The sequence below is a fragment of the Vicugna pacos genome, chromosome 5 (genome assembly GCF_048564905.1).
Source record: "Vicugna pacos chromosome 5, VicPac4, whole genome shotgun sequence".
Taxonomy (NCBI): Eukaryota; Metazoa; Chordata; class Mammalia; order Artiodactyla; family Camelidae; genus Vicugna; species Vicugna pacos.
Window position 1 is genome coordinate 69,489,729 of NC_132991.1, and position 247,193 is coordinate 69,736,921.

Below are 247,193 nucleotides of genomic sequence, written 5' to 3' on the forward strand. Positions count from 1 at the left end.
GAGCACAAATTGATACCACCCCTCAGACAGAAGGGACAGCAGGAAGGGGCATGACCAGAGTCCTAAAGCCAGAAGACAAAGAAGACACAGCCACTCAGAGAGACACCGCAAGAAATGGGGGAGTGGGTCAAAGGGTGAGAAATAACTGTTTCTTCTCTCTCTTCCTGCCTTCTGATCTCCTGCTGTTGCCTCTCTGGAGACCAAAAAGTGAGGGGGCATAGAAAATGTAGTTCCCCGTGAAGCAGAGCAGGGGAAGAGTGGAGAAATGGATTTGAGAGCTAACAGGCAATCTGATCAACAGTATTTATGTGGAAAAACACTGATCTGGCTTGCAGTAAAGGAGGAAATATCTACTGGATGGAAAATCTCAAGTCACTTTGCCTCATTAAACTTTTAATGGCAATATTCCTACTATAGAAATCTCTCAAATTTTTTCAAAAGGCTTTTTAAAAAGGAACAAAAGCAAAAAACCCATGCCCTTTATTCAAGGAAGAATTCCTTAAATATTTATTAAATGTCTATAATATGCCAAACACTTTGCTGCATACCAGGAATATACTCACGAATAAGACAATATTCTCAAGGAGTCCACAGTCCGTCAGGACCATAAACACAGAAGCAGTTATAACAGATTTGTTTGTGTCAGTGTTGTGGGGGAAAGTACTGCAGACGTGCACAGGAGGGTATTTTAGCTAAGGTGGCTGTGCTAGTTTGAATCCTTCAGAAAGCGGACACCAAGGTGAGATTAGACATGTGTGGGAGGCACAATGATGACCTTCCCTCCCAATACATTCACGTCCAAATCCCAGGAAGCTGTGACTATGTTACCTTATATGGCAAAAGGAACTTTCGCGGCTTTGATTCAATGAAGGGTCTTGAGATGGAGAGACTATCCTGGATTATCTGGATAAGCCCAATATAATCAAGAGTTTTACCAAGTTTTTTCAAGAAGGGTTAGTCAGAGAGGGAGGTGTGACCACTGCAACAGAAGCTGAAGAAAGGCTGGCTTGTGAAGCAAAGGCAGGCAGGTTGCCTCCAGAAGCTGGAAAATGCAGCAAATTCTCCCCTAGAGCCTCCAGAAGGACCGTAGCCCTGCCAGTGTATTTTACATTTCTGACCTCCAAAACTGTAAGATGATAAACTTGTAATGTTTTAAGTCACCAAATTTATGGTAATCTGTCACAGCAGTGATAGAAAACTGACACAACATGCCAGGAGCCCATGCTGCAAAATTAAATGCATTGACTTTCAGGGAGGGGATGTCGTACAGTATCTACTGTCTGTGATGGTTAATTTTGTGTGTCAATTTGACTGGGCCACAGGATGCCCAGTTATTATTCTGGCTCTTTCTGTGAGGGAATTTTTGAACGAAATTAGCATCTAAATCTGTAGACTGCATAAAGCAGATTGCCCTCCTTGATGTGGGTGGCACTGAATAGAAGAAAAAGGCTGATCCTCCCCACCCCACCTACCTGCCCCAAATAAGAGAGAATTCCTCCTGCTTGACTGCCTTCAAATGGGGATATCAGTTTTTTCCTGCCTCTGGACGCGAACTGAAACATCAGCTCTTCCTGGGTCCACAGCCTGCCAGCTGTCGGGTTGGAACTGCACCATTGGCTATTCTGGGTCTCCAGCTTGCCCACTCATCTTGCAGAGCTGGGGCTTGTCAGCCTCTATAATCGTGGGAGCCACTTCCTTATAAAAAAATCCACTGAAGGGTAGAGCTCAAGATGGTGGAATAAAAGGACATGGAGTTCACCCCTCCTATGAATACATCAAAAATACATCTCATATTGAACAGTTCTCACAGAACATAAACAGAACACCAGCAAAAGGTCTCATACAACCAAAGCTGCAAAAAATGATCACCAAGTAACCAGGTAGGACAAAAAAAAAAAAAAAGGGAATCAGGACAAGACCTGTGCCCCTGGGAAGGAGCTGTGAAAGGGGAAATGTTCCCTCACCCTGCGAACCCCTTTCACTAGCTGGGAGGTCAGTCAAGACAGACTGGGAGCTTCAGAGGTTCAGAGGAGAGTGCAGCAGCTGGCTTGAAGCAAGCAAGACAGAAAGAGACCAGAACACACCATACTGGCCACTGTGCTGCACTGCCCAGCCTGAGATCCACACCTGCTGGTATGGGCAGTGGCTGGGTGCTGAAACATGGGCTTCAGCAGACAGACCCAGGGAGAGGCCTTGGTTGGGCTGCATGGAGACTCCAAAGGACCTGGGGTCTGGGGGTGCACACAGGACGAAGCCCAGGTCCGCCATAGGAGCCCCACTGTCAATGCACATGAGAAGGGAGGGGCATGGCCTCACCATGACAGTCTATTTTCCGATGCTCACAGTGGGCACAGCTCTCCTCTGGGAGCACACAAGCACTGGTGGATTGTCCATATGCAGAGGTGGGCTGAAATCTGGGTGGATTACCAGTATTTCCACAATGGAGGCGGGGTCGAGGGCAGTGCCAACAACAGTGTACTTTGTGAGCTTGCACACTGGATGACAAACAACATCACGGAGCACACATCCCAGTGGACAGCTCCTGGGGAGTAATACACAGCAGCTCCTTTCCCAAAGGGAGCATGCCAGTCCCACCTACTTCACACCGCTGATTAGAACTGGAACTGGGGGCTTCTGCTCCAAAAACTGAGGAGCATACTATTTACAATAGCTAAGACATGGAAACAACCTAAACATCCACTGACAGATGAAAGGATTAAAGAAGGTGTGGCACAAATATACCATGGAATACTACTCAGTCATAAAAAGGAATAAAATAATGCCATTTGCAGCAACATGGATGGACCTGGAGATTGTCATTCTAAGTGAAGCAAGCCAGAAAGAGAAATGAAAATACCATATGATATCACTTATATGTGGAATCTAAAAAAGACAAAAAGACAGAAATGAACTTATTTACAAAACAGAAACAGACTCACTGATATAGAGAACAAACTTATGGTTACCAGGGGGTAAAGGGATAAATTGGGAGTGTGAGATCTGCAGATACTAACTACTATATATAAAATAGATAAATCGCAAAGTCCTTATATATAGCACAGGGAACTATATTCAATATCTTATAGTAACCTGTAATGAAAAGAATATGAAAAGGAAACATTATTCTATATACCAGAAACTGACACAACGCAGTAAACTGACTATACCTCAAAAAAAAAAAGGCTAACAAACAAAAACTGTGTTGTAACTATGTAGGATGACAGATATTAACTAGACTTACTGTAATGATCATTTCACAATATATACAAATATCAAGTCACTTTTAAAAATTGAAGAAAAATAATGCCAATAAGCTAATTTTCTTAAAATATGCACTGCCCACAGATCAATAGGAAAACTATCAACAACATGATAAAAAAAACTATGTAAAGACATGAATTTAGAGGAAAAACTGCAAAGCCTTTTAAAATTTGAAGATATGATCAGCCTCAATCATAATCTAATGAATGTAAATTAGAATTTACATTCTAGCTGCATAACTGAAACTGTGTGTTATAAAACTCCCATCTGCTGTACAAATCACTTCAAAATTTGTTAAGAGGGTAGATCTGATGTTAAATGTTATTACCATACACATACACACAAAGGGATACAAGGAGACTTTGGGAGGGGATGGATATGTCTATTTTCTTAATTGTGGTGATGGTATCATGGGTGTCTGCATATGTCTAAACTCACCAAAATATACACATTATATATGTACAGTTTTCTGTGTATCAGTTATACTTCAATAAAGCTGTTTTTTAAAAAAATTTTTTTAACAAAAAAACAAAATAAAATTACCATATGATCCAGCAATCCCACTACTAGGCATATATCCAGAAAAGACAAAAACTCTAATTCGAAAAAATACATGCACCTTAATGTTCATAGTAGCACTATTTATAACAGCCAAGACATGGAAGCAACCTAAATGGCCATCGACAGATGACTGGATAAACACACACACACACACACACACACACACACACAAATGGAATACTACTCAAACAAAAAAAAGGAATGAAATTATGCCATTTTCAGCAACATGGCTGGACCTAGAGATTACCATACTAAATGAAGTAAGACAGATAAAGACAAATATCAAATGATATCACTTATATGTGGAATCTAAAAACAAATGATACAAATGAACCTATTTACAAAACAGAAACAGACTTGTAGACATACAAAACAAACTTATGATTACCAAAAAGGAAGTAGGGGAGCGATAAATTAGGAGTTTGGGATTAACAGATACATAGTACTATATATAAAATAGATAAATAACAAGACCTACTGTATAGCACAGCGAACTATATTCAATATCTTGTAATAATCTATTAGTGGAAAAGAATCTGGAAAAGAATATATAAATATAAATATAAATATAAATATAAATATAAATATAAATATAAATATAAATATAAACTGAATCACTTTGCTGTACACCTGAAACACAATACTGTATATCAACTATACTTCAATTGAAAAAAAAATCCATTAGTTATGTTTCTCTGGAGAACTCCAATACAGTAGATCTAAAGGGACTGTTCCCAGCCTCCACAATCTTCCTTTAGCACTACACATCTTGACTCTCCACACAGACTTGGGAGAATCTCCTCTATGGTTCCTGTGAGCCTCTCTTGCTAAGGGAAATTTAGGAGGAGGTAGTGGAATGAATTATAGCCCCCACCAGGATAGGTGATCGCAGGGCCTCAGCTGGTATTCATCTCCTCTCTCTCCTCCACTTCGGCAAGTCTTCATGACTTACTTGATGGACTAACCCAAACATTCTTGAAAGGGGCTGACCAGTAAATATGAAAAAGTTTGTGTCTCAAATGTGTATTAATTTGTATATTATTTGTCTCATTGGTTTTAATTTTTAAGCCTTAAAATAATCATTTCAAAATAATTTTAATGTAATGTTAAAATAAGTGTGTGCAAATTAAGAAGCTCTACTAACTGAGATAAGTCCCAACTTATCACAGTTCAAACAACATACTCTTTTTAAGACAACATATCTCTTTTGCTAATAAGGTAAAACCATCAAGATCTCAATGTCCTTATATGTTGTATCCCCTACAGCAGCAAGAATACTCATGTAAAGGGCCGAAGATCTCCTGCTTCCAACTGAATCAAATACTAGGTTGTCCCCATTCATGAGGTTATAGAAATAAAGCTATTTGTTTGAGAAAGAGCTTTCCTTGGCAAAACAAATTAGAATCTAGCTTTTAGCTTTGTTAAACCACACAAAGAAAATTATTAAGTATAAACTCAGTTCAATAAATCTTTATTGAGCTCCCACGGGGTGCATGAATTTATAATCTATAATTTACATAAGTAGAAAAGTGTTACTTTAACCCCTTAAAATTTTTTTAAAAAAGCAAATTACAACTTCTGTATGTATTTCAAGTGAATCATTTAATGTGAGTGAGGCTCAGTTTGATATTACCGTAAGTATTAACAGAAGAAAATGGGAAAAGTATAAACAGTTTCCCTTATACCAAAAGGGTCTGATGCCAGGATAAACTAGCCTGTTGGTTTAACAATAGATGATCAAAAAGGCTAGAGAATCTGGAAGTAAAAATTGGAAGCACTGTCCTCTGAAGGCTCATTCCCTTGAGGGCAGCAAAATGCTGAAAAATTAACTGGCTCAAAAATTACACTGAGAGATCAAGAAGAGGAGTCAGTCACAGCTTGGGGAAAGAAGTCTAAGAACAGATGACACTAAATGTACTTAGATTAATAATTCCAAAGTTTCCCTGGAGTTATAATAGCACTCTGAGCTAAACAAAGGGGCTATAAACTCATACTCCTTTGAACAGAGTGGTTTTAAATGATAGATTCTCCAGTGCACCAACTGTATTTTCAAGTATAATCTTAGTATTTGTACCTAGCAATACAGAAGAAAAAGCAGCAGGGAGAAAGTGTCAAGTATATAGGACATAAAAGGATTAGGCAGCCCTAGAATTCCCAGTTTGAGTCTTTTTCATCAGGAAAATCACATTCTGGCTCAGTCCAAGGTGATGCTGGAGACAGTGCTATTGATGGCTTGTGACAAGCAGGAGGCAACAGTGAAAGTATTGAACTCTGGCTTTCTTCTTTCATCTGTTAAAGAAACTTAAAATAAGGCTGTTGGTACACAAATTCAATGCATTAGTTTTGTTAGCAATAAACAACTTTTAAAGAAATCATCTTAAAAGTGTTTAAGTTGTTTTTAGGTATTTTCATTTAAAAATGCCTTTGATTCCGGTCATCTGAAAACAAGAGTTAACAGCCAAATAAACTGATTTTATCAGAATTATTTTGCCCTTTCACCACTTCCAGCCAACATAGAAGAATAAAATGTCTCTAAATTAATCAAAATATAAACTGAGGATACAGTAACACCTGATGATATTCTGTTTTTACTCATCTTGTCTTGCAGAATGGAAATAGTTTAGAATATCTATAATTGAACTACAAAAAACATCTTTTAATTTTACCTTGTAAGAAAGTTAATATTAAGGATCTTGGTAACCAAACTGTCCCATTAAGCCAATGAAATGACATACTTCTAAATAGTATTAAAAAATATCTATAGACACCAGAAGATAGATCAGCTCACCTGTTTGAAGAAAACATGGGACAATAAACTGCTTGCTGATGGCCTGAAATTTTTTTGAAAAAATTATCAAAAATTAGAACATAGACCTTTCTGGTATAAAAATATATTAGAACTTATATAGGTTTAGAGTTATAAAACTCAATACACAAAAATTAAAAGGAAAAAGAATGTTATGTCAGGAAGCCCAGTTCTTAGCTTCAACCTTGACTAATGGAAAGAATTAATTCTAGTGATATCCTTCAATTAGTCTAGGACTTTACATTTATTAGGCACTTTTATAGGCATTAAGGGGCTAAAAAAAGATTAAAAAGACACAAACCTTATTTCCAAAATACCAACACTAATAGTTATCTATGATAATAATTATTGTAATAGCAGCAACTAACACTCTTGTACTGCCTGGAAGTGTCTAAAGTGCCTTAGACAAATGGAGTAATTAATGTCCAGAAAGATTAACTGATCTTGACAAGGTGATTTGGTTAGGAAACGATACCGTGGAGACGAAAGCCCATGTCTTCCGGCTTCATATCCTGTATCCTCCCCACGTGCTCACTGCCTCTATTTGATTTTAGCACTGATGTTTTCTGGGTTAGACTATAGTATTTTGATGAAAAGACTGATAAAAGATTTGAATTTGGCAGGAAGGAAATACCACAAAACTTCCATACAATACAAAACACAGATAATTTATGCTTTAGAAGAGACCAGTATTACCTTTTCTCAGGATCTTGCTGCAAACAGAGCTGAACCAAGCTGAGGAAGGCAGGAGAGAACGTCCTTGAGGATGGCGTTTGCAATCTGTCACTATTTACTGTGCGAGCTCCACTGGAGATGTGTACACTTTCTCCAATCCCAGAGTCTACACCTGATCGGGAATTTTTCATTCTAGACTCTGATTGAGGGAAAATACTGATATCCAAAGGACTATAAGGAGGACCTTTCAGTTTCTGTAACAACATCTAAAAGAAAGAAAAATTTCCTTCAGACCCTTCAAAACAACAACAGTAGGATCCTAGGAGTCTACAGCAAAGATGTTTAAAAGAAATTTTCTAGAATGTAGGGATCTCATGAAGGGAAAAGTTCAGAGATTTTAGCAGCATTTACCTGAGTCCTGTGCATGTCCTGGAAAGGTACCTGCCCACTGGCCAATTCACATGCTGTAATCCCAACACTGTAAATATCTGACTTTACATTATATCCATGTAAATCCTGCAGAACAATTAATTTGAAGTCCTTTAGTGTAAATAACTTAAAAAGCTATATACATGTGCTTTTTGATAAAGGATGGTGAATAATAATGAAAAAGACTCATGAGAAATCAAGATATACCTAATATATGGTATACATTTAAAAGTTCCTAACAAGAAAGAATTAAAAAGTCTTGCAGTAGGCCTTTCATCAGTCCAAATATAAGGACACAACTGTCCTTTAGTCAAGCTCAGAAGACACTCAAGACGCACAGACAACCCAATGCAATGGCCACACCTGACCTGTCTCAGTAGTTCGGGACTCAGCCACGGCTGAACTGATGTGCTGAACTGTGGGAAATCATACACAGCCCTATGCCTCTGTCCATGCTTAACCAAACTATGCAGATGGGACAGGCCAGAGAGGGTCACTAGGCCATCACCAGAAATGAGGATATGGCTGGCTTTAATACTCCTAGAACAAAAAGAAACAATTCTAAATACTAGGAAATTGGCCAATGAAGAAAGAATAAAAATCTGGTCAGAATAAATCCATGTATTCTCTTGGAAATTCAATACTCTTTATAAAATAATACTTGATGCATAAGGTTAGAATTTAAATACAATATCATCCAATAAAAGGCAGCCTCTTGTAGTATTCACAAAATTTATCAATATATGTCTAATCTAAAAATTTTCTTTGTCAAATAAATTATAAAAGAGCCTTGTTTTTCATCCAAAACACAGAATTTGGAAACTAATAGAGCAGGATAGCAAAATAATCTGATACAGTATAATAAAACCTTGATCAATTAGAATACAGTGTTAGAAATCCTCAGGTAACCAGAATGCTGCTAAGAAACAATAAACAGTAAGAAAAAAAGCTTTAAGGAGGTTGAAACAAACAATAAAAAAAAGCTTATTTAAAAGTAACTTAAAAAGGAAAGCAAAGTCCCAATGTTTCTTAGAGCAGCACTGTTTTTAACATTCAGCCAATTAATTCTAAATCTACAGTTTGGTAACCAGAGAACTGATATTTAGTATGATAGTTTCAAGGTGCTGCAAAATATTTAAGAAATCAGAGAAAGGTTTAGTTACAATTTGTACATGATATAAACATGACATAAAGCTGAAAAGCAGATAAAGAAGATCTTTATTTGCTTAAGGAAAAAAAGAAAAAAGAAAAAAACCACAAGTGCTAACTCGGATTCCACTACCTAGTTTATACCGCAAGCAGACAGGTTTCTGTATCCCTCATTATTGAGGCTTGAGCTCCATGAGGGCAGGCTCTCCGCCCCAGCACTGAGCACACACCTGGCACACAGGAGGTGGTCTGAACATTCCCGGTGAATGAACTATAAAACATCAGCATCTACTGTACCTGTTGGCCCCTTTATCCCTCAATTTTCATTTGTGAGTTTCCTATCCTTCCATTTTAACATTCAACTGCTCCTTCCTAAAAGCTTCCTAAAAGATTTCTTCCTCTCAAATTCTTTCATTTCATAAAATACAAATAAGTATATACCTGTGAATACAGCCATTTTGGTGCAGATAGTTCAACCCTCTCACTGCTCCAAAGAGAATGTTTCTTATTAAAGTTTCACTCATTCCTTCAGGAAAGTAAGTTCTCAAGAGTTGACTTGCTGAACCTAAAAAGAAACCCCTGAAATCCTTAAATGAACACTGAAAGTGATTTTGCTTCTAGCCATGTTTTAAATGTTCTTTTCAACCATAAACCACACACCTCTTACATTTTAGAGTCTAACTACTTTCCTATACAAAGGTAATTTTCCTTCAAGAATCCTTAAAAAGACTTTCTAACAACACACTAGAGATTACGAAAGTAAATTAACAATCTTCAATATTACTGAAAAAAATACATACTGTGTGAATATGTATATTTTAAATCCTGAGGCAATTCACAAAAGCTATCCTAAAGATCAAAGCTCTAGAATCCATTCATATATTTATTCAACAGCTATTGAACACTACTTTGTGCTAGGTATTCTATAAGCACCTGGGGACACCAAAATGAAAAATACATACACGATCCTGCCCTCAAGAGGCTCAAGTCCAGTGCAGGAGACAGGTACACACACAGATGTCCACAATACAGTGAAATAAGTGTACCGTGTAGAGAAACGGGGATAGGCATGGTGTGCACAAATGGAAAACTACTTCTGCTTTGAAGAGTAATAGTTGCTCTCCATTAACAGAGAAGAAAGAAACTGAAGGGAAAAGACAGCTTGTTCAAAGGCATGGACTTCAAGGAGAAGCAATCAGTGGCGGTTTCACTGATCATCAGGCCCATTCTACTTTTTTTCCCCAAAACTAAAATTCAACATAAACCAGATATAGAAATGCATCATGAAATCTAGAGCTGGCCATCCAGTTTATAAATTAAAAGTAGTGAATCATAAATCTAATATCACACTCATAATTATAGCATCCAGACTAAACCATGAGTTATTTTACCTAAAATGAGTTTTCTTACCATAGGCCATAAATGGAGAAATAACCCAAAGCCAACTGCCAACAGTGAAAACAGCCCAGTAAGTTGTAATATTGGGATGCCGGAAAAAGTGGGATAGAATCACTGCTTTCTGGGATAGACAAACAAGAACAACATTTAAACACAACCTTTTTTCCTCATGATGAAGGTAACAGCAGTAGCTACAACTAACACTCAATGGAGCTTGTTAGTACTAAGCACTGTTCTTAGTGCCGCCATCTCTTTAAATCTCACAACTGTTACACCAAGTATGTGATATTATAATTATTCCAGTTTACAGAAGAGAACATTTCTAAGTGTCAGGAAACTTATCCAAGAGCACATAATTAATAAAAGAAGTGAAAGTAGGATGTGAACTTAGAAAATCTGACTCCAGAGGTCATGCTTTTTTAATAACTATACTATGTTCTTATGAAACATTTTAAAAATACATTAAAATATGAAGATAAAAGTCACTCCTAACACTAAATCACAGAGAGAATCACTGTTAACATTTCAGTGTAATTTCTTCCAATGTTTTTCTGTGCAAAATACATGTGCACATATAAATATTTTAAAAACTGGGATAATACCAAAATAAAATCCTTACCCTCTTTGTATCAAAAATGATTAGTGACAATGAAAATGGCATTATAATATTCCTGAAATGCAATCTGTTAAAATTTATCAACTCAGAAGCTAATTTTACCTAACTAGATGAAAAGGAAACCGTTTCTACTTTTTCTATTTCCCTAATAACTACTTGTGACTGCACTGACTAGGGGTATTACAAATTCCAGACCAGAGTTCTAATATGATATGCATTTGAAACAACTTACAGTAGTTACCAAAGTCTGAATATATTTGTTCTTTCATGGATCTGGCTTCCAAGGATTCTTTCCAATTCTGCAATTGTGTGTTTATTAGAAGAAAGAAATTCACCTTTCTCTAACAGAATATATTAATTTTGGGGAAAAAAATCCTTACAGATGTAATGTCCTTAAATAGACATTACATTAAGTGTATCTTTTTTTTAAAATTGTTACCTGTAAAGCTTTCAGGCGTTCTTCAGTGCAGTCTTCCAGATTTGTAATTTTTATAGTGACCAGGGTTCCTGTAGGAGTATGCCGTGCAAGATGGACAGAAGTCAAATTGTCAAATCCTCTTCCTATAATCAGATATAAAACTTGTGTTAGCAATCAAAGAAAAAAAACCTGATAATCTGGACTTCATCAAAATTAAAAATTTCTGCTCAAGAAAACACTATTAAGAAAATGAAAAGGCAAGCCACTGATTGAAAGTATTAACAATACTTCTATCTGACAAGACTTATATCCAGAGTACTATATAAAGAACTCTTACAAATCTGTAATAAATGACAAACAGCCCAATTAAAAAACAGGCAGATTAAATAGGAAATCCACAAAGAAGCCAATAAGCACATGAAAAGCTGCTCAAAATAGAATGCAAATTAAAACCACAACAATATACCATTACACATCTATTATAATGGTTAATATCGTGACGTGATAAAAAATTGTGATACATTCAAACAATGGGATGTTACTCAGCAATCCCCTACTCCCAGTCCCTGGCAACCACTAATGTGATTTTTGTCTGTCATGTAAATGGTACCATAAGGAAGATAAGTATTTTGTGCCTGTTTTCTTTCACTTAGTATAATGCTTCTGAGATTTTTTTTTAACATTTTTATTGATTTATAATCATTTTACAATATTGTGTCAAATTCCAGTGTAGAGCACAATTTTTCAGTTATACATGAACATATATATATTCATTGTCACATTTTTTTCTCTGTGAGCTACCATAAGATCTTGTATAAATTTCCCTGTGCTATACAGTATAATCTTGTTTACCTATTCTACAATTTTGAATCCCAGTCTATCCCTTCCCACCCTCTGCCCCCTTGGCAACCACAAGTTTGTATTCTATGTCTATGAGTCTATTTCTGTTTTGTATTTATGCTTTGTTTATTTGTTTGTTTTTTAGATTCCACATATTAGCGATCTCATATGGTATTTTTCTTTCTCTTTCTGGCTTACTTCACTTAGAATGACATTCTCCAGGGACATCCATGTTGCTGCAAATGGCATTATGTTGTTGGTTTTTATGGCTGAGTAGTATTCCATTGTATTCCTTTTTGTTTTTTGTTTTTTGTTTTTTTTAGATTCCACATATGAGAGATCTCATATGGTATTTTTCTTTCTCTTTCTGGCTTACTTCACTTAGAATGACATTCTCCAGGAGCTTACTTCACTTAGAATGACATTCTCCAGGAGGACATTCTCCATGTTGCTGCAAATGGTGTTATGTTGTCAGTTTTCATGGCTGAATAGTATTCCATTGTACAAATATACCACATCTTCTTTATCCAGTCATCCATAGATGGACATTTAGGCTGTTTCCATGTCTTGGCTATTGTAAATAGTGCTGCTATGAACACTGGGGTGCAGGTGTCATTCTGAAGTAGGGTTCCTTCTGGATATAAGCCCAGGAGTGGGATTCCTGGGTCATACGGTAAGTCTATTCCTAGTCTTGAGAAATCTCCATACTGTTTTCCACAGTGGCTGCACCAAACTGCATTCCCACTAGCAGTGTAGGAGGGTTCCCTTTTCTCCACAGCCTCTCCAGCATTTGTCATTTGTGGATTTTTGAATGACGGCCATTCTGACTGGTGTGAGATAATGCTTCTGAGATTTATCCACGTTTCAGTAGTTACTGTCTTTCTACTGAAGAGTAATAATCTATCATACAGATATACCACAATTTATTATCCATTCATAAGTTGATATATACTTGGGTTGTTTTCAGTTTTTGGTGACTACCAATAAAATTGCCTAAAGCAGCCTTTAAGTAGACATATGTTTTCATTTCTCTTTGTAAGTGGGACTGCTGAATCATATCTGTTTAACTTTATAAGAAGTTGCCAAGCTGTTTCTGAAAATGGCTGAATCATTTGCATTCTCACAAGTGACATAAAAATAGTTGCTTGACATACTCACCAGCATTTGGTGTTGTCAGTTTTCAAATTAAAAATGCCTAGAATGGCAACCTATTAATAGACACCTAATAAAGGTTAGTTTCCTCCCTCTCTCCACAGTCACCAAATTCTGCCACTTGTATTGTTGAAATGAAGTTAATCTGAAATTCATCCCTTCCTGCCCAGTGTCAGCATCACTGCCGTAGCTCAAGTCCTGTCCTCTTTCCTGGATAGATGCAGTGACCTCCTTACTACGGCCTGCATTCCCAAACAGAACGTACACCAAAATTACTTCAAAAGCCTGTGCATATGTCCCATTCAACAGAAGTTTTGATTCAGTAGGTCTGTGATGGGATACGGGTATTGTAATTTTTAAAAAGACTCAGGTGATGAGGATGATACTTCTGGTTGTAAATTACTGATCTATTATATCTTCCAGATTGCTGCCTGGAACTGCTGTCAGTTGTCCTTGTAAATTCAGCATTTTAACAAAAGAAAGGTACTACAGTGCAGCAGCTGAGAGCGTAGTACTTGCAGTCACAAAGGTTTGCTTTCATATGACTAGCTGTGTGACTACTACTTAAATTCTCAGAGCCTCAGTATTCTCATCTGCAAAATGGGAGTGGTAAAGGGGTGAAATGGAAGAATACACAACGCTATTACTATCACCATCACTATTCCACAATGCCTCTCTAACACAGAGAGGATAAATTTCAAACCTTTCCTTAAATCTTTTGAGTAATGAAGTGGTACATTGTAGGAGCTGACAGATAAGACTCTGAACTTCTACGCACCCCATGTGAGGCCTTTCACAATGTGTTCCAGACCGCCAATTTCAGATTTATCTCCTGCTACGGCCTACTCTCCCTTTGTTCCTGCATCTAGGCACAGAGCAACTATGTGACAGTCCCCCTCAGTCACCTACTGAATTACTTATTTTTTAACTTTTTTGGATTGACATCATCTGAAAGCCCTTTCCAATTTGGGGGCATTTTCTACTAGAACTATTTTTAAAAAGGTCAAATCTTTTTCTCTTTTGGTCACCTTAATCCTGGCAAGGGAGGATCAATGACCTTAAGCTTGGCCAACTGGAGGATGAAGTGAGTTACATAAAGAAGCAGAGGCAGTCAGAATTCACTTAAAACTTAAAAACCTCACCTAAAATCCCATTTGTAATAGAAACTTCTTTCAGTTAAGTTTGGAACTCACCAGTGGGGTTCAGTGTCTGGTGGTAAAAGTACCCTACTAGGTAGAACACTAACCAGGCTCCTCTTACGCTGTGGCCCTGGCTATGGTCCTAGTCACATAGTTTCTCTAGGTTTCTTCCAAGCCTATTTCTTTCACCAATGATTCTGTGAATTAGCAAAATTGTTCCCAAAAAATGCCTTTTTTGTTTAAGTAGTCAGGATTGTTTTCTATTGTTTGTAACAAAACCCTGACTAGAATATTTAGCCAACTTTTTTTCATTCTTCAGGATCGAGCCCCTTTCTGCTATCTTCTATCTTCTTTGACTCCCAGAAGAGTCAAGATATACAGCTGGATGTTCCATCTGCTCAGTTCCCACAGTGCTTAGCGCACATCTACTACACTACTTTCCAGGGCATAAAACAAAGCTGTCTTCCATGTTCATATTCCCAGAGAGGATGGGAACTCCTCAAGTGTCTTACATGACTTTATATCCCTAGCACCTAACATAGTATCTGTTTGTAGCATTTCACAGATGTTTCTTTTTTTTTTTAAATATTTTTTTATTGAGTTATAGTCATTTTACAATGTTGTGTCAAATTCCAGTGTAGAGCACAATTTTTCAGTTATACATGAACATACATATATTCATTGTCACATTTTTTCAGATGTTTCTGAATATTCAGAGCAAATGTTACACATATATAAAGCTATAAACAATAACTCAGCCTGTTCCAAACAACTGAAAAAAGTTTCTACTACAAATGGGATTTCAGATAAATTTTTAAGTTAAAAGAAAGTAATCTTGTTAAAGGACTGTGACTGAAAAGATTCATATGATTTGATTTAATTCAGACAAATGATCAGACGTTTCCCACAATAAAGATATAAATAATAAATATTTAGATTGTTTAATGTCTTCCTCCTCTATAAGTACTTCAGTGAAAAAAGTAAAAATTCTAGAAAATAATCTTGAAAAAATCTGGGTTACTGTTTTGGGACAGACGTAAAATTAATAGCTCCACTTGACTGACACAATTAACATCTAGTTTTTTGCTGTGGGTAGAAACAGAAAAAGACCTCCTTACAAAATAATCTTTTTGTCATCAATTTCACTTCTAACAATGATGGGTCAATTATGTAAGACCTGGTGTTATTACCTATTTCCACTTGGAGTTCATAGTGAGAAACGTTCGTGGAACAGATCACTTCACTGGCTCCAGTGGATGGACGCAACAAGGAAAGGGCTGGGTCATCAACCTGCATTGTTTTTAAAATATAAAAAGAAAATAGGTGTAAACTTCTTTGGTGCCCAATTTGGTTCCCTACTCCAGTAGTATATACTGATATTGTCTCTTCAAACACACAAGGGCTCAGTAGGAAAGCAGTGAAAAGTGGCTTATGAGACTGTTTTAAGATCCAAAAAGTGTTTACAGTGGCTAATAAATGATGCTAGTTAGAAAGCTATCAGCCTGTGAAGGGGGAAAGGACAGGAAAAGCAGAATTACATGTAGCAAAGCATACTTTTCAGCACAATTTCCAGTAAGCATTGTTAAGAGTTGCTAAGAATGACTGCTGACTCTTTAGGGTATCTAGTAAATATATAAAGGGAAGAGACACAGGGACCTGTGAGGCATATTCTATGCATGTGGTTGCTTCAGGTGGTCACCAGTTATAACCATTACAAATTGCAAGTGCTCAGCTAGTGGAGGTGTTAACAATCAAAGAACAATTTCCACACTGTAGCCTACTAAAAGAAGCTGAAGAAGTTTTTCACAAGATGAGATGAATTGAAACGGAGGTCAGAAAGAAAAATAAACTTTAAGAGATGGGAGAACAGGATAGGGTACAGATTTCCTGAGTTAATGACCATGTACCACTATGGGGTTTCACCAGGTATTACAGCGCAATCAGAGTCCGAGGTTTGCACCAGGTCCCAGTGGCAGTGATATAACATGCACACAGGAGAAAGAAAGGCCAACACAACTGGTGTCATATGATAGCCATGGGGATCTCCAAAAGGACACCAGTACTCCACAAGACACTTAGGAGCCTTTACAGTCATCAGCAGGTGGTAGGAATCTTGTTACTGCCTCCAAGGTAAAGAGAGCAAGAAGGGAGTTAGAAATGGCATTACTATGTACTAGGAATACTGCTAACTACTTTTCACATCCTTGATTCTACATGTTCCCTAAACTTTTAAGAGAGCAGAAAAAATAAAATTATAAGCTCAAGACTAAAGGTGAATAAAGGTGAATATTCTGCAAAAGGGATGAAAGGCTATAAAAAGAAATTCTACCATTGGAAATAATCCCAATGAAGAAAGAAATCTAAATAAATCAATTTGATTTCTTTAGAACAGGTAGTCTTAAACTCAGATTTAAAGAACACATATGAGAGAGAAAGAAGAGTATGTAACAATTTAAAACATTTTTAAAGTAATAAGCTGTCAGGAAGGCTAGAGCACAGAATGAACTGAGAAAAAGAGATATAGGAGAACCAGGAATTATATTCTGCAAAATGGTATTACAGAAGGCAAAGGAGGAGTATTAATTGTACTCAACCATTTTCTTACCAAATTTTGATGGGTACTGGTTTCAGACTGTTTTTCAGGTCTGAGTGATTCAACTTGTGTTCGTGAAGTGCAGAAACAATCCTGTAAATTCAGAAATATATTAAATAAGTGAAAAAATAAGTCACAAGATAAGTAAGGGTGGCATGTGAATACAGAAAAGTCTGTTGACTGGGTTGAGGAGCAGAGAGAAAGGGCAGCACGCACGAACTTGAACTGGAGCCAGGCTTCATATACAGTAGGGGAGAGAAGGGAGAAGCAGCTAGGTATGAAGACAAATTTCACACATGTTTTAATTTTACTTGGCACTATCTCCGATTCTTGCCCTCTACTCTGGAGGTATTAATATCAATTCATTTTTACTGGTGGTGTTAATTTTTAATCCTTTCATCATCTTTATAGTTTTCTTCTGAATATTTAGCTAAAGATTATTCTGTTATATCATTATATATCATTTTTATCTTGATCCTCAGTTTTGTTTTGTTTTTTTCCTTAAGTGTAGGAACCATGTTTATCCACATGAAAACACACATTGAGTATATTTGGAACCAATTTTGTTTCATAAGGTGATAAACATCTCTAACCAACTCAGAGCAAACTAAGAGGCTTGGTGTCACTATCATAATTCACATTTTCTTGAATTTTAACCCGTGGTTCTATTATCACATATTGTCAATAAAGAAATGTAACACCTACATATGTTAGTGGGGTAAAGCTGATGTTATCCTATTTAGGAAGGTTATGTCAAAAGAAAAGTATAAACAAATTATATGAAAGAGACTTTTAGTGATTTTCAAGCACCTCATGAACATTCATTCTTATATGAACATTAAAGTATAATATCAAATGAGTCTTTAAAATAAGTCCATCTATGTCTACTTAACACTTTGCAGTTAAAGTAATCAAACTTCCTTTCTTTTAAAATATACCAGACTTTCTCACTAATCAAACTAGTCATTTTCCCAGTTGGCCTAAATTACTGATTAAATTCCTATGGTCTGTATAACTTATTAATCTCACCACAATTATTTTACTGTTTTATGTAAAACTCGCCCCTGAGGAACAGAAGCTAAACAGTATCAAGATAGCTATAGAATTATTTCCTTTGTAAAGTTTCTATTGGTTTGTGTAGGGTGAATAAAATTTACAACAAAATAGTTTTTGAAGATACTTATTACTATTGTTCAAATCAAAAAACCACCTGTATATTACACTTGGTATTTATATATATTTGGCAACACTTACCCTGAATCTTTCACAATAATCACGGATACCATTGTGTGGAAAAGAGTTGACATAGTAGCCTAAAACAGCTCTCCTTGGAAAGGCCTGATTGCAAGGTTGACCCCTGGCTGGTATCTAGGAACTCAGATTTTGGGGGGGTTCCCACCATTCCCTAATAAGAACGGATCACAGTGCCTAAACTGTGCAAATAACATGGTTTATGCTGAACATCTGCTTCCTTTCTAGGGGTCTGGAATTGTGTTAACTGCTGCACCTTTGAAAACATCATTTCTTGGCTGTCAAACAGATGGTAAAACTTGAATGGGGAAGAATCCTTCATAAGCAAAAATATTAACTTTATATCAATTGTACAAATGTCTCATTTAGGAGAAAATTTGAATATTTTGATTCAAAGGATTCTAAATATTTCATCATTGTAGGAAGAATATAACAAAGTAAAATTACTAACAAATTAAACAAATATAAATGACCCATTATCAAATTCTATTATTTTTCACAAAATCCATAATTATGAAATAATAGATTAAATAAGATACACTTTCACCCAAATTTGGAAGCCCCGGGAACCACACAGACCTTTGAATCTCAGGATCTTCATCTATCAAATGCCCTTTTACATCTCATCCAACGTACATATTGATATAAAACTCTTAATATTAAGTAATCCTTTAGAGCAGGGGTCAGCAAACTATGGTCCATGAGTCAAAAATGACCCATCACTTGTTTTAGAGCATAAAGTTTTACAGAAACACAGACATTTATTTGCATTTACTTACATATTGTCTGCTTTTACATATGACTGCTTTTACAACAATAGACGAGTAATTTAACAGAGACTATACAACACACGAATACCATTTGGCTCATTACAGAAAAAGTTTGTTGATCCCTGCTTTAGAAATTGAGGTAGATATTTCACCTCAATGTATTTTCCAGATATAAAAAGCTCTCCTTTTAAGTAGAAAAACTACTTTCAACATAAAGTACATGCATTCTATATTTTCCAAATAACTAACAATACAGTCTCCTAACTTCATAGTTCTGCCTCTCAGACTTGGCAAGTGATGGAGTAGACTGGCAGATACGAGTTTGAGCCCTTGCTCTAATTCTTTGCAATCGTGGGCTAAACTCCAAATGAGGATTATACCCACCTGCCCTGCCAATCATTACAATTTTAAAGACTGAAAGAGAGATAATATATGAAAATATTTCTAAATTATAAATCGTCACATAAATGCACCCATCACTTATTAAAAGATCACTGCTTTAATGATTCCAGTATTCAAATACATATTATATTCTATATAAAACACAATTAAAGACGTAAAACCACTTAGTCTACAGTAAATACCATGGACTTAATGAAAACAAAAACCAAGTTGATTTCTACACATCATACTATACATTGATCCAAATGTTGTCTTGTTAAGTCAAGGAGCTTACTTTTAATGCTATTTTGCTTGCCTTTAGTCAGATGGAAATTTGTAAAAGGGATTTTGAAAGATTTGAAGGATAAGGCATAGCTAATTGGATGGAAGAGTAAATGTATGAGAAATGTATGAGAAAATGTATGAGAAAAAGTGGGTATGGGACAAAGGAATAGAAGGAGTATATCAGAAAAGTACAGGAGAAGCTCTTAGCTCTTTTTTAAAGACACAAAAACTCAATGAGAATTTAACTCATTTTTAAAGACCAAAAGTCATTCAGATCAAAATAACATCTCAGAGCATAAGAATATCCCATCAGAGTATGATAATAGAAGATACAGATTATGGCTTTGCACTAACATCTAACTACTCTGTTGACACAAAATTAGATCTGTGTTTATAAACACTTACCAAAAGAGACATTGAACCGCTTTAGTTCACAGAGAGTGACAAAAATCCATCTATTCCAAAGATTTCTACTTTATCTTCAAGACTCAGAAATATCCTACTATAAAAAACAAAAGTAAAACAACTTAGATTCACGTACAAATTCCTTGAAGGTCTAATTGCCATAAACCCACTGCTATTTGGGCAGCTATTCTTTGACACAAGGACTACAGACTTCTAGTAATCTAAAGAAATATCTAAGTAAATAAAGAAACCATACGCCTGTAGAAAGTCATTATACTTTTTATCCAAAACAGCCAAGTATTCATTCTACTAGTGTTTAATGCATGGGTGCCGTGGGTCAGGCAGGCACTGTGCCGGGCACCAGGAACACTCACTGGTGATCAGGGCAGACAAGGCTCCTGTAGTATACGTTCCCACAGGCAGTAAGATTAGGGATGTCGTGATTAACTGAGTTTCCCTGTTCTTAGGATTTTGTTTCTTGCTTTTTTCCGTGTAATATAAGTTCTTTCTTAACAGAAAAATTTTAGACTACATTATATCATCTATTTTTCAGAAAAACTCATAAGAAACTGACACAATCTGTGAGAACTGTTAGTACTAAAGGGGTTGTCCCTGTGCCTGGTTTAATCCCAGAGGATTTGCTTTAGATGGGACAGACTATTAAGAGATAATTTTATAAGACATTTTGAGGTCAAGGCAGCAGCTGCCCCTAGTAAGGGGGGGAGAGGTTCCCCGCAAGATATATTTGCTGTCATAATTCTCTCCTGCATGCTCTTTCACTAGGTATGAATATAAATCCCTTTTTAAAAATCATACTTGAGACTGTATTTCTAAATGTATTCACAAGTACATCAGTGTGGCCTTTTACACTAGTATCTAAAAAGCTAGTTAGGATAAAGCTTTATAAATCATTTAAATTTGTTCCTTAATAGAATGGTTCCTCTGAAGCCTTTAATCTGAAAGGTTAACACTTTCTGTGAAAATCAGAAGCCGCATCTAAATGACAGAACTCAGGTTTTGAGTTAATTTAAGAATCCAACAGAGACCACTGTTACAGAGAACGCAAAAACAAAAACAAAAACAAAACCCAAAAAGCCGATTTAACTCTCTTTGTGGAGCTTTAAAATTACTGTAATTTTCAAAGTGATCTTGGAAACTCATAAAATCTTAAAAATTATAGCGACACACAACTTGGTAGAATTTTCCAAACTTAGCATTCTGACTTACGCTTTCAAAAAATATTTACTAAGCGCCTACAGTGTGCCACTCTATACTAGGAAGGCGCTGTCACAAATTCTGATCAAGTTTTGAGGGAAAAGGCACTTGACACAACAAACCCACGAGGGAAAAACACAACGCTGACTTAAACACCTCGGACAAAACGCAGCTTGAGCATTTAATTACGTAAAAGCTTCCTTCCGAGTCCTGTTTTGTGGCACTTTGTAGCGAACTTGCAGAAGGTGGCACATAGATCCGGGGCGGGAGGGCGTCGTGTGTTTGGAAACTCGGCGGGTGGATGAGTGCCGCCAAAGGTGAGAACGGGGATGGGGGTGGCGGGACCCGGGGAGGGCACCGAGGGCGGCCGGGCCCCGCGCACCTGGCACCGCCGACCCCAGCAGGCACCGGCTGCCCCGCACGCAGGTGCCTCCACCGCCGCGCGGCCCAGGGCTCCGGGCTGAGCCGAAGCTGCACGGGGCGCAGGGGCCGCTCGCTGTGCTGAGCCGGACTCCGCCACGGCTCCGTGGGCCGCTCGGGCTCGGGGTCAAGCGGCGAGTTATAGGCTCGGGCTTCCCGAGGCGCGCAGACAGAGCCACGCTCCCTCACGTCCCCACCGGCCCCTAGCCCTTCCCCTCCCGGGCCCGGCCTCCCTTATTACCCTGGCGGCGACCACGGCCAGCAGCTCTCCTCAGGCGGCCAGCGGTGCGGGGCCCGGGGGCCCGGGGGCCCGGGGGCCCGGCCCGCCCAGGGGCAACGCGAGCGCGTAAGGCCCGCTCCCAGTGCCAACCGCGGGGCTCTGGAGAACCGCGCGACACGGACTGGGACTGTGGGCCTGGAACTCTGCCCCAGCCCCGGCAGCCCGCGGGAACGGGATTTGCCCCACACGGCCCCAGGGGCGCGGCCCCGCCTCCCTCCCCAGGTCCAGCAGCGAGGGGCGTGGCCTCCCATCTAAGGGGCGTGGTCGAGAGGAAACTACAATTCCCAGTAGGTCTTGCGTTGGGGCCGTGGAGGCTGCTGGGAGAGCGGGTCTCCTCCTCTCTTTCCCAATTGTGCGGCTGCTGTCATTGACCCGACGTCGCTGCAAAACCGAAGTCGCCAAGTGATGATGTTGTGAAGTCTCTCGCCCGTCCCTGCCACGCCCGGGCAATTACTGGCAGCGGCGGCCGCTTCGGCTGCTGCTCTCAGGCTGCCGCCGCTTTAGTCTTCTTCCTGAGAGAGCGCCGGCGGAGGACGGAGGTAGCAGGGCCATCCTGTGAGTAATCTTCCCGCGCACGACCCGAACTTGCCCTTGCCATCTTCCCTTGAAGGCAGAGGAGACTGTCCGCGCCGCGCTCCTCCGGGTCCTCGGAGGACACGCGCGGACACCGGAGCCGGAGCCGGGTACGGGAGGGCTGGATCCTTTCCGGGTCCCCACCCTGAGGTGGGAAGCCGGTTGTTTCCCAAGTGTAAGTGAGAAGTGATGGGCGTTGGGCTCTGGCCTCTGGGTTCACCCCCAGCTGTACCCCTGAGGATTGGCAGCATCCTTTCCTCTGCCGGACAGCATCCACCTGCTGTCCCAGCCCTGAGCGATGAGTGACTTTAGTGTCTGGACGTTAAACCTTAAGCTTCGGTCACCCTCTGTGATGTGAACGAGAGGAGAGGGTATTGGAAACAGTTCTTTCTATGTTGAGTTGGGCTTTTCCTGCGATTGATTTTGAACCAGACACGGCTGACGTTAGTTTCAAGAGTAAGTAATGGATATTGGCAGATGTCCCTTTAATACCAGCATAAAAATGATCTCTCAAACACTTAAAAGATTTATGGGTCATTATAATAGTGGTGAACTCAGTTACTTGCCCACGAGCCTTTTATTTAAACCTGCAGTTTCTGCGCTGGAAACTAACTTTCCACTGGGAATTCATCAAGCTAGAATGGACTATAGGAATAAAGTGAAATGGACGATTTCTTTTTAAAAAAATCTATTTCAGTAATTTTTTTTTCCGACCTTCAAATCTTTGCTGTAGAATTAGAAATCTGAGCTACAGTGATCTCCAAATAGCATGTTAATGGTGGTGATGTGACACTTCAGGAGAAATTGTGAAGGACATTTGGTGGTGAGAAAGCACAGGGGTGAAAACACTAGATCATCTCAGCAGTTATTCCAGCTTTCTGCTTTTAAAATTAAGTAATGTTCAACAAGTCTCAGACATTCAGAAAACACATACTATAGGAAAGACCATGATTTATTATTTTACAGATTCTTATTCATATGATGATAGGGGTTAGAAAGACTGATATTTGAGTCCTTTCAATCAGCCAGGCATCTCAGCTGTGAACTCCACATACATTCCATCAGTTGTTCACTATAATAACCCTGTTGCGTAATCTGAGGCTCAAAAACTTTGCTTATGTAACAAGTGGAGATTCATACCTAGATCTAGCTTATTTCAAAGTTACAAGTCACATAACTTGTACCTAGTTCAGAAATGACTGACCTTAAAGGTTGGATGATCAAAAAGCATTTTCTAGCATTATTTCCTGATATGGGATCCCACTACATACCTTGGACTTCTAGAATAAGTTCTGAACCCCTGCTTTAGTACCTTTTTTTGAACCAGTTCTCTCTGGTTGCAGTTCTCATCCTCCACAGAGCTGCTCATTAAGACCCTAAAAGCCCATTACAAATCCACTTGTTTACTTCTGTAAGCCATTATAGGATCAGCCTTTCATCTCAAAGGACTTTCCAGTTCAAAAGGTTAGTAGTTCAGTAATTGAAAATATGAGCCAAGAAGTGTTATTCCGTCCTGGAAATGGTTAACATCCATAGTCACAAAGAGTAGAAAAACTTGTTTCTTAAGATTTTTACTTCAATACACAAAATATGTTAAACACCAATATAAGGAATGAGACAGATGATAATAAGTAATTTCATGTTCATTTTGATCTTTGTTTATATCATCTACCAGTTTTTGAACCTCTTTAGTTACAAGCCTATTAAGTTGGTAAGAAATCTGAGGCATTAAGGTAATATTCACATTTAAAATAACTTAGTAATTGAAGGAACTAAAGTACTCATGATTTCCAGTCATATTTGTTTGAATCTGCAGTGATCATATAATAGGAAACATTTTGTAATACTTACTATGTATTAGATCCCTGTCTAAAGGTTTTACCTATATGAACTTATCCTCGCAGTAGCATTATGAGGTATTTTTAGAGATAAGCAACTGAAGCAGAGGTTAAGTTAACATAGCCAAGGTGATTCAGCTACTAAGTGGTGGAACTGTGTGTCAAACCCAGGCAGTCTTAGAATCTTCACTCTAATATTTATTGAGCACCTACTGTGTACCAACCCTACAACTGGATGCTTTTATTATTATTAAGTCATTTATGTTTATAACTACATTATGTAGAATAGAAAGTCAGCACTTAGTGACTTGCCCAAAGTCACAGGATATGTCAATGGTGGAGCCAGGATCTGAACTCATGCTTGCCTTTCTTCAAAGTCCACATTCTTTCTTCTACTTTCTGTAAATAATCAAATCTTTAGTAAATACCTTCAATGGGACAGATGCTGTGCTGAGTACTAGAGATTTAGTCTCTGCTCTTAAGGAATACAGTCTAAAAAAGGAAAGAGACAATTGGGATAGTGTGTTAATATGATTGCAGCGTACAGAAGTACTATGGGAACAGAGACAGGGCAGTGCCATCTGCCTGGGATGGGAAGGCTAGGGCCGGTCTTGGAAAAACAAACAGGAATTAGCTTGGCCAAAGAAAAGGGGAAGGGATTGTTGTGGACTGAACTGTGTTTCTCCAAAATTTGTAAATTGAAGCCCTAACCCCTCTTACCTCAGAATGTGACTATATTTGGAGACAGGGCCTGTAAAGAGGTAATTAAGTTAAAACGAGGCTTTAGGATATGTTATAATCCATCCTAACTGGTATTCTTATAAGAAGAGGAACTTTGGACACAAAGAGAGACACCAGGGATGTGTGCCCAGAGGTTAAAAAAAAAACATGTAAGGACACATTGAGAAGGCAGCCATCTGCAAGCCTCAGGAGAAACCAAACTTGCTGACACTTTGATCTTGGACTTTCAGCCTCCAGAACTATGAGAAAATAAATTTCTTGTTGTTTAAGCTACCCAGTCTGTGGTATTTTGTTTTGGTGGCCCTAGTAAACTAGTAGAGAAATGTTCTAGCAAAAGGAATGACATACAAAAACCTTTGAGGTGTGGCTGGGTAATTAGGTTTCATGATAAGAAGTGTTGAGAAGGGAGAAGATATAGCTCAGTGGTAGAGTACGCGTTTACATGCACGAGGTCTTGGGTTCAATCCCCAGGAACTTTATTAAATAAATACATTAAATTTTTTTTTTAGAAAGAAAGAAATGTTGAGAGATGAAGCTGGAGACTAGACTGGGGCCATATTAGGATGATTTTTGTATGAGATGCAAAGGATTTTAAACTTTATTCTAAGGGGGATGGAATGGATAGGATTTGTAGCAGTGGGAAAACATTAAGTCTGCATTTTAGAAAGATACTCTGTGAGCCGTGGGAGGATGGATTAAAACAGGTAAGACTGGAGGCAAGGAGATCCGTTAGGTGTCTTGTTGCCACAGGAAGCCGAACTAAATATTTTCTCAGAATATTGAAATGTCAAACTAAAATGAACCATTGTTAACACAAGGAAGATTTTAAAGGGCACAGCTAACCCTTAGGGCATACATAAGAAGTTTTAAAAAGAACTTGTATATACCTGTTTTGTACCTAGAGATTGGTTTTGCTTTTGACATTTTGCTTTCCATAAATAAATATTTACTCAGATATTACAACATATTCACTATTTTTTCACTGCATTTAATAGGCACTTTTATGGTGCTTATGCTATTCTAAGCCATTTTGTCTGACAACCTTATGAAATGTCTACTTTTATTATCTCCGTTTTATACATAAAGATATTAAAACAGAGAGATTAAGTAACTTGCCCATGGACACATAGCAAATAAATGGCAATATTAAAATTCAGACCCAAGCAGTCTGTCTTCAGAGTCTATACTCTTAGCCATTATACTATACTGTCGCCATATATTATTTATCAACATCTTCAACTCCCTATGAAAGGAGGAGGAAGGAAAACAAAAGTAAATTGGGTATGTTTGCCATAGGGAGTATGCAGTTTATCAGAGGAGATAAAGAACAATTATAAGGTTTAAAAAAAGTGTTTTAGAGAAAAATGAACAGTGTTGAGAGTCAATGTTTACTTTGAGTTGAGGCTTCTGGGAAAGCTTGGTGGGAAAAGAGGCATTAAACTGGGGTGTGAGGAATGTCTAGTCTGGACTTTGGATATGTAGAAGGGGGAGAGGGCATTAAAGGTAGAAGACATCTCATGAACAGATTTATAAGATTAGGAATCTCCTGGTGTGTCTAGGGAACTAGTAAATACAATCCTTTGTTTCAGCTGGACTGTATTGTATGTTTGGGGAAGCCAGTTTGGGAGCGGTGGGGTGGACGACAGCTAATGTCTGGGAAAGAGGGAGTGAGGGGCAAGGAAAATTGTGAGGTTTTTAAGCCAAATGACTGAGGTGTATACTAGAAGTAATTATCTTTTCGGAGAGGATAAATCAAGTTCATCTAGTCCCAATTTAACAAGTCCTATTTCACTGTCTCACAAATCTCACCCATCCCTCCTACTGTTTCCATTTATCTAGTTTATGCCTTTATTACAGTAATCCAAGCATAATGTGATAAAATTTCTTAATTATTTTTCTGTCTCTAATCTCTCCATTCCTGAAATTTATCCTGTATTCTGACTCTAGATTTATTTTGCAAATATCACTTTCCACTTAGAAACTGGTTCCCTGTGGAATCAAGTGCACAGTTCTTAATCTGAACTAGTCCAATGTAAAGCTCCAAGTACCTTCCCCATAATCAACTCCGATTTAAGTTGCTCTGTACACTGCTGCCAAACTGGCTCTGTCTGCTGTTTGCTTTGGAGCCTCTTTTTCCTTCTTTGTCCTTAACTACCAGACACCTCCATTCTCACCATTGAAATCTTTCCATCCTTGAGGAACCCTATGTTCCTTGAGGGACCCTGTATTAAATCTTACTGAAGGCAGGCCACTTCAGTTAGAAAAGAAATCCCCCCTCACTGACTACAGAACAGTTCTGTTCTAATACTCATTAAATCCTTATTTTTTATCTGGTAGTGTTATATCCTTAGACTTCTTAGATCATTAAATCTTAGATCTCATCTAGTTCATGGGGCTCATTAGAACTCTTTCCATTAGATTTTAGATTTCTTAGATCTTTATGTTCTCTTAAGACAGAGGCTGTTGCATACTACTTTATATCTCTCTTTAGTACTTTTAGTTTAATTCAAGAGGCATTTATTGAAAGCTGTTCAATAAGCAGCTGGTTGACTAGTTGTTAATTGAGATTATCTTATTGAAATTTCTTTTATAACTGCCTCCTTAATATGTAATGTTCCAACTTTATTGCTAGCTTTACTACTGACTCATGTAACCTTGGGGACATTCTGTTTCACTACACCCTGTATTATGGTTTATTCATGCTAGAAAATGAGCATACAAAGTCTACCCGTGGTATAGAAGTGGAACTAATTCATATTGTAAAGATCATTGAGACCTTTGACGCTTATCCATACATCTCTGTCAGTTTGCCAGACTTTGAGTTCTTTCTTTTTAGAAAGCTTTCTGGCAAGTCATAAAGAGGGAAGGAATGGTTTAAATAAAATAGGGTCCAATTTAAGAGTGTTACACTCTGTTGTATAACAATAGAGGCGATCGTTACGCGTGTTAATGGTGAAAGAATTCACCCACCAGTTCAGTTAGTAGTTCATTTCAACAAAAAAATGTATTGAGTTGCTTGAGCTCCTGCCATTATATTTACATTCTGATCAGCAAGGAGGAGGAAAGGGAGAAGACAGCACCTTTCCTCTTTCTTTCTGGAAGAGGACTTCCAGGAAGTAAATTGTAATGTGTGTTGTGAAAGAAATATTAGATGCTGAGATAGAAAATAAAAGTGGCAGAAAAGGCTGCTTCAGATCAGGTGGACTGGTAACCTCTCCCGGAGGATGGCATTTCAGCTGAGACCTGAAGGGTGAGGAGTAGTTGCCATATAAAGAACAAGAGGGAAGAGTATTCTGGTAGAGAGAACAGTTACAAAGGCCCAAGACAGGAGACAATGTGATGAGAAGTGGAAAGAAATGACAGAAGGCCTGTGGCTGAGTCTGAGCGAGGAGGGGAGGGAGGAGAAGTAATCAGAGGCCAGATGAGGCTGGACCTTACAAGCTATGATTTGAGGTGTGGATTTTATTCTAGATATTATGGATTTCCTTGAATTTTTTAAAAAGGAGTTTAGTTTTAAAAACTTTATTGTTGTTGCCTTATGGAGAGTAGAGAGGCAATTAAACTTGAAGTCTGTTAGGAGATTTTTCATATTCTAAGAGATTATGATGGCTTGAATTAGGATAATAGAAGAGGGGATAAAGAGAAGTGGGTACATTTGAGATATATATTGCTATTAGACTGTACAGGATTTGACAGAGGATTGGATGTGGCAAGGTGAGAGAAAGGAGGCAGCTGCTGTTCAGTGGATCAGTTCAGGGGATTATAATCAGCCTGTGAGAAATCTGAGTGGAGCTCAGGAAGAAGTCTGGTCTGAAGAGCCAGACTGGGAGATTGGGATTTATTAACACTAAAGAGATGATTTAATCTGTGGTAGTTGCTGGTTTGCACAAAGGGGAATGAAAAACAGCAACAATAAAAAAACATAGTCACAATTGGAACTCTGGGAAACACCAACATTAAAGGATCAAAGGGAGGGAGCTGGGTGATCCAAAGAAGGGGCTTAAGAAAGAGCATCCATTGTAAGTTGTAGGCTCCAGAAGAGCCCTGGGAGGAAAGTTTTAGTAGAGAGTGGTCAATAATATGGAAGCAGACATGACATAAGATAATGGCCATGAAGGTATGATTGAATTGGTCAGCAGGGACTATTGGTGACTGAAGGGAAAGTGGTTTCAGAAAAATCAGATTGCAGTGGGGTTGAGGTATGAATGGGAGATGAGGAAAAGAGAATGAGAGTAAATACTCTTTGAGGAAGTTTGGCTGAGGACAGAGGGCAGCAGCTAGAGGGGAACCCAGGGTCTTGGGGAAGGGAGACTTAAAATTTTATCTGTTTTCAATAAAATGGAAGACTTTGAGCATGATGATAGTTCAAGGAAGAGGGTGAAGCGAGTGGAATATGGGGATAACCAGTAGAGCAAAGTTTAGGGAAGGCAAGAGCAGAGACTTTAAGCAACATACATTTCATTATTTTTTAACTAGGTGGACATATACACATGGTAGAAAAATTGAAAGGTGTATGATGAAAAATAACTTTCTTTCCCCCTTCTGTCTTCCAGCCACCCAGTTCCCCTTCTTAGAGGATTGCTGTTTGTACTCCCATCAACAAGTATGCAAGTGCATGGTTGAGATTATGTTTTTACTTACTTCTCAGAGTACGAAGAGAAAGCTAGCTGTAGTGTATGGATTTCTGGCGGGAGGAATGAGAGTAAGAGAGATGGAGAACAGACAGGGATTCAGAGATGAGTGAGAAACATATGGTATGGAATTGGCTCAGAAAAGAAGGGCATTAAAGAGGTTATGGGGGTGAGGGGTGGGGGGCATGTCTATGATGTGAGACTCATGGCTGATGAATTTGCAGCAGCCCCTCTTCACATGGTTTTGTGACCTTTTCAGGAGAACTTAACTACTTCTTTATATTTAGAAAGTATGTCAACTTAGAATATGGATTTCTCAAAAATTCATCACTTTTGTAAAGTACATGTTTGGGGTCCAAGTGCCAAAACTCTGCTTTTGGCTCTTAATTGCTTTCAGTCACAGGCATGTTGTGTGGTGCTTTGGGGTTATTCACACCAGTAGTAGAAATCAAAACAAAGGGAAGCTTGTTGGTTAAGAAAGAGCACTCTCTGTCTGAAGGAAGAAAGGAAGAGGAGGAGACTAGAAACCAACTACAGTATTTCTGAGATGGCACTACTATTCCTAAAGCACATAATTTAACAACCTAAAAAAATTTCTTTTCAAACATTCTCATCTTTTTAGCTTGTACTAGGCTAAACCACTGAGTGTACCTTTGTTTTATTTTTTAGTCACAAAATTGAAAGATTACAAATAAGACATTAGTAATTGTGAGGTTTTTTTTAAAGAAGATGCTTGGTCATTTCTTATTTGACGTGGGACTTATTTTAAATGCATTCATAAACAGCTGCAAATGCTCTTAGTGGAAAGCATAATAAAACTAAACAACGAGCCAAAGGTTCAGCTTTAGCTTTCTGACAAAGCTGACAACTAGTTCTTTTTAGCTATTACAAGGAAAATGGGTAGTGTGTTATTGCTTTAAAAAAAATGATAAATTATCCTTTTACCAGCAAACTCTTTTTTTTTAATTTTTTTTAAATTTATTTTTGAGGGGGAGATAGTTAGGCTTATTTATTTTAATTTACTTTTTAATGGAGATACTGGGGATTGAACCCAGGACCTCATGCATGCTAGGCATGCGCTCTACCACTGAGCTATACCCTCCCCCCTACCAGCAAACTCTTATACAGATTTTTTTCATGAAGCAAATACATTTTCTTTTGAATGTTCCATCTTAGCTTGATTTTGTTTTTCAAGGCAAGTCATTTATTGATGTTGGACTGAAATGTATTAATAATCAATTTTGTTCAATTACTTCTGTAATTCAGTGTGCTGACATTTTTAATCTTTAAGCTTGTAGTTGGGCTTGTCTTGAAAGCCTACTATGTGTCAGTTGCTTTAAGACTTCTGGCATCAAGAGTAAGATACTTTGATTCAAGGAGCTCATAGTATAATAAGGAAAAAATTGAGCATATAGTCTCCTGGGGGCATCCAAGTAGGGGAATCAAGAAATATTGATTAAGAAGCAAAGTCAAAAAAAAAAAAAAAGAAGTAAAATCAGAATGAAAAATTTAAAGATTTTCTAAACCGCTTTCTCCATGTTTCCACCATTTTTCTTCATAATGATTAACAGTAAAATTCTCACAAAAGGGACGAGGACCTATACTTTTTTTGGAGACAGTAAAGAAAGGACAGAGTGTACTCATAGCCAGCCTAGGGAAAAGAACACGAGGTGAGAAAAGCTCTTGGCGACAGTGCTGAAGGAAGAGAAGCCAGCTGGCTAAATCCCTATCCTGGAGGGATGAAAGAAGAGGTACTTGAGAAACCAGCCAAGGGCCGAAAAACAGGTCCTGGGGTTCAGTCTCAAGCAGACACCTTCTGGGTTCTCTGATAACCTGGTTATCTGTATTCTCAACCAACAGAAGATTAGAAAAGGGAGAGGCACACTGGCAACTGAGGTTGATAACCTCACAGTGAGTGAGAAAAGAAAATCAGAAGTGGACTTAAAATCTCCAAAAAATTTAGCAATTTGAGACCATTTAGTGTAGGGAGAAAGAGCTCTTTTAAATCCTGGAGCATTTCACCGTAGTCGCCATAATACAGTGATTGCTAGTCATAGTAATGACCCTGAGTCATCAAGTTCTTTTTAGTCTATTCTGAGGACTTCTTTTCCCTTCCCATAGCAGCTTGTTGGAGTTTTCTCCTGACCATGTCTTAATGTTAGGAGGAAAACATCTTACTAACAATGTTTCTAAAATAAGAAAGGGGGCTGGGGGAGAGGGGTTGGGTACAGGTTTCCCTCATCATCAGAAAGTAGAGCGTTCCTGGGAAACCTTTTGGAAAGCCAGCATGGTATAAAGTGAAGCAATTACCTTGGGACACATCTTGCTGACAGATGCACAAAATAAATCAGGATTAAAGCACAGATGGTCACAGACACGTTTCAAAGCTATAGCGGCTTGATGCTGAGATGCTTGATGCTGAGATGCTGAGCGTAGTTCCCTGGGAAGGAGCGTGATGGTGCCCCTCCCGCTGCTCAGGGTGCCCGCTTCCTCTATAACAGTTCTCTGCAAAACAAATGCTTTTTTCATAACATCAAAAATCCCCCTTGGATTTCTTTTAGTTAGCAAAAATAGATACTAATGTAGGTCTTTTGTAAAAGCAAAGTAGTGTAAAGTTCAGTCAACTTTCGAAAAGCAGAGGATATTGGTATTAAAGATTTTGTGGGGTTTTTTTGCCACACTGTTGTCAAACCTATCTCTAGGGGATGTTTTCAACTTCCATGTAACTGATGGGCTTAACTGATATAGCCTTGCATATATGCTCACATTTCTTACTGAAACCCATGAGATCTGCCTATGCAGATCTTTGTAAATTGGGCTAAGAAAGCCTTCAGTTTTCAAATGCTCTAACAGTTTTGTTTCTCATGTAGTTCCGTTTTCTCCCTATTGCAGATTGCAAGGATGTAACTTGCCTACAGATTGATTCATTCATTTAACAGATGTTTATTGAATGTCTGGCGTTTGCAAGATATTAAGATACAGGTAGACTTAATTTATTGGAATAAGGATTTATTTGATTGATATGCCACTTATTTTTAGCAGCCCAGAACAAGTAACAGAATTATACCCAATTTATGATAATACATTTGTATTATTTTCTTGGTGCTGTAGAAGACCCACTGAAAGGCGAAGTCAGACTCAGATTTGGAGTTGTCTTATTAAAGAAAATCATGATAGACATAAAAGCAGAGGTCATTCTGCTTCAGTGTAAATACAGCCAACTTTGGGATCAGATGACTCATTTCTAAAAGCAAATATAAACCACTTAAGAACAAATTGGGGGCTTACTTGCTTTCCTCCCCTTTGTTCAGTAATCAATATATGTTTTTACAAAGTGGAGTGGAGAGAGAGGATTGTGTTAGAGTTATAGCTGAGGCTTTTTCAAACTACACACACTCACTGTCCCCTACACGCCCAGGCTCTTGCCAGTAGAGCTCAGAGGTGAGAGGCCCCAGCTTTGGAAAAACACAGTGTTTGGTTTGATTCTTGGCTTTTACTAGCTTGGGCAAGTTAATTAACATCTAAGCTTTGGTTTCCTTATCTATATAGTGGTGACAATAATAATATGCACATCATGGGTTTGTTGTGAAGATTAAAGCAGATTGTGCGCATCAAGCGTTTAACCCAATGCCTGGCATATAATAAGTGCTCCATCAGTGTTAGCTGTTATTATTAGGAAAGACTGAATATTTCTTCATCATATATTTTTCATTTGAAACACAGAAAGCTCTTGTGTCTATTATCAGTTGTTTACCATTATAAGCCAATTTTCAAAAACTTCTGGAGGGCTAGTTTCATTTGGTATATTCTACAGTAAAGTCATGAATTTAACAGATGTTTGGGGGTTTGCTTTCAGTGTCAAAAGAGCTAGTTTCTGCGCAGGAAAAGTCACAGGGCAGTGGTGTCTCCTCTTCAATTGTTCAGGTCCAGAAACTGAAGTTTTCTCAGTGTGCCCAGGGTTGATCGGGCTTGAGGGAAAAGACATACTGAGCAAACTCACTAAAGAATGATAAATAAGCCAGGATGTCTGCTCTTGATATAGAGTAGAACTGTCAAGTGAACTGCATGTTTTGGTCCCCGTAGTATATTTTTCCCTTGTAGGAAAATGTACATGAGAAACCAAGTTACCAGAAGTTTTTCTTGTGTGTGCCTTTAGAGGTGGAGGACTTTTGAAACATAAGGAACAGTATGCTAAAGGAATGGGGAGGAGTAGGCTGGGAGGCAGTATGCATCCCAAGAGTCACACTGGCTCAGAGTAGAGAGGGCTGAGGCTGGAGGGCTAGGTGGGAAGCCATTGCAGTAGCCAAGGACAGAGAGAAGGGCTTGAAATAAGGCGAGAGCGATAGGCTTGGAAAATAAATTGACAGGAACTGGTGACTGCCTGGAAAGCACGGACTGAGGAGAAGAAAGATAACTCTTAGATTTTTGGCTCTGCTGATCAGATGAATTGATAATATTAACTAATTAGTAAAGCAGGGGAAAAAAACAGATTTCATAGGAAAAGGATAATGATTTCAGTTTAGAATGTGGTGTATTTATGGGATTGATTCTAAGTCAATATGGAGAATTCTAGTTTAAAGCCAAGAAATGCCAATTTGGGCTGAAGATAGACCCTTGAGGGCTAATTATCATGTAATTGGAAATTAAGGCCTTCAAAGGAGATGAGATACCTGAGGAGAGAAAGGAGAGGACCCTGATAAAATCCTGAAGAGCTGGGGATACTAGCTGCTAAAGACAGTTGGATGAAGAGAGTTTCTAAATCTGTACCCATCAAGCTCAGAATCGAATTGTGTCCTGTGTTGCCAATAGCCATGCCCCTCCCCCCAAAGTATCTGTTCTTATTTGATTCCTGAGTTTCACTGGCAAGCCAAAATCATCCACTACATGTCAATTCTCCCTCAAAAATTACCTTGTCTTGAAGTCTTGAAGTTGACTGTGACATCTGGTTTGGAAAACGAGTCTTATATCTAAGCCATGATATAATTGCAATGTCTCTTACCCAGTAGAATTATATTACTTAAATGGTTATATGTCTTAAATATGCAGAATTCTAGGCACATTCTAGAATTATATATGTTTATAAATATGTTTATAATAAATATTCTATCCTGACCAGCACTCATCCCTGTTTTAAGTTATACCCGTTCCTGGTCATATAAGATTGCGTGTCCTGGTGCCACTGATTACTGATCTGAAGAGCTGTCCTGCCTACAGTTTTTCTTTGGGCAGCTTTTGGAAACTTTTACTTCTGAAGACTTTAGGTATTTTAAGTTTAAAACAGCTGAATGATTTAAGATCATCTTAAGCCACCAAAAGCAAGTTTATGTATGATAGTTAGAGGAGGACAGAAATGAGGACACAGATTTTCTACCTCTTCTTGAATTATTTCTGTTTTTAAAATTTGTATTTATCTCACTGCTTTGTGAAAGTGCTGTTTCAAGGGATCTTCTTGGCTATTTGATTTGAAGATAAGTCCCGAAAAACAGATCACACAGAAGTAGTCTTAAGTCTGCCAGCATGATTATTCCTGTTCGGTTTATTTCTTAATCTTCTGTGAAGGGTTTGTAGGTTTTCAGGTGGTGGTGTCTTTTGATTTACACTATTACATTAACATTACCAGTCAACATGAAAGAAAATTCCTTCCGATTTGTTGGGGAAGGATTTATTTGGTTCCAGCAGTATAGTACAGACTTTAGTATCCATGGGATCTATTAGAGAAACTGCCTCTGCTGGAGGTGTTTCCCCCCATTTTTGGTTAAGAGACCAGGAAATCCACAAACTCTATAATGTCATTTACTCTGAATTACTCATTTCTAAATATTTTTTTCTTCTTTTAACCATTACTTTAGTCAAAAGGACATAATTTTCCATTTAAAAAAAGATTTAAAATATAAACCTGTGATGACTTTATTAATATCCTGGAATATAAGTTCTTGACAGGAACTGCTCTTGTCAATGAATATTTTAATGTCTATAACCCAAATGTCAGCTGAATGTTTAATAGCTAAACAGTTGGTTTGAACCTTCAGTTTCATGTTAGAAGGAAGCCAGAACAGTCCCTAAGATTTCTGCAAATTCCTAGTGTTCTTGTGGCCTCTGAGTTACTGCCATCTGGATGTGACTTTTTTCCCTTCCTCTCTCCCTCTCTAGAGGGGGAAAAAAAAACCCAATAGTTCTTTCCCTGGGCTTATGCAGCGCATCAGCCTTCCTTTTGATGCTTCAAGGCATTTCTTTCCACCATAAGTGCCCTTTCCATGTATTTTCCCAAACAAAAAACATTTCTTTTGTAAGAGGAATTCCACTGTTTACTATGTTAAGATGATGAAATGTGTGCCTTGCTAGGTATAATTTGATAATAATAACCCTACCAGTAACTCTTATTTTCTCTATTTATCAAACTTTCAAAAATTTAAATAATTCATACTAAACTCAGTCTCCATTCTTTGAAGAAGTTATAAGAAAACCCTATCTTGAAAAAGCTTTTGCATTGTTAGAATTGATTATACTATGTAGCATTGTGTAGCTCTTTTGCCAGGTGGCACAAAGACAGTGATCTCTTAAAAGGATACAGAATTTCAGATCGACTTTAAATATCAACCTTCCCTTTCTCTTAGAGAACTAAATCAAGACCATTTGGTGAACAAGACAGAAGTCTACCCTTTTGAGGTTTGTATTTGGTATTTTTAAGCTATTTTCTATCCGATTTCCTTTGACTAAACTGTATATGGCATCACTAAATTATTTTTAACTGCCAAATAATAATTCACCATAGTTTTTATATTTCTAAGTCAATTATGATCTTTTATAGAAACAAGTTTGAAAAAATGCGTGATGGGAACGAGGGATAAAACTAGGGTTGTGTAAATAGCATCTACTATCTTTTTTTTTGATACTCACTGTCTCTAGGACATCAAGCAAAATTTGGAATTCCTGTCTAAAAGGAGAGTTTCAAAAAGATGATGTTGATAGTATTTATTTAGCTACTTGTTGCATTTTCTTTAAGAGTTTTGGGTCATTGTTTGATTCTATGGGGGCAAAAATACTATGATTTAGGGTATAGATCAGTAAACTATAGCCTGTGGGCCAAGTCCGGCCAGTTCTATAAGCTAAGAATGTCTTTTTCCAGTTTTAAAGGGTTAAAACACAACAACAACAAAGATAATAATTAACAGAAGCCTTATGTGGCTGCAAAGTCTAAAATATTTACTACTTGGCTTTTTATAAAAAAATTGAGATTCTTGAGTTTTAAAGTGGATGAGCAATTGTTAGAAAGCTACTGATGGAAACTATCAGTGGTTGTATAATTGTATATTCTGAATACTGTGTAATTCATTACAACGTAAATCATATTAAAATGATGGCACAGATTGATAATATGTTGGCATGGAAAGATAAATGAGGAGGCTGCTAAACAGCATGTTAATACTCTATTTCTTAGTAAAGATTTGGGAGGGGGTGGGTATAGCTCAGTGGTAGAGTGCATGTTCAGTATGCAAGAGGTCGTGGATTCAATCCCCAGTACCTCCATTAAAGAAAATATATTAAATAATAAACAAACTTAATTACCCTAGTGAAAGATGCTAAAAGACTACAAGCAGCTTTCATTTGATTGTTCATATTTATCTATCGCCTGAATTTTTTTGAACATATTACTTTATTTATAATGAAAAACAAAGGTGCACGCATGGTATATGTGTGTGTTGTGTTTGTGTGTTTTAAAGAGAAAGAGAAACTGAATGGAAATTTCGGTTTCACTTGTGGCTGATTTTTACCAAATGATAAATAGGTTCATTTAAGGAACGTAATTTATTTGATACTACTTTTAAACTCTTGTCGTCTCTGAACATTTAAGCACTTTTCCTTTCAAAACTTTTACCAGATAACCAAACACCTGAAGATGTCAAAACTGAGGCTTATCTTCGCTTAGTTCTTATTTTTGTTTTTAACCATTTCTTTGGTTGAAATCTAAATACACTGCTTTAGAGCAGCTAGGTAGTAATATAAAAGTGACGTGGCCTTTTAAGATATTGTCAGGAACTGTGCCCCACATAGTTGACATTGCAGAGATTGCTAGTTCTGCATACATTGTCTCCAGCAAATCTTTTCATGTCCAGGCACATGTTCAGACATTAAGGATTGAAGAGACGCAATAATAATTACACAATAAGTAGTCGGCCAAATGGATAGTAGGACCTCCATAGATTTTTAAAATTTTCTCTTTTATCCCCATATCTTGCTTTTGGGGATGCTTTTATCCACAGATTCTCCCACTTTCCTCCCCACAAGGCAAGCATTTTAATATGCTTATAGTGCAGAAAATGCAGAAAAAAGTTTAATTTATATAAATTGCATTGTGGTATCGCTCTCATTTTGCTTCCTGCTTTATTCCGTCAGCACTGTATTCCTAGTGCTGTTGTTCTCTGGTATGTATCCACCTTTTACCTATCTGCTGTCCAGGGAGTGGGCCCTCGCCTTTAACTATCACAAACAGCAATGCAGGAAACAATCTCTCACATCTCTTTATAGGCTGATACGAGAATTTCTTTGAGATAGATACAGCCAGGAGCAGAATTACTGGTATATGTGTATTTAATTTAACAACGTAGTTTCTCTGGTTCCTTTGAATGGCTGTGCTAGTCTGTGTTCGCACCACAGCCTTTTTATTTGGGTAAATTTTCATGAGAGTTTCTTTAAGACCAGTACTTAGTGAAAAGAAAGGGTCACCTTAGTTAAGAATAATTGTTATAACTCATGAGTTACTACAAGGTGGCCATTCCATACGAGCATGTGCTTTTTGAGAGCTAGAGCCGTTGACGACTTGAATTAGTAGAAACTGATCTGAATCCTGTATCTTCTGAATCTACGTCCCAGAGACCAGGTACCATGAAATCGTGGTGTTTGTATTTTACAATTCTACCTCCTTATCTGTTTAACTTTTTAATTATATTAAACACATAAATAATGGTTACTATTTACCAAATACTATTATATATGCTTTATAAACACTAATTCATTTAATCCATATGACAACTCTATAAGATAGTTACTATTATTGTTCCCATTTAATAAATTAGGAAACTACAGCACAGAGAGATTGTTATCCAAGTACAGATTTCTCGTTTTAACATTATCAATTCAGGAATATGGAAAACTAATGAAAAGTCTCTGAAAATAAGTGGATTTTGTAGTAAATGTTATTTTATAGTCCATTACAAATTCAAAGGTGCTATTAAACTTCTCTGACTTTACTTTTGAATACCAATATGCATAACTCGTTGTAATGCCAGATGGGAAAAGGAAACTTATCTACCAACATGTATAATATTATACTTCTAAGAATTTGAAAATAAAATCTACAGATAGTAATAACCTTTCTTAGATGCCATAGTTGGTACTCCAGCACACTGGATGTATGAATTTTCTAGATGGGTAAAACTTAGTTATTAGAACACCATAAAATATTATATTTTAACATTAAAAAAATCCTGCTTTCTTAACTTCTTGAAGAGTAGGTATGAAAGCATGATTTAGCATTTTCCTCATGATTGGGGTTATATTTTGATAACTGTGATTGTACTTTAATGATGTTGTAGATGTGAAATATGAAACAGAACGGCTTCTAATTATTAGAAGAATCCTTTTGCTTTTGGATTATTTGCCTAACTTTATAAAAGGTAAAGTATGGAATGTGCAACCACAGTTGTATAATATGGCTGCTTTTCTATAAAATTATTGACTCACAAATGATTCCTTGACTTGAAAACCTTCTTCAGTTTTGCTGTGGTGGTTTTAGCTCCTAGTGATCTGAAGACCCCTATGAATCAGATACTTAACCATTCTCATGTTATTTACTATTTGTTGAGGTATAGAGAAATGGGTTCACTTTCCACTGCAGTAGTTCAGACTGGGTTACATCAAAGAATATACATTCATTACCTTTGTAAACAAGACATCAGGATAATTTTTTTCTTCAAATGTTATTTAATATTTGGCTTGAAACCAAATGCCAAGCACAATCAACATCTCTAAATGTGTAGGACAGGGTGCCCTGTCCTTGCATGGTAGGTTTACTTTCTTATACATTTTTTGAAACACAAATTTGTCTACTTAAAACTTATAACTTATAAAAATTTCTGGATAGGGACATTGTATGCTCCAGAGCAAGGGATTCAACTCTGCTGATCACCAATAGGTGGTCACTTTCAACTCAGCCATTATTTTGTTTGTTTTACACACATATAGTTTTGAGGTATCGTATAAATATTACAAGCCCCATTTTGTCTCTGAAAGCAGTGCTAGTGACAGACAGATGGACACTAAAATAGAAATAGTGTAAAAAAATTGAAGTGAGAAAATTACTCATTACCTATATGATTGGGCAATAAGAATGATTATGAAGGGCAATCCCAGGATACGTGAAAAAAGATGTATCTGTGGAGTTGACAGTCAGCCAAAGGTGAAGAAATGTGAATATTTGAAATGGTTTTAGCAGAGGATCATCATTAAAGTGAGATGCCCATTTAGTCAAAGGTTACTTCGGGTTAAAGTTGAAGTTCAGGAACTTAAAGACAGCGTGGTGAGTGAAATTGGTGCTGTGGAAACTTATCAAAAACCACAGATGGCACCATGGGTTTAAGGCCTTTTCTAATCTTCGAGTGAAACTCTGGTGTGGATTCCTTAGCTGCCAGAGGTTCCCTCCCTTATGTTGCTAGAGATTGTGGCAGGGAGGGGTTGCCTGCCTCGGTAAATGTTCTTTGTAAACAAAACAGGGCACTTTTTTTTAAAATGCCAAAAACATATCAGCTAGGAGGGAATGTGGACCCTATAAACCTAAATCTCACTTGTGAACTTTTGAACTTTGAAACGAATGGATTTTACAGCTTTTGGAATCCATCCTGTTTATAAGTAGAGCTGCCTCTATATATTTTGTATTCTGAAAACCCTACTGGTCATTAAATTGAATGACACAGAAAAAGAGGGACCAGATATTTGCTTGGACCAGATAGTTCCCCAGGGTGAACTTTATAATTGCTGGTGGAATGGTGGTACCAGATGGAGTATACAGTGGTTCATCGGCCCAGCTGGACTCTGCCTTTGTGAGGTCTGCTGCTCACTGTCCAGATCAGATTTTGGTGGTGACACAACACCCTCTTGCCTCCCTTTTTTTTTCAGCTCTGAGCGCTGAAGCTATCAAGGTCTTCTTGTGGTTCAATATCTGGTTTTAAAATTATTGTGTTTTTTTTGTAAATTTTTATGTTTGATGTAACCAGACGTATTAAAATTAGTGAGTCTCTGTCACTGTGAGATGCATTATTAATGTGAGATCATGGTACATTTATTTTGTAAATTATACAGGTTTTTTGTCTGGATTAAGGTTGTCACTGCCTACAAGAGCTGCGGCTGGAGGTTGATTGGCACTGTTGCCACTTCTGCGTGCAGATCAGCAGCCAATATGTATCTTAAATTAATCTCCAAAGTATTATTTGTACAATAAAATTATAAAATATATTTCCAATTTAAATGTTTGTTACATCATTATATTTACAGTAATTTTAGGCTCTGCACTCTCGTCAAAATGAAGTGTCCCTGAATTATTTTAGCCTTCCTACAAGGCTGTTTGGGCCAGAGTATCCTGTTTTAAGGAAGTAGCAAGAATTTTTTAAGGCACAGGGCCTATATTTAGGCCCTTACTGTTGACCATTTTGTTTCCATGGCTAGGCTAAACTATCTAAGTCATCAGCATGTTGTATTCTGCCAGCAATATTTATTATCAGTGACATGGTTTGTTTGTTCTTTTTAAGTCTCATTCTTATTAAAATAAGCCACTTGGCTAGCTTACTCTATTCTCTCCTAAATATGCAAGAATTACAAAGGCTGGCTTATTAAGTAATGCATGCTTGGTTGATTGTTTTATAAAGAAAAGCTGTGAAGTTGTTCCTAAAAAGAGTGAATAAAGATCCAGCAGAGTAAGTAGATGGTACTCAAGGAAGTACTAAGGATGTGTGTGTACAAACGAGAAAGGGCACTGAAGATGTGTTTGTGCTTGCCAGGGTTTCGTTTCTACTACATTTAGGACTCTGATTCTGCAAGCTTTCTGTTTATTCATACGTCAGAGAAGTAGAAAGAAGATGATTAATGGCACTAAACTAACATCACTCATCAGAGGGTGGGAAGTAAATGTGACTTCTTAGGTTGAGAGAAGAAGCCATTAAGCAGTCAAGAGTAGAGTTTACAATGTGCCCAAATTTGTGTGAGGTATAATAATAATAATAGTATAATAATAATAATAGTAAAAATTGTACTATTTGGTGGTGATGGAAATAATAGTAACTAATATTTGCATAGCATTTACTGTATTCTAAGGTATTGTTCTAAGAGCTTTACGTGTATTAACTCATGTAATTTTCCCAGTGACCATCCAAAGTAGGTGCTACTGTTATCCTCTCATAACTCACTTAATCCCCATAGCAACCCAATAAAGTAGACTGTGTTATTAGGCCCATTTTACAGATGAAAAAATGAAGTTAAGTAATTTGTCCGCGGTCATACAACTAGTAAGTAGGAGAGCTGCGATTCAGAATCCATGTTCTTAACCACTGTGGTAGGCTCAGTAATGGCCCTCAATGATATCCAGACCCTAATTCTCTGGAGCCTGTGAATATTAACTGATATGGCAAAAGGGATTTTGCAGAAGGGACTAAATTAAGGATTTTGAGATGGGGAGATAGATTATCCTGGATTATCCAGTTGGGCCTTAAATGAAATCATGGGTGTCCTTATGAGGGAGATAGCAGGAGATTTGGCAGGAAAAGGCATATGACAATGGAAGCAGAGAAAGAGATTTGAAGATTCTGTGTTGCTGGCTTTGAAGATGGAGGAAGGGGCCCTGGGCCAAGGAATGTAGCTCTAGAAGCTAGGGAAAATGGATTCTCCCCTAGGGCCTCCAAAGGAAGCACAGCTCTGCCAATGCCTTGGCTTTTGGTTTTGGTCCATTGAAACTATTTCATCCTTTGAGGTCCAGAACTGTAAGATAAATTAGTGTTGTTTTAAGCCATGAAATTTGTGGTAATTTGTTGTAGCAGCAATAGGAAACTAATACAGCCATTATGCTATGAATGAAGGTATTAGTTATTGTTAAGCTTTTTATTATAAGAGCCCTTTCCCAGAATCTGTGAAGGAACTAGCTTCAGGAATAATCTCCCTTAGCAGTCCTGTTTGTGACACTTGTCACTTCATTGCTTAATCCTTATCTCTTTCTATATGAAGATTATTTGGAAGTAATCTTTAGGCTACATCTATGCAAACAGGGTAGGCATTCTGGGCTCACAGCTGACTGTTAAGGCAGAAACTTAAGAAACATTAGGCACAGGACATCATCTTTTCTTCAGCCCAAGTGAGAGGGAAGCTAGAGGGAATGAGCATTTGAATGGATGTCAGGTACCAGGCTAGGAATTTCTAGTCTTCATTTAGTCCTCATCCCTTACCCTTCCTGTAAAGAGTAGTTAATTGTTACTCCCACCTTGACAATTAGGAACTGTTAAATAATGTGCTCAGAGCCTGAAAATCAGTAAATAAGATAAAATTCAGGTGTGTCTAATACCAAGGTACATACATTGTCCTATACTCAGCATACTAATCCTCTGAGGAGCTCAGCTCTAGAACAGGGTGTATCCAAAGGGTTTACTTAGTTCTAAAGAGTCATCAGGAAGAACATATCACTTTCAGATTACCTCTGACCTGATGCACATTGTGAAGGTTGGGAAGGTTCCTGGATTGCCCTGCATGACTCTGGAGGTGGACTTAGTTCCTTGGTTTTCTTTATTCTTGTATGTGAAAGTTAAGAACAAATCATTAACAAAACCTCTAAAACTAATTAAAGAGCAATTCACTAGAGCAAAGATCTAGCATTCATAGTTGAAACTTATATAGATTTTTTGTGTTCCTATGTGATATATGTAAATATAAAAATCAAAAAAATTTTAAAAACTCCAAAACAAAAAACCAGGAATCATACTGTAAATATAAGATTAAACCAGCCAATGTGTAACAGAGTGGTAGTGGCAGGCAGAAAGTCTCAAAGTTATCATTAGATTTTCACAGTGGTCTTTTATCACAATATGATTGAGAACCACAGTTTTTTTTAGGAACCAATTTGGGAGGCACTTTGCTTTTATCACTTTTCATCCTCCCCCTCCTGCTTCTTCTCTTCTTTTTCTTTCTTCCTTTCTTATCTTCCCTCCCCTCTCCACTTCCTTCTTCACAAGAAGATTTCTAACTTACAACTTAAAAAAAAAAATGCTTTCTTAGAAATTGAAAATAACTTTTAAATACGCTTGTAGGTGTAGAAAGTAGAACTCTGTTCTTTACTGAAATTCTTTTAGCGATAATGATCTAATCACAAGTATATCTAAATGTTGAGGGTTCCCTGTTTCAGAAGTTGGTCTAGGAACTTATTGATTTAGATAGATGGTTGAATTATTTTACTACTAGATCAGGAGTTGGAATACTTTCCCTGTAAAGGGTCAGATAGTAAATATTTTAGGCTTTGCCTGGCTATAGGGTCTCTGTCACAATGACTAAGTTCTGCCATCGTATCATGAAAGCAACGGATTGACAACACATAAACAAATGAGCATGGCTGTGTTCCAGTGAAACTTTATTCAGAGACACTGAAATTTGAATTTCATATAATTGTCACATATCATGAAACATTTTAGCTTTGATTTTTTTCCAACCATTTAAAAATGTGAAACCTATTCTTAGCTCACAGGTTATAGAAAACAGGTGGCAGGTCAAATTCAGTCAGTAGGTTACCGACTCTGTACTACATAGCCTATTAGACAGTAGCATGTTTATTCTTTTATTTACATTGCCATTCTATTTTTAAAAATAGATCACTGGATTCATAATCTGTGAATTTGGGTCTCTAAAGTATTATAATTTAAAAGACCTTGATAAAAATTACATGTGACATGGAGACTTACATAGCAGATCATTTTTGGTTGCCTACTCAAGAATCATCATTGATTCTTTAGTTGAGATTTTGTTTTGAGATTTTGTTCAGATTCCTGATGTTCAAATATTCAGGGAAGTTGCTTTCTTTCTCCTCCTGATTTCCAGGGGTGGACAAGTCTTTATTGGTTTGATCCCATTTTATTTCCATTCCCCTTGCAGTGGTTTATTTGGGCATGGCAATTTGGACAATCAGATAGTACATGGGGAAGAGTTTAATTGCATATAATAATAGGCTGATCTTGAATATGAAAATGAGTATTTGACAACTGGAATTAAAATCGACATACCTAAACAAATACTTTTGATCTTTACTTCACATTGCACTGGCTAGGGCAGATTGCTATATTGGCAAACATGTTTCAAGAAAATAGTTATATATGTAAAATAGAATTTAAGAAACTTTTTAAATGTATAATTCAAATATAGAAAAATTTTTGTTATGCCAACACAAAATTATAAGCTTTTGGAGGAAGGACTGTTTTTTGTTATGTTGGATTTTTTGTGTATATTTTTTCACTTATGAAGTATAAAAACAGCAACACTATGCCAGTAACCACAGAAGTTTTTGAAATTTTACTGGTCCGTGGAAATCTGAAAGCCTAGATGTTGGAAATATTGGTCTACACTCACTAAACTCCATTCTTACCGTCTTTCTTGATTACTTGCAGCCTGGCTTTGGACCTAACCTCTTGGTTGACCTGGTTTCCAGAAGGTTACTGTTGATTTTATGGTCTTCTTATGCCACCTCTTTTAAACCAAGTAACTCTTTTGACTTCTCTGTAATGTTTAATTCTGTTGCGCATTCTGTCTCAGAAATTCTTTCCCTGGTATTTGCTGAGAGTGCCTCTCTGTGCTACCTCTGTGACCATTTTCAGTCTCCTTTAATGCTTTTATTTTGGGCTTTTCTATTTCTTGTGGGTGACTCTTGTAAAAGCACTGAATGTTTATGATGCCTGTAAATAGTAGGCATGAGAACAAATTAGCCATAAATAGAAGCTGCAAGTTGCCAAGTAGACACTATTTAGTAGAGACTGTCTTTTGATATAAAGCTAGGCTTATAGTTAATATTGAACAGTTTTCTTAACTGGTAACAATTGTTTTTTTTAAAGTGCACACCTATGCATTGTAGTCCTTCATATGAACTGTTATCAAACTATTTTTATAGATATTTTGATTCCAGTTCTGTGTATATGCTTTAAAAAAAGAAAATATCGTATGGGCATCCTTATACATACATCTTAGCATACTCTTTGAGTATATCCATCACATAAATTCCTAATGGTAGAATTGTTAAATTATGGTATATATGCATTGGAAAGTTTGGTAAGCATTGCCAAATAGCCTTTCTGAAAGCTTGTATCAATTTGCACTTTTATCCACAGTATGAGTGCTGCATTCTCCATACCCTCTAACTTCATGTTTACTAATCTAATGGATGAAAAATATTTTCTATACATTTTTATTGATTTTAATTTTAAGTGAGGTCGACATCTTTTATTTAAGTGATTTTCAACTGGGGACAGTTTTGTCCTCCAGGGGACGTCTGATAATGTCTGGAGACATTCTGAGCTGTTAAAACTGGGAGAGAGTCTGGGGAGAGGATTCTGCTGGCATGCTGCTGAACATCCTGCAGTACACATGACAGAATATTATCTAGCCCCAAATATCAGTAGTTCCACGGTTGAGAAATCCAGCTTTATGTTATTCCATTTCATCTCCTTTGTTGGTTTATTATCTATAATTCTTGAATTATTTTATTGGTTGCTTCAGGGCTTGTAGTATACATTTTAAAATTTATCATAGTTTACTTCTGAGTTATATTTTACTAATTCATATATAGTATAAACACCTTGCAACAGTATATTCCCATTTTTCTTCTCCAGGCCTTTATGCTATTGTTTTAATATATTTTACTTCTTTGCATGTTATAAAACCCACAAAGTTTTATTATTATTTTACTTTGAACAGTTGATTATCTTTAAAATTTTTAAACAGCTTTAATGAATTATAATTTACATTAGATTGCACACATTTCCAATATACAATTTGGTAAGTTTTGACATATGTATATATTTGTGAAACTATCATCACAATCAAAATAATGAACATATTTCTCATCCCCCAAACTTTTCTGCACCTTGATAATCCCTACTCAACCCCAGGCAACCACTGATCTGCTTTCTGTCACTATAGATAAATTTACATTTTCTAGAATTTTATATAAATGGAATCATAAACTTTATTTGTCTGACTTCTTTCATCCAGCATAACTATTTTGAGATTTATCCATGTGGTGTGTATCATTAGGAAAACATTCTTAATGACAGACATTCCGGGTAATTGGACTGCCGTTATTAAAGACCTGCTGAATTCTGAAGTCACCTGATGTGTTCTTTGTTTTAGGTCATGACCATCCAAGGTATGATAATCACATGAGAACACTCATTGCTCCAGATGTCATTTGACTCATCAGAAAAAATCTGTTTAAAAGAAAATATCCATTTGACCAGATCCTTTCTTTATTGAATGGCTTGATGGCTTCTCTTTCCTCTGATTCAAACCAAAGCTGTCCTTCTCAACCAAAGCAAAAAAGGAGCTTGCATGAATCAATCCCAGAATGCCAATTTTACATCACCGACAGGTGAAGAAAACCTCATGAATATCAATCACAGAGACTCAGAGAGCATCACTGGTGAGTGCAGTCTAATAAATAAAGTGCTATTGCATACGGGATAAAATTTGTGTAAGACCTGCCATGATGAAACCCAGCTTCCCTTTCCAGCCTGATCTCCTCAGAGACCAACTGAATTAATATCTTTTTTTCCCTGGTCTCCTAACACATTATCAAAATCTGCCCTGCGTGTTGTTTGTTGTCTAAATCTCACTCCCTGTACGCGTGAGCCCTGGTCAGTAGGAACTGCGTTCGTTATATTCCTCTCCCTATCTTGTCTTCCTATTCCTGTCTTCCCATCTCCACAAGGACAGAGGTGCTTGTGTTTCTATGCCCTGCAGGAACCTGACTACAATACCTGTACATAAGAAGCTCTCATGGCATACAGTGTATGCAAACACAGGTGCAGCCCCATAAGTCCTTATCTGCAAGACTGAAAAAACTATACACCCAGTTTTTTCTGAAATTTGTTTGTAAAACTCATCGGTCCACAAAACCTGACCTATGCAGCTGTTTCTAGACTTATCTCATTTAGTTTAAATATTTATGTTTGCTGAAAGTATATTAATATATTTAAATATGGGGTGCTGCTACAAAACCATTTGGAGATGTTATGTAACATACAGTAAATGGACGGTATTACTTTTCTAAAACTCCATAAAATTCTGAAACCCATCTAAACCCAAAGATTTTCTCCCCATTTTGTATTCAGCTTTATTGAGATATTTGCATTAGGATACAATAAAATGGACCCATTAAGTGTACAGTTTGGTTTGACAAATATATTCAGTCATGTAACCACTAGTACAATCAAGTTGTAGAACATTTTTATTATCCCCCAAAGTTCCCTTTTACCAAAGTCTCCTCCCCCTTCAACTGCTGACTCCAGGCAACTAGCAGTGTGCTTTTCTGTTACTATAGGTAAAATTGGCTTGTTCTACAATTTCATATAAATTAATCTGTGTCTTTTGTATCTGGCTTTTTTAATGAAGCAAAGTGTTTTTGAGATTTATCTACGTTGTAGTATGTGTCAACAGTTCATTAGTTTTTATTGCCAAGTTACAACAACTAAACTCTGTCCTTATAGTAGTAAAGCACCCATCGACAGTATGTAAAAGAACAAATGAAATTGTGTTTCAATAAAACTTGATTGGCAAAACTAGGCAGAGGCAGCAGGCTCCAACTGGCCTGTGAGCCATAGTTTGCTTACCTCTGCTTGACAGCATCAGCACTTGGTAATGTCAGTGTTTTTGATTCTAACCATTCTAGCAGATATGTACTGCTATCTCTGTGGTTCTAACTTATTTTTCCTTGATGACTAATGATGTTGAGTATCTTTTCTTGTGTTTATTGGCTATTTCTAGATCTTATTTTGAGTTGTCTATTTAAATCATTTGCCCATTTTTATATTTGTCTTACTGTTGAATTGCAAATGTTCTTTATTATTCTAGATGTAAATCCTTTGTTAGATAAATGGGTTGCACATATTTTCTTCCAGATTGTGGCTTGTTTTTCCATCTTCTTAATGGTGTCTTTTTGTAGAGCAAAAATTTTAAGTTTTGGTGAAGCCTCATTATCAGTTTTTGCTTTTATAGTTCATATTTTTTTGTGTGATTTCTAAGATATCTTTGCATACTTCAAGATCACAAAGATATTCTCTTTTGTTTTCTTTTTAAAATTTTATAGTTTTTGCTTTTATATTTAGGTCAACAGTCCATTTTATAATCAACTTTGAGTATAGAATGAGGTTAGGGTCCAGATTTTGTTTTCCCCAATTGAATGTTTAGTTGTTCCTACACCATTTGTTGACAACATTATCTTTTACCCTATTGAATTACCTTGGTAATTTTATTGAAAAATCGCTTGATGATGTATGTTTGAGTCTATTTCTGGACTCTTCATTCTGTTCCTTTAATCCCTAAGTCTATCTTTCTGTAAATATCACATTGTCTTGATTACTGTAACTCTACAGTAAATCTTGAATTCAGGTAGTATAAATTCTTGGTCTTTGTTCTCTTTTAAAAATTATTTTGGCCATTCTAGATATTTCACATTTCCATATAAATTTTGAAACCAGACTGTCAATTTCAACCAAAAAAAAGTGGTGGAATTTTGAATGGAATTATGTAAACTTCATAGACAATTGACAGTATTATGGGGCCTATTTCTGTTGATTCATTTTCCAACTAGTAATGGGTTACAATTCGCTTGTTCTTTCCACATCTAGTAATTTTTTTATCAAATGCAGAATATTTTGAACGTTATGTTCTTTGGTGTCTGAATTTTGTTGTCTTCCTAGGAAGACTTTTACTGTTTAGCAAGTCCTTGAGTTACTTGCTGATGAGGTCAGTCCTTTGGGGGTTTGTTTTTAATCTTTGTTATCTGAGCCTCTAGATCACACTTTAAACCATACTCTAATGTGCTTTATTCTAGCATTAATTTAACACTACTGCCAGTGGACACGACTCTCCTAGGACCGTTACTGATTGTCCCAGCTATTCATAGGTTTTTCTACTCTGGCTGCATGAAATCCAGACCTCTCTTAGCTTTGTGTGGGAGAATGATATAATAAGATATGAAGATGTGGAGGAAAATATCAGTGTAATGAGGACAGACCAGTTTTGAGGTCATATTCAAGAGAAATAAGAGGAGGCCTTGAACCTAAGTGGAGGTAATGTGGCTAGAAAGAAGTGAGCATAAGGAAAAGAAATTTGGATGGTAAAAACGTAGTGAGGGGGCTGTTAAGACTAGACAATCAGGAAAGCAGTAAGTGGCACATTATCAGAAATACAGAAGCAAATAGGAAGAGCTGGTCTGAAGAATATTTAGTTGAATCTATGAAACCTTGATTGAATGCTGATTTTTAAAATTACCTTTTGGAAGTAAGGAATTGGATTTTCACAGAATGCCGTTAATTTTTATTAAAAGAAAATGTCTAGGGAATAGTAGTTCTTTTAATGAATGTTTTTTCTTCTTCATTTTCATTATACCCTTGCAGGCCTAAGAGTCTCTTTCAAGATCTGCACGTATTTAGTCACCTCTTCCTGCAAGTATTACAGTGACAATCTGTAGGTGACACATTTGTGGCTGGAAAAGTTTGAATAGTCACATGAAATTCATAGTAATAGAATTTGTATGTATTTTCAGAGCTTTTATTTAAGAGGTCCACTAAGGGTTGAGAGAAGCTTCTTTAGAACTATATTTAGTACCTCCTCTCTGTGATTATGTACCTCGTTCTTCATAGTTATGAAGCCTCTGCTTGTCCTTCTGGGTGAATAGGATTGTCATATTTTCAGCCTCCTCGTATTTGATTTGATTAATGTCAGCATTGTTAAGGTTAAGTAGTTGAGACTTACTCTCTTAAGGTATGTTTTCTTTAAATGTTTGTTATTCTTTGTTGTTGTTTACCAGAGTTTAGAACATGTTTCTTTAGGCTTCCCACAAAGGAAATACCAGATCTCTTTTAATAACGAGAGGGTTGGAATGACATCCTGTATTTTTTCTATTTTTAGGCCCTAGTATTTCAAGCATGTTAAAAGGGATAACTTTTTTTTTTTTTTTTGGAAACTGCTAAATTTGGGAGGTGTTAAATGATGAGCAGTATTTAGAACAAGAAGCCAGGAGCAAGCACGTAAAGGCAGAGAGGCCCAAATGTGTTCAGAGTTGTGTATGCAGGAGGAGTTAGAGGTGTGCAGATGCGAGAGTAGTAATGTGAAAGGTATTCAGGACTTTAAAGGTATCATATCTCTAAAATAAAAATGATTAAGTACTTATTCCAGTGCCAGTGCTACAGCACTGTGCTGGAATGTTAACATTACTATATAACATTTAACCAGTAAACATTCATTTCTTTTTATATCTAGCTGCTGTGAGAGTATACTAAAATGTAATTTTTCCAGATTTTGAAGAATCCTCCCACAGAGTTCAAATTCTATTAATGAAGGCTATATAATTTTATTCCTTTTGAACTGGCTATTTGCTACTGGTTGTTTTGTGTTGCCTTTTTCCTCCAAGCATATAAGTCATTTGAGATCAGATCTCTTTTAAGCAGCACTAAACAGATTGATAAGGAGGAAATAAGAAATTTGTCCAAATTCATTTAAACTATAGAAACATAGGTATACCCCCTAAGCAATATATTTTTAGATAAGGTGTAATTAGAGTAAAAATCACAGGTGAAACGATCTTGACTAATGTTTGTTTGGTTATCCTACGTCCACAGAACTAATTTCACCGATTTTCCTCTGTAGCTACGTGAATTAAAATATGTTGGATTCATTTACATGGACTCTCTTCTTTAGATGTCTGCTCCAATGAAGATCTCCCTGAAGTTGAACTGGTAAGCCTGCTGGAAGAACAGCTACCCCAATATAAGCTGAGAGTGGACTCTCTCTTTCTATATGAAAATCAAGACTGGACTCAGTCCCCACAACAGCAGCAGCATGCGTCTGATGACCTCTCTCCAGTCCTTGCTGAAGAGACTTTCCGTTATATGAGTGAGTATTTTAGAGTCTGTCCATTGTACTAAAGATCATGTGTGTCTTGGTGTTGAATTTTAAAACGTTTGACGTCCCTAGCCATTGTTCAGTGTGTACCTACTTTAACTTGAACTGATTTAACAACACAAAGAAATGATCCTAATTGTGTTACATCTGAACACAGAAAGCTTATCATTCTTATGACTGTGTGTCCAGGGTTGCAAGCACACTCAGAGTTTCCCATTTCTCCCACCTTTTACTTGATACTTTCCTCTGACTGAGTAGAAAAAGGAACTCTTTCTAAAAAGTAGTGAAAGTATTTAAAATTGTAATATTCCTTTATATCTCTCAACACATATTATTTTAATAAGTTTAATATCTTGAGCCATCAACTTTTTGACTCATATCTTCCCTATTAAACAGGCATAAATCACACGAACTTGTCAAGTCATTAAAAAGTATAGTTCTTGGATATGTAAGGAGTTTTAATAATGCCAAGAAGAAATAAGTGCACACTATATAGTAATCATCATTTACTTAAGGATTCAGAGAGAATATTTCAGTGAGAAACTAAGCCAAATTTGTCCTGAAAATAAGTACGTTATACACCAAGCTCTTAAAAGTGAGAAAACTAAATAACTTTAAAATAAAATAACTTTATTTTTAAACTTTAAAATAGGGAGTTTGTTTGTTTGTTTGTTTGTTTTTGAGTTGTGGGTTAAAGGAGATCATTTTTGCTTTTGACTTTTTGGAATGCAGATTCCAAAAATCTGCATTCAGCTGAGCTTACTTTTTTTTATTCATTCATTATAAAGATATATGTGTAGTAGCTGTTAAATATGTAATAAACCTCTAAGTTCAATATTGTGTTTTTATAAAGTTACTTTCATTTGAATTAGATATGAGATTCTATCAAGCCCTCAATATTTTCCCAATGGGCGCTTTGCTATTTTTAAAGATTCTAGCTGGAGAATGATTTTTGTTGTGAAATCCTCATTTTCATAGTAATCATTAACTTGCTTTTATTAGTACTTTCCTATAACCAGATTACTTACTGCTCAGAAAAAGAATTGTAAACCTTTTTTAAACTTGAATTGGAAACTCAAAACTATTTCTGTCCTCGAGAAATCTTTTAAGTAACTGAATACTAAATTAAGGCTTTTAGCCTCTTATCCAGAGCATTGTTGACCAAAGCCATCTGGCCATTTCACTGTGATATTAATTGGAGAATTTAAGGAATTAGGGAGGGTGTAAAATTTTGCAGGGAAATATAGTTGTAGAAATTATTACTTCCGGTAGATAGTTATACTTTTCCTCAAGCTCTGCCCTCAAAAATCATTAATCTGTATTGGCAGGGAAAGAAATATAACTGATAATATTCGGGAAGCATTAATCTTCAGTCGAGTTGGAGAGGTTAGCAGATTTATAATCCTCTCAGCTAGTTCCACAGAAGAATTAAGTCATATGCCCTAAGACATCTATTGTAGAAGGGATTACCTTATCCCCTATGTGTCATGTACTAGCTAGGTATTATTCCTGGGAGAACTGAGAAAATTGTCACTCACATCATTATCTATAGGACTTAATTCTCCCCTGGAACCCTGCTGAGAAGGGCTGTCCTAGACAGCGTATATCATCAGCCTCCTTTATTCTGTCTCAGTTCTTTTGAAGGCAATTTTGTTTGTTTGTTTGTTTGTTTGTTTGTTTTATTGTAGAAATATTCTCTGTATTATAGCAGCAAGAACCACTTCTTTGGGGTTAAAACCTCAAGACTTGTCTGTAGTTATCAGGAACTATGCAGTTTTTACTCTGCCACACGGGCAGCATTTGTGTATCATTTTTGGGTTTTGGTGTAGGAGGGCTGGAGAATGATGAAAGATTAGAAGTCTCTTCAAATTAGGTAATTGTGGTAAAAACTCTAGATCTTGAAAAAGGACATATGAGAGAACTATTCAAGTTCTCATATAAATGACAGGGGTGTCAAAATGGATTAACATTGGCATTTTCCATCTGAAAATATTTGGAGGATGGTTGATGTGAGATTATGTATCCATAACATAAAATAAGAATTAGCAAAGTGCTTATGTATATCTACCCCCCATGTTTTCTCAGAAACATTAGATTCTCCAAATATTAAATATAAATGTTGAACATTAATTAACAACCTTTGGAAACCAAAACTGTTGTGTAAAATGTTTATCCTCTCCCTGATGTATAAAATTTTTTTAGGGAGTTAGAAAGGTGATGTCTGGAGTCAACCAAGGAACATTGCTAATTTCTGTACCATTTAACATATTTTTATTTTAACCTTTGAGAACTAAAGGGAAAACAGGACTTGATAGGATTCGTTATAATAAAGTTAACCTGCTAAGCTCTGCATTCTTGATTACAGAATTAGAGTGAAGAATTAGTCTGTCGCGTTGGAAGCATTTAATCACAATGTCTAAATGCCAAGAGGGCACTTAAGAGCTTTGCCATGAGTACTTTTGGAATCTCCCCAAGCAGCCTGTCTTTATCAGGAGTATTGTGTTAAAGAAGAGAAGACAGAGCTGATCAGGCTGCAGAGAGGAATCCGTTGTGTTCCTACATACTTTGTGACTGACTGGCATCAACTGAGTGACCTTGTGCAATTGAGGTGGCCCACCCTTTGGGGCTTGGTGGTATATAGACTGTTTCACATAAAACATAAGAATTGGAGAATTCTAGTTGCATTATCTAGCTTCTTTACTGTAATGAATATTTAAGCATTTGAAAACTCATTTTTCCTTTTTGAAACCTCTTAACAAAAGCTGCTATTTTTTGATTGCAAAAACAACATTTGTTCTTCATGGCAAATTAGCAGAAAACTAAAAAGTGAACAACGAATCAACCATAATCCCTACCCAAAGATAACCGCTATTAACATTTTTTAAGGTGTATCCTTCCAGCCTCTCTTGTGTCTGTATAGATATGCTTACACTTTAAAAACAAAATCGGGACCTATGTTGTTTGCTGATAGATAGTATTTTATTAGATAAAAGCCTTTGCTCTTGGTGGGGCTGTGGTAAAAACAGCAGCATGGTGCAAAGAGCCCATCTCTGAGAGTGAGCAGACCTAGGGGTTTTTGGGTCACCTTGTGAGATGGGAGTTGTTATCACCATCTTATTATTATCTTAGCTTGGCCACTAATAGCTTGCTTGGTGATCTTGGACATGTCACATAATTCCTCTCAGTCAAGGTTCCTCATATAAGAAAATGAGATCAGAAAACTAGATAACTTCTTAAGGTTTAGCTTTAAATTGTCAGACTATGACAGATGGTAAGCATTTAATAGGAAATATATTTTAGTTTCTCCTCACTAAAATGTTTTATTATAAAGATTTCTGTATTACTGTGTCCTTCATTTTCTGTTCCCCTTTCATCATGTATGACTTGTACCTCGCAGCATTTTATTACATTCTTAACTTTCTAGTTTTACTTCAATTAAATTGGCCACTTCATCTTCAACTCTAATCAGTCATGTAATATAAGCCATGTCATGTGTTTTTTGAATTAGTTATATAAAAACTGTTTTTAACTGAGTCTGCAGGATTCCTGGTTCTTGCTTTGCATGTGAACCCGGATCGGTGGTTTTCTTCCCTCGCTTCGCATCAGAACTTCGGGGCACCTTTACTTCCTACTTGTGCCCAGGGGCTCCTCCAAATGAATTAAATTAGAATCTGGAGTTGAGACCCATGCCCTGTGCCACATTTGTTTTTGCAATCATTGGCTAGTTTTCTGTAGTTTAGAGCATAGATATACTGACTTGATTTTTTTTCTCTCATCATATTATTGAGACCAGAAGTAGAAAAGACCAAACACTGTAAGCATCTGCCTTAATTTGTAATCCTTTGTTCCTTCTATGCTACCAAGTTAAATTGTGAAGGTTCCTTAGGCCCAAAAGGCTGTTTCCTTTATCCCTGTGGTTAAATTATAGAATTGTTTTTCAACTTGTAAATACAAATTCTTTTGGAGTAAAAATGTTTCTTTCTGGATTTTTTAAAAAGTCTTTTAAATTTCAGTTTAAAAGTTTTTCAACTCTCTCCTGATACTGTCAATCTAACAATTTTGTTTTACTTTCAACTAGGAGCAAGATTATCATTAATAATTAAGCTCTGGGTAATTCCCAGTTTTATTTTAAGCAGTGATGCTAGGAAGAAAAATAAGAGGCTCAAATTAAAGTAGAACCTATCTAATGGTGTCTTTGGGGCAACCTCAGTGTTAAAATGGGACTAAGGAACTGCAAATGACTTAAATAATAGTACCTGCTGCCAACTCAGTGCATTACTTACAGAGAATTTTTAATGAGGGCTGTTTCATACATCCCATTGTGTTTAAATAGTATAACTGTAAACAGTTGTATGATACCTAGCAGTTTACTGACTACTGCTTAGTAGATTATCATATTTGAACCTCCTAATGACCTTGTGAGATGAGTGTTACCACCTCCATATTAAGAAGTATGGAATCTGAATCTGAGGAGGGATAAGTGACTTGTTCAAGCTCACTCAGATACCTGAATTCAGCTTTTCTGCTTCAAGCCTCTGAGTTTTCACACTTTACGGCAACTAATTATAAAATCAGTCAAAGTCAAACACAAGTCTGTTTCATGTAATACACTCCAAAGTCAAAAGACCCCTCTTTTATTATGCATCATTAGCTTAAAATGGTATTGCATATTCTGACCATAGAATCATTGGGGTCATATTTGTCCTTTTCTTTGGAACTAAATTAGTCAAGTGCAGTTACTGAATTTATGGAGGGCCAGGAATAATGGGTTTGAGTTATGCAAGTAATAGTATAGCATACAGTTTATTTTATAGTAGAGGCCTACATATGATAAAGATTATCATAAAGAAAATGAGTTTTTAATTAAGCTAAAAAGGGTTATGATTGATAATAGAATTACAAAAAGGTTCTACAAGTCCTATTCCTCGTTTAGTGTACTAGCTCACACGATAGGTGGTCACAGATGTCGAAGATAATCACAACAGAATTCTAATTAAATTCTCTTATATGTAACTTCTCACGAGCTTGCCCCTCAATAACTTTAATTTAGATTAGGATATAAAACAATTGGTGATTTAATTAATTCTCCAGGCCCACATTCTCTAGTGTGAGTGAGTCAAAGTTTCAGTCTTATTTGGGGAAAAGGAGATAGTCAAGTTGGGACAAGCCTTTGACTGCCTTGTGATCATTTGATACTTTCTTAATTCACTGTATGATGTACATTTTGTTTGTAGTAATTGGTCTATTTCCTGAGAATCTAGCACATGAAATATTTCTCTCCTTTTCTTTTTTCACCTATATTTTCATACTAAATATTTTTTGTAAAAGCCTGGGTTTGTGATTGTTGTTACCTTTAAATTTTTATAAATACTTAAAACTTTATGTTATTCCTAAATCCTCTGATTAGTTGTTTTTACTGTTTCAGTTCTAGGTACAGACAGGGTGGAGCAGATGACCAAAACTTACAATGACATTGACATGGTTACACACCTCCTGGCTGAGGTAGGAATATATCTTCTTTTTCTACGGTACAAAAAGCTAAAACTTGAAAATCATTTAGAATTTACACACCAAATGAAAAATGATGATGTTTTTCCTCTGGCTTATTTTGTATAAGGTTGTTATAACTAGAGCAACTGGCATACCAAAGTCAACAGTTTCTGAGGTTTATTATTATGAAATTGTGGAAGACTTAATTTTTTGTTGTTATTGTTATAATGATGCTGGTTGCCTTCTCTGTCCTAGAAAAACAATCTTTAAAAAAATTTTTTTAATAAATCCCTGTTGTCACTCACCTTGAAACAGAACTGCCCATTCAAGAGACAGCTCCGTTATAAATCAACACCAACAGTTTGGAGCATCTTCCATTTTCTACTTTCAGTCTAAGCTATTATTTGAGCTCACTTTGTCCATGACAGGCTTTTTAGTATGTGTAGTGTATCTTTTCCAAGTGGTGGTCTTAAAGGTCTCTCCATATGCTTCACTTTCAATTGATCTTATAGAAACTGTCCTTCTCTTTGAAGAAAACTTCTCCCCATACCCCTCTTACCCCCAGCAGCTCCCCAGAATGATTTTGTATATCCCACTTAGCCTATATCGAAAATGAGATAAGTGGGCCTTGAAAATTTAGAGATAATCCATCCACCTGTTTTCATGTTGCTATGGAGCAAATAAGAATAGGGAGCTTAATTTTATTTATAGTGATTAATGTAAGCTGAACCCCTACTCATATACTATAAGGCACTTACATGTATATTGACAGTTTTCCATCCTACAAAGTACTGTCCTCACCGCCACCGTATAGATGGGATTCCTGTGCAATTGCTAAGTATCACCATTTACCCAGAGAGAGTAACTCTTGCCTTGCTTGACTTTTCTGTAGGCCTCCCTGCATCATTACCTCCAACTTGTGCAGACTCCCTTCTTCTCTTACTCTAAGAAGGACCCTATAGCCTCAAAACTTCCAGTCTGTTATATTCCCTGTTTTATTTCACAATAAGATTCTTACACTAGTTGACAACAGGGCTCTTGATTATGCTTTCCTCTAAGCCTCTGGCTCTGAATGCTTATAAGCTTTGCCCTAATTGGAACTGTTTTCAAGATGCCTATTGTATCATGCTTGATAGACAAATGCATTCAACAAATATTTATTGGACTTTTACTTTGTGTCAGGCCTTGTCCTCCTTTTTAAAGGCTATATTGATTTTCTAATTCACCATAGTCATAAGTTTGAAGGTTGGGTTGCTGTATCCTAATTAATAGGGTAATCAATAAATCTCACTTGATATCAGGAAAAGAAATGCCAACTATGGTGGTCATCCATTTAACCAACATACCATTTGTGTGTCAGACTCTGTATTCATTTGTGTGTATCTGGGCATTAAAATGGATCTTGATGCTTTCTGGGACATTGTTTTGAGTTTAGCAAAAATGACTACAGAATTTCTAAACTACCGTTTAATTTTGTTTGTACTCAAAGAGAAGATGTATTTGGTATTTTAACAGAGAGATCGTGATCTGGAGCTAGCTGCTCGAATTGGACAAGCTCTCTTAAAGCGGAACCATGTCTTGTCTGAGCAGAATGAAGCCCTGGAGGAGCAATTGGGACAAGCCTTTGATCAAGTAAGTCTTGGATCAGTTATTTGCAGCATGAAACAATTAGGTCTTGGGCAATGAAGAATTTATTTTCCTGGCTCTCCCTGAAGTGAGGACGGTAGGTAGAAAAGTAACACCAGCACGTGTTGACTGTTGGTATCCATCGAACTAACCAGTAGAGAAATGAAATGTTATTGTACAGAGGAGTACTCATATGACTCTATCTTGGCCTATATTTAGTACCTACAGCATCGTCCTTAGATTCTAACTCTTTATCCCACCCCTCTGTGTAGGCTTTGTGTGTGATTTTATCTTAAATTTATTAAAAAATATGTATATCCCCAAATAAAATATCTTTTTATTCAAAAACCCAAACAAAAGGAAAACAAATTTTTGAAAATATGTTATCCATAGCAATAAGTATTTTTGGTGAGAACTGATTTGTTACTTACTTGAACGGTTACACTTCAAATTTTCCATAACTTGTTATTATCTGGTTTCATTTATATTTTATAAAAGCCTCATGTTTAATAACATTCAAGCCTTTGCTTTGAAAGTATTTATTCCCTAGAACTAAAGTTGAGAAGTCATGTAGAGTCATACAGCTTAGAAGTACAAGCCTTTAGTTGAGAATTTGAAGTAAGGCTCTATTCTGATACTCTGAAGTTTCTTCAGTTTTGTTTTGAACTGTGAATGTGTCATTATCTTGTGTGAAATTTTCCTCCTATATCCCTATTATAAACAATATAAAAATTGACTTTTCTTTTCACCTAGTTTAGAAAAAGCTGTATTTGTTGAGTTAATGCTCTAAAATTGTAGATTAGGAGGTATCTGAGGTTTGTTTTCTCTTTTTAGCCCTTGTTACTTGAGTCAGTAAAACCTAGAAGCTGATTTTGCGGTTTTGTTTTATGGTGAGAAGCAATAGCTCTGTGAATTAAATGCTATATTACTTGTAAGCAATGCAAAATAAAGGCCATCTTGTAAATCAAGACCTTTTGATGTGCAGGTTAATCAGCTGCAGCATGAGCTCTCCAAGAAAGATGAGTTACTTCGAATTGTCTCCATTGCTTCTGAAGAGAGTGAGACTGATTCCAGCTGTTCTACACCTCTTCGGTTCAATGAGTCCTTTAACTTATCTCAAGGTTTGCTGCAGTTGGACATGCTGCAGGAAAAGCTCAAGGAACTGGAAGAAGAGAACATGGTTCTTCGATCGAAGGTACAGTCAACTTATTCCTACTTTCTTTTACCTTAAAGGTTTAGGTCCAGATAGTATTCGGGGGAAATAAGGCATAACTAAGGATTTGCTATTGACATTCCAATTAGGGGATGGCAGCCATGGCACATGCCTTCCATTGTTACTTAGATCCCACTGAAAAGTGGATAATAGCAAGCTGACAGATGAAGCAGAGAAAGCCACAGCATGGAATATGTATCTTGTGGAGTTTGCACAAATAGCTAAGTAATTACAACTGTGATAAGAACTCTGTTGGAAAATTACAGTGTTGCATGAGCTTGTATAATGGGGGTGGGAGGAATCAAAGAAGTCTTACTTAAGCAAGTGACGTTTTAGCTGTAGCTGTAGATTAGCCAAACAGAGATGTATGGTGGAGGGGAGGGGCTGGGGGTGGAGATGAACAGGCACACTGCAAAGGCCCTGAGAGGAACAAGGGGGAGATGTTTGTCATGTCCTTTTCCTTATCCTTTGTTTTATGATAGGTAAAATTTTATGGGTTTTTTTCCCTTTGTAAGTGATGAACTTTTATCTTCAAATGAGTACTAAAGGGTTTTTTAGTTAATACTGTAAAATCATTAGAAGATATTATCACATACTGATTTTTTTTTTCCCGTGGAGGCTTGTCACATAAAGACAGAAACTATTACCTATGAAGAGAAGGAACAGCAGCTTGTCAGTGACTGTGTTAAAGAACTTCGTAAGTATTAACATATTCTCTTTTGTAGCCTCTGGGCAATTCATTGGGGTGACTCAGAAATTAGATCAATGGTTTCAGTAGAAGCATCTTAAGAAACAATTTTAAATAATTACTGAAAATCTCGGAATATCACATTGAGCCTACAGCTCTATATAAAATGCCATTTGTACTTTTAAGAAGTATCTTTGTTTCAAATTGTCATCATTAAATAAAGACCTATATTTCTACCTGTTATAGCATGTTAGAATGAAAGGAACCAAAGCTCTTATTTTGTTGATGAGGATATAGTTCTATAGAGAATATGATTTGCTGAAGTCAGAAAACTGGTAAGTAGCAAAGCTAGGGCTTAAATGATGGTATAAGACATAACAATCAATGAGTATTAAGTGCCAGCTCTGTGTCTATAAAGAAATATAATTTAGTTTCATTGTATTGTTAACTAAAATAATTTTTAAAAAATCAGTTGGAAAAAGATCAGCTTTACTAGAGAAAAAATTTTAATCTCTCTATAAATATAAACCGTTTTGTGTTAAAGGAAGATATGACATCATCATATCAAATCATTTGGGCTGTGGGCCTCAGAATGTGGTACCTTCTACAGAATATTAGAGAACCAGAAGGAATGTAAATTGAATCTTCTCCATCAGCTCCATCATTACCCACCTTTTACACTTTAAAAAACAAAAAAGAAATGACTTACCCAGGAGCTTGGATCTTGATTTCTTGCCTCCTTATTGCCATCCTTTGAAATATTATAGACATTCTATCCATTGAAAAATAGTTGTATATAGCACTGAGAAATAGTTTTGCCACTTGTTTAGATGTCAGAGTTTTTATATGAAATAAGGATTTATCTCCCCAATGGAATTCTACAGCATGCCAGAATGCTAGACTGTAAGAATTGCTTTAGAAGCCCTACTCAAGCACACGCTCAGCATGCATGAGGTCCTGGGTTCAATCCCCAGTACCTCCTCTAAGAATAAATAAATAAACCTACTTACCCCCCCCACAAAAGAAGCCCTACTCAGTTTGCTAGGTATCCCAGAAAGTCTCTCTCCTACATCTCAGTAGGAGAAGCATCTCAGTAGCTTTAACAGATTGTGACTGCTCCATTCTGGGAATATTCTTTTGTTAGATTTGTTAAGCTTGATTTTCATTTCTTTTGGGATCTTATTTATGTCCCTGAAGAGTTCTCAAAGACAGAAACGTCTCGGCACTTGCAAAGACAGGTAATTCACCTATCTCTTTTCAGCCTTCTTGTCCTTCATAAAGAAGAGTGAGGCAAAATCGTTAGCTTGCTTGCCTTTACAGGTCATCTCTTCTTAGCTTCGTTGCCTCCTGTTAAATTCTCAGCATTAACCTATTTCCGAAGAACCTTTAGTTTTCTCTATTGAGTGATCCAGTTTTATTTTAAATTTATGTTAAAGCAAAATCAATTTGTGATAGTCCAATGCTTTTTACAAAGCAGGATTTGTCCCTTAGGCCATAGTTTGCCAGCCTCTGCTCTACATTTATATTCAGTTTTATTTCTGTTTTGTTTTCAAGGTGAAACAAATGCTCAGATGTCCAGAATGACTGAAGAATTGTCTGGCAAGAGTGATGAACTGATTCGATACCAAGAAGAGATCTCCTCTCTCTTGTCTCAGATTGTAGATCTTCAGCACAAAGTTAAAGAAGTAGGTTCATTCATTCAACAAAAGCACTGACCTAGTGCTTTATACTCTGCCAAGTGCTAGATGCATTAAGCAAAATAAGCATGGACCCTGCCCTTTTACAATGCTTCAGTCTGATTGCTGTTTTATTCTTCTGCCATGAAATAGTGTGAATGACTACTTTAAAATCACTATTTCTTTCCTTAAAATGGGGTTAGATTTTCCTCAGAAAGTGCGATGTCAATTCCTGACTCATGCTCATTGTCCTCTGAACACCTTGATGGAGTTGGTGGTCTGCCCATTTTATTGTGCTTATTTGGCTTTTGAAAGGTTAGCTTTTGATAGTCCTCTGGACTATGTCCCTGAAAGATTCTTAAGATGGCTTAAAAAGAGAGAGCGTAGCCTGTATTTTATATGGGAAGGTTTCACATGTCTCTTTTAATATGTTGTTAGCATGTGATTGAAAAGGAAGAACTGAGACTTCACCTCCAAGCTTCCAAAGATGCCCAAAGACAACTGACGATGGAGGTAATGGAATCTTCCTTTATCTTGTGTGATATGGGAAGGGAGGAGTGAATAGTTTCTCTTTTCTTTGTGAATAAGAATGATTGAAGGTGATTACCAGATGTAAAACAACAGCAAAAGATTAAGATGAAATTATAAGATCTAAGAAGTGAAAATTTTAAAAAATTCTATCTCTGAAACTAATAACATGACAACATCCTTCTTGATTAATTGGGGAAATCTTGACTTTTATAAGATTCTTTAGGAATACGTGACCCTTTTACCAATCTACTTTAACCCAACAGTTTTTAAAATAAGATACTTTATAATAATAATAATAACAATAACAATAATAATAATAATACCTGGTTTTATACTATATATGTCCGGAGAAATAGCAAAAATCTCTTACTTTCTATCTACATAAAAATCTTATATATTAGATATAATTTAGTGGTTCCTTAGTACGTATAAGAATTACCTGGCAGAGTGAGGTTTTTTTTTTCAACGTAAGTTTCAAATAGAGATTCCTAAGCACCATCCCCAAAAGTTTCTAATTCAGTAGGTCCAGAGTGAAGGCCTAGACTCTGCAATTTTAATAAGCACCCTTAGCTGTAGTGATACTGCTGACACAATCAACATACCACACTTGAAGAAATTTTTGAAGTTAAAATGCACGCTGAAAATTGTGTACTTTTTTTTAACATGCTTGTGTATCTAACTATAAAGAAGATTCTGAAACAAGAGAGAAGTAACTGCTTGTTTAGGATAACTGAGCACCCTGACATCATATACAATACTTTGTAGACTTGACCTTGTCATTTATAGACTTAGAAGGATGTTTAAAAACGTACGTATCTAATATTAAGCTAAACTAAGTTGACCATAGCTATTATACTTCTTCTATATGTTTTTCTTTAATTTTTATTTATTTATTGTTTTTGTTTGTTAATTTGTTCCCTGGGGGAGGTAATTAGGTTTCTTTGTTTATTTTAATGGAAGTACTGGAGATTGAACCAGGAGCTTGTGCGTGCTAGGCACGCACTGTATCACTGAGCTATAGCCTCCCCCGTCTCTGTAAGAATTTTAAGGGTAGGAAACATTAAATATTGAATTGACAATTATGGTTGTCTCAGCTACATTTCAGGTTTTTAGGAAATCACATTTATGTATAATTCTGGCCAAGATACCCTAATTCTGGCAGCATGAAATAGATACACCTTCCTTGCTTGATTTGTTTCAGTCTTTGTGTTAAAATTATATTCATAAAGTTAACTAGTCCTGTGGATAAAATTAATTCTTAGCCCAATGGGTTTTTTGCCACCATTGTCATTTTGAGAATATAATAAAGGACACTAATTACCATCCTTTCTTTCAGCTGCATGAGTTACAAGACAGGAACATGGAGTGTCTGGGAATGTTACACGAATCCCAAGAAGAAATAAAGGAACTTCGGAGTAGATCTGGCCCTGCTGCTCATCTCTACTTTTCCCCGTCCTATGGAGTTTTTCCTGGGGTAAGGAATGAGAAAGATGTTATGTATTTTAGGGAAACTTGTTTAAGGCTAGATGGTCCTGAGGGTAATATGGCTTCTGATGGTGTAAAGCATCTTGAACAGAGATAATGTGTTTTGTCCCTGTTTCTGGAATTCAAGGAATTTAGGCCTTTATTTGCATATCTATATCTACCTTAATACTCCTATTTATTGCCTTTCTTCTAACAGTTAACCTTTTAGATTTATTGTAATATAAAGATGAACCCTAAGGAAATTAGGTTTGGGTCTGTGTACCATAGAGCTACTTAAACTTGGGTCATCCTTGCCCTAGGCCCACCACATGCCACTTTCTCAAATAGTGCAGTGAACATGTAAAACCACTTTTAATGATCTTGAGTCTCTTCGAATATTTAACTTCAGTTACAATGTAAGCTCCATAAGGCAGGAATCATGTTTATTTAATTCATCAATAAATGATTTTTTTGAATTAAAGAAATTCATGATAACTTCTGAGTTTATGCCAGAATTTGTAATGTTGATTCAAAGGGTAGTTTTAACAATCTAGCTCTTAAACACTTCTGTGCAATTTTTTTAAGGACCGAAACTATAAATTATAATAGATTTTCTGAAGAATATAGAGGCAGAATTTTTGTTTAACTTTGAAATAATTTTAAACTTAGACTAATGTTCCAACAATAAAACAGAAAACTCTCATGTATTCATCGCCTAGATTCCTCAAGTGTAACATTTTACTACATTCGCCATATTGTTCTCTTATTTTTTCTGGACCATTTAACAGTAAGTCACAAATACACGGTGTTACTCCTTAATACCTCAGTGTGTATTTATTAAAAACAAGGACACTCTCCTATATAACCACAAACAACCGTCAACTTCAGGAAATTGACTCTGATACAGTCCTATCACTGTCTCCTCCACAGAGCCCATTTAAATTTTGCCAATTGTCCCAACAGTGTTCTTTGAAGGATACATTGCATTTGGTTGTTTTAATCAGACAATTCTTATGTCTTTGCTTTATCTTTCATGACCTTTTAGAATGTCCTTAATTTGGGTTTGTCTGCTGTTTCCTCATGATTAGATTGAGGCAATGCGTGTTTAGCAGAAATAATGCCATGTTCTTCTCAGTACATTGTATCAGAATGCACACATTGGCCATTTATCCCATTACTAATGATATTAGTTAATTTTGATCACTTAGTTAAGGTAGTATTTGCTAATTTTTTCCACCATGATCAATGTTAACTAATAGTTAATTGAATTAATGTTACTGATTAACTTTGCAATGAAGAAAATTGGCAGATACTACCTTAAACAAGTGATCAAGTTACTATTTTGGGGGGAGATATTTTAAGGTTATTTAAAGCTCCTGTTTCTCATCAGACTTTTACCCACTAGTTTTAGCCATTGATGGTTTGTGTCTGACTCAGTTATTACTAGAATGATTGCCAAATGGTGGTTTTCTAATTCCATACTTTTTCAACATTTATTCATTGGCATTATTTTGTAAGTTAGAGCTTTTCTGCTTCATTTATTTATTCATTTGTTCACTTATGTTAGTATACACTCATAGATTTCTATTTTAGCCAATGGATTATAATCCATTATTACTAATATTTATTTTGATACTTAAATTGTCCCAGATATGGCCAGTGGGATCTCCTTCAAGCTCATCTTGCCTTTTCTCTGTCCCAGTCTGGAATCAGCCATTTCTCCAAGGATCTCTGGTTACTTTTAATGAGGAATGATGTTTGGAATCCAAAATCTGGGTGCTAGGTGTCCGTTGCCACTAGAGTGTCATTGCTACCAGACCCTCTCAGCAGGTAGAGCTAGGAAATACACGTGTGTTCGTATGTACAAGAACACATCTATATCTATCTTTTCATTCATATCCATGTTTGTTTATAGATAAATAAACATATATTTAAATAAATATATAGAAAATAAATATAATACATATATAAAATCATAAGTTCACACCCATACCTCCAATTCTAGTCATTGTCAGCTCAGCCCCACTGAGCATGCCACGCATGCCAGTTGACTCTTCATTCCTGACCAGAGAAAGGGAAAGCTTGCTTATTTTTCTTTTAACGATTTTCTATGTTATAAAAGCTGTACATGTTTATTATAGAAAAATTAGAAATTACAGAGAAGCAAAAATAGTTAAATACCATCAAATCCTGACCTCTGCAGAATCACTATGAACATCTTGGTTTATAGCATTTCATACTCTTATTTTTGTGTGTCTACAAATGTAGTATTTTCTATTTACCATAATTGTTTCTTCCCCACTGCTTTCCTGTAAAAATATACCATGAAAAAGTAGTTGGTACTTTTTAAAAGTTACATTTCTAGAATGTCTCTTTTTTTCCCCCTGCATTTTAGCCTGTGACTATTTTCTTATGTTTTCTTTCATTATAACACCAAAAGTATTGGATTCTGGAAACTGTTAATTAAAGACAGTTCATTTCCCCCAACAGGATTCTTAGGTAATCAGTGTAGTAAACTCAGGCTTTTTTTCTTAGGAATCTCTGGCAGCTGAGATTGAGGGGACCATGCGTAAGAAGCTGAGTTTGGATGAGGAATCTTCTCTCTTTAAACAAAAGTAAGTACAAATCGCATGTGTTGTTACTCAACCATTGAGATGGAAATTAAAAAGAAGCCACAGTCCAAAGTGACTGATATTTTGAAATTCAGTAGTAAATCTGCTTACTGTTTAATTTTTCCTCATAGTGTTCACATTTGTGAGAGCGTTCTCCTGTTCTGAAATTTAGTTTCTAATGATTTCTTCTAAACTTTAGAGGCTCTTCAGGGTGGCTTTATTTTTAATGAACTGCGCATATGTATCTCTTTTCTGAAGCACTCCAGTGGTAGGCAGTGGTAATAATGAACACTTCTTTTTTGACAGAGCCCAACAGAAACGGGTATTTGATACTGTCAAGGTTGCCAATGACACACGGGGCCGCTCTATCTCATTCCCAGCTCTGCTACCCATTCCAGGCTCCAACCGTTCAAGTGTTATCATGACAGCAAAACTTTTTGAGTCTGGTTTACAACAAACAGAGGACAAAACAATCCTAAGCCAGGGGAACAACTCGGAGGAGGTTCCAGGGTAAGAAACATAGATTCATATACTCGAATTCAATCATTGCTCTGTGCTATCCCAAGGAAGTTCTGAACTGTCAGTTTTCATTCAGTAATGACTCCCTGTATCATTATTTGTAAGGCAGGTCATTGGAGTGAAAAAGCTACATTTAATTTAGTGTATTCTAAATAGAGTTTGTATTGAACTATAAAATTCTTTGCTGCTTCCTTCTTTGGTGTGGCAAAATTTGGGTCTAAATCTTCGTGTTCAAAGTTAAATTTGTTTGCATCTCTTTGGTCATTGGCAGTTATACATAGCATTGGATGACACTTTCTCTTAATTCATGCTCGTAATCTCAGCTGCTTTGGTGCCTTTAGGATACACAATAATCTTGAATACCTATTGAGGAAAACTAGATTGCTCTTAATTTCCTATTTGTTTAATTTTAGATTTTTTTCCTGCTTTTCATTAATTCATTTCATTGAATTACATAGAACTAGAAATTAAAGAGGATTACTGGAAAGTCAGCTGAAGGCTTTGAAAGTTAGATATTTGGCACCTGAGAGAAGTCTTTCCTCATGCAGAAATCCATTACCCTGGGTTTTTTATTGTATTGCCTGGTCTGTAGCAGGTAGCTTCTGCACCCACAGTAGCCTTATGTGTCAGTACTGCCTCACTGTACGCAGTTACCTTAAGAGAAACAAATCTATGTGAATTCACACATAGAATAACTAAAACTTGGCTTGCTACTCTTTCTTCTGATATCAGTGATAAGATACCACCAATTTTTAAAATGTGGAAAAGTGAAAAACTATGTATTACAGAACTATGAAAATGCAGTATTTACAAATCTTGTTTTTTGTTTGTTTTGACTTTTCAATGCATGTTTATTGAATAAATGAACTTCTCAAATGCTGATATCTCAAAAACATTATGAAAACTGGTCTCAAAAATTTGTGTGTTCATTTGCTTCTTTATTAATAGTCTCCTATAGTCTGCAACATGTTCTTTTTTTAACTTTTATACAATTTTTAAAGGTTACTTTCCACTTAAAACAGTTATTACAAAATATTGGCTATATTTCCAGTATTGTACAATACGTCCTTGAGCCTATCTTATACCCCATAGTTTGTATCTTCCAGTCCCCCACCCTTATATTGCCCCTTCTCCCCCTACTGGTAACCACTAGCTTGTTCCTATATCTGTGAGGCTAATTTTTTTTTTATTATATTCACTAGTTTCTTGTTTTTTTTTAGATTCCACATATAAGTGATATCATACAGTATTTGTCTTTCTCTGTCTGACTTGTTTCACTTAGCATAATGCCCTCCACATTCATCCATGTTGCTGCAAATGGCAAAATTTTGCTTTTTATGGCTGAGTAGTATTCCATCACACACACACACACACACACACACACACACACACACACACACACACCCCATATCTTTTTTATCCATTCATCTGTTGATAGACACAGGCTGCTTATATATCTTGGCAATTATAAATAATGCTGCTATGAACATTGGGGTGCATGTATCTCTTCAAATTAGTGTTTTGGATTTTTTTTTGGATATATACCCAGGAGTGGAATTGCTAGGTCGTATGGTAGTTCTATTTTTAATTTTTCAAGAAACCTCCAAACTGTTTTCCACAGTGGCTGCACCAATTTACATTCCCACCAACAGTGTACGAGGGTTTCCTTTTCTCCAAATCCTTGTCATCATTTGTTATTTGTATTCTTTTTGATGATAGCCATTCTGACAGGTGTGAGGTAATACCTCATTATGGTTTTGATTTGTATTTCCCTGATGACTAGCGATGTTGAACATCTTTCCATATGCCTATTGACGATCTGCATTTCCTCTTAAATGTCTACAGTATTCATAGAGAATTCTATGACCCAAAGTAGTTTTTTTCACATTTTGATATTTTTGAAAGTATTTTTCTTTTGCAGCCAATGACATATCATACTTTAATGGGTAGTATTTTTTTGTTTCTTAGTAGTACATAAAATAATGTTACCTCTTAACCATCAGTGGTAATATAGATTGAGTGAAATATGATAATATTTAGTTTAACTACTTTAACTGAATTTATAGATGATCATTATCTGAAGTTTCAAAATTAAGTGAAATAGAAGTTAGTAAACACCGCATAATAAAGTATATTTTTGTCTATCTGAAGTCACTTGAAATAATCTATAAAAATAGAATATAGTATTAGAGGTGTGGGTTTGTTGTTACTATTTCTATATTCCTAATATCTAAGAAGAAAATACGCATTTTGAAGATCAGTCTCTTGAACATTCATCATTGTGGGAAGGAGAGGTCTAGGCAGTGCATGTGATTGTCCTGCAGGAACATTCGGAAGGTGGATCAACCAGGACCCTCTGCGGAGAGTGATGTGGCTGCAGCCCTGCATCGCCTGAGTCTGCGGCGACAGAACTACTTAAGTGAGAAGCAGTTCTTCGCTGAAGAATGGGAGCGGAAGATCCAGGTTCTGGCTGACCAGAAAGAAGGGGTTAGTGGCTGCGAGACCCCCACCGAGAGCCTTGCCTCTCTCTACACTGACCAGTCAGAGATCACAGACCTCAGCAGTGCCAGTTGCCTTCGAGGTTTTATGCCTGAAAAATTACAAATTGTCAAGCCCCTTGAAGGTAATAAATAAGTAAAGTTCATTTCTAACATGTCGCTTCTTGGCTTTTCCTCCTCCTGGAACTGAAATTTGTACTGTAATTATAACAGCACTATGTGCAAAAGATATCTTTTTAGCCCTAAATCTTCGCTGTTTGGGTGCCATTGCATAGCAGTACTTGGTGGAAAATGAGTGAAAAGATATGCATTCTCCAAGCCATCGGCTGGCTGTCAGTTCTATTCTACTTGTGGTGTTTTTATACAAATGTGAGGGAGGAAGAGTAATCTTTTCTTGTCCTTTGCTAAGGAATTTCCTTGGAATATCTTAGACAGCAGTTTTCATGGTAAGATAAATGGGATATGATAGATAAATAAAAATAATCTGCATATAATACTTCATCTCTACCTTCCTTTTCAAAAAAGAGTTCTTTACCCAAGAAGTGTCATTTGCTTAGAGGTATTTTTCTTTTGTTCTGTTCTGATCATTCCAGTTCAGTTTCTGTTCTCTTCTAAAATAGAACTTGAATTCAAAATAAATTTCTTTGTTTTATGGAATATTGACAATCTTCAAATGATCCTCTGCTATTATCATAAGTCTGCATTAGAAAAAATAAGGACCCCTCAAACTCAAAGGTTCTGTAAGTTAGTTTTATTCACTAATCATCAGTGCAGGTATTTGTCAGAGAAAATGGGGTAAAATGACTATCAGTAACATAATTAGACACTGCATCTGGTGCAGGCGCTTGCAGTGATCACTCACCGGCATCAGTAGACAGCAACCAGGAGATTAGATCCTCCTTTTATCACCTTCTTCACTTCCCTACTCTCCCTGAGAGCCTGGTGAAAGGAGAGTCAAGAGCAGGGTGGAGAGGTATACAAAAAACACTGAAATTCAGGGTGTCTTCCAACCTAAGAGCCTGGCTTTTGACTTCAAAATTCATAGGCATGGTTCCAAGCCAAAGGAGTGTTGATTTTTGTCACCTGAGGAAATTCAGCCCCACCTCTGAGACACGTGTCTTCCGCCTCATCACTGCCTCTGCATCCTAGTTCCTATTAAGGATGTTGTCTTGGTTTTTTCATCCCTGCTTTCGTTGTCCTTTTTAGAGTTAACTTTGAAATAGAAAGATTATTATTCTCTTGTTAATCTTCCACAGAGAACTTTAATTTACGAATGTTACCAAAATATTAAGGCCAAATAAGTAGTTTTATTATTGTCATTACTTTGTTATACATATAATTTTAGCTTCTCTTCCAAGGTTTAATATTTGTTGAAAATTTAAAACATGCCCTTTTTTTGGCTTGCATACTCAGGATCACAGACTCTGCACCAGTGGCAGCAGCTTGCTCAACCAAATTTAGGAACCATTCTTGACCCACGACCAGGTGTCATAACTAAAGGCTTTACCCAGTTGCCCCAGGATGCCATCTATCACCTCTCAGATTTGGAAGAGGATGAAGAGGAAGGTATCACTTTTCAGGTTCAGAAACCTTCAGAAGTCGAACAAAAACCACCAGTGTCGAAGCCAGTAACAGGAATCTTCCTACCACCCATGACTTCAGCTGGTGGTCCAGTTTCAGGTGAGAAGAGTGCTTTGCTTTCTGCATAACTATAGGGTCAGCTGACTGCCTCTACTTAAATCTTACAGGTGTGTACTCCATCTTGAATATAAGATGATGGAAATCCATAACACTAGCGGCTCTTAAGAGTCTCTTCACTTCTCAGCCGACCTGCATGAGAGCAATTCAGCCAGAGGCTCACGAACCTTTTGGACTCAGAATCTCTTTATACTTTTAAAAACCATTGAGAATTCAAGAGAGCTTGTCTTGTGAATGATATCTGTTGATATTTACCATATTAGAAGTCAAATGAGAAATTATAAAAATATTTATTAACTAATTATTTTTAAATAGTTACATATTAACACAAATAATATGTCTTATGAAAAAATAGCTATTTTTAAAAAGTAGTGAGAAGAATGGTTTTGTTTTACAATTTTGCAAGTCTCTATGGTTTAATAAAAGATAGCAGGATTCTTGTATCAGCTTCTATATTCAGTCTATTACAATATGTTGCTTTGGTTGAAGAATATGAAGCAGCCTCACGTAGATATGTAGTTGGAAAAAGAAAGACTATTTTAATAGCCTCTTTAAGTATTTGTGGATATTCTTTGAAATTACACCAAAACTTGATAAGTGATAGTTTCTCTAAGGTTTGTAACAACGTGAATCTAAAACCCTGTCAGTGAACTTTTCATACTTTGTTACATTAAGATCTATTAGTCTATCCTACACTTTGAATTGCATCTTTTACCCACGCATGATTTTATAACATCATGCATTGGGCTTTGGGAAAATACTAATTCACTGAGTTATGCAGATCTTCCAAATGTTGGCACATTTCAGTATATAATATATTAAAGTCATATACTATCACCACCTGTCTCAGCAGGTAAGTCTCTTAGTATTAGGAAACTTTCAAGCTCTCAATGATGGATACAGATCTACCAAAACACTCATTTTAACTTGAAAGCTCAAATTCTGTCACTGGCAGCAAATCTTGTCAGTTATTTTCTTGAAGAGACAAGCTCACCACATTCATTTTCAAGAAAATGTTGCCAGATATCCAAGTCCGAATACCTGAAGCTTTTGTATTAGTTGTTCTTTCGAGTGAAAATGGTTTCTCTGAAAAATTGTTACATTCAATTGTACATGTGCTTTTCCTCTGGATAACCATTGCATCACAGTATGCAGCAGAGGGCTTAATGCTTACTTCCCATTTCATCGCACAGAATATTGAAAAGATTCAAAGGTCAAGATTTAATAAATAATTTTTACTGCTTCATCAAGGATGTTCTTATGCACAACAGTGAAGAATCCTAGTACAGCTGGTGTCTTTGCCTTTGTTTGTGCTAAGGAGCCAGCAGTTTTACCCATTATTACTTCTGCAACAGCAGTGCAAATGCCAATCTGGTCAAAAAGGCAGGTGGCATCTTAACATTGCTGTAAAAGTAGTTTTGACCTATAAACTCCCACAAGGTCTGCAAACTACACTTCAAGAACTGCTGGAGTAGATAGTTTGGCTAGAAGGATTGGATGACTAGTTCTGGATGGGTTTTTTTAGTTTTTTTTTTCAAAAATGTGTTTCTCTCTTGTTTGTAAGCTATTTTAAATCCTTTTGAATTACAGTTTTAAGTTATTGAAGGAGTTAGCTATATATACCAACCAGTGGATACAAATACAATATGTATATTTCATTTCTAGATTTGGAGACTTTTGTACAAAAGATACTTGATAAATGATGTATTATTAATAAATAATGATGAACTTTTTACATTGCTAACATATTCTTTCAATTTTGTGTTTGATTCCCTAAAAATGCCTGCTGCAGCTGCAACCTCAAACCCAGGAAAATGTCTGTCATGCACAAACTCGACGTTCACCTTTACCACCTGTAGGATTTTACATCCCTCAGATATCACTCAGGTTACCCCCAGGTAAGAGGGTGTCAGCAATTTGAGGCCTTACTTCTTACCTCAACTATGTCTTCATGAATTTCTTTTTTAAATAACTGTCATTTTAATTCCTAGAATTTTAATTAATGTCTGTGATGATTTCTCGTTAGAATGTTTTCACATTTTATTTTCTCATTTGATCATTATAGCTCTTTGAAGTAGTCAGGGCAAGTGAGTATGTAGTGTCTAAATGGAAAAAGTGAGGCATAGAAAGTTCAGGTGAATGGTCCAAGGGCAGACAGGTAGTAAATGACCCAGACTATACCCAGAGTTAGCCAAACTGCAAGATTTGAGGAACCCATCCTCTGAACAAGACTGCCCTCACTTCTGATACCACCTGCCAGTTCAGAGTTTCCCCACACCACTCTGTTGTCTGATAAATTTTCTAGGAGGACTCACTGAACTCACTGAAACTGTTTGCACATGGTTGCTATTTATCACAGGGAAAGGTTACAGGTTAAAATTAGCTGAAGGAAGAGATGGACAAGTCAGAGTCTGGGAGGGTTCCACACACGAAGCTTCCCTTGTCCTTAGGATTCATTACTTTCTTGGCATCCATGTGTGACAGTGCACACGGAGTTTTGCCAACCAGGGAAGCTCATCCAAGCCCCAGTATCTGGATTTTTCACTTTGGCTTCAGTGTGTAAGGCATGACTGACTGATTACCCATATAGTTGAACCCATCTCCAGGTTCACTGACCCAAGCTTCCCCCCTAAATCTCATGGTTGGTCTTTCTGGCATGACCGGCCCCCGTTGTCAACTACTAGGTGCGGCCAGGTCCATCCCCAGATCTGGTGTGGCCAGCCCCATCCTAAACAAACACCCTTCTAGCAGATATGGCATAGGTTACCTCCCAGAAGCTGAGGACAGTGCCAGAACCCTCTGGGCACTCCAAATTATTTACTACCCGGGCTAGAACAATAAGCAATATTGCTGTAATTTCTATCCTACCAACTCTCAAGAGAATCAAAGGTAGTTTTCAAAGATATGTAGAGCTTTGCCGTGATAATGTTAACTACAAGTAGAGGGGGAAAAAATGAAGCAAAGAAGAATGAAGAGTAAGGATATAAAATGGATAGGGGAATAAAACTAGTGCACAACTGTACTTTCAAATCTTATATACTCGCTAAGCAAGGTGAGCTGTGTATTTGAGTCATAACTTTCTAGCTGCCAAAGTAGAGGGACATCAGACTATGATTCACTATGTCTATAAGATAGAAGCAAATTGATTGTTTAGGGAAGCATTTAGGTGGCATCCAATAAAGACCTCAATAAAGTCTGTAATGAACAGGCATGTCTGCGATTTTTCCACATTGTTCTTATGGTCAACAGGGTAGTAGTTTTAAAAAAAAGTTGGTTCGTGAGAAGACTCTCAGTGGTACCTCAGTACTCTTGATACCATTGTTTTGTTTGGTAATGAAGTGAACAGTTTAGGAAAGGGCAGGAAATTCTACAATTAAGTAGGGATGGGGAGGTGAGAGACTGGGAGTACAATAGGTAAGAGTTTCTTAGTGGTACTGAGAAGTAGTCAAACTTTTTGCATTTGCTTCTTTAATACAAGTTAGTAACTTTAGAAAGTTTATTTATTAGACCTAAATCTGCATTATGTTCATAATCTTTAAAATTCTTGATATCTAGATATTCTGAGTATTTTGTGTTAAGGTGAAAGTTTATCCATCAGATGCTATTAACATTTGCTCAAGGGGGAAACATTTGCTAAAGAAGTACCTGTCCATTTCCTTGAGTAGATGATTTTTTATTTAGCTTTTTTTTCTGTTTAACAAAACATAGACTAAGAAGAAAGATCCTAATAGCTGTTGAAGCTTTTGATTATTTTTAATTTCCCAGAAATACATGCTTTAAGTCAAGATTGAGAAACATTCACTCCATGGGTATCTTTACACTACTATTTGTTGGAATTAACATTCTTAAAAATGGAAATTTAACAGAACTTTATTTGTTCTCAGTCATATAAAAATTGAAAGATTAAAAAAATAAATTTCTCTTTAGAAGAGCAACTTTGGCTTAGTTATGAAAGATTGTATTTTCTGAAAGGCTAAAGAGTTGTTAAATCATGGATTATTGTCTCGGTATATTTTACTTTATAGAATGGTTATATCAAGAGAAATTTCTAAAGCTTACTTTCTTTAATACTTAAATTTCTTTTATTTTTACCATAAAATTTAGTTGTATTTCTACAGATACATATTTTAGAGTCAAAGTTTAAGAATAAAGTTATCTAAGCGCATAGTAAACTTTTTCATATGCTATGAAAAGAAATATGTCTCAGTAAGTTAATGACTAAATTACAAATTACAAAAAACTAATTATTGAAGTAATGCATCAAAAACTTCATTCCTCAGATACTGATATTTTGTTGGCTGTTGCTTTGTATTTGCTGTGGATAACTGCTATAATTACTTAAAATGCTGACTCAGGATTACTTTTTATTCTTAAACTCTCCTGCTTTTCTTCTTTCTTTCTTTTCTTGGAAAGCTCTGGCTTCCCCTCCTTATCCTGTGGAAGTAGTGGTAGCAGTTCATCAAACACGGCGGTGAATTCTCCTGCTCTGTCCTATAGACTCAGCATCGGTGAGTCCATCACCAATCGACGAGATTCCACCATAACCTTCAGCAGCACCATGAGCTTGGCCAAACTTCTGCAAGAGCGAGGCATCTCTGCCAAAGTGTACCACAGTCCAGTTTCAGAGATCCCCCTCCTCCAGCCTCTCCCCAGAGGCTTGGCTATCCCTTCCACACCACCCAATTCACCATCTCACTCACCTTGCCCTTCTCCTTTGCCTGATGAGCCTCGAGTACACCTCTCTGAAAATTTTCTGGCCTCCCGACCAGCAGAAACATTCCTCCAGGAGAGGTATGGCTTGAGACCATCCCGGAACCCTCCTGATGTTGGCCAGTTGAAGATGAACTTAGTGGACAGGCTGAAGAGACTGGGCATAGCCAGAGTGATCAAAACCCCTGAGGCCCAGAAAAATGGAAGAAGCCAAGAGGCAGAAAATGGTCTTCAAAGACCAAACTCTGCTGTTTATTTAAGTTCAGGTAGCAATTTATTGAGTGGACTGAGGAGGAACCAGAGTCTTCCAGTCATGATGGGTAGCTTTGGCACCCCAGTTTGCACATCTTCACCCAAAATGGATATCCTGAAGGAGAATTGAGGGTCAGCAGTTGGCTGACCTCTTATACAAATTAGCACATGAAGGAAAGATTTGCACTGATACATGTGGTCTTGTCTGAGAGAAGAGGCATGTTGCAGAAGGGCTGTGGATGTGGGAAAGGGAAAGTGAAAGAATGGAAACAGAATTGCGATGTGGCCCCAAAGCAGGAGGTCTGTCTGATAAATTGAAAGTATAAATAAATGGGTCACGAGTGTTTGGAGGCAGAGAAGGATGAAAGTGTTAATGTAGTCCTTCAGTTGTTTTTTCTTGTCTTGAAAATAAAAAGTGACTAGAAAATCAATTCAGTAATATTGAAACATACCAGAAAGACTGAACTTGCTAGCACATTTACTTCTGGTGAGCATAAGCAGGGAACCCAAGTTATGAGATGGGAGGGAAAAAGGCTACTTTGACCATTGCCTGTTGAAAGCTGTTCTGGAAGGTTGCTGGAAGCTTGGCCTGTTACTGAGACAACAATGAGATGGCTTTTATGTTGGCCTCTGTTAAGGTCTGGTTAAACTACATACCCATCAAGGAGTAGTTATCATACAAGGAATTTTACCTTTTTCATAAGATCAGAATAGTGGAGACTCCTTTTTTGCTTTCTCTTTTCGGGCCTTTGAGCCACTGGGAGCCCGAACATCATCCACATTCCTTTTGTATCTGTGATTAACAAGAGTTCATTTTTTTAAATTTGTATTTTTATACAACATCTGCCCAAAACAACATGAGTAGTGGGTAGGAGAGATTTACTTTAAGAAGGAAAATATGGGAAATTGGAACCAAGGAGAGTTGTTTTCAAAATATTTTCTTCTGGATAAGTGTAGTAGCCAAGGCACATGAAAATAATTACGTGTCTTTCAAATTTTCTTGGAGGCTGGAAGGGTTAAACCAGAAGTGCAATCAATAGGAATTAGAGAATGTTGTGTGTTTATGTCTGTAAGTTTTTTTTGTAAGGAAGGTTGGTTGCAACTATACTTTTTCCAAAATGCACTATGCATATTTTTAATGAAAGATGACATGTATTTGCACAAAAATTCTCAGGCACAGTGAATTATTATAAACTGAAGTAAAACCCAGGTGCTTGCTTTGAGATTGTGTTTTTTTTTAAATACAAAATAAAATTAAAATACATCTGCCTTTTTCTTGATATCTGTAGAATTAGAGAATGAACTTTTTAATTGGAAAGTCAAAGCTTTTGCTTTTTCTCTGAGATTCCTTTTTGTTTTGTTTTGTTTTTTAAACAAATGATGTGAAACAGCAAAGTGAAACTCCGGGATTAGGTTTTAAGTTTCAGCTTTGAGCAGTGTGACGCAAGGCTGTGAAGTGGGAAGAAACAGATCTGTTTTCTGAGTGTTGCTGACCAAGGTCTGCTCCTTGTCAGATGGTCAGATGATGTGGCTTTATCTCGGCAGTCCAGTTCAGAAAGAAATGCCATTCCATGAAAGACATGATGGGGCGAAGATGAAGGAGGGGCTAATTATTTTTGAAAATGGGAAGCATGTTATTTGACCTTTTGAGTGCCTAATTTGCAAATGTTTTGCTCCCTTGTTCTGACTTAACTGAAGGGCAGTTTTCTGAAGAATTCCTGATGAGTGTTGCTCCTGTGACTCGCATCCAGACCCCTGTTACAGGCCAGAGGAGGGTCCTTCTATCCTCCTGAGCTCGCTCTCCTCAGGAAGAGCTCTGTGTTCAAAAGGGTTAAAAAAAAACACACATGCAGTAGTAAGAATGCGTGAGTTTTCCATGCTTTTTATGATCTTTTAATAAAACTTTCCTAAATAAATTTCTTAAAAACAAAAAGTTGAGACTGTCCTCTCTCCCCATTCTCTCCCCTTTGCTCAGTCATTCTGAAGTCAGCAGATCTTACATAGGTGTTCAGAAAGGAATTCCAGCTGGTCTGGAAGTGGATATAAGTGTCCTGAATGTGGACCAGAGGAATTCCTGATGTTTCAGTTTCGAAAATATTCCCATTCACATTTTAAATGATAATATTCGAGTTTCTATTTTGAGAAAGTAATTCTGGGGTGCTTATTTTAGCCAATTCTTTAAGTTTTTTATTTATTCTCTAAGAAAGCAACCTTCCTGTTGCCAGTTTCCAAGAAACATCAGGAATTAGGAAATATGGGGCCAGAGAGTAGAACAAAGTTTTAAATGATCAGATTTTGTGTATATTATATAAACAACTATAAATTAAGATAGATTTTGAAGTGTTCTGTATAATTAGTATCCTTTTAAAATAACCGATGCTAAAATGATCACTTTGGAGGCAGAGTGAGGACGTATTCACAGCCAAATAAGCCCGTCTGATTAAAGAGGACCAGACCTTGGTTTTTGAAAATTAAATTGACATTGGTGTTCCACCAGAAACACAGTGATTGTACACTGGTGCGTGCTTGTCTCTAGAAATGAATCCTGTTTTGAAATTGAGTTTTGCTGTTTTTGAAATTTCCACCTAAAATCATCTTTGGTACAGCCTGAGAATCTCTATTATAATGAAATTGTGTGTGAAGTATAGTAAGAACTGGAGCCTTGTAGCAAGTTCCTTCTTAATTTATCTGTTAGGTTTTAGCACTGTGCACATTTTAGTCTTTCTTTTTTTTTTTTCTTCATTTTAGTTTTTCTATATCAGCTGTGTATGTACTCTCCTGCCAGTACAGGAAACTTCAGTCTTCTTTTTTCCTTCTGAAGGTTTTCGATGATTATACCTCAGGTATTGCTGATACCTTCCCTGTGAACTCAGAATTAAACGTTCTCCTGAATTATGATGACCCCAAATCTGATGTAAATAGCCTTAGGCATGGGTCTTGGGAAAAAAATTAATGCCCATTGTTAAAGTAATTTTTAAACAAATTTTGTACTATATGTCCTTGATTTCACCTGAATGAACAGGCTTTGGCAAAGGGAGGGAATAAGTGAAAGGCAGCTCACAAGAGCCTGTTCTCTATAAAAGATGTATTTTATACAGTATTCAAAGCCTGTTATTTTTTCTGAACATTCTGGTACATAATTAGTACTTGCTGGTAATATTGACTTTCAACATCTGAAACTCGAGCTCCTAGTGTGTAGTGGCTGAGTAGTTGCATTGCCAGCCCGGCCCCTGGGAGTGTCATCGGTGCCCTCTGGGGGCTGCCAGGGAGATGCTGTTGTTTGATATCTGGGGCTTGACTTTGTCAAACAGCTCTTTGTGCATCTACCTTTGCTTTGTCAAATGTAAATCAGATAATAAACATGAGTATCTTCTTAAATTTTCATTTGTCTTCCTGTGTTTTTGTCCCAGTTCTTTTCACAGATAATCCTGCATTGTCCTTCCTTTCCATTAGGTTGTTTTTGGTACAGAAAACAACCTCTATTTGCCAAACCAACACAAAACAAACCAATAATAGTCATGAGTAGTAAACAGATCTTATTGTATTTTCTTAGATTTTTTTAGAAATAGAATAGCCATGTTGTTTCCTTAGCAAACTATCAGCAACAAAAAAATAAAACCTAAAGTCATTGATAGGCAGATCTTTAATTTGAAAATAAGAAGTATGAAGCAGTTCTTTTCCTATAGTCCAGAATTTACTACTGATACTCTAAGCTATTTAGAAACTATTTGCAAGAAGTTAAGTTTGAGAATTGCTGGATTCTAATAGAAAAGGTTCTTTGATGTTCTCTTTTCTCTGTCACAATTTAATTGCTGTATCTTTTTAAAAATTCATTTAATATTCATTTAGAAATATGAACATTTTGTGAGAAATAAATGAAGTATGAGCCTCAACTTCTTTGATATATAATTTAGTGATATTCCCAGCATCTTCAATTGTGTTTTCTTTCACAATGATTATCAATAGATGTGTTTAACTTCAAAAATCTGATGAGGGTAAAGATTTGAGGTTTTCAGCATCCTGCTGATTTTCACCTCTGTTTCTATAATATTAAGTTTGGTTATGTTAGTATCAAATTTGGTATTTCTATTTTCATTTCATTTGGTATTTCATTTTTCAGTTTTTGTGAAATAAGGACTAAAATGCCATACAATTTTCAAGTGAACAAATGTTGCTGTGCAGGCTTGGCAAAGATGCCAAAACACAACTGTTGGCTGGCAGCCAGGAAGAAAGTACGAGTGAAGCATGCCAAAGGTGACGTGAAATGTTAAAGAAAAATACATAAAAATCAAAGTATTATTTCATTAAATTAATTTTTCTTGCCTTCTCAGCAAAATCGCTAAGTTGTTTAAAAGCAAGAATTTCACATCACATTCAAACGTGACAACAATAGGCCAGAAAATTTTACAAAGTATTTTAATTTCATATAACTCACCACCACTTATTAGCTATTTCACCATCTCTCAAAGCGATCTCTAGATCCATACTGTAATGGGAAGAATTGGCACCATGATTCATTCATGCTCCATCTAGACCTGTATACATATATAAAGTTAAAGGTAATCAGAATTGCATATTGCAATTATATATTGCAGTGGGGAGGATATAGGTCAATGGTAAAGCTTGTGCTTAACATGTGTAAGGTCCTGGGTTCAATTCCCAATACCTCCATTAAAAAAAATTAATAAATAAAAATTTTAAATTATAAAACTTACTTGGAAGAAAAAAAATCATATTGCAAAATTCTCTTCAGCCACAATATGTAGTTCTTGCAAGTACCACTCCAATAATGAGTTCCTGTGGAGTTACAAATGAAAACATGTAAAGGAGAAAAAAATGGATGCGCAGTACCACTGGAAAATGGTATCTCACTAAGCTTGAATCTATGTATTCATGCTATCTGAGAGTTTTTGATGAATTCCCTCTCCTCTCACCTCGCTGCTGGGGCCCCCATCACTCCTGCATTCCAAAGCAGTGTCTCTGACTTCAGCAGCACAACTCAAGAAATCTTGACGCATGTTCACACAGTCATCTTTTGTTTCGAAGATAAAGGGCAAGAGATGTGAAGTGCTCCCCTGGGGCCTGCTGGTGTTAATGGTAAGAATGGATGCTCAGAATGGATGGGTCCCACTATTGCAGAGCTGAGCTCCAGATCCAGGACCTGTGTGTTCTTTAGTAAGCTTGGGTTTTGTGTACACCTGTGATATGCAGAGCCCCCTAAAGACCAGGGCTTAGGGCAGCTGCCTTTCTTTAGAAGTATGAGGGTGGCACTGCACGCTTTAGTGTGATTCCTGTGGCTCCCTGGCTAGGAGCCATTTGGGAACTGACAAGTGGGTCTTTGGGAGTTAGCATAGCACCCCTAACTCCGATCCTGAAAAACAAGAAATGATCAAAGGAAACTGAGCAACATGAAGAAAATGACAAGCTCCTTAACAGAGCACTGTCTTTTCTGCACACGAAGTATTCTCATGGAGAACGCTCACCAGCTGATCACATTTGCCACTTTGTGAGGGCCGCTGCACCATACAAGATGGGGCCCATTTCCCCAAGCAATGTGCAGAAGAATTCTGACGACACATGTGGATTGTTCAGTCACAATTTCTCTCATTCATTTATTCACCTTACACTTGGTTATCCTGTTGGTATTCTGGCCTCCTCCACCTGCATTCCAAATACTGAGGCACATTGCTTTGGGGAAAGTTACTGAGAATGTTAGTAGCACCAGCCCCCTTCCCTGGTCTTTGGAAAGAGCTTTTTATGCAATGCCGAAGTTTCCCTAAATTCAAAGAGAAGAGCAGTTAACCCTTAGCTCCTAGAAGCCTTCATTTCCTTCCCTTCTACTGTTTTGGAGCGAAAAAGTACTCGTCTCTAAAAAGAGGAAAAGAGGGGGAAAATAATCCCAAAATAATTAGTGCTAAGCCTCAGCCTAGCCAAGTGGCTGGGATTTTCCTTCAGTGCTTGCTCCTTTGTATCTTTGTTTTTAGCCACTCTCCACACAAGACCCAAATCCTGTTTTTTTTTTTTTTAATCATAAGAAAGCATTTGAATATGAATTTTCACACAATAAATGGACTTGAAGTGAATATCCAATCCCATTGTTCTCTTGGTGACATCTTTCCCTCCCTTTTAGCTTTCCCGGTAGTCTCCACCCTGTCTGCTCACGGTGCTTGGAGTCGTGGCAGCCACGGTGCAGCTCCGAGGCTCCCCTCCGGCAACACGCTGAGGCTGGCTTGACAGAAGAATGGAAAGAACTCAGTTTTGTTTTGTTTTGTTTTGGCAGTAACTTTTTAAAATTCTTCTTTTATTGAAATATAGTTGATTTACAATGTTGTGTAATTTCTGGTGTGCAGCATAGTGATGTCAGTTGTACACATGTATCTATTCTTTTTCATATTCCCCTTCATTATAGGCTATTACAAGGTATTAAATATATGATGACATTTCTGAGTCTGTATCAACTCTGGTCACACGACCTCCAGACTTTGTATTTCATGAAATTAATAAACCTCTTTGATTTAAGCCACTTTCCTTCAAGTGATGGTTATACAGCTTTAACTAACCCACTGACTGCACTTTGAGAAACACTGTCATAAACAGCGGTGTTCCCTGGGGCTCTGTACTAGACCCTGTTCTCTTCTTACACACACTCTTTCTCTGTGTGATCTCATCCACTCCTGTGGCTTAAAATATTATCTACTCTGAAGACTCCTAAACTGTTTCTAGCCCAGACTCTTCTTTTGAATTCTGCAGATTTGTACTCTTAGAGATTTCAAAGCCTGAAATTCAAGAAGAGAGTGCCCACTTTAGACTCTGAGGTTTCTGTGAGCAAATGACAGAGGAACTTAAAATCCATCACAGATCCTGTCTGGCAACTACTGCCACAGCCAATTAAGCCTAGGAGTGCTCTTAAATTCTGTTTCCTCTGAAGTATATCTTAAATGTATCTTGTCTCACATCTTGGAGAATTTCTTAATGGCTGCTTCCCCAGCCTTCTATTGTAAAGAGCATAGTGCCTGAGCCAATGAGGTGCTACCATTCTGTTTCCATAGCAATAAAAGAAACAAACCTTCCCCTGCCATCTTCCAAGGACAAACCTCACAACTCAAGGCCCAAATCAAGAGTCTGAATGGAGGGGGAATTTCTCCTCTAGCTTGACTTTCATTGCAATATTGGAAGACTCAAACCAGATCGACTTTAGGAGGGAAATTCTTACTCATGCCAGGTCAGCCTTTGTAAAAGGACTTTGACTGGATGCACTGGAAGCCTGTCTCTCTGCACCACACATACTGTGGATTTTCTGCTCTGGCATTTCAATCACTTGGAATGACCACTAAAATTCCGAGTTCTGGAACCTCTGGATTTGACCTAAAATGAATTCGGACTTTGTGTTGATGTGACACAGCTTCTCTGTAAACTTGCGGTGTCTTTAAGACTCCCAACTTGGAGAGGAGCCACATGGGAAAAACAAGTCTTTGGGCAGTCCAAGGTAAGCTCTTTGGAAAGATGTTTTATATATTTTTTTCTTCTGGTTAATGCTAATCAGTAACCTTGCTGGAGGCTCAGCTGGCTCACTGGTGACTAAAGGATCACCAGTTGGCACATTCAGTCCATTGAGCTTCAGGTAAAGTCATCCAGAAGAGATGAAGGAAAGAAAAAGAATAAGGAAAAAGAATTCTAAATCACACACATACACACACACACCTATATTCTTAAAACCATACGAAGCCCATCAAGCCACTGTGAATACAGTAGATCTATCTATGCTGATACGGAAATATCTATTAGATAATCTGTTATATAAAAAGAGCAAGGCATGGTGTAGTGTGTAAAATATTGCTCTCATTTGTGTAAAAAATTTTAAAGATTATAGAATATTTCTGGAAGCATACCCAAAAAGCTGTTAATAGTAGTTTCCTCTTGGAAGAGTCCTGGAGGTAGAGGGCCAATGTTTAGCTCATATGCACGGATATTGAAATAGTGCCATACTGATTGTGTATACACATTGTCCAAGCTCCTCAAATGCCCTCCTCACGTGACATCCTGGTGCTTCAACACCTCCTCTGGCACTCCCAGACCTACTCAGGATTCAGCAAGTAAGGGGTTAATGTCTGGCATAGGGATAGGAGAAGGGTCCCCTAGGTTCCAGCCCATGACTATTCTGATTATTCAATAGATTTGTCTTCCCAGTTGTTAAATATTTTGAGTTTTATCCCCATAGGTGTTTGGAAGAAGACGCCTTTAGCTTTAAAGAGCAAAAAAAAAAAAAAAAAAAAAAAAAAAAATCAAGTCATTGTTTATATTAGGGGAGAAAAAGAAACAACTGAATGTTCATAAATACAAAACTGGCTAAAAATGTAAATGAGTACATTCATAGAAATTTACACAGTCATGGATGATATATATATATATAGAAATAACTCTCAGGCTTGTTTTAAAAATTTGCCTGAAGTATAATTAAAATTATAGATTTGCTTTAAATTTTCTTTAAAATAATCTAGTGTTAGAGGAGTGGGCTGAGTATAGAGGAATGAGACTAGACACAGATCACTAATCATTGAAGCTAGGTGATGGGGGAGTTCAATGTACTCTTTTCTCTACTTTTGTATTCCACAGTAAACTTAAGTTTAAAAATGATGACATATATATAGTTATTGACATTAAAAGAAGCTCATGACATTGTTGAAAAAAGCATATCTAGAATGTAAGTGGAGTTTGTTCTGGTTTGTGGAAAATTATACAAATCTGTTTCTTTAGACTAGAGAGAATTCTAGAAGACATTAACCAAAATATTTTCAGTGGTCATCTCTAGATGTTAGTATTTTGGATAATTTTTACTTCTTTAAGCTTTTCTCTATTTTGATTTTCTTTACAATAGCATATTTCAATTTAACACAGACACAAAAATAAATCTAATGTCCTACAAATTTAGAAATAAAACTTCTGCAAACAAAATTCACATGAGGATACTGAGGCTCAGAGAGGTCACCGAGGTAGCAAGTTGCAAGGTTGGGAACAAACACAAGACTGTCTGACTCCTAAGCACTTGCTCTTCCATACTAGCTGTCTCTGAAGTGAAGAGAAAGCCTGATAGCAGGTCCTGCATAGAATTTTCTATAAAATTGGCATAACAATAACTGATCCCTGATGTGGACCTGGTTCACAGTAAGCACTCAACTATGTCAAAGGTTAAAGTGCTTTCAAGTCAAGTCTACAGGGCGGCAAGGGGTGAGGTGATATTCTCTGCAGAGTCAAGACCCTATACCAACTCAGCAGCTTCCAGAATCTGCCACCTGTGCCTTGGGCCTTCCCTGGGTCCTTCGCAAGCTAAGTATTGTTGCTCTGACTCTATATGATGTTTTCCCATTTCAGCGAAGGCCTCCTGACCCAGCAGCCAAGAGTACCCCCGACCTGCCATGTACCCCAACCCTCTCGTCTACTGCACCTGCTGGGACCCCTGGAACTTGGGACCACGGAAGCTAATCAAGACCCCTCAGCCACCAAGCAGGACCTCCCCAGCGAAGCCCAAGTGAGGATCCTCTGGGGCAGAGTAGGACCTGGGAGCTCGGGCTCCACTTGCAGCTTTGTTTCTCACACAAGATTTCCAAAGCAGTCAGCTTCTCAAAAACCCAAGAAGGCCAGAAAGCCCAGCTTTCCCCAGCTGCACCTGCCAGTCCTGTCTGAGCTGAGTGTCCTTTTCAGCGAAGGAGTCTCAGCGTTAGTGCAGCAGGGAAAGGGCCTGTGGCAGCTGCCCCTCCACGGGGGACGAAGAGCTTTGGGAATGGGGGATGGGGAACGATCCATACTGAGAGCCCAGGAACCCCCGGGACAGTGAGCAGGTGTCAAGGCCTTTGGCCTGAGGTTCCTCAAGACCAGCCTGATTTTAAAGACTCCCATTGTCAGACCATGTATTCCAATTTGGGATCACTGTGGGATCTACCTTTTCTGGGAGTGCTAAACCAGGTTTCTGAATTTCCAAGTTTCTCTCCCTCATTACTTATTTTTCACTTTCAGGCTAACTCCTCTTCCTCCAGCTTCAAAAAAACAAAATTATGTCCAACCCCTAACAAAACCTGTTGTCACCCCAAAGTAAGTATTTTTACATCCAGGGGGCAGGGATGGTTCAAGGTCTGTGAATAAAATAACCTCCCTTCTTGGCCTTCCCAGCCTTTCCTGACTGGAGCTCGCTGTTGCCAGGGATGTCAGAGAATGGCCAGAACCCACTGAGATTTCCCCCAAACCTCAGATCCTACACATGGGTTCTGTGGCCCTCTGTCCCCACAGCTTTCAAAGTCGCTTCAAAGGAGGTCTTAGCAGAGGAGCCCAGATACCCCTGTGCTGCCCTAGAAGGACACACACCCCATGCACATCCTAGGCAAAGAGTCTCCCATGGATTTATGGTGCTGACTCTCTTTTCATGATTACTTTACTACATCTAAGGTTTTCTGTAGATTGCAGCTCTGTTTTCACTCACCCCTTAAATTCTTTATCCATATTTGTAAGCTTAGAAGTGTGACTTAATTTTAGGCCTTTGCATGAATCGTTGTATTCTATTTATTTGGAAAGTGTTTATTGAGCACTTATTATTTGCTAGACCTTGAGTCAGGGGCAGGGGGGCAGCAGTGAGCACGGCAGAGTCTCCGCTCTCCTGGACTTGCATTCCAGTGGGCAGAGGTGGGGAGATGACCGTAAACACATTCATCCATCCAAGGTCCCCAAACCCTACACAGAAAAATAATGCAGGTATGGGGAAAGAGGGATGGTGAGGGTGGGGCTGCTATTTTACACAGAGATGTCAGGGTGATCCCTGTGTGAAGGGACAGCAGGAGTCGCGCTGAAACCTGGGACAAGCATTCCTCGCAAAGGGAGCAGCAAGTGCAGAGGCCCTGAGTGGGAACTTGCTTGGCATGCCTGATTTTTTCATGGAAAGCAGAGGCCCATGTGTGCCAGGGGAGTGGAGGAAGTGAGGAGAGTGGTGGGAATGAGCCCAGAGAAGCAGCAGAGATGCTGAAGGTAGTCGGCAGAAAAACAAGCCCCTTGAAGAGGCCCACAACCTAATCCCTGGAAACTGTAGCTAAGTTCTGTTACTTGCTAAGGGGGGATTAAGACTGCAGATGGAATCATGTTGCTGATCAGCTGACCTTAAACTGAACAGATTATCGTGGGTTATCCAGGTGGCCGTAATGTAGGCGTAAAGGTCCTTACCTGTGAAAGAGGAAGTCACTGTGGGAGGAGACATGGCCGTAGAGGCAGAGGTTGGAGTGGTGCTGCTGTTGGCTTTGAAGACAGAGGATGAGGCCACGAGGAACAGGGGCAGCTTCTAGGAGCTGGAAAAGGCAAGGAACCAGATTCTCCTGCAGAGCCTTCAGGAGGAACACAACCCTGCCAACACTTTGATTTTAGCCCCTTTCGGACTTTGACCTCCAGAACTATAACAAGTCGGTGTGGTTTTAAGCCATTAAACTTGTAGTAATTTGTAGTAGCAATAGTAGGAAATGCCTACAGTGAAGTGTGCTGGCCTCTGTAACGACGACTTTGGCTTTTACTCTGAAAGGGATGGTGTGTTTGCTGCTAGGGCCACCACAACACAAAACCACAGACTGAGCGGCTTAAACAACAGAAATGTATTGTCTCACAGCACAGTTCTGGAAGCTGGAAGTCCAAGATCAAGGTGCTGGCAGGGTTGGTTTCTGGTGAGGACTCTCCCCTTGGCTTGCAGATGGCAGCCAGCTTGCTGCCTCCTCTCACGGTCTTTCCTTTGCGCGTGCACATCCTTGGGCTTCTCTGTGTGTCCTAATCTCTCTTGCAAGGACACCAGTAAACTGGGATTAATGCCCACCCTAATAGCCTCATTTTAACTTAGTCACTTCTTTAAAGGTTGTACCTCTAAATGTAGTCCCATTCTGAGATAGCAGGGGTTAGGGCTTCAACGTATGAATTTGGGGTAGCACACAGTTTAGCCCATAATGGACAGGAAGCCATCAGAGGCTTCTGGGAAGAGTAACACGATCCAACTTGCATTTCTTGCCACCACATCAGAAGAAGCTAGTTTCTCTGACTCAATTCTTTCCACGTCCCAGCTAAGCTCCCTTATAAATACTCCTGTGACATTTGTGTACCCGATATTGTGCTCATGTTTCTGTACTTGAAAACGAAAATTAATTATAATCAGGGTTAACACCAGATCTCAGAATAGTAACACTTTGCTTATCCTGAATTCATTTAACTGGCATTTTCAGGGTCCCAGAACACCAACTTCTGGTGCAAACATGAAGAAAGGCAGTTGTGCAGACAACATAGATGTCACTGAAAACGTGTGCATTGAAGATTATGCACTGCGCTCATAGGAGGGCACTTGGGATCTTCACACCAAGTCTCTCGGCCCCTGTTTTAGCAATGGTTCTACTATTAGACTGGTGATGAGTCAATTTCCCACTTTTTTACTACCCACCATTTCATCACAATCTGTGTACCAATGTTCCCTGGACCTTTACATAGTCCCTATTTCCTGAAGTAGAACATTTTGAGAGCTGAAAGGGACCTCAGAGACTGTCCGGGTAATGTCACTTGTCACTGATGAGTGGCAAGAGCTGGGTACAGCTTCCAAACTTGGAGCTTTTCTTTGCTCTCTGGTTGCTTTCTGATCATGCTTTTCTCTTGCAGAACGAAAATCTATTTAAGAAAACAAGAGGAGAGCAATAAATTACCTTATGTGAGTAAAAACAGGATGAAGGCAGTGAGACTAACATTTATTGAGACCCACTGTGTGCAGGCATGGACTTTTACACATACTTACCTCATTGAATCTGTGCAATGATTCTATGAGGAAGAGTTGTTAATTATTCAATTTAACATGCATCTGGTAAGTGGCAGAACCAGGACTTGAGGTCGGCTCCATCAGACCCCAGAGAGAACATTTAATTACCACCCCCTACCGCCTTGTGTAGGGCGAGGAGCGTGTCCCAAGGAAACCAGAGGGTGACCATCAGTCCAGGCCTGGGTATAGCTCCTGCCCCAGTGTGGGAAACCCTGTGCTGCACTTGGGAACTCACAACGCCGGGGGAGGGACCATCGGGGCACCTGAGAGGAGAAGGGACAGGAAGGTGCTGGAGAAAGAGATGGGGACCAAGGCCAGAAAAATCTTGACACCTGTCCGGGAGTTTGGGTCTAATCTTTTTGGTGCCTGGGAGCCTTTTGGGGTCGGACACAGGCACAGGACTAGGTAAGACATTTTAGGAGAAAAAAAAAAAAAACACCCTCTGGTGGGATATTATTTTACCACTTTCTGCTTTTATCTATTTTCCTTTTGCCTCCTCCGTCCCTGCCCCCACCGCACCTCCCTTAAACAAGGATCACTTAGTCCCTTAATGGTCAGGGAAAGAAATCAACAAAGATACACTAGCCCTCCAGGTGGAGAGGATGGTGAACTTGAGGGGGGCCAGACTGAAGGAGGAGAGGCCGGTAGGGAGGGGATCACCAGAGCCAAGGAGAGAGATGACCGTGGCCTGGGGCCGTGTCAGGGGCAGGGGTGCGGGAGAAGGGAGGATGGGGCTGAGCTACAGTTCGGAGAACAATGACGGGTCCAGGGTGCTGCAGAGTGTCCTGAACAGCTCTGGACGCCAGTCTCATCCTGGCCTGTGCTGCCGGGCAGCCCTGCCCAGATGAATGACTTGGTATCTAATGTGGGATGCAGAAGGAACTGACTAAAATGTTTTTGGGGTTGTTTTGTTTTATTTGCAACTTAGCTAGGCAGTTTCTCATGTTATTTTGGTTTTTCCTCACAAAAGCCCTTTGAAGAAGAGTTATTATACTCATTCTCTGACAAAGAAACTAAGGCACGGAGATGTTGAATAACTATGGTTGGCGGCAGAGGCAGGAGTTAAACGCAGGCCCATCTGATCTAAACCTTGAGCAACTTCCACACTGTGGGGCCGCCCCCTGGCCCTTGGCCACGAAGGAGAGCACAGAGGAGGAGCGGGCTCAGAGGCAGAGCGGGGAGTGGGGGTCAATGGATGGGCTTTGCATGTGTTGCCTTTGAGAGGCCTGTGGTGACACACAGGAGCCCCCTGAGTCCTGCAAGTGGATTTCAGGAGAGAAACCTGGGGGAGGAAGGAGAGTGAGTGGTAACTGGGGAGGGCGCAGGGCCTTGGGCCCTGGAATCCTGCCTTATGGGCCTGTTTTTGAGATGTGAGTCCGGCACTAGAAGGAGACTGGAGCAGCCTCAGCACCCAATCCTGCAGTGTTACCTGACCTCCCACCTTCATGCTCAGGAAGTTTTCAACGTGTCTCCTGGCTACACACTCCTTCGGAATAGGGAGCAGATTTCCGTCAGCCTGGGAGACGAGATGTTTGATTGGAAAAAGCAATCGGAATCAGAGAACATGGACAAAGTCAAAATGTCCAGGTAATGCCCTTGGACCCGCGTCTAGCTCCTCAGACCCAGCCCCGCCTGCCCTGTCTTGGCTGAGGGCCGGCCCACCGTGTCCCTTCCCTGCTCCACCCTGCGTTGGCTCCTCTCCCCACCCACCTCTTGGCTCCAAGCCCATTCGAGTCAGGATGACGGACCAGTCAGTCAGCTGAGCTGGAAAACAATTGGGGTGGTGTAACTCATATTAAAGGAAAGTAGTTGTTCCTGGAGGGGATGAATAGATAAAATATTTATAAAATAGTCTGCATTTGGAAGTGAGAACTAAGAAGAAAGTCGGAATTTCTGGGAGGCCCGAGTCTGCATCTCTTCTTTATTATGTCCAAAGATGCCACTCAATCTATGCCTCTGAGAGACGGAGGATTCCAGCCTGACTCCACCCGGCCACGCATGGCCATCCCCTTGGTCATTCCAGCCCCACTCTCTCCATCCTCTGGGACTATATAAAGTCGGTCCCCACAGCCATCTCATTCTGCCTCCTAAATCTCTCATTCGTATCTTCTCTTTCCCCACCTCCTCCGACCTCCTCTCTCTTGTTTTCTCACCCTCTTGGATCAAGGACCTCATCTCTGCTGCCCTGCCCCCTGTTTACTCCAGATGTCACAGAGGCTTCAGACCCAGAAACACAAAAATCCGTAGTCTACTCTGAAAGCCACACTCTTGAATCCCCTCTTCGACCCATTCCTGGCCCCTTCCTTGTTTCAGATTCACTGTCGGCATCAATCCTACTCCTTGACCTCATTTCCTAATCCTCCATTTCAACTGTCTTTACCAAGTCAAGGTCAAAGCCTAATAGGTTCCTGACATAGTCCTCTCTCCCTTCTCCTCAGTGGGTCACCAAACCACCCCTGCTCACTCTGGCGAGCTTACCCAAAAGGGCTGCCTCTGAGGCTCAACCACCCTACTGCCAAATTCCCTCTCCCCCTCCACCCCCACCCCCAGGATGACGGAGCAGGTGCAGAGCACAGCCTTGCTCAGGGAGGGGCCTGCCTGGGAGTGTGTGGGTGATAGATTACTCGTGCCTAGGACGGATATCGTTGCGGACCTAGAAGAACAGATCTCAGAACTGACAGTGATAATAGAACAAATGAACAGAGACCATCATGCTGCCCAAAAATTGGTGAGTGATACTTGATCTAGCCGGCATCTCTACAAGAAGGAGAGAGACCAGTAGTTTCAGATCGCCCACTAGGTTCCTGGCAAGAGGCCACGCACTTCGGTCATGGGAACCAGGCTGTCCAGGGGACAGGTGTGAAGATCAGACCATGGTCACCCAGGAGTAGCTCTCTGACTCCATCCTCATCCGTAACTTCAAGAACTCAAGTCCCTCCTCGAGGCCTAACTCAGCTCCCGGGAGTCCTCGGGGCACCTCCGGCATGTTCAGCACCACTGTCTGCTCCACACTTGGGGTGCCAGCCATTTCCAGGGGGGCCTGCTGTGGTCTTTGTGCTGCATTAAATTTCAGACATTGCTGAGGCTCTTGCTAATGGCACCAGCATGACCAATACTTCCAATTTTGCTCAAAAGCTGCCCAGAAGCCTCCAGGACCTACTCCTCATTGCTGTTTTAATTACCCAAATCCCCTCTTCAGAATCTACTGATTTCAGTTTGCACTCTTTGTGTTTCCCCGGGATGTGGGTGACACTTCTTTTAGATTTTACCATTTGTTTTATCATGGTTTCTTCTTCCTGACTCCAAGCAGAGGTGCCCGGTGGCATGGGCTGGAGTGATAAACCGGAGATGCTCATGTCCCCTCCCCACCCCACCCCCCGCCCTTGCCTGCTTTTACTGAAACTCACGTTTGAAGGTTGACTTCCCCAGTGTGTCTGAATCCTGCGGTGACCTAGCATGTGACTCACACTGAGACTTTCCCTACTGGTGATTCGTTACTATATTTATCTGAAAACCCTGCCAGGTTTATGGCCTCCTTCTACAGAGAGGAAATGGAGGCTCAGGAAGTTAAACTGCATGAGATCACTCACCTCATCAGTGGTGGGTTATTGGACAAAACACACACTTAGACTCACTGAAGCCTCCACCCTGCTGAAGACATATTTAGATTACTTCCATGGAGGGACCTCAGAGTGTGATCCTTAAAATTCTCCCACCTGTGAACACCCCAAAGTGTCGTGTGACCCTGGGGAAGGGAGGAGTGCTGGCTGCCACTGTGTAGTCAGAGAGGGACAAGGACAAGCCCTGGACCCTTGTCTCAGCTGGAAGTGTCCGTTCTTCCTGAGACACTGGCCAGAGCATCCGACGAGTGAGAAGGGAGGGCCGCTGGGAGTGAGCATATCCCGTCCGCTGGAACATGGCCATTCTGCCAACGAGGATTTACTAACACTGGGTTGTAAGTTCAGTGAAGGCAGAGTCTGAGTCTTAGGCCTCTTTGGCTCTTCCATTTCAAGCCTTTTGCACAATTAATGTTTGCTCAATTGAATTATGTATCCAAGAAGCCAAAGGCCGTGATCTTACAAAGAGATTACAGTCCAGCCAAAGAGACCAGACCTGCCCACAAAACAATGCAAGGGATGCTTTCCATGCACCAACATTATGAACCGATTATGTACCAAACAACGTAGAGCAAGGCAAGAATTGTTCTGCTCCGTCAGTAACGATGACACTGCAGAACACACACAGGAGGGGCGTGGGGAGTGGGGCACCCCATGAATGGAGAAGTCTTCTCAGAAGGTGCAGGTTGGAGGGAAAGTGGGGTCCCCAGTGCTGTCTCATTAATGCTGGCCTCCTTTCCAGCTCTCTAATGAAATGGATCTCCGCTGTGCTGAGATGCAGCAGAACTTTGAAAGCAAGAAGAGGTATGCTTTCTGGCACATGCCAGTGTGTGCTGGAAGTGTGTCCCTGTGTGCTGGAAGCCCTAAGGCTCCTGCATCCCAGCAGGATTTCAGCTCACTGGGATTTCAGGAGGTGCCAAAGGGAGGTGCGTGGAAAGGGAAGGGGAGGCGAGAGACATTCTTTGGAGAGTAGAATGGAGAGCCACTGAAATCTAGCACAGAGAAGATTATTCTTGGTTTTGCACTTTCCCGTCCAATTGTTTCATTTCAATTATAATCTCCCTTTCAGCTGAATGCGGAGAAGAGCCAGTTTTTGGTTCTCACGAGATTTCTGTGGTAAATGTTGTTCTCAGCCCAGTCTCTCCCTACCCCGCTCCTCTTCCTCATTCTCTTCCTCTTCTCACCTCTCCTGTCCCTGGCTGCTAGGTCAGGGCCTGGGGAAAATGGGAGGAAGGTATGGGAGGGGCAGGAGCCAGGGCTGCAGAGACAAACCAAGGGGGAGAGAAGGAGGTGTGTTGTCGGTGTGAGTGAGGAAACCCACGAAGTCCCCTTCCACACCCTTGCTGGGCACCGGAGCAGCCTCCAGCAGTCCTGCTGGAGAGAAGTCCTCCTGGTTGTCACAGACTTGCTTTTTAAATTTTTTAAAAATTAATTAACTTATTTACTGTATTAAATGACTTTTTTTAAAAGCAATTTTAGGTTCACAGTAAAATAGAGTCAAGTACAGAGAATTCCCACATACCTCTGACCCCACACCTGCACCACCTACATCATCACTGACATCCCACACCAGCCCAGGGCATTTGTTACAATCAGTAAACTTAACGCTGATACACCTTTATCCCCCGAAGTCCACAGTTTACATAAAGGTTCCCTCTTGGCGCTGTACATTCTATGAATTTTGACAAATGTTTAGTGACATGTATCCGCCATTATGATGTCATACAGAATAGTTGTGCTGCGCTAAAAATCCTCTGGGCTCTGCCTAGTCCTCCCTCCCTCCCTCCCTACTGATCCCTGGCAGCCACTGAACTTCTGACTGTCTCCATAGCTGTGCTTTTTCCAGAATGTCATATAGTTGGAATCATACAGCCTGTATCCTTTTCAGACTAACTTCTTACACTTATTAATATGTATTTAAGGTTCTTCCATGTCTTTTCCTGGCTTGATAGTTCATATTACCTTTTATTTTAACACTCTTTTTGAACACTGCCATCTTTTGCCTCCTGGAATGGAGGCTGGAGGGACCCTGGACTCTAAAATTATCCTGGGTGCCACTGCAGCCCACAGTTTCCCAAGAACACTATATGCAAAGACTGTGCTGTTGGAGGGAGTCTGTGGCCCCTGCCAGCTCCATTCAGAATGGTGGATAGTGAAACCAGGGGTCTTCTCACCCTTTTCTGGATGGATGCCAGGTGAATGTGGAAGGAGTGAGGGCCATGCCACCTGCCCACCAGCTTCCCGTGTGAGGGAGGAGAGGTGGGATCAGGTGAACCTTCCACTGGTGACTGTAGCCTTCTCCTGGGACTCCACAGGGAGCTTGAGGAGGCTCACGCAGCACAGCTCAGTAAGCTGGAGGAAAACTACAAAGCAGCCTTGAAAGCAGAGAAGCTGGCTGCCAAGGATAAACTCGGTACGCTTGGGACCTGGGAGAATGACCCTGGTGAAGGGGCGGAGGCTGACCATGTGGGTCTAGGGCCAGGAACTCCCACAGCCACAGGTGGACTCTGGCTAGGCTTTTGAGGTTTCCTTCTAAAGCCCAGGAAGAGGGAGTGGTTGAGAATGAAACTGAATAAAAGGCAAACTATGTCAACCAAAGTCCTCCCGACTCCCAGAAGATGGAAAGGCTTGCAACCAAGTGTCGGAATCTGAGGAAGTCCCTCCATCTCCTTGAGCCTCAGTTTCCCCATCTGGGAATCAAAGACAATAATACCTGCCTTTGTCAGAGTGATAAGAGTGTGAGGGCACTTTTTGACGTATATTTAAAAGTTCTACAAATGTAATACTGTTGCATTTCAGCAAGTTTCCTCACCTGTAGAGTGATGGTGTTTCATTACATTCTGATACAGGAAAAAGTGGGAGTGGGGGGAGCTCCAGAGGATGGCCGTGTCCCAGGTCTGGGTTGAGCCCCTGGGATGTGCCCCCCATCAAGTGAGGGTCCTTGGCTTTATGCAGGAGAGAATTCAAGAGTGATCAGAATGAGATATTATTTCTCACACAATTGGATGGCTATAACCAAAAAACAGACAATCACAAATGATAGCAAGAATGTGGAGAAATCAAAACTCTCAAACATTTCTGTGGGAGTGAAAAATTGTGGAACCACTTTGTAAAATAATCTGGTAGTTCCTCAAATGTTTAAACATAGAGTTACCACATGATCTAGCAATTCTACTCCTAGGTGTATACCCAAGAGAAATTAAACATATGTCCACACAAAAACTTGTACGTGAATATTGATAGCAGTATTATTCATAGTCATAAGGTGAAATCAACCTAAATTCATCAGCTGATGAATGGATAAATAAAATGCAGTATATGCCTACAATGGAACATTGTTTAGCCATAAAAGGAATAAACACTGGCATATGCTAAAAAAAAAAAAAAAGAGTGAGCCACAGTTGAGTAAAAGTTGATATATTTAGAGAGATGTACCCTGGGGCTGGGGAGGGGGTGGTTGCTTAAAGTAAAGGTGGACACACACTCCATAGACAGAGAGCAGGCCGTGTTGGAAAGCAACAGAGAGACTGCTAGTTGCTAATTTTCATACGCTAACAAGTGAGAGGATTATTCGAACTACTTTGGGGAAGGGGCGGGGATTCCCAAGAATTGGGCCACCGCCCCTCAACCTTTCATGGTTGTGTCGTGGTGCTTGTGTGTCATTCACCATGCTAGTACATTACAATGTGTATAATGCAGCTCAAGGCCCACTGGAGGGCGAATCTCCCGCCATCTCCCAGTCTCAGGGTCTGTTGGGAATTGGCTTTTCCACCATCCTGGTGCTAATTGCTGTGTCATTCTTTTAATGGCTGTGTCCTGCCCTCTTCCCTCCTGTCTCATAACTGACACACTGTGATTTGTATGGCCTTATAAACCATAAGGGTGGTGTGCGTGATTTATCCCATAAGTAGTGCTGCCCTTGGGAAGGGCAAAGTGTGTATCTTTCAGAATTCTGAGTGTATAGACTAATCTCCACGGGGAAAAGGAGAAATTCTATAACCTTCTCCCTTTCTTTTGTCTTATATTTTTAAAAGACAGTATTTGTACCTTGCTGGTTTTCCAGTTCTCCAAAGAGAACATATATTGTTTTCAAAACCAATGCACACTAGGAAATGTTATTTAAAAAAGAGAGAAGTAGGTACATCCTCCAAGGTTTTGTTTCTCTTTTTCCCTCAAATATAGGTTTGCCCCAGGGATTCGTTCTCAGCCTCCTTGGTGTGCATCAGAATCACCTGAGAAGAATATTATCGGCAGGTTCTGGGCCTCACCTCTCAGACCTCAGTAGGTTTAGGGTGGGGTCCAGGCATCTGAATTTCTAATAAGCTTCTGGAGTGATTGTGGAGGCACACCATGGTTTCACCACCGAGGGGAGGAGTTTGAGGTGGAGAAGGTATGCGGGAAAGCTCACATTTGAACTTGAAAACTTGCATTTCTGGGGAATAATGATGACCTTGTTGTTTTCCTTTTGTCCAGAGGAAATGGGAAAGGAATATAAGTACTTGAAGAACATGTTTCATGTATATCAGGTGAGATTCAGAGCTCCGTGGTGAATTATGAGAGTAAGAGAAGCAAGGCTCATTCCTGGCTGATGATGCGGAGATGCATCTAGACCTCTTGCCCAGAAAATAATTTCCTGAAATTCCCAGCATCCCTGAACCTAAGTGGCACTCAGTGCACCCAGGGAGAAGAGTGAACCTGGGGACTGACATGGGGTCCGTGCAGGACAAGATGGTCACCTGGACCCTAAAAAAGCCCATTGAAAAATATGTTTGTGATTATAAAAGTAATAACCGCTCATTGTTTTTATTTTTAATGGAAATTCAAAAGCCAAAAGCAGCAACAACAAAAAGAATGAACCATAATCACCCCTGTGGTAACAACCACTGTTTGTTTTTTTTTGTTTTGTTTTGTTTTGTTTTGTTTTAACAACCACTGTTAATGTTACTTTGTAACATCTTTGATTTTAGAGGAGTACTGAGTCAAAGCAAATAAACATTTTTAAGGCCTTTGATGCATCTGGCCAAATTGTCATCAAAAAAGACTATATCACTCTGTGCTGCTCCCGCAAGCGCAGAGTGAGGTGCCCTAGCCGTCTCAGAACATAGCCCATTCATTTAATCAGCTAACTTGATGGAAACCCAGGGAACCAAAGCTAGGGCATGGTTTCCTCCTAGCGGGTGAGAGAGTGGGAGACAGGAAGTGGATGAGGGGAGCGCTGGGACAGCAAGCCCCCTTCCTGTGGTGACCAACTGGTCCTGGTTTGCCAGGGACTTCACAGGTTTTCGCATTGACAACCTGGAGTCCCAGGGAGACAACACAGTCCCAGGCAAACAAGGACAGTTCATCACCCATCAAAGGAGGAAACCAAGTTAGGCACCAGCACCACCTCTGAAATTCTATTTACCACTCACAGTTTCAGTTTTGAGCTTTTATTCAAAACTCATTTTTCAAGATGCACCTTGATATACTCAGGGAAAACATCACAGAGCAGAGCCTAAGAGAAGCATTGATTGACGAGCAGGTGAGCTGCCCCAATTTCCTAGGTCTACTTTGTGTTCGCTTCAACCTGGGCCCCTCCAGAGATGGTGAGCTCTATGGAAACTGACCTGCCCACCAATCTTGAAAAGGATGAGAACCTCTACCTAAATGGCCACAATTACAGATGAGCACTGGTGCCCAGGCACTGTGTGAAGCCTGCTGCTAACCTGAGAAGGAAGTAGGGTCAGGGTCCTGAGACCTTCCTGGCAGCCTCTGGGCCCTGAGACTTCCCCTCCTGATGTCCCCGCCTCATGAGGTCTGAGCCAACCAATGGGACTAGCATCAGGTTAGGCTTATTGAACCCTAACCACAGAGGGAGTTAGGTCTGCTGAGGAAAAATGAACCCTCGGAAAAACGTCCCATTCTTTTCTAAGTGTTCAAATTAATGACTAGGTAGAATTACTAGAGACAGTATATAAATATATAAATATATACGGTATTTTGACAAAGCATTTGGTGAGAAATTTCATGATACAAAAATAAGAAAATGCAGACCAAGTGGAAGCACAATTAAGGGCATTTCTTGCACATATAAACCTAACAGAGTGCTAATTAATTGCTCAATATCAACTTAAGAATCACTTCTAGTGGAGTGAACCAGAAGTTTGACTTGGCATTGTTCCATAAAACACTTTCATCAATGACTTGAAAGAAAATATAGTGGGTATAATTATTCAAAAAAAATTAAAAACTAGACATTTCCCGTGTTTCCTCCCGTGCTATGATGAGTGATTCCTGTTTCAGAGGGAGCTGCCATGTGCATCTGCAGCATGGGGAACGCTGCCTGTCTGCAAAGGAAGCCCAGTTCCAGGAGGGCAAACACCAGGCAGAATTTGCCTGTGATCTTTAGGTTCCACAGGCTTGCGGGTGGGTTGGGCTGGAACTGAATCCCACCAGTCACCATATGGAGACCCCTGGCAAGTGTCCCAGCTGAGGGAAGCTATAAAGGGCCCAATGCTGAGCCTCGGGTCTGGGAGGCAGGGGTGCAGCCTTTCAGGATGCTTTTCCTCATGGTACTTTGCGCCTCCACAGGACAGCGTTTATGATGAGCTGGAGGACAAGTGGTCAAAGAAGAAGGCAGAATGGGAGAAGGATGAGAAGATGGAGCGGGAAAAGATCCTGCTATGGCAAAGTGAGTACAGGAACTTTGGACTTCTTGATGACAGGTGTACAAAAAACCTGGCATTAAGTTCAGTCTCAACTTGAAGAAGGCAGCCTTGGAGTCACTATGGGTGATGAGCCGCATGGCTGGACTCCTGAATGGAGGGTGTCTGGAGTCTTCAAGACAGTGCAACAAGGGTGGAGTCTTTTCTGGGGTCTCAGCCTTGGTGAGCATCAGAATGACCTGAGAAGCATGTTATATCGGCAGATACTGGGCCTCGCCTCTGAGATCTCAGTAGGTTTAGGGTAGGATCCAGGCATCTGAATTTCTAATAAGCCTCCAGAGTGAGTATAGCGAAGTGAGTCCCCTGAGGACCTAAGCCGCATCTTCTAGAACTCACTGGTGGCTGGAACAAGCTTGGGGACATATGTAGGAGTGCAGACTTGTTATCTGGATACAGGTGACCTCGAAGTTCCAGGAGAAATAGCTCTTGAATTTGTTTCAAATATTCACTTGTTGGGGAAAGGACAACACAATTCATTATACTGAGAGTCTCTATATTCCCATGCCCTACTCTAAGGGAGCCAAGTTTCATATATAATGTATATTTTAACTGAGATATAGTTGACATGTAAGATTGTATACATGTAAAGTGTACAACATGTTGATTTGATACATTCATATATTGCCATATATTTTTAATATTTCCAACACTTAGCAAAGAGCATGGATCATGCAGAATGCTCAACAGGAGAGCCTCCTACCCACCCTGCTTCTTCATAAATGGAAAAAAGAGGGAGAAATTGATGGAGACTCTGCTCCCTGACTTAGAGGACCAGTTGAGGTAGACGTGCGGCTATGTAAACCTATTCCCACATCCTCAACCAACCCAATTCAGATCAGAGTTAGTTGATTTTAACAAATTACTCATGTAAATGCAGGTACTCCCTGGGAAATTTCATCTTCAAGGCCATTCCCACTCTGGACTACCAGAAGGGAGTGTGAAGACCCTGGAGTCAAGGCTGGGCAATGGAACATGGAGCTGCTCCTGTTTGAGGCTTTACCTGGAATCCTGGTGTAGAGCAGCCTGGCTCCTCCCCTAGACTCCCAGCTACTCCTACAACACTCTTCCCATGTTGCCAAAGTCTACATTAAGTTGCTACAAACTTAGTTTGGAAGACCAGACTTTAGCTGCTCATGATGTAGCTCAGTCCAGACATATCTTGTGAGCCCAGGGGTTGCTTCCCTATCCATCTCTAGCACTGCGATGTGGAAGGAGAAATTTGTGTGAGCCCCTAACCCCTCCTTCCTCCTGTTTAGAATTGGGGCTCTGCTGGCAGGTTCCTTCACCCTCCAAAACCACTGAAGCCTATCTCTACCCCAAGGCTAGGTACAGAATGAATTTTATTGGTGGAAAAGTCACGTTAGCCAAGAGCCGTATTGTAAGATAAGGATACATAAGAAAACATAGGGGTTACTTCAGCAGAGGGAATGGACAAATAGTAAGCAATGGATCTGACCTAAACTGCACAAAGAGAACCAGAGGCATTAGAGGTAAATCCCACATGGCTGATATGATTGGGAATCACTGCCATGTTCACCTCACTCTCAAGCATCTCCAGGTGGCATCAGAGGCCAAACATCAGGCTGAAAGGACCTTGAGTTTGACCCAGTATGGAATTTTTGTTATCTTCAAGTATTCTGGTTGTCTTTCTGCATCTGTTTTTCCCACATTTAAATATATATGTGATTTCCTTACCTCCACAGAATATAGGATAACCAAAAAGTTTGAGTTAGAGTCCAAAGAAGAGAAGAAGGAAATAAATGCTATGCTTGAGAACTTATGTCGGGAGAAGGAGGTAACTCAACCCAAAGCACATCAGTGGTTGAATGTGCAGTCTGGGTGGGACGTGCGATTCCCAGGTGTGCCTCCGTAATTACACAAGCTTTTTGGCTTTATGGGATAGTCCTCCTTTCCCAGCTTCTCAGGAAATATATACAAGTAGACTGTCAGTCTTGCTGTCCTTTATCTAAACAGTCTTACCATAGAGTTATTGGAATGAAAATTGTAATTAACAGGAAATAATAGAATCCTAACATACACAGAACCTGAAATTCCCTATTCTGCCAGAAACTGTCTCTGAATGTCCTTCTCATCCTTGACCGTAACTGAAGAGAAAGGGCGTTGTTGCAAACTAAAGTAAGCAAATTTGGTCATGTACAACCCACGTTTGATGAGTTTTGACAAACTCATCACTTTTTTGATTCCCACAGCCATGGATTACTTTTGCTTGTTTTTAAATTTCATGTAAATGGAATCATACAGTATATGCTCTTTTGTGTACCGTTTCTTTTCCCTCAATATATACTTTCTGTGAAATTCATCCCTTCATTATTCACACCAGTAATTTCTTCCTTTTTTATTGCACAGTAGGATTTCTTTGCAGGAGTATCACAGAATGTTATGACCATTTTTCTGTTTTGGGAGGCTTTGGTTGTTTCTTTTTTTTTTTTGGCTTTTACAAATATAGCTTCTATAAACACCCATGTACAACTATTTTTGTAGATATATGCTTTCACTTATCTTTGGAATATACCTAGATGTGCTATGACTGGGCTCTAGGGTCGGTACGGGCTTAACCTTATAAGAAATTACCAAGATATTTTCCACCGTAGTTGTACCATTTTACTCCTGCATCCTAAATGTAAGAGAAGTCCAATTGTTCTGAATCATCAACAACTAGTATTACCAGCCTTTTAATTTTGGACATTCCAGTGGGTATGAGGTGCTATTCCATTACCATTTTAGTTTTCCTGATGACTAATTATGTCAGGCAATTTTTCATCTTCTTCTTGGACCACTTTTACATCTTCTTTTGTGAAGTTTTGGTTCAAGTCTTGCTATTTAAAGAGAACTTGGATTGTTCATCTTTTATTGTTGCTACATAGGAGTTCTTTTGTACTATGACAGGTTCTTCATCAGATAGATGTGTTGCAAATTCTGTCTCCCAGCCTGTGATTTGCCTTTTCACTTTGCTCATGCTGTCTTGCCACGTGTAGAAGTTTTTGATTTTGATGAAAATCAGTTATCAATTTTTTTCTTTTATGGTTACAGTGTTTTGTGTACTCTGTGAAATTATTGCCCATTCCAAGGACATGAAGATATATTTTTTAAAAAGCTTTATAACTTTAGCTTTTATGATTCTATAATCGATTTTGAATAATTTTTGTGTATGGAGTGAGATAAAGGTCATAGTTCATCTTTTTCCATATGGATATTCCTTGTTCCAGAATGACTTGTTGAAAACCATTTTCTCCTCTATTCAGTTGCCTTGGTGTCTTTGTTGTATTTGAGGGAGCAAGGGGTGGACTCTCTATTCTGTTCCATTCAACAGTTTGTCTATATTTAGGTCAACAATACAGTGTTTTCATTATTGCAGCTTGAAATCAGGAAGTAAAAATTTCCAGCTTTGCCTTTTCAAGATTATTTCAGCTCTTTGATACCATTTGTAGTTCTATATAAATTTTAGAATTATCTTGTCAAAAAAGCCTGCTGGCATTTTGAGTGGGGTTGCACTGAATATAAAGTTCAGCCTGTGGAGAATTGGATATTTAACAGTATTAGATCTATACACTAACAAGAAAAGCCTTTCATGAAAATATGATTTCTTTTAATGTTTCTCAATGCACTTAGGTTGCACATGAGTAACATTTTCATTATGTAACTTCAGCATGTCATGTCATTAGTTTATAATGTGTGCTTCATTAATCCAGCATCTAAACACTGGTGAATATTACATTATATTCCTGAATCCTATTCTGGCTTTCTTAATTTTCTGAAAGAAGTGCCAGAACTCCAGTGTTGATCTTTTCCCCAAAAAATTATTTTTAGGAGCTGTTGAAACAACATGAAAGGGACACCTTGCAATTAGAGGAGCTGAGAAATACCAAAGAGGTAAGCTTTTTCATTTGTCCTGTGGAATTAGCATCTTACAAATATCTTACTAGAATGATACACTCTCAAAAGATGGAATCTATAATTTTCCCGAATCAATTAAAAAATGGAAGACATAAAGTTGAGTTTGCTAGATTCAATAAGTCAAAAGGGATTTTAGAACTATCTGAAAAACAAAGCCATTGTTGTTTATTTAGAGCCAGATTTGAACAAATGTATGAACAATATACTGTATGATCTCAAATGCATTCCATTTCTAGTGAGGCTCAAACCATGAAGGGGCCTTGAATAATAAAATGCTGGATTCTTCCTTTTAAGCTCTGAAATGTACAATACTGTTGCCTGGGAACACTGACTCCAAACCTTTCCTATGATACCGCAATGGTTCATCAACCCATGTTGATACATCATTTTTAACTGACGTCCATAGTTTAGCTTGGGGCTCACTCTTTGTGTTATACATCCCATAGATTTTGTCACATACATCATGCCATGTATCTTTCATTGCAGTATCATATAGAACAGTTTCTCTGCCCTAAAAATCCACTATCCTCCACCTATTCATCCCTTGCTTCCCTTCCCAACTCCTGGCAACTACTGGTCTTTTTTACAGTCTCTGTGGTTTTGCCCTTTCCAGAATGTCATATAGTTGGAATCCATACTAGATATTTAAGAAATACTTATTAAATGAATGGATGATTGTTGGCTGTTGTGACAACCCATGTGAGCTCTGGTGAGGGCTGGCTCTGGGGCAGTGACAGTGAGACTGGAGGGTACAGACAAGTGAGATTCAGAGGAGGAAGAATTAACAGGACATAGTGACTGAATGGTGTGGAAGAAGGAGTATCTTAAGCTGATGCTTCAGATTCTAATCCAGGTGCCCCGGAGAAGAGAATAAATAGGTAGACATCATCATGATGTCCTGAAACAATTTCTTCTTACACAGGTCATGGAGGAAGAGTTGCACGCTCAAGCTCTTATCCTAGAATCACTTAACACAACCCTCTACCAAACCCAGATGGAACTCCAGAGAGAAGTGAGTCCCGGCTGGGGTGGGGACGGAAGTTGAAAGGAGGAACCAGGCCTCTGTGCAGCTTTGCCATATTGCTCTGCTCTAGATGACTCTAGTTTGGGAAGGATGGTTATTAAAATGTACGTGTCTTTCAGAAAGCTCTGGTTGGAAATCTGGAGAAAACATTCCAGACCAAGCTTGCTGAAGCTGAAGAAAAGTTTAAATACACAATACAGAACCTGACCGAAGAAAACATTCATCTAAGGTATGAATGATGCTGCTCAGAAAGACGAGGCTGAGTTATCTTCAGAAAGTGGGACGAGTTGGGTGAGGAGTAGGTGACAATGAACCTAGGTATGCCCTCGTGCAGTCAGGGCACTTTCAGGAGGGAGACCTTCGCTGTGAGCCTGGCCACGGAAGTTACCCGCTGCGGTCCGTCCACTCAAAGTGGTGCTAGGAGTGTGTCTAGGCTCCTCTCCCTTTCCTATCTTAGTTTTTGTGCAAAATGACACTTGAGATTTACCTGACAGTCTGTGAGTTTATTCAGTTTTATGACTGAGGCTTACTTTAAAATCCAAGACCTTAAGCCTTGTGATCTTCTACTGTGGGCTTTATGCCTTGAAGCGCTTCTTTGCTTATAGGGAAGAGGTATTGCGGGGTCTATCTGAATCTTGATAAGAGATGCACTGTGAATTTTGCCAATATCAGTTGGAGGTTGTGCCCTTAAGGAGGATGGTAGCTGATTCAACAGAGACAAATGATCAGTGTTTCCAGAATCAGTTCTAGTGCCGTGAGAGGCAGAGGAAATCAAAGATGTCACAGGCTCACTTAAATCACTCGGTTGGCTGCTTTGATGACTGCTGTCAATTCTAGAATTATTTCCCTCTTTTGGGGAGAAAAATATTCTGGCATGATACTTCTCTAAGAATCTACAGCTTAATAATGGGTAGGGGCAGAGGAACTAAGGAGAAAAGGGTGTCCATGTCTCAAAGAACCCAAACAAAAAGGAATATGATGTTCAGAGACAGGAATCTCTTGAGGTTCATTATGGATCCCTGCTATCTGACTGTTTTAGTGCTCTGAGGCAGGGGCTATTTTATGGCAATGGGGTTGAACACTGAGAGTGTATCTCCTATGCCAGTTAGAACTGGAAGAGATTCATCCCCAATCTGGAGAAATGTTTCTCCAAGCCAATTAAGAGGGAGGACTGGAAAGAGCCCCATCATTGAGAATTGGGAGGATGTTGGAAAGGCTGGTTAAAGGGCTAGAGATGACTGATGCACTTAAATTTGTAACAATCTCTTTGCCAATGCCCTGGCTCTTTACAGTATTTGGAGAAAGTAGGAGCATCCTTGTCTTGTTGAGGACACTTCATTTTCTGGAGTTGAAGATGAAGAATTTTGGCATTCTTCCTTCTAGGTGACTCATCTAGAGTGTGAGAGAGCTGGTTTGCCAGATTAACTAAATTTTTGAGTGGACGTAGTTTCCCATCCCATCCTGCTTCTTTTTATAGAAGGGAAAGGTCCCAGATCAGCTCACTCATAAACATATTGTTAAAAGCTACCTGGGTGGAATCAACCTGTTTAGGAAAGCCTAACTTTTCTTTAAAAACAATCTGAAGTCAATTGTAACAGTCATGAACAGGTTCATCAGATCTTTGTGTGCAAGCCCGAGTTTTGTTCCAATCAACAGTCTTTGGAAATGCCCCAAGAATTGCTCGATGAAGTCACCTAGTGGTTGCTTGAGCCATATAATAAGTTAGCTGGCCAGTCTCCTGATTGCAATTGTAGAGACCTTTCGGGATTTTCCTAATTAGCGCTTTTCATCTAATGCTGAGCCTGGCCCTCACCAACAAGCATAGGAACCAGCTGATATCAGTCAGAGAAACCATGTTGGTAGCTTTGAATGATGGTAGTAAATTCCTCAGCAAGTCTGTGAGGATCTTTGGCTACTTTGAGAAAACCTTTGACTGTGACTCGCAGTTCAGCTTTAGTCCAAGAAGTATGAGAAATTAAGGATCTGGATCCTCAGAAGGCTTAATTTTAAAGGGACAGTTTCTGCCAAGTTGAGAGGAAAAGGGAGTGGGGAGGGTTTCAGATAGAAGGGGAAGTTCAGTGAAGGAATTAGCACAGCGGAACTGAGGGTAGGGAGGAAGTGGAGGCAGCGTAGAAGGGAAGGAGGAAGCTGGTGCTAGAGGCAGAGTCTGCCTACAGGAAGCCAAGGGAGACTTTCAAGATGGTGCTAGAGGCGAAGCCCGAGACAAGGGAGCCGAGGAAGAGCCTGGGCCCTTAGGAGCCAGTGTATCTTTGATCACTTGTTTGCCTCGGTGAACCTCAAAATCTTATTTTGCAGAGAGGCAATTTTAGACTCCTGATAGCATTTGGAAGCCTCAAAATATCAATCAAAATAAACATTCCACTCAGTTTTGGAAATTTCTGAGATACTGTGGTCCAAGTTGGTTTTAAGAAAGTTAAGTTTGGGATTTCAAAAGTTCTCCATAATGGCCATTATGATCCTAACTTGCCTTTGGTTGGGTCAGTCCATTTAGTTGGAAGTGCACATGAGGAAGGACCACAGTTTTTAAAATTTGTTGGAGTCCCTGTAAGCAGGGGAGGGGGGCACCATCAAAATATTTAGGTAACTGGTGTCCCATTTCTCAGAGGTTTTTCTGTAAATGAGTAATTTTCAAATAGCTCAGTTTACAGCTCAATTCAAACAGCTTGAGACTCAAACTGCTAATACCAGCCAGTTCTCAAGAAACAGACTGATCCCAAATGAGCCAGACCAGAGGGTTTTCAGCCAGTTTCCAGAGGACAGCCCCTATTCCAAAGGAATGAGCCGACAGCTAAATCAACAGTTTCAGTGAAGCAGCTCCTATTCCCAAAGGAATGAGCTGACAACTTCTCAGCCAGCTTCAGTTGATACAGTCTGATCTCAAAATGAAATCAATTTACACATAGAACAAGCCTTAACCAGAAAGACAAAACCTTAAACAGATTCTGAATAAAGCCTGGAGAGCTTCAAATGCAAAGAGGGCATGAACTCAGATCCAGGGGAAGATGTACCTTCAAACTCCCGGGTCATGGAGAACAGCAGTGAACTCAGTGGGCTCAATTGTGGGCACCAAACCTGTTGCTCACCAGCCCCAGAGCTATTTGGGATCTCCTCTGGTCCCCATATGAGCCACCAAAATGTTGACCTAAAACAAATAGACTGCCAGTGACTTCTCCAGCAAAGATGGGTTTACTTGGGATCAATAAAGAATTGCAATTGGGGATCTGCAACCATGGTGAGCCACATGCAAGTTCCCTATGGCAAGAGGAGGAGAACCCTTTTAAAGAGGGGAGAAGGAAGTGGGGAGAGCTATAGTAAACAAAGAGTTCAGGGCTCTCCATTGGCTAAATTCTTACCAGGAAAGGAGTCCTTCTTCTTCCTGTTGGGCTATGCCATCTTCACGGGACGAGAATGCCCCCTCTCCTGATCTCCCTACTCTATTTAATTGAGGTTTCTGTTTATTAATTTTTCACAAGGGATTTAGGTGTCAGTGGTTTACCCTTAGATGCAGCTGCATTTGGTTCCTGTGAAAATCAACTTCAGGTCAGAAATTAGACTCTTACATGAAGATGCATCTTAAACCATTAAAATAAATTTTGGTCAATACTTTAAAAAAGGGAAGTTATTCGTTGTGTTAATTTAGTAGAAAATTCCTCATATGAGGGAATTTGGTGATCCAGCTATCATATGTCACTAAATTCAAAACCACTGCAAACAATGAATGAGACTCCCCTCTAACCCAGTGAAGGAATGAAACCACATTTCTCTGTCCCCACACATATTCTATCCCTCTTTCAACCTTTTGAGTATATAAAGATACATCTCTTTTTCTTTTTATAGACAAAGGATAATTGCCAAAAATGAAGAAATTTATGATGAACGATCTGGGAAGTTGACCTCTATTACTATGCAGGACGGTATTTCTGACACTTTAGAAGATGCTAGCAACAAAACACAAGAACCATGAGCAGAAAAGTTGATCTCTACCACCAGAGAGGGTAGGAACCCCATCTTGGTAGGCTTAAGAACTCCTGTGAGATTTTCTGGAGAAATGCATATGATGTATTTAGTTCTTGGGTTGCCTTGATTCTACTTGTGTCTTTTCACAATTTTTTTTCTTCTGAGTGCTTGGGAATGTTTGATTTCTCAACTCAGTTACATAAACTTTCATGACTCTTCATTGAAAAGTGATTTCCTCTACAGCTAGGGCTGAGCTTTCTCTCAGCGTCATACTGTTTTGTCTTCCCCCTTTACATATTTCATTGTGAAGACACTGATCTGAAGAATGTCTTTCTATTAAATTTTGACTATATTTTGGGGTGCACTTTTGTCTCCCTGGAACATTTAGCTAGCAAGAAAGAGACTTTATTCATTTGATTCCCCCAAACTTTTTCTCTCTTATATGTGTCCCCACTCCCCTATCTCTCATGTCTCCTAACCTATGATTTGGGAAGAATTTCTGATACCTCCTGCTACCTTCACCAGAAATCGAGGTGACAACATAAACAAGTGAGGTAGGCTGGACATAAGAAAACACAATCACACAAGCACAGTGATAAATGGTCATTAGTAGAGCTTCAGTGGAGGGGATTGGACAGGATGGGGTGGGGGCCTGCAAGGTGGGGTAAGGGTTATGGGGTTTGGGTGAACTCATTCCATTGTTGCCAAACAGGAACATGGCCTAAATGTGGTCAGATATTCTGATTTTTTTTTTTAAAAAAGCATTTTGGTTTTTATGTGACATCTCCCAATTTTTAAATATGGACAAGAAATATTTAAGAAGTACAACCGTGTGAGCCAATGTCAGGAGGCTCAAGGAGAACTCATCTGTGATCCCGATGCCTTTTACCTGTAAGATTCCATCAGAAAAAACAAAAACAAAACAAACAAAAACAATCTCCAAGGAAGAGTCAGATAATTACAGTTTATTCTATATTCTTTAAAAACGTAGCTGTCAAAAGTAGCATAATTACTAAAGATTTCAGTTTTACTTGAGAAGTTCAAGAAAGCAAATGAAAATGCATAAAAGGAGTGCAGCATTGTTAGCGAAAAAGCAAATCATGATGCACGTATTGTAAGAGCAAGAAGAGAAAAGGCAGCCTACATCCCTGAAAAGCAGAGTCTTCTCATGGCTCAAGAGAGGAGGCTCACTTGACTGCTTGTCACACTCACCAGCATTGATCAGGCTGGATGTGGGAGCATTGTGCCTTAAACCGCAACATACCAGGGTTTTTTCAGCCAGGTCAGGACACCAAAATCTCCCTCAGTGATCTTTGAAAGGGAGTCACTGAAATTCCCCTTGCATAATAAGTCTACTATAAGTTTATTTTTAAACTTTTGTTTTAATTGAAGTATGGTAATTTTACAATGTTGTATCAAATTCTGATGGACAGCATAATGTTACAGTCATATATATATATATATATATATATATATGTATATATATTCCTTTTCATATTTTTTTCATTATAGGTTACTACAAGATATTGAATATAGTTCCTTGCCATGTATAGTAAAAAACTGTTAATTATCTACTTTATATATAGTAGCATATATCTATATATGTTGGAAATCAGCCCCTTGTTGGTCGAATCATTTATTTCTAAACATTTTCATTGAATTAAAAGTGCAACTAAAGTTATGTTATGGCTATAAATGTCTAGTTCTTGCAAAGCTAGAGATTTAGGCTTGAATTTGTATAAATATTAGATTGTCCTGACTCCCATTCTCTCCCCTTCCTGCTATCCAAAAAAAAAAAAAAAAAAGAGTAAATTAGCAGCATTTTAACAACAGATTAAGCGTAGTGTTATGCAACTAAACAGCAGCATCAATTAAGAGGAAAGAAGAGTTTTTTCCTCAGTGTGAAAGTAGGTTGTGGCATCTGTTTGCCCATATTTTTCTTGTCATCTTTATTGCTTACTTCAAAGTTCACCTTGGTGAGGATGGTGAGAATATCTTCACCTCTGAAAAACATAACATAACCTTGTGACCATCTGTGGGTGGAAAATCAACTGGTAAACCCTTTCATCTGCTGTGTTCAGTGACAGTTATTTCCCTCAAAACATCAGGCATTTGAAATAATAAGAAGTTGCTAATCCAAGACCGACCACAGCTTTCCGGGTAAATAAGTTGTCTCAGAGCTTAATCACTTTGCCTTTGGTCTACTCAGGATCTCTACTGACTATCAGAAACATCCGTGTCAACATCAGATTTGGTTTCTTTCCCTCCTGACATGTTTTCACCTCCCTTCACTCCATGTTCTGTGTCACTTCCCTGCTAATCGCCTCAATGCCTCCTGACGTCCTCTGCCTCAAATTGGTATTGCTTCTATGGGTTCATCTATGATGCCATCAAACTCCAGGCAAGTGGAAATCGAATGTCTCCCGCAGCTGCCCCGCCCCTTTCTCACCAGCCTTTCCTATCAGTTGAGTTGGACAACCTATTGGTCCACCTCTGCAGCTAGCCCCACCGGGAACCTTGCAAGATTCATGGTCTAAGTTACAAAATGAAAACGTAGTCTTGATGTTGTGCTTCACTCCTTTATCTGCCATGGGAAGTTCTTCCTCTTCAAGCACTTAAAACATAATGAGATACAGAACTAGAAAGAACCTGAAGAAGACTCCTTGCTATTTATCTGCTGGTTGTGTCTGTGTTTGGGTGAACTGTACCAAACAAAATCATTGTTTAACTAAAGGAAGCATAAGATATAGTAAATGAGGAAAGGATATTTTCCCACATGTTGAGTGACTTCAAATCAGGCCAAATAAGGGGGCGTATAGAAGGTTTCTCCTCTTTGGCACTTATCTCCCACAAGAGGGTTTGAGGTTGGTTAGCTATTACAGAACATTTGACAGGGTAGGAGGATGTTAAACATTGAAATGGGTTACTGCCTTCTTGGATGATCTCCAAAACTAGTTGAGTTGGTTTAGTCATGCTTCTGCCTAAAGACAGAGCTGGACTATATGACTTTACTGTCCTTCCAGCTCTGTGATACCCTGATTGTCCTTTGAGGGGCTAAATAAAAGAAACTCCAAGGTGAGTATCTCAGTCGTTTCTATCTGTGAACTAAAGATCTTAACATTTGCCCTCTCTCCCACTCTGCAACTGACCTGAGAATTACAGCTATGTGATCCACAGCTAGACATTTAGAGATGGATGAAGGGTTGAGTAAGCAAAAATTACCTTGGACATCTTTCTCTCAGGCTCTGGCAAAGTGACTGGATATACCAAGTCCCCTCCACAGTGCTTCGGTAGGAAACACAGTTGTTCACAGTAGCCATCCCCAGCAGAAAGTCTGCCTCATCTGGGATGTATCTCTTCTGACGTGATGAATCCATTTCTAAATAGGCTTCCTTCTGTTCTGAGTCAGTCTCAATAGCTATACCTTTCTGGTAGTTATCCCCTTGACAAGCCTGAATAAAAAAGATTTTGGGCTTGCCAAGAAGGGACGGGCACTTGGAACCAGTGAAGTAAGAGGTCAGCTCGTAGATGGAGGCTTCCTGCCCGTCGGAGCCGTAGACGATGCCCTTGTCTCCATGGGAGAGGATGCAGCAGATGAAGCAGTCCTTGTCAGTGTGGTCCAAGCCTTGGTATTGCTGCAGATTCTCAAAGATATCCTTTGCTGTGGAGTCCTTGAACTCTACGACCTTAAAATGAAGATCGCTAAAGGTCTTGCTCAAAGCCTCTGAAAAGTAAAACAAGAAAAGTCATATGACACCACAATAATTCCCAGACCGCAGCCCAGAACTAGGGAGAACATGGAGCGGATAAGAGTTTGAATCTAAATTCAAATTTTAGATTTTGTATTGAGTTCCTCTTGTGGGTGACGAGCATTTGGTACTCCTACACAATTATTTACAACGTTTAACTGAAACAATAGAAACATTTGTATTACTAGTACTATATAACATAATATTCTTTAATTATGCTTCTTTTCTTATTAAACTTTCTGTCTTTCCTGGAATTAGCATTACTTTTTCATTGCTTTGCTTTCTATATACTTGACATTATTTTTTTCTCCAAATGCCCTAATAGAGCTAGTCAAGGTTTTTCAACATTTTCAGGCTTCCTGTCTGATTCTTTTGAATAAAAATAGCATATATTTATGGTGTACGACATGATGATATGAATAGTGAAATAATTACTACAGTCAAGCTAGTAACATATCTCCTCAGATAGTTACTTTGTGTGTATGTGTGAGATGAGACCACCTGAAACGCACTCTCTTAGCACACTGCCAGTGTTCAACACAGTGTTATTAACTATGGTCATCGTGCTGCACATTAGATCTCTAAACCCATTCGTCCTACATACTGTGCACCCTTGGTCAGAAATACAATCGATGCCATTTTAACAAAAATGTTTTACTAGCAAATAAAAGAAAATCAAAAGCCTGACACGAAAGAGAGAACAAAAGCTGTATTCTTTGGGGGTCTACTATACCTGCATCCAAGTCTGTTCCATTCCTGTTCTTAATGCTGTGAAGTTTGGGCACATCCTTCCGTGCTACACTAAAATCATAATTGTTAAAGATCAAACAGTATCCCCGAGGTTTGCTTTCCATTCGGTAAACTTCGCTCCATGTCTGGAAAATAAAAATCCAACCCAGGAGCTGACTCTGTGGGTCAAACACTTGAGCTGTGAACAAAGAGCCTCCTAGTTTGAGGTAAGGTGTCTCTTAAGCCAAACTGGGACGTGTGTGCACTTTCCACGGTGCCACCCCAACTTGGCGTTGCTCACCTAAGGAATTAGTTTCTACTCATTCCCCTTGCAAGGATCCCTGGACTTCTGCCCCACAGGTAGTGTGGAAAGTCAGTGTCCTAATACGTGGGCCTCCTGAACATTTGCGCTTATATTAATAGTGTTGCCATCACACTGTATTGCCATTATTTGTTCTCGTTTCTGCTCAAGACAGAGAACAACTATGACAGAGAGTAGGTTTATTATTAATTTGTGAGAGCTCAGTCAGGAGTTGCTGGACGAGTGACTGTCCTAGTGCTGTCTTTGGGCTGCCCCTTGTGACCTTACGATTCCCTTGACTCTCTGCTCAACTCATCCATACTTCTGGGCTAACAGCTGAGGGCCTGCCCATCACACAACATAGTGTGGTCCCAGGATTTTTAAAGCTGATGGCTTAATTTGGCTCTCAGGACCACAGTGACTGGAAGAGAGAGATGCGCTGGTCAGGCAGGTCTTGGCTGTGCTACACGTTACAGTATCCAGACTCTAGCACTAGACAGTGTCAATCAGAGGTGACCCTGTGCCCTCTCGATTTTCCCAGGGCAGTTTCAGTGCTGAGATATTTCGGATTTATTGGGAAATCCATGTAGTTCTTTGAGGTGGAGAAAAGGGCCCCAGATTCAGGGGCCAAATTCCTGGCTCTACTACTTAATAATTTTAAGACTTCGGACAAGTTACCAAATCTCTCCTACACTCAGTTATCATTAGCTGTTGGGCGGGGACAACACTTGCAGAGTGCTTTACAGTTTATAAAGTGCCACATGACTTAAGTTAATCCTTGATGTTCAGACTGAGAGAAGTCTGGTAATTTGCTCAGGAGTCCACTAGTAAATGGTCTCTCTCAAGCTCAATTTCTAGTCTCCCATGGGACATTAGCATACAGGGTGGTTTCCTCTGCTTCCTGCCACGGAGAGAGGGGAATGGGGTGCTGAGTCAAAATGTGTTTGGTGAATGGTTGAAGGTGACAGAAACAGAAGTGATTCCATCCAGAAAGGCAATTTTTGGGCCAGCTCACTGGGCCAAGAACATAGAGATGGCTACACAGTGAGCATTTGCGGCTGATATCGAATCACAAAAGAGAAACAATTTTGAAATGCCAAGCTAAAAGAAAAGACTTTGCATCTTCCAACCTGCTCAACTCTTCCCCTAAAACCTTCTCCAATTTAGGCTGACATAGCTGCTGAAAGGATCAGATTGGAGGCTCCCCACCCCTCTGCCCTCTGACTGTTCCAACGCCTTTGTCTTTGGCTTTAAAATAGAAATTCAGCACATAGGAAACCAAAGAGATCACCTTTTTTAAGTTCAAAAGTGAATTTTTGTGAATTTTTCCTACAATTCTCAACATTTTCAATAAGTTTCTGTCTTTTATTTGTTTACCTAGAAGCTAAAAGGGCTCAGGAATACAATAACTAGAATCTGCAGTTCAAAGGGGTTAAAGGGATGGGAATTTCCCAGTACCTCTGGCTCACTGTCCTGTTCTCCCCGAGAGTCCGACAAGGCCAGATCTCCAAGGGACCCCTCCCCTTCGAGCAGTTGAGACAAATCTGGAATGACACATGGCAGGGAAGATACTTTATTAAGGAAATGTAGCACCCAGGACAACATAGGTCCCTTTTAAAATGAAAATTCACAGACTACCTTGAATGTAGTATCCTTGCAGTCCACAGAATAAGCTAAAATCTTATCACTGACTAACAACTCTCCCCCTATTTCAAACTTGCCTTCCTGGGGCTGCAGGGTCTATGATTGATAACTCCTTTTAAATCTTCCAGTGTGTAGAGAAGGTGACAACAAGTAGCCTCTGATATTAGGAGAGCAGGTCCATTAAGATGCGGATGAGTTACTAAGGTCAGGAACAAGACAAGGATGCCCACTCTCGCCACTTTTGTTCAACACAGTTTTGGAAGACCTAGCCACAACAATCAGAGAAGAAAAAGAAATAAAAGGAATCCAAATTGGAAAAGAAGATGTAAAACTGTCACTTTGCAGATGGCATGATACTATACATAGAAAATCCTAAAGATGCTACCAGAAAATCACTAGAGCTCATCAACGAACTCAGTAAAGTTGCAGGATACAAATTTAATATACAGAAATCAGTTGCATTTCTGTACACTAATAATGAAATAGCAGAAAAAGAAATTAAGGAAACAATTCCAGTTACCAACACATCAAAGAATAAAATACCTAGGAATAAACCTACCTAAGGAGGCAAAGGATTCCAATACAGATTCCAAAAACTATAAGACACTGATGAAAGAAATTGAAGATGACACAAACAGAAAGACATACTGTGTTCTTGGATTGGAAGAATCAATACTGTTAACATAGCCATACTGCCCAAGGCAATACGCAGATTCAATGCAATCCCTATTAAGTTACCAATGACATTTTTCAGAACTGGAGCAAAAAATTTTTTAATTTGTATGGAAACACAAAAGACCCTGAATAGCCAAAACAATCTTGAGAAAGAAGAATGGAGCTAGGGGAATTATGCTGCTGGGAATATATCCAGAGAAAAGTCTAATTTGAAAAGACACATGCACCCCAATGTTCACAGCAGGACTATTTACAATAGCCAAGACATGAAAACAACCTAAATGTCCATTGACAGACAACTGTATAAAGATGTGGTATAATATACAATGGAATACGACTCAGTCACAAAAAGGAATAAAATAATGCCATTTGCAGTAACATGGATGGACCTGGAGATTGTCATTCTAAGTGAAGCAAGCCAGAAAGAGAAAGAAAAATACCATATCATATCACTTATATGTGGAATCTAAGGAAAATGACACAAATGAACTATTTACAAAACAGAAACAGACTCATTGACATGGAGAACAAACTTAAGGTTACCAAAGGGTAGAGGAGGTGGGAAGGGATAGATTGGGAGTTTGAGATTTGCAGATACTAACTACTACATACAAAATAGACAAACAACAAAGTCCTATTATTTAGCACAAGGAACTACATTCACTATCTTATAGCAACCTATAATGAAAAAGAATATATGTATGTATGTGTATGACAAGCACTATGCTGTACACCAGAAATTGACACAACATTGTAAACTGACTATACTTCAATTAAAAAATGCAAAAAAAGATTAGAATAATAATTTTAAAAAAAAGATACAGATGAGATAGAAGGTTATGGAGAGGAGGCGATGAAGATACCAGGGAGGAAAATTAATGAAATAAACGTTGAAAACAAATCTCCAAGTATTACCATTTGAGATTTCCCCTGGCCTGCTTTCAAGGCTCATCCTTGGTTCTGAGTTAAAAAAGAAACATGCACATACTTGATTAGAAACAGCTGTGACATAGAGGGGTCTGCCTCTTTAAGATTACATTTTGCTGATTGGTAGCTCTCAGGTTATTTTTACCTCTGCTTACTTCTTCATAATCGTTGATCTTCTTCAGCAAGCTCTTGTTGATTTGCTCACAGATTCTTTTCAGGGTGTCCAAGTTTCTTTCCCCTAGGATGACCCTCTTCTCCATCTCTATGAAAATATCAAGCAAGGTCTAGAGGAAGGAGAAGTAAAGTTGGAAGACTGGATGGAGCCATATCGGCTTCTGGATTTATTTATTTTATTTTTTGCTTCCACTTTCTCCAAACCAAGTGCCCACCCTAGCTTCCCAAGCTGACTCCCCCAAGAGAACATCTTGGTCTTACAAAGCCAATCAATGGACCACTAGGGAGGCACTCTCACTCAGGAAGACAGACATGAGGAGACAGAGAAGAAGCCACAGCAGATGTCACCCAGTCCCCAGGTCCAGACACTGTGCCAAGGCCACCTGTGCACACTTTTATGAGAGATGGCCTGAGTGCGTGGCTAAGGCGCAGCAGCCTGGTCCCCGTCGTGGGAGCCCTGGAAACTGCCTCGCATCCAGCGTTGCCTCTGGTACCTGATCCACCTCCAGACTGAGTGTTGCCCTCAACACATACATACAGACAAGCACACATTCACACAACATTACATCACACAACACACACACACACACACACACACAGACTGCGGCAGCGGGGAAGCGATCTCAGGCCCACTACTGTCTCTTCTAGCTCTGCAGGGTCCCCACTTGGTCCTCGGGACTAACTCTCTGTCAGACATCAGGTCTTACCATGTCATCATCCAGTTTACATTTGGCGATCTCCTTGCTGAGAAAAAACTTAAAGTCCTTCAATTCCAGTTTGTTTACATCTTCTGAAATCTGAAAAAGCATGACCCTGTAGCAGGAGACAGAAACACTTTAGAAATACTTTCTTAATTTCCCATTTGATATTTGTAGTCTCAGTGGACTTGATTCTAATGGCCTCTCTTTAAAATAAAGCCAAGTAATGGTACGATTTATTACCACGAGTTGAGTTCTCAGAAAGAGGCTGGTGTAGTGACACTGACGACTATTGACTCACACCCAACTATCCCACTCTTCACAGAATTTAAAGTCCCCCAACTTTGAGTTTCAGTTAAATGAATTATGTTTTGCCTTTGTCCTTCACTATAAAGTCAAGATCTTGTTGCATGGACCTAGCGATGATCACACTAAGTGAAGTAAGTTAGAGAAAGACAAATACCACGTGATATCACTTATATGTGGAATCTAAAAAAATCGATACAAATGAACTTATTTACAAAACAGAAATAGACTCACAGACATAGAAAACAAACTTACGGTTACCAAAGGGAAAAGGGTGTGGGAGGGATAAGTTAGGAATCTGGGATTAACAGATATACCCTAGTATATATAAAATAAACAAAGACCTACTGTATAGCTCAGGGAACTCTATTCAATATCTTGCAATAAGCTATAATGAAAAAGAATCTGTAAAAGAATACAAATATACATATATATATACACACACATATATATACATAACTGAATCACTTTGGTGTATGTTCAACTGAAACATTGTAAATCAACTACAGTTTTTTTTTTTAAAAAAAGATCTTGTTGCAATAGAAAAAAAACTTTGATTTTGAATATTACGCTTTTCAAAATGCTAATCAGATCATCACTTTCTTAATTAAAACCAGTCAACGTTCTTAAGCCACTACCTTCAGTAAGTTGGCCAAACACCTCCTTCTGGGATAAAGAGTTTTGTGAATTAAGCCCAGCCTGCCTCCTTATCTCTGGCTACACCTCACCACCGTCCCCTCATCTCCTCGCTGAACACACCCAGCTGCCCTGCCTTTCACCCTTTTATGTTGTGCCCCTACACCTTCATTCCCTCGTCCATCTGCAGAAAACCACTCATCCACTAACTGCTCACACACTGCCAGACTGTCCTCAAAGCTGCATTCACCCCGCTGTGCCTGTAGATCACCAGAACAGTAACACACATACTATAATTGTCTGTTTATGAAGCTGTCCGAGTTCCCTGAGAGCAAGGGTAGTGCTCTTTTGGTTTCTGTAAGCCCAGTGAGTCATAAGATACAGTGTTTTAGGTGTAGGGGATCCAGATTCCTGGTGTTAGAATCTTGGATCCACCACTCACGAGCTGTGTGGCTTTAGAAGTGGTGCACAACTCTTCCCCTCATCCGTAGACTGTAGATTATGCTACATCTGCCCCACTGGGAGGTAGTGAAGGTTACATGAATAAGTTTATCGGAAGCACTTAAACCAACTTTTGGCAACATACTAAGTGTTCAAACATGACAGGCGTTATTCCCCAAATATGAAAGGCTCCTGGGATATGCTTGTTGAATGAACAAAGAGATGTTTTATAAGTTGGAAAAACTTTTACTATTATAGCATAAAGAAAAATAACTAAGACAAAAACATATTAACTTCAAAATTAAAATTCTGAAAATAAAAATACGGTTGACCTTTGAACAACGTGGGTTTGGAGTGAGCAGGTTCACTTACAGATTTTTTTTCAATTAATATGTAATACGGTCCTAAAAGGTCTGCAGTTGGTTGAATCTGCAGATGTGGAGCCTCAGACATGGAGGGTTGACTACAAGTTACACGTGGTCTTTTGACTGTGCGGAGGGTCCACATCCCTAAACCCTATGTTGTTCAATGGTCAACTGTAGTGCAAAAACAGAAATTATCCAGTATTACAATCTGCTTCCTCCTTCTTCTCATGGAATCTCTACCCTAGAAGTATTTTTCTAAAGCTTTCTCAGTTTGGCCAAGATTGGGTCCAATCCTAAGCTACTTCCACAAGGCATTTTGCCCTTCTACATTCCTCATCACCGAAACCTACCGGCCTTCTTGCACCATCATTTTCTAGAAATAAATCTGGATACAAAAACAAAAACAAACAAACAAACAAAAACAAAGCATAAATACAGGACAGAAATAGACTCATAGACAGAGAATACAGACTTGTGGTTGCCAGGGGGCAGAGGGTGGGAAGGGATAGACTGGGATTTCAAAATTGTGGAATAGATAAACAAGATTATACTGTACAGCACAGGGAAATATACACAAAATGTTATGGTAGCTCACAGAGAAAAAAATGTGACAATGAGTGTGTATATGTCCATGTATGACTGAAAAATTGTGTTGAACGCTGGAATTTGACACAACATTGTAAAATGATTATAAATCAATAAAAATCTTAAAAAAAGACTAATTTTATAGGTAGCAATGATCTTTTGAAAATGTAAACATCTAGTGTTTTCTTATAAATGGAAAGTAGTCACACTAGCGTATTTTCAATTTCCTGGTTAATATTCAACAATGATGAACAATCAGTAGGTCGTACTTGCACTGACCCTTTTATTCCCAAGCTGGCACGTTGAAGATTTGAACAGACAGATCCTGCCCTTGTTAGAGACTCTTCCCCTCCGACTGAGAGGCCCACATCACTGTCTGCACTGGCAGTTTGCCTCGGCCTTGCGCACATGACAGAAAGCGTGCAGCCTTCAGAAGACCAAGACAGTGGGCACAAGATGAGGCCTTCCAGCTCTCCTAATTACGGAGCTGTTGTTTTTTATGACTAATTGAGGCCTTAATGAAAAAAATTCATTACAAGGACTTCACAATTCAATTGAACCCAAGTTACCCAGTATTAAATAGTGTCCTTCCCTACTCTCCTTCCAAATTCGTGTCCACCTGGAACGTGTAAATGTGCTTTATATGGAAAAGGGGTCTTTGCAGACCTAATCTTGTGAAGATGAGGTCAGGGTGGCCCTAAGCCAATGACTGGTGTCTTTAAAAGAAGGGGGACATTGAGACACAGAAACACAGGGGAGAAGGCAAGGTGAAGGCCCAGGCAGAGACTGGAGTGATGTCCCTCTAAGGGAGGCCAGGGATTCTGCAGCCACCTGCAGCCATGAGAGGAGCAGGAAACAGATCCTCCCTCAGCGCCTCCAAGAGGAAACTAACCCCGCTGACACCTTGATTTCAGGCATCCAGCCCCCGGAACAATAAGAAAATTCATTTCTCTCTTGTGTTAAGCCACTTAGTTTGTGATACTTGGTTACGTTTGTTCTAGGCAGCCCTAGAAAACTAGTGCACTTGGAATATCCCTTTTGTCATTTAAAATCAAAATGGTCAGCCTTAAGTAGAGAAACCTCTAAGTGCCCAAATCGCAGGTCTCTGAGACTAGGAGGACGGGACATTCAGAGGCCAGGCAGCAGAGGATAGCGGCTTTGAGCTCTGGTTGTGAGCAGTCAGTGCCACACACGCCACGGTTACTGACGAGCAAGCAGGACAGTGAAATGGGCCACAGCTAAGGCTTGAGTGGAAGTTCTTTGAAAAGAAGGCTGAAAATAACCTTAAGGAGTGTGGGGTAATGCAATGTTGAAAGAGAGAAGTTGGCGATGTTTTTCTACTTTTAAAGTCTTGTCACAGAACCAGGAAGATGTGACCAAACATCCTGTTCAGGCTGGACTCCACAGAGACCGCTGAGTCCCTGAGCTCCCAACCCCCCTACAGGTGAGGAGGGGCCGAGCCGCAAGGCCTTGGGCAGGACAGATGGCCCAAGCCACCACCGTTCTCCTGGCGGCAGCTTGGATCACAGGGACCAAACGGTCATTGTGGGGTCCAGCCTGGCCAGTCCAGTACAACAGGCAGCATACACCTCACTGGAGAACTTGGTAACACAAGGCGTTAAGTGTGGAATAAAAGCCTAAAACCCCACTGAGAATTTCATAGTCATCCACAAGCAGGTGGGAGGGGGTCTCAGGTGCGAAGCGGAGATGCTTCATTCAATAATAGGCAAAGTAAGCAACAGACATGTAACGGAGAGAGAGTTAGAACATTTTTTAAATATCTATTTTAATTTCCGCATACCTAGAGGTAATGGTTCACTTTGGAAAGAAATTTTTACTTTATGTTTTTAGCATTTTTTTTCTGTATTATTCCTAACGTCACTAAATTTCTTAATTTGGCCCTGGTGGGACAACTTCCCAGAGCCTCCAAAGTCACACCACACAGACAACCTGCAAACAGCATCAGCCCTGCCCATAAAGCTGTGTCCGTTCAACCCACCTCCCAGGCCCACACCGTGGAGGCTCTCCCCACCTGTAGGCAGAGATCTGGGCCCTGCCTGGTATCTGAAGCTCCCTCTCCATCTCCTCTTCACTCGTGTCCAGGTAGGTGGTCAGCAGATCCAGTCTATTCATTCGGAAAAACAGCTCCTTCAAGAAGGACAGGTTGTTTTCCTCCAACATTCTTTTTTCTTGGAGCCTCTGGAATAACATCAAGGCATCCTTGATGGGCTCCTGCTTCCTATGTGGGATGTAGTCCAGGCTCAGGAACTTGAGGGCAGCCAGGTCATCACTGTCCAGCTGTTCCCCGATATTATAGAGACATCTGTTGAAGTTCATTCTGCTCAAGTGTTAGGAGAACGTAGTCGTAACCTAGGTCAAAATGCAATGGTACGTTCAGATGAGGAGGAAAAATACCACTACTGGCTTGTTCCTTCATCAAATTATCTTACATCTATTATATATGTCAGACATTATGCTTTGGATACAGGAAAGGAAAAAATGAACAAACAGGACAAGTTCCCACTCTCAAGTAGCTTACTATTTTGGAAGGTAGACTTTTTTTACAAACTAGGGAGTGGTCAGAGAGTTGGAACAAGGGTGTGGTAGAGACATAGAGGATGGACCCTTAACTCAGCCTGGGAGAAGGGCTTCCTGGAGGGGAGGCACCTTGGGGGAAGAGGTGGAAAAGGACAATTAATGCATGAAATAATTTATGCAAAAGATGGAGGAAAGGATCTGGGAAGGGCAGGGGTGGGGCATAGGGATGAAGCTGTGGCCAGGAACCATTATAAAAGGCCTCATACCAGGGGCAAGGGAGTCAGGCTTTGTCCCGGAGGTATCAGGGAACTAAGAAAAGATTGTAGATATGAGAATGACATCATCCAATATGGGATTATCATTTCAAATGTGGAGGACAGATTGGAAGGGTGGGAGGTGGGAGAAGTGGTTGGGACTGGTGGAAACAATGGTGGCGGGAGGACACTGTACAGTGCTGTCCCCCATGTGCCTTTGGACCAGCATCCACGGCTGGTCAATAACCCAAGACTGGAAACGGAACCAAGAAAACTCCATCAGTCTTTCAAGTCAGTTTCTAAGTCAGATTATGGGGTGCTGTCGCAGACTTACATGTCTGAGCAGGTGAGAACAGGAGAGGACAGTGTTTTAGGAGACCCCAGACAACCTTCATGCAAGCAGCCCAGGATCCTGGTTTCTCCCTCTTGAGCCCCTTGCATCACACTGGCCAACTGCCCCCTCACCTTCCTTGCTCTGACAGGCCCGTGTTGTGGTACAAGGAGCCGTTGGAGCAGGGTTTATATTGGATATGTCACAGGAACAAGACTGGGACCTGGCTCCAGGAGGCAGGCCACAGGGTCGCCGTCAAAGCCAGGAAGCTCACCAGCAGCTGACTGTCAGGGAGGCGGGCAGTGCAGTGGTTCAGAGCTTGGGGCTGTGGGTCAGACAGAACTTAGATCAGAACCCAGTGGGGGCAGCGGCCCAGGCTGGGCAGCTCACATCCTCCGAGGTGAGATTCCTCCTCTGTAAAGTGGGATCAGAAGAACACTGTCTCCTGAACTGCTGTGAGTACATAACACCTATGATGCATGTAGAGTAACGGCCAGCAACTAACCAACAGAGGAGTGTCCACCTGAAAGAAGGAGGGAGCTTGCCCGTGGGGCCAGACACCGACCAGGCATGTCACCTGAGCACTCCTCTCACCCTCGGCGTTTTCCCACTTCCTTGCTGGAGAATTCAGCTGGAAGCAGTGGCTTTTCAGCCTCTTCAAAGTTGACGAACTCTTCCATGAAGAACTCTTCCTTGCTCCCACAGACTCTGTGCCCTTGGGCACCTTCCTTAACCTCAAAGAACCTTAACCTGCTTAGACCTCTTTTCTTCCTGAAACAACGCTCCTGAATCTTTAAAGTCTTTAAGCTCCCTGCATTTGCTGACATACTTGGATGAAACCACAAATCCTATCACTTGAGGTGGTGATAAAAGTGAACCAGGACCCACACATTTTCTACATCTGATATTTAAACAGAAACTTGTTGACATGCACATTAAGGTATATTTTTAAATGTTTTTAAAAAGTGGTTCCAAAGACTTTGAAGTTTTTCTTAAAAAAAAAAACAACAAAAAGCAAACAAAAAAAACTCCTTTTCCCCCAATCCTGATTATAAAGCAGTGTTTTTTGGGTGGAAATTGAAAATACAAAAATTACACATGATCACAGTTATCATTGTCATTCACCACACACACACACACACACAGATATATTTATATAAAAATTAGAATCAGGCTGCACATCCAGGTGTATACACCTGTTTTTTTTATGCACTTAATATTTAAAATGAATATTTACCCTTACCATTAAATATTCTCTTTTGGCATATTTGTAATGTTTCTTGATGTCTAACATGTGGAGATATCACAATTTATTTTAAGCAATTTTCTGTTTCCTTACTGTTAAAAATAACATTGCACTGAGAAATTTTTTTCATATATCCTATGCACATCTCTAATTATTTCCTTCTTAGAATTGGAATTATGGGCAAAACTTCTTTTCTCTCCCTTTTGATCTAGAGCTTACATTATTGTTTAGACAAGTTTTCTTGATTCAGGAAACTGGAGGGACAGTGCCTTGGAAAGATACACTTTGCACTGGATTCACAAAGGCTGCAGAAGCTAGCTCTTTCACTGCAAAAGCAATCAATTATCATGAAAATACTTTTATTTAGGAAAGATATCTTAAATATGTGGCCAGCACCTAAAAGCATATGTTCAAAGTGCAGCAAACAAAAACTGCTGGATATTCAAGGGAACAAACTAGCAAGTGCACTCCTTAAGTCACACTCCATAGGAACACACGTGTGCTCCACAGGCTATGCACATGGAATCTCACCACAGCATAATAAGGTAACCCTGAATAACCAAAAACATCCCAAACATCCTCCAAGAAAGGAATGGCTAATAAAATAAGGCACAGTCATACTACAGAATATTATGCAGCAGTTAAGAAGATGCACTCCATCTTCTGAAATAAAAATGGGTAGATATTCAAGATGTCTATGGGGGGGTATAGGTCAGTGGTAGAGTGCATGCTTAGCATGCATGAGGTCCAGGGTTCAATCCCCAGTACCTCCGTTAACAACAGCAACAATAAAACGATATGTTATTATGACAGTGAAAAAGGCAAGTTGCAATACAACCAAAAATTCATACATCTACTTTTAAAAAATACTCAAACAGTACAATTAAATTTTCAGTGATTACTGACATATATATAAAAGCATACAATAAAAGATAAGGAAATTCTGGAAAGAGAAATACCGACTCATAAAGTGCATCAATTTTGTACTCACAGATCTTTGAGGAAAACACAGAGAAAGCTGCTTCAGGGGTTGACTCAGAGGAGAGGAATCAGAGGTCTGTGGGTGGGGAGGCCCAGGTACAGACAGGAAAGAGGCTTGCTTTGCATTCTATACCCTTTGCACAGTGTGAATTTTTACTGTTTGCATGTATTACTTATCCTAAATGTACACGGACCTAAAATCCCTTTTTAAAGATCTACTTTTATTCTAGTATATGATACTGGAAAGGATCTAACCCAGGTCCAGCCTGTTTAGTACCATTAGGTCCAGCATCCTTAAATCTTTTAATCAGTTCTAACTACTATTAAAATATCATTTTACAGAATAAAATCAACCAAAGAATCAAATGAAAGCAGAATCTCCTTATTTTTCCCCTCTGCTATTATTTTTTCTAATGATAACAATGCTTGTTGTATTCATTTCAGAAAACCTAGAAAAGATACAAAGAAGAAAAATTACCTATAATTCTATCACCCAAATATAAATACTTAATAATATTTTACTGTCTTTCCTACCAAATATTTTACGTATGTATATGTTTCCTCATATTTGAACACATCACATTTCTGAGGTATAAGTGGATTTTTCCACTGATAATATTATAAGTACATCTTGATGTCTTTATTTTTCTTCTATAGCATGGATTTTAAAATCTGTAAAGCATCTAATCATAAGAATGGACAATAATTTATCTAACCAGTCTCTGCTTACATTTAGCATGATCTTAACATGCAAATCTCCATGTATACCTCTGATTATTTTGCTACAATAATTTCCTAAAAATAGTATTCTTGAGACAAAAGGAACAAACCTTTTTAAGGCTTTTGTTACATATTCAATAGCATTTTCTGACGGCATTTGATAACATAAAATAATAAAATCCAAGGCCAGGATGACATGAATTTGGATATAACAATGATTAGTGCTTGGTTCCTGTCCCCTGTAGCCAGTTGATTTCACTCATTTCATTATCTTTGCAATAGCTTGACAATGCTTTCTAAGTGATTTTTGCATCATATTAAAATGGACACTTAGTAGAGAAAGTGCTGACAAGGCTTTTTTCCTGACCCAAGTTTTCTAGAACACACTATGGTATGATGTTTAGTCTTTGTTTGTTTAGAGCACACATCTCTCTGGTCCTAGTGCCTGGTAAGTACTGTCTAGATTTTACACCTGCACTAGATTTTACACCCTTATCGATGGGCTTCCTCTAGGTTCTGGCTCTACAGGTACAGGGACCAGGAGTCATTTTCTGTTTTTTGGGACCTGGGTTTACTGCATGAGCTCGCGGGCATGAAGCTAGAAACTATCAGAGTAATATTTTTGAAAGACTTCTCACTGTTGTATTTTCTTACCCTAAAAGAGTAAAAGTAACACTTGTTCCTTAGAGGAAGTGCAAAAGCTTTAAAAAGAAAAATAAAAATCACTTAGAAACTTGCCATTTAAAAGTAATTTGGGGGTCACATTTGGTGTTTTTTTCAAATTTTATTCACATATTCAGATATATATATACACACACATATATAATGTGTGTATATACATTTGTAGAATATAGAAACCTGAATATTTTGACATATAAGACATAGAAGGTGGAGCAAACAGATGGGGATGGGAATTGAAATGCCTCCAGTTATATAATATCTAGAAAATAAGTCCATATATATTATGTATCTTTAAAAAATTTCATATAAGCATATTTAATATTTTATAATAAATATATGCCCCCAAATATTTTTATATAAATAAATTTTCATATTATGATATATAAGTGTTTACAATATATAACCATATAAACATAAAAATATTTCTCTTGTCTCATTTTACTACAATTCTCTGAAAAAATTGCTATTATCATCCTCATCTTACAGGTGTCAAAAATTAGTTTGGAAATAAGCTAGTGAGAGAGTTGTCAGGCCCAGATATGATCATCTCATTCGAGGGTTTCAATGACAGAACATGCAAAGATGTAGACTTTATACTAATTGCAGTTGGAAGCCAGGGAAGGAATTTAATGAAGAAAGACACATAATCAAAATGTTTTTAAAGATTTTAAATTATTTAAAATTTTAAAAGACCAAAGAAACCCCCAAAACACAAAAACAGGAATTCTTAACAAATCCACAAAAGCAGAGAATCAGAACCTTACAAACCAAGCTGGTATGTGCTAGAGCCTGGATTTAGACCTCAGCCTCTCATTCCAGAGTCCTCAATTACCACTGCCTTTTATACCACAATTTAATTGCAAATAAATCTCACCTAATCATAAACAAGCCTTCTAACAATATTCTAGCAGCATCCTCCGTCCTTTGGTGATATGGTAAACTACTTCAAAGCTGAGGAAAATAAACCCAAATTTTGCATTAATCTTCCGAGGCAAAAATCTGCATCTCACTCAAAGTTCAAGAGTACTTGAGAGCCGCTTTCAGGCGCAAACCCGTAAGCAATAGTGTGGCCAATTCCCTTCTGTCCAGGATGGCCACCCCAAATTGGGGCTTCCCCCAGAACCTGCCAGATGTCCACCTTGTACACAAGCATTGTCCACTGCAGGGCCCCAGCCAGGGCTATCACACAGCTTAGTAAATGTCTCCAAATGGCAACAAAACTTACAACCAACCAAACTGAAGAAATATGTTAACTTAACCTAGAAATGCTTACCCCACAAGTGCAGGTCTCTGACTATCAGTCTATGCTTGCTATTATACTATTCCCTGTACTATTCTGTACCCTTTTAATTTCTCAAAAAAATACATGATTGAGTTATTAGGACTGTGTGCATGTGTCTGTATGTGTGTGTGTGTTTATGTTGGTGGGCCTGTATGTCGGCAGATGGGTAGCTCTACCAAGCAGCAATGTCAGTTTAGATTTAAATTTTGGTTTCTATTCTCTGACAAGTCTGGCCGGCATAAGGAAGAGGCCTCTGCACATATAACTGGACTTGGGAGTATTTCAGAAAACCGCCCAAGAATGCATCACCCGAAGCTGGAGAGGTCTGGAAATCTGGAATCTGTGGACCCTCACCCGGCCCCCAGAGGCACTGCTAACTCTCCCGGTTCCCCCATCTACTCTCAAAGGCAGGGATCACCCCGTGGGCCCCGAGGCCACCAGAACCACATCCTCAGCAGCTTAGAAAACTCTAGAACCAAAAACATTCCTCTCCAAAGGCCCATCCGATCTTACCGGAGGCAAATCCCGGGGCCCTCACAGTGGCTTCTTCACAGGCCGCCTCTCCCCTGACACAGCTAAGACAAGAACAAATGTCGAATGAAGAACCAACAGTGCAGCTCGCTTACTTCCTGTTTTCGAAACTCTTGAGTCACACAAGCCTGGTGAGGTAGGCCGGCCTCTACGCAGCACCTCGGTCATATTTCTGAGGGAGCCTATGGAAAATGAGACAGGTGCTGGGTGGGGCCCCAGGCCACCCGAGCTGGACCCTGGCTGTGTGACTCTGGACGGGTCATTTTCTCTTTGGGGCCTCCTTACACATTCCAACCTGGGAAAATCGAACTAAATGATAGCAAAGGACCCTTTCCTTCCATATTTCAGGAATTTACAGATTTTTCTGGGTTCGTTGTTGACTTTAACGTTTTATTCAGTAAATTTCATGGAACACTCCGGAGAGGTCTTGAGACCTAGAAACTAGAGGACCTTTGCCATGGCCCTCAGCCGGTCTGCTGACCCCCACAGAAACTCTCATGGTTCCCCCATCTACACTCAGATACATGGATCACCTCCACGGCCCTGAGGCCACCAGATCCCACCTTCAGCAGCCTAGAAAACTCTGGAATCACAGTCCTTCCTACCAAAAGGCCCAGCCAGACTTACCAAAGAGGCAAATCCTGGGGCCCTCACCATAGCTGGGCCCTGGAAATATAACAGTGAACAGAACACACATTAGTCCTGCCTTTTTGCTCTCAGTTGGTTGAAATGTTTTCTGATGATAAAAGTAGAGGGGAAAAGATCTAACACCTCTCTTCTTTGAAACTGCCTTTTTTCTTTCCCCAAAGAATACAAGCCTTTAGAGGGCAGAGACCCATCTCACAGCTGAGAGGATCAACGAGCTGTCTGAAAGTGCCTCTCCACCTGCAGAGGGCTAGGTAGCGGAGCCGCCGTCCTACCATGCCCTTTGCTTCCCTGGACTCTGCCCTGTGAAGTCTGAAAATCCTGTTTGTGGCTAAATCCTAGTCCAGGAGGTGGTCTCTGGCTCTTTTTTGAGGCCTCCTGAGCATCCACCCAGCATTTGCCCCACTGTTTTGTGACTAGTTCCTGTCCTAGGCTGTGAGCTTCATAGGGCGGAGACCGAATCTTTCATGCCCGTGTTCCCAGGATGTGCCGCAGGAGTAGCAGTAACTAGAACATACAAAGGTTTCCTGCAGATCAACAAGGAAAAGAAACCCTATAGAAGGACAATGGACACAAACGTGGGGTTCCCTGTCACGGATGCTCAGATGGCCAAAGCGTACAAATGAGGCTCAGACTCCTGAGTAAACTGGGAAATGCGAGAGAAAGCAACGAGCTACCCACTTTGTACCCATCGGACTGGCAAAGGTTTGCAAGCTGGATGAGGCTGAGGACTGGTGGGCAAGATCTTATATAGGATTGTGGAGACTGCCCATCATGGAATAATAAGTAGTGGTTTGAAAGTGGGACCCGGCAAAATACGTAAAACCTAAAGTGTAGAGTGCTTTCTTGAGAAAAAAAAAAAGTGAGAAACAGAATGAGCAAAACACAATATAAATTATACCAATACGTGATAATAATTGCTAACACTTACTGGCTACTTAGCAGTGTGGGTCACCGCTGTAAGTGACTGTTATTATCAACTTAAATCCTCACAGCCACCTCACGAGGGAGTATTACTCCCGTTCAATGTTGAGGAAACAGAAATTACTTCCTGGCTGCTGGTCACAAAGTTTAAAAAGTCACGTACACACGTGGAACAAGGATACATTTTGCAAAGATACAGATCGATTCACCCATGCATTTCAAAAGGTTTCAAGAGTTGTCTTTGGCAGCCAGAGAGGCGGGCAGGAAGCAGGGTGGGAGTTGGGAGATCAAAGAAAGTATCCAGAACAGGGAGGGGGGAAGGGGCCCTGGGCCTTGGAGACCAAGCCACAGGGAATCTGGACCAGACAGGGTGATTAACTCAACCCTCTGCCCCAGGGCCAAATGGAAAAGAAAACAAACGGAAGTAGGGAAATAATTCTTGTGGATCTCCAAAGTAATCCTGCAGGAGGGAGGCACTGTGTCTGTATCTGAGGCAGCAGAGGAACCGGAGATTCCTCAGAGCTAGAAATTAGAAAAGCCAGCGACTGTGGTTCAGAGAGAAACCCACTCGGGGATCTGGAGCCCCTGCAAGACCCCGAGGTGACTCCACTCGGCAGGTCTGGCAGATCCTGAGCTGCCCGTCTCTTGAGTCCCAGAAACGTGGTGTCCAGACGCCACCTCTGCACCAGGCACTCACCTGCTTCACCCTGTCCCGGCAACATCACAGTCACTAAGTTCCCGATGCCGCGTCCCCTAGTCTGTCTAACTTCACACGTACTGATCACTAAGGCTGGTTCACACAACCTGAGAAAAATCCCTGGAAACTCGGCAGGGAGGAAGGGGGTGGGGCTAGAAACGCCACCAGGAAGAAGTTTTCTTTTACTTTCGATCACTCCACCAGGCTCTTCTGCCTACCTCAGCGGACTCACTTCCTGGTTCTCTGCTCTCCACATTGAGAATTTACTAGCAAATTCAGCAAGGATTTTAAAAATCCCAATTTAAAGAAGGAGAACCTGTGAAAACATTGCCCTCCAGCGGAAGGGCAAAGTCTGGTCATTGGTAACAGAGAAAGAAAATTCCTGAACAGAGGTAACTAAAGAATAAACTTGATTCTGAGAACTAGAGACCAGAGATGACTCACTCCAATAGGAAATGTTTCTTATTTAAAGGAACCAGTGCCCAATTTCCACGTGCAAACCGGAAACCAGGAAGCTGTGCGTGCACTATTGGAAAGCATTTCTATTCACTACATTTAATATTAATAAGTCTGGTCACTTTAAAGAGAGGCTTGAGGCTGCCTGTGGCAAGGAAAATGCCATTCTCCCTTGAAAGGGGTCTGGGGAGAGGAATTGTCCCACTGTTCGGTGGCCCAAATCTCAGCACTGAAGCCATGGTCCAGCCCCCCAAATCATATGGCAAGAGCTCTTCTTGGGTGAAAGCAGGTCTCTAGATGAGATGTGAGGAGATATTGCACAAGAAGGCAGAGGAGGGGGTGGTGTCTGGTCTAGCCCTGGGCAGAGGTAACAACATCGTCGGCATCCTGGCCAGTGCTGAGCCCTTAGGATTAATAGTGGCTGCTGCCTATCCAGTGCCGAGCCTGGAGGGGTGGCACTGCTGAGATCTGTCCCCCAGGCCCCTGAGCCCCAGGCCTCCCCAGCTTTTCCTCATCCTCCATACCTACCCCGCTCTCTGCCTGTTTCCTGTTTTTTAAAGGGTTTTCCGCCTTTTTGTTTTCACATCGTGTACATTTTATAATCAAAACACCAACGATAATATAATACCTATACGTTGTGCCTTTGTGTGAGTTATGTCGACTGAAATAAATGTGCAGCCTAAAAGTTAAGAGTTATGTTTTATTTGGCAGGAGGACTTGAGCCAGGATGACAGCCTCTCAGATCGCTCTGAGGGACTGCTCCGAAGAGGTAGAGGAGGAGCTAAGATATATAGGAATTTTACAACAAAGACCAGGTAGTTGGAATATTAAAAGACTATTTGTTATCTAAAAGAAACCAGGCACCTCAAGTTAAAGAATTCAGTGCTTTTCTATGTATGGAAGGAAGCAAACATTTGGGCTCATTGAATTCATTCCTTTGACAAGCACCAAGCTATCTAGGGCCATTATTTTGTCCTTTATTATTCTGAGTCCACTCAGAGTGCACCATTGTGAGGGGCTGCAGAGGCTGGGCTGCAGGCCTGTCCTCACTGGGGGGTGGCGGCAGCTGCTGGTGACTTGGTTTCAGCATTCTTTGTTTACTGATATGGTTGCAGTATTTTTATTCACATTGCAGTATTTTGGTTCACAATTATCTCATTCTCACAACAGAGGATTGTTCTCCCATCTTATAGATGAGGAAGCTGAGGCTTCAATGAATACACAGATTCCAACTCAGTCCTGTTGGACCAAACACAAGGATTTTCCCACTGTAACACACTATCCCACCTTCCCTAACACTTAGGATTTGAAATGACCCACATGGATGTGGAAGAGCAGTAAATTTAAACTAAAACAGAGTGACCTATTCACAAAGGTCCAAAGGTCACCTAAGAAAAATGAGTTGGCCTAAGGGCACCTGCTGTTTAATAAACACTGTGTATGTGCCGGCACAGCCACGCAGACTGGCTCATTGCACCTCCTGAACAATTCTCAGAAGTGGATGCTCTTTTTGCTCCCATTTTATGAGTGAGGAAACAGGTTTGGAGAGGTGAAAGATTCGGCCATGTACATTCAGCGAGTGAGTGGCAGAAGGAGGCTTGTGTCTCTCTGAGACCCTGAGAAGTTAATCACTGTGTAAATGTGAATACACAGCCATGATTTTCAACTTGATTGATGTGAGGACTAACTGAGGAGAAGTTTTTGTTTGTTTGTTTGTTTGTTTTTTGCTTTTTTGGTTTTTTTCTTAACTGAGGAGATTTTTTTTAAAAAACACTGATCCTCAGGCTGCAGCTTGGAAATTTCTACCTGAGCAGAATCACAGGAGATACAACAGACTGAACATTTAAAGTGGTGCCTGGGCCTTCAACAGTTCTGAGTAAATAGTCACGCCATGGTTACTTAAGTTCACAATGTCTGTAAGGTAGCTATGAATTACTAGACTTATTGTACAGATGGGGAAACTAAGTTCAGTGTCAATCAGCTGATAAACGGCACAGCCAGCACATGAACCCAGGAAAGTCTCACTTGAGAGTTTATGCTCATCACCACCCACCCTCCCCCCAAGCCTGGCCAGAGATGGAGGAGCCCAGGAGGCATCCAGGGGGGCCATAGTGAGGATGAGTGGGGGAGTCTCAGGGCATCCACTTGTGTCCTTTGTAATGTATTGATCCCAGGCTCTCCCAGTCTTAGGTCTTTTTAAAAAGAAAGACAAATAATTAACAAGTGAATTGTGAACCTCTAGTTGTTAAATTCTTCTTGTAATCTGCAAGGATCAATATTAATTCACTTGTTCTAATGAGTTTCTCACCTCCACCTTGAGATATATGTCCATGTGATTATTTACACAGAAATGAATAATGTACTTGGTCTTTAGTCCTAGAAAAGCTGGAAGATCTGGGGTGTTGCAGTTCAGCAGGACATGGTCAGCTGGTCCCTGCCCAGCGCAGGGTGAGGACAGCCTGGTTTGATTTAACTGCTGAGAGGTTTCCACCCTCCTGAATCTCAGCTCCCACGTGACGGCCTGCTCCAGAATTCACATCTATTAATCTGCTAAAAACAGATTTGGATCTGGAAGTCTCCCAAAGAAAGCCTGGAATGACTCAGCCTCCTTTCAGCTGGCTTACAGCACACCCATCCCACTGATCAGGACTTGAACCACAGGACATTAGTCAAGGGCAAATACTGACAGTGAAACAAAAATCCCCTGAATGTGCATGTTTTTTTGTGTGCGTTGCTTCTCTATTAAGTTGTGTGCAACTGACCCACAGGCCAGGTGGTCCAGTGTATGGATTCAGTTGGGGCCCTCCTCCTCCTTCAGCCTGGCCTTGGATCTGGCCCTAGACTCCCTCCAGGAAGTGGTGAGGGAAAGGAAAGTAGATTGCATTCCAATCCATTTATTTCATTCCCTTGGGGCTGTGCAGGGAGAGATCAGCTAGTTCTCTAAATGTTTTTAACAACTGGGATTTTAAGTCTTTTGATTTTTGTTTTGGTATAAAGATGACTAGAGAGCCACAGGCAGGTGGAGGAGTGTACAGCTCTGACCCCCACGTGTATATTCTGCAGTTTGCTGGATGCCAGTCCCTGGCCTCTGTACTTCAAAGACACTACAGCAGACAAGAACCCATTCCACTGATCTAGAAAGGAAGAAATTGAGGTTATTGTTGGGCTGTGATTCCAATATTCATGCCACAAACCTAGCTTTTTAAATATTTTCTTGAAGGTCTGAGCACAAAGTGAATATCCTCCAAGGTCTGGCTTCACTAAATGCCCAGATCCAAGAACCATTTCTTGGAAACCATTTCTTGGTATCTCAAACCTGAAGACAAATGTCAAAGGCCATTAAAAATATTTTTATGATAAAATATGTATAACATAAAATTTACCATTTTAACCATTTTAAAATGTACAGTTCAGTGGAGTTTTTGAGAGTACAGAATTGTACCCATTATAATCAAGCTCCTTGCCTCAGAGGTGAACCCCACAATATCAAGGCCTTGGCAAGCAGCTCTTCTAGGCAGGCTCTGATCAAGAGGTCTTGAGACAGGCAACCTTCTCATTTACCCATTTTGGCCCATGAGGAAATCCTAGTTGTACCTTGTTTCCAAATTGGCTTTCCTCTGCTAAGCAGTGGTGACATCAACAATTTTCTTACCTTCAGTATGTTATGATGGGTAGGAGTTTATACTGTCAAAAACTCCACTGTAACAGTGCCGTGGAAAGTTGGAATTCCCCATGCATCTGTGTGGATGTGTCAGGACTTGGATGCCTGCATGACAGTGGGCACCGACTCTGTCTGTAGAGAGATCTACAGCTGAGCAGAAAGAACTTTTCTTCTTTATCTCCTCCCCTGTGCCACTCTGGGGGACCCAGAAGACATGGAGTGGGTAGAGAGAAGTGACAAAGGAAAAAATAAATGGTCCCCTCCTCAACTGATGGTTTCCTAGCTGAGGTTTATCCCTGAGCTGAAGGTAAGAGGATCCTTTGACTTCAGTCGATATGGAAACTTCAAAACATCTGAACAAAATGTTTAACAGGTGAAAATAAGTCACATTGTTTTATCCTTCCTATTACCAAAAAAGTCACAATCTGTGGGATCTGCCCAATGTCTAGTTACACCATCCCAGAAGACTTCTCATACCATCATTGAGAGTAGTGATGGAAAAGAAAATAAAGGCACTTGTTATTGGTAGGCTGGTGAGTTCAGCCCAAATAATAAAATGAAATACTGGGAGCTTTTGGCATTATATTTTCTAAGCACATCTTTATCTACCACCTGGGTCTCCTTTAAAGAAATTGAATCAATAATTAATAATGTACTGAAAAAGAAAGCACGAAGCCCGGACAGGTCCACTGGCAAATTTTACCAAACATTCAAGGAAGAAACCAATTATACCAATTATTATGATCTCTTCTGGGTATAGAAGCAGAGAGGTTACCTCTTAACTCATTTTATGAGATCGGTATTACCCTAATAACAAAACCAGACAAAAACATTACAACAAAGTAAAACTACAGATCAATATCTCTCATGAACATAGATACAAAAACCCTGAACAAAATATTAGCAAATTGATCCAACAATGTATAAAAAATAAAACACCGTGACCAACTGAGATTTATTCCAGGTATGCAAAGCTTGTTCAATATTTGAAAATCAGTTAATGTAATCTATCATGTCAACAAAATGTCCAGAAATCATGCAATTATCTCAATAAATGAAGAAAAAGCATTCGATAAAATCCAGCACCCATACATGATTAAAATTCTTAGCATGCTAGGAATAGGGAGAACTTCCTCAACTTGATACAGAACATCTACTAAAACTCTACAGTTGACCTCATACTCAATTATGAGAAACTAGATGATGTTCCCTTTAGGTTCAGGAACAAGGCAAGGCTATTTCCTCTCATCATTCATTTTTGACATTGTACTGGAAGTCGTAGCTAATGCAGTAAGACAATAAAAGGTATACAGATTTGGAAGGAAAGCATAAAACAGTCTTTGCTCACAGATAACATGATTGTCTATGTAGAAAATCCCAAAGAAACTCCTGAAACTAATAAGCAATTTTACCAAGGTTTCAGGATACAGGTTATTATACATATAAAAATGCACCACTTTTCAACAAACCAGCAAAGAAGAATTGATTTGAAATTTAAAATATAAACCATTCATCTTAGCACCAAAAAATGAAACACCTATGTATTAATCTAAAAATATATGTACTATATTATATGATGAAACAATAAAAACCTGATGAAAGAAATCAAAGATCTATTAAATGGAGTGATATTCCACATTCACGAACAGGAAGACTCAGTACTGTTAAGATGTCAGTTCTTCCTAACTTGATCTGTAGATTCAACACAATCCCAATCAAAATCCCTGCAAGATACTTTGTGGATCTCTACAAACTGATCCTAAAGTTTGTATGGACTTTCCCCCACCTAAATAAATAAGTAAATAGACGAAGGAAAGAACGAAAGAGAGAAAGAGAGAGAGAAAGAAAGAAGGAAAGAGAGAAAGAGAGAAAGAGAGAGAGAGAAAGAAAGAAAGAAAGAAAGAAAGAAAGAAAGAAAGAAAGAAAGAAAGAAAGAAAGAAAGAAAGAGAGGGAGGAAGGAAGGAAGGAAGGAAGAAGGAAGGAAGGAAGGAAGGAAGGGAGGGAGGGAGGAAGGGAGGGAGGAAGGAAGGAAGAAAGGAAGGAAGAAAGAAAGGAAGGAAGAAAGAAAGGAAGGAAGGAAGGAAGAAAGAAAGGATGGAAGAAAGGGAAAGTTTGTATGGAAAGGCAATAGACCCAGAACACAAAACTGAAGAAGAATAAAGTTAGAAGACTAATGTTACCCAACTTCAAGACTTACTACACTACAATAGACAATATGTTATTGATAAAAGAATTGACAAATGGGACAGAATAAAAGGCCCAGAGATAGCGCCACACAAACAAAGAGAACTGATCATTGACAACGGAGCAAAGGCGATCCAATGGAGAAAGGATAGTCTTTTCATCAAATGGAAATTGACACAATGGACATCCACATAAAAAAAAAAATCTAGATACTGACCTTACACATTTCACAAAAATTAATTCAAAATGTGTATAAATGTGCAACACAAATTTCTAAAGCTTTTAGGAGGTAACGTAGAAGAAAACCTGGATGACCTTGGATTTGGTGGTGTATTTTTAGAAAAACAACAAAAGCATAACCCATGAAAGAAATAATTGAGAAGTTGGACTTTTTTTTACATTTTTTTATTGAGTTATAGTCATTTTACAATGTTGTGTCAAATTCCAGTGTAAAGCACAATTTTTCAGTTATACATGAACATACATATATTCATTGTCACATTCTTTTTTGCTGTGAGCTACCACAAGATCTTGTATATATTTCCCTGTGCTATACAGTATAATCTTGCCTATCTATTCCACATTTTGAAATCCCAATCTGTCCCTTCCCAACCCCCACACCCTAGAAGTTGGACTTTTTTTTAATTAAAAATGTCTGTTTTTCAAAAGACACTAAAGAGAATGAAGAGTTTAAAAATAAACAACCCAATTATAAAGAGGGCAAAAGATTTGAAAAGATACCTCACCAAAAAGATACACAGATGGCAAATAAGCATATGAAAAGCTGTTCAACATTGTATGTCATTGGGGAATTACAAGTTAAAACAACAATGAGACACCACCATATACCTTCATAGAATCAATAAAATCCAAAACACTGACAATACGAGATGCTGGCAAGAATGTGGAGCAACAGGAACTCTCATTCATTGCTGATGGGAATGAAAAGTGGTACAGCCACTTTGGAAGACAGTTTGGTAATTTCTCACAAAACTGAACAGTCTCTTACCATACAATCCAGCAATTATGCTCTTAGTAGTTTCCCAAAAGAGTTGAAAACTTATGTCTACACACACAAAAAACCTGCACATGCATGTTTATAGCAACTTTATTCATAATTCATAATTGCCAAAACACGGAAGCAACCAAGATGTCCTTCAGCAGGTGAGTGAATAAACAAACTGGGGTACATCCATACCATGGGATATTATTCAGCAATAAAAGGAAATGAACTAGCAAGTCATGAAAAGACGTGGAGGAACCTTAAGTGCATATGACTAAGTGAAAGAGCCCACTCAGAAAAGGCTACATACTGTGTCATTCCAACAATATGACATTCTGGAAAAGGTAAAACTAGAGAGATAGTAAAAAGATCAGTGTTTGCCGGGGATTAGCAGAGGGAGAGTGAACAGATGGAACACAGAGGATTTGAGAGGCAGTGAAACTATTCTGCATGACACTGTAATGATGCATACATGACCATTTGCATTTGGCAAAACCAACAGAACTGTTCAACACGAAGAGTGAACCCTAATGTAATCTATGGATTTTAGTTAATAATGTACCAATATGATTCATCAATTGTAACAAATGTACCACACTCATGCACAATGTTAATAATAGAAGAAAATGTGTGAAGAGAGGAAGGATGGGGGAGAGGTATATGGGAAAACTCTGCACTATCTGCTCGGTTTTCCTGTAAACCTAAAACTATTCTGAAATATAAAGTCTAAACAAAATTGATAAACCTTTAGTCAGACTCATCATGAAAAAAAGGGACAGGGCCCAAATTAATCAAATCAGAAATGAAAAGTGAGACGTTACAACTGACACCACAGAAATGCAAGGGATCATAAGAGGCTACTATGAGCAACTATACGCCAACAAAAAGGAAAATGTAGAGGAAATGAACAATTTCTTAGAAAGGTACAATTTGCCAAGGCTAAACCAGGAAGAAATAGACAATATGAATAGACCGATTACCAGTACTGAAGTTGAATCAGTAATTAAAAACCACCCAACAAACAAAAGTCCAGGATCAGAGGGCTTCACAGGTAAATTCTACCTAACATTTAAAGAAGAGTTAACATCTATCCTTCTGAAACTGTTCCAAAAAATTGCAGAGGAGAGAACACTTCCAAACTCATTCTATGAGGCCATCATCACCCTGATACCAAATATAAAGTCTATTAATTAAAGAAAAAAAGTCTCACATATAAAAGATCATCTGATTAATAGGTAAAGAAGACACTGCAGTGAAGCGAAGTAAGAATGATTTTTATATAAATAATGACAGATCAGTTGGCTAGCCATATAAAAATGGATCTTTATCACCTCCCTACAGAAAGTTCAAATCCAGAGGATCATAAATATATATATGAAAGGCAAAGTAACAAAGCTTTTATAAGAAACCCCTAAGAGAATGTCTTCACAATGTTGGACTCTTAAATAGGAAACAGAAAGTGCTAACCATAAGAGGAGAAACAGGTCAACAGGACTGTTTTAGAATTACAAGCTTCTGTTCAGAAGAGGATACCAATAAGAGAGAAAAAAGGCAGGCCAGAGAACAGAAGAAGTTATGATACAGAGCAACCTCTAAGACGTGCAGATAAGTGAGCAGGGGCGTTGCAGGACAGCATGACTAGAATGATAAATACATACACATAGGGCAGCCACTAGAAGTCACAATGGCATCTCTCCAACATCCCAGCCCCTTCAAGGTCATGGATCAACCCTTCCAAAGTGAAAATCCTCCAAATGATTTTCTGAGGCCAAATTTGCATCTTGTTCTGAAGTATTAACTGAAAACCTGAATTGATGATATTACCACTTGGGATCATCTGTCACCGGCCGCCTCAGTCAGTTGTGTCCCAACAGATCCGGTTGGACATTGATTCAGCACACAAGCTGGTTACACACCAGAGTCCCTTAGCAGGACCTTCATACAATTTGGCAACAGTTAACTACCCCTGCATTTGGTCGACTACGAGGTAAGATTCCCCATGATTTTCTTGCCCTGCATTTCCTATTATATTGTTCTGGATATTTTTCTCTATCTTGTTAATTATTCAAACACTGGGAAAAAGAGAGAGAATTAATCATCGTGATGGAGGAAGTAGGATGTTTGGACCTCAAAAACTGAGGCTGTTATTCATGAGTAGGTTGTGCCAAGGGGAATTCTAAGAAATCCAGGAACACCTGGGCAAAGGAACTGAGGGCAAAAGACGGAGCCAGGAGGAAAGATCTCCAACCAGAGAGCTGCAAGGACCCAAACTTGTTCTCAGTTACAGAAGAAAGTTGTAATTTAAATCAGTAATCAGTTAAAAGAAGCTATCACCTGGACATCCCTGTAGCCATCAACCCAGACAACTCCAGAGACAAATCAGTTCCTTCCTAAAATTCTAAATACATCTTACCACAAGGCAAACACAGGTGCTTCTTTCTGGGATGTGTTCTTGCCAAGAAACGCCTCAAAAATAGTCAAAGTCAAATCAAGAACATATCTCTAGTGTTCCTGTGAGCACGACTACTTCTGGAATTTCCATGGGCTGAACAGACAGCATGAGAGGGCAGGGGTGTGAGCAGGAAATGAGACATACCCTCCTTCATTTCATGACGCTCCTGTTGCTGAGTGGAGAGAGAACAGACCAGGAAGAGAGGTTCCCAGACTTGAGTCTGGGCTGGTCACTGTGGTTCTCAGTCCAATTTCTACATTTCAAAAGGAGGGAGTTAGGCTAGACAATCTCTAAGAACGCTTTCAGTAGAAACATTTAATGAATGCATGATGATATGTTCTTTTGTTCATTTAGGGTCTCAAATATTTTTCTTCCAGGATTCTAGTTAGTTAGGACATTCATTCATTTAAATATATAGAGAAAAAGCATATATGTATTATATATATATAGAGAGAGAGAGACAGAGCATATATGGGGGAGATATATAGATAGAGAGAGAAAGAGAGAGAGTCAAGAGTCCCTATTTTAAGCCAGATGCTGTTCTGGCATAAAGCAAGAAAGGAAACAGAAAAGTTCTAGCCCTCATGATGTGACTCAGTTTTTTCTTACATTAAAATGAGGGAAGAATTTCTATTTCGGAGACACAATGGCTCAGACTCACTTTTCACCACTCCTTCCCTCTAAACTAAATACCCTGAAAATAGTTTCACAGTCACACAGGGACTCTAAGGGGTGCCAAGAAGAAAGCAGCCTGTGGAGCAGACTGGAGATTTGAGAAAGGACACCCTGTTGTGTCCCCGAGGCTTTCTTTTCATCTCCCATAAATGACAGAGAACTAAAAATGCCTACAAGGCAGACCTGCCCAAAGGCATAGATTAAATAGAACAGAATCAAGAGAAACAACAGGAGAAGGACTGGGAGAAGAGCAGCCAAGCACAGAGCCAGCAGAGGAGGTGCCCCTGACTCGCCCACGGGGCCACTGCAGCCTGAATCCCCCGCCCACCACCTAGGGCAGCTGCTGTGTCAGCAGGAGCAGCCTGGGACCACGCCTCGCTCCAAACCCGGAGCAGTGGCAAGCTGCCCTAGTGGTCCCCTGGGTCTACACTGAGGAAATGTGAACTGCAGGTGATAAGATCGTTAACCGGTCTCAGAATTCTTGGCTCGTAGGTGCCTCCCCTGCTGATTATTGACTGCAAGTAAACCTCCTCAGGAGGTCCAGTTCTTAACTGACGAATTCCCAGGCACGGAAAAAGTGGTTACGGCTAAACAGCACAACAGAAAGATCAACAGAAAGTGTGAAGCAAAAATGGTCTCCTGGACAACTAGGCAAGGGCCTTCCCCCAAGAGATCTCTGGGTCCCCTTACTCAATGAGTAGGTCTCAAAAGAGGAAATTGATGCCCCACCAAGGAACTCATGGCCAGGTACCAGACCATAGGGGACTTGACAAGCAGCCTGCAAGGGTCTGCATGGTGACTGATCTCTGGCTACTAAGGCACTATTTTTCCACCCTCCTGACCAACTGGAGATGAACTGCAGAACCCCAGAAACTTTTACCCAGACCTCTCAATTTGCAAAAATAAAGAAGGCTAGGGGTTGGGCTGAGGTCTCTCTGTCCCCAGGGAGGACTGGAGGTCATATGCCTGAGTTAGATTTTAATGGTGGGGGAAGAATTGCACTTCTTGGGCCTTTTAGGTACTGATGACTGTGTTCTTCCAACCCCTGGGCACCAAGATGAACACCAAACAGACAACGTGCTCTGTCTGGTTTGGGGACTGAGGCCACCACCCCCAGGACTCTTGCCCAAAACTGGCTGTGGATGGATCCCTCAAGTCCCTCCAGCCCTCCCTTGTTGTGGCCCCCACCACTGAATGTGCTCATGGTGTGGGTGACTTGTCCAGGTGTACCCCCATCACCTTCACCCTCTACCTCCGATGGCAACTGCTGCACTTCAGGTCACCTTCCTGGGGCACGTGGAGGACTACGCACCTGCATGACTACTGGTTCTTGGTGCTGTTGTATCCCCAAAATAACACCACCTGCCTGGGGTGGGGGAGAAATAACTGCCCTCACTGCTGAGCCTGAAGAAGCCGAACTGCTACGTGAGACTCTCCTTAACGGTCCCGTCTGTCTCAGGTGCAAAACGCCGGGTGCCTGGAAACTTACCTTGATTACTGGTGGCTCAGCGCCATGGTGCTGCCGTTGTGCTCACAGTACCCGGCACCGTGACTGTTACAGAGGCTGCTGCCCAAGCCGAGAGAACTTGGTATGTGACGGCTGACATTGCAAATGCCTTTTTCAGCATCCTTCTCACCTGATCATTAGCATCAGTTTTCCTTCATGTGAAATGGGTTACAACACACCTTTAGCATCCTTCCACAAGCCACCTAAGTTCCTGGGCTGTCTGCCATCACGTGGACCTTCACTGCCAAAAAGCTCTGCTCCCAGAAGCTCTTATTGACTCCTCCTGGTGGGCTCAGACCAGGGCACCACCTGGCAAGGACCGCATGCCCCATTGGCCCACATGCAGCAACACAACTAGGCTCTTAACAAGGACAAGTCACAGAGTCCTAATACCCAAATGAAATCCCTGGTCATAATCTGGGAAAGGGTGTGGCTTCTCATTCCAGAGGAGACAACTGGCAAGCTTTCAGTCCTCTTTACCCCCAACAAATAGAAAGAAGGCCCAGGGACTGGTGGGACCATTCAGCTACTGGCTCGCTCACGTTCTCCATGTGGGTTCTTGATGGTGTCATCTATCAGTTTAATAGAAAAGCCACTATATTTGAATAAGACTCCTGACCAACAGGACACACTCCAAGGGGCCCCTAGGCCATCCTTTCCCTGGGCCACACAGACCACATCTGCCATTTGAGTTACAGGTCTTAGCAAGCTCCCTGTTTGCAAACTGGAGCCTGGAGCAGAGGGACACTGCCACAGGTCATAGGTGCCCGTTGGGCTTTGGGACACATAAGCTCCTGGAGTCAGCTCAAAAGTACACACCCTTTAAGGGACAGTTATTGGCCTGTTATGGGCACTGGTAGATACTAAGTGTATGATTCATGACTGTGAGGTAATTAAAACCAGAAATATTAGTCATGTTGTGGGGCTGAGCAGAGGCCTCAAACTGCTGGATCAGAGTGACTCAGGACCATCCATAGTAAAATAGGGATACTGGAATGAGTGGACACACCCTGCACAGCTGCGCTCTCACAACTCCATGAAAAGGTCTCAGGAATGTCCCTCTGCCTACCAGATATATTGCTCGAGGAGCCACTGCCTCCACTGGCCCAGCAGGGCCCCAGGTATAAAGACCTCTTGGACCACTCATGGGGTTTGGTTCATGATGGCTCCTCCTGGTTAATGTCTACCTGGCCGGAAGGCAGTGCATCTGCCATCCAACCTGGGAGACAGCTGTCCTTCAGCAAGTGCAGAAGGGATGTCCACATGCTGGACAGAGCTTCATGCAGTACAGATGGCTCTCCAGTCCCCTCCAACAAGAACTCTGCTTATATTTACAAAGTCATGGGCTGTGGCAGGTCAGGCTACTGGCAAGTCTCAGACTGACTTATAAAACAAGGCCCCCTGTGGAGATGAGACACTTGGATAAGGATCGGTTCACTCCTCATACTCCTTTTGTTACCCACGTGGATGCTCACAAGAAAGTTTCCAAAACTAAGAAAGGGAAACAGCCAATGAGCAGACCATGCTTGTCAGGTAAACATGGAGACTGAGTTATCCTCTACCACAAAACAAACAGATGCTCTGGATCCTGGAGCCATGAGAGGATGGCCCATGAGAATTAAGACACTGTCCTAGCCTGGGCTATGCACATGGACTGTTGTCAGAAGACTCAGTCACAGCATGGAAAGGCTGTCCCACCTGCCAGACCCCAGTCAAGGCTAAAAACACTGTCCAGGGGCAGACTCCCCAGTCAATGGACCAGACATTCTTAGCAGATCACATTGAGCCTCTCAACCCATCCAGAGGACCTTGCTAGATCCTGAGTGCATTTGACACCCTCTGGTTTGGCCTAGCCACTTCCATGCATCCCACTGACTCAGGCCACGCTCTCCAGGCCCTACAGGACCACATTTGTTTCCTGTTTGGGTTTCCTGAGCACACTGCATCTGATAACAGCTCCGGAGTTGCAGCCCAAGCCACACATCACTGGGCCCAATCGTGGAGCATACGATGGACTCTCCACGCCCCATGTTACCCTCAAGTGACACCTGAATGGACAATTAAAAGACAGGCTAAAGAGGCTAATGAGAGGGGACAAGATAACCCCACACAGGACTCTACATCTCGGGCGAGAGGTCTAGGGTCCAACCCAGCAGTTCCCTGAAAGGGCACTTCTTATTTGCATCATATGTTTGACCGGGTAGTTTGCCCACTTCCTTTGATTGTACCACCCCCATCTCTGTGAGGTCCTTCTGTTCCCTCCAGCCCTGTCTGAAGACTCAAACAGATAGGGGATTAGAAGAGCTATTAAAGAGCCAAGGTGGAGGAAGTAGCCCCCTTCTTCATTTACCCCCTGGGTGCAGAGCCTGAGTTTTTGCCTGAGAAGTCTTCAAGGATAATCACCATCAACACTTTCCTTAAGTCGGCCTTGCCGCTTTGCGCCTGGTAGCCCCACGGGGTGAATATCAACGAGTAGAATAGAAACTTCTGTTGAGTCACAAGAGGATCTAAGCCAGAAGATTAGGTTTCACGGCTGGATGAATGAAATGGATGGATGAAAGGGGCTCTTCTTGCTCAGGGTGCAGAACAGACAGTACCCATCACAGCCGATGGGGAAAAACCCCTCCAGCTGATAAGATATGAGTAACTTTGGACCTGAGGAAGGGAGAGGTGGACATCTAACCTGTATCCTCTCTCTGTGTGACTTCCATGTCACCAAATTCATTGACAGCCTGTCCCAGGAAGCTGCCACTGCCCTGTGTTTGACAAACTGCTGGTTGTGTTCCCCACCACCCAATCCCATGGATAAACATGTTTCTTTAAATCTAGACCTTTCTGGTATTCCTGGTACCCCAACCTGATCATGCTGACCCTGTTTGTTGCCGCACTGGGACTCTGACGATGCAGAAGCAAAACGCCTCCCTGAGTGTCAGCTTGGTCCTGTCTGAGACAGAAGCAGCTGGAACATCTGGGCCAAGGTGCATGAGGTCCACCATCTGGGCTGTTCTCCTTCCTTCTACCTACCCCTGCCTCACGCAGATTTTTCAACGCCACTCAAGGACTCTGTCCACTGGGAGTGACTTCTGGCTGGTAGGCACCATGGGTGTCATTGACTCTCACACCCTCGGCACTGTGTATACCCCTTTGGAGTGTCGTTTCTTTTGTAAACACCAGGACTTCACTTATCTTCCATCCAGCAATGTGTGAGATATATATATATATATCATATTAAGAAACGTCTAGATATTCAAAATAGATCCTTCTTTTGAGAGTATCGCACTACATTGAATAAGATGGAAACTCCAAAACCAGGAGGACCCCGGTTACTCAGGAGAATTGCCAGCGGGCATTACCACTCCAGCTCATAATTTCTACTCTCAGGTCCTTCAGGTAAAAAGGTTGTATACAGACTGTCCTTGCCTCTCGCTGAGGTCACTAATGCACTGCTTCAGCTTCGGAAGCACAACACATCAGTCTCAGTTCCTCAGGCCCAGTAGTGTTGGAAACTGCGTTATCCCACAACTTCCTGCGTCCAGCCAAAGTGGGGTCCGTGCGATTGCCAACACTTGTTGCACCTGGATCAATGAGACCGACAAAGCAGAACCATTCATTCCAGCCTTAGGAAAAAGCCTCCTGGGTCTCCATAGTAGAGCCCCACGGGATAGAGGATGTCTCCTGGCTGGGAAATGGTTGGGGCCCGTGGTTATGGTTCTATCCTCCAGGCAGGCCTAATCGTTGTACTTGGAGTGTTACTGATTATGGCCTTGGACACAGTCCGTCAAAGTTCGAGCCATTCAGGTCCATGATAGGGTAACCTGTGTGTTTCTCCCTCGGGCTCTGAAAAACCAAAGGATGGAGTGGAGGAGTCTGGTTCCAAGCTGCAATCCTATGTGTGAGCATTCAGGCTCGACCACAGGCAATTACAAAGGCTTTACTGGCCAACCTCACAGGTAAGCAGCCCCACACACACCGGATAGTCTTGTTAAATTTGTTAAGTTGTGTAACTTCCCAAATTGGCCAGGCCCTCCAGCACCGTGTGGAACAATAGCATTAATAACAGAGAACTTTATCGTGTTCTTGAGTTTATTTTCTATTTTTTAAACATTTTATTCTCTTTTATTTGTTTGTTTGGGGAGGGTGTAATTAGGTTTATTTAGTTATTTATTTTTAGAGGAGGTACTGGGGATTGAACCCAGGACCCTAGGGGTGCTGAGCATGTGCTCCACCACTTGAGCTATACCCTCTCCCATCACGTTCTTGCACTTAATGAGAATGCTTATAAAAGCTTCCTTAATAAGTAGGATTCTTTCTTTAGGCTTCTAGTAGATACTTTTTTTTTAAATCAAGTTAGGAACTTCTCTTTTCATCTTAGCTCCCTAGCTAAGCACCCTAGCAATTTTTAAAAATCAGGAAGGGAAATTAAATTATCAGGAAAAAAAATTTTTTTTCAGGATCCTTTGAGATGATTATAAGATCTTCCTACCTTAGTTTCTTAAAAGTAAATTGCTTGCATTGTGCTTAGAGACTCCGGGCTATATGTGCCTCACAAAATGATTTGGGAAGATTTCTTGTTCTCTGTCCTGTAACTGCCTCAGTCACAGAAGTTTTCTTGTATACAAATTGGCTGTTTATCTGTTTTTGTCATGTATTAAATAGTTATGAGGTATTGGCTTTTTATGTATATAAATTTTTCATATAGATTTATTAAGCTTTTATTTCTTTCTTTTATCATCTACGTATTTTCCCAATTCTGTTATTTGCTTTTGCTTTATTAGTGAAAGAGAGAGTTTAAAGTCTTGGATATTCAAACCTACCCACTTTGTTTCTGGTATTGACCTATTTGGTCAACAGTGAGGACTTTCAGGCGTACTTCATCTTCATGAAAACATTTCTTTCTATTGCAGGACTTGTCCCTTCTTCCCTTCTAGTTTCTTTGGTTGGTCTAACAATTAAATTGACATAAAACATCAACCACAAAAAAAGCATATTTCACACATACAGGAGACCCATAAAAATAAGACTCCTCTGCAGTCAGCTAAAAAGCTCTTCCTGCATCTGTTGGGTCCTGGTTGTCTTCAGCGCAGAAGCTCAGTCTCACACTGAAGTGGCCCACTGTGGAACGGTGTATTCTGCTCCTCTCACTATATTCCTTGCTCAGTTTCTCTCACTGCTTTTAAGCCTAAATGGAGCTTTCCCACACAGAGATAAGAAATTCAATCCATTTTTTATCGATTTTTTTAAGTTTAAGCTTAAATATCTAAATGTAAATACTGACAAATTCATTTTAATACACAACAGAAGGTGAAGCTCTAACCTGACTTTCTGTCCAAGCAGTCAACTCGTTGTCCCTGCACCACTTATTTAGTATTCCCCAATTCACTGCTGACTTGTGGTACCTTCGCCTACATCACACTTTTCATGTTTTAGGGACTATTTCTGGGCTGTCTACTCTGTTCCATTTTTCTGTTCATGTAGTTTAATTTTAATTACTATAAATGTGTATTTTATCTGGTCAACTGAGTATGAAAGTTTAACTTTTTTCCTGTATTCTTACTTTTTTTTCCCTTTTAAATGGCCAGCATTAGCTGTTTCACCAGGCAAAATAAAAGTGATGACAGGAGGCCTCATTATGTTTCTGCTCTTCTAAGGAAGAATGACTCTAATGTTTCTCTGGGGATAGAGGAAGAAGGGAAAAAGAAAAAGAACAGGAAATGTGAGACCCTGGAGGGTAGAGTGCGTGCTTAGCATGCGCCGGGTCCTAGGTTCAATCCTCAGTACCTGCAGGTAAATAACTAACTAAATAAATAAATAAACAAACAAACAAACCTCATTACCTTCTCCCCACAGAAACCAAACAAAAGGAATAAATTATTTTTTTTAAATGTGAGGCCCTGGATAGGCCTTAAAATTCTCCTCTATTCTTGAAGACAACAGGCCCTGAAGGAAAAGAGAATTTCTGGGTCAAATCTGCATTCTTGCACATGATTTGGCTTATGAGACATTGCATGTCTACATCTTACCTCCCACATGCTAGAAGCGTGCTTGCCTCAGTAATGCGAGTGCTTCAGGAATTTCTATGCAATAATTTGAGATTGTTTATTTATACACTCCCCCCTCGAGAAGGCAAGAGGGACAAGTAAACAGGCTAAACAGGACCAAACGTCCCCCAAACGCCCTGAGAGTAGGGGCTCGCTGGTATTGGAAAGAAAGGCAAAGGAAAGCCAGGTTTCATTTATCAGCAGGCAAATGCTGCACCAGATTGTGTCTGAAGCCACCAGGGAGAAGCTTCACTGTTCTGCTGCAGTGGGAGTTCCCCAGGGCAAGCGCATGGACAACGGGGCAACGACTGCCCATGACCAATGACATCTGAGCTGGGAGGGTTCCCCTGCTGGAAAACGGTGAAACTTTTCAAGCCAGAGGGAAAGGGAAACTGAGAGACATGACCACTAAGGAAAGCACATGCACCCAAAGCACAATCAGCCCAAGATACCTGAGAATTAAGGTGGAAACACGGAAGAAAAGCAAGCTGATGGGTGTCTCTGAATTCCTAAGAAGTCTTGTTAATAACCAAAAAGTAGAAAACAAATCTGACAACAAAATACAGAAATTAGATACAGATACCTAATGATTGAGGAGAGATGATACGTATCAGAGGAGTAAAGAGGATGAAGGTTTAACTGCTTCCTGTGCTGGGAAGGGACGGGACTAGTCCCTGAAATTATCTCAAAATATCTCAAGGCATATTTCTTCAAACAGAGCAAGTCCTCCACTTGTCCCAAATGACACTCAAATCTTCTCAGAGCCCTTTTCTAGTGCATGTCAGCTCCGGCTCAGCCTTGGGTCCCTGATAACATCATGCTGTTCCACCCACTCTTCTCTCTGTTGCTGCCCCCCAACCCCCATTATTGGTTGTCCTAGCTTGGAATACTCTCTCCAAATGATATTCCAAAATGTGAATTTGCACAACACTGTCCACTTCCTCTAGGAAGCCAACCTTGACTACTTCAGCTTAGTATGTCTCTTTTTCCCAAGTTTTTCTTACACATTCAGTCAGGACCCCATAGCTGTTCTCCATTTGCCAACAAGCTGTTCCCAAAGCTCACGCTAAAGTTGTTTGATGAGAATACAGGGTGCCTCTTTCTATTATTCCCCAGGATAGCCTTTTCACCCAAATCATGCCTGACATCTAAGCTGTTATTTAATCATCACACAAAACTGGCCCACAGGTGGCACTGGCACAGAACCAGGGACTACTATTCTCAACTGTCACTTTTGTCTTTCTGAGCCAGGATGAAACCATCCATTCACTGATGCCCAAGTAAACGAACGACTTTACAAAGCAGCATGCTTTATTGTGGTGTTTGGTAAAAGAAGTGAGACCAGGGAGAGGGTTCAAGATGGCAACATAGGAAGATCTTGAATTCACCTCCTCTCATGAACACAAGAAATCTACAACTGCACATGGAATAATTCCCTCTGAAAGGGACCAGAAAACTGGATGAACAGAGCCTCCACAGCAAAGGGTAAAAGGACGGCATCAAGACAGGTAGGAGAGGGGCGAGGGTATTGCTCAGTGGTAGAGTGCCTGCTTAGCATGCCGGAGGTCCTCAGTTCAATTACCAGTAAGTTAATAATAACTTTAATAAATAAATAAATAAATCTAATTACAACCCCCCAAACAAACAAAAACAACAACAGGTAGGATCGCCAGCAAAAACCCCCTAAAACCACACCCCAGAAGCAGCAATCTACAATTGGGGAGGGATCACAAAGGTACAAGTCTTTCCCCAGAGAAGCACGGGATTCAGGCTCCACATCAGGAACCCCAGCCCCTTAGGTCCTGCCCAGGAGAGACAAGCTCCCAAAACACCTGGCTTTGAAAACCAACAAAGACTATATCCAGGAAAACTACAGAAGTACAGAGAATGGAAAACCTACTCTTAAAGGGGGTGTATGCAGACTCACGTGAACTGGAAACCACACAAAACCCCCGACTGAAAAGCACATGGAACATAGGTGAAGGGGACCCACTTACTAATCTTGAAGTGTCTGCCAGAGAGGCAGGAACCCACTGGGGTGCTCCCCAGGAGAGTCAGTCCCTGTTAGGAGCCATTTTCAAAATCTCAGGCTACCTTGCTAATGCTGGCTCCACGGGGACCATTTTAGAATTCTCCCTCTAACCTGTGCACCCTTCTCAGATCTCCACCCTTAGCCTGGCTTTCCCTGCAGCCCTCAGTCTCTGGGGAAGGATCTCAAGTTGTTGGTCAGCCACCAGGGTCAGCCTTCCAGAAGCAGGAAGCTGGGGAAAGAAGTCTAGTCTTTCACTATCTAGAAAGCAGCCTGGTGAGCTTGGACTTTGGGATTAGTTACATCTGCATTCAGCTCGACCTCTCGCTGAGGATCTAGGTACCTTCCCTTGCTTCCCTGAGCCTCGGTCTTTCCATCTGGGAAACAGGGATTAAAAATGACTGCTTAATAAAGTTGCCAAGGGAATGAGTAAATTAATGCTGAAGCGTGGTGGGTACTTATGTATATTATCTTACGGAGAGCAAGTGCTCCATGCATACTAATTCCCTCAGGCAGCCACTAGCCACCTTCTCTCAGAAGCTACTGGGGGTGGGGAGGGCGGGCAGGAAGCTCGGCATGGATAACCAGTTACGGATTAGACTCACACTAAGTGAGCCAGAAACCAGTGCTCAGGCGTGTGACTCAGCCTTCTCTCAACCTTTGATGGGGCCTCTGCCGCTCCCTGCGGAAAGGCCCTCCCCCGCTGCCTGCCGTTCTCCCGGATCGCCTGGCAGGGGAAGTTGTCATTTATTAATGATTCTAGTTACTTAATAGAAAAATACAACTCCCCCCCACTCCAAAAAAAAAAAAAAACCCCACTTACAGATACAAAAACAAAAGAGAAAGCACTGTTTTTTTTAAATCACTGTATGTATTTATTTAAAGCACTGAGAAAAAAGTGAAAACCTCTCCTATGGCCTTTTCAGTGCTGCCTTAAGAGGTCTCCACTGTTAACAGTTTGATTCTTTCAGTCTTCTGTGCTTATAAAGCCATCGTGGTTCTTCCTGGGCCACTTGCTAGCCTGTGTGACCTGGGGCACGTTATTTAACAGAAGGGGGCTTCAGTTTCCTCATTCACAGAGTATAGGCATTAACAACTGCCTTTGAGGGTTAGTATGAAAACCAAATATTTGCAAAATATTTAGAATAGCTCTTGCCATGCAGAGTAAATAAAGTGTGAACAAATATTATTATAGCATCTCTGCACATACTTTGTCACATACACCATCTTGTTTACAAAAGCAGGGTTTATATTGCGCCAGGATCAACCAATGCATTGCTTCTCAGTTCCAGTCCACTCTCTTGAGTCCAGCTCCGCGATGCCGAAGCTACACCCTGTAATACACCTCCTTTGCCAGCTGGCTCAATCTTAGGCTTTGTCGGTAGAGGGCGCTGGAGGGACAGAGCAAGCGAGAGCCGCGGGAGAGACTTCCTGGCTGCGCTGCTCCTCTTCCTGGTGGTCAGGCCCAGCTGCCAGCACCTGACTCGTGCCCACCCTGAGAGCTGTGCTGGCCCCTCCGTGGGCAGCCTTCTGCTCACCAGCCCCGCTTGCCGACTGCAGACAAGCTCTGGCCCCTGACCCCGCCCAGGGAACTTCTCAATGGTCAGTGGGCACAGCCACATCTTCTTCAGCCAGTTCTGATTCCCAGCCTTGGGAGATCTGGGGGCCTCTTCAGTGTCCCCACAAGTGTTCTCTTCCTGCCGCTGAATGACTCTTCCCAGAAACTATAACTTCCCAGTGAACACAAAGATGGAGGGTATAGCTCAGTGGTAGAGTGTGTGCTCAGCATGCACCAGGTCCTGGATTCAATCCCCAGTACCTCCATTAAAAATAAATAAATATAAATAAATCTAATTACCGCCACCCTCCCCCCAATTTTTTTAATTAAAGGGGGTGGGAGAGCCTGGCTGAATGGATTTATCACCCTCAGGGCTCCCAGACCTAAGGATCCAGAGCAGAGCTTGAGGAGGAAGTTGAAATAGCCTACCTCTTCCACAGACAGCTGTGCTTCCAATTACTGGCAGAATGAATCACGTTTCTTGTAAGTAATAAAACTGCCTATTTTCAAATTCTGTCACAACCTTTAACCTGGGCCAAGTCCGTTTCTCACAGGCCTGAAACTGTTGATAAAATTGGTTTGTCCTGGACATTTCAGGGTGATAATTCAGGCGAAGAGGCCAGGCCCCCACCTCCAGGAACAAGGATGGGGTGTGTTACCCTGTGTAGGCCTGCCCTCCTTCTGGGGTTATTTCCACTCGAGCGGTGTAGTGCAGACAGGAAGGTCAGGAACTTGGAAGTCACCAGATAGAATTCAACGCTGATCCTTCCCACTTTCTAGCAGTGTGACCATGTTCATTGCTTAGCTTTTCTGAGCCTTGATCTTCTGATCTGGAACATGAGAACAGTAACATCTCTCTGTCACTCTCACCGAGTGGTCATTTTCAGCCTCAGCAAGTGGCTAGACCCAAGTGCTGGAGTTGCTAATCTGGCCACAGCAAGAAGCCCCCGGCCAAAACTCACTGTCTCCCTGCAGGGTGGCCAGAGCTGAGGAGTCTGGAGGCATGAGTCAGGAAGGGGTAGGGGTGATGAGAAGTCTTTCAAAGGGTGAAATAAGCAGCAACATAGGATGATCAGATCTAGTACTGAGCTTCCAGTTGTGCATTTTGGGAATGGAGGGATGTCAGCAGCAGTGAAGTGTCGGGGGCACAGATGAAAAGGGCTGGCTGGGTCTGCATTTGAACCCCTTGATTTATGCTAATTTATCAAAACAGGCTTGGGGCGCTCAGAGGCGTCACAAGGGAGTTTCTCATCTGCAGGCATCCTGTTCCAGACTAGGTATCAGGCTGGCTATTTTGCAGTAGGGGTGGCTCGGGGCAATAAAGAGTGAGTCAATGCTCCTTATCTCTGCCTTGGCCATGCTAATTATACCACCACCGCAGAAATAACCACCCCCAAAACTGCAGCAGGTACTGGCTTTATGTGTTTCTAGATTGCTTGTCAGTTATATGTATGGCACTTAGCATGTGCTTGTGATTCGCTCTTTAGCTTTCCAATGTTGTTTTTCAAGTTTTAAAATAATCAAGAGGAGAGTGTTTCTGCTTAGGTAAATTCACAAATGATCGATCTATAGTGGGTTAGTAAAGAAAAGGTAGGACTTCTTAAGAAATAGCTCTAATCTTTTAGTTTGAAAGTGTAGAAAATTCTTCCACAAAATTCTGCACTTAATTAAGGGTACACTGATCTGACTGTGTGACATTTTTCATGTTCTTTTGCACCTATTAGTGCTTCGGGTCATCTGGAAGGAGCAGGAGGTGGGCAGAGAAAGGGGCCGACTGTGGACCAGGAGCAGACACTCTGCCCACCACAGAAATAATAAATTCTAACCTGGCCTCTCAAGTCATTCCAAAGAGGCAGTAGGAGAGGAGAGCAGTTGGTTGTATATTTATATTCGTACCTGTGGTTTATGGGCCTCAGATTTTACTGTTGCCCTAGGCCACGCCAATGCTGGGCAGGCCTAAGGATGGAAAGAGGAGATGGGATGTGGGGTCCAGAGGGACTAGAGGATGCTGTCAGTGCTCCTGCCAGATCTCTGCTGATCCTTTTCAATCCCCTCTACTCCCTACCCCACTCCACCCCCTCTCTGCCCCACCCCTTCCCCACTCCACCCCCGCCAGCTTGCCTGCTTGGAGGGGATTTTGCTTCTAAAGGCTCACACCTTTGTGTGGGGGGCTTTTTTAGGGACTGGCCTCAGACTAGGGGAAGTTTAAGTTCCCCCACCTGGGCCAGCTCTTAGCCAAGGACAGAGGACTGAGGGACAATGAAAGCCTAACAGAGGGGGGAGGGTATAGCTCAGTGGTAGAGTGCATGCTTAGCATGCATGAGGTCCTGGGTTCCTATCCCCAGTACCTCCTCTAAAAATAAATCTAATTATCTCCCCCTCTACACACACACAAACAAAAGCCCCACAGGCTGCCTGACATCTGGTAGAGTGGGACTCTGAGGATTTTCGCTCAGCCAGGCCAGGCTGAGAGAACATGGGTGACTTCAGCCTTGCCTGCCTCCGCCCCTGCCCTGCCCTGCTTCCCAGTCCCAACAGCACTTCTGGAACAAAACCCCAGCACAGGAATCCTCCCTTCAGAGGCGCTTCTGAGCACCTGACAGAAGATGAGCTTTAGGGGGTTCAGTTTTGTTTTGTTTTGTTTTGTATTGAAGGAAGGAGAAAGTACAGCCTGTTTTGCATTGAGGGGAATGCTCTGGGAGACAGGGGAAGGACAACAGAGCAGGAAGGAGACAGGAGGGAGGGCTGCAGAGGTGAGTAAGCAGGATGGCATGGTCCCTGCGCCACAGGAGGCACTGACTCCCCGGAGAAGCCCAGGCAGCTCCCCCATTGTTGACAGGAGAGCAATCAGCAAGTGAGGGTTAAGGTGCGTGTGGGCGGGGAGACTTGGCGGTGGAAGATGGAGTCTTTTCTGATCACTTCCCTTATCGAAATGAGTAAGACCTTCAACTGAGAGTGAGGGGACTAGAGGATGACAGAGGTCTGAGCAAACCAAAGATCATATAAAATAGTCTGAGAAAGCAAAAGTGTGACAGAACTAGGGAAATGTCCCAAGATTTCCAGGAAACACGGAGAGCCTGTTTGAGGTTTGTGGTCATCAATTTTCAGTGAGACCCGTCTGCAATGTTGAGTTTGTTCACCAGCCACAATCGAGAATTCCAGTACACACGTAGAGTGAGCGGACATGGGATTAACCAGAGTTGGGATTCTGCCCCATGAGTAGGATTGAGCGAAAGGAAAGGGTGTTGAGGGTGGATGTGACAGAGGGAGTTTAGTGATGACATGACTCCAGCTGGGTAGAGGTGGAGAGAGGGAGTGAGGGGCGGTGTTGACATTGGAAAGATGGCAGATAAGGTCAATGGACTGACTAGAGGCCCTAATGGCACTGAAGAGGGCTGAAGGGAGGGTCCTAGAGGGAATGTGATGGAATGGTAGGAGGTGGCTGTAAGAGAGATTTGGGCAGAGGTACGGATATCGGTAAAGACAAAGTTGACTGAATTTGTGATTGAGGGGCATGGAGGTTAGGCTCGTTTAAAGGGTGGGGAAGATCAGGGACAAATGCAGATTGAAATCATGGGGAAGTGTACGCCAAAATGGAATCATAAATGAGTTAACTCTTCTTCTTTGTGTGTTCTTGTATTTCCCAAATATTTCACAATGTGCATATATCACCATGTAAGGAGAAAATAAGTTATTAAGTAAAATCAAAGATATTACTCAAAAGTAAAAAGGAAAAATATCTCTATTTATTGGTAACACAATTACTACTATTTACAAGTGCTCAGTCCACAAAGCTCATAAAGTTATTCCTGTTCTAGAATTGTACCAGTATTTCCAGGCATCTCACAGAATCATTCAAAGTAAGACCAAATGAGATGTGAGTTTCACAGTGTATGTACTCTGTATCAAGAATAACCTATTTTAAAATGCACATATATTTGTATTTGTTGCATTTGCACTAAGAAACCCTGGAATTATCTATGGAATGAGGAGGAGAGAGAACTGGGCATACAGTGGACAGAAATGGGGCCAAGACTTTTCTTGAACACCCGTCCATATTTTCTTATCTTCAAACAATGTAAAGATAAACCCTATTCAAAAAGTAAAATTTAATACAATTTAGCATTTTAAATAGAAAAACTCTCTTTTAAAATTTTATATGTGCAAAACTTACATTAAGGGACAGTTGTTTGTATTGACAAATGGCTCTTTCTTTTAAACAGGAAATTCCCTTCAGTGCTTTTTTTAAGAGATCTACTTTCAGAATGCAGTTTCTGTTTAAAGATACAAATGTGTCTCTATATTCTTACCACAACCTTAAGAGCAAACTGTAGAGTTTTGACCAAACCCAGACCCTACCAGAAAAAAAAAAGTTAAAAAAAAAAACCAAAAATGCTTGTCACGTGCAGCATGTATCTCAGCAGGAGACCGTTACACTTGTTTGGTGTGGCTCGAGTTGAGAATGAGAACCAGTGGTTTAAGGACATTCTAAGGGGGTCAATTCAAGTCCAGCAGAGAAAAAATGAAAGCCGTCCACAAGTGAAACCAGGTGGCAGGATTGCAAATCCTCCACTCGGAAGGCTGGACCACAGGGTCTCCCGAATCCGCGACTCGGCGTTCGTATGAGTTCCCTCTGCTGGAAGAGTTAAGCGGAGGGGAGGGATGGCGGAGCAGGAGTCTGTCATGGGGTAAGAGGATGGATGGGAGAAAGGTTTCCAACAGATTAACCACTGGCACCTGACAGTAAATCTGGGGACCCCAGCTAGGGACCCTAATCCATGCTACATTTAAAAATGCAGTGTAAGGTTCATTGCTTTCTATGGGTACCAGGATGTGAGCACAGAAGTTATGTGGCAGTGCTTAAATATGAAGTTGCTTATGTGTTTAAATTACCTGAGCACTGGCGGGATATAATGTATTGCTAAGGGAAATGCCACGATATCAAACTGGCCACCCACCACGGTGAATCCCTGAAGCAGAGCCCAGTAGGATGCTGTAGTGACTAGTACTGACAATGTTGCACACCGGCAGTATTGTTATTAAATAACTAACACTTGCGTAATGCTGTAACAAGAATTTTCATGTCCTTTATCTTATTTGGTAGAAGTCAAACTTCTGAGAGAGAAAGAAGGGAAAAGAAAGAAAGAATTAACTACAGCTCTTGTAGGTTGAGCAAAACTAGGCAAACTATACAGAAACTTACTCAGTTTGCCTGTTTTCATCATAAATATCCAGGTAGGTAGACAATGGTTGTCGCCACTACCAAGTAGCTGTGACCAAATCACCTGCTGTTGTCTCTGGACTCTAAATTCACACACACACACACACACACACACATACACATACGTACAGACAAGAGACAAGTGTGTACATGCTCCATTTAGAAAAAATGAGCGAAGAATGACCACGCTCCTGGCATCTGTACAGATGATTCACAGACATAGATCTCTAGTGACTTCTCAAGTGTTTGCTAGGGGCTTCTGAAAAGAAAGCTCATAGAAAGTTTCCTGATTCTGGAGTTTAGCTTTGCACAAGCACTAAGGTCCAGTGGAACAGAAATATAAAATAGACCAGAGGCCAGGGACCAGAGGCCGAGCACAAGTCCCACAGGTTTCTGGGGCAGGACAGTCCATCATCAGCGGTGCCTTGTCCAGCTGGACTCAGAGCCCAGAGCTGGTCTTGTTCCTCACTCAGAGCATGTCGGTGGGTGTTGCTAGTGTTGATTTGAGGGTAAAAGTCAGCTGGAATTAGGGGCAAAGGAATACGAGCTCTGCTGTTTCCACTGAGGTTACTACCAGAAGGCTTGCCACCCAAAGGCCTTACACACACCGCATCACAACTGGATTTCAACCTTAATCCTCCCAACAGATAATACTTTTCCTCTTCATAGATAAGGCTTAAAAAACTAGCTTGATAAAGTGCCTCAGAGCAAGGGAGTCACAGCGTACAACAGAAAACCAAGGCTTCTCTCTCCAGATCCTTTGCTCTTTCCTTTGTATCAGACCATCCATCACTTACAAAGGACTATTAAATGTCCAAAAGCTGTGTATATCCAACTGGACAAAGACAGTAACCACCAAGCTGTTTGTTAGCTTTGACATGTATGAACAATGGTTTTGGAAAATCATCTCTACATATATATTAGTTTCCTTGGTCAACTTACATTCAAATCAACACAATTACTTGCTACATTATAACAAGGTTCTTATGAATATTTCTCACTGCAAATTTGCCAGGCATTAATGTGACCTCCACAGAAATAATTCTCAAATCAAGCACCACTGAGTTATTTTTCTTCATTCTCTGACATCTTTCATGAGCAACCTGCATAACCAGGAAACATTAGTAAAGTCCTGTTATGACCCATGACATTCTAGTTCATTTAAGTTGGAAATAAAATCCTGGCATAACTGGCTGGCGGCTATAGCAAATCAGTCTGTCTCCCTGGGCTTCAGCTTCTTCGTGTGTAAATGAAGTCCTGACCCACAGGACTTTCAGTCTCCCTCCTTCCAGGAATTAACATTTAATTCCTTCTAAGAATTCAAAATCCCTCTTGAAATTTAAGCAAAAAGTTTAGTACACAAATGTGTTCAAAACCGTAATTTTAAAAATATCAAGGCTTCCATACAGAACCACCCCCTCCACAAGACACTCCTCTGGCTAAAGAGAGAGCAATAAGTCCTGTGAACAACTCAGTCCCTGAGGCAGCCTCTCTCCCCATCACTTTGGTCCAGAGGAGCAGAGTGTGTCAGAGACAAGGTGGGGGCTATTGACTACAGTCAGCTGCCAACCCTGAGGATTCTGGCTGAGAGAGATGATGTGCTGCAGATTTAGTCCTGATTCAAGCCTCATCTGAAGCCAGTCTTCCTGTTATGTGTTTTCAGGTGAAAGAGGCAATCAGTTTTCTTCTTTGCTTTCGTTGGTTCGAGGTAGGTGTTCTGTCATCAGCATTTGAAAAGTTCTGACCAACGTGGAATTAATTTAACACAAGGTTGTAGAGTTTCTGCTCCCAGAGTAGCTGAATGTGTCTCTCTTCACACGGAGTTGTCGTCTTCCTAGAGCCAACCCCCTCCCCAGCCCAAGAGAAACAGCTCCTACAGGAATGCCTTCCTTACACTGAAGCGAGGAATGGGTGCAGCATAGACCAAATTTTGGGGGAGAGCAGAGAGGGGGTCAGCAAACCATGACCTCATCATCACCCAGTGTCCAAAACAAGGCCACGCAGAGGGGATACAGAAGTATAACAATGGGGAATCTAGGCTCAGTCAAGGCCACGAATAGTGGTTCTGAGACAAAAGGAACCTTAAAATATACCAGGTCCCACCTTTTACTTCACAAATGCACAAACCAAGGCTGATTGCTTTTTTCTCAGGGTGCACAACTAAATTCAAGACAACAATCCAAGTCTTCAATAAGAAAAATTTTTTCTAACAGTTAGACTTATCAAAAAGGGGAAAAAAAAACCCCAGAATTTGTTGCATCAGAACTTAGGGCATTTCCTATTACTAGAATGACAGGCGGAGGCCAGCTCACCATCTGTCACTGGTTTCTATGAGGGGTGGGAGGTTGGAAACGATGGCCAAAGGGTCTTTTCACATCTACAAGTTGATCAGAATTCCACTATAATAAAAGTTCTTCCTGTGGGACGGGGAATATGACTTTCTTACGTAGTGTGAAAGCAGGCTGAGGCATCTGTTTTTTTTTTCCGCGTTTGTCCACTTGTCGACTCACATCATCGTTGACAGCGGTGAGAATGGATAAGATATCTTCCTGTCTGCAGGCAGAGAAGAAAAAAATACTTTCAACTGGGAGACAGAAATCACTTACCAGGTCTTAGAAAAAAGACCCTAAAACATATGGCTTCTTACCAGTCTAACATGCCAAGATTCTAACTCAAATCTTGCCAAATATAAAAAAAATTTTTTTTTCTGAAATTGAAAATGAAATGCCAAATGATATAAAATTTTTCAATTCTATATTCAGTATTTAAGGATATTATAATAATCACACCTTATATTTTAATGTACTTCATCCACAAAGGCATTTTGCATCTGATTATTTTTCCATGTTCTTCCTTCAAGCTGGTGGATGGATGGATAGATAGATAGGTAGATAGAGATACAACAGATAGAAGACGATAGAAATAGAGAGAGAGCCTATTAGTAATGCCCTCTCTATTTTGGTTTGGGGAGGGATGCGAAGATAAACATGACACAACTCCTGAACTTAAACCCTTAGAATGCAGACATGAAACATAACAAGGTTGGCATATGGATAAACTCCATAACACAAGGCAGAATGCAACCAACACCATATGAAAAGAAGGTCAAGTTTCCACTGCAAGTTCCGAGGAGAAAGACAGCATGTCTGGCTGTGAGGACACGAGAAGGCTCCAAAGAGGAGGTGGCATTTGAGCCAGGGGGTGTGGGATGTGTACCATTTACTAGAATGTTCCAAGAGTGGGCAAAACATTATCACTGGAAGTAAAGCATAGGGTCTGGAGACAGAACTCAAGTTTGAATCATGCTTTCACCACTTACTGATTATGTGGGCCCGGGCAGGTTACTTACTTCACTATGCCTGTTTTCTCAGCTCTAAAATGGTATCGGTTTGAAGGGCTGCCATAATAACTAGATGAGGGAATTAACGTAAAGCACTTAGAACACTGGCCCCCATATTCCACTGACCACCACTTGTCATCTCGACACCTCCCCTGATGCTCCAAATCTGGGTGAGGTGCTGGTTCTATACGTTCCCGTAACACCTGTGCTTTACAATGTATATTTACCACTGGGGATGATCTTCCTCGTCAACTTGTCTATCCCTCTAGAGTGTGAGCAGCTTGAGGGCAGGCACTGTATCTTTTTTTATTCTGTATCTTCCTTGCTGGTGCTCAAAACAGGTTTGTTGGATGGATGGATGGATGGATGGATGCATGCATGCATGGATGGATGCATGGGTGGGTGGATAGATGGAGGAACAGGTAGGTGGATGGAACAACTCAGAACTCTCACCTTGGGACCAACTCCTTCAGATGATTATACAGAGATTGGATGTACCAGCTACCTTCCTCTACATGCCGAAAAGATACATAGCCGGGGACAGTGGCCAGGCCAAGAAGGAAATCCGCCTCAACAGGAATGCTGTCCTGGAGGGAATGGGTCACGTGCTCAGGATTTATAGCATCTGCCTCAATGGATACGGAGGGTTGTATCTCTTCACCTTGACAGGCTTGGATGAAAAAGAGCTTGGGTTTGTGAGCCAGGCCGGGGCACTGCTGGGCTGTGAAGTAAGACATGATCTCCCGAATGGGAATGAGGTCCCCATCAGAAGAGTAGACAGCTCCAAATTTCCCGTGGGTCAGAACACAGAACACAAAGCAGTCTCCATCAGCATGGCCTGGATGACTCTTATATTCCCGCAGAACCTCCTCTAGGCGACTTTTAGTCACGTTGACATACACTTGTACACTGAACCCGAGCCACTGAAACACGCGCTCCAGACACTCTTAAAAAAAAGGAGAGAAAGAGGAAATAGTGAAATGATGAGAAACAAAATAAAACAAAGGGGTGAAACAATGTTAATTTTATAAAAATTGCATAGCAAATAGCCTGACGCTTTGGGTTTCTTTTTTTTAACTCCCATAGCAGTAAATTTTTACAGTTAACCTGCCTTTTCATGGACCGACAGCACTATCACAATGATCCCAAGAGTCAGCAGAGGCCAGAGTTTGATCCTGTCTCACAGACAAGGCAGCTGAGGCCCCGGGCCTCTCCACGGGCCTCTCCCACAGACCTGGTTAGAGGTGGAGGCAGAACTCAAACCCAGGTTTTCTCACACTAACCCAGGTGCTCTCTCTCAAACCATAAATGGTCAGGGATGCTTGTCACTCTTTAAGCAGGTTGGTGACATCCAGGTGCTCTGGTCTGAATGTTTGTGTCCCCCATAAAATTCATATGTTGAATCTTAACCTCCAAAGTGAGGATATTAGGAAGTGAGCCTTTGGGAGGTGCTGAGGTCATGAGGGTGGAGCCCAGAAAGAGACCTCATGTGGCTCTCTGGCCCCGCCACCGAGCGAGGTTACAGAGAGAAGACAGCCATCTAGGGAGCAGGCTCTCACCAGACACCAAAATGCCAGAGCCTTGATTTTGGACTTTCCAGCCTCCAGAACTGTGAGAAAGAAATGTGTCTTGTTTATGAGCCATCTAGTTTATGGTATTAGAAACCATCAGATGGACTAAGACATTATGATATCCTTGTATTTACATGGAAGAGAAAAACTACAGAAAGAAAATGTGAAGATAAAAAAATGATTTTAAGACCCCTAACTTGCATTTCATACACTTGCAGACTTTCCTACCAGCATCTTTGTTGGTCCCTGGTCTTTCTGACAGTGAGGTGAAGCTGTGGTTGTTGACAACAACACAGTGCCCTCTGTGTCTCCGATCCATCCTGTACACAGCGGTCTCCTTGAAAGAAGAGATAGGAAACGTTTACTAGGGGATCCTCATTTTAAGGACTTAATGTTTCTAACCACCCACTCCATTTTTCCATACCAAAGACAAAGAGTTCTCAAGACCCTGGTTTGGAAGTAACTGATTAATTCTAAGGTGGAATGCCACGTCCTCATTAAAATTCAGACTTCACTTGGTCTGATTGCAGAATGTCAATTCTCAGTGTTAAATAACAGAATATATATTTGTAACTTTGGCAAATCCAGGATTTATGTAAAGCATCTTCCTTTTTATAATTAGCAAAGTGAAGAAAGCATAGGTAAGGTTCTAAGGAGACAACAAAAATGTCAAATGGTAATTTTTTTTTCAAATGGGAGGATTCTGGAGAGATCTGATGCCTTCAAAAGCAGAGAACTCTCTTTTGCAGAGATCAGAGTGGGAATTTTAAAATATGTGCAATTATTTTTGAAGGTCACTGTATATAGCATTCGATTACAAATTAGCAGTGTTGGCTTTAGCAGGGCTCCTGTGTGGCTAAAATGATCTCCTGAAAACATGGTACAGCTTTGATGTAAGCATAAAAGAAGAGGCTTTAGTCAATAAAAAAGAAATTCCTGATAAACAACAAGGTCCTACTGTACAGCACAGGGAAATACATGCAATAGCTTGTATTAACCTATAATGAAAAATAGTATATATACGTAGAACTGAATCACTATGCTGTACACCAGAAGGCAACACAACATTGTAAATCAACTGCATTTCAATTTAAAAAAGGAGGAAGGAAGGAAGGAAAAGAAAAAGAAAAAGAAAGAAAGAGAGAAAGAGAGAAAGAAAGAGAGAAAGGAAGGAAGGAAGGAAGGAAGGAAGGAAGGAAGGAAGGAAGGAAGGAAGGAAGGAAGGAAGGAAGGAAGGAAGAAATTCCCCTCTGTGGAAATAATTCAAAGGGTGTGACTGAAAGGGCGATGACATTACCTCCACAGCCAAAAATCAGGACACCTTCTGATTATTACAGAAAAAGATGAAAAGGACAGAGATAATCACAGACAGAGGAAGAAGAACCAAGAAAGAAACAAAAATCAGAGCCCACAAAGTCCTTAATGGCTGGACCCTAGCTGGAGAAGACCTGAAGGAACAGTCCAAACCTTTGTGTTGGTTTCAGATGTTACAGTGTCAACAGATGCTCCTGACATCTCCGTGGAGACCGGGGTTGCTCTGCCACCTAGAAAGACAAGTATTCAGACTCTTCACATATCTTTCCCCAAACACTTAGATTACAGATTTCCTTGCAGAGGCTAGTTTGGAATCACCTCAAGCATTCCTGGTAAAAAGCTTGATTGGGTTGAGTCAGCATTTATGTCACTGGCTAGAGAGAGGCTGGGCAGACACCAAATAGAAAGAAAGGGGAAAAAAAAGACCCAGCAACCCAATCTGGGCAGAGCCCTGGGATGCACTTAGTCATGCCTTTGGCACTGGCTGAGGACCGTACTGCTTTGAAGGGTGCCTGCAGACTCCCTGGTTCCTCTGGATGAGAATCCCTTGTAGAGAGGAAGCCAAAGTTGAGTTGTCAGATGACATTAACGGGAAAATGTAACTTGAAGCCTTTCTGCTCCCATGCATGCCTGGCAGGTTTTCAGTAGAATTCAGGAAGCTCTGCCCTCGTCTCAGTTAAGGGTCAGTCCTGGGTGTTCAGCTCGGACTGACAAGTCTGGATCCCCAGACCAGAGAACCTACGAAAAGGGATCCCCACTGCAGTCCTATGCACCTGTAAATTCCTCTTCACCGTGGGAGAATGTAACCCTTCAGGGAAGCCAGGTCTATACTTTGAAATGACAGAATTTCCTTCAAAACTGAAGGAAACATGCTTAGTTTTCAGAGAAGTGAAACCACTGTCTGAGCTCTTGTAGCTACACAGAGGTCGAGCCAGGACTTCAGAGGGTACGTCCTGGGTTCAAATCCGAGCTCCTCTCCATTCTAGCTGCGTGACCTTCAGCAAAGGACTAGACCTCTTGGGTCCCAGTTTCCTCATCACTAAATGAGAATATGGTGTTCCCCATCTCCAGGTGACTGGAAGATTAGAGGAGATTAAGTCCTACAAAGCTCTTGGAACAGCGCCTTGCACGTGACAAGAGCTCAGGGGTGGTAACTCTTGTCGGCAACCTATCATGCAACCTCCCCATCAGAAAGACAAAGATGCCTAGGAAAGTGGGGGGTGTTGGATTCTGAAGTTTTAATTTCCAGGAAAAAAAAAAGAGGAATGGACACATCACAGAGAGAATACCAAAAACCTGCTTGTTTGTAAGCAGTTTAGCCCAGTGACAGATTCTGAAATATTTTTCAGGGTCATGGTTTCTGGGCAAGAATTCAGAGCATTAAACACACTGTTGCCAAGTCTCTGCCCGCCTCTCTCCCTCTGAAAAATACAAGCAGTATCTGGAACCACACTGCTCCACAGAAGAAGACATTCCCTCAGACTCAACATTCTGCTCCGTCGCTGCTGGCCTGAGTGCTTCTGCACGCCAAGGGTTCCTTCCCTCCCGCAGAGGGTGACCTCATTCTGCGGGTGGAGGGAGAGCAGCTCTGTGTTCCCCAGACTCTGCTGTGCGGCTCTGCTGGGCTTTAGGAGTAGAAACCACCCTCTCTCCATCCCCACCATGGCCTGGTATAATCCAGGCGTTCAGTGGCTTGCTGAATTAGGAGAACTGAATTCTCCACTAATTTGTAAACCTTCTCCCAAGTCACCCCAAATTGCTTGGCGTATATCAAATATCTATTCCTACTGTACTAATCCAGCTTAACAAAAGTGTATTAGAAACACTTACGGTTACTCCCTGCATGCTCATCTTGCCAGGACCCCTCCTGTTGGGGAGAGAGGAAATTGATGAATTGCAGGAAATCCACACAGTTAGGGTGAGGGCTGAAAGTCTAGGCTTGATGCAGAGAAGAAGTCACCTGGTCCCCAGCCATAGAAAAGGTTACTGGCAACTGACAAGGAAAGAATCAGCTCCCTCCTTCCAAACGGGAAAGTTCACAAAGACACATCGGCAAAAATATATCATGCATGTACAAAGATATTTGGTCATTGCAGCATTATTTGGAGTAACTGAGGACTAGAAATAACCCTAATGTTGGCCGACAGGGAGTGGTCAAAATAACGATGGCTCATCACACAGTGCGGCAGAAGACAAAAAGCCATCTCTACACACTTCCCCAGGAGACACTGCGACGTGAAGGAAGTAAGGAGAAGAATAGTATCTATGCATGAATATAATAAAAGAGAGATATGGGTGGATTTTTTTCAATAGGATAAATCAAAAAACGAGTAAAAATGGTAATCTATGGAGGAGGAGAAGCAGGGCAGGGATGCGATGCAGGCATCTCTGAGGGGACTCCATAGTTTCTACTGTTAGTTTTATAAAATTAAATACAAAATTGAAACATGGTCTAGGGCCCTTGTTTTCTGCGTCTTCTCCCCATCCACCTTACTCCCATGGCCCCCAGCCCTTAGCCGCAGCCGAAGACCCCAAAGGGGCTGTGACCAAGGTGTTCTGGGAAGGGGCTGATGCTGGCTGTGTGATGGGCTGCACAAGGACACCTGTCGGAGGTGACGGGCATGTCACTGGGGATGCCACCCCCCACTAGGCTTCTGGCTGCTGGAGGGTGAGTTCTCTTGGAGCGGGACAGAGCTGCACTGCCTTGCCCCCAGGCTGCCTGTGAGAAACGGAGTTGCTGCTAAGGGATGTGGTTCAGCCTGAATCTCTGAGGTGCTGCTGTCCCCGGCTCAGCGCTCAGAGAACAAACGAAAGAAATTTAGTTTCATTTCCCAAAAGGACTCCTGCTTTTCTCTTCACAAGACGCATTTCCCCTTCTTCAGAATCTTAGAGTCCTTCTCAAAGGCATTCAAGGGCTAGACAGGCTGTTTTCTGGGTTTGTCCAGTTGGTTTTGAAAGCAGCTGAGTGAATTTTCCGGGATTAAGGGCATCACAGCTACCACAGTGGGTTCAGCCCAGCAATTCCTGGCCCCAGGTTTCCTTGATTTGTCTTCACCTTTGTGCCGATAAAATCAGCCAGCGTTTCTGGGACTAGGAATAAGCTTTAGGGTCTGTCTGGCTCTCTTTGAGAATATTGCAAACCCCATCGACTCTTCCCAAGTATCTGCGTCAGAGGAATGAATGAATGAATGAACGGCCCACTGCCTGGTCACACTTAGTCTTCTTTCCAGAGGGGTCCAGTAAGGCCTTAAAAAGGAGCTGTTATGTCTCCTCAAAGGAAAGGCATGCCTCTCTTTAAGAAAACATTAGGCCACACTCAAAAATATTAATTTGATTTTTAAATAAATTAGGGGATGTTGCTTGAAATACAGTTTTGAAAGAAGAAAATTTCATTTATTAAGGTATGGGGAAGTTAATCTGGCTTATATATGAATTAACTTGGATTTTATAATAACTAGAACAGCCTGTTTGTGGTCTATCAAACACACATCATTTATCTACTTTAATTATTAAAGAAAAGGATGCATTGGCCAGAAGTAAAGAATGTCCATGGTTAGTAATAAAGATTAAATGCCTCCTTTCCTGGGGCACCAATGCTGGTACTTCTTCCATGATAAAACTCCCTTCCCAGGTCCCAAGTCCACACTGACTCACTGTGTATGTGCTGGTCTATTATTTGTTGGTTTTTATTTGTTTCTGAAACCTTGAAGGAAAGTATCCCTGACTTGTTTGATATTCGTTACTCTAACAAGCCATAAAACTGTGCTGAAAACCATGCTTCTCCAGAGCAGTTCCTCAGAGTTATCTGAGAGGCCGTCTTCCAGGCTATTGTCATCAGTTTGGCTCAAATAAAACTCTTTTCTATTCCTATTATAGATTGTTTATTGATTATTTCTGTCGACAGTTTCTTCTCTTTAAATGCAATTGTTGGCCATGCTCTTTTATATAAGAAGACCTGTCAGGTACATATGAAGCATGAGATAATTTACCAAATTTTAGTCTATCTGTCACATCATGGACAGAGGCAGGCTTGCCTAGATAACTTTTAAGACACCTCCCAAACCCGAGGGGTGATGAGAACGTATGTAACGTGAGGTGATGTCCCCCAAAGCCTCCTGCACTCCCAGCACCACCACTGCAAGTGCTTGTCTTCCTCTGGCCGTGGCCAGACTCATCCAACAGCAGCAAAGCAGCAGCACTTCAGAGATAAGGCTGAGCCACACCCCTTAGAAACTACTCAGTTTCCAGTAGGCAAAGGGGGATGTCCGGGGTGTGTGTGTGTGTGTGTGTGTGTGTTTCCACTTGCAAGTCAGTCTCTGAGCACAAAACTAGGTAAAAAAGTGGATGAGGGGAGAAATTACATTTAGTGGGCAAAATAACTTTTGGGGGAGGAAGGAGGGCTCTTGCTTGCTGTAGGATCCTGAGTGCTGACATAACTGTGGAGAGAATACTGGAGTGTGAAAATCATTGCTTTTCAGCCAACACAGTAAATACTGAACCACACAAGAATCATCAATGGATGCTCAATCTAGGGAGACACTTCTGATGTGGGGTGGGATAATTTCATGGTCTTAAAATGTCTTCCTACCAGCTGATTATTAGTTCCAAGGGAAAAAATAGTCACTGTATAAAATTAACTATCTAGTAAAGAAATAAGACATCTGGACCAAATAGTCAAAATTAAAATCATGACTGGAGGGCTGATGAACACCACGTGCCTCCAGATGGGACTCCCTGAGAAAGGCACAGTATCGTTGATGTAATATTCTGGCCCGAATATACAGCTTGAGTTTAATCATGAAGTAATACCACACGCAAAAAAATGAGGAAAATTAATTGTAAAAGTATGGCACCATGAAAGGAGTAAATAAGCCATCAAAGAAATTTTAAGAATAAAAAGTAAAACTTTAACCCAATTAAAAAATGGAGAAAAGACTTGAATAGACATTTCTCCAAAGAAGATACACAGATGGCCAGCAAGCACATGAAAAAATGCTCAACATAACTAATCATTAGGGAAATGCAAATCAAAACTACAGTGAAACTCACACCCATTAGGTTGGCTACTATCAAAAACCAAGAAAATAACAAGCATTGGCAAGGATGTGGAGAAACTGGAACCCTCATGCTTTGTTTGTGAAAATGCCAAATGATGCAGCCGCTATGGAAAACAGTACAGTAGTTCTTCAAAAAGAGAAGTATAAAATGATCATATGATCCAGCAACCCCACTTCTAGGCATATACCCAAAAGAACTGAAAGCAGAGTCTCAAAGAGATATTTGTATACCCATGTTCATAGCAGTATTATTCACACTAGCCAAACAGTAGAAGGACTCCAAGTGTCCATCCATGGATCAATGGATAAACAAGATGTGGTATATACACACAATGGAATATTACTGAGCCTTAAAAATGAAGAAAATTCTGACATGGATGAACCTTGAGGACATTATACTAAGTGAAATAAGCCAGTCCAAAAAGACAAATACTATATGATTCCATTCATAAGAGGTACCCAGCATAGTCACATTCATAGAGACAGGAAGTAGAACGGTGTTTGCCAGGGGCTGGTGGGAGGGAGAATGAGGAGTTAGTGTTTAATGGACACAGAGTTTCAGTTTTGCAATATGAAAAGATTTCTGGTTATACAGCAATGTGAATGCACTTAACAATGCTATATGCTTAAAAATGGTCAATATGGTACATTTCATGTTATTTGCATTTTACAGCAATTTTTAAAACAATTTTTAATGGTTAAGATAGTAAATTTTAAGTTATGTGTGTTTTACCACAATTAAAAACCAAAACCAAAAGCAAAATATTCCAGGGCCAAACTAACCTCATTGATGCTGACAGATGTTGGCAAAATAGATCTGCGAAGTCAGCTGGGAAGAAACATAAATCTCAGGGAAGAATGTCATGTGTCTCCCAAGGGTCACGATCAAGTTGTGAGGAACAGAATGCAGATTCTCCCCATGTGTCCTGCTCGACCCACCCTTCCATTGCTGGATACTACAGGACCAGTTTATGTCCTCTGGGGCCCAGTGCAAAATAAAAATGTGAGGCCCCTTGTTCATACATTATTAAGAATTTGAAAACAATGGCAGCTGAGCATTAAAGAAGCATGGGCTCTGTACAGGCTGTACACCCATGAAGCTAGCCCTGATCAAGTCCCATGGATAAGAACAGAACCGTTTCAACGCAAACCAGTGGTGTACTGGAGTCAGCTCAAACCAGCTAGTGAGAGCCAATCGTTAGCTTTTCAGTTAATGCCTGCAATCCAGTTAATGCCACGTTGGTAACTGGAAATCAGCCATGGTGGGAGTATTTACACCAAATGCTACAAATCAGGTCCTCAGTTTCTCTCTCTCTCTCTCTCTCCCCCTCGCTTTTGCTGGCATTGGAGAGTAGGGCTGGTGGTTAAACACTTACCAACACACCAATGAACCTACCGATAAGCCTCCAAGTAATTGTTTAATGTCTGAGTGGGAAAATAGTTCCTCTTCTCCTTGATGCAATGACTCAGTTCCCGTGGCTACCGGAGGTGTCACTACCTGGGACGCTGGAAATAGAATCGTATAGGAAAACAAAAATCACCTTCTGACTAGTAGCAATCTGAGATAACCCATCATCAAAGGAAGTTATTTTACAGGTACCTGCAAATTTGTAGTGGCATTTCTTAAAGAGGTCTACATATATACCCAGACAAAAATGTGAATTTATAAATTATTTTTATTTATCATTATATTTTCATTCCTTGTATTATCATATTTTATTCCTTATTATTTTTCTTATTTTTGTAATTTAATTAGTTCCTTAAAAAGACCATATACTAAATACTATTTCCGAACTTATGGTGCTTAATGTGTCCTCTAATTGCTAAGTAAACATTACAAAAGCATTATCTCAAGAAATAAAACCAGAACTCAGACTGTAATAGCAAACAGAAAAAGAAAGAAGGAAGGAAGGAAAAGGAAAGAAAGAAAAAGAAAAATCATTTAAAAGTGTTGATTAAATAAGACGGAGGGTATAGCTCAGTGGTAGAGCACATACTTAGCATGCACGAGGTCCTGGGTTCAATCCCTAGTACCTCCACTGAAAAAAAAAAGGCTTTTTTATTAAAAATGAAGTTTAAAAAGTGTTGATTAAATAAATATATTATATATAAAATCTATTTCTATGGAACCATTAATAAGAATGAGCTATATCTGTATTATATACATGGGGAAATGCCAGATATAATAAGCAGGAAAAAAAAACAAGTTATGGAATATGATTAGCATGATCTTACTTCAATATGTATCATATGTATCTACCTATCTACACACACACACACACACACACATTTATCTCTATATAGAAGAAAAGCTACACAAATATACTCTAAACAGTGATTGTCCCTGGGGGATGGATCGGCAGTGGAAGCAAAAGGAGAGAGAGATTTTACTTCTACACTTTGTATTATTGCCATTATTTGAATTTTTATTTAATTTTATTGTAATTATCATACACTATTTTTAATAATATATTTAAAATATGAAAACAAACACCAAGGCTCAGGAAAACTCAGAAAGATACTCAGGTGGTCCATAAACAGAGCTCGTGCCCTAATCAGGTGCAGTGGGCTTAGCATTTGGCTCACTTCACTTACAGGAAAGTCTGAAGTCTGCATACCCACTATCTTTTCAGTCCTTCATCCTAAATGTCAGATTTAGGCCCAAACTCCCAGAGGATTGTAGGCAGTCAAAATTTAAATATTAATTGACACCTATGATATAATAATAAATATACACAAAATAATAAATAAATATAAATAATAAATAAATATATGCCCCTTTTGCTGGCACACAGCTCCTAAAACCCTAGAATCTCAGAAGTGATTGGTGACATTTTGTATGCTAGTAGATGACCAGTGGTTGGGGGCTCCTGGACAGCCTCAGGTTGGGGGCTGGTTGCTGGGGGACCCAAAGAAGAGATCAGAGGGTTGGAATTTTCAGCCCTACTCCCAGAACTCAGGAAAGGGGGCAGGGGCTGGAGGTTGAATTAATCATAATGGCCAAAGATTTAATCATCTGTGCCTACATAATGAAGTCTCCATAAAAACCTCTGCCTGAAGGGGTGCAGAGAGCTTCTGGGTTGGGGAACTAATGCTGGGAGGTGCTGAGAGGGTGACCCTCTATACCTTCCCCTAAGCATCTCTTCCACTTGGCTGTTCCTGAGTTGTATCCTTTTATAATTAACCAGTAACCTAGTAGGTAAACTATTTTCCTAAATTCTGTGAGCTGTTCTAGCAAATTGTCAAATCTGAGGAGGGGGTCTTGGGAACTCCCGGTTTGTAACCAAGTTGAACAGAAGCTGTGGGTAATCTGCGGACCCACTACTTGTGACTGGTGGGGGCAGGCTTGAGAGACTGAGTCCTTAAGCTATAGGATCTGCGATAACTCTGGTTAGTGTCAGAACTGAATTAAACCATAATATACCCAGTTGGAGAACTGCTTGGTGTGGAAAAATGCACACATCTGGGGTCAAAGGTGTTCCAGAAATGTTAGTGTAAGTAGTAGTAGTAAAGGAAAACAATTTTTCTCCCTTCATCATCCAAAAGAGATCACAGAGCAGGTAGGTTGTAGGAAAGAAAAAATCAAAATTTGAATTCTGATGTGAAGCTCTGTCCTCAAGACTCACTGAGAGGAATGTAAACATTTACTACGTAGAAATTAGAGTGCCTTCTCCAGAGTTCAAATATCCAAAATAATCTGGCTACCTGCCCTATGTTTACTTTGTATGGGTTACTACTTCACAGGAAAATGATGATATGATCAGAAAAAAATCTCAGCATTCAGAGTTCAAGTGAGTGTTTCAAAAATACTTTCAGTATCAACTTCCTGCTTTTTATTTATTGCTTGATAACTTGATGGTTAGAACTGTTTTTATTCTTCATAACTTTTACTTAAATTATACATTAAATTATTCATTGCTTTGATTATTGTTCGAGATTTTCTCAAATTAACAACAGTTCATCTCATTTTGTATTAATAGAATTCTTAGAACTTTCCTTTTGGATAGTTTCTTTTTCGACCAGATAAATTTGCACACTGCATTGAGTCTCTGAGTCAAAATGCGGGTGTGGCAAAAAAGTTCACGAATACATTCGTGAGTGTTTACTTTTAGTTCTTGTTTAATAGTGAAGAAATGGACTTGGAAAAAACACAAATATTTACCATACTGACACACGATGAGGCAACCAAGTTTGATTCTGCCCTGGGCAGCTACTTCTAAATAATGCCACAACAATACAACCCTTACAAGACAGACTAAAGACAGAACAGAAAAAAAAGTCTTCTCTGATAGTAATTTCTGAGGATATGAAAGTTTTTGTGACTTTCCTTTCTAATAAACAGATTCATAGCAATGTGTGTTGAAAGCTTACTCTGTGCCAGACATGTGTTTTATAGGAATTCCCCCATTCAATCCTCAAAAAACCCCATGAGGTAGGTACTATTATTATCCCCACTTCACAGATGGGAAAAGGGAGACATAGAACAGCTGAGGAAAGGGCCACTGCACCATGAACAAGTGGAGTCCTGGCACTCTGACTCCGTAGACCCCATTCTTAACCTCTGTGTCCTCCTGTCTCCTTTTTTTGTGTGTTATTTCATTCAAACAATTGCTGTTACTCTCATTCCCATATAAGAACCAGAAGAAGACCACTCTCCCCCACTAGAGTAGAAGCTCCAAAGGGCAGGACCTTTGCTGTATACCTTGCTGTACCTCCAACTTCTAAAACTGTGCCTAGTACAAAGTATGCATTCAATAAATATGTGTTGATCAGGGACTATGGCCACTACTTTACAATAACTATAAATGGACTATAATCTAAAGTTTTTGAATCACTGTGCTGTAAACCTGAAACATACATTGTACATCAGCTATATAGGTACATATCTTTTTGTGTGTATACACATATATAAAATGAACAAATGGGGGGATTTCTGGCTTTCCAAAGAGAATACTATCAGAATAATGAGTAAACATCATACACGGCCAGTCGGTTTAAAAATTCCCATGGTCTGATGCAAGCAAGTGAACAAGCAAGCATAATCTAGTTACCTTTCTCTCTTTTATATTTTTCTATCTTTCTCGTAAGGTTAGGTACAATTTTTTTGCAGAGATCCTCCAGTAACGTCAGATTATCTTCATCTATTTGGGCTTGTTTCTCCAGATATGCCAGGAAACTTAGAGAGGTCTGCAAGAGAATCAATGGCGTCACATTTACTTGCCTACTGATTATCCGTATTCATTCATTAAACTTTACCTGTGTGGCCACTAGGCACCAGGTTTCGCATTAATGACTAATGTGGAGCGTCCATCCAGGAGGACTTCGAAAGTATGGGAGGAGGGGCACTACCGAGTAAGTCTCTATTAATACCAGATACCAAATATTCAGAACTCACTACCTGAAAGTGCTTGTTGTATATTAACCTCAAAACAATCCAGTGAGGCCCTTTGGAACTCAGGGAAGGCTTAGGAGACTAAAACCTTTTTCTTCAAATAAGAAACGGGGGCACAGAAAGGCTTTTGTACCCAGGAAGGCCCCCAAAGGGTCCTGCTCAGTTTCAACTGTAAAGATAATTGTATATAATCCATAAATATACTAAAAAGTATTGAATGGTACACTTTAAATGGGTGAATTACTTGGCATGTGAATTATATCTCAATAATGCTGTTAAGAAAAAGAAAAAACCCAATGAGGTAAATACTATTATAATCTCCATTTTAAAGATGAAATAACTGAGGCACAGAGAGGTTCAGTTACTTGTCCAAGATCTCAGAGCCAATAAGTGGCAGAGCTGGTATTTGAACCCTGGTTGTCTGATACCAAGGCTTGTCTTATTAACCATTGAGTCATACCGCCTCTAACTCATACTGTCAAGATATAATAGATTAGGTTAGCAGCAAAACAGGAGCACCAAAGAAATGAGAAGAAAATATTTTAAGAGAATTTTATATTTGATATTTTAAAAGAAAAACATTTCTTAAGTACTCCTGGGAAAAAGTGCAGATTGGCTAGTATTATTTTGATATTGAATTACAAATGGGGTGGTGGGCACCATAATCTTTTCAGGGACAAGGGCTTCTCAATCAATGTATGAATCTGGTTATGAAAACATACAGATGAATAAAACTGTGGTAGAGCCCACAGAAAAGAATAAATAATCAGAAAGTGAACATCTGAACACTATCTAACTGCATACACAATAAGTGTTGGCAGGATGGGAACAGACAGGTGGAGGAGTCCCCAGACATGTTGGATGGATAAAAAGGGACAATGTGTTCAGGAATATTGAGCAGGAAGCCTGAGTACAAACTCCAAGTGAAAGCTAGGTCACGGCCGGAACGGTAGGCTGGTATCAGACCAGGAAGGAACACTGAGAGGTCTGGGCAAGTGTCCTGAGGATGCAGGGGTACCAGTAGGAGTTTTTAAGGAGAAGAGTGACATGAACAGATTTTCTTTTTAAATAGAAGTCTTGGGGATAGGTTGAGGAGGAAATGAACTAGAGAGAAAATGTTGGCAGGAAGATTAAATAGTCTGGTGAAGAGACTGTCAAGACATGGTCTAAAGCTAGGAGTGCAAATGCAGAGGCAGCAACGGATTTGAGAGATATTTCTAAAGTATAACTTGGTGAGTCTGAAGGTCAGTTGGAAGTAGGTGAAAAAATAAAGGAAGAATCAAAGATGATGTCAAATGGTGATACCCCCCGTTTCTTCATCCTTCACCTGCTCCACAGAGCAGCCTTCACACTAGCAGGTAATAACTGAGTCTGGTCTTGAGGGATGACTAGGCCTTCACTGCCAACATGGAAAAGGATATACCAAACAAAGAAGATCATATGGGGGAAATGATGAGAAACTAAAAATCTCGTTTCAAAGAGTCTCATGGTGCCTCCAGCAAGAACAGTTTCTTGGGAGTGATGGAGGCTGAAGCCACCCTGGAATGCATTGGTGTGACTAAGAGATGAGTCAATGGAGAAAGAGTGTGTGTTGACTATTCTTTCAAGAAGTTAGCAATAAAAGAAAGGAAGAAAACAGAGCAGCAAAAGAAGGATGAGGATGGGTTAGGGAGAGTGTGTGTGTGTGTGTGTGTTTTCAAACAAGGCACTCAATATACCAACAACCAAGGGAAGGACCAGAGTTACAAAGTTTTAACTGCGCTCTATCCTAATCCAATCAAAAGAGAGATGATAAATTTTCAAGACATTCCAGAGAACCAAAAAGGCAAAGAAATGTGTGTGTTCTCACCTGCAGCCCTAGCACACCAATGACCTGCCCAGAAAATAAAGCAGGAGGGAGGAGGGGGTAAAGGAAGATTCATGCAGAGCTGATCAGCTGGGCAAAGGGATCAGAGGGAATCCCTGCACAAAGTTCTACAGTAGCTGATATGCGCATGAGCACTCACTGAACCTCAAAACAGAAACTCCTATCTTGACAGCTTTCTACCAGGAGGAAGTAAAGGGACTAAGACATGATTCCAAAAGCAACGATGGAAATCCATTATCCTTTGTTTTAGATGTTGAGTAAATGACGCCTTCCACTCACACACACACAAACACCCACAATTTAAATGGAGTCTGCATGCTAGTTTAAGAACACCACCCTGAGAAATATTAGCAGGAAGTTCCCTTTTGTTCTGCTTCTTTGCTAGAAAGGTAGTAGGTTTGGGTGTGGTTTCCTTTACAACCAGCGTTCTATGTTGATTGCTACACTGAGAACGGATATCCTGACAGTTGTTGAGTCTCTCAGGATGTGTGAAGGCAGCTACGCTGCTCTAAGTTTGTGTGAAAGCTGTCAAAGCAGAAACCTAAAACACCCTGCACAGGTCTGCTCTGTCCATCTAGAGAGACTGTGTGAATTTCCAACCTTTCCTTTTTGGCTGAGGGGTGTTCAGGCCCTCCTCCCTTGGCTGGTTAAAAATTTACTTCTGTGACTGGAATTTGACACAACATTGTAACATGATTATAAATCAATAAAAAATGTTAAAATAAATAAATAAGCAAACTAAAGGACCCATTTTTAATAAAGTTCTTCATTTTGGATCCAAAAAAAAAATTTACTTCTGTGATAAAACCTTTTGCAATTGCAATTGCAGATAATGCAGCCCTATTAAGTCCCGGTATGGAAATGCATCTGGGTTGCTTAGAGTCTGTCCTTTACACACTTCAGAAGGCTGATCTTACCACACAGCCAGACAGAGATCAACCTGGATTATCTGAGGTGTATAACTCAGCCACAAGTCTGACATGATGAGTTAGATCTCCTTTGGAATAAAGCTGAAGTCATTTTAAATCCAAGAAGGAACTGCAGTTTCCATGAATTTGACCGGGTTATTCCACAGTTCTACGCCACAGCTAAACAGAGTGACTTCTCCTTTTACTGTTGTACGGAGTGAGAAAAACCTAAAATCATTTGGCTACTTGGACATGGGCCTTTGATGATTTAAAAGCTAATTTAGCAGGGCGAGAAATGTTTGAGCTGCTATAGATGCCTTTTAAGCAGAAAGGCCCAGAGGAAGAAATACATTCCCTGGCTTTTCTCAGTGGGAAATCATGGCTCCATGTTGAGCATATTAAATGCCCTTCTTACCGCCGACCCCACTGTGGGGAGTAAGGACTTCCGTGCATCACAACAGATGTAATACCTATAAACCCAGAGACTGGGAAGATCACGAGAGGACGCCCAAAGCTGGGAGCGAATGTTATCCGAATAACCTGGAGAGCTTTTCAAACTACAGGAATCTCCCTTGGTGTTGAGAAATTCTACATTTAAGGTGAAATGCTGTCACATGAGTAGGTAATCACTTTGCACCAATGCAAACTCAAGCATATTAAAAAACTATTATCTAAAACAAAATTCCCTGGTTTTATGATTCTTCAAGAACTCACGGACCTATAGGATATGCTTGTAAACACATACACACAGACCCCTCGTGTATATTTACTTGCAGAAAGAGGACTAAAGGAGGATTAAAAGAGAGTGTAAAAGCAAAATTTTAAAAGAAAGAGGTGGGGGAGTGGTAGAGGGCATGTTTAGTGTGCATGAGGTCCTGGATCCAATCCTCAGTCCCTCCTCTAAAAAGAAATAAACCTAATTACCTTACCCTCATCAAAAGCAAACAAATAAAAGAAGAGAGAATGGAGTATACAGTGGCTATATACTCTGACAATGTAAATATATTTCAACCCTAAAAAAAATGGGGAGAAAATGGGTGTAGCACATGCAAAATAAACATTCCAATCTTGTGATTAATTATATTGGTGGTAGAAGTATTAATATTGATATTCTGAGAGTGTTGTATATGTAATAGGGGATAAAGCAAATAACCCTATAACTAATTTTATCATGCCCTGTAACATGAGAACCGGGGAAAAAAAGAAGATACAAATATAATACAGAAGAGATTAATTAAAAACACGAATTTGACTTGGAAATAATAGTATGAATTCATGAAATATTTTACTTTGAAACAAAACAAAAAATTTACACGCACACACATTTCCTAGCACTATTTTTTGGGGAAAAAAAAAAACCACAGAAACAATCACCAACCCCGAAGCAATGAGCATATCCAGCATCTAACTTGTATCTTGAATTAACATTTCTCATGAAAAGAAACCAGGGCTTTGGAAAAATGTTGGATTCTAGGTCTGGGCAAAAAACATAAAAAATTAACATAAGACAACTTGTCACACTAAGGAAGTCATCAAATATTGCTAGAGTAATGTCAAAATGACTCAAGAACCAACTTGATGAGGAAATTGGGCAAAAATGGAACAATCTGAATTTCAATAAGGATAATAATTGCTGTGGGTTGAAACTCATCAAAAAGTTTTAAATCCATGAGTTCAAATTTATGTATTTTTTATACTAGGTCATTTTCAGAGAATAACAGGAAACCAGCAATTATCTTGAACGAGTAAATAAAGAAAGTATCGAGGACTTATATATAATCTGTATTACCAAGTAACCAAATAGGTAAGAGGGAAGTAAAATAATAGAAATAGTAGAACTTGAATATCTTCATTTTGCAACCCCCAAAGAATCAATACGTAGATCTGTTCAACATCAAGAATGGCTAGTATCAAAATAGAGAGGAAACCAGGCATTGTGTGCACCCCAAGGAATGAGCACAACATGTGACCATCTCTCGTCTCGCAAAAGGACCCGATCTGAGTCCGACAAAGCCTCTGAACCCAGCTGCCCGAGTTGCAGGAAATGTGGAAGACAGAGAAGCAGGCCAAACTGCACCAAACTTGCACAATCAGCAAAACCTAGACTGTAGGAAATTCTATGGGCCAGTTGTACTGGGGTTCTTCAACAGACACATTTTAAGAAAAAGAAAGGGATTACAGGATGGGCGTTTAACCTACAGATGAAAAGACACTAAAAAAAAAAAAAACTGGTCAAGACAAAATTGAGGTCTAGAGATATACAGATAAGTGATAAAACCATAACAAAACATGAGAACATAGTTACTATAAGAGCCAGGATGGTGGTTACTTCCAAGAAGTAGGAAGGGGCTGTATCTGGGAGGGAGCAAATGGAGGGGTTTCTGGAGTGGCTGGCAAAATTCAATTTCTTGACTTCAGTGGTAGATTCAAGGATGTTAGCCTTAAAATAATTCATTAAGCTCTATGTTTTGTGTCATTTTCTGTACTTGTATCTTGTTGGGTTTGTTTTTTAAGAATAAAAAGAAAAGAAAAAGTGTGTAAAAAACAAAAACAGGAGGACATCAGAACTTCCAGGGGTTACCTAAGGAAGAAAATTATTAGATTCAGACAAGGGGCAACAACCATGAGAATGCTCTAAGAGGATCTTTGCACATCCCCGTCTTGGTGGTTTAGTTCATCTGCTAACCCCCCCCCACCAGTTATTCATTGTAAAATCACAGAAGCAGAAAGGCTTCAGGCCGTTTTCTCAAAAAGAAGCGGAAGATTACATCCTCCCGTTCACTCATGCTTTTGTTCACAGCGCCATTTGGTAATTCTCCAAGGTTGTGGGGCTATAATGATGAGTAAGACTCAGCCCCCACCACCAAGGAACCCACAGCCAATCTTTGGCACAAGGGAGCCTGGAGAGATAACCAATGGAAAGATGCAAGAGGCTAAAATCCCTGAGCATTCTGAAAAGGAAAGAGAAGACTCAAAGATTGTAGCCAAAACACAGAAATAATCTTCAGATTAATTAACCTATAGGTCCGACACCAGGAAACATGTTTAATGAATTACTAAACATGGTCCTCATTGGACCTACCACATGTAAAAAAGCATTCCACTCCTCAGTGATTTTTCCTTTAAAAAAAAGTTCTTTGTCAATCCCAGTTGATCTGGGAGGGCTACACACGTAGACTCTTTGCATTCGTGATGTGCTCTTTCCTAAGTTGGATGGGGGACCTGTGGCTGTTCATCTAGTGCTATGTTTCATAACTTCCATACATGTTACATGTATTTTTTGGTGTTATCAAGCATTTTATAACTTAAAATTGAGTAAAAAATAGCAGTTGAATAACAAAATTAATGTTAGAGGATAAAATTTGAAAATTGGCCCCTTCCCAAATTTACTGACTTGCTTGTCACAAGCTGTTATGAGAATCAAAAGAAAAAACAGACAGTTTTGAGGCCCGGAGGAGCAGTGTGCAGCTACTTTCCTGCCCTTACATGTGACCCACTGAGCAAGAGAATCAGCAGATAGCATCACATTAATACTAAAAACATCACTGTTGGTTCAAGGCACCCGTACCGCCCTTTACAAAGCACATCTTCAAACACGTGTCTCTGATGAGTTTCGCACGAAGTCTGCATGGGGGACACTGTGAAGTCCACTGAAAAGGACAGCTCCCTCAGAAACCTCAGCTAACGGAGGGGATGGACGACCAATTCCCACTCTGCAGATATCTACCACCTCCTTGCTTCTCTGTGGTGCCCCCTACATTTCTGCCTCGTAAAACACAGTGGATGCCAGCAGCAGTCAATCATTTACATCCTGGTTACTGGGTGCCAAATATAGGCCCTGGCTAATAGTTTATGTACATTGTTTCATCTAATCCTCCTAACAGCCCTGGAAGGAAGAAGTGTAATTGTCTACAATATGACATGTGGGAAAATGGAGACTCTGAAATGTTCAGTCACTGGCCCCACATCTAGGAGTTAGTTACAGAACCAGGACTAGACGCCAGGCCCACCAAAAGTCCGTGTTCCTCAACCCTCGTGTGACACTGTCTCCTGCAACAAACGAGCCCTCCTGAAAGCCCTTTCCAACGACGTCACCGATTCAGGCGATGCTTACAAAGGCCCCGTCTGGTACGACCCACTCACCATCTGGACTTTCGGAATCGACTCCCTCAGAAGGAAGATCATGCTCTTTAAGTTCTCTGAGCTGATGTCTTCTGACAGTTCATAGAGCAGGTTTCTAAGACACACACCCAAGAGACAAATTAAAGCCTCGCACTTGCAGAGAACAGGCAGTAAATTCAGTGCTTTAATAAACGTTATCTCTCATTTGAATGATCACAAGCCTGGGAGTAATTATTAATCCCATTTTGTAGATTCAAAAACCAAAACTTTGAGCTTCAAAGTGACCCATTAAATCACGACAACAGTAAGCAGTAGGGGCAGGCCCTCCGATTCCCAGTCCAGCGCTGGTTCACATCACACTAGGAAGGTATAAAACACAATGCCTGCATGCCAACCCTTCCCTGGACTCCATTCCTGAAATTCCGGCTTCCTTTATAGGCCCTCGTCAGAGGACCCGATGCCAGTGATTATAAAGTCCACTGTCAAAAAGAAAGAAAACTACCCCAAATTCTGGGGAAGCATATAATCCACAATGAGAAAAACTGAACACTACACCTCTGTTTGCCCGAGACCATTCATTCCTCAGCTGTTTAACCAAAAGAGTGGAAATAACCATTTCCAGAATTCCCTCACTGACCAAGTTTACCTCGGGTCCTAGGAGCCCATTGGAGCGGTAAGACCTGCAAGATCCTTATCCTCCAGGCCATAAAGTAACGATTCAAAGGCTCTTCCCTGTCTGATGTAGCTACTGGATCAGTGGACAATTTAAAACAGTGTTGTCTAAGGTCTGATGCCTACATTTTACCTCTCTGGGTTTCACCCCAAAATGTATTTGACATGGCGTAAATGACATCCCTCCCTACCCCAGAGACACATCTCCTTTTTTATCTTGCTGATTTGACTCCCAGAATGCATTACTCTCTTCTCAAACGGCTGGGGAGAGGTGGGCACAGCAGTGACTCACCGGAGGAAGGCCAGCCCGAGAGCATGGAGGCTGGCGAGCAGGAAGGCGTGGCCCTGGCAGTGTGGAGGCGGGAGACAAAACAAAGGGCAGCCACCCCCGGCCCAGGGCTGGGTTTTGAAACTTTGCTGACCTCCCGGCCTCCCTTCTCATTAGCACCTGAAGCTGAGAAATCTCCGGTTTTAGAATCACCAAACCATCCAGGAAGGTAGACAAGGAAAAAAAAAATCTTAAAAGTGCGTTCATCTTTAAAATTAAAACTCTTAATCCCAGCCTCCTTTCAAAGCCCAGTGGCCCTGCGGCGTTGATCACCTGAACAGGGAGACCTTCCTGCGGGCCGGCAGCAAGCGCTCCACCTGCTCTTTGGTGTAGGGGAGGTGCCGCAGCAGGGATTTCTGCTTGATGATGTAGAGGAGTTCCGCTAGGAAGAAGGGGTCCTCCTCGCTCAGCAGCTCCTCTGCCAACAGATAATCAAAAATATCCAAGGCTGAGTTGGACTTCTCTAGGCTCTTGTGGGCAATGAGGTCCCGGCAGAGAAACTTTAAGCGCTCCACATCTTGATCCCCCAGGTTGGAGTCTATAATCAGAAGCTTCCCTCGAAAGTTCACTTGACAGTTATCATCTAAATTGGAACTCAGACTTCCGCCTTGAGATGTCATGGCCACCCTGAAAGAGACAGAGCAGTGGGGGCCACACGTTACAGCGTAAGGACAACCGGCACCCCAACTTCCCAGGTGCTCCCCCAGTTCTGGCCTCCTCTGTTCCAAGTCTTAGACTCTCCTAGAAGTGCTGAAAACTGAAAATCACTCTGAGGTCACTTCAAAAACCCATAGCTCAGAAAACTCAACCCCAACACTTCCATGTTAACCTTTCAGGAGATCTTGAGAGAGCCTTTTACTGGAACTCAGTTCCAATTCTCCTAAATCACAATGTCCCCAGTGGGAGCTGGTCAAAAGGGAGGACGACACAGCACAATTTCTCCAGTTGGAGCTCTTAATTCATTCCCACCAAACGGCAGAAATAGCACGTTTATATTTTAGAAAAAATTGGTGGGAGGTGTTACATTTCTGAAGTGTCTACCAACCCAAGCACAACACGCTAACATTGCTCTCCATTACTGGGCAGGCCTTTATATCACAGAAGAGAAGCTATAACCCCAGATCCCAGAAAGAGTGGTTTCGTACAATAGTTGCTCAAATCAACGTAGGAAGTCATAAATTACCAAAATCAGTATTTCCACCTGAGCAGTTCATAAACTATGGTATTTTCTACACTAAATTTCATTCTAATCTACAATTTAAGGGCTGAGGTGTATACTCATTATGCAAAACCTGGCTACTTAGAAACAAGAAACTACTTTCTAAAAGGAAGGTGAACACAGCAGAAAAAAAAAAAAACCCAAAACAAAACATCAAGATCAAAGAGTGGTTATATCCAGGTGGTATAATTACAGATAATGTAAATTTTCTTCTGGATTCCTGTCTAAGTTTCTCAAATTTTATGCAATGAACATATATTTCTTTTATTGTTAGAAAAAGAAAACCAAACAATTTGTCATTTTTAATGTAATCACCCATGGATTCTTCCCTTCTGATAGCTCTGTGATACTAGAAATAATATGACTGGTTTCTGGGGACATCTTCTTATTCTAACATCACACATTTATCTTGCAGTTTCCTGAAGATTCTGCTCTCTGGCTCTGGCAGGTCTGCCAGATTTGTCTCTGTTTATGAACTGGCATATTTCTACCAGGAAAGGGCTGTGTGAGAACCTTCCTGGGGCTTTCTAAACGTTCTTTTTCCCCAGTAGGTCTAATAAATCCAGGCAGAAACAGTCCCATCGCTGACAGTGTTCAGTTTTTGCAAGTTTCTACAGCGTAAATTAAAGCAAGGGAAAAGGCTGGAGTGTGAGACCCCAGCAGGGAAAAGGTGTTAATTACCTACCTTCAGATCAAATTCCACTGATCCTCCGGAGGTAAAATGTTCTGGGGAAATTTCCTGAGAACAGAGAAATTTTAAAGAAATTAAAATCCTCCACGTGCTCCAAGTTCCAAGGAATCTCCCATTTGTGTGGGAAGAGAACTCAATTTGTTGCTGACCGGGAAGTAACAACTGGAGACTCTGGCTTTGGTAACTAATTCTAACTTCTTGCTGATGTCATCACTGACTCACTTGCCTTGCCTCCTCCCCTTTCCCTGGGTAGGACAATACTGACAAACAGCGTCTCCTAAAGGCAGATTCACACTGTATATTTGCCCACTGCAGAGCTAGGGATTTTCCCAGGTGAAGCCAAGAGCCCCTACAAATGAATTCCTGGAAGGCACAAGTGGATCACTCCTCTTGGTGAGTCGAAAAAGGAAGTGTCAATTTTTCTTAAGCATCTTCTTCCCCAAACTCACTGACTTTTAAAGTAAAATGCCAAAAACTCATTTAATAACAGTCAGCCATCTTAACCCTTCTTCAAATAAGTCCCTGTGCAAATAAACAACAACAACAAAAATCTAAGGCAAAAAAAGAGGGTGGGGGAGCTGAACTATAAGCCCATTTGGAAGTATCTGCAAGGAATTCAACTAACAGTAGGCAAAACTGGTGAAGTCTCTGCCCTCACAGCACATTCAGTCCAGCAGGAAAGAGACTTCAAAGACGTTACTTCACATAGTATACAAGCAATACCTAATACTACTATGCCGACTACCATGTGCCAGGTACTGCTTACTCATTTAATCATCCCACCAAGTTTCTAAAATAACTACTATTACTATGACCCCTCTTCTAAGATGCGAAAATTAAGACAGAAAGGTTAAGTAATTTGTCCACGGTCACACAGTGAGCTAGTGGCAGAGCCAAGTTTAAGCCAGTGAGTTTGATTTTAAGTCACCACACTATAATTCAGCTAATCCAAATGCACAGAGCTCTGGGAAGAAGTACAGAATCTTAAAAAGATGTTTTAATCTCTGAAAAAAGTAAGATTTATGATGCTTTATTAACAAATGTATTGAAGTGCCATTTCCATACCCTAGACATCTTCTAGAGAACTTGTGTGTGTAAGAAAGACAAGCCCAAGTGGTGATGGTTGCACGACAATGTGAATGTATTACTGCCACTGAATTGTACACTTGAAAATGGTTAAAATGGAAAAATTTGTCATGTATATTTTACCACAATTTTTTTTAAAAAAGGATAACAGTAAGACAGACAAACTCTAAGTCTTGGTCTTCTATTCCTTTGTTCAGTTATCCATATTTCATTCCTTGGACTATCTGGGGCAGCAAATTGGTGACACTATCATTTCTCACCCTGTTCATAAAATACATTAGGTTTTTCAACCTTTGTTCAATACTAGTGCATATACAGTAAGCTCTTCCTATGTGTAGAGCGCTGAATTGGGAAAGCAAAGGTGAATAAAACAATGTCTATCTTCCATAATAGCTATGATTACTATTATTTCTTGACCCCATTCATCCCTCATGAACTCTCTAAGGTCAGTGTTATTATTCACATTCAATAGATGAGGAAATCAAAGTTCAGAGAAAAGTAGATCTTGCCATCATCCCAAGCCTAGGAAGAGTTGGGAATTCAGGACTGAAACCTAGGTCTCTCTAACTCCAAATCCCATGCTTTTGATCCCAAGGCTATTACTGTCTGTAACTCCATATAAAGTAATGTAATTTCTGTAACTGCTGGGCAGGGTGATGCTGCAATGAGCTCACTAAGTGCCACAAGAGCCCCAAGGAGCACGGAAAGAATCCAGATAGGGATGCCTTGGAGGAGGAGGCATTTGAGTTAAGCCTGGAAGGTGGAAGAAAAATAGAGACACCTGCAGTAAAACTTAAACTTTTATCCTAGTACGCCTCATTCTCAAGGGAAACTCAAGCCAAGTTTCCAAGAGGAAATTGCGTGCCATTTTACTTGTAGTCAGCATTTCATACTTCTTCTTATTCAGAACACAATTACTGAGGGCATGCTGATGGTGAGCTGATAGTAGTGGAAAAAATAAACATTCCTTCCAGCCTCTTTCCTGATTGGTTGCGATCAACTTGGTCAACAAGAAGAGCCAATCAAAACCTACTACCTCCCTGGTGACCAAGGGGAAATATCAAACTGTTCCACTTTAGTTCCGTCTTGGGAGGGGGCTGGGGGTGGTGTCAGTAGCTGGCTTTCCTTTACATCCAGGCTCTGGTCCAAGTGTCCCAAGTAAAAACTCGTGAATTAAAGAACGGGCGGACATAAGTTATAGGGGAGGTGGGTGTATTTGCTGGAAAACAGCTTGATGCCTTGAAACTTTCACTCCAATCCCTAGTCCTGAGGTAGCGGACTCTTTTGATTAGCTACACCACGCCCAACGTCCAGGACTCTCTCCCTTCCTCACTCCATACTTTAATCCACACACTTCGGACCTTCCCAGAAATAGCCTTCTTCTGGGTATGTGGGAGCATGGTGCAGCTAAGTTCTGAAGGGGAAGGCTTTTCCTGGTAAGGATCCCAGCAGAGATCTCCAGATAAGAGACTGGCAGGAGACTGTAGCTGGACAAGTGAAGTGTGACTTATCTTGTAGTCACGCTACTGCAGACTGATCTAGTTTAACATGTCTCTTTTCTTATTGAATAAAAGTGGCTAAAAAAAAAAAAAGGGGGTATAGTTCAGTGGTACAGCATATGATTAGCATGCACAAGGTCCTGGATTCTATTCCCACTACCTCTACTAAAAAAAAAGAGAGAGAGAGAAGCAGAACTTTCAATATTTAATTTAGAAAAGTTGGAAAATACAGAAACACAGTCTTTTATAATCTATAACTACCATTAAAATTTCAACAAATCAGTATGTTGTACACCTTAAACTTACACAATGTTATATGTCAATTATATCTCAGTTAAAACAATTTTAGTAATTGTAGAATAGATAAACAAGATTACACTGTATAGGAAAATATACACAAAATGTTATGATAACTCACAGAGAAAAAAATGTGACAATGATTGTGTATATGTCCATGAATGACTGAAAAATTGTGCTGAACACTGGAATTTGACACAGCATTGTAAAATGATTATAAGTCAATAAAAAATGTTAAAAAAAAACAACTTTAGTGTATATCCTTTCACTTTTCTGTGTGCAATTATTTTTCAAAAATTGGATTAAGATTACAACTTGCTATTTTCACTTAACAATACATCTATCTTTCTTTCATATCATTAAATAGTCTTTGACAACTTGATGTTTAGTGGCTAGATGACAATTCTCTTCCATGAATATACCACGTTTATTTAACCAATTTATAGTTGCTGGACATCTAACTCATTTCCAGTTTTTTTGCTATTGTGAATAATGCTGCATTGAAGAGCCTTATAAATAAATTTTTGAACATATTTATAATTATTTCCTTAGGGTGAACCCATATGTTTAAATTCACCTCTTCCCCAGTCTATAAACCCCAAAGGCCTTCCATCCCACTTTCTTATCTAACTGTTTGAGGCAAGAAGCCAGGTAATTCTGGGATGACAAAACTTCAAAGTTCCACAAGATGGTGATATTTCCTAAAAGAGTTCAACAAACTAGCGTTAGGCTGGCAAGGGAACAAGGTTAAAGGCGTTAAGTATTTTTAATGCTGCCTCCCAAAAAAGGAATCAAAAGAAGTGGAAAGGTCTTTCCTTTAGAGGATAGTTTGTTGTCTCTAGGACAAAAAATAGAGAGAAAGCTGCCTTTGATTTAGCATTTGATTCAATAATTTTTCAAAATGGCAGCATAAGACTTAGCCTTGTCTGTAAAATTCTACAATGAGTCAAATGACGTGAAATATCACTGATATCAATGTATGCAAAGAGGGAGTCCAGTTAAGATGGCAAGATTCTCCAAACTGATCTTTATGTTCAGTGCAATCACTATCAAAATCCTCGCTGCCATTTTTATGGAAATCAACAAGCTGATCCTAAAAGTCATGGAAATGTAAGGGACTCAGGACAGCCAAAATAATATTGAAAAAGAACAATGAAATTGGATGGGAATTCTAGGTCTGGAGCAGAAAGTCCTTATCAAATCAGTAAGAAAAATGTTTCTTGTATCACAGTGAAAAACTGTGAATGACTTAAATCTCAGTCAGAAACGTACAGTTATAGACATGACCACATGAAGGAAAAGAGAGAGAACAGTGTTAAAATATTTTGCCATTTATGTTTAAAATAAATACATTGTATTTATATATATTAGAAGATACTGGACCTTTTTAATAATAAGTAATTTTTATTTAATATTTTAAAGTTACAATAATATGGGCTCTGTATAAAATGAAACAAAGAATACAGTCGTGTGTATTCAAAATTCCAACACTGGGTGCAGCAAGACTTAATACAGAGCTATAGTGGTCATATTACAGTAGACAAATAGATCAACGGAACACAATAGAAAGCCCAGAAACAGAGCCACACAAATATAATCAACCAATTTTTGACAAAGGAATGAAGGCAATTCGAAGAGAGAGCGCTTTCAATAAACGGTGCTGGAACAACCAGACATGCAAAAAAAAATTAATACAGACACAGACCTTACACTTTTAACAAAAAATTAATTCAAATTGGATCATAGATTTAAATGCAAAATGCAAAACTCTACAACTTCTAGAAGATAACATCGAAGAAAACTAGGTAACCTTAGGTTTGTTGATGATTTGTTAGATATAATATGAAAAGCACAGTTCATGGAAAAAATCTGAAAAGTTGGACTTCAATAAAATTAAAAACTTCTGCTCTGTGAAAGACACTATTAAGAAAATGAAAAGACAAATCATAGACTGGGAGAAAATATTTGTAAAACAAATATCTGGTAAAAGGCTTGCATCCAAAATATACAAAGAACTCTTAAAACACAATAGTAAGAAAACTCAACTTAGGCACATCTCACTTTCCTAGATGACCCCATGCTCTGGGGCCATCTCTCGCCTTTGAGATGGCCTACACTCTGTCTATGAAGTGTGTATCTCCCTGAATAAACTTATTTTCACTTAGAAAAAAGAAGAAGAAGAAGAGGAAAAGACAACTCAATTTGCAAATGGGCAAAAGGATTTAAGAGATACAAACCTCCAGCTATAAAATAAATAGGACATGGGGATGTAATGTACAGCATAAGAAATATGGTCAATAATATGGTAATAACATTATATGGGGACAGATGGTTACCAGATTTATCATAGTATCCATTTCATAATATATGTAAATGTCAAATCACTATGTAGCACACTTGAAACTAACAAAGTATTGTATATCAATTATATCTCAGTAAAAAATAATTAAAATACAGTTATTTTTAAAATGAGCAAAAAGTATGAACATGTATCTCAACAAAAAAGATATCTGAGGGCTAAGCCAAGATGGCAGAGCAGAAGGACACCTAGCTCACTCTCCCACGAATACAGCAAAAACTATACCTACGTATGGAACAAATCGAACAGAATACCTACTGAACTTTGACAGAATATCTCTTACATCAGAAATACAAAACCAGATCACAAAACTGGATAAACAGCAAATTTCTCTTTAGCACAGGCAGCTGCATTCAATACCTCGTAATGGTCTGTAATGAAAAAGAATATGAAAAGGAATATATATATAAAACAGAAACATACTGTGCATTGGAAATTGACACAACACTGTAAACAGACTATACTTCAATTAAAAAAATAAATATATCTGGGTGCCAAATAAGGCTATAAAGGGTGCTCATCATCATATGTCACTAAATAATTGCACATTAAAACAACAATGTATCATATCACTACACATCTACAAAAATTACAAATACAAAGCATTAACAACCATCAAATGCTGGCAAGAATGCAGAGTAACAGGAATTCTGCAAAATTGAATGGCCACTTAGGAAAATAGTCTTTCAGTTTTTTCCAAAATTAAACATAGTCTTGCCATACAATTTAGCAATTGTTCTCCCAGGTATTTACCCAAATGAGTCGAACACTTATGTCTACACAAAATCAGCACACAAATGTTTATAGCAGCTTTGTTCATGATGCCAAAACTTGGAAGCAACCAAGATGTCCTTCAACAGGTGAATGAACAATCTCTGGTATATCTATACAATGAAGTTTTATTCAGCAATAAAAAGAAATTGAGCTATCAAGCTACAAAAAGACATGGAGGAATTTTAAATGCATATTACTAAGTAAAAGAAGTTAGTCTGAAAAGGCTATATACTGTATGGCATTCTGGGAAAGGCAAATCTATAGAAAAAGTAAAAAGATCAGCAGTTGCCAGGGGCTTAGAGGGAGAGAAGGATAAATAAGTGGAGCACAAAGTGTTTTGGGGGCAGTGAAACTATTCTGTATGATATAGTAATGGTACATACATGACATTATGCATTTGTCAAAACCCATGGAACTGTACAACAAAGTGAACCCTAATATAAACCCTAGTGGACTTTAATTTAATAATAATGTATCAATATTGTTTATCAGTTGTAACAGATGTACCACGTTAATGTAAGCTGTTAATAATAGGAGAATCCTGGGGCATGGGGAAGTATATGGAAATTCTGTACTTTCTGCACAAATTTTCTATAAATCTAAAGCTCTAACAAATCATGTCTATTAAAAAAGAAGAAAAAATTGGGGACAAGTGTTTGTGGAATGATTAACAAATGATTGATTTTAATCTTCTCTTTTTTTCCCCCTTTTTTTTAAAATTGAGGTGAAATCCAAATAAAACATACTATTTGAAAGTGTACAATTCAGTGACATTTAGTACATTTAAATGTTGTGCAACCATTACTTCTATCTAGTTCCAAAACATTTCAAGAACCTCAGAGGAGATGTTATCCCCATTAAGCAGACTCTCCCTATTCCCCTCTCACCCTACCCCTGACAATCACTAATCTGCTGTACGTCTCTTGGATTTACCTATTCTGGGTATTTCATATACATGCTATCATACAATGTGTGATCTTTTGTCTCCGACTTCTTTCACTTAGCTTATCGTTTTCAAGGTTCATCTGCACCTTCTGATAGATGAATAACATTACATTATATATACCATGTTTGGTTTATCCATTCATCTGTTGATGGACATTTGAATTGTTTCCATTTTTGGAATGCCTAGGGCTATGAGATGCATATATACAATACTTGTTTGCCTCTAATCTACTTTTTAGGTAACCCCTCCTCCACCTAAAATAAAGGGTCACCTAAATAACCTTGATTGAGTTCTACATTTCTATCTCTGGGGCTGCTGCAGGCAAGAAGGGTCTAGCTGGGAAACAAAAACTCGTGGATTTACAAGCAGTGGGTCCTTTGAAGTCATTGTCTTTAGCTATCCTAAAAATATGTGCAGAGTTAATGAGTCTTCTTTATACTCAATTTTGTGTATGCAGCTTTCAAACTCTTATTCACTGTGAACCAGGTCCAAAAGCCAGACTATACTAAATGATTTGGTTAGAACTTTTCCTTGTGAATTACATCTCTTAAGAGGATAGTGTTCAAACCCTACTAATGTCTTAATGAAGCATCTCCAGCTCTCCAACAGCAATCACAAAAAAATAAAATAAAATAAAAGGAGTTACCAGGGCTTTAAGGGGGTGCGAAGGAATAAATTGGGAATTCGAAAATTGCACCTCTCGGGGAGTGATTGGGAATGTTAGCTGTCTTGATTGTGGTGGTGGTTTATTAGGTGTATACATCTATCAAAATTCATCAACATGTACATCTGAAATATGTGTAGTTTACTGTATAGGAACCATACCACGATAAAGGTGTATTTAAAAAACTTTTTAATAAAAAATAAAGGAGATAAATGAGAGCATCATACATGTTAAACACTCAGGTCAGCTCAGATTTTAACAAGACATTTTTAACAATACATACATATTTAAACAATCACTAGAAAATTAAAATAATCATCTAGACTAATTATTTTAAACTTACAGTATGCACACACAGTCAAAGCATTTTAATCAAATAACAATGTACCACTCAGTCTATAAAAGAAAAACAAACTCCATATTTTTTCTTTTACATGTGAGTCCAGAGGTAGGCAATCTAGGGCTGGTGACTTTGCTCCTTAGTGCCCTCCCCCAAGAAGGCTCCTTCTTTTTCACCACCTGGTTATCTCCACAATATGGCCCTTATCCTCACAGTTCAGGATGGCAATTAGAGCTCCAGCCATCATATGCGTATTTCAGTCAGTGAGATAGAGGAAGGGACAAAGAAGCAAAGGTCAAAAAACAGCTACCTTTTAAGTAAAGTTCTCAGCAGCTGCCAAATGATAACGATGTTTACATCTTATTCTCCAGGACTTAGACACATGATCACCATCTTGCTATAAACTGAGTCTTGGACAACCAGACTGTATTCTGTGAGGCTTTGTGCCCAGTTCCAAATCAAGACTTCAATTACTAAGAAAAAAGGGGATGGATATTTGGGGACAGCAGCAGGATCTGCCGCACATCAAACTGCCAAGGCTGACATCAAATTGTGACCTCTTAGTGGCGTTAAGTAACATGCTTAATCCTGAAAACTTGCTCCTAGAATCTGGGAGAAGAGATTCCCATTTCAAATACTGCAGACAAAAGAAGGTGGCAAGTGACTCCTCCCATGGCCTGTTCATGAAAGAGGTTGGAAGGGACTGGGGATTACAATAGACCTAGGGTGGACAAGTCGGTCCTCCCAAAATGGCCCAGAAAAGCAGCCCCGAGACCACGGTCCTGCTACTGAAAAGAAAGGCTAGAGATGAGACGAAGAAGTATGGGGAAGGGCAGTTTCTTTATCAGTGGAGAACCAACTAGTTGAAAGTTGAAATAATTAGCTAGGCTTTACTATAGAAACCAACATTCTCAATTATATAGATATATAGGTGAGAATTTGGAAAACATGTCAACCATGGTTCTGTCATCCATACACCATTTTTGGAATATTTCTTTCTGGTCTTTTATTTCCCTGTGAGAGAGACTTTTTGTTTGCTTTCGCTTTAAGCATATTTACTGTAAAAACAAAGGTTCTCAGAAAAATACCATATTATATCACTCATATGTGGAATCTTAAAAAAAAAAAAAGACACAAATGAACTTATACACAAAACAGAAACAGACCCACAGACATAGAAGACAAACTTACAGTTGGGTAAGGGGTGCGGGAAAGGGGTGGGAAGAGATACATTGGGAGTTCAAGATTTGCAGATACAAACTACTATACATAAAATAAATAAATGAGTTTCTTCTGTATAGCACAGGGAACTATATTCAGTATCTTCTAGTAACCCATAATGAAAAAGAATCTGAAAAGGAATATATGTATGTATATGTGTGACTGAAATATTATGCTGTACACCAGAAATTGACACAACATTGTAAACTGACTAAACTTCAATAAAAATTTTATTTTAATTTTTGAAAAAAAAAAAGGCTTTCTTTATGGCTTGAGTTTATATCCTAGGGTAGGGTGATCACAGGTGAGCTACTTAACACCACTTTGCTCATTTTTCTCATCTATAAATGGGAAGAAATAATCATGAGGACAATAACACCTAACTCATAGAGCTGTTTTGAGGATTAAATGAGATAATTCACATAATGAGCTAAGAATAGCTTATATAAGCTTTTACTATTTGCATATAGAACTTCACTGGTTACATAAAATTCCAACCAGTGAACATCTCATCATAACCATGCCCCTCTTACTGAACACTTGACTAATTCTCACTTTGGGGCTTTTATAAAGTTTGAAATATTTTAATGTATTTATCTCTTTTACATTTAGGATTATTACTTAAAGTAATATCTTCAGAGTCTTCAGACAGATTTTAGAACACTTGTTATTTCTCCTTTGATTTTTCATTTTTAATTTTTCGGTTTTATTAAGTAGAATTCTTACAATTTGACTGCATATAAATATATTACATGTAAATACATATACACAATATACTTTTTAAATTTACATATATGTTCTGTTCATTGTTTCTAAGAATGTTTACAGCTTGGGTTTTTAAACTTACATGGTTATTAAAGGAATAAAGCCAAGCACAGAATAAGAATTAATTCAAAAAGATACATATACCTTGCTATTAACAATAACATCCTTTATAATTGCCCAGATATGGATGCATCCCAAATTCACATCAATAGATGAATGAGTAAAGAAGATACTCTCTCTCTCTCTCTCTATATATATATATATATAGAGAGAGAGAGTACAATTCACCCATAAGAAGGAAGGATATTTTGCCATTTGCAGCCCTTCATTCACTTTTGTTTTTCTTTTCACTTCAAAAACCAGAATTTTATAATTGGCATAAACATTTCCATTGCCTCAAAAACAATAAAATACCTAGAAATAAACTTAACCAAGAAGGTTACCTATACTCCGAAAACTGTGAATATTGAAGACGATACAAAGAAACGGAAAGATATCTTGTGCTCTTGGACTGGAAGAATCAACATTATCAAAATGGCCAGAGTACCCAAAGCAATCTACAGATCTAATGCAACCCCTGTCAAAATACTCGAATTTTCCCCAGAGCTAGAACAAACAATTTTATTTACGCTGAGCTATGGGTGCATGAGTATTCATTTTATTGTTACCTAATGTAATTCTCTTTTAGGATGCCTAAAATATTTCATTTAAAACCTATACTCAATGAAAAAGAATTAGATAGACATTTAGTAATCTATACAAAAGTGACAAAGAAGTCATTGTTAATTCTGCTATTAAAGTGAGAAAAATCTTCCCTGAAACTGCTGTGCTGAAGCAAACACACAAAGAAGAGGCAGACACCTGAGGAACATCCACTGTTTCAGCTCCCAGCTGCTCAAGACTTCCCAGGCCAAGCATAACAGTTAGGAATCCTTTGAGATGACACAAAAAACTGGGTCCTGAAAGGACTGAAACTGCATGAGAAATTCTGAACAAAAACTATCAGCTGAGTCATTCCAAACTCAAAAAGTTAATAAATAAATAAATAAATAATAAAGTCAGAAAAATAACTTACAAAAGAATTTATGTAAGAGCTGACTAAAAGACAAATACAGGGTTTAGGGCAGCACTCCAACCACTGCCACCTGCTGGCTTATCACTCACCAGTGCTCACACTCTCCCTATGCCAGCTAAAAGTTACACTCAAGATTTCTAAAACATTCCTTGTATTTCCCTGATCTCTCTTTATCTGATTCATTTTTCTTCTCCTGCAACACATTCTCATCTCCACCTCAACGTGCCAAAATCCTACCAATTTTCAAGGCTTGATTCAATCTTTTCAAAATTGTGGACTCCATAGTGTGCTGTAATAATATGAATAAGCTGTGTTCACATGGCATCACCAGTCACAAAAACTCTCATTGGGTATGATCATAGAGGTTCTCTCAGCTCATCCGCCGAACAGTTCTGTAGGTAAGGGAAGTGTTTGACCCAGAGTGCTGCAAACCTGTTTGGATCACTTGCTAAGCAGCTCATAGAGTATTAGAAAGGAGCAGTTTTAAAGCACTTTCATATCTATTGGCTGATTTCACCCTAATGATAATCTGTCTCCTTGTTGATATTTGCATGGCATCCATTTCTGCTATGTTCTCATTTCACTGTTCTGTCTTTTGATTTTACTTTTCCACCTGGGGTATGGATACCTAGAGGCTTATTAACTTCGTGACTACAAGCATTCTAAATGCCTTTTGTGTGTGTGTGTGTGTGTGTGTGTGAGATAACAGATCAATTTTAATTCTAGCACCAGAAGCTATACAAGGGTAAGCCTTGTAGACTTCATGGGACTGTTGTACACGTTCAGTAAAGTGACAACTGTGCAATACCACTCAGTATCTCAAAATTAGGAACATATTTTTGAATTGTTTAAACACAATCCACAGAATTAAAAACAGAAGCCATCCATAGTTATAGTAATTGTCAATTAAAAGGTTTACCACTGACTACTTGCTAGAACAGCCAAAATCCAGTAGGGAACATCAGAAGTGAGTTCAGTGTCATCCTGTTTTACTCTTTCAGGAAGGTTTCTTGTGTAGCTATGTGACTAGTCAAAGGTGGGTACAACCAGGACCAGGACAGCAAGTAAGGTTCTACCACAGTTTCTGTAATTTTTCACTTTGTTTTCTTTGTCAGTTAAAAGTGAACAGTGAGAATTAAATACTTATCTTTACATATACACAAGTTATGCTGTGAAAGCATATTTGCTTACAAACATATAAAAATACTTGTTAACTAGTTTGATAAGAAAATAATGTGTAAAAGTATATAGCAAAAACATTAATCATCTCTGACCCTGGAAAGATCAATTCCATATTTTATATTACAAACAAAAACAGTTTTAGTTTTTTGAATCCCTTATCCAGAAATACTTGAAAAGGAAGACATACAGAAATTATTTATTTTCACTCTCAACATGGCTGTGAAAAGAGTTAAATTAAAAAACCAAGAACACTGAAATGCTTAAGTCCAGAATGAGTCCAAATATTTGGCCACATAGAATATTATCTTTAAGAATAGGAGAAATAGTAAAGGATTTACACGCAGTTTTAAACCTATAAATACAATAGGCATTTTCTTATTTTGGCCACTGGAAAACAAAGGCTGTAGCATCAGTAAAGGTCTGAGATGTCTCGCTTTTATGGATTCAATTCAGTGTATTTAAGGTTAACTAAAGTTGACATCAAAATTTTTAGAGACAGGCAAAAATTCACATTTGAAAAAAACTCCCTATGTTTCTATATAGAGTAACAGTAGGCAATATGATTCCAGATGTTAAAAGTAATTTCACAGCCTCTGACTCCAACTTGGCAAACAGCTTAGGTTCCAAAACTGATTCATCCCTAATAAAAGAAAGCCCTTAAAAAAGAATGTGTCTGTGTATATAGATATATTTTTTAAAGGAATCATGTATCTTTGAAGCAGCCTTAGTGTTTCCTTTAAATCTGTCTTGAAATGACCATAGGATGAGCTTCAGGGAAAGGATTAGCCAGCTTCTTGGTCTAAGGCTACCATGGCGATCATTTGTCAAAGGCTAGAAAGGTACCAAAGTGACATAAACCATTAAGGAGAGGAGAAGTCGAGGGCTTTTCCTGGCAGTTGGTAGCTAAGCTTCAAAGGATTCTTAGAAAATGACACAATGGCAGCCTTTCTTGTCTTTTTCTTTCTGTGTTGGTTCTGGTGAAGGAGGACATTCCTGCTCTTGAAATTTCCTTATAACCCAGACAAGTTCATGGAAAGCTTGATCTACATTCATCCTAATCTTTGCTGACGCCTCCATGTATGTTACCTTAAGCTGTCCTGCTAACTGCTGTCCTTCTTCCTGTGTTACCCGTTTTTGATGATCCAGATCTGCTTTATTACCAATTAAAGTCATTGGAAACTCATCACGATCCTTTACTCTGAGAATCTGTCTTTGAAACTTACAGATTTCTTCAAAACTGCCTCTATCTGTGACTGAAAAGACTAACAGGAAACCTTCTCCAGTTCTCATATACTGTTCTCTCATAACTCCAAACTCCTCTTGTCCTGCTGTATCTAGAATATCTAGCCGGGCTGCCCGGTCGTCAATCACGTACTGCTTTGTGTAGGAGTCCTCAATGGTTGGATCAGAATCCGTTACAGAACAGGACTGGATGAACTGGATGGTGAGCGCCGACTTGCCACGCAGCCCCCGCCGACCACCACGAGCCGGTGCTTCTCTTGGCCGGAGCCGTCCCGCCAGCCGGCCGCGGCCACGGGGACGCCACCGAGCCCAGCCCGGCCACGCCGAGCCCCCGCCTGCCCTAGGCCCGGCTCCGGGGACTTGGGCGGACGGCGGGCTGCGGGTGAGCGGCCGGGGAGGGTCCCGGGCGCCGGGAGCTGCCGGGAGAGCCGGTCTGGGCAGCAGCGCGGCGCCTCGGCTGGCCGGGTCCCGCCCGAGGCTCGGAGAACCTGGGTGACAGCAGAGACCAGGGGCGGCCGCGGCCGGGGGTCGCGCTCCTCCTCACGTCTCCTCAGCGCCTGTGGAACGCAGCCTCCGGCGCCGCTACCCTAAGTGCTTATTTCTGTGGCTTTACTTGGTGGTGACCATGAAAGGCAAAATGCAGTCCTGAGATGCCCAATTCAACCAGTACCTGGTTTTTAAAATTTCAAAGCTGTTTCCTTCCCAAAAAACGCTGACCTGGAGAGCTATGTCAGCAGTACAGGCCAACACCTTCACTTCAGAAGCCATGCTTCAGACACCCTCTCCCATCCAGCATTCCTCAGAGAGGGTCATTTCAGCACCGGCCAGGACCTCACCTCACCTACGTGTATACACACACCTACTTGCAAACTACCGCCTGGCTAGTGATGGAGACTGCAGGGCTAAGGAGGGCCTTTGGCTTCTCATGTGCAAGACAGGATGAGTTTCTTTCTCAGGGTGTGCTGCAGCCAGACATAGTACCTCTTCTTAGCAGACACTCTGCTGTTCCAATCATACACCTTGCTGTTGAGTTCTATGTGGAGTTCCAGGAGTGAGCATTTTCTGGAGGGAACAAGAAAGGCAAAAATTAATGTCATGCAAATATCAACAAAGAGACAGAATATCATTAGGGTGAAATCAGCCAATAGACATGAAAGTGCTTTGAAACTGTTCCTTTCTAAAAACTCTACGACCCTCTTAGCAAGTGATCCAAACAGGTTTGCAGTGCTCTGGCCCAATGACCACAGTCCTTTTCTGCAAGGGGCAGCTGAGTTTTATTCTGGGTACACACTAACAAAACAATAAGCCACCTGGATGGTCTATGTAAATGCAAGACGGACGTAAAAGGCCAATAGTACCGCTGGCCCATGGCGTCTCTCCCTCGGAAGGCTGAGTCGCTCCTGCTCTAGCCCTCCCCTTACTGCTGAGCCATCACTGAGGAGGCTGGGGGTCCCAGGCCCTGAGATTTATTACTGGTGTCCCCAAAGCTACAACAGAATGCATTTCCCAGGTGGCTCAGAAACAGTCTAAATTGTAATTAGGGGGTGGCTGAAAAAGGACTGCTGATCTTACATTTGAGGTACAGTGAGGCTTAAATGGAAACCAGGTCACCAGTGTTTCCTTTAGAAAAGTATTCTTGCCAATAAACATCAGAAACAAACAAATCTTTGTCAAAAACAAAGATTTGCAGACGTGAACAGTCAGATACCACTTTTCACCTACAAAACTGTCAAGACTTGGGGAAATAAAAGGGACTCAGTATCAGTGTGAATTCAGGGATGCAGACACTCTCATACAAAGCTGGTATAAGGGTCCTAGAGGACAATCTGATAAGATGTATCAAAGGCTTTAAAAATGCTTGTCCCTTGAAACAGTCATTCTAATTCTGGGAATTTTCCCTTCAAGAAGACAATTAAGAATAAGCATAAATGCTGAGTTTCAAAGATGTTGAACACTTTCTTTTCTATGAAAGCAAAACACTGCCCAACAACTGAAGATTGGCCAAGTCAATTATGCGATATCCATATTAGGAACTACTCTGCAGACATTAAAGTGATGCTGTAGAAATGTGACTACTGATCTGTAAAAACATATGTGATCTACTGTTACACAAACTAAAAGCAGGTCATAAAGTAATAGTAGACAGTCACTCCATCTTGGCTTAAAAAGCACACTTATATATGATTGTATGGGCCTCCAAAAAAGATCTGGAAGGCAATACACCGAGATTTGGTTAACAGCGGTTGGTTTCAATTAGCAGGATTATAACTACTTATTATTTTCTGCTTTCAGCATCTGTATTTCATGGTGTTTTTTTTTTCCAGTAAGGAATATGCACTGCTTTTGTAATAAGAAAAAAAAAATTAATTAAACATTTCTTAATTTTGAAGAAAACTATCCAAACCACAAGCTGACTAATAAGTGACCTTCTGAAGCACAAAGCCTTCATGAGCTGTGCGGGGTCTGTATCATACTCCTAAGGCAACCCCAACAGGGACTGAAAAATCCCTCTTCCTCCCTGAAGAGAAGGGCATCAAACGTGGCACGGTGGTACCTCCATCTCAGTAGCAGAGAACAAACAACAGGTGCAAGGACCCGCCACCGCCAGGTGCGAGGACCTGCCACCACCCAGGTGCTCACCTTTCTCTCCCCAGTTTCTCACAGAGGCACTGCAGGTACAGTGACGAGGAGGTGGAGGGCCGTTTGAGCAGGGACACGTCCGCTTTGCACAGGCTCCAGAAGAAGTCAGCTTCTCGGTGAATGGTGCAGGCCCCGGGCTGCCTGGCCTTCGATTCTACGTTTTTCACTGATGGCCCATCCACCTCCAGGAAGCTGCTGTCCTCCAGCTGACCCTCTGACACCACATAGTTCTGAATAAAAAAGATCTTTGGCTTCCCTAAGAGAGAGGGGCATACATCTCCCATGAACAGCCTTCGGATATGATCCAAAGGGAATCCTGAGTGAGTCTCATCCACACCAAACACGCTCTGGGAGCCCCCTCGGCTCACCAGAACACACACAAAGCTGTCATAGTCTTGGTGTTGGGGCATCCGGGCCACCTTGCGAAGAACGTTGATGATATCGCCCACACTCAGATACAAGAAAGACTGGACTTCATAGCCCAGGGAAGTGAAGGTGTCCCGAAGAATGCCTGGGAAAAACAAACAAATATGAATGATGACACAGGAGTAAGAAAAGCTCAAGAGACACTGGGTAGCAATGCTAAACATGGTCTGTGTCTGCTTTTCTGTCATATTTTGAGGCTGAAGGACCTGAGAACAGGGCAGGAGGAATATATCAACCGGAAACATGAATTATGTGACTTTCACGACCCAGGCTCCCAGTTATGATCTGTCCCCTGCTAAACACTTTCCCTGCCTGAGGCCACCACCACACCTGGCCACGGGCACAGACTGGGCCTACCTCTAGTCTAAATGATCAAAGAGAAAAAAAAAACTTTCTTCTCAACCAAAACAAAGTTGGGGATTGTTCAAAAGGCTCTTGTAAACTGACTATACTTCAATTTAAAAAAAAAAGTTAAAGAAGAAAAAAAAAGGGCTCTTTCTTGAAATAACACAAGTTCACAGAAATGGGTGCATTTGCACAGTACAGATCCAAACCTAGATCCAACAGGCGGCAGAAAAGGTCGCCCAGGTTATGAGTTTCCTCACCTCCACTTGCTGTGCGCTGATTTGAGGTCCCTGGATCTAAGCTGGCACCATTCCCAGACTCTCCAGTTCTCCTCATGACCTGCTTCCCAGTGTAGCTTCTGACTGAGCAGGGGGAGCCCTTGGCCAAGACCCCTCTACAGTGATCCCTAAGACTCTTCTTCTAGTTTCCGGGAATCCTGGATTGACTGCCTTGAGAAGCAGTGCAAGTCAGTGGAAAAAGCAGACTTCATGTCAGACAAGCCTGCCTTCTAATGCTGACCTCACCATACCCACGGGCTGCATGGTTTTAAGGAAGTGGGTCTCCCTAGCTTTAAATGGAAGTGATAAAATCTACCTTATGAGAATGCTGTGAGGATTAAATGAGATAATACAAATAAAGCTCCTGGTGCGCAATAAAAATTAGTCCTTATCCCTTTTAAGAAATCTTTTTTTTCCATCTTCTAGAAGTTTCTATGACCTTGGAACCCTAGAAATCCTACGCAATCTACTTCTTTCCCATCTGCTCAGTCTGCCTTCATTGGAGAAGTAAACACAGGATCATTTCGCCTTCTAATAGCAAAGACAGACATCTTTCTCTTCCTCATTCAAGAATTCCACATCCTTTTGAGCTAACCATTAAGTTTCTGTTCCTTGTCTGAGGGGTACCTCCAGTTCTTAGTTCATTTTGGAGGCATAAAAACTATCATAAGCCCAGAATCTCCTAATTCAGGTTGTCACCCAAACTATTAGCCATGCCTCTGGATCTGTTTCCATGACTATGTACCCACTTCTCTTCCTCCCCTGGGGTCTGGTCTTCCTGAAGTCTACGGCTGCATTCACTCCAAACCAAACAACACGACAGTAGTCAGAACGGACATAACTTCCAACAAGGAACAGAGGGGCCCCATCTCATACAGTCCAGTCATCACACAAAGGGGTCATGGGGAGATAAATAACCGAAGGTACACGTAACTGTTTACTACAAATTCTCAATTCTTGACACTAAATGGGAACACTATGAAGTATGGATAGTCACAAATACTTCAGAAACTCACAGCTTCAAATCAATAATTTCAACTGTCTTGTCTTTGCAAACTTTACTAATAAACTATAAAAGTGAAAGTAAGCAATCATAATTTCTCTTCTGGGCTCTTGGCAGGAAAAAGACAAAAAGCTGGAAAAGAAACACAGCCTTGGGTAAACAAAAAGCTGGAATAAGCAGCCACTGGTCAAATAAGAGCTGGCTTGAGTGCTCTTCATTTAATTTGCCTGGCCTATGAGCTGTGCCTGGACACATTCACATAAAGTCTTACAGAACTTTCCACTCAGGAGACCCACATCCTGCCAGATATGGTGGTTTCTAGTAAGTCCATGACTCTTTGACACTCCTCCCTTAAAAAGACAGGCTGTAATCCCCTCCCCTTGAATGTGGATCACACTTGGTAACTTGTTTCTAATGAATGGAACGTGGCAGAAGAGATAATCCATGACTTCCAAGGTTAGATCACTGTGGAACAGCTCACTGTGGGGGAAGCCAGCTGCCACGTCTTGAGAACTCTCAGTATAGTTCCCCAATGCCATAAAGGTCCCCAGTGCCAGTGGAGAGGCCCACGTGGATAAGAACTTAGGTCTCGCCTCAACTTCCCCTCCATAGGAGTGAGCCACCTGAGAAGCTCCTCCAATCTTAATCAAGCCTTCAGATGATCCCAGGTTATTTCTGACCACAATCTCCCAGGAGACTCAGGGCCAGAACAGCCTGGCTAAGCCACTCCTAAATTCCAGACCCACAAAAACTGTGAGAGATATAAAGACATTGGTATTATTGTTTTAAGCTACTACTTTTTGGAGTGATTTGCACACATTATTAGATAAATAATTCACCAGGTAAGTCATCAAAAGGGAATGATAATAACTATTAACTAAGATTGAAGTTAGGCTACTTTTCTCCATCTGCCTGGCCCACAGGTAAGAGTGAAAAAAATGAGTTATATATATCATGTAATAATGAAGAGATATAAAAAAGCTCCTGATATTCTTAAAATCATATGATAACTATTATCAGGAAATGCGGGTTGCCAATAACCTATTAAATACCTCACTTGTCCTCGAACACCCTCAGAGCAGCAGAAAAGGAGTCAGTGCTGCCCGGTAGACATGGCCTCTGAGGGTGTAGACAAGGATTCAGTACCGGGTTCTGTGCATGGGATGAAACACAGGGCTGTACCCTGAGAGAACCTGGAAGAGGAGCCCAGTTCCATCCCACTGCTTTATTCCAAACTCGTCATGGTGAATTCCCTCCTCTAGGGGGCAGAAGCAAACAGAGAAACACCAGACAAAGCTCTTTTGTTTACTGATTATCTCAGACTGGCTCACTTCCCTCAAAACCCTCTTATCATTGATAGATTTCCTCCCTAATCAAAGTCCTTGATATCTCCCTTTCCCTTGATATCTCCCTGCCGATATGTAGGGGTCTGGACGGAAAACCTGCTGTCCTGTGCCTTAATCTCTTTTTTTAACTGGGCTCCCCGAAGGTTCTGGCTGGAGCAGCTGCTGTCTGTCACAAGGCAGTCAGCAGGCAGTTGCATGAAGCAGGGTAAAAGAGAAACAGTCTTGCAATCACAAGACCTGAGTTTCAGTCCTGGCTCCTCCACCTACCTGCTGGTCTGAACCTTGCCTGGTCCTGAGAGAAGGCTAACCTACACCATCAGGGTGGCTAATCCAAGGTCTATGACAGAAAGTCCAGACCTAGTAGAACAGGAGGGAAGAGGCTATAAAGCTGGAGGTGAAGCCAAAAGCCATACAGGTCCCCAACGCCAAGTATAAGGTCAGTAAGAACACCGCATCTGGATGGGCCTCAGACCAAGAGGGGGGCATCCCTTAAATATCCCTGTGGCAACACAGTCACTCAACAGACACAGCCTGAAGCCATCACAGCTGGCATTTCCCATTAATATTCACATCTTTCTCTATCAGATGGTGAAGACTGATGTTAGCTGGCATGTGCAATGTTCTTTCGTGGGCCACCAAGAACATGGATGTAGCCCAGACTGATTTATAGGACCAAGGGGCGGTGACAGTGTGACTTTGAACCAATTACATTTGTAGTTTATTCATCTATAAAACGGGATTAATACTAAGGCCTATACCATGTTCTTCAGAAGGTGGCTATGAGGATCCACTGAGATTTCCGTAAAGATGCTTTGCCAACTGTGAGTGCTTATTCCAACAGAAGATACTGATTTCAAAGAAAATAAAGGCAGGCACGTCACCACAAGCCACGGAGCCTGCGATGCCTCCCTCGCATGGAATCCACCTGCTTAGAACCCAGAGGGAGGGCTCTACGGTCTAAACCAAACAGGGCTCAGAGAGGCCAGGTTCTGTGTCCACATATCTACAGTAACCTCCTTGTCCTCACTTGCAAACAGGGGAAGAAAAACTTGGGTGCTGAGTTTGGAAAATAAAATTTCAATGAACTGCAGAAGTCCTACTTCTCCTTCTGCCCGCCCTGGAAACCCCACTCCCGACACAGCCCTGTCTCTGTAAAATTCTGTTGTTTTTCCATTAACTTCCTCACATGATGAGGGGCTTCTTCTGGCCTTGCAGTTAGTACGGGGTTGTTAGTAAAGGGCTGGGGTCAGCACTACCTATAGGTTTGGGGGCTACTGAGATGAAATTCAAAATTTCAGATAAGTAAAATGACCCCACTCGTTTAGAATGTGTTCTGATCAAAAATGAGCTCACATTTAGCTTGACACTCTCTATAAAAAGGGATTCATTAAATAAACATACAGAATAAATAAGAAAGAGGAATGTTTCATCGGTCTATTTACAATTGAGTTACCTCTAATAAGCCCAGCTCAAATTACTATAAAGTACATGAATGGAACACAAGTAGGCAGGCTATTTCTAGTGGAAAGGGAAGTTTTGAGGTCAAACATGATTGAGAAATACACAGTTGACAAGACTTAACCATGTTTCGTAGAAGGAAGATTGCTCGGAAACTTTAAGGCCAGCGTGCCTTGCAAATCTCCCAAAGGGGAAGAAATTATTCAGCACTTCTCAAATTCACTTGACCCCAAAACTCATGTTTTAGAAAGTTCCTCTACCAGTGTGACAGAAACACTGTGATAATGGGATACAGATGAGGTGCATGATGTAGTTCCTGTCCTTCAAGGAGCCCGTAATTTTGTTGGAGAAGCAAAACATATAAATGTGGACAAAACAATGGTTGACGCATCACATAGAATAGTGGGGTTTTAGGTAAAGTAGGCAGATCAGAGATGGTGTGGTCTGAGACATCTGGAGATGAGATTGTGGGAAAGGTGTAATTAAGCAGCGGTCCCAGGTGGGAGATGATGGTGAACAAAGACAGCAGTTGGGGAGGAAGTGGGTGGTGGGATCAGCCTTGTATAAATCTGACCTTCTGTTTGCTCAGATACTCCAGCCAAGGGGTTTTACTGCTCGAAATTACAGACTACTTTTTAAATGTCTTTTTTTTTTAAAGCACAAATGATCACGATTAATTCCTTCTTTTCTTAGGTGATAACAATATCAATAATAAACATGTTAAGTGCATGTCAAGAGAGGCCCCTGTGGTCGCTCTGGCAGCTAGAAGTCCTCTGCTTTTCCACGCATGCACCACTCCTTACCCACAATTTCAGAATCCCAAAAGCTCTGAAAAACTTAGGTTCTTTCCCCCGACTCATTTTGTGGCAAAACCTTCCTTAAACTGATCAGAGACTGTTTTCAGTCTTTTTTTTCTACTTAGTGTGAGTATCCATTCAAATACTTTACTACAGCAAAAGTCACATATTTGATTATGAGGTACTGTCCTAGATCCCCTGGAGTGTTCTATGAATTCAGTATATGTACCACTGAGAGAGGTGATGAGACATGCTTACTAACCCAGACTGGCTTCCAGCAAGGAGAAGAAAGTGTCAGGCTGATGAAAGGCAGGACATTTCTCTTATACGGCAGCTGGCTCCTTGGTTCCGAGGACATAGCCATACAAGACGTTTTATGTCCCACCACTGCTGCATCAATTCCAAGGACATATCCCAGTATCTCTTTCTTTGTTCTCTTTTTTTCCTGCTAAAATTTCTTTAGTTTTAGGGCTGAGCCCCACGGGAGTAAAGAGCCAGTAACAGAAGATGACTGGCATCACCTGAATGAAGATAACAACAGCAGAGCCTTCCTGGCCGGTTGGGGGTTGGAACTGTCACAACCGCCAACCTGACTGATGGTCCCCACTCAAGTGTTTTCTTTTCTCTCTCTCTGAGCAATAAAAGCAGCTCTTTTTCTTCACTTTGTCCCTCTCCTCTGCCTCTATTGAGAATTCTTTCTCAGTTGGCAGGCAAGGACCCACACATTGGGGGTGGGGTGGGGCTTGCCCACTCACTTGGTGTGCTTTCCAATTTGGGGGTCCCTTTATCAACAAATACCATGTCATCTTTCTAAACTCTTAAAACTTCTTAATTTTGAAATGCAAGGGTCTCCAATAAGGAATTGTGGACCTACAGTTCCTTTTTATAGCCTAGGTTCATGTTGTCTATGAAACAAGGGTTTGCTATGTAGCACTGATTTAAAGGGAAATTTCATTAGTGATGCTAGGTTTCCAACTGAGTGGCTGCTTAGTCTCAGAGGACAAGAAAGCCCAGGAAAATAAAAAGTGCCCCACCACAGACTTCCTGGTCTCTTTTCCCCAGGGAAGCTGTCTTCAATAGTCCCCTAATCTCACGGGAGTGAGGACAGGAGGCTACGCTTCCTCGGCACTCAAGCTGGCGGGCAGCAGTGACCACTCCGTGTGAATGAAGCCACCATCTATTATCTCAGATGTCACTTGCCATGTGTCTTCATAGCTCAGGAGCAGAGGCCACAGTAGCTGCTCTGATTCCCCTTGCTGAGATTTTCCTACATTTTATTAGTACAGGAAAATGCGGCTGACTTGGGTTGTTGCCCGTTCCACTAAGGGAAAGGGGGGAAAGGAAGCTGGGTGACCCCAAGATGCAGCCAAGCTCAAGTCAACACCACTGCAAAGCTCTCCACCATCGACTTGGGGCTTTCACAACTCCTGTTGCTCTTCTGGAAGAGGAAGTTTACTTACGCAAGACTTCCGAGGGAAATGGGCAGCAGCTGGTAGAAGAATCTAAGTCTTAGCCTGGTTAAAAAGCACAGAAAAATCTTCAAATTTTTCAGAAAAAGCAGGAGAGAAAAGAGACAGGAAGAAACATGTCCGCTTAAAATCTGCAAACACCGTCGTTCATTCGGCAGCCTAAAACCCAGCCAGAGCCCTAGGTCAAAGTCCAGAGCCACATGTCTATGATGTGGGACATTCACATCTGAGTTCCTAACAAGATCAGAAGCACCACATCAGGGCACCACGAAGCAGGGCCTCACACAGGCCAAGCTCTGCTGGGTCACTGACACCGATGACACAACACCGAGGACTAACTTTTCAGTTCAACTGAACTGAGATAGTTAGCCCCAAATCCTTAAGCCTCCATATCTGCTCCAAGAGGTTACTGCCCTCTATAAGGATTCTTCTCAAGAATGAGCCACCCAACAACAATCTTATCTTTGTTCACAATGTGGCTGAGACCAAATTCTACCTCACAGTCTCCAGATCTAGTTCACACAGGACCAAGCTTGATACTTTGCTCATAGTAGGTGCTCAGTAAACACAGGATAAAGGAAAAGTTGACCTATAAAGGTCTGAGGAACTTGCACAGTCTTTGGATAAAAGTCTGATTTTTATCCAGGAAAAGATAGGTGTAAGAGAGTCGGCTAAATTCTACAGATACAAAGGAATGGTTTTAACAACACACTGAGACCAACAGAGCTTATTCATTCACTCAACAAACATTTTACTGAGCTCCCAAGTGCCAGGCACTGTTCCAGGTTCTAGAGACATGGAATTTATGTGATAGCAAAGTAGCTAAAAGCAGAGGCTCCGGAGTCAAGCCTTCAAGTCCCAGCTCTCAGTTACTATCAGTTCAGTTAGGAGGGGGGTTTACTGTGCTCTGCTCCCTCACCTTGAACGTGGGGATAATAGTACCTTTCTTACAGTATTATTTATGGAGATTAAGTAAGAATCCATGTAAGGGAATTAGCAAAGCACCTGGCACATTAGACTGAACAGTAGGTTTTTATAGATTAGATAGTAGATATGGATTTAATAGATTAGATAGTAGAGTTTAAGTAAATTTTACACCCTGATTACTACCACCCTCAAGTTAGTCTTTTCATATTATTGTTAGTTTCTTTCCGAGCCCTTGTCTCTGGTAATAATGTTTATTACCAGATGGCCACACTCCTGCCAAATGTTCAGCGTTAACCAAGAGAGAAGGTTAACTAAGCAAGAGACAAAGGAAACCCCACAGCATCATCTAGGCGAAGCTCCCGGGTTGTTAGGATGAAAACGAAGAAATGAAAAGTGCTGCACGTAACCGAGACTACTGTCAAGTCCAGCAGGATTCCTGGCCTCGAATCCTCAGGGAAAAGTCCGAGGGAGGGGCTGGGGGTGGAGAATGAAGAGCTGGACGCCTGGGGAGGGAGTGTGAGAAGAAACTGTCTTCCTCTCCACATTAATCAATAGTTTTCTGCTGCTCAGAGTCTCATCTGGGCATGTAAATGGATTGAGGACCCCTCAGGTGATAGAAGCCCCAACACAACAGGAGTAAAGTGTGCTGTTGGGTTTCTTCCCTGTCCATTGGCCACCTGTCCCTGAGGGAATTGTGTAAGTGGCCTCAAACCCAGTTATTTGTTTTGTTCCCAGACGCAGGGAGAGCTTGAGACAAGGAAGCAGCTAGACAGATGCACCTGAGGCCAATACCTGCTCATACCTCAGATCAAAGAGGCTCCAACTCCCACTCCACCCTCCTTTCCATATTTTTCTCTCATCTCATCTTGCCACTCCCTGCCCTCCCTCACCCTGGCCTTTGTACCCAGATTCTCCTTCTCTGTCACACCCACTGTCCATGATGACTGGTAGGAGTGGTCTGCCCAGCTTCCTACCTAGGTGTGTCCCCAGAAGTTACCCCTTTTGGGTTGTCCCCTCTATTCCAGTTAGTCCCAGACTGTGGGGACCTGTCCCCACCCCTGAGCCAGAGCAGGCCTCCAGACCCCAATTCTCTGGCCCCTCACTTCTTTGGGGTCAGGTTCCATGTACCAAGCACAAAGCCAACGCAAGTGCTAGCTTAGTGGTTGCACCTAAAATTAAGCAAAATGGACAAATGTGCTTACAGTGTGAGTGCCAGGCGCTGCCCTAAGCTTTTGACAAATAAGAACTCACTCCCTCCTCCCAACCTTCCTACGAGGTGGGTCCTGTTACTAACTCATTTTACAGAAGAGAAACTGAGCTTCAGAGAGGCTAGAAAAACTGCCTGGGTAACAAGCTACCACGCGGCAAAGCCATGATTCAAACCCACACGGTCATGTTCCAGGACCCAACTCTGCTCATGATCCTATGATGCAGAAAAATACACATACACATTGAGTGCCCACCGGCGAGAGGCCCGTAACTCAGCAAGGGAAGTGAGCTCAGATCCTGGCTTTCAGCCACAAATTCACAGGAAGTCACGGCTTTATCTTTGTCATTCTCTTCATGTAACAGACACACAGCCTGCACCAAGGCCAGTTGGGAACTTTCTGCCAATTAATGAAACAGAACTGATTACAGCCAAAAGAGGAGGACAATGATAAAACCGCCTTTAAAGCAGGAAGTTACTCACTGAAAAAATATTTCCTCATTCTTATATGGATACTAACAGCTAAAACAGAAAGGACATCTTATACATGAACTACAGCTCAGTTTTTTTAAAAAGTAAATAAAGGACACATTGATAGCTGAGGAGACAGCATTTCTTACATTTAACCAAATATAGGACATGAGAAAGTGAGCTCATAGCTGAAATCCTGGGAAATTCAGCCTCATGTTTCCTAATCTGACCTTCTCTTACAGTCTCTTCCCGTAAAACTCACCATGGTAACATTTTAAGTGAGCCTAAAAGACAACTCTGACTCATTCTAAGAGAATGTTGAGAAGCTGGAAAACTGTGGAAATAGAATGATCAATCCTTTCAAGAAAGAGATAAATAATTAAAGTGAATGCTTTTGCACTTTATCAAGGCTCTTCTCATTCTCTTTTAACGCATCCCCAGTGATTGATTCAGTCTGAGCCAGACATCCAACTACAAGTGAGCAAAAGAATCAGTTCGGGGGCGGGGGGATAGCTCAGTGGTACAGCATGTGCTTGGCGTGCACAAGGTCCTGGGTTCAATCCCCAGTGCCTCCCTTATGGGGGAGGAAAAAAAAAATCAGAAATTAACACAACACTGGCCTCCAGCTGAGAGACCTTGGGCAAGTCACTTATGAACTTTCCAGCTTCCTTTATTCATGGGGATGAGAGTGTTACTATGAAGATTAAAAGAGAAACATGTTCAAAGCAAAATTAATTAATTAATTAACACAACATTGTAAACCGACTGCACTTCAATTAAAAAAAAGTCAACTCAGATCCAAACAATGGTGACACATAGGTGGTACAGACTCAGGTCAATAACCAAATTCCAGGGTAGCAAAACTGAGGGACACATTGCCTCTAAGTGAACACATATTTATCCTATTTTTAATATTCCCCAGAAAAAGCTTTCAAAGTCTATCTAGGTGAAATGATGGGGCATCTTTTATCCAAAGACTGTGAAAATACTGAAGCCCAGAACACCTTCCATTTTCAAACCCCCTTTGGATCCCAGGGTTCCTCCCTGCCACAGCAGCCAGCCTGCACAGACAAGACTAAAGCTCACCAGCTTTCACAAGGAATGCCTCCGAGCCAGAGACAATACCATGTGTTCCCCAAATCCCCTTTCACATTCCTCCTGACACACAGCTAGACTAAGTTCTTGTCTACTGCGGTTGGATGCGGCCCCACACGTAAGTTCTGACTAAAGGAATGGGGGTGGAACTGATGTGTATCACTTTCAGTCAGGCCTGACCCCTAAATCTCTCATGAGATCCTTCCTTCATCCACCAGCCAGGTCCAGGGGATCCTGCAGAAAACTCCAAGGCCTTTGCTGATGCAGCCACTGAATGAGCACATGGAACAACGCTCCCCAGCCTGGTCCACACTAGACTGTGACAAGAGAAACTACCCCTCCCGTCTGAAACCACATTTTGGCAGTGGTTTGTCACGGTGGCTAGTGTTGATCACTCTGATGCACACAGCTTGCACGGGCCATGATCTCACTGTGGCGGCATCAGTTAATTGGCAGCATCGAGACCTACCTGTGTCATTGCCAACGCAATCAATTATCAGGCAGATTCCTAGGGGCTTGCTCTGCATCCTGTACCTCTCTTCCGGTGTGTGCTGGAAAGGAAAGCAGGGATTGTTAAAGACTCGAAATGTTGTTCCGTTTCCTCAAGGTCTCACCCATACCATCTTTTCTTCTGGATTTCCTCAAATCTCCCTTTGGCAGGTGAGTCACTCAGTAGACACAGGCTGAAGTCAGCAGAGCTGACATTTCCCTTCAATATCAACAAGCTATTTCAGCTTTGATTTAATTTTAATGAAAACTGCAGTCTCTTTACACGTGTCTTAGCTTTGTGGGATAAAGATAATTTAAAACACAGAGAAAAGATTGGTTGTGTTTCCACAGTAACCTGAAGTTGTACAAGTGATAACTTTCCAAACCAGTACAGAAGGAGGCCTTCTATTGCTTCTCGTTATGAAGAGGAGGTATCAGCATAAGAAAAGGTCAGAACAAGTCAAGGTTCAGTGTCACTGCTTACTTATATGTTCAGCAGTCACTCAGCTGAAGAGAGACATGCCACTTTGGAATTTTCCTGCATTCCAAAGTCTGCTAATGCAATCCACTTCAGCACCTTTCTCTTTGCTACTTCAAGGTTCCCCTTTAGGGCAGAAGAGTTCTCAGAATAGCACTCAGCATCCTATCGCTGTCACAAAGAATTCTTAAAGGACAGATATTTTTAAAGTCGTCAGTGTTCTCCACAGATACTGTGCTTCCAATACAATACCAAGTCAGATCATTTCTTCTGTACCTGAGGCAAAAATGCTTCTGATTCCTGAATGGATGTCTTCACTGGTTCTCCTGGGGGATGAGAGAGAAATTATTTATAAAACAGGAGAACTAAACATGCTCCCATGCTGGCTGGGTTTCTTTATGTCAGAGCTGTTCTCTTTCCCTATTTTCTTCCCCCTTCTGTCTCTTCTTTCCCCAGCAATACTCAGCCCCAAGCTTCCAAGCACACACTGAAAAACCTAACTGATAAGACAATACAAGTCCCCATGCTAAACAGGGGTTATGTAGAAAAAGTTTAAATAGGAAACTTGCCCTTCTCTAGGTAAAGACCAGGTGACTGGTGATAGGAAGAATCTAATAACCTTATTATCCAACAGTATCAATAGCCTTCCTGCACGTGCTGAAATTGTGGACAACAGCCTTAGAGACTCAGAGAAGGGAAAGCTTTTGTGGGTTCACCACTTACAGAACAGGTGGCCATGTTTTTAGTGCAGTGATACTGGAAGATCATAAAATAAAATGTCAATGGCAAGACAGGGGACAGTGGGCTTAGCAAATGTAGATGAGCCTAAAGCAAACTTTATTAAATAAAAAATGACTTGATTAGCCCCAAGGAGGTGGAGAATCTCCAGTTTTGAAGACATAAAGGGCTGGCTGAAACCCCAGCCCCATTATTCACAAGCTCTGTGGTCTCGGGCAAGTTTCTTCCTGAAGTCTCAGGGGTTTTGGGGATTTTGTTTTGTTTATTTAATCTCTGAGATGAACATCTAATTACAGGATTATTGCAAAACTGAGAAATAATATCTAAAGACAGGGAAAGAAAATGCCAGTATTGGCAAGGTTTGGGGGGAACGAGCACTTTCAAATGGTAATGCTGTGCAAGCTGAATCAGTCTTTTTTTTTTTAACATTCTTTTTTTTTTGTTTTTGGCAGGGGAAGGTAATTAGGTTTATTTAGTCATTGTTTAATGAGAGTACTGGGGATTGAACCCAGGACCTCGTGCATGCCTCTGAGCTATACCCTCCCCTGGAAACAGTCTTTTTAAAGAACAATTAGCAATACCTTTCAAACCAACATTCTGCTTCTAGAAGTTTAGCCTAAGGAAATAATAATGCAAGTGTGAAAAAATGTCAGGGGGATCTACCAAAGGACTATTTGTAATGGCCCTAAACTAGAAAGAATCTAAAAGTCTACCAGAGGAGATTGGTTAAATAAATTATGGTACATATAATAAAATACTATACAATGTTAAAAAGGGTAAGAGAGATCTTTATGTATTTGACATGAAAACATATACATGATATATTAAGTGAAAAATAGATTACTGAGTAATATGTATAATATTGAGCCAATGTACTTAAAGCATGTATTTGTGTACATAAACTTACATGTTCTTACTAGAGGTATATAGATAAAACATTAACATTGGTCATGTCTGATACTTGGAATTAAGAGGAAAGTTCATGTCATCTTTTTGTATTTTAGCAATCATGGATTGACAGTATTTAAAAAACACAAAATAGCCTATGTAATATGTCTATCTCAGTTTAGGGCACTTACTAAAAGTGCTTAATAAATTCTAGTTAACATCATCAGCATGATCCAGTTAAAATCTACTTGGAAGTCCAAAATAATATGAATCCTTGGCTTGATTATTTTAAACTTCTATTAGATTAAGGTCAAGTTATCAAGATGCTTTTTTCTTTCATTAGCAAATAAGCCATATCAAGGCAAAAGCAGGTACCTAGCTCTCCTAAGGACCTGTAGAGGTGTCAGGAGCTTCACTGACCTCACCTGTATAGGTACCATCGAGGATAAACCTGCCACCAGGGAGCCCAACAGAAAGAATACTGATATTTTAATTCCTCTCCAAAATCTACCAGGTCCCCCATTTTTCTTTTAAACAGCTAATTCTCACCACCTCACCCATATTTTAAGAAACATGCTGTCACTTCACGCACTAATTCACCTCTCAATGGCATTTGCTGGAGAGCGGACTTCTAGGCAGGGGGTGACCGGCATGAGCTGCTCCACCTGGCTGATCTGGGCGAAATGTTTCCAGGGGCCCGCAGAGAGCACGTCGGCTGAGTCATGAGACGTGGGCAAAGGGCCTGGCTTCCATCAGCGCCCTGCTCACTACGCTCACGATCGCCCCTCCACACAGGACAAAGTCCAAGCTCCGCAGGTAAGGCCGAGGCCTCCTTGCCTGTCTGTGCATTGCTGCCTCCAGGAGTTTTGAACAATCATCTCCACTGTAGTGAGCGACTGTGTCTCAGCCCTCACTGCAAGGAGGACTCAAGCAAAAAATACACTTTCTGAAAATGACAGGATCAAGGGCCGATGTTTTAAGAGCAACAAGAGGGATCATATGGCTGAAATGACTAGGGTTGTTTTTCTTTCCTTGTAGGCGTAGGGCATGGCATCTGTGGCACATTTAGATTTATTAAATGGGCTATAAACAAGATCCTGGTAACCTTCCTTCTTCCTGCTGCTAGGTATTTGGTTTAACACAGCTCATTATCATGGTTAGATTAATGTTGCACATGGCCTGGTTATAATTCCATTTCAGGCGTAAATGTCATAGCTCTTAAAGATATAGCCAAGATGATGAAGCTGATGGAATACGAGGCTTTTAAATTCAAATAGGCTAATTCGATAGGTAACTAGAAATGCCAACGAATACATTGAAGATTTTAACTTTTTTGAGAGCTTAATTAAAATACGCAGATTAAAAAATGGCCAACTCTAAAAATGCAACATTTTTGCATTTGAATTATCAAGGATTTATAAAGAGTGATACAAAGAGGGGGGAGGGTATAGCTCAGTAGTAGAGTGTGTGCTTAGCATGCATGAGGTCCTGGGTTCAATTCCCAGTACCTCCATTAAAAATAAATAAATGAAAACAAAATCCTATTGTGTAAAAAACAAACAAAGAAACCCCAAAATAAATAAATAAACAAACCTTAAAAAAAAAAAGTCTTTTTAAAAAAAGAATGAATACAAAGCAAAGCTGGTCTTACTTTTAATGTCAGGTTGTCCCATCAGGAGTCTGTGTTCTTTACTCCTCCCATTCTGGAGCTTCAAATATAAAAAACAAGGTCATACTCCCCGTTCGTGTTTTCAGAGGCCCATTACATGACACCTCTTTAAAAATCTCCATAGGATTCTTACCCAGGAAAAAATAGAAATATCATATTCACTGTTAAATTATCTAAAAAAGACTAGCAAGAACCATTAACTCCACAAATCCCATATTCTACAGCCAGAGAAGCAACTCTTTTGTTTTTTTTAAAGTGACAATACAGTGAACATGTAAATATGCCAAACTAGCATATTAGAATGTTTCAAAACAGTTCAATAAAGCCCGATGTTATGGTAAAGTGGAGCTACTGTAACAGCTGCAAATTCAAACAAGCTGTGGAACATGCAGTTGACATTCAACCTGATCCTTTAACACGGAGGCAACGTACAGTATAGTTAAGAGTGGGAGTGGGCGTTCAAACTCAGACAAACCTAGCTAATCAGATATCCTGATTCTGCCATTTACTAGCTAGGTAATTTTGAGCAAGTTCTTTAACTCTATGTGTTTCTTTATCTTCAAAATGAGGATAATAATAGTACCTACTTGATACATTTTTTGTGAAGATTAAATGTACACAAAGCTCTCAGCACAGTGCCCTTTAAGCATGTGGAAGTGCTTAATCAAAGTCCAGTTTTTTTCCTATAATGCAGCTATACATAAACCCCATGTGGGTGTGGTTCTTGAAAATTAGCTACCCCTTCTGAGGGCCAGAGTGAAATGAACCAGAGAATGAAAGATTGAACAGACCCTTTCTCTTCTCAGATGACAGGTCCTGTGTAAGGTACACATAGCACACACTGTCAACCATCTGATACGCTCAGCTTTCAAATGACAGTTCTCCTCTGAAGCTATCCTAGCCAAAAGAGAGAAGTACACTATTTATTAAGCTGTGTCTGCAGCTAAGTCTGTGCGTCTAAACTGAAGAAAAACATGTAAGTTGCTTTTATCACTAAAAATCAATGACTTAACCAGAAGCTAATGATATTAGATAGAATTTGGAATCCCACATAGGTGTGCATTCACATTTACATCCTATTGAAGAGACATAACATCAAATCAAAGCTGAATTTATTGCAGATAAATATAAAAAGCATTATATTAGAGTCATACAACTTTTTTATTCTATAATGTTGGTATCACATGACATTTAATGCCACTGTAATTTTTAAAGCATTTTTTGCAGCCTTGTATGAGTTAATATCCAGGTATTCAGTTCCTAAATCTCATGAGAAATTCACTGAATTCATATACCACAGTGCCTGCTTACTAAATGAATGAATGATAAGGGTCACAGATAAAAATAGCAAACTGAAGGAAAAATCTACACACACAACATGTGGGTTCCCAATAGGCTACATACACAGTGAATACAATCACTTTAATTAACAAAATGGAAAGACAATAATAAAAACACAGCAGGCTTTTGACTAACAATGACAGTACAATTTATGTTAGATAGACAATAGCAGAGAAAGCGCAGAAAATCTGGATCTGAATCCTAAATCACTTTGTCTCATGATTTGGTATCATAGAGATTCAGGAGGACAAAAAAAGCATATTTAATTCTTGAAAAAATGACAGACAGATATATCTAAGCTATGACATGATAGTACGTAGTTTATTAAATACACCATGGTGTAGAGAAAGGAGTATGGACTGGGCCCAGGGAAGTTGAGGTGGGCAATCACAGTGTTCTTTAGACCTAACTATCCTTATTTATTTAATGAAGAGGTTGGACAGTATAATGCTTAACATCCATATTAGTTCTGAAAGTCTATTGCTCAGTGGTATCTCTTACAGTTTATATTCTCCAAAAACTGTTTTTATTACAGATGTAGTTAATGTTTTCATCACATACTTTTATGAGTGCTTATAATGTACAAATTATAAACTGTGGTCTAAAGTCTTGACTACAGATTCCAAGTAACTGTGGTCTAAGGCTGGACTACAAATTCCATATATCTTTAATATGGGGATAAGGGTGAGATTACCCTAAAGTTAACTTCTCAAGATAAAAAAATTAACCAAAGCACAATTCTGATGATAACCTTGTATCGTTCACTAACACAACAAGTGACTAAGTGTTATTTATGGTCACAAATCACTCAATAACATCACTCAAGGACAAAACACTTTTGCTGAACTCATTAAAGTAAGCTCAATGAAAAGCAAATGCACAGAGACATAAATATAAGGATATTTATTTTTCACTGGTTTATGAACAAAAGACTGGAAACAATGAAAATACACATACATAGTAATACATCTAAAAAGTGAAACCATGCTCAACAATGAAAAACAGCGAGTAAATAGATTTCCATAAGATTCATATGAAACAATTTCTAAGAATTCTTGGATGAGAACAACGGGCACAGTGTGACACCATCCATATAGAAGAAAAGAACAAACATTAATATTATATATCAACAAACTATCTGGATGATCAGAGAAGGTAATGCTTAACAACAGATTCTCAGGGAAAGACAAGAAGGGAATATACCAAGACAATGATGGCAGTTGTCTTTGGGTAATAGGATAGAATTGATTTATTTCCCTCCCTTTAAATTTTTTCTCTGTATTTTCCAAATTGTCTCATAAGAAGGTACACATATTTTAAAACAAAAGCAAATTTGTCACAATTTTTTGTACATATTAAATGAAGTATATGCTCAATGAATAAGTATATTTTTATCAAGTTCTGAAATTGTTTCATGCTGGGATTCCACATATTCGCTCCAGACTCACCCTTAGGTTATATGAAGTATCCTTAAGACTCAAGTTTGGGAGAGATGCCTGGAGAGCATTTACATAATTTGTTTCCGCTCTCTGAGCTACAAGAAGAAGAGAGGCACTGAGTTAAGATTTACAAATTATCATCAAAGGAATCTTCAACAATGACTCAGTTCAGGGTCAGTCATGATCTTTCAAAATACCCGAAACTTCCCAGCCACCTTACTGATGTCAAAATATCAGATCAGATGATTCTTCTACCAATGACATTAACAGACTGAAAATGGTACTCTGGAACTTGTATCAGTCATTCGGGAGGGGGAGGGGAGGGGAGTTATGTGTTGATCACTGGGTATCAGACACACTCTTCAGCTCTCTGGTGGCAGTAGACTGCTAGCAGAGCCCACACTGAGTCTAAAAGACAACGAGGGGGGGGGGGGTCCTAGCTCAGTGGTAGAGCCTGTGCTTGGCGTGCACAAGATCCTGGGTTCAATCTCCAGTGACTCCATTCAGAGAAATAAATAAACAAACACACACACACACACACACTGAGGGTAGGGGTGTCGCAAACGAGGCCAATGTAAGCTGGTCCTCTTTATGGAAGGAGGAGTTATCAGCAGAAAAGATGCCCTTTTCCATGAGGAGGTTTTGTGAAACTTGGGACATACGCAGGGCAGTTACAGGCCCACAGTGACAAGATACCACCCAGAGCTGGATGGTCATCCAAACAATGGTGCAAGGCAGCGGGGCTCGGCATAGACTCAAAAGCCCTGAATGTCCACAGCACCGTCAGCCCATGCAGGCAGTGGGCATGCAGACTCTTTCCTGAAGATCAGAATTTTAACAACTGCTTGGTGGCATTTTGCAGAGGGCCAAGACTCTGCAGTCACGGGTGCGGGTGATGAAGTCAGCAGATCTGGGGTATGAAGGACATGAAGGGTTTAGATCTTCAGCTGAAGGCTGGTGGGGGCTGTGGACATTCAGGTTCTGTTCCATCCAGCCGTCCAACACATGAATCTTTACCAGCCAAACCCACTATGCACAGGTACTTTCCTGAGGCCACAGAGAGGCCAAAGTGCTGCTTACCAGACTGCTTGTATTTCTGGATTTTTGTCTTCAGGTCTATTCTGTGGATGTTCTTTAGGCATTTTTCTAATAAATCCAACTGATCTGGAGCAACCAGATTTAGTTTCTCCAATTCAATCACAAGATCCAAGAAACTCTAAGAGAACCACCAGAAAGAAACAAATGTCAGGAGGGCTGATTATTAGGCCCCATATGTGAACCTCAGGCTGTGTAACTTATAACAGCAAGAAAATGCGACCAGAGGAGCCCCTTCAGTGCCCTAACCCAGACCTCTCAGTTTATAGTCCTTTCAAGGCCATGAGCAAGTTACACTCTTGGATTTCACTTAGAAAAGAGGTAAGTCTTTGGCAGGGAGGCCAACCTAGACCGAGGTAGGTGATAGACACATGGGCTATTCTGTGTCATCAAGGAGTGACAGCAGGCCTGGAAACAAAATCCTCCCAAGCTCATTGTATTCCAAAAAGCCAGGCTGCTGTTACACTGAAAAACTCTAAGGGCTTTCCTGAAAAGAGGAAGAGAGAATGTAGCTGGGGGAGAAGTTTTTACTAGAAAAACTCCAATGATACAGTTTTGAAGTTCTTAGAATATTTTCATCAATGCTGGAAATTCCAACTCATTCTGACTTAGGGATATGAGGCGGCAAAATTACAAGGCCAGGACCACAGAAATTGTGAAAGAACCATTTCAGAAATAGGCATTGCTTTTGGTTTTATTTCCCTTCCGTTTAACACTTGGTTTCTAATGTGCTATCTTTATTTTTTTAATTAATAATCATAATTAAATCTCTAGAAATGAGTGGGAAATAAACTGATTAGGGGACTCCAGAAAAGGAGTTCTATTTTTTTCATTTTCCTTCCCATTGTGCATTTGATGATGGAGGCATATAGTCACCCTATGTCCCCGGACTTCAGAAATGAAAGAACAATCATTAAGGAACATGAGGGATATATGGGACAGAACTATTATGCTGTACACCAAAAACTGACACAACATGGTTAACTGACTATACTTCAATTTAAAAACGAATTAAAAAAAAAAAAAAGGAACATGAGGAATTCTCAAGCAATGATTTACCAGAGTCCTTGGAGGCAGGTCCTTGGTGGACATATTGTCACGTACTAGAGACCCGAGTTTTTCCTGGCCTGTCCACATGTCAGCAGTACCAGAGGCAATCACAACATCCCTGAGATCCTCACCTCGTCCTCGTTTTTAACCCCAAATCTCTGCTTTTGCCATTCCCTGGATACATCAGTCCCAAGGACCTTCCCCCGCCCACCTCCACATGCAGCCTAATGACTCCACGCGGACGGTAAGCTAGCTGAGGAGTAGATGGCAGGAGGAGAGCAAGATGGGGGTGGACCAGCACTTCCCACCTGTTTCTACTCAGCATGAGCAGACACGACTTCCTAACTCTCCCAGAGGATCTGTCCAACCAGGGAGGGAAACTGGTGTGTAAGCCAGCCCCGTGAATTTTATGCAAATAAAGGATAAAATACAAGGATGAAAGGAACACTCAGGGCCACACCAGATGATCTCACCCTATTGCCTCTCAATTCATGAACCAATTTTGTTCCCGTTCATGTCATTATGAAAAAAACCCACTCTTCTCCCTTCTCGCCTTCACACACCAACCTCCCACCTCCTACCACCCTGACCTGGTCCATCCCGCTCAAGTGCCTGTTTCCCTCTCTTCACACTCCAGAGGGCACCACCCCCAGCTTCTGATAGGCTCTTAGGAATAGGAACCAAATAAAGAAAGAACACTCACCTTATCCTTGGCTATCTTGCCTCGGCCCATATAATCTCTCATGAGGAATATTAATGAGGACACATCAGATTTGTCCAGACCCTCACCAATCTCCAACATCAGCACCCTGTAAGCCAGACAAGTTGCTTTAGTAAACTCCGATACCAGTCCTAGTGAGGACACCAAGCACCTCAGCCACCTCTACGCCGGCAACGGGTTAAAAGACTAATTCTGGCCCCCACATGTGAATGTGCCCCCCCCCCCAGGAAACAGAAAGCTCAGATCACCCCAGGAGGAGATGTGAAGGGAGCTCAAAAAGGAAATTTATGCTTTCGCCAGTTTTCAATAGGAGATGGCACCTCTTTCTCCAACTGCTATAAAAAGAACAAGAGAATAAAAACTTCCCCAAAGAATCCCCTAGCTCCCTCAGAAGTTATGATGAAATAAATGAAGAACCTAAATGACTAAGATGAAAGAAATAGAATTCAAAGTGATCTTGTCTCTGTTTAACAAGCTCCCACGTGATGCGGATGCTGCTGATCTAGGGACAAGACTTGAAGTCACAAGGTTCTGAAGCAAAGTAACCCCTGGGCTCTCCTGGCCCGCTCCCAAACTCACAGGGTAAAAGCCATGGGGATCCTAGTCACTGACTGTCAACGTCTTTGTCTAGAAAGTCCCTCCTGACTTAACCACCTCTGCTCTAGTTAAGAGTTACCATCACTCTTTATTGGGGCTCCCAAGGACACCTCAATTGTCATTACTACCTTGACACTGCCATCATTGCTTAGAAGCCCATTTTCCCAGATTCTTGAGGATGGAAGATTCTTTGTTTGTTTTGCTCTAGCGCTCACCAAACTCCTGGGCACATGTCAACCCACAAGAAAGCCCACTGGCCAGACGAATAAATGAGTCTAACACTCCTGGGCCTCTCCGCCTCCATTCACCATTGCAAGGAAACGGGAAATGGAGAGAGTCCCCTAACTTACAAAAACCCAGTCAGTGCCTCCCAGAAAGTTTAAAGATTACGGACATCATCTGATGGTTGGAGAAATGGAAGGTGAGCAAAAATTACAGCTACCACAATAATAAACCCTTGCGTTTGCAGAGTGCTTCCCAGTTTTAAGAAGTACTTCACATACTAAATTATCACAGGCAATCCTCACAAACACACTTGTGAAATCAGGTATTATTCTTCTTAGCTTTACAAGTAGGAAAACAAAGACTCGACTGACGTCAGTGGCTGGCTCAGCCTATGTCACCTGGAACTGCAGATGAGCCTTTGGACCTCCAGTCTCAGACACTTTCCAAGGCTCACGCTGCTTTCAACTTTCTTTTATATAGTCTTCAATCGTGCACGTCATCTCCAAATACATACTATCGATATAACTAAAGGCTGGTGGCCTGGAGAAAAGGGAACTGCTAATTTAAGGTTACAAGTTATCTTTCTTTCCCAGAAACGCAGCCTTTCTGGTGGCTTCCGTGTTCCTCTGAGCTTCCGAGAAAGTACTGTGTGAACAGGAGGAAGGCACTCAAGGCTTCCTGAACTCTAGGGGACTCCAGCGGCCATTCCTCTCTGAACCAAAGGGGGCCTGCACGTGGTCAATTTGGGCTTCCCAGAGCCTTCGGAAGCAGGAACCTCACAGAAAGAGAGCTCACCCCACTAACTTCTTCAGCAAGGGAAAGACTGAGGAGGACTTGAGAGGGACCACAGAGCTCTACAAACCTCAGGAAGATTACTGTCAGACTTATTATTTCCTTTCTCAGCACCAGAAATTGACAGGGTCTGACACCACAGAAAGTCATTCTAGCAGAGAACACACAGCTCTCATGATCAGAGGCCTGCCACAGTGCTAACTCTTGGGTTTTCTTCTCACTCGCATTCCACCCACGAGGCAGACACACACCATCCACCTCTTTCACTTTCATTCTGATCCTCTACCCAACTACTTTAAGCTAACAGGTCGTAAGAATTCAAAGAGTTCAGAGGAATGAAGAAATACCACACAGCATCTGGATCAATGGGTAGAGAAAGTAAAGAGGCTGCTTTTCTTACTGTTCTCATTTCTATGGTTCTGAAGTCTGGACCTCCTCCTTCCCTCCCACCAGTCCAGCCTCAAGAAGCACTGATAAATTAACTATCACCATTGACACATCAATTCTGCATGTACTAATGTCCCGGACATAAAATTTTATAAGAAATTCTACAAGAATATTATTATAACCTTCCTGTGCTATTGCTGTATTCACTGATGAATTACCTATAGTCCGAAATAAGATGAGGGTGCCCGAGCAGGAGGGTCTCCACTGTCTGTCTGTCCATCTTCAGGATCTTCTTGAGCAAGTCAAACCGCCTTACTCTGTAGAGCAGCTCAGCCAGGCTCACAGAAGACAGCTTTCCTGACTCTCTTAAAATATCCAGAAGGTCCCTGACATTACGTGGAACCACATTTGCAGCAACATCCCGGCACAAAAAAAGAAGCATCTCCTTCTCTTCTTCGTCAAGTGATTCTTCGACCTGATGGAAGACCTCCGCAGACATCCTGTACGGTGGCAACCCAAGGAACAGCAGTAAGAATAGTCTAGTCCAGTCGACAGGCCGTGAGGCTACTGAATTCATTTCTGATGGTTTTCTTCATTTCTTTCAGATTCCTTTCCAGTAGAGGAGTTCTATGGTTGAAAGGGAATTTTTTTTAATCCTTTTATCAAAGTAACTTATGCTAAAATTCAAGGTAGAGGCTTTTCCTTTCTTGCTGGTCTCTCTAATCTAGCAGATTAAATTCATATTATGTCTACAGAAAGTGACCCTCTCAGTAGACAAAGCAACTGACCCAAAAACCAAGACAGATAAAGAAAATAACCTACATTTTAAAGGAAATGAAACCAGAGATGAACATTTCCAAAAAATCCCATGTACTTTATTAGAATGTATCGAATGTTAAGTATGTTGAAGGGGAAAATCACAGCTAGGGAGTTAATGACTAAGTGGCAAATAATTGACCTTGGGGTAGTGGGGGGGGGGACAGAGGAAAAGCCCAATGACTAAACAGCTGACTAGATGAGAAAACCTGAGGTCACAGGTTAACTCCCTTTCAGTAATCTCCAAGTAGGCTTGAGCAAATACGAATCTGAGCAAAGGGAACCCTCTGCAGGGTGTCAAAAATGATGGGAGAAAAGAGGCTTCTGCCCCTACCCCACCTCTCTTTTCCAGTTGTTCTCCTACTTTGAAACCCCTCCTTCACACCTGGAAGCATAGACTTGGGCTGCCATCCTCCCAAAGCCCCAGGCCCTTTACCTGGCATCATCATGAATGCTCAAAGGACCTGCCACCATGGCTGAACAGAGGTCTTGTCAGGTTTCAATCATCGCCTCAGACCTGGAGCCCCTTACAAGGGTCAGGAGCCCTGAATCACAATACACTGCTAGACAGCAGTTATCACTAGAGTTCCTGATGGTATCAGTGGAAAGTTCATGCCATGGATGTATTCTTCACTTCCTCCATTGTAACGCAAACCTATTTTCTTTCTAACTCTAAGTTGCAAATGGCAGTCACTGTCTACTTTAAAGTTTCATAGCTCTATTTTATGTTAAATAAGAGCTTGTGCTCTGAGAGACTACCTTGTCTGTTTCTATCAGAAAACATTTCAGGTTAAAAGCTAATCTTAGCAAAAAAATAATTGGAAACACAACCTAATTGTAAGTTGCTAACTGTTGCTATTTATTTGTGTACAAGTATTTTTATATATTTATCTAGCCAGATTTGGTGAAAGGAACACTGAATGTATTTTATTTACTTATATACAGTCTCAGTCCACAAAAGATGAGACATCTTACAATTAAAACACATAAGTAGGAAAAAATTTTATATAAGAACACGGGGAAAAAATTAGGTGAAAGTCAAAATGAGGTGGAGGGATGGAGAACACAATATAAATACACAGACCAGAAAGGCCTACACAGATTTTTAGTAATCCTTGAATTTGTCCTGAGCTTCCTGGCAGTCAAAGCAAAAAGGGATATATGGAATGTTAAAAAGCTCTTGCTGTCAAAAACAAGAAAAATGAAACAGATTCTTAGAGGAAGCATAATTTCCCTAGAGTTCCAGAGTTCCCCATCAATGAAAATATTAATGAGTACTTCAGTATCTGAAATTAACAAAATTATATTTATTGTAAATTTTATTTTTTTAATTTATAATATTTTATTTTAAAATAAACCCATTCATTTACAGTTTTCACACTGGCCTTCTCCCAACCAGTCTAAATGGATCAGTTCTTAATAACAATAGACATTTTAGTTAATGTGTACTTTTTAAATAAGTATTGGTGTGTCTATGCCAATTCCATGTTCATTCATCCAAGCCTCACTTAAGTACAGACATTTTGAATAACTGGAGAAATGAAATTTACTAAGTGATTGCTCAATGGAAGCAGAAAAAGTAGTACTCAGACTACTTTGTTTTTTTTTTTAAATCTGAAAGCTCAATACTAATTTTATGTATCCTGGAGAGCCTAAGTCTATTCTCCACTCACAGGCAAACAGTACTTTAACTTAACCACTGGTTTCCATAAAAGAAGATCAAGTTCTTCTATTAACTACAAGTCACAATTTTGTCAGTAGTGATTATGATAAATTAACCTATAAAATATTTATACACATTAGAAGGTATAAAATAAGTAAGAAGTCATTAAATACAAGAAGAAAGGGGGTGTTAATCTATATTCACCAGACAGATCTGAAAAAGAACCACACAGAACCACTAGAAATGAAATGTTCAATTCCCTATTTTTAAAAACAATAACTTTTGTAGTTCATAATTATCAATGATATAACAATGCCATCAAGAGTTAACAAAATTGGACAATTATTTTTAAAAATATTATCTGCTCAGTTCATTTCCCCCAACCATTACACGCAAGACCGCTTCCTACAGTCACGCGCACTCAGCAAGAGAACTGGCATGCTGTCTTCCCTCTGTACTAATGGAGGTATAGTTTGGCAGTAAAATCCAAATTACTCAGTGGTAGCATCTGGCATATTCAAAGAAAATATCAAAAGGAAAACTACAGATCCTGTGCTGAGCCAGGCCAACCAGATGCAGCAAAATACCAGTGTTTATCCATTGGGGTGGTGTTGGGGAGAGTTAACTGGGGCTAGAGGTGACAAGCACTTGACAATGGGGAGCATGAAAGGGAGATGGAGGGTTACAGTCCAAATAATCACTATTTTGTTAAGGTTTCTTTTAAGCCCAAACCAAGAAATTAACATAAAAATTACTCTCAGACTAGGGGAGCCCATAAGGTCTTGAGAGGCAAACTCCAAACCACCTCATGAGGTCACCTTCACAACCCAGGGCATATGACACAATCCAATTATATAATAAATTACCGTGCACAAACAAAAATCACAATGACAGAAGACAAAACAAATAAAATACACATCCTAGGAAACTATATCTGAAAGAGTTTAAAATAAAGATCTTAAAAGGTTCAAGAAGATAAGGAGAATTTCTGCAATATGATAGGCCAACTCAATGCCTTAATCAGAGGCAATTTTGCCCCTCAGGAGACATCTGACAATGTCTCAAGACATTTTTGGTCATGATAACCAGGGGGTCCTACTGGCATCTAGGGATGCTGCTAAACATTACACAATGCACACTCCCCTCAACAAACAATTATCCAGCCCTATATTGCCAATAGTGCCAAATTGAGATGCCTTAGAGAATCTGGAAAAAAAAAAAAACTAGCTATAATACACAGTGATATGCTAAATAAAACATAAAAAAAAATTGCTCAAATATGCAGTTGAGTATTTAAGAAAGTAAGTAAAAGTGTAGGAAGGCATCTGTATCTGTCTCTGTCTCTCTGTCTGTGTGTAGATATGTGTAGATGTGGAGACAGAGGCAGGTATGTATTACTTGTCTCTTCACTAAGTAATATATGTCTCTCTATACCAATATCTATATGGAGGTAAAGATATAGACATATGTAACTTCTCCATAAGGGCTAAAATGAGAACTTTAATAAAAGTATTGAGAATTCAGTTGACTTTGACTAGTTAGCAGGGTATATTAATTAGTTCTCTTGATGCTTTGCTGTGATGCAAAATATGTGATGTATTCAAACATTTTGTAATTGTTCTGATGTTAACCATTAGGTCAGATTTGTATTTCTAACACTTTTAATGTTCTTTTAAGCTAATGTCTGGAAAATAAAAATTCTTTTAAGCAAATGTTTGGAAAATAAAAATAAAAAAAAAAAGAGTGTAGGAAGGCAAAAAGAAAAAACAGCTAAAAACCACAGTGATAGTTTAAGATTTGCCATATACAATAGCATTAAAACAGGTAACATGTAGGAATGATTCTAACAAAGATATTCCAAAAAAAAAACACCAAAAAAAAAACCCTATAAAATATTACTGAACAGATATTAATAAAGACCTAGACAAACGGAGAGCATTACTTTGTTCATGAATAAGGAATTCAATATAATAATATTGAATAATATAATGTAATATAATATAATATAGATGTGAGTTCTCTAAAAAAATGATCTATGGATTAAAAGCAAGGAATTTAGCTTAGAAGCTAGCAATTCATACATAGTTAAATGGTAATTATGAGGGAAAAAAAAGTCCACAGCAAATATTATACTTAATGGTGACATGTTAGAAGCATTCCCCTGAAAATCACACTTAAGACAAGGATATGCATGGTTATCCCTTCTATTCACCATTGTACCAGAGGACAGAACTCAGCACTAAAATAAAAAAATTTAAAATAAGAGTATAAGCATTGGAACCAAAGAAATAACTATCATTATTCACAGGCAATAAGATTTTCTACATAGGAAACCCAAATATATTAACAGACAAAATGCTAGAATTCATAAGTGGTAAGTGGTTAAGGTTTTGAGATATATGAGTAATAAATACACTATACACTAGCAAAAACCAGGAAGAAAATGTAGATTTAAAAAAGATACTATTTACAACAGCAACAAAATCTGTATGGTATATAGGATAAATCTAAGAAAAGATATATGACATTTAAAGAAGAAATTACAAAACTTTATCAAAGACTTCAGTTAAGACAGAGATAATTGAAGAAATGTATGATAATCATGGACAGAAGACTCAATATCATCAAGATATCAATTCTCAAATGCATTTATAAATTTAAGTCCAACCCCAAATCCAAAAGTTGTGCCATGGACCATGGCAAGCTGATTTTAAACTTACCTGAAGGAGAAGAGCCAAGAATAGCCAATACAAGTTTTAAGAATAACCAGTTCGAGGAAGTTGCCTTACCAGAAATCAAGATTTAAAACAAATGTATAGTAACATGACACAAAGATAGAAAATAAAACAACCAGTACACAGATGAGAGCTCAGAAATCAAGCCACACACAGATGACTAAGGTAGTCCTGTACATCAATAGGGAAAGGACATTAATGTCCAGAAATGGTGGTGGGACAACATATATATGGTTATTCAAATATATATAAGGAATAAACTGGGATCCTTTCCTCATACTATTTACAAATCAACTCCACATGCAGTAACATCCTGGACATAAAGTTCTAGAAGAAATTCTACAAGAATATTGTTTATAACTTCCGATTATGAAAGATTCTGTAAGACATAAAAAGCCCATATCCTTTTAAAAATGAAAAAAAGAGAAAGCACAAACAGAAGACAAATGCATTTTATTTAATTAACAAAGAACTGGTATCCAGAATATAGAAAGCATTTCTGCAAATCAATAAGCATAAGACAAGCAACCCAGCGGTAAAACACCACAGGCAGTTCCCAGAAGAAAAAAAAATAGCCATAAACCATAAAATATTCAAGCTATACTAGTATTCAGAGAAATGCAGATTTAAGCTACAATGAGATACTACTTCACATTGGTCAAATGCTAATATCTGTTACCAAATGTCAGAGAAATACGAAATCCTCTACATTGCTGGAAGAATCGTAAATTGATACAACCACTTTGGAGAACACTTTGGCAATACCTGGTAAAGATGAATGCATACATTACTCCAGGACATGAAAACTTCATTCCTAAGTAAATATTCTTTTAAAATTCTCAGCCAGATGTACCAAAACATGGACACAATGTTCCTAGCAGCAGTAGATGGTACGGCAAAATAATGGATAGCACCTAAAGTCTATCAAGAAGAGACTGAATAAAATGTTGTAGTCTTTTGGTTTTTTAGAGCTTCTTTGATGTATATAAAGACAGACCTTAGAACAAGAAAGCTTAGAGGCATCCCAAAGTTATCACCAAAAAGAACAAGTCAGATTTTATTGAACATGGTTCTAAAGATAGGGCAGAAGAGCTGGGGCGGGGGTGGCAGGTAGAATGAGTTCTTAAGAGTTCTGTGGAAGGACAGTGCCTATCACTTACCAGCTCCGCCCTGCCTGAGCAGCCTAGTTCACCACTCCACATACCCCTCTGAAGGCGACTGCTTCACCTCCCTCAGAGACAAAAAAGCTCTCCAAGCCTAATTCTTCTACTTCCCCATTTTCAAACATTCAGTCCTTCTGACTGATCACTGCTTCTGTTAGTGTCCTTCTGCTCCACTGTCTGAAGCCATCACCTTCCCCAGCCAAGCAAAACTGGCAGCTTTGTCTGTTTTCTAAAATTTCTAAGGAATTCCCCTTGTCTGTCATCCCGTCAAATTTTAATTTAATGACTGTGTCTTTCCTTCTTTTCCACACCCACACGAAATCTCCATGATGGTACAAACTGTCCCCACCTTCGCAGTCAAAGCAGCTGAAACCTAAGAACTGTTCCAGTTTCATTTCTCAAGTGGCAGCCAGTGCTCACTTAATATACAAAACAGATGTAAGTCGCTTCCACCTTCCTAGCTAATGGGAAGGGTGTCTGGTTCTAGAAGCAGAAAACACTCCAGGTATTTTGAGTAGAAATACATTGATATAGGTGCTTACAAAACTGCTACAAGGGCTGGAGGAAGAGGCTCTTGGCTGGGCTTTTTAGAAAGACTCCCAGGGCTCCCAGAAAGACCTTGTCTCGGCCAAGGCAGTGGGGAAGCAGGAGCCTGCCACTGGGAACACAGAGCTCAAGAACCCTTTGGGCAGTGACCCTGAGATCAGAGGGCCAACCACCACCATGCCTGCCTCCCACACTTCCCAAGCCAGTGACTGGACTTCATGTTGCTTCTACTCAAACCCCCACTTCACCACCACTATGCCTGCCAGCACAGGAACCGACAAAAGCAGCCAGCTGTTGGCCTCTACCCTACTTCTGTTTACAGATCTTGCCTGAATGCACCTAACTGGCAGAACTCAATCCACAAGCTGGTTGTAAAGGAGTCTGGGAAATGCAGTTTGTAGTTTTCCACCCTCCAGGCAGAGGCTGGGAATGGGTCCTGAACACCAACTGATCTTAGCCACAATAGAAGGATATTCCATAAAAGCATTTATTTCTCTCTGTGGTTAAATCCTCTGCGTGGACCCCAGTGCCTAACCCACAGTAAGCACTGGGTTAATATTTGAATGAATAAATGAATGTAGTTCCATAAACCACTACCATATAACAGCCTCACTTCCTGTACTCCCAAAATGGACCTAGAGCATACGCTACAAACACTCTCTGGCCAGCATCTTCAATTCTCCTGTCCTTTTGCCTCCTGACCACCAGCTCAGCAACACCATGCTGTGCCAGGACTTCCTAGTTTTAGCACTAAAAGTCCTGTGTTCCAGGAAACTCCTCAATCCCAGGCAAACCAGGATGGTCACCCAATTATCCACTCCTCAGATGGTGAGCCTCCACAACTCAAGGCATCTAGAGTAGCAAGTCATGCTGAAGGGAGGGGAAAGAGCATCCCACACACGTGGTTTTCGACTTCAGGGAGCCCCTTTCTACGTGCTGCTCAGCATGTTATTCCAGGACCGTGGTCAGCTACTTTCAACAGCCTCATGACAGCTCCACCCTTTGGTGCTTTCTTCCAACCTAATACCACTCACTGGTGCCTCAGCTCCTCGGATGACCTTGCCATTAGTCAGAAGTGAGTTCCCACAACTCTACACCTTCCCCTGCTGTCCCTGCCTCCTGGGCCAGCCACTCCCCCCAGTGCCCCTCACCCACCCTTTCATCTACCTCCCTCTACCTCCAGGGATTCCTCCTCTCAGCCTGTAAACATGTTCAGTTTCTTCCATCTTTAAAAAAAAAAAGAAAAAAAACCTTCAGCCTTTCAGCCCCTAGACCAACCAGCTTCTAAGTGAAGCTGAGAACTGAAGAGTCTGCACTGGGTGCTTCAGCAACTTCAACTTCGATTCCCTCCTCAACGTGCCTCTACCTGCATCCTCCTGCCCCCACAGCCCTTACACAATAACACTTAGTGCCAAGCCACATTGGAACCGAGGCAAAGGAAAAATCAGTAATATGGATACTGTCTTTACTTAAATTTTTGATATTTTTTGCCTTCATGTCAATTTTTTCAAAATCTTGCATTAAAATATTATGTCTTGATTTTAGCACCCCCTTAAGTGTTGTGCCTGAGGTGAGTGCCTCACTCTTCTCACCCTGGTGTCCTCACCCGACAGTGCTCTTGTAGAGGCCTTGGTGACCTCCTAGAGGTCACATCCAAGGTCACATGGACATCCTCTTCTATCCAAGCATTCTGACGCTGCTGCTTAATCCCTCCTTGAAACTCTCCTCCCTTGGCCGACCTCACACCACTATATTCTACACAGTCCCCCGCTAACCTTCTCCAACTCCTCAGCACCCTCTTCCTGCACCTGCTTCTTAAATGGGGGTATGCCAGAGCATTCATCTCTCACTCAGGCCTTTCTGCTCCCCCGTCTATGGCCTCACCCTCTCCAAATAGATCTCCTATCAGGATGAACTTTCTGAAGTTCAGGCTTGAATCAAGTCACTTTCCTAGTTCAACCCTTTCAATGATCCTTCATCTCCCATTGCAGGTTCCAATTTTCTTTACAGTCAAGGCCCCTGCTGCCCCAGCACCTGCCCTCATCTCTCATTCACATGCCTAGCACTTTCAGTTTCAATCAAACCTCAGCAAATTTTTTCCTGCATCTTGGTGTCTTTGCCTGAATTACTCTCTTCCATTTACCTGCCTGGCAAAAATCCTTCTCAGCTTGCAGGGCCAGCTGGTGTCTCCCACTGTGTAAAGCCTTCCTGGGAAGAGCACACCAGGACTTAATCATTAACTCCTTTGTTCCACCACTATATTAGGTACATACCTCCCTGGCACCCAGCACAGCTCCAATACATGACAGTAAAATGCAGCTAACTTGAGTCAGGCTTTTCAATCTTTCTCACAGAATGTCAACTTTGCCTCCAAACCATCTGGTATTGAAAGCACATAACGTTTCCAGTACCGTAGCCACCATCATGACTGGTTCCCGTCAGACTTAGATCATCCAAGGACAGGCATACTTAATATTCCATTCTTTGCACTGCTTTGGTCATGGCACAGCCTGAAAGCAAGGTCATGTTCACCGAGGCACAGCATGCAAGCAAATATGATTTCCTAGCAACACGATGAAACAACAGCAATGGAGAGAAGCCTGCCTTGCCAGCTGCAGAAAGCAGCATGCAAACCTGGAACTTTCAGGTGTCTGGGAATCCCCACTGAGAATCTAAAGTCCCTGAGAGTCACCCGGAAGTTTCTAAAAAGATACAGGAGAAGGGGTTAGATGATCTCGGGTAGAACAGAATATGGCCAAGTCATGGGAGTTCTGGGCATCCACTCTGAACAGAACTAGATCCAACTTCCCCCTCCTCCATTGTGTACAGGACCTGTAGTTGTGGGTAGCAATTCAAGCAGCTATTATAATGAATCTGTCTTTCCTTCTCCATCTGTAGGTACTTTAACTCCAAGATAGTGCATGAAATGCCATTTTGTGTGCCCCTCATATTCAAAATAAGGTGTTTAATAACAGACCGTCATGTGGTTCCTGATTTGTTGAGTGCTGCAGATACAGATTTGAAACTAGTCTAGAAGACCATGTACTGAGGCTGAAGCATAAATACATTCCAACTTGGGATTATTTAACGCCTATTTTTAATTTAATATTTTGTTTTTTAAATTTAATATTGAATAATTTTAATGTGTACTTTTAGCCCCTGATGCATTATGTACATTGATACATAATGTACAATGTACATTACTGATACATAATGTACCGGTGGCTAAAAGTATGCATTAAGAAATTATTTGGCTTCACAAGCAGTGCATTTCAATTATAGCAAATTGCCCACAAACAACAGGTGGTCCCAATAATAAAATGACATAAAATTAGAAGGTATGTCTTACACAGCTGTTTGATGAGGCTCAGCGCTATGATTCTCAAGGAAGCTCCTACGAATTTCAACATCACATTACCTCCAGTAACTTCCCTGGTTCACAACAGCTGCATACAGCCTACAGAAAATGAGGGGGTGAAAGAACCACAGAAAGACAAAGAGATCATCAATCATCTAATTCAGAAACATGAGCAGAGTAAAGCAAAATCCATTAATGCAGTGGCCGACTCCTTAACCAAAGTTCAGTTTTCACTAGGGCAAACTTCCACAGAGCACAACCCCTCAAGAGCATCTCCCCCTCCTCTGCCCAACACATAACCTAACTCGAGACAAGTATCTCAGTGTTCCCTGGACAGTGTTTTTCTGTTCTAACATATCTGCTCAAGCATTTGCCTCCGTTTGAAAAGCCTCTTGTCCTTTCAGTCTCTGCCTGTTGAAATTCTATCCCATCTTTCAAGGCATCTCTTCCTTAAGTCTGTCTTGATTCCTAAATCAGGTCATCTCCTGCTGTATAGCACTGTTTTTGCTTTCTTCTTGGGTACCTGTTCTATGTAGTACAGTCCTTGAAGATAGGCAAGCTGCCACTCATCTGCATTAGGCTATGATGGGTCCTGGCCAGGCCTGCCAAGCTCAACCTTCTAGAACTTGAACAGACCTACCGGTCATGATTACAAAGCTCCAGCAGGCCTGTACACATGTAATGCCTATTCATCCTTTCATAACCTACAGCAAAGCCAGATGGGGCTGGTGGCAGAGTAAGATAACCATACTTGGAACCTAGTCGTTAGATCCAGGAGACAGAGTTGATGAAAGGAAGTTTTTGCAACTCTGTGAGGTAACAATGCTGTAATTTTACCAGTGAATTACAATGTGATTTTAAGAGCTGGGTGAGGTCCAGCCAGGGCTTCCTGGTAGTAGACAGAACCCTAGCTTGAACAGACAGAACACAAAGTCTCCAGCCAAGTTCACCGGATATCCCTGGGCATTTTAGCAAAACGTAATCTCCCCCCATACCTTTAGCTAAAAATTTGTCCTTTGTGCTTATCACAAGTTCTAAAACTCAAAGATTTGTGTGTCAGAGTTTTCTTTTTGCCAGACCTCCAGACCAGTCTTTTGAGTTTAGTATGGACTCAGAAGTGCCTAAAATTTTAAGTATTGTTTTCCTCAAATACGACAGTCCTCTGACATCTTCAAAATTACTAATCCCTTGTGTGAGATGGTGTGAGTTTAATACACAATCCATCTTCCCTGTGCTATTGCTGTATTCACTCATGTTATTAAGAAAAATGCCATAGGCAAATGTGAGGCATTTGAGGCATTCATCAATTTACTGTGAGGCTTCAATTTCCTTGGGAAAAAAAAAATGAAAAGAAAAATAGCACCAGGCCAAGCTGTCTGAGTTTAAGCAAGATTCCAAATTTTAGTGCTTCAGCAAAGCCTGAATGAGTTCAGAGGCCACATCCCAATTCCAAGTAGGGCAAAGGAGGGCTGTTGCTTAGCCTCGGCTCTTTTTAGGTATCTGAACCATATGATGTCACCTTTACAGGAACTCAGTGTACATCATCATATGACACCAGCCAGGTAGACACACATTCCTTCTCCTCAAGATGTTCATCAAAGAATTCAAAAGGGGCTCAAGAAACAACCATAGCTGTCCAAGGGCATAGCTTCTTATCAGTTAGTTATGCCATGCTAAAATAAAATATTTAGCGTACAATTTCTGTAACTCATCTATACAAGACTGGCCTGAATTAAAATTTCAACCTAGCAGGTATATTTGCTCAGTTTATACAATGGGCCAGTCGGTCCTTCAGGAGATAGTCCTGTTCAAAATCAGAAGTTGTGCATAGTACTGTAGATATAAAGCTCTGAAGACTCCTTTTATATAGCATTCTTCTTCCTAGTTATACAAAGCACCACCTGCATGCTGGAGGAAAATCTGGAAAAATGGAGAAAAGTAAAGAAGAAAATAAAAATCCCCTGTTTGGCTTCAGCCCCATCACTATCTCTGGCATCTGTTTACCTGATCCCCAGCTTCTGTCCTCCTGCCAGTTTCCTCTTTCCAAGTTCCATAACATTTCTGGTGACAACTGAGGTTAAAGGAATAGACTCAGTAAATGCAGGTACTCAATAAATGCTGAATGAAGAGATTCATTCATTTATTATTTTTATTCAGCTCTGAATCAAGCTTTTTGGTAATTCTTGCAGGGAATTTGGTTCATTCACCAGATAGTATTCAAGCAAGATTTGTCACAAGCCTACTCTAAAACAAAAACCTACTGACTTTAAAAACTACTTTTGTGAAGTAAACCAGAAAGAGAAAGAAAAATACCATAAGATATCACTTATATGTGGAATCTAAAAAAAAAGACACAAGTGAACTTATCTACAAAACAGAAACAGGACTCACAGGCATAGAAAACAAACTGGTGGGTGGAAGGCTGTGGAAAGGGATAAACTGGGAGTTCAAGACTTGCAGATATTAACCACTGTATATAAAATAGATACACAATAAGTTTATACTGTATAACACAGGGAACTATATTCAATATCTCGTAATAACCTTTAATGAAAAAGAATATGAAAACAAACATATGTATGCACAAGTATGACTGAAACATTATGCTGTACACCAGAAATTGACATAGTATTGTAAACTGACTATACTTCAATTTAAAAAAAAATCTAAAAAAAATTAATAAAGTGAGGGGAAAGAAAAAAACTCCTTTTTAAAGCTTCAAGTAAAGTCTCAAGAAAAAAAAAGGATATGCAAGTCAAAGGGAAGATTCAAAGGAAGTTCAAGAAAAAAAAAACTCAAGAATTTCACAAGTAAAGAAAAAGGAACCCTCCTACAGTTTTGATGGGAATGTAAGTTGGTGCAGCCACTATGGAAAACAGTATGGAGGTTTCTTAAAAAAATAAAAATAGATTTACCATATGATCCAGCAATCCCACTCCTGGGCATATATCTGGATAAAACTATAATTTGAAAAGACACATGCACCCCAATGTTCACAGGGGCACTATTTACAATAGCCAAGACATGGAAACAACCTAAATGTCCATTGACAGATGAACGGATAAAGAAGGGGTGTGTGTGTGTGTGTGTGTGTGTGTGTGTGTGTGTGTGTGTGTACAATGGAATATTACTCAGCCATAAAAAAGAAATAATGCCATTTGCAGCAACATGGATGGATCTAGAGATTATCATATTAAGTGAAGTAAGTTAGACAGAGACAGACAAATATCATATGTCATTTATATGAGGAATCTTAAAAAAATACAAATTTTATTTACAAACCAGAAATAGATTCACAGACATAGAAAGCAAACTGTGGTTACCAGTGGGTAAAGTGGGGGTGGAGGGACCGTTTACAAGTTTGGGATTAACAGATATACATCACTATATATAAAATGAACAAAAAGGACCTACTATATAGCACAGTGAACGATAGTCAATTTCTTATAATAAGCTGTAATGGAAAAGAATCTGTATTCTAAGGTGTAATGGTAAAGAATATGTATATGTATAACTGAATTGCTTTGCTGTACCTGAAACTAACGTTGTAAATTGACTACATTTCAATAAAAAATTTTTTTAAATTTCACAAGTAGAAAAAAAATCTGCAGTTCCCATTTCTAAAATCAGTTGACAGTACTGAATTACCAAAGATGACAATCCAATCTCTAGAATAAGAGGAAAATAATGAAGAAGCTATATTTTGCACAAAAATTTAAATGGCCAAATAAAGACAAAGTGGCTGAAAGTGGAAGCCACTGGAGAAACAAAAATGCAGAACTAAATGTGGAAAAGGAAGCAGTTTTATCTGGAAAGAAAAGATTCAAGAATATATATTCATTCATTCATTCATTCATTCATTCATATGTGCATGGGGTCAAAGAAGAAATTATTTCTCTAAACCCAGAATTGAGGAGGAAGAAAAAACATCCAGGGCACCTGAACAAGTAGATCAATGAAATCTAAACTGTGGATATATACATTCTCAAAAACAAGAAAAGTACTTATGAGAAGAAAAACAAGTATTTTATTAGAAGCTGATGCCAGAGGTAAGTGAAAGGACAGATGAGAAAAGCAGAGATATTAATAGGAAAAAAAAGTTCTGAAATACAGAAGAAACAGCATCATATAAGAAGAAAAAAAGAGCAGAATACATATTTTTAAAAGCACTTAATAGACTCTGAGTACATAAATGTCTAGAAAAGACAGTAAATTGCAACCTTTGGTTATCTTCGGGAATAGACTCCTGCAGGCTTTCTCTATTTACTTTGCATGTATTTTAACCCGAATAATTATAATACAACTTGGCTGAAAAGTTTTTAAGAGAAAAAGTATTACAATACAGAGTATTCAGTGCAATCCTATGATAAGTGCAAAGACAGCCCCATAATATATAGGAAAGTACAGAGGAAGGGAACCCATGGGGGTGGGTTGTTAAATCTTTCTAGAGGAGGTAACAGGTGCTGAATATAAAGAAAATAGGGCATTACAATAATAATAGCGTGTCTTACCTTCACTGATTTACAGTAAGTAAAGCAAAAACATATATCTGTTTCCCAATCTGGCCCAACCGGCTTCCTCTCATTCTATGGTGTCGTTGGCCCGTTTCTAGGCTACCTGGAATCCATGTTACCTTTGCAGGTAATTTTGCTCGGTCTCCCCCAACCACTCTGTGAGCTTCTGGGGGAAAAAATCAAATTCAGATCCATTTCTACTTTCCCAGAACTCTGCCTGGCCCTGAAGAGCCCCATATATGTTTATACTGAATTATCCTGAATTAAAGGAAAGGAGGCATTTCAATCCATAAACACGAGTTTAATGAGCCTTTGGGGCCCTGCAAGGAAGAAACAATCAAACGGAATCCATTCCTGAAGTAAAAAGGGACAGACACGCCTGGCGACTTGGAATGCGGTGGGCGAGTGCCAAGGAGACTCAAAGAAGGGCTGAAAGCAGGAGGGTCAATCCTTTTCTGCCGGGATCAGCGGAAGTGCCCCGACGTCCCCGGCGCCGAGGGCGACGCCAGCACGGGGGCGCAGGTCATAAGAGGGAGCAGGTAGGGCTCTCGGTCTACTCACGCCCGGGCAGCCGCCAGCTCTTCCTGCTGGATCTCGGCCGGGAACGCCGCCCAGCCTTGCTGGACACGGCTGGACCTGACGCAGCGGAAAACCAGAGCTGGAACTACTCCGGACCGAACAAGGAACTGGAGGAGAACATCGGACGCATCACGAAGCAGCTTCCAAGGCAAGCAGGCTGGAAACCTCTGTGCGCTTCCGTCCTGCCAGGGGCGTGCAGCCCAAACCGAACTTCGTGCTCCAGAAGCCTCAGCCCCTACAACTTCACAGAGGCACATGCGTGTCTCTTCAGATAGTAAACTCACCCTCGTTGGGGCAAACAGCCCACATGGCGCTGGGTGGCAGTTACGTGCGGCAGGCCTGGACCCCATGGGCGTGGCCGCTGAGTACATTTGCTCCACTGAAAGCCGGACTGTGGACCCTCGGGCGCCGCAGAGACCAAACCTACTTCCGCTTCAGCTGCCAATAGGCCCCCTGACACAGCTCAAAAAACTGCCCGCGACTACCCTCCCACCACCCCAGTAGCGCAAGACTCCCAGGGGTAGGGGGCAGGGGGCAAGGACACCCAGCCCCTGCGGACCTGGAGCCGGATTCACCGACGAAAGCTGGAAGCGCTTTAGTCAGTTACAAATGTAAACCATGAAGTCGTTAGGAAAAACCATTTTAATCAGGACATCCAACCCAGAAGCTACAAGTAAAACTAGTGTTATTTTTTAAAATGCAGCTTATGTATGACAAACACATTCGAAAATCCCTTTCAAACCCGTCTTTTTTTTTTTTTTAATTTTGGAGTTGGGCCAGGTTTTTTTGTTTTTTGTTTTTTGTTTTTTGTTTTTTTGCTTCTCCCAGTGAAACTTTTTAAAAATTATTTAGGGGAATCACCAGAGGAAAATTACCAAAAATTTCCGTTTCTCTTATCTGAAATCTCTTACCTAAAGCAGGTCAAGCCCACCGTAGCCCGGTCTTAGTTTTAGATTATCATAGTTTGTCGGTAGCTAACAGGCTCCCTCCCCATTGGCACCTCCTCGCCTTTTGTAAACAAATTTCAACTGTCAACAACTGAAAACACCTCAGAGAGCTTTTACGTCCTTGAACTTCCTGTTATCCTGAGCCAAAAACTTCTTTTGAATTTCAATGGCCTTTGTTCTATTGCATTACACTCTCAATATTTGAAAAGAACATACCCTGCCCACCAAAGACCACCGAGCAAGAATGTAAAATAATTTTACTTTCCCCAGTCCCTTTGAAGGGGAAAAGGAATAGAAGGGGAACAAGTTTATTTCACGACTTTACAAAAATCATTCCAAACTTTCCCAAGGTAAGCTCTCCTTGCAATTTGTCAAAATACACGTTACCCTGCTTTAAGAAATAGCGCCCGAACCTACTTCAACAGCGTATTGCAAGAGAGTAAAAATTCCTGCCTGGCCGGTTGCTTCCGCCAAGACACAGACTACTGCACACGAAGTTCTCATCAACTTTGCAAAGGAAGACTGCCAAATCTTTTGAACAGGTCAACCCCGGAATTGAGCAACTCTCAGGATATTCTTAAGCAAAGTTTACAGGACGCTGGGGACTTGCCACCAAAGCTTGCGGCCCTCTTTCAGTCCTCTCTCTGGGGCTTCAGTATTGGGGACCAGTTACTGTGGCTCTAGGCGATCCTGCGCAGGGGCCGCACCTGGGATCCCGTAAGAGTAAAGCTAACCCCCCCGAGAATCCGGGGCGGAGGCGAGCGGGGGCGGGGGCACTACCCCCCCCCCCACCCTGGGGCCCGGGAGCAAACCGCAGATAAGAGATCTATAGGACTGAGTCACCAGCCAGAAGGCCCACCCCTCCCCTGGCCCCCGGTGGGCATCCCCCGCCCGGGCTGCGGGAAGAGTCCAGGAACCGCGGCGAGGAACGCGAGAGGCAGCGTGCAGGGCCTGGCGTCTGGCTGGGGTCTGGGGAGGGTGAGGAGCTGCGGGACCCAGCGCGGGCACGTACCGTCCTGCCCGCGGCGAGAGACTCTCCTCTGGCTGCGACCCGTCAGACTTCACTCCCCTGGACGCCTGAAAATGCAGGCAAGATGGAGGCAAAGAAACCGAAAGTCTGAAAGCGGACGTGGCTTTCCTGCCCAGCCCCGAATCCGGTCGCCTTGCTTATCCTGGACTTCTCTCTCATCCCACAAAAACTTTCATCCTACAGAAGTTTGATGGTCTGACATTCACTGTTTTAGACCCAGAAACCCCACTCACCACTCACCCCAATGAGTCCCTCTGAGTTGAAACACTCGTCTGTGCTACAGCCCGCCTGCCCGCTGTTTCCTGTTTATATGACTGATAGAACTTCTGGATTGGATAGTGGTTTAAAGTACGCAGCTCGATGAGCAAGCACCCCCTAGGCTTTTCACAATGTGAGGGAAAAACAGTAAGTAGCAAATGTAAAAGTGCTTTATGCTTTATTCCTCAGTTTCTTGTGACTTTTTAAAATTTCTTAACTTTTCTTGAAATATATTTAAACTTACAAGAAAGCTGCAAAAATAATACCAAGAGAAGTTGACCACCGGCCTGACAGCATGGGGAGCTCTGCTGACGCACTTCCCAGTGAAACTGATGAAAATTGTTTTAAGACAAGAAAACAATAACAATTTAAAGCCTAAGGAATTAGTCCTAAGAGAAAAGAGCAAATAAAGAAGTATCTATTCTAGGAAAAAATGGTAAGAAATGCAGGAATCTGTGGTGTTTCAACAAAGATCTCTTCTTCCTGTGCCTTCCTAGTTCTGCAAAGCAGAGACCCCACTCTGCCTTGAAACAGGAAACACTCGGCCTCCTCTCCCCAGGCTCCCAGAGGGAGGGGCAGATGTCACCAGTTCTCACTCTGCCTGTTATTACCTGATACTGAGGCTAAGTCCTGGGTGAAGTGGCTGACAGATGGAGGATTCTTTCTTTCAAACAGCTCCCCTCATGGAACAGAGGCTCTTCCTTGGGCTGGTGAGCTGACAATACTGGGGTCCTAATTACCCTTACCCCTGCTCCTGAAGCAGTGGTTCTGTGAAGGAAAAGCTGGGCTGGTCTAACAAGATAACTCACAGGTCTAGGAATGTGAAGGAGAGGCTGGGCTGGGCTAACAAGATAACTCACAAGTCTAAGTATTGGAATACTGATCTGAGTTCTGCTAGACTAACTTGTAAATCTAGGTTAATTAGTGTTGGTTTGCTGTTCATGTTTTTTTGCTAGCCAGCTGGGTTTTCAAAGATACATATCTGGCTTTGGAATGTTGGTTTGCTGCCCCCCCACCTCTACTTTTGTGATGATAATGCTGCTAAAGCTGTTCCATGCCTATTGGCCTAATACCCCAAGCTTGTACTTTACCCTATAAAACTTCATGCGCACATCTTGGAGGTGCTCAGAGCTTCGGAGCAGAAGCCCCTCTGAGCCCATCGGCGTAATACATCTGAGTACTCCAACCCTCCGAGTGGTGCTTGTTTCTTGACTGGCCTGTCATTTCTGTAACAGTTCAAGCCAGAAGAGAAGCGCCAAGAGGACCTCAGATTGCTACCTCATCCTGACCTAGAATTCAGCCCCAGAAAAGGGATAGGACCCTGAGAGAAGCTTGCCATTGCTCCACCTCCTGCTCCAAAGCCTTGACTCAGTGATTGTGCCTGAGTCCTTCCATAAAACAGATAGCTCTTAATCTCTTCCAAAAAAACTGATTTCATTTGCAACAGAACATGGAGAAATTCAAGACAAAGGATGCTCTCAAAAATCTGGAGGTTATAGTGATAGGCAATTGAGAGATTCAAGATAGGGGTTAAATCGTAAGCTGGCTGGTTTGCAGAAGAGAATCACAGATCGAGACAGCTCTGGGGAAGCCCCCCGGGGTAAGACAAATATTAAACCTTGACCTCATAAACTATTGCTTCAAAGGGGCCAGAATTTGATTGGATTTATTTGAAAAACAATATACCCCCCAGAGCATTCTTGTAAATAACACACCAATCAGCCAGCAAACTGGTGGAATTTAACAGATGGGTGTGGTCAGAGAAGAGGAAGAGAGCCCTACCCAAATTACTATAATGCCAGGATAACAAGTCAGAAGGGTTTGACAACATTTAAGGGGTGGAACTTGTGGAGGGGGCTTGATAAACTTCACTAAAGTAATCCAGCCAGCCACTAAATAAATAAACAAGCAAATAACAATAACAAAGTTGGGGTGATAGTAAGTGGGGAGGAGACACTTATGTGGAGTTGCTACAATATATTATCAAAAATGTCTGTTTTCCAACAAAAAATTATGAAGCATGCAAAGAGACAGGAAAGTATGACCCATACATTGGAAAAATAGCAGACAACAGAAACTGTCTCTAAGAGCAACCGGATATTTGGGTTTAGCAGGAAAAAAAAATTCAAAGTAGCCACTAAAAGCATATTCACAGAACTAAAGAAAAGCTTGATTAAAGTACAACAATGTCGTATCATATAGAAAATATCAATAAAAAGATCTTTAGCCCCTAGAGCAGGGATGTGACTCAGAAATTATAAAAATGAACCAAATAGAAATTCTGGAGTTAAAGTACAATAACTGAAATAACTTCATTGGGGGTTAACAGGAGGCTTGAACTGGCAGAAGAAAGAATAAGCTAACTTGAAGATAGATGGGTAGGGATTATGCAAGCCAGAGAATAGAGAAAAATGTAAAGAGCTTCAGAGAAGTGTAGGATATCATTAAGCACATCAGCATGTGCATATTAGGAATACCAGAAGGAGAGGAGGGTGAAGGAGGAGCAGAAAAAATATTCAAAGAAATAATGGCTAAAAACTTTCCAAATTTATTGAAAAGCTATTACCTATGCATCCAGGAAGCTCAACAAACTCCAAGTAGGATAAATGCAAAGAGATCTACAGACACAACAGAGCAAAATGCTGAAAGTCAAAGACAAGAAAGAAAGCTTGAAAACAGCAAGAGAAAAATGACTCATTACTTATAAGTAACTAGCAGTAAGATTAATAGCTGCCTTCCCAGCAAACACAAGAAAGACCAAGAGGCAATGAGATAACATCTTTAATAAAGTACTTGAAGAAAAAAACTTTCAACCAAGAATCCTATGTCCAGCAAAACAATCTTGTGAAAATAAGATTGGAGAAATAAGGGGAAATACTTTCCCAAATAAACAAAAACTAAATTTGTGGTAGCAAATCTGCCTTATAAGAAATACTGAAGGAAGTTCCTCTGACTAAAAGCAAATAACCCTAGACAGCAATTCAAATTCATAATCCCCCCCACAAAAAACCTACAAAAAGTAATTATATAATTGTAAAAGACAGTATAAATAAATATTTTTCCTACTCTTAACTGATTTAAAAAGCAATTGTATAGAATAACATAATGGATTGCTGTGCCTGTAATGTATAGAAATTAATATATGTGAAATGTTTTTGCTAATAACACAAAGAAGGTGGGTGGGAACAAAGCTGTATTGGAATAAGGAAATGACTACAGATGGTAAAGTAATAATAATAACAGTGTATTGTTGGGTGTGTAACATTAACTGATGTAATATGTATAACAAAATACCACAAAGGGTGGGGCTGGGGGAGAAGTAGAGGTATATAGGAGCATTTCTGTATAGAACTGGAGCTAGCTGACATAAATCCAAAACTGCTTCTGATAAGATGTATACAGAAAACCTTAGAGCACTAAACAATAAGTCAAAAATATATAGTGAAAAATCATTAAAAAATTAAGATGCTTCATTAGAAAATATTCCCCTAATGCAAAAGAAAGCAATAAAGAAGAAATAGAGGAACAAAAAGACAAATAGAAAACAAAACGTAAAATGACACATGCAAATCCAACTATATCAATAATAACATTAAATTAAAATGGATTGAATGATCCAATCAAAATGAAAGTTTGTTTGACTGGATTAAAAAAAACCCTAAAAATCAACAATCCAACTGTAATTGTCTATAGGAGACACATTTTAGATTCACAGATACAGACTGAAAGTGAAAATATGGGAAGAGATATCATGTAAATAGCAACTGCAAGAAAGCTGTAATGGCTGTATTGACATCAGACAACATAGACTTTAAAACCAAAAATCGTTACTAGGGACAAAGAAGGATATCTTGTAAGAAAAAAAATGTCAATCCATCAGATATAATCATAAATAAATATGCCTAATAACAAAGAACCAAAATACATAAAGCAAAGTTGAAAGATATAAATAAGAAATGGATGATGTAAAAATAATAGTTGGAAATTTTGATGGTCCACTTTCAATAATGGATAGAACAACTAGACAGACAATAAGGAAACTGAAGTCTTGAGCAACACTTTAAACCAACTAGACCTAACTGACAGCTGTAGAACACTTCACTCAACAACAGAATCAATATACCTGAATATATATTTAAGTGCACATGGAACATTCTCCAGGACATACCATCTGCTAGGCTATAAAACAACCTCAATAAATTTAAAGGGATAGAAATAATATAAAGTATCTTTTCTGACCACAGTAAAATGAAATTAGAAAAAGCTGATAACAGGGAAAATTGGTAAAACTTACAAATACATGACAAACAAATAACACACTCCTAAATAACCAGTGAGTCAAAAAAGAAATCAAAAGGAAAATCTGAAAATATTTGGAGATAAATGAAAATCACAACATACCAAAACTTATGAAATGCAGCTAAAGCTGTGCTTAGAGAGAAATGTATAACTTTAAATGCCTATATTAAGCAAAAAGAAAGATCTCAAATCAATAACCTAACCTTCTACCTTAAAACACTGTTAAAAAGAGTAGACTCATCCTAAAGCAGCCAAAGGAAGGAAATAAAAAAATATTAAAGTGGAAACAAATAAAATACAGAATAGAAAAACAATAGAGAAAATCAATTAAACCAAAAGCTAATTTTTTAAAAAGGGGAACAAAACTGCAAAACTTTTGCTACACTGACCAAGAGAAAAAGAAGATTTGAATCATAAATGAAAGAGGACACATTACCACTGACCCCACAGAAATAAAAGGTGTTACAAAGGAACACTGAATAATTGACAACAAATTAGGTAGCCTAGATGGACAAATCCCTAGAAAGACACAAACTATCAAAACTGATTCAAGAAGAAACAGACAATCTAAGTAGACATATACTTATACATGACATAACATTGACGGACCTTGAAAATATTCTGCTAATGGCGCGCGCACACACACACACACACACACACACACACACACACACACACACACACACACACACACACACACACAGTGTTTGTATAAACTTGTACAATCAAAAAGAAAAGTATTTAGTAGAAATGTTGTGGGAAAATATATAGACAGTTCGCAGAAGAGGAAATATAAATGGCTTAAAAACATTTGATATAACCACTCCTTTCTCCCTCCTACACCAGCATAGACACTTCCCCCAACCTGCCCCAGCTCTTATACTTCATATCAGACAGCCACTCTGCTTCCGTGCCTACTTTGCCCTGCCCCACATAGTGGCTTTAGGGCTGGATTATAAAGAGGGAAGAAGGGAAGGAAAGATGTAACACATTTTTTAAAATCATGAATGAACGCCGAATTTAACTAAGTGCTTTTCCTGCATCTTAGCAATCCCTCTCCAGAGACAAGTTTTCACTTCTTTTAGATGATTATTTTATTTGCGTTTCTAAATGACATGCTTATATTGTTTCTTCTTGATTTTTTTTTAGGTTTGAGTATTTCCTATAGACTTTGTATTATACAAGATAAGACTATAGCTCTCTTTTTCCATAAACTCCGCTTGATGTTCACTCCAAACTTTTTTTCTTTTTGAAAGCCGTATTTTTAATGTCATTTGTCCTTTTGTCCTTAAAACAACACTTGTCCAAAGAAGAAACAATCGCCACACTTCATACTTTTGTTAAATCAGTGATATATATCTTAAAAAAAAAAAAGTTTTAAAATCATCTTTTTAACATAGAGGAAAAGAAAATCCTAACATTTTATGTTACTTGGCTTCTTTTTCCTTTTCTTTTTTTTTCTTTATTTTTATTGACATATAGTTGATTTACAATGTTGTGTTAGTTTCAGGTGTACAGCAAAGTGATTCAGTTATACAAATACATATACATTCTTTTTCAGATTCTTTTGAATCTTAATTCAAAGAATTATCTGAATAATGATACATTGTTACAAGATATTGAATTGTAGTTCCCTGTGCTGCAGAGGAGGTCCATGTTGTATATCTATTTTATATATAGTAATGAGTATACGTTAATCCCAAACTCCTAATTTATTCCCCCTGCCACCCCTTTCTCCTTTGGTAAGTATAGTTTGTCTTCTATGTCTTTGAGTCTATTTCTGGTTTGTGAATAAGTTGATTTGTATCTTTATTTTTTTGGATTCCACATATAAGTGATATCATATGATATTTGTCTTTGTCTGACTTACTTCACTTAATATGATAATCTCTAGGTCTATTCATGTTGCTGGCATATGGTATTATTTCATTCTTTTTTATGGTTGAGTGATATTCCATTGTGTATATATACCAGACCTTCTTTATCCATTTATTTGTCAATGGACATTTAGATTGCTTCCATGTCTTGGCTATTGTAAATAGTGCTAGTCTGAACATTGGAGTGCATGTATCTTTTCAAATTACAGTTTTA

At 40.2% G+C, this 247,193-nt stretch overlaps 6 protein-coding genes, 1 long non-coding RNA gene, 2 other non-coding genes and 1 pseudogene across 47 annotated transcripts; 3 read left to right on the forward strand and 7 right to left on the reverse strand.

The window, feature by feature from the left end:
- Positions 1-5,277: 5,277 nt before the first annotated feature.
- Positions 5,278-22,287, reverse strand: STRADB (STE20 related adaptor beta). 3 transcript variants are annotated; one of them, XM_072961468.1, is made up of 12 exons: positions 22,006-22,287; positions 20,130-20,226; positions 17,050-17,130; positions 15,635-15,734; positions 11,335-11,456; positions 10,292-10,400; positions 9,323-9,446; positions 8,101-8,272; positions 7,715-7,819; positions 7,325-7,569; positions 6,611-6,653; positions 5,278-6,111 (listed from the first exon to the last, which is right to left on the reverse strand). In XM_072961468.1, the coding sequence occupies exons 2-12, from the start codon at positions 20,139-20,141 to the stop codon at positions 5,968-5,970; spliced, it is 1,257 nt and encodes a 418-aa protein (XP_072817569.1). In that variant the 5' UTR covers positions 20,142-20,226; positions 22,006-22,287; the 3' UTR covers positions 5,278-5,967. The 3 variants fall into 3 exon arrangements, with proteins under 3 accessions (XP_072817569.1, XP_072817571.1, XP_072817570.1); XM_072961470.1 differs by having other exon boundaries at positions 5,278-6,135; positions 22,006-22,269; XM_072961469.1 differs by having other exon boundaries at positions 20,130-20,223; positions 22,006-22,268.
- On the forward strand, positions 21,564-77,138 carry TRAK2 (trafficking kinesin protein 2). 8 transcript variants are annotated; one of them, XM_072961464.1, is made up of 18 exons: positions 21,590-21,661; positions 22,333-22,599; positions 36,442-36,493; positions 47,246-47,534; positions 51,815-52,009; positions 57,444-57,520; positions 59,024-59,140; positions 60,120-60,329; positions 60,966-61,044; positions 62,590-62,720; positions 63,150-63,224; positions 64,579-64,716; positions 67,242-67,321; positions 67,625-67,828; positions 70,162-70,460; positions 71,749-72,015; positions 73,826-73,931; positions 76,447-77,138. In XM_072961464.1, the coding sequence occupies exons 4-18, from the start codon at positions 47,444-47,446 to the stop codon at positions 77,123-77,125; spliced, it is 2,748 nt and encodes a 915-aa protein (XP_072817565.1). In that variant the 5' UTR covers positions 21,590-21,661; positions 22,333-22,599; positions 36,442-36,493; positions 47,246-47,443; the 3' UTR covers positions 77,126-77,138. The 8 variants fall into 8 exon arrangements, with proteins under 8 accessions (XP_072817567.1, XP_006205244.1, XP_072817565.1 ...); XM_006205182.4 differs by lacking the exon at positions 36,442-36,493 and having other exon boundaries at positions 21,577-21,661; positions 22,336-22,599; XM_072961465.1 differs by lacking the exon at positions 36,442-36,493 and having other exon boundaries at positions 22,333-22,792.
- TRNAA-AGC (transfer RNA alanine (anticodon AGC)) lies at positions 30,858-30,930 on the reverse strand. Its single transcript has one exon. It is a non-coding gene; the product is annotated as a tRNA-Ala (tRNA).
- Positions 76,556-82,530, reverse strand: LOC140696450 (uncharacterized). Of its 2 annotated transcripts, none has more exons than XR_012072803.1 (5): positions 82,479-82,530; positions 81,711-81,792; positions 81,431-81,530; positions 76,734-77,788; positions 76,556-76,628 (listed from the first exon to the last, which is right to left on the reverse strand). It is a non-coding gene; the product is annotated as an uncharacterized lncRNA (long non-coding RNA). The 2 variants fall into 2 exon arrangements; XR_012072802.1 differs by lacking the exon at positions 82,479-82,530 and adding an exon at positions 81,930-82,338.
- A 1,532-nt stretch (positions 82,531-84,062) lies between these two features.
- Positions 84,063-109,399, forward strand: FLACC1 (flagellum associated containing coiled-coil domains 1). The gene is made up of 15 exons (XM_006205264.4): positions 84,063-84,481; positions 86,365-86,521; positions 87,007-87,081; positions 89,656-89,704; positions 91,263-91,396; positions 92,444-92,537; positions 94,169-94,230; positions 95,742-95,839; positions 97,900-97,952; positions 99,997-100,096; positions 101,834-101,925; positions 103,959-104,021; positions 104,968-105,057; positions 105,189-105,298; positions 108,928-109,399. The coding sequence occupies exons 2-15, from the start codon at positions 86,409-86,411 to the stop codon at positions 109,052-109,054; spliced, it is 1,260 nt and encodes a 419-aa protein (XP_006205326.2). The 5' UTR covers positions 84,063-84,481; positions 86,365-86,408; the 3' UTR covers positions 109,055-109,399.
- Positions 109,400-109,991: 592 nt separating this feature from the next.
- CASP8 (caspase 8) lies at positions 109,992-131,510 on the reverse strand. Of its 7 annotated transcripts, XM_015240033.3 has the most exons (11): positions 129,469-129,494; positions 128,824-128,885; positions 123,535-123,725; positions 122,310-122,647; positions 117,954-118,059; positions 117,218-117,356; positions 117,061-117,105; positions 115,285-115,370; positions 113,530-113,671; positions 112,270-112,771; positions 109,992-111,050 (listed from the first exon to the last, which is right to left on the reverse strand). In XM_015240033.3, the coding sequence occupies exons 4-11, from the start codon at positions 122,612-122,614 to the stop codon at positions 110,915-110,917; spliced, it is 1,461 nt and encodes a 486-aa protein (XP_015095519.1). In that variant the 5' UTR covers positions 122,615-122,647; positions 123,535-123,725; positions 128,824-128,885; positions 129,469-129,494; the 3' UTR covers positions 109,992-110,914. The 7 variants fall into 7 exon arrangements, with proteins under 7 accessions (XP_015095519.1, XP_072817572.1, XP_015095518.1 ...); XM_072961471.1 differs by lacking the exons at positions 128,824-128,885; positions 129,469-129,494 and adding an exon at positions 131,108-131,510; XM_015240032.3 differs by lacking the exon at positions 123,535-123,725 and having other exon boundaries at positions 129,469-129,508.
- Positions 131,511-156,416: 24,906 nt separating this feature from the next.
- Positions 156,417-184,543, reverse strand: CASP10 (caspase 10). Its single transcript, XM_006205263.4, is given in 11 exon segments — positions 156,417-160,332; positions 160,334-160,445; positions 161,686-162,178; positions 163,032-163,140; positions 164,271-164,347; positions 165,948-165,984; positions 170,571-170,680; positions 174,226-174,361; positions 181,485-181,578; positions 182,737-183,090; positions 184,368-184,543. Coding segments are annotated over 10 exon segments (1,578 nt in total). The 5' UTR covers positions 183,084-183,090; positions 184,368-184,543; the 3' UTR covers positions 156,417-160,269.
- Positions 184,544-192,169: 7,626 nt separating this feature from the next.
- On the reverse strand, positions 192,170-198,192 carry LOC140696452 (ras-related protein R-Ras2 pseudogene; annotated as a pseudogene). The gene has a single exon (XR_012072805.1). The product of XR_012072805.1 is annotated as a ras-related protein R-Ras2 pseudogene (transcript).
- A 158-nt stretch (positions 198,193-198,350) lies between these two features.
- Positions 198,351-242,175, reverse strand: CFLAR (CASP8 and FADD like apoptosis regulator). 22 transcript variants are annotated; one of them, XM_072961480.1, is made up of 14 exons: positions 240,786-240,860; positions 240,528-240,592; positions 237,987-238,155; positions 235,480-235,546; positions 233,467-233,574; positions 223,413-223,821; positions 221,176-221,281; positions 219,408-219,543; positions 218,337-218,422; positions 215,530-215,587; positions 212,529-212,578; positions 211,755-211,836; positions 200,464-200,974; positions 198,351-198,885 (listed from the first exon to the last, which is right to left on the reverse strand). In XM_072961480.1, exons 6-14 carry the CDS (start codon positions 223,769-223,771, stop codon positions 198,747-198,749), a joined length of 1,527 nt encoding a protein of 508 aa, XP_072817581.1. In that variant the 5' UTR covers positions 223,772-223,821; positions 233,467-233,574; positions 235,480-235,546; positions 237,987-238,155; positions 240,528-240,592; positions 240,786-240,860; the 3' UTR covers positions 198,351-198,746. The 22 variants fall into 22 exon arrangements, with proteins under 22 accessions (XP_072817581.1, XP_072817582.1, XP_072817583.1 ...); XM_072961481.1 differs by lacking the exons at positions 237,987-238,155; positions 240,786-240,860 and adding an exon at positions 241,415-242,175; XM_072961482.1 differs by lacking the exon at positions 237,987-238,155.
- Positions 210,694-210,765, forward strand: TRNAA-GGC (transfer RNA alanine (anticodon GGC)). The gene has a single exon. It is a non-coding gene; the product is annotated as a tRNA-Ala (tRNA).
- Positions 242,176-247,193: the final 5,018 nt, after the last annotated feature.

Bases quoted from the DNA above. Each gene is read 5' to 3' on its own strand.
- STRADB (XM_072961468.1), bottom strand. The intron at 7,820-8,100 runs GTCAGGTGTGGC...ATTGTTCTGCAG, and splicing joins GTCCCGAACTACTGAGACAG to GATTTACATGGATATAATGT. The intron at 6,112-6,610 runs GTGAGCTGATCT...TTTCTTTAACAG, and splicing joins CCCATGTTTTCTTCAAACAG to ATGAAAGAAGAAAGCCAGAG.
- TRAK2 (XM_072961466.1), top strand. From the start codon at position 47,444: ATGAATCAATCCCAGAATGCCAATTTTACATCACCGACAGGTGAAGAA. The intron at 61,045-62,589 runs GTAAGTATTAAC...TTTGTTTTCAAG, and splicing joins TGACTGTGTTAAAGAACTTC to GTGAAACAAATGCTCAGATG. The intron at 73,932-76,446 runs GTAAGAGGGTGT...TTTCTTGGAAAG, and splicing joins ATCACTCAGGTTACCCCCAG to CTCTGGCTTCCCCTCCTTAT.
- FLACC1 (XM_006205264.4), top strand. From the start codon at position 86,409: ATGTACCCCAACCCTCTCGTCTACTGCACCTGCTGGGACCCCTGGAAC. The intron at 91,397-92,443 runs GTAATGCCCTTG...ACTCGTGCCTAG, and splicing joins GACAAAGTCAAAATGTCCAG to GACGGATATCGTTGCGGACC. The intron at 105,058-105,188 runs GTGAGTCCCGGC...CGTGTCTTTCAG, and splicing joins AGATGGAACTCCAGAGAGAA to AAAGCTCTGGTTGGAAATCT.
- CASP8 (XM_006205181.4), bottom strand. From the start codon at position 122,614: ATGAACTTCAACAGATGTCTCTATAATATCGGGGAACAGCTGGACAGT. The intron at 115,371-117,060 runs GTAATACTTGGA...GTGTCATTCCAG, and splicing joins GCCAGGGGAAATCTCAAATG to ATTTGTCTCAACTGCTCGAA. The intron at 112,772-113,529 runs GTATAGTAGACC...TTTACTTTTCAG, and splicing joins TGGAACAGACTTGGATGCAG to AGGCTTTGAGCAAGACCTTT.
- CFLAR (XM_072961488.1), bottom strand. From the start codon at position 223,771: ATGAATTCAGTAGCCTCACGGCCTGTCGACTGGACTAGACTATTCTTA. The intron at 211,837-212,528 runs GTACAGAAGAAA...TTTCCTTTCCAG, and splicing joins CAGAAGCATTTTTGCCTCAG to CACACACCGGAAGAGAGGTA. The intron at 198,886-200,463 runs GTGAGCACCTGG...TGTTCCCTCCAG, and splicing joins GAGAAACTGGGGAGAGAAAG to AAAATGCTCACTCCTGGAAC.